At 47.7% G+C, this 287,266-nt stretch overlaps 6 protein-coding genes across 9 annotated transcripts in view; 3 read left to right on the top strand and 3 right to left on the bottom strand.

Annotated features, from left to right (window-relative positions):
- Nucleotides 1-2,252: 2,252 nt before the first annotated feature.
- LOC309833012 (LRRN4 C-terminal-like protein) lies at nucleotides 2,253-3,727 on the bottom strand. Its single transcript, XM_082671094.1, has one exon. It carries the CDS (start codon nucleotides 3,642-3,644, stop codon nucleotides 2,952-2,954), a length of 693 nt encoding a protein of 230 aa, XP_082527220.1. The 5' UTR covers nucleotides 3,645-3,727; the 3' UTR covers nucleotides 2,253-2,951.
- A 790-nt stretch (nucleotides 3,728-4,517) lies between these two features.
- LOC309819541 (seipin-like) lies at nucleotides 4,518-5,860 on the bottom strand. The gene is given in 2 exon segments (XM_082649789.1): nucleotides 4,518-4,662; nucleotides 4,664-5,860. Coding segments are annotated over 2 exon segments (1,191 nt in total). The 5' UTR covers nucleotides 5,747-5,860; the 3' UTR covers nucleotides 4,518-4,554.
- Nucleotides 5,861-110,622: 104,762 nt separating this feature from the next.
- LRRN2 (leucine rich repeat neuronal 2) lies at nucleotides 110,623-113,245 on the top strand (the record flags this gene model as incomplete). Its single annotated transcript, XM_082674015.1, has 1 exon — nucleotides 110,623-113,245. The coding sequence occupies one exon, from the start codon at nucleotides 110,623-110,625 to the stop codon at nucleotides 112,759-112,761; it is 2,139 nt and encodes a 712-aa protein (XP_082530141.1). The 3' UTR covers nucleotides 112,762-113,245.
- A 46,237-nt stretch (nucleotides 113,246-159,482) lies between these two features.
- MDM4 (MDM4 regulator of p53) lies at nucleotides 159,483-201,188 on the bottom strand. Of its 3 annotated transcripts, none has more exons than XM_082664031.1 (11): nucleotides 201,091-201,188; nucleotides 185,454-185,565; nucleotides 183,682-183,756; nucleotides 181,367-181,500; nucleotides 180,290-180,345; nucleotides 176,602-176,669; nucleotides 175,815-175,914; nucleotides 172,420-172,580; nucleotides 170,989-171,138; nucleotides 169,155-169,235; nucleotides 159,483-167,187 (listed from the first exon to the last, which is right to left on the bottom strand). In XM_082664031.1, exons 2-11 carry the CDS (start codon nucleotides 185,529-185,531, stop codon nucleotides 166,615-166,617), a joined length of 1,476 nt encoding a protein of 491 aa, XP_082520157.1. In that variant the 5' UTR covers nucleotides 185,532-185,565; nucleotides 201,091-201,188; the 3' UTR covers nucleotides 159,483-166,614. The 3 variants fall into 3 exon arrangements, with proteins under 3 accessions (XP_082520157.1, XP_082520156.1, XP_082520158.1); XM_082664030.1 differs by lacking the exon at nucleotides 201,091-201,188 and adding an exon at nucleotides 186,894-187,054; XM_082664032.1 differs by lacking the exons at nucleotides 159,483-167,187; nucleotides 169,155-169,235; nucleotides 170,989-171,138; nucleotides 176,602-176,669; nucleotides 201,091-201,188 and adding an exon at nucleotides 186,894-187,054 and having other exon boundaries at nucleotides 172,472-172,580.
- A 14,898-nt stretch (nucleotides 201,189-216,086) lies between these two features.
- PIK3C2B (phosphatidylinositol-4-phosphate 3-kinase catalytic subunit type 2 beta) lies at nucleotides 216,087-277,334 on the top strand. Of its 2 annotated transcripts, XM_082674982.1 has the most exons (34): nucleotides 216,087-216,184; nucleotides 236,271-237,291; nucleotides 238,828-239,067; nucleotides 240,481-240,581; nucleotides 241,170-241,324; nucleotides 241,540-241,660; nucleotides 244,575-244,686; nucleotides 244,838-244,917; nucleotides 245,299-245,362; nucleotides 246,837-246,983; nucleotides 247,625-247,658; nucleotides 248,477-248,672; nucleotides 249,754-249,876; nucleotides 253,314-253,481; nucleotides 254,042-254,153; nucleotides 255,311-255,453; nucleotides 256,754-256,942; nucleotides 258,089-258,182; nucleotides 258,320-258,414; nucleotides 258,874-259,054; nucleotides 259,836-259,943; nucleotides 260,600-260,692; nucleotides 261,501-261,630; nucleotides 262,462-262,598; nucleotides 266,512-266,681; nucleotides 267,180-267,336; nucleotides 267,678-267,787; nucleotides 268,916-269,117; nucleotides 269,565-269,689; nucleotides 270,880-270,997; nucleotides 272,316-272,397; nucleotides 272,798-272,904; nucleotides 274,529-274,657; nucleotides 275,361-277,334. In XM_082674982.1, exons 2-34 carry the CDS (start codon nucleotides 236,359-236,361, stop codon nucleotides 275,547-275,549), a joined length of 5,145 nt encoding a protein of 1,714 aa, XP_082531108.1. In that variant the 5' UTR covers nucleotides 216,087-216,184; nucleotides 236,271-236,358; the 3' UTR covers nucleotides 275,550-277,334. The 2 variants fall into 2 exon arrangements, with proteins under 2 accessions (XP_082531108.1, XP_082531107.1); XM_082674981.1 differs by lacking the exons at nucleotides 216,087-216,184; nucleotides 236,271-237,291 and adding an exon at nucleotides 255,862-255,933 and having other exon boundaries at nucleotides 238,619-239,067.
- A 6,267-nt stretch (nucleotides 277,335-283,601) lies between these two features.
- The window catches only part of PPP1R15B (protein phosphatase 1 regulatory subunit 15B), an 8,487-nt gene continuing 4,822 nt past the window's right edge, over nucleotides 283,602-287,266 (top strand). The window contains 1 exon segment of the mRNA XM_082670992.1: nucleotides 283,602-286,368. Within this exon segment, the coding sequence (XP_082527118.1) occupies nucleotides 284,233-286,368 (2,136 nt within the window). The 5' untranslated portion in view covers nucleotides 283,602-284,232.

Below are 287,266 nucleotides of genomic sequence, written 5' to 3'. Positions count from 1 at the left end.
TGGGTAGGTGACTCACAGATTGGAGAACACTTATATCACAGAAGTCCACCCACTGGAGTGAAGGCTCTGAGCCCCACGTCAGGTTCCCAACCTGGGGGTCCAGCAACTGGAGGAGGAATTCCTAGAGAATCAGACTTTGAAGGCCAGTGGGATTTGATTGCAGAACTTCAACAGGACTGGGAGAAACAGAGACTCCACACTTGGAGGGCACACACAAAGTAGTGTGCACATTGGGACCCAGGGGAAGGAGCAGTGAACCCAGTGGAGACTGAACCAGACCTACCTGCTAGTGTTGGAGGGTCTCCTGCAGAGGCAGGCAGTGGCTGTGGCTCACTGTAGAGACAAGGACACTGGCAGCAGAAGTTCTGGGAAGCACTCCTTGGCGTGAGCCCTCCCAGAGCCCCACCTACCAGCAGTCAAGTGGATTAAAGTTTTACTGAGCTCTGCCCACCAAGCAACACCCAACTCTACCCACCACCAGTCCCTCCCATTAGGAAACCTGCACAAGCTGCTTAGATAGCCTCATCCACCAGAGGCCAGAGCAGAAGAAAGAAGAAATACAATCCTGCAGCCTGTGGAACAAAAACCACATTCACAGAAAGATAAACAAGATGAAAAGGCAGAGCGCTATGTACCAGATGAAGGAACAAGATAAAACCCCAGAAAAACAACTAAATGAAGTGGAGATAGGCAACCTTCCAGAAAAAGAATTCAGAATAATTATAGTGAAGATGATCCAGGACCTTGGAAAAAAAATGGAGGCAAAGATCAAGAAGATGCAAAACATGTTTAACAAAGACCTAGAAGAATTAAAGAACAAACAAACAGAGATGAACAATACAATAACTGAAATGAAACATACACTAGAAAGAATCCATAGCAGAATATCTGATGGAGGAGAACAGATAAGTGACCTGGAAGACAGAATGGTGGAACTCACTGCTGCAGAACAGAATAAAGAAAAAAGAATGAAAAGAAATGAAGACAGCCTAAGAGACCTCTGGGACAACATTAAACGCAACAACGTTCACATTATATGGGTCCCAGAAGGAGAAGAGAGAGAGAAAGGACCCGAGAAAATATTTGAAGAGATTATGGTCAAAAACTTCCCTAACATAGGAAAGGAAATAGCCACTCAAGTCCAGGAAGCGCAGAGAGTCCCATACAGGATACACCCAAAGAGAAACACGCCAACACACATAGTAATCAAACTGGCAAAAATTAAAGACAAAGAAAAATTATTGAAAGCAGCAAAGGAAAAACGACAAAATAACATACAAGGGAACTCCCAGAGGGTTAACAGCTGATTTCCCAGCAGAAACTCTACAAGCCAGAAGGGAGTGGCATGATATACTTAAAGTGATGAAAGGGAAAACCTACAGCCAAGATTACTCTCCCTGGCAAGGATCTCATTCAGATTCGATGGAAAAATCAAAAGCTTTACAGACAAGCAAAAGCTAAGAGAATTCAGCACCACCAACCACCTCTACAACAAATGCTAAAGGAACTTCTCTAAGTGGGAAACACAAGAGAAGAAAAGGACCTACAAAAACAAACCAAAACAATTAAGAAAATGGTCATAGGAACATACATATCAATAATTACGTTAAACGTGAATGGATTAAATGCTCCAACCAAAAGAGCATTGCTGAATGGCTTGCTGAATGGATATAAAAACAAGACCCATCTATATGCTGTCTACAAGAGACCCACTTCAGACCTAGGGACACATACAGACTGAAAGTGAGAGGATGGAAAAAGATATTCCATGCAAATGGAAATCAAAAGAAAGCTGGAGTAGCAATACTCATATCAGATAAAATAGACTTTAAAATAAAGAATGTTACAAGAGACAAGAAAGGACACTACATAATGATCAAGTGATCGATCCAAGAAGAATATATAGCGATTATAAATATATATGCACCCAACATAGGAGCACCTCAATACATAGGCAACTGCTAACAGCTATGAAAGAGGAAATCGACAGAAACACAATAATAGTGGGGGACTTTAACACCTCACTTACACCAATGGACAGATCATCCAAAATGAAAATAAATAAGGAAACAGAAGCTTTAAATGACAGAATAGACCAGATAGATTTAATTGATATTTATAGGACATTCCATCCAAAAACAGCAGATTACACTTTCTTCTCAAGTGCACACAGAACATTCTCCAGGATAGATCACATCTTGGGTCATAAATCAAGCCACAGTATTTTTTATTTTTTCCTTTTACATCTCCTTTAATGTTGTTACAGTGAATATACAATAAACACAAATGCGGGAGGGGGACTCCTTTGCTATTATTGTATTATTATTATTATAATTTTACTAGCAAAACCGCAAGCTTGTCCCAGACAGCAGCTTGGGCAGTCCTTCTCTTCTCCACCCCATGTCAGTCATTTATTTCCACCCGCCTCAGACACAGGTAGATTCTAACTCAGTGCGCATCCTCACTATCTAAACAAAAAGGCAGAAGGAGAAGGAGTGGTCTCTAGCCCCAAACTCCCATACCGCAGCAGCTTATTCTCAAAACCCCACGGAAGCCACCCATAGTGGCAGGACCCTTTTGAGGCTGTACGACAGAAGTAGACTAACCGTAGCCAACGGGCCGAATCTGGCCAGGGCCTGACTTGTAAGGCCCAAGAGCTAAGAATGATGTTTACATGTTTAAATGGTTACATGGTTGTGTAAGAACTACAGGATATCTTCGATTTTATCCCCTGGAACCACAAAGCCTAAATTATTCTGGTCCCTTAAGAAAAAATTTGCTGACCTTCTCTACTCCTAAACCTAAGCTCGGGGCAGAGTGGAAAGTCTGGGGCCTGAACCGACTCAGTGGGGGCCCAGCGCCCGGCCTTCCATCCCGCCGTCTGTCGGGGGCCGCCACCTCCCCCGGAGTGGCGCCGGGCTTAGCTTGGCCGGAGAGGCCCCCGGGCGGCCTCAGAGTCCCGCGCCGCTCGGGCGGCCTCGGTGGGGGCAGCCCCAGCGCTCGCGCAGGCAGAAGTGCCAGACCAGGGCGGAGCAGCTGAGCAGGGCCAGCGCCGAGCCCACGCCCACGGCCCCGTGCAGCAGCGTGAGTGGCCTCGGCAGCACAGTCAGCCGGCCGCAGGGCCCGAAGGCGGGGCCGCCCGCGCCGTCGAGGCCCTCGGCCCCGGGCACGCTGCTCTTCCCGGCCGCGTTGGAGGCCACCACGCAGACGACGTATGCGCCCCCGGGCTTCAGGCCCTTCAGCTCCGCTCGGCGAACCGTCGAGTTGAGGGGGGGCCCCTTCTGCGGAGCCCCGGCGCCTTCCCAAAGCAGCAGCCAGTACTGGTGGACCGGGGAGAAGGGGGCGCACCAGTGCACCACGGCGCGGCCCGCCTCGTCCTCCATGCGCACTTCCCCCAGGCGTGGCGGCTCGGGCGGCTGCGTGGCGCTGGAGAGGCCAGGGCACAGGCACGTCGTCGGGCCGGCCCTCTGCAGCTCCTGGCAGGGCACCTGCAGGTGGCGGCAGCGGTCGTAGTCGCAGGGGACAGCCGGCAGAGGTGTCTCATCTTGCTCCTCTTCTTCCGCGTCTCCCGCCAAGGGCTGCGCTCTGGGAACCGAGGAGAAGGTGACAGCCAGGAGCCACAGAAGGCGGGGATTTCCCGGCATGGGGTCGGTGGGTAGGCCTTGATGCAGTGAGTAGCAGGCCGGGGGTCCTAAGAGGTCCCCAGGAGCACAGGCTGCGCAGTCAGGTTTTCTCAGTGTCTTCAATTTCAATTCTGTTTTGGCTCAAAGCTTTTATACCCCTCAACTGTGATGTCACCACCTGGCCCCCCTTCCCCTGCCCCCCTCCCCAGTGAGTGCCAAGAAGAGGGCTGGTCCCTTCAGAGGGCCTGAGTCACGGGACCAGGGGTGGGGGAAGCCACATGCAGCGGTTTCAGCTGGAGGCCAGGATGCCTGGGTTCTGAAAGAGCAGTGGAATGTGGAAAGCAGCCAGGAGCTGAGAATCCAAAGGCTGAAGTCATGTGAGGGGGTGAGGAGGGGAACACAAAGGACGGGGCCACCTGGCTGGTATCAGAGAGAAAAACAGCTGTGGACAGCATGGGGCCTGGGCTACAAAATGCTGTTTCAGTAAAAAATCATGCCACATCCATGGCAGTCATTTCCTGTCTTCTGCCTCCCAATGGACTGAGAAAGGGAGGGGTACGGAGGCCAGAATGATGTATCCCAGCTTTCCAGACCCGCCCTATGCTATCCCCCTCCCCAGAGGGAGATGAGAGTCACATGGATGGAGTGGGCAGGTTTTCGCTCCTTGGACGTCCTAGGCTGATGAATGGAAACAGCTGTGCCTGAAATAGTCCAGGGTCTGGAGGTCTTCCCCATCGGTAGCCCCTGACAAGACAACCTCCTCCAATCGAGGTGGGGGATGCCTGGGGAACATCACGTTTTCAAATGGCCCTGAATCCAGTTCAGAGTCAGGGAGGCAGCTGGCATGAAAAGAGTTTATTGGGGGAGCCCCGGAAAGGGAAAGGGATCGGGGGGGTGAGGACTGGAGTGTGGGGACTCTGCCCTATTCTCTTCAGGAACTAGAGCAAATGGGGCGCTGTCGGACAGTGCCTGTGGAGGGTTCAGAGCTGCCCACGGTCTCCGGGGCAAGGGCAGCGGCAGAAACAGGCAGGTTGGCCTCCCGTCAGCAGAGCTGCATCTTCCCAGGAGCCTGAACCGTCACTGGCCTCGGGCTCTAGCTCCTCCTCGCCACTCAGGGGCTGTTGATCTGGTTTCTCCTCCTCAGACAGCTGGCCTTCTGGCTCCGAGGGATCTGCACGGCTCTCACTATCCTCTGTAATGGGTGACAGCTGAGTGGACTCCTCCTGGCCTTGGGGCCCTGTGCCTGGCTGATGGGCAGAGATCCTCCGCTGGACTTCCTTGTGGGACCTGTCTCTGTTTCGGATGTTTACCTGCAGAGAGAGGCGGTGTCGGGGCCAGATGCCCCGCCACACCCACTGCACATAGCTGAAGAGCACGATGACGCTGAGGAAGGTGAAGTTGCTGGCGACACCAACGAAAGCGCAGGTCATCGGGAAGTTGTACAGCAGGTACCTGAGCCCAGTGAAGTGGGCGTGGATGCGGAGGTGGGCTCCGTACAGCTGGAAGCACTTGCTGTGGATCTCGATAACGGCTCCGGTGGTCGGCACATACGAGTTCTCCCTGTATTCTGGGTACAGCTCCACCTCCAGGACCTGCTTCTGCTCTGCAAAGCCAAACAGCAGGAGGCTAGAGAAGACCAGTGTGTCAAGCATCTGGAGCAGGTTTGAACGGTAATGCAGCATCACGGAGCGTGAAGAGGTGGAGATGATTCGGCCGCCTCTGGTGTAGCATGAAATGGTGACCAAGAACATGCCCAAATCTTGATTCACAGGAGACTCTGGCAGCTCAAGCTCTAAGGTAACGCGGTACGGCTGTCCATACATCAGCACCCGCTCACGTCCACCCTTAGCCAGTGAGACATTGGCAACAGGGAAGGAGCAGAGTACGGAGGCGGAGGAATCACAGTCGGTCCTGTAGTAGAAATGCACGGGGCTGAGGTGGCTGACTGTCGGCATGTAGGAATAGTAGAAGGAGCCATAGAGGAAGACAGACACCCAGAGCAGGAGTAGGATGGTACAGAAGAGCACCCCAAACTGCAGTAGCAGCTTGCGGGCACGGCCTGCCAGGACGTGGCCCATCTCCTGGGCCCACAGTAAGGCAGGTACTGGTGGGCCATTGACCATGATGGGGAGTGCAGGGGGTCTGGCCCTGGGTTCAGGCCTTGAGTTCCTAGGTGCTCTGCCACCTGGACGCCACCCCTGGCCATGGGATGAAGCAGCTGGTGGTTCCAGCCGCGCACTGCCCGGGCAACCGCGAGAAGCCACAGTATTTTTAAGAAAATTGAAATCATATCAAGCATCTTTTCTGACCACAATGCTATGAGATTAGAAATGAGTTACAGGGAAAAAATGTAAAAAACACAAACACATGGAGGCTAAACACTACGTTACTAAATAACAAAGAGATCACTGAAGAAATCAAAGAGGAAATCAAAAAATACCTAGAGACAAATGACAATAAAAACACGACGATCCTAAACCTATGGGATGCAGCAAAAGAAGTTCTAAGAGGGAAGTTTATAGCTACACAAGCCTACCTCAAGAAACAAGAAAAATCTCAAATAAACAATCTAACCTTACACCTAAAGGAACTAGAGAAAGAAGAACAAACAAAACCCAAAGTTAGCAGAAGGAAAGAAATCATAAAGATCAGAGCAGAAATAACTGAAATAGAAACAAAGAAAACAATAGCAAAGATCAATAAAACTAAAATCTGGTTCTTTGTGAAGGTAAACAAAATTGATAAACCATTAGCCAGATTCATCAAGAAAAAGATGGAGAGGACTCAAATCAATAAAATTAAAAATGAAAAAGGAGAAGTTACAACAGACACCGCAGAAATACAAAGCATCCTAAGAGACCAGTACAAGCAACTCTATGCCAATAAAATGGACAACCTGGAAGAAATGGACAAATTCTTAGAAAGGTATAACCTTCCAAAACTGAACCAGGAAGAAATAGAAAATATGAACAGACCTATCACAAGTAATCAAATTGAAACTGTGATTAAAAATCTTCCAACAAACAAAAGTCCAGGACCAGATGGCTTCACAGGTGAATTCTATCAACCATTTAGAGAAGAGCTAACACCCATCCTTCTCAAACTCTTCCAAACAATTGCAGAGGAAGGAACACTCCCAAACTCATTCTATGAGGCCACTATCACCCTGATACCAACACCAGAGAAAGATACTACAAAAAAAGAAAATTACAGACCAATATCACTGATGAATATAGATGCAAAAATCCTCAACAAAATACTAGCAAACAGAATCCAACAACACATGAAAAGGATCACACACCATGATCAAGTGGGAGTTATCCCAGGGATGCAAGGATTCTTCAATATACACAAATCAATCAATATGATACACCGTATTAACAAATTGAAGAATAAAAACCATATGCTCATCTCAATAGATGCAGAAAAAGCTTTTGACAAAATTCAACACCCATTTATGATAAAAACTCTCCAGAAAGTGGGCATAGATGGAACCTACCTCAACATAGTAAAGGTCATATATGACAATCCCACAGCAAACATCATTCTCAGTGGTGAAAAACTGAAAGCATTTCCTCTAAGATCAGGAACAAGACAAGGATGTTCACTCTCACCACTATTATTCAACATAGTATGGAAATCCTAGGCACGGCAATCAGAAGAAAAAGGAGTAAAAGGAATACAAATTGGAAAAGAAGAAGTAAAACTGTCACTGTTTGCAGATGACATGATACTATACATAGAGAATCCTAAAGATGCCACCAGAAAACAACTAGAGCTAATCAATGAATTTGGTAAAGTTGCAGGATACAAAATTAATGCACAGAAATCTTACATTCCTATACACTAATGATGAAAAATCTGAAAGAGAAATTTAGGAAACACTCCCATTTATCATTACAACAAAAAGAATAAAATACCTAGGAATAAACCTACCTAGGGAGACAAAAGACCTGTATGCAGAAAACTATAATACACTGATGACAGAAATTAAAGATGATATGAACAGATAGAGAGATATACCATGTTCTTGGATTGGAAGGATCAATATTGTGAAAATGACTATACTACCCAAAGCAATCTACAGATTCAATGCAATCCTTATCAAATTCCCAATGGCATTTTTTATGGAACTAGAACAAAAAATCTTAAAATTTGTACGGAGACAAAAAAGACCCCGAATAGCCAAAGCAGTCTTGAGGAAAAAAAATGGAGCTGGAGGAATCAGACTCCCTGACTTCAGACTATACTACAAAGCTACAGTAATCAAGACAATATGGTACTGGAACAAGATAGAAAGCCCAGAGGTAAACCCACGCACCTATGGTCAACTAATCTATGACAAAGGAGGCAAGGATATACAAAGAGAAAAAACAGTCTTTTCAATAAGTGATGCTGGGAAAACTGGACAGCTACATGTAAAAGAATGACATTAGAACACTCCGTAATACCATACACAAAAATAAACTCAAAATGGATTAGAGACCTAAATGTAAGACCAGTCACTCCAAAACTCTTAGAGGAAAACATAGAAAGAACACTTTGACATAAATCACATCAAGATTTTTTTCATCCACCTCCTAGAGTAATGGAAATAAAAACAAAAATAAACAAATGGGACCTAAGCAAACTTCAAAGCTTTTGCACAGCAAAGGAAACCATAAACGAGACCAAAAGACAACCCTCAGAATGGGAGAAAATATTTGCAAATGAATCAACAGACAAAGGATTAATCTCCAAAATATATAAACAGCTCATGCAGCTCAATATTAAAAAAAACAAACAACCCAGTCCAAAAATGGGCAGAAGACCTAAATAGACATTTCTCCAAAGAAGACATACAGATGGCCAAGAAGCATACGAAAAGCTGCTCAACATCACTAATTATTAGAGAAATGCAAATCAAAACTACAATCAGGTATCACCTCACACCAGTTAGAATGGGCTTCATCAGAAAATCTACAAACAACAAATGCTGGAGAGGGTGTGGAGAAAAGGGAACCCTCTTGTCCTGTTGGTGGTGAGAATGTAAATTGATACAGCCACTATGGAGAACAGTATGGAGGGTCCTTAAAAGTCTGAAAACAGAATTACCATATGATCCAACAATCCCACTACTGGGCATATACCCAGAGAAAACCACAATTCAAAAGGACACACGCACCCCAATGTTCATTGCAGCACTATTTACAATAGCAAGGTCATGGAAGCAACCTAAATGCCCATCGACCGATGAAGGGATAAAGAAAAGTGGTACATATATACAATGGAATATTACTCAGCCATAAAAAGGAATGAAATTGGGTCATTTGTTGAGACATGGATGGATCTAGAGACTGTCATACAGAGTGAAGTAAGTCAGAAATAGAAAAACAAATGTATATTAACACATATATGTGGAACCTAGAAAAATGGTGCAGATGAACCGGTTTGCAGGGCAGAAATTGAGACACAGATGTAGAGAACAAACGTATGGACACCAAGGGGAGAAAGCGGCTGGGGGTGGTGGTGTTGGTGGTATGCTGAATTAAGCGATTGGCATTGACATGTATACACTGATGCATATCAAACTGATGACTAATGAGGACCTGCTGTATAAAAAAATAAATAAAATTAAATTTAAAAATAAATAAATAAAAACAGAGCTAGAACTTGGTCTCTTAACTCCAGGCACAATTTGAAATTCACAGAACCGTAACTTTTTAAAGATAGTAATCTACTATATATTCCCGGAAGTATGCTGAGCACTGTGAAATGAATTCAATAGACACAGTTCCTGCCATCTATGATCTGGTTTATAGTTTAAGACTGATAGATGAACATAGATGGGAAGGGAGTTTTAGACTTAGATAATGGATATATGAACAGAATTTACATTCTATGGCTGGTGATAATAGATGTAAGCTTGGTGCAGAGGGGAAAGCATGGGTTGGAGAAACAACCACCTGAGTTCAAATCCTATCTTTGCTGTTCGTTAGCTGTGTGATCTTGGATAAGCTACTCAGATTCTCAGAACCTCGGATCCCTGACCATAAAATGGGGAGAGTGATATTCCTTAAACAAGGATGTTGTGAAGCTTAAATGAGATATTTGTAAAGTATTTAGTATAGTACCTGGGACTTAACAGATGTTCAAATAATGGTGACTAGTGACAGATAGTGCAAGGTATGGGGAGTGGGTTGGACCAGAAACATGTGAACCGGAGGAGAAAATGATTTACCTCCCTGGTGCTGGTCACGGTAACAGCAAAAATTCCTCATATTTGCATGTCTCCTTGTAATGTACAGACGGCCCTGAGAGAAAAAGCAGTGTTGGTCCTATTTCCAGGCTGACGTACCTTCATATTTTTTCAGCTGAAATGCACTGTTCCAGGCATGTTCTAGATTACGGGGCTTTAGTGATGCAGAAGCAAATGCTAACGGAAAAGGCAGCAGCCCAGAATCTGACTTGAGTTCTTTGAGCTGCTATCTCTTTCAGGCGCCACTCATTCTTCTAGTTTGGGGAAGGCCTAGAACCCCCAAAATGTCCAGGATTCTGAGCGCGAGTAAAGAGGGCTGGAAAGAGGCGTCATGTGCTGACTCAGGCCACGGCGCTCCAGAGCACCACTGAGGGGTGGGGTGGTCACTAGCACCTGGTCACTCCAGGGTCACTTTCCTGATGGCCCTTCCAGGTTGGCACACACCCCTCCCAGGCTCAAGGAGCCTCATTCCCCCAGGACAGCTGCTTCTGGACGGCTGCTCTGGGTTCTGTGCAGGCAGCCTCTGGCATTCAACCCAGTTGAAGCCGGAGTGTGAGGAACTAAAGACAGGACAGGTGCTGCATGTCAGTGACCGGAGGGAGGCGGAAACCACTCCCGGCTCCGCTGGTCTGTGTGGATGTCGACTTAGCCTGCCAAGAGCCTGCGGGAGAGAGTATAAATACGTGGGTGTCCACACGTGGAGAGTGGCCCGGTGTGGTGGGGAGCTTTCATGCACGGTGAACATGGAAGAGGCATGTATGTTTATGTGTATATGAGTATGTTTGTGGCATGGGTGTTTGAGTGCATGCTGTATGTTGTGAGAACGGTGGGTGTGTGTGAATGTGCATGTGAGCTGTATATATCCAAGATGTAAATAGATTGCAAAGAGGCTGATGCCATAAGCCACAGACAAAAACTTTGTAGACGAATGCTTCTAACATGAACCTGTATGTGTCATGTGTCTGTGTGGTTTGGGCATATATGTTTGGTCTAGTGCTCTGTGCGTTCAAAAATGTGTGCAAGTAGGGCTTCCCTGGTGGTGCAGCGGTTGAGAGTCTGCCTGCCGATGCAGGGGACACGGGTTCGTGCCCTGGTCTGGGAAGATCCCACATGCTGCGGAGTGGCTAGGCCCGTGAACCATGGCCGCTGAGCCTGCACGTCCGGAGCCTGTGCTTTGCAACGGGAGAGGCCACAACAGTGAGAGGCCCGCGTACCGCAAAAAAAAAAAAATGTGTACAAGTAGATGAGTGAGTGTTGTATGCATTTGTACATGAGGCTCTATATGTGAGTGTTGGGTGTGTTATGTGTGTATCTATGTAAGTCTGTGTGTGCTTCTGGCCCAGGCTGGGGGCAGGATATTAGTGTGGGACAGTGAAAGATTCCTATTTTCCTGTGGGCCCAGGATTCTCTCTCCCATAGTCTGTTACAATTTATCCATCCTGAGTGAAATCCTAAAGGTTTGGATAAATCAGTTAAGGCTTTGACCCCCAACAATGTATCCACTTGCTGCTTACACCAGAGCCACCCAGAGACACCTCCCTGATAGGTCCCACCACCAGGAGGAACCTCTGACCCAAGGGCTGGACCAATACAGCCTTTCTTAGCCTCCCCTCATTCCGTCCCTCAATGAGCAGAGCCTGCAGCATAACCCGAACAGTCCACCCTGGCCACCCCCCGACACAGTGCTTTGTTGCAAATGTCCCAGTTTCCCACCCGGGACCTAGAGGGGCTGGTTGGAAGGCCCAGATTATTTCCTCACTACCTTGTCATCTCCGAAAGCTGCTCACTCTAATAGGCCCCCTCTGCTCTGCGGCTGACATTTCTCTCTGCTTTTGTCTAATGAGGTACAGGAGGCTGCTGAAACTGACAATAGAATTACCTGGGATGCTAGATCCTGTCAATCTCCATCAAGAGCCCAGGGAGAAAGCAGTCAAAGCACCAGGACACCTTGGTTCTGTTATTGTCATGGGGCTCACCGTGAGAGCAAACAACACAACCTTTCCCCTAGACGCACACCCTGGGCTGATGAGTCAACCTGGCTCCCAGCCCAGGCTGCAGCACCCACCTCGCCAGCCGTGCCAAGGAGCCAGAACCTGGGAGAGAATGCACCTCACTGCTGGGGGTACTCAGACATCAGCTAGATCTCAGACCTCAGATCTGCCTGAGGTTGACTCAACAGCCTTTCCCCACCTTAATGACTTAATGGAAAATCCAAAGCCTTTCTATAATTTCCTGGGTGACTTATCTCCTCTTAAACACCTCTGGTTTTGAGCTGCTGATGGATTATTTGATACATGGACCATCTCTGATTCCTCCTCCATCCTTTTCCAGTTCCCATGTGTGATATTGTGATTTATAATGAGAAATGTATATTTGGTCTTTATTTCTGGCACAGAGCTCCTAAAACCTTTGGAATCTTCTAAGCGATAAGAGCGATAAAGGTGTCTTGATATTCACAACAAATTCCTTTCAGTCACACCTGAGTTAATGTTAATGAGGTAAGTTTTGGAAAGCACCTAAGGATGGGGGCTGGTTGCAGGGGGAACTAACCATGTGATTGGAGGGCTGGAACTTTCAGTCCCATGCTCCTAACCTCGAGAGGGGAGTGGGGCTGGAGACTGAATCAGCTGCCCATGGCCAATAATTTAATCAGTCATGCCTATGTAATAAAGCCTCAATAAAAACCCAAAAGAATGGGGTTCAGAGAACTTTCAGGTTGGTAAACACATGGAGGTGCTAGGGCAGTGTGTGCCCGGGCAGGACATAGAAGCTCCGTGTCCCTTCCCACACACCTTGCCCTACTCACGTCTTCCATCCGGATGTTCATCTCTATCCTTTATCATATCTTTTCATAATAAACTGATAAGCAATATGTAAACTATTTCTCTGAGTTCTGTGAGCTGCTCTAGCAAATTACTTGAATTAAGGAGGGGATGGTGGGAACCTCTGATTTATAGCCAGTCAGTCAGAAGCACAGGTAACTGGACTATTGATTGGCATCTGGGGGGGAGGGCAATCTTATGGGACTGAGCCCTTAAGCTGTGGGATATGATGCTGGCTCCAGGTAGATAGTGTCAGAATTGAGTTAATTTCTTGGTAGCATTGGAAAAAAACACACATTGGAATCAGTGTCAGAATCGGACCACCATCTCAACCCACTGTGAAACTCAGTCTTTTTCCTCAATTGACATTTTTTTCAATTTATTTGGTTTTTTTAATTGGAGTAAAATTGCTTTACAATGTTGTGTTCGTTTCTGCTGTACAAATGAAGTGAATTAGCTATATGTATACCTATATCCCCTCCCTCTTGGACCTCCCTCCCACCCACCCCCATCCCACCCATCTAGGTCGTCACAGAGCACCAAGCTGAGCTCCCTGTGCTATACAGCAGGTTCCCACTAGCTATCTGTTTTACACGTGGTAGTGTATTTATGTCAAACCTAATCTCTCCATTCATCCCACCCTCCCTGTCCCCCACTGTGTCCACATGTCCATTCTCTATGTCTACACCTCTATTCCTGTCCTATAAATAGGTTCATCTGTACCATTTTTCTAGATTCCACATATATGTGCTAATATACGATATTTGTTTTTCTCTTTCTGGCTTACTTCACTCTGTATGACAGATTCTAGGTCCATCCACATCTCTACAAATGACCCAATTTGGTTCCTTTTTATGGCTGAGTAATATTCCATTGTATATATGTACCACATCTTCTTTATCCATTCATTTGTCATTGGACAATTAGGTTGTTTCCATGTCCTGGCTATTGTAAAGAGTGCTGCAGTGAACACTGGGGTACATGTGTCCTTTTGAATTATGTTTTTCTCAGGGTATACGCTCAGTAGTGGGATTGCTGGGTCATATGGTAGTTCTATTTTTAGTTTTTTAAGGAACCTCCATACTGTTCTCCATAGTGGCTGTATCAACGTACATTCCCACCAACAGTGCAAAAGGATTCCCTTTTCTCCACACCCTCTCTAGCATTTATTGTTTGTAGATTTTTTGATGACGGCCATTCTGACTGGTGTGAGGTGATACCTGATTGTAGTTTTGATTTGCATTTCTCTAACTATTAGTGATGTTGAGCATTTTCAAGGATGTCCACTCTTGCCACTCTTATTCAACATAGTTTTGGAAGTCCTCGCTATGGCAATCAGAGAAGAAAAAGAAATAAAAGGAATACAAATTGGAAAAGAAGAAGTAAAACTGTCACTGTTTGCAGATGACATGATACTATACATAGAGAATCCTAAAGATGCCACCAGAAAACTACTAGAACTAATCAATGAATTTGGTAAGGTTGCAGGATAGAAAATTAATGCACAGAAATCTCTGACATTCCTATACACTAACAACAAAAAATCAGAAAGAGAAATTAAGGGAAAAATCCCATTTACCATTGCAAAAAAAGAATAAAATACCTAGGAATAAACCTACCTAAGGAGGCAAAACAACTGTACTCAGAAAACTATAAGATACTGATGAAAGAAATCAAAGACGACATAAACAGTTGGAGAAATATACCATGTTCTTGGATTGGAAGAATCAATATTGTGAAAATGACTATACTACCCAAAGCAATCTACAGATTCAATGCAATCCCTATCAATCAAACTACCAATGGCATTCTTCACAGAATTAGAACAAAAAATTTTACCATTTGTATGGAAGCACAAAACACCCCTAATAGCCAAAGCAATCCTGAGAAAAAAACGGAGCTGAAGGAATCAGGCTCCCCGACTTCAAACTATACTACAAAGCTACTTCGTAGCTATTACTAGCTACAAAGCTAGTAATCAAGACAGTATGGTACTGGCACAAAAATAGAAATATAGATCAATGGTACAGAATAGAAAGCCCAGAGACAAACCCATGCACATATGGTCACCTAATTTATGACAAAGGAAGCAAGAACATAGAGTGGAGAAAAGACAGCCTCTTCAATAAGTGGTGCTGGGAAAACTGGACAGCTACATATAAAAGAATGAAGTTAGAACACTACCTAACACCATTCACAAAAATAAACTCCAAATGGATTAAAGGCCTAAATGTAAGATCAGACACTATAAAACTCTTAGAGGAAAACATAGGAAAAACACTCTGACATAAACCACAGCAAGATCTTTTTTGACCCACCTCCTAGAGTAATGAAAATAAAAACAAAAATAAACAAATGGGATCTAATTAAACTTAAAAGCTTTTGCACAGCAAAGGAAACCTTAAACAAGATGAAAATAAACTTATAAAAGAATTTTTTTTAATGGGAGAAAATATTTGCAAATGAAGCCATGGACAAAGGATTAATCTCCAAAATATACGAACAGCTCATGGAGCTCAATATCAAAAAAACAAACAACCCAATTAAAAAATGGGTGGAAGACCTACATAGACATTTCTCCAAAGAAGACATACAGATGGCCAAGAGGCACATGAAAAGATTCTCTTAATTGACTTAAAAAGATTTCTCAAAGTTAGTCTTTTCAACAATGGTGCTGGAACAAGTGGACACACATATGCACAAAAATGAATCTCAACCTATACCTCACACCTTACACAAAAAATTAACTCAAAATTAGTTTAAAATGGGGACTTACCTGGTGGCACAGTGGTTGAGGATCCGCCTGCCAATGCAGGGGACACGGGTTCGAGCCCTGGTTCACGAAGATCCTACATGCCGCGGAGCAACTAAGCCTGTGAGACACAACCACTGAGCGGGTGCTCTGGAGCCCTCAAGCCACAACTACTGAGCCCACGTGCCACAGCTACTGAAGCCCATGCGCCTAGAGCCCGTGCTCCTCAACAAAGAGGAGCCACCACAATGAGAAGCCCGCGCACCACAAGGAAGGGTAGCCCCCACTCACCGCAACTAGAGAAAGCCCGCACGCATCAATGAAGACCCAATGCAGCCAAAAATAAAATAAGTAAATAAAGTTTTTAAAAATTAGTTAAAAATGGATCATAAGGACCATTTTACATATGGATCATATGTAAACCAAAAAACTATAAAACTTCTAGAAGAAAGCATAGGAGAAAGTCTTTGTGACTTTGATTAGGCAAGGAGTTTTTAGATATATAATACCAAAAGTATGGTTCATAAAAGAAAAAAAATGTATCCATGTTCAAAATTGAATTTTATATATATAGATATAATGTGTTCTGAGAGCTTTACCTTTCTCTGCACCTTTATATTTGCTTCCAGTTCCTAACTGATACCATGTACTTGTGAAAGAGACCATGGAAAAGACACCTGGGTTGATCAGATAACCAAGAGATCTCTGCTCCTATTGAGTACATGATGTGTTGCACTTTATTAACCCAAGACAGAAGAATGTGTAAAGGGTGGTGAAGTCTCATTGGAACTGACTGGGATTTACCACAGGGAAAGCCAAGACTTGGGGCCAAAGGCCCACCCAAGCGATTAGCCAGTGACCCACTAATGGGACCTGTGCAGTTGGAAGAAGGAAGGGTATTCTTTGTTCTTCACCATCCCTGTAAGAAAAGGGCAGTTTCCTGCACTTGGGAACCTGGAGCAAGTGCTCCATTTCAAATAATTCACTCACCTGCGATTGAGGTGCTCTTGCTACTGGGTGTCCATGTGCTCTAATTCTGGTTTTGGATATGTTCTGTAAAGATTTTGACAATGAAAATGTGTTTTTCTTTGTTAAAAAAATTTATCAGTGTACTAGAAGTAGTATATCTGTAGGTACAGGTCCATCTCTGCCCACAGGTAGGGGTGTTTTTCTTCATTTAACAGATTGACCCTGGGGTCTGTGGCCCAGAGCCTCCCAACCCTTAACCATTTCTAGGTGAAGGCAGAAAAATCCACAATTAGTCACTCCTCTAAAGACACTTCAGCTGAGGTAATAAGCCATTTGGAATGTTCCCACTCCAAAAATAAGTGGTAAATATTGTAATTTAGCAGACAGAGTCTTAAAGGGAAAAGCAGCATTTGACTCATCTTTGATTTCTCCCCATTAGATTTGGCCAGAAAATAGATAATATGCATTGATTGGTTTCCAAGCCCAATTCAGTAGAGCGGGAGTGCTGATTCCTTTCCTTATCCCACTTGTCTCTTATCTTTTTATGGAATTAGATGAGAAGCTATGGTCTGAGTGACCCTTGTGGTCTAAAACAGTTTGCATATGTACTACTTGAAAGGGCTGTCACATAGCTACAGATTCCATTGGCCACCAAAGACTGGAACCCACACATATGTCCCAAAGGAAAGGAATTTCTAGAATGCTGCTGCTTCTCTGGTGGTGCCCTCCCTGCCTGATGCTTCACATTTTGGAACTCTGTTCCCTGCACAGTAGATAGATCAGGGCTGCAGTCTCTCCCAACCTTAGCCCTTGGTGCTAACTGTCCTGCAGGGAAGTGCCTGTGGGGTTGTCCTATCCCATAAGCCACTCAGGTGCTGAGAGTAACCACCATTGGGATGACACAAGCTGAAAAAAGAGTCCCCCCACCACTCAGTGACACCTTTCTTCTTTCCCCTAGACCGGAATATTGATTAGGGAGCGCCTCGACATGACATTCTTGCGCTGTCCTTGAGATTAATTTGGCAGCAGGAGGGAGCAGACTATGTAACCAGATATAAGAATTAATTTTTATGTTGAGGGAGAAAATTTAAAAAGAAAGAAAGCATCATATAACGATTTTTTTTTTAAAGAAACATTAATTTTGCTTTAAACTTCTTTTGTTGGGGCTTCAGTTCTCACAGCGGCACTTGGCCTCCACAGGGCAGTAGGACCAGGCCCAAGGGCTAGAGTTCTATTCTCTTTTTGTAACCTTGGAATCTTTTGTTGCTCAAAATACAATTAAAAATGGCAGAAACTTGTTTGTTGGGAAAAACGAAAAAATGATAAATTAGATATTATTCAAAATTTAAAACTTTTGTTATGCAAATTACACTGTTAGTAGAATACAAGCCACAGATGGGAAGAAAATATTTACAAATCGCATTTTTGGGGGTTTTTTGGGTTTTTCTTTCTTTTTTTTTTTTTTTTTTTTGCGGTACGCGGGCCTCTCACTGTTGTGGCCTCTCCCGTTGCAGAGCACAGGCTCCAGACGCTCAGGCTCAGCGGCCATGGCTCATGGGCCCAGCTGCTCCGCGGCATGTGGGATCTTCCCAGACCGGGGCACGAACCCACGTCCCCTGCATTGGCAGGCAGACTCTCAACCACTGCGCCACCAGGGAAGCCCTGGGTTTTTAAAATAAATTTATTTATTGATTTTTGCTGTGTTGGGTCTTCGTTGCTGTGCATGGGCTTTCTCTAGTTGCGGTGAGCGGGGGCTACTCATCATTGCAGTGCGCAGGCTTCTCATTGTCGTGGCTTCTCTTGTGGAGCACAGGCTCTAGGTGCACAGACCTCAGTAGTTGTGGCACGTGGGCTCAGTAGTTGTGGCTTGCGGGCTCTAGAGCTCAGGCTCAGTAGTTGTGGCACACGGGCTTAGTTGCTCCATGGCATGTGGGATCTTCCCGGGCCAGGGCTCGAACCCGTGTCCCTTGCATTGGCAGGCGGGTTCTTAACCACTGCGCCACCAGGGAAGCGCGCAAATCACATTTTTGACAAAGGACTTGTATTCAGAATATATAGAGAACCCTCAAAACTCAACAATAAAGAAGCAAACACCACCTAAAAAATGGACATAAGATTACAACAGGCATTTCTCCAAAGAAGGTACAGGGTTGGCAAATAAGCACATGAAAAGATGTTCAATATCATTAGTCATTAGGGAAATGTTAAATTAAACGCACAATGAGATACCTAACACTACAAATCTGTTAGAATGGCTAGAAAAATTTTTTTATACCTGAAAATATTACCCAGTGCTGATGAGTTTGTAGAGCAACAGGAACTCTCATACATTGCCAGTGATACAGCCACTTTGGAAAACAGCTTGGCAGTGTCATATAAAGTTAAACATACACCTACCATATGACCCTACAATCCCACTTTTCTTGGCTTAAGAGAAATGGAAACATGTTCACACAAAAATCTGTGCATGAATGTTTACAGCAGCTTTATTCAAAATCACCAAAAACTGGAATGACCCAAGTGTTCCTTAACCAGCAAATAAATAAACAAACTCATGGAGTGGAATATGACTTGGTTACTGGTTGTCATACAGCGTGGCTCAGTCTTAAATGCATTTTGCTAAGTGCAAGATGTCAGATCCAAAAGGCTACATATTATATGATTCCATTTATATGACATTCTGGAAAAGGTATAACTTTAGGGACAAGAAAACAGATCAGTGGTTGCCAGGGGTTAGTGCTGGGGAGAGGGATTGACCATGAAGGGGCAGGACAAGGGAATTTTGGGAGTGATGGAGTTGTTCTATATCATGTCTGGGGTGGTGGATCCACAACTCTGTACATTTGTCGAGACCTACTGCACTGAACAGCACAAAAAGTGAATGTCACTGTATGCAGATTGTAAAGAAATAACCAGAATGTTGGGGGAACTCAAGATGGAATACACTAAGAAGTAAACCAGATTGTGTACAAATGAACCATATACCTACACTGAAGGGGATGGGAAAGAAAAGAACTAAACTAAGTAACTTTAGAAAATAGTTTTGACTGGATACGATAAGAGAACAGACCAAAAGGACTGTATACAGGTATTGTACGCTAGTCAGGAAATCTGCTTCTCACAGGGCTACGCGTTAGCATTTGTGCAGTTACCTCACGTGTGCGCGTATTGGGGTTTAACAAACCAAATTCAGCCACTGCTGGTTATCTACAGTAGTTAGGGTCTGCGAGTCACTGTGGACACTGGATTAGCAAATCCTGAACAATCGCTCCTGGGGAAATACAAGGTTAGCTTCCTGTGAGCCCCTGGTCACAACATCTTCGTCAATCAATCAACACATGACTTTGCTTTATGTGTGTTTTTTATCAAAGACATCTTATTAATATATATCGTTGATTCACTAACAATGAGCTCGTGGTCAACAGCACTAAAACTCACTCCTGAAGGAAGTTCAGCTAACACCCGTGATTTCCCCATAAGGCGCATCACAGCTTCCTCTGCTCAGCAACACAACACGGCCCTTCTGCGCTGTGCTTGGGGACCATTTTAAACAGCAAAATCACCAACAAAAAGCACAAAGATGAGGAAAATGTGGCACTAAATAGTCCATGAAAAGGGCACTTGTTTACAGCAGGAGAGCTGAAGCAAGTAGGCAGAGGGTCGCCTCATTTGACCTCAGCTGAGAACACATGCCTCTGGCAACTCAAATTTTTCACCACTCTGCACAGGTCTGTGAACTACCGACAAAGCGCCCTGAGTTTTGATTTGGGGGTGAAGAATTAATTTTAGTGAGTAAGAGAATTTGCAAATACAGAATCCACAGTAACAGGGATCAACTGTATATTGTAGATAATGAGAGCCAGATGAGGGGAACAGGGTATCAACCCAACAGTCTCCCTGAGGTCAGTTATGTTCCCAGAGTGCACTGGACTTTCAGGAGTGAAATTCAGAGAGTTCAGCCTGGAAGGGCCCTCAGAGACCAAGTATCCACCACGCCTTCTACAGAAGCGAAAGCTGAGGTCTGAGGAAGGGAAGGGACTTGTCCAGGTCACAGTTAGCTCTGTTCTGTCTCCATTTCCCGAAATGATACTTGGATGCCTCAGTACCCATCTCTGGGATCTGAGGCCCTGAGAGGTTTGTAGGAGTTGGCGTGGATGGGAATAGAATGCTTGAAATATAGGCCTCAGTTTACCCAGACTGATCATGCTCTTATACCACCTATCTGCCAGAAAGAACTTAAATAGCTAGAGCCTTGGGCTCAGTCTCAGACCTCCCTCCCTTCCTTTCTATCAGTGCTCACTCCTTAGGTGATCTCATCCATTCTCATTACTCTTAAGTACCATCTATATGCAAATCTATACCTCCAGCCCAGACCTCTTCCCCTGAACTCCAGACTCCAATTTCCAACTGCCTTCGCCACATCTCCACCTGGATATTTAACAGGAATCTCAAACCTAATATCTACAAAACAGAACCTTTATTCCCTCCCCATTCTTTCCCATCCCAAAATGGTAGCCCCAGTTGCTCAGGCTAAAATCTTGAGCCATCATCCTTGAATCCTTTCTCCCATTTTCTGCATCCCATCCAGCAACCAATTCTGTTGGCTCCAAGCACTTCCTACCATGTCCATGGCTACCACCTAGGCCCTCTAACTGCTGCATTTGCCTCCAGAACTGGGTTCCCTGCTTCTAGCCTTGCCGTGTACAGTCTGGCAAACGGCAAGTGGAATTGCCCTTATGGAAAATCCTGTCACATCATTGCTCTTCCCAAAACCCTCCAATGGCCTCTCTCTCATTCAGAGTAAAATCCAGGACCCATAGAAGATGCCCAACGCCTGTGCGAGCTACGATCTCCTCTCTGCCCACTCTCCCCTCATGCCCCAGCTCCAGCCACTAGGCTCCCTGCTGTTCTTGAACACTCAGGCATGCTTCAGCGGGGCCTGTGCTCTTACCGTTCCCTTTACTTAGACAGCAGGTTTGCAGGTCTTCAACACTATCCTCCTTGATCCCGACAAGCAGATCTGGGTTGAAAACCTTTGCTTGCTGGCAGGGTCAGACCTGGAATCCATTAGCTCTCCGGTCGGCCATCCTCCTGTCCCGCCACTCACTAGCGATACTCAATTCTTTACACGCTTTTTCCACTTCAAGGTTGGATTTGCATCTCCTCTCTCCATGTTTGGAAAGTGTCCCTAATCATTGGAGAATCTAATTACCACTCCTAAGTGAGTTCTCTGTCTCTGTTATGCAGATGTGGCTGTAATTGTGTCAGGCAGGTTTTGTTGCCGTTTTTTATCTTTCCTCTGCCGTGTCTCCCCACCCGTACCCCCAACCCCTTTCAAACTGGAGTTGCAGTTACCTTTATTTTTTACTGTGAAGGCCCCTGAGGTCCCCAGCTCCCTAACCACTGAAATCGCCTTGATTACCCACTCTGGATCCCAGGAGCCACAAAAGGTCTGCCTCAGGAAAAACAGAAGGAAAAATAAACAGCGTTTAGTGGAATTTATTTTCTTTCTTTCGAGATGCAAATCAGAAGGTTCCAGATGAGCTCTGGGAGCCTCAGTGTGGGGCGGGAGGAAGTTGGCTGTGGGAACAGGAGCAGAGACTGCGGGGGTGGGGGAAAACAGGCCCCTCTGCAGCCTCAGGGGCCGCACTGATTCTAAGCAGAGCGGGCGGAGTGGGGGCACGGGAAGGGAAGCAGCACCAAACCCCAAACTGTTACATTTGCTATTTTGTCTTATTGAAAGTTCCTGGGCCCTCTCTGAGCAGAGACTCTTGGGACACTCTGGCTCATTTCAGCCTTGAAATTATCTACTGGCAGACTTGGCCGTGGAATGTGTGCTTCCCAGGTCCCTAGGAGGGGGCGAGTTCATTGCCCTTGGGATGGTCCAGGACCACTTCCTCAGCTGCCATCTCCTGGTGACCCTGTCTGAGGTTCCATTTGTTCATTCATTCACTCATTAACTAACACACAGAGTGCCTACTATGTGCCAGGCAATATTCCAGGTGCAGGGAATATAGCAATGAACAAATTAGACATGAGCTTCCAATCTAATGAAGGGAGATAGACAATACACAAATGGGTGGATACATTACAGCAGGTGGCAAGGAGTATGAAGAAGAAAATCCAGGATGGAGAGGATAGAGAGTGAGGGAGACGACTCAATCTGGAAAAGGTAGTCAGGGAAGAACTCTGATCAAGGGACATTTGAGCAGAGCATTTTGCAAAAAGTGAGGCTGGAGGTCCGGGCCTGACTCCCCCTGGCCACCCAGATCTTCTACTTGTCTGGATCCGGGGGTGAAAGTGTTGAAGACCCACAGACCTGCCTGGGGGGAGCTCGGGCTCTACCCCAGATAGCTGCGCGACCTCGTGCACGACGGACTCCCAGTAATTCACCTGTTAAATGGGACCTAAAGCGCTACTTGGTGATTAAATGAGATACTGTTTAAGTGTCTGTGGAGTTTAAATCCGTGGACAGTGTGCTAACTTAAAAGCACCTTCTCAGTGCAGGTCTTACAGAAACTTGTGTTGCTTCCTGTAGGGCATAAGGTTGACCCCCTTCAGGAGGAGGTAACTTTTGAGTTGAGAAGGCAGTTAACCCAGGGGAGCGAAGGGGCTGGCAGCCGTGCAGCTGGGGCAGGTGACTGCAGAGGCAGAGTGACAGAGGAGCTGGAAGGGCTGAGTGTGTTAGAGAACGTGGTCTCGCCCTTTCTCTCCCTGAGCCCCAGTTCTCACCTTCTCCCCTGAAGAAAGCATAACGTCAGAGGGGTCACCTTGAATGCAATATTTGTGCATATATAAAAATCATTTGCAAATGTGGATCCTTTATTAGTAGTAGCAGATAATTTGTGTCATACCACCCACTGCCTGGACTATCATGCCCTTTGATGACAGAGACCAGATTTTTATTATTTTTATTATCACTTTAAATTTCTGGCACTTTGGTGCATTATGGGTGATCAGGAAATCTTTAATGAATGACTAACCAGTTTTGACACTCCCTTCCTCCCCACTGCTGTGGCATCCACCAAAGGCAGGAGACTCCTTGAAACCAAACAATTTAGGTCTATAACTGGCATGACTCAGAAAAGGATTAAGGGACTTTGGGGATGCAATCCGCCATATGTGACTTCTGGGCAATGTTGGAACCAATGTCCCAAGTTTTCAAGAAGAGAGTGAACTGCAAGGGGCCTCTCTAAAAGAGAACAGATTCATCCCATCCTTACCTCTTATCTGGACTTGAACATGAGAAGCCTAATTGCTGTGATTAGAGAAGAATGAGTCAAAAATTATTCTTCTTTTACAGGGGTATATGTGTGTGTGTGTGTGTGTGTGTGTGTGTGTGTGTGTGTGTGCATTTAAGTTGTGGTTATGGAAGTATTTCTGCAAGTCAAGTATTAGCTGAAGCTAAGAGTTTGTGTTCAGCTGGTTTCCATGGTAACCCATCAGCTTCCTTTGCTTCCCTCTCTCCCCCTCCTCTGTTATGGGTATACTCCTTTTCTAAACAGGAGGCCCAAGATTAGTAAAAGAGAGAAGGGACCCTCATCCACCCCAGCCTCAACTGCTCACAGACCTTGTAGCTGAGGAGGTGTTGCTGGAAACCTGAGGTGTCTGCCTGTGGGGCTCAGAGATGGCGGGGGGACTGATGGGCTCCCTGCTCCAAGGTCACCAGCCCCCAGATTCCTGCTCAGGCCCAGCCCCACCCTGATAGCTAGGCTGGTGCTGTAGGCACAACTGTGCCCAGGGACTTAATTACACGCTTGTGATTTTGTTCTTTCCCAGACCAGGTATTGGTTTTTAAAACAGAAGGACAGCGAAGGATTCAGCGGAAGACAGGAGCTGAGAGAGGCAAAGAGAGGGAGAATGACAGACAGACAGCGTCGGTCAAACAGCACAATAACCTTTGACCCTTTGATATTTTGAACAAACAACAGTCCCCAGAGATTACTAGTGAAGGAATAGTCAAAAGACAAGGTCTCAGACTCAGAACAAATGTAGCCTTAGCCCAAACATTTCCCAATTTGCAGGTTACCTATTTTATAATACAAGGTGTATGAACCCATTAAACCTTCCCCTTCCTTCTGCAGTGTGTATATAAAGAGGGTACCATCCTTTTTTCTTAATATTTTCTAATATAGTTAACTTCTTAGAGCAAGGAGGCACATCCTAAGAATCATAAACTTGAAGTTCTACTTAGGCTAAATGACCATGTGCCAGGCACCACTCTCATGCCATCACATGTGTTAATTAGGTTATTTCATCCCTACAAAAAGCCTGTGATATAGATGCTCTAAGAGCTTTCATTTTACAGAGAGGGAAAGAGAGGCACAGAGAGGTTAAGTAAATTGTCCAAGGTTACACAGAAAACAAGTGGCAGAGCCAGGACTCAGACTCCAGGGTCTGTGTTTATAACCTCTCTACTAATGTGGCTAGAAAAGAACTTAGAGAACATCGTGTTTAACCATCTCACTTTACCTGGAGTAAGGAAGTGACTTACCCAAGGTCATACAGCTCCTGAGCAGCAGATGCCAAGGGCAAGTGCTCAGATAATTAAGCTACAGCTGGTCCCTCCCCTTCTGAAAAAGGTCTGGGGCAAAGATCTCGCCCAGCCCCACCCCTGCTGCCTCCTGTCCCAAGGTTCATACCCCTTGCTCCCTTGCCTTTGAAGTGTCCCTTGCCAGATGTCCCTGTCAGCCCTACCTGGGTGAAGGGGAGGAGGCTCTGCCCGGCAGTCCTCGGAGAGTGGCAGCACCACCCACCACCCTGCCATCTCTGCCTCGCTCCTCCCTGTCAGATGCCTCCTGGTTCCCAGCTGTCTGTCAGCAGCTGCTCGGGGATATAAATAGCCAGCCGTTGGCAGAGGCAACCCAGGCAGAGAGGGGTGGGGGGGCGGGGGGTGGGTAGAAGATGGAGTGGGGGTGGACAGGCAGTGAAGAGACTCGGGGGTCTTCTTTGGGATCTGAGCCGCTCATCAGAGGGGCTGGTTGAGGCCTGATAGAAGAACGGGAATTGGGGTTTAGCAGGAAGCAGCTAAGCAGAGGCGTGGAGCAGGCCAGCTCTGTCATACATCCCCCGGGTGCCTGGTACAACCTGCATGACCCCAGTTCTTCCCTCTTTCACCTGATTCTTGAGGAAATGTAAGGGGAGCTCCTCTCCCCACAGGATTTGTCAGGTGTAAGGAAGCTAATAAAGAGAAGACAGTTCTGGAGAGGACAGGGCTCCTGAGGCCTGATTAAAGCCCAGAGTAAGGACAGAAATAAGAAGTAAAAGGGAGATCTTGGCAAAATTGGGAGGACAAGAAAAGAATTAAACATTCAACTAACATTTATCAAGCCTCTACCACACGTTGGGTGCTTCCGCACATATCACCCCATTTCATCGTCTCTGTAATCCCAGGGGTGGGCATTCTCTCTATTTTACAGATAAGGACAGTGGGGAGTGAGAAGGAGAAACAAGGAAACACAGGGCTGGCAGATCATCGGGTGCAGTCCTCACTTGCTGCTGAGGAGACACAAGGAAGTTAGGGACATGCCCAGAGACACACAGCCAGGCAGGGGCAGGGCTGACTGGAGAGAGCTCGGCAGCCCAGCAGTCACGGCACCCTGCGCCCTCCTCCCCCGGGCTGCACGTGGCGGATACGGAGTCAGGGGGAGAGCTTAGGTAAAGCTCAGGAAGGGGTTCCCCGAAAGGGGACATTTAACAGACCTATTTTATGGCTTGACAAAGGCTGCCCCTCTGATGTCTCTTGGTGTAGGACCGTCTCACACTTCAGTGTACATCAGACTCACCGGCAGGAAGTTGAAATGGAATGCTGAGCCCCCCACCCCCACCCCGGAGTTTCTAGATGAGCTAGTGTATGTTTATACGTTTTATTTTCTGTATCTTAAGATGTTTTGAAATCTTATAAACCCTTCTGGCTGGGGAGAGAGCATGTCCCGGGCTAATCAATTCTTAGAGGTAGCAAAGGGCCCAGCTGGGAACACATCTTCCTTTGATATGCAAACTAACTATCCCAGAGCCAAACCTCTTCTGTTTGGCTGGGACACCCCAAGAGAAAATGCTTCTGCCTCAATCATCCAAGGCCAGGTACCAGGCAACTAGGGACACCCTATCGCTTAGAGCCCACCAGAATTATTCAAGCTAGCCAGTCCTAAACTGTTTACCCTGCCCTGCCTTGCTTTTCCCACAGAAGCCCGGATGAAGGCCGTGGCCTATGCTCTCGCCTCCCTCCTGCCCCTTCTGCTTCCTGACAATGCTTCCTCACGTGACCCTATGCGACATGCTTCCTGTTTCTAGAAGATGTGAGTATAATAAACATGTTTTCCTGAACCTCTCCTGTGTCTCTTCTTGTGGCTGCACCTGACTCACCATCACATAAAAGAACATAGTTCAATAGGTCTGGGGTGAGCCCTGAGAATTTGAATTTCCAACAAGTTCGCAGGTGATGCTGACGCTGCTGGCCCACTTTGAGAAGGTGGGTTCAAAGGTAACTGGGGAAGGAAAAGACAAATTTGCATAGGGCCCATGAAACTTCTTGAAAGGAACAGGATCAAGTCGCTGATCTCAAGTTCAGTAAGTTGTGATGGACTGAGATGTAATAAACTTAGACATCACTGGTGAGGATGGACACCAAGGTCTCCAAGGGAGAAATCCTGAGGAAAGAAGAGTCTAGACCGGGCTACACAGTATGGTCCCCGTACTGGCATCAGTATCCTGTGGGATGAGGTGCAAATTGTTAGGTCCCATCGAAGACCCGCTCATCAGAATCTCTGAGGGTGTGGCCCAAAGTCTGTGCTTGAATAGGCTCTGCAGAATTCTAACACCGTACCCAATAAAATCTGGGAAGCACTAGTCTACACTGGTCATCCGGCCTTAATGCTGGAGCTCAGGTTATCTTGGTGGCAGAGTGGCTGATTCTGCCACAGAGTGGTACTGTGTCTAGCAACTCTTCCCAGTCCAGCTACTTAGCTGGTGACCTTTGGGGACAGTGGCTGAGCACACGAGTATACACTCATTTGCGGTATATCAGGGGCCCAAGAGTGGAACATCACTGTGCTGGTCTGTGTAGGAACCTGATCAGCAAGGACATCAAAGCAGCAGTGGAAAAGCACCGCTGGACTGTGGGAGACCACTGTCGGAGCATCATGTCATGAGGCAGTGACAGGAGCGTGGACTGGTCAGGCCCTCCAGTTATCTACTCGCCCATCCCTTCCCACTTCACAAGCCCTAGGACTTTTCTAACAATTACAAGGGGCAGGAGTTGTGGAGGAAGAAAGGGTCATCGAGAAAGAGATTCCAGACTTCCCGCTAAATTGGGCAGATGGATGCTTAGAGGATTAACTTGAATACTAAAAAATCTGTGACCTGATTTGTACCCTAAGCTGAGGAAGCACATCACACTGGTTATCTTTTGATAAACTTCATATTTTATTTATGTCTCTAACAGAGACTGGTTACTGGTACTTGCAACTGAGAGTTCTGACTAATGGTAACCCGAGGGCGAGGTAAGGAAGGAGGTCTTCTTGTGTGGTGTGCAACCCAGCTTCTTCACCCTGCCCTGAAAGACTGCAGAGTCCATGCACCTGAAGACGATTCCATGAAGGTTTGCTGCAAGGGAGGGTCCAGGCCAGGAGAAGTAAAGATACCCCTCAGTACGAGGGGTGCCCCCAGCCTCATCCTGCCTTCGGCACCCACACCCGCTCACACATTCCAAGCCCCGAGGCTACTTCCCACCTCCCGTCTCTGCTTCCATCTTCCACCCTACCCAGATGACAAGTGCCTATGCCTCTTTGAGGATTTGGTTGGGGACCTTTTCTCAGATTTTCCAGACCTGCCTTGTGATGGTATGGCCATTGCTTCCCAGGCTCCCACTGGACACTATCTGTACTTCTGTCAGAGCACAGACAATCCTGTTTGCCATACTTTAAATCCTAAAAGGCAAAGATTACCTTGCCTTTGTCTTTAGGTTCAGCCCCTTGCAGGGAGAACAAGACCATTACTACCCAGGTGGAATTTATAATCAGGTACGATTTTTATAAAGTTATCCAAATAAGGAATTAAACCCTGAATGATGAGTCTTAGATGCCTGGTATTTTACCAATTAAACTACCAAGACTTTAGCACCTAATCTGACTAAGAAACACCCCTACCTGGGGAGCTCCCTGTTAGATGGGCGAACCCAGCTCCTGTCCCAGGGAACACCAATCTGGTAGGAGTAACACATCTCTTGCCCTCAGGAAGTTCCCAGTATAATGGGTAAATATATTAGTCATGACACTGTTGCCTGCCACTTATGGGTTCCTTTTCCTGTGGTGGGAAATGTGGCCCCTAGAAGTCCAAGTCTAAATTGTCCTACAGTTCACAGTCCAGTGGGAGAGTCCCATGTCCTAATATCAAGTCTCAGAGAAGGCACTGTGTGGCCTGGCCAGGTGTCCATCCCTTGGTGGGTGGGTCAGGGTGAGGGGGTGGGCTGGTCAGCCCTACCGATGTACACAGAACAGGTTTGCCATAGGAGAGGGCTCTGGTACGGGGGTGGGAGGGTGGACAGGTAAAAACACTGTCCCCCGCTGCTGAGGAAGCTAGACACACACCCACACCCAGCCCAGATCATAGATGTGGGCATGTACAGCAGAAGCAAGGGCAGATCAATACTCCAGAGTGCACTTAAATGCTGAGGGGGAGCCTGGCATTTGAGGTCAGATGGCGTTAAACAGGGAATGCTTGTAGAGAGAGGTGAATCTTGACTGGGAATCTGAAGAAAGAGGGCAACAGGTCCCTGGGTCAGAGGTGGCAGAGGGGTCCTTTCAGATGCCTGAGATCTGGGATGGGGTGTGTTGGGGGTGTACTCTGAGGAAGGAGAAGACAATCTCTCAGAGGATGCTGGAGATGTGAGGCCCTAGCATTCCCACAAACTGCGCCCAGGTCCTTTGCCCCGTCCTCCCAGTTACAGCATAGGACGCTTTCCCTTCCGAGCTTGGAACCGGCTCTTGGGAATCCACAATCTTGGAAGGACTGGAGAGAAAAATGCACAGCTTTAATCCTTCCAAAGGGAGAGATGGGGCAGGCAGGGATTTAAGTCCCATGGAAATTAGGAATAATGGTGGGGGAGGGGGAATTGAGAGAGAGAAACAGAGACAGAGAGGTGTTTAGCTTGTGAAAGGAGCAGAGTATGGGGTGGGAACAAGAACAGGGGCAAGCCTCACTGTTGTCATGGCAACACAGGCAAATCCAACTGTGCTGTAAACACTGCTGTGTTCGAGTCTTTTCCTAAGCCAAAGCCCCAGGACACAAAGGACCGGGACAGCAGAGCCCAGGGTATGAGGATCACCCCCAGAGAGCCTGCGCCCATCATGTCTGGACACTACCCTGGGCCAGGGGTGTGGAGTGGGCAGGATCATCTGCCCTCCTTTCAGAGGTCAACTCTTCCCTTGGAACAGAGGGAAGCCCCTCATGCAAAGTACCTTCATCTACAGAAAACCACCAAATGGTGTAGGTTGTGCACCCGGAATTGTGGGGCTGTGGGGAGCAGAAGAGGGGTGTCCCATCAGGTGGGCACAGATGGTGGCACAGCTCTGCCCACGCATATCCCATGAAGCCCAGGGTGAGGGATCTGGTGAGGCGTGGCCCTGCTCTGTCCTCCCTGGGTTGGGGCCTGCGGCTCCCGGAGGTGGATCCCTTCAGCTGGCCGGAGGAGGGGTGGTCTTGGAGGAAGCTCTGCGGAAGCCTGGGAAGCTGAGTTTCCCCTCGCTCCCCTATTCTCCACCCCCCCACCCCCCCTTGTATTTTTTTGTTCCCTGTCCTCTGCTTATCTTCTTGCAGCTCTCATTTTCTTTCCTGCTCCCTCCCCGCCCACCATGCTGCTCTCCCTCTTCCTCTTCCCCTCTCCCTCCGCTTTAGTCTGCCTTTTTTTTTTTTAACATCTTTATTGGGGTATAATTGCTTTACAATGGTGTGTTAGTTTCTGCTTTATAACAAAGTGAATCAGTTATACATATACATATGTTCCCATATCTCTTCTCTCTTGCGTCTCCCTCCCTCCCACCCTCCCTATCCCACCCCTCCAGGCGGTCACAAAGCACCGAGCTGATCTCCCTGTGCTATGCGGCTGCTTCCCACTAGCTATCTACCTTACGTTTGTTAGTGTATATATGTCCATGCCTCTCTCTCGCCCTGTCACAGCTCACCCTTCCCCCCATATCCTCAAGTCCGTTCTCCAGTAGGTCTGTGTCTTTATTCCTGTCTTACTCTTAGGTTCTTCATGACATTTTTTTTTCTTAAATTCCATATATATGTGTTAGCATACAGTATTTGTCTTTTTCTTTCTGACTTACTTCACTCTGTATGACAGACTCTAGGTCTATCCACCTCATTACAAATAGCTCAATTTCATTTCTTTTTATGGCTGAGTAATATTCCATTGCATATATGTGCCACATCTTCTTTATCCATTCATCCGACGATGGACACTTAGGTTGTTTCCATCACCGGGCTATTGTAAATAGAGCTGCAATGAACATTTTGGTACCTTTTTGAATTTTGGTTTTCTCAGGGTATATGCCCAATAGTGGGATTGCTGAGTCATATGGTAATTCTATTTGTAGTTTTTTAAGGAACCTCCATACTGTTCTCCATAGTGGCTGAACCAATTCACATTCCCACCAGCAGTGCAAGAGTGTTCCCTTTTCTCCACACCCTCTCCAGCATTTATTGCTTCTAGATTTTTTGATGATGGCCATTCTGACTGGTGTGAGATGATATCTCACTGTGGTTTTGATTTGCATTTCTCTAATGATTAATGATGTTGAGCATTCTTTCATGTGTTTGTTGGCAGTCTGTATATCTTCTTTGGAGAAATGTCTATTTAGGTCTTCTGCCCATTTTTGGATTGGGTTGTTTGTTTTTTGTTATTGAGCTGCATGAGCTGCTTGTAAATTTTGGAGATTAATCCTTTGTCAGTTGCTTCATTTGCAAATATTTTCTCCCATTCTGAGGGTTGTCTTTTGGTCTTGTTTATGGTTTCCTTTGCTGTGCAAAAGCTTGGAAGTTTCATTAGGTCCCATTTGTTTATTTTTGTTTTTATTTCCATTTCTCTAGGAGGTGGGTCAGAAAGGATCTTGCTGTGATTTATGTCATAGAGTGTTCTGCCTATGTTTTTCTCTAATTTTGATAGTTTCTGGCCTTACATTTAGGTCTTTAATCCATTTTGAGCTTATTTTTGTGTATGGTGTTAGGGAGTGATCTAATCTTGTTCCCTGGGTCGCACTCTTCCCTCTCCCCACCTGCCTTCTCTCTATTTAAATCGATAGGAAGCCAGAAGAGTAGGTGGAAAAACACCACGCTGGGGACAGCAGGGAGGAACGCTTTAGTGTCATCTTCCTGCCACAGTAGAAACAGAGCAGAGATCCCGGGAGGCATTATCCCGAGGATGCAGGTCACCTACGCACCCCACCCCAAAACCGGCGTCGTGGCCTGGGCGGCAGGAGACCAAGACTTAGCGGAGGAGAGAGGGGCCGCACCCAGCCCCCTCTTCTGTGTCGCCACCCTGCAGCTAACTGCGATCCCAGACCCATGGGAAAACTGGAACTTTCCTAAACGTGGTTCACCTTGGGACTAGCCCCGCAGAAATCCTAGGTATTCTGCATTCGCAGTTTGGCCAAAGTGGACTGAAAGCCTCGTGGACAGCATCATGTACTGATGAACATGGGAGGGGCAGGAGGCCCAGGTCTCTGCTGCGGGTGCTCCCAGAGTTGAAGGAACCCCCATGCCAGACCTCTGCGCCGGAAGGCCCTCCAGCTGGGCCTGGCAGGGAGGATGCGGGTCGGTCTGAACGTCTGATGTGGACAGCTTGGTTGGGAAGACTTTCTCTGGAATTGAAACTAAAGGCCAGTAATGAGGAAGGTCCTTTGATTCCCATTTTGCTAAAATAGAAATACTCCTTAAGTTGTAAACCCACCCAGTGAGATGGGGACTATTCCTAATGGCCCGTAAACACATTTCCTGAAGCTTACAGATCCTTATCTTTGAGAGGCAACTACCCACCAAGGAGCCCCCCCTGACACTGGAGAGCTACACTAGATATAGGATAGCCAAAGTGTGTCCCAGGGTGTCACCCTGCCCCTCATAGAAACTGTTGGCCCAAGAGACCCCTCCAGATGCATGCAGACTTGTATCCAGAGTCATCTTTAAGTCTCCAGGGTCCTAGAGTATGGACCAAGGGTAGTGAGGAGAGGGACCGTCATGCAGAGAGCATTCACTCTTGGTCCAGGGCCCCACACTGTGGGGAAATATGGGATCCTGGGTACGCTGGGCAGCAGAGGTGGTCAAGCATCAATCAACAGCATCTGAGGCTTGTGTGTGCATGCATGTGTGTGTGTGTGTGTGTGTATAAAATGACTGGATCACATATACCACATAGAAAGAGAAAAAGAGAAGATCAGGATAGCAAGCACAAGTGGTGAGAGCATCCTCTCGATAAGGCCTCAGGGAGCACCTAGCTTCTTTCTGGCATTCACCACAGTCTATACCTGTTGATCGTAACAGTGGTTGTGGTTGTTCTAGAATTCTAGACCTTCTAGAGAACTTTGACTTTCCAGAGCTCTTTCTCATCTATTATCTCATTTGATCCTCAAAGCAATTTCACCGGGATCACTTTCCTAACTTCCTAGATAAAAGCTGAACTCAGAGAGGTTAACTGACTTGCCTAAGGTCACACAGCTTATTAGATTCGATAAAGTACTTCCCGGTTGTTTCCAGTGGGTCAGAAATGTCTTATTTCTCGAAAAGAGATGACGAATTGCTTGGTAGCTCACTGGTCTAAAACACATCAGGTCTAACGTTGGTGTAATACAGCCCAGGAATTTGCCCCTCAGACCTCCTGGGCTTGGGCCAGGGTGGAATGTGTGGGCAGCTGCCGTGCAGGACAAGAGAGTAAGTAAAAAACTAATATGCCTGGGAAAAAGCAGCGCCTGTAAGACTTGTGTGCTGCACCTCAATGTCAGTTTATTTGCTTATGTGAGTGCACACACATACACACACACACGTCCCCTGGGCGCCCTCTCCCTGGGTGTCCTGGGTGTCCTCTCCCTGCCTACTGGCGTCCTGTGGCCAGGCCTGCTTGAGAGCAGAATCCTCGATCTGAACGAGGGAGCAGCCCCATCCATGCCCTCCAGGCTCTCGTCATGGGGGGTAGCCGTACACACACAGTGACTCGACACCGGCACAGAAAACACATAAACAAATGCAGAGGAATAACCCAGCTTCAGGAGCTTTACACAGCCATGCCAGGGCGCGGACAGCAGAAGCAGAGCATAGGACTGGGGGTGCTGAGTCCAGGCAGCTGTGTTTGGGGTTCAGGAACTAACTTTAAGGGTGAGGTCTAGTCGGTACATAAGTCCTGGGGCCCCTCTACAGACAGTCTGCATTGAGCACAGTTGGGTGGGTGCTTAGACACCCCCAGGCTCTGACCCAGGTCCTTAGGCTCTCACTGGGTCTAGGGCAGGAAGGAAAAGCCGCCAGAGACCAGATACTGTCCCTGCCAAGGTGTAGAGAGGAAGCACTTCCCTAGAGGGCTGGGCCAGCGACCTCCTGTGGCCAGAGAAGCTTGGCTACCTGTCCTGGTCGTGCGGAAACCTGCACTGAGAGCCCATCCTCACTTCCGTCGGGGCGTCCCTCTCGGCTAGAGTAACTGGCCTTCTGAACAGGCTGGGAGAGAGGCCACTTCGCAAAGGAGGACACTTAAAGGACGCAGCAGGTCACTGAACTCCTGGAGGCCGGGCCTCCCTGCCGTCTTCTTGCAGCTCTTCCTCCCCACAGGCCTCATTTGAGATCTTCTGGAGGTTGATTTAAATCAAGCTTCACAGAAAAATTCCTACCTTGTATCCCTTGGTTTACGTTCCCTAGGCTCATTTCCTGCTTGTAATTTGGACCACAGTGAAAAGATATAAACATCTCTGTGTTTGAAGAACTTCTGAGGAGCCACAGCCGCTCCCTGGCCCTTCTGTGATTGGGGAAAACACTCGGGGTGTCAGGCACCAGCCTTCCCCGCTGCCATGCTCGGGGCCAGGGGAGTTGGGAGAGATGGGGTCCTGTCCTGCTTGGGGAGTGCCAGGAGACCAGGGGGGAGGAAAGCTCCCTGCCCCCCGCACCACAGCTGTTTCTGCATTTTATAGCAGGGCACCTAATTTATAAGCTGTTTTTACTGCTGTTGTCGAACAGCCACAAACCAAAGAAATAAGTAGCTGGAGGAACACTGTCTCCCCTCTGCCTGGGCCCTCCCAGTCTCTCTGCAGGGTCAGGGCCTCTGTCTGAAGGGCTGGGGAGCTGAGGTGCTCTGTGACAGACCCTCCAAGATGACCCCCCCCAAGCCCCTGTGAGGAGGGAGACACATTCAAGGGGGCTGGTGGGAAACGCGTTGAGAGCTGGCTCCCTGCACTGGACACCTCAGCCTCTCCAGACACATGAGGATGTGCCCAAAGCTTGCTGCCTCCTGGCTGAGCATACCTGGACTGCCCTGCCGCCCTTTCTCCCCGGTGCTGCTGGGCACAGAAGTGCCAAGCATGATGTGTGGCAGAAGGAAGGCCGTGATGACATTGTCACCCGGGGCTCCATGCTGCCTGGGGACAGCCCGGCCATGGCTCTGTCCAGCCCCCAGCCCTCAGGGCCCATAGTGACAGCACTTGATTATGGGCACTGTGCCCTCATGGGGAACGATGTCTTCTACAAAATGATACCTTAGACTGCTCTGGGGCCCCCTTCTTATCACGTCTGTGCTGGGCCCATAGTGGGCAGGTGACTGGTACACACAGGGATTAAGCGGTGTGATTCTGGGAGGGAAGGAGCGAGAGCATGTGAAGGAGGCGGCAGGCAGCCAGGAGGGTGCTGAGTGTGAAGGGTGAGGGACCAGCCAGGGAGGAGCTGGGAGCACTCCTGTTGGACCCTGGGCAGGAAGGCTGGGGAGCTGGCCATGTCTGACAGCCGCTCTTCTGTGGTGGGTCAAACACAGGATGCGTTTGGTTAGATGTTAAGGCCCCAGCCAGTCTCCCCTGCAGAGAGAAGGGTTAAGGCCTGGCCTCTTCTCCTTAATCACGCTGGATGAGCAGAGGAGAAGGATGGTGTCTCCCGGGGCATCCAGGAATGTGTCACCCAGCTGAGTATTGAAAACTGAGCTTCCCAGCTAGAGAAGGGGAGACAGCTATTCAAGCCACGGAAAGCTGGGTAGGTCGTGGTTACTCCGTTGCTGAATCCTGTTTGCCGTGGCTCAGCACAGATAACAGGCGCAGCCATGGCTCTGAGTCAGGATCACCCTCTCTCTACAGCCACCCAAACCCAAACCACAAGCTCACCTAAACCATTCAGAAATCCCTCTCCCTAGAACTGCCGGCCTAAGCAGCTCCCCTGTTCCCATCCTTTGACCCAGACCCAGACAGAGGTCAGATCAGAGCCCCTCCTGCCCAGGCCAGGCTCTCTCTGCTGATGGCAACTGCACTGTGTTCCGCCGGCTGCTCTCACCACGGTCCTTCACTCTTAACCAGCACCACCCTCTACCTTCCTACCCACCTGCCACAGCCCCAGTTAATCTAGCTTCCGTTCAGCAACCTGTGCGGGCCTTCTCTGAGTAAGGAGGATGAGAGGTGCTAGGGAAGGAACCCTGAGGGATACCTCATCCCTGCCCTTGAGGGGCTCACAGGGGAGTAGAAAATCCTGGCACGATAGCAGGAGTGATGCCACAGACCATCTAGCTTGACCACCTCATTGTGAGGCAACTGGGAAAATTTAGTGACTTGTCACAGAGCAAGCTGGTGGCAGAGCAAGGGCTAGACCTCTGTGCTCTTTCCAGAATTATATTGTGATATGTATGGATTTGGTGTCAGACAGACCTGGACCTGACTCCCCGTTCTGCCATTTTCTAGTTGTGTGACCTTTGAAAAATTACCCAATGTGCCTGAATCTTAGGTTCTTCCTGTTTAAAATGAGGGGACAAATGCCTTGCTGACAGGGTTCTCATAACTACCAGGGTACGACGAAGCAAAGTGCAAGGCAATGGAATGAACTCAGCAGATGGTAGCGCACGGGAGGCGAACAGTGGAAGAAGGCAGAACGGTAACGGCAGCGAAGGTGATTGTGTGTCAGGGACTCCTTGTGTACTTTCTCCCATCAATCCTCCAGAGTAAACACCTTTACTTTTCAGGACAGTTGAAGAAAATGAGACTCCAAGAGAGAAAGTAAACTGCCCAAGGTGAGCCAGCTAGCAGGTGGGAGAAGCACCCCTGTGGGGTCCACCCTGCAGGCCTGCCTGTGGCTCTCCTGGCCCCTCATATACAATTCCTCTGACTCTCAACCTATGAACATTTATTGAGCCCCGGAGGTTTACAAAACACTCTGGGGATGCAGAGCAGAATAAGGTGGCATCTTTGCCCTCTAGGAACTTAAAGTTTGGGGAGGAAGGACATAAATATAAAAAGACAACTGATAGTCCAAGTCAATGCCAAATAATTCCCATGTGAATTCTAACCCAGGAGGGATCACAGCGGGTTGGGGTAATCATGGAAGGCTTCACATAGGAAGTAGGCACTCCAGATGGGCCCTGAAGGAGGGAAATGTTCAAGAAAAACAGAAAGGTAGGAACAGACATTCCAAAAGTTGGAAATAGGATGAGCCGATACCTGGAGGCAGGCTGTGTCTCAGCATGGAGAGGGCATACTGAGTCCTGAGTTTACATACCGTCTGTTCATTCACTCATTCATCCCTTTACTCACCCATTTGTTCAACAAATATTTCTTTTCATTGAAGTACAGTTGATTTACAGTGTTGTGTTAATTTCTGCTGTACAGCAAAGTGACTCAGTTAGACATATATGTATTCTTTTTCATATTCTTTTCCACAGGATATCGAACATAGCTCCCTGTGCTACACAGTGGGACCTTGTTGTTTATGCATCCTATATATACTAGCTTGCATCTGCTAACCCCAAACTCCCAATCCTTCCCTCCCCTCCCCCCCACCCCCTTGGCAACCATAAGTCTGTTCTCTAAGTCTGTGAGTCTGTTTCTGTTTCATAATATGTTCATTTGTGTCATATTTTAGATTTCTCAAATAAGTGATATCATATGGTAGTTGTCTTTCTCTGTCTGACTTACTTCACTTAGTATGATAATCTCTAGGTCCATCCATGTTGCTGCAAATGGCATTATGTCATACTTTTTAATGGCTGAGTAATATTCCATTGTATATATGTACCACATCTTCTTCATCCATTCATCTGTCAATGGTCATTTATGCTGCTTCCATTTCTTGGCTATTGCAAATAGTGCTGCTATGAATGTTGGGGTCCATGTATCTTTTTTTTTAATAAATTTATTTATTTTTTATTTCTGGCTGTGTTGGGTCTTAGTTGCTGCACGCGGACTTTCTCTAGCTACGGCGAGTGGGGGGGTGGCTAGTCTTCGTTGCAGTGCGCGGGCTTCTCATTGTGGTGGCTTCTCTTGTTGCGGAGCAAGGGCTCTAGGCGCATGGGCTTCAGCAGTTATGGCATGTGGGCTCAGTAGTTGTGGCCGACGGGCTCTAGGTGCACGGGCTTCAGTAGCTGTGGCACGCGGGCTCAGTAGTTGTGGTGGACGGGCTTAGTTGTTCCGCGGCATGTGGGATCTTCCCGGACCAGGGATCAAACCCGTGCCCCCTGCACTGGCAGGCGGATTCTTAACCACTGCGCCACCAGGGAAGTCCCCATGTATCTTTCGTTTGTTTGTTTGTTTTTGCGGTACGCGGGCCTCTCACTGCCGTGGCCTCTCCCGTTGCGGAGCACAGGCTCCGGACGCACAGGCTCAGCGGCCATGGCTCACGGGCCCAGCTGCTCCGCGGCATGTGGGATCTTCCCGGACCGGGGCACGAACCCGCGTCCCCTGCATCAGCAGGTGGACTCTCAACCACTGCGCCACCAGGGAAGCCCCCCATGTATCTTTTGAATTATAGTTTTGTCTGGATATATGCCCAGGAGTGGGTTTGCTAGATCATATGGCAACTCTATTTTTAGTTTTTTGAGGAACCTCCATACTGTTTCCCATTGTGGCTGCACCAGCTTACATTCCCATCAACAGCGTAGGAGGATTCCCTTTTCTCCACACCCTCTCCAGCACAACAAATATTTCTTGAGCACCTACTCTTTGTCAGGCATTGTGCTAAACCTTGGGGATAGAGAAATGAACAGGGTGTGGTTGCTATTCTCAAATAACTCAGTCTAGTTGGCAAGACCAGCAATACAATGTGAAAATAGTAAGGTAGACAAGTTTGAGTGCTAGGGGACCCAGAGGAGTGGTCTTCCATCCATGCCCGTGGAGTCAGGCAAGATTTCTAGAGGAAGTAGTGTCTAAGTTGAAACATGAGGGACACGAATATAGAATGATTTAAAAAACATTCATATTCACCATTATCATAATCGGCATTGTCAAAATAACTTACACTTATTGAGCCCTCACTAAGTACCAGGGGCTAGATAGAGTACTTTACATATATTCTCTTCCACTACTTGTGACATCCCTAGATGCTATTCATTACCCCTATCTAGAGATAAAGAAATGCAGGCTAAGAGTTTTTACAAGGCTTGCCCAAAGTGACATGGCCAGGAAGTGGCAGAGTCAGGATTCAAACTAGGGCAGGTGGGTCTTAACTTTTATGTCCCTAACCATGTACCATACTAGAGGTCAGGAAGAAGTATGCTTAAATCCCATGGCACGCATGTTTGCATACATGTGTACAGGTACGTGTGTGCATGGGTATTGCTTGGGAAGGGTGTTTGTTTAGCCCATTGGAGGATGTTTTCCAGTCTGCCCACAGTACTCCCCAGCATCACTCCAACTGCCCACACCCTTAAGCTCAGACTTCCTGCCCCTGGCCTGGGCTGATCCTTCAGTGTAAACCTGGTGTTCCAAAAGGCCAGAGCACCAAAAAGCAAAGGAGCCTCCAGAGAGACAGAGGCACCTCCTCCTTTTTCCTGAGCTTTCCCCATCCCTTCATTCCCTTTTGAAGAACTGGCCCCAGGAAAAGTAGGGGGCGGGGGCACAGAGCCACAGAGCTGGCTCTGAGTTGTTGCCAGAGCAGCTCAGGTGAAGTCCCACATCTGTTGTCATCCAACTCCTCCAATTAACAAACCAGAACTGTCAATCAGAAATAAATTTATGAAACTCATTCTCCAAAAGAGGTAGCATGGAGTCCCACAGTGGGCTATAGACCTGCTCTGCCATTAACTGTTGCAAGGTCTCAGGGTCTTCACCCACAAAATGAGGGGTTTTGTCCAGGCAAGCCTAGACAGGAGACAGAAAAGGGGGGACATGCACTCCTGGATGATTGTCTACCTTCCTGGGAGCCCCACAAGATCAGGATGCAAAAGATGAGGGTGGGCCTAGATGAGCAGTAAGGAGATGGTGTGCGACTGAGGCAGGACAAGCCTGTGTCTTTCCCTCCGAGAGACTTAGGGTGGGGAGGAAGAACAGAGCTCCTGGGGCTGCTCATGTGGGGTGGGGTGAGGGTGGTTAAACGAATCAAGTCTTAGGATGGCTCTTTCAGCCCCCCCTACTCTGGACACCCCCTCCCCACGCCCCAGGGCAAGCCACATCTTGTATCCCATGCCAACGGCAGGGTGGAGCCTCCGCTCACCAGCAGCGCACCATGGGTTCAGAAAATGCAGACTTGGCCCCAAAATAAAGTGGCAAAAGAAGCAAGTCCTCCGGCAATTGAACTCGGGATCCTCCTTAAACTTGAAAGTGAAGCTGATTAGGCTTAGAATAATCGAATAAACAAAATATGTTTATACTCCTACTTCACAGGGAAGATAATCCACTTAGAATACAATACCCCAAGAGGAGGCATAGGCTGGAAATAGGTAGGGCTCCCAAACCAGATTATAATGATTCTGGGGAAAATGGATTCATTATAGGTTGAAGGAGAGCTGAAGTATTTTAGCTATATTCCTAATATTTAAGAATGCCAGGAGAATCTGGTACTTCCAAACCTATCCTGAACATCGTGCTAGAGATCAAAGGCAGCCCAGGGGCTGACAAACAGTGGTGACAAAGGGTAGAGGTTTTTTTAAAAAACAAAAACCAAACAACAGGAATTGAACACTGGTATAATCCTCAGACCTTATTCAGATTTCACCAATTTTACATGCACTCCTGTGTGTGTGTGTGTGTATGTATGTGTGTAATTCTATGCAATTTTATCTCTCGCATGTGTAGTTTCATGTAACTAGCACCACAGTCAAGACGCAGAATTGTTCTATTCACACAGATCCCTCGTGCTGCCCCTTTATGGTCACATCATACCCCTCCTCTCCTCTTAAACCACCCCTCCTCCTCATACCCTGGCAACCACTAATCAGTTCTCCATCTGTACAATTTTGTCATTTTGAGAATGTCATATAAACGAAATCATGCAGCATGTGACCTTTTGAAATTGGCTTTTTTCACTCAACACAACGCCCTGAGAGCCATCCAAGTTGTTGTACGTATCACTAGTTCATTCCTTTTTGTTGCTGAATCGTATTCTACGGTGCAGACATACCAGATTGTCTAACCATTCACCCATTGAATGACATTTTGGCTGTTTCCACTCTGGGGCTATGACAAATAAAACTGCTATGAACATTCGTGTACAAGATTTTATGCGAACCTAAGTTCTCATTTCTTCGGGACACACGTCTGGGAAGATGACTGCAGGATCATATGGTAAGTATATGTTTAATTTTTAAGAAATGGCAACTGGGGCAAATAAACAGGCACATCTGGGAAGTGCAAGCACCTTCAGCTCGTGGTCAGAGGTGTCCACTAAGTCCAGGCCGGGCCCAGGTGGGAAAGGAACCGATACTTATCGCCCTACAGAGACTGAGACTGCAGCTGACACAGCGGGAAATGGCCAAAAGCAATTGGAAGGAAGAGCTATCTGGACTCCAAAGCTATCCCAAGCAATCTAGAGAGACCTCAGAAACAAATTTTAAACAGCAAAATAATTCTGGCCTCCAACAAGTCCCTAAACATGCTAGAAAGACGGGCTGCCCAGAATGATTTTCAAGCCATAGCCGTGTCCTGGTAAGTCAGAGCCCTGCACATGAAGAGCACAATCAGAAGAGCATACTTGTGGGCTTCCCTGGTGGCGCAGTGGTTGAGAGTCCGCCTGCCGATGCAGGAGACATGGGTTCGTGCCCCGGTCCAGGAGGATCCCACATGCCGCGGAGCGGCTGGGCCCGTGAACCATGGCCGCTGACCCTGTGCGTCCGGAGCCTGTGCTCTGCAGCGGGAGAGGCCACAACAGTGAGAGGCCCGCGTACCGCAAAAAAAAAAAAAAAAAAAAAAAAAAATTAAGAGCATACTTGTTCACTAAGCAGCTGTGTCGTGGTCCAGCCCCAACCATTCCGCTGGCTCTGCCTCCCTTGACCAGAGGGGCTGCCAAGTGGAAGGCACCAGACCATTCAGTCACTCCCTCAACAGGCATTTGTTGAGGCCCTACTATGTGTACAGCACTGTGATAGGCTTCTGATTCAACCAAAAGAAACCAGTAGGTGGTCACCATTTGGAGAGAATGTTGAGGGCTGTCCCAAGGTACCTTAAGAAAATTAGCATCTCAACCAGCTAGAACTTGTTAACAGAGGGCAAGCTACAGGACATGTGGAGAAGGCAGGGTGTTGGGGACCTTAGGGACAGCGGTTAACTCTTATTGAGTACTTTGTCACCGCCAGGCGCCAGCACTGTGCCAAGCACTTGATAATACAAATGGTCCCTGCCTTACGATGGTTTGACTTAACGATTTTTTGACTTTACAGAGGTGCAAAAGCAATACACATTCAGTAGAAGCCATTCTTCAACTTTTGAATTTTGATCTTCTTCCAGGCTAGTGACATGCAGTGTGATACTCTCTCATGATGCTGGGCAGCGGCAGTGAGTGACAGCTCCCAGTCAGCCACAGATCACAAGGGTAAACAACCCATCCACTCACAACCACTCCTTACCCTGCGAACATTCTGTATTTCACTTTCAGTACGGTTACAATCAATTACATGAGCTATTCAACACTTTATTATAAAACAGGCTTTGTGTTAGAGCATTTTTCCCAACTGTAGGCTAATGTTAAGTGTTCTAAGCACATTTAAGATAGGCTAGGCTAAGCTATGCTGTTCGGTAGGTTATGTTAAATGCATTTTTGACTTTAGATATTTTCAACCTATGATGGGTTTATTGGAATGTAACCCCACTGTAAGTCAAGGAAGATCTGGACTTTAATAGTGTAAGATTCATGCACTGTATACTTAATGAATTTCCTACTATGTGCCCAAATGACCGAAGAAGACATTGATTTCACGAGATGGTGGGGAGTGACTTGGACAAGAGGCAAAAGTGTCCCTGAATAGCCCCAGCCTGGCATGGCTGACGCTTTTCTGCTTATCCTGTGCTGGATACTAGGGCAGTGATTCCGTGACTCTCCAATGCAGAGGGGTGGGGAAATTTGATCTCCAATTTGGGACTTACATACAGATTGAAAGAACATATTTAAAATGCTACTACAATTCTATGTTTGGAAAATTAAAATTATTTTATTTTTATAATAAAAATTAGAGTAAGTAAGGCTTGATAAAATGATCTTAGCTAGTACAGATACACAGAAAAATAATAATTCTCAAAGAGGGCAAAGTTCTGGGGCGAGATGCTAGAGAATCTCTGAAGGTGTGTGTGCTATTTTTATGCTCATCACAAAGAGAATTTGAGTGAAAAGAAAAAAAATGTATTAGTGGGTTATCATATTCACCTTGACCCTGCCTACTTTCTCAAATAGACCCTCTTCCAACCAAAGTCAGAAAGCACGAGCTTTGGACCACCAGTCAGGACCTTCGATGCCTCCTGTCTCATCTTTCTTTCACTGACACTGTCCCCTTCCTCCACGAAGCCCTTTGCAATGTCAAGTTGTTCCCCTTTTCTCTGAAGGTTCTACAAAGAAAAAAGCACCTCACATTTTGGAAACTAACTGGAGCCGGCCCTGGCTGAAAAATCCCCTCTTTTGGTGAACCTGTCAGAGGGTCTGTCTGGGTGGTAAGGGTCCTGCTGCATCAAGCATTCCCTTTGGCAAATCTGGTAGCAGAAGGACAGGAAGGCTGGGTAGTGGGAGACCGTAGGGCCTCCATCCTGAAGTACCCACTAAACAGCATCTGGCAGCCCCTAGAATGTTCTAAACCTCAATCAGTGGAAAAGGAGCAAGATCAGCTTCTTTTCTTTGTCCTTAAGAAAAAAAGATACATTCCAGATATTTTCACCGTGATGAAAGAGGAAGAACCGCTGAAGTAGCAAAGGAAATAAATTAACACCATCTCAGCTAAAATCACACATGATTAAAACCTGGATCTGAATGTACTTTCCTGTGCAGAGAGAGCATCTTGAAAATGACATGCGTTAGTCATTAGTCACTCCAGCCTCCCTACTCAGTGTGTGGGGAGATCATCTCTGACACTGCAGGGGGACAGGGGAGGAGAAGGGCTGGGTGCCCGACCCGGGGCCTCAGCTTTCTGTTCTCCCATCTGGAGTCTGAAAGTCCCACTCATCTGTGACGGGGGCATCCAGGTGAGCCAGGTGCAACTTCTTCCAGTAGCCGTTTCATCCATCTTCCCTTCCAGGGTGGGACCCATCCAGCAGAGGTCTGTGGACCCATCCAGCCTGGGGTCTGTGAAGGGATGTGGACTATTAGCCATTCGTGCGGAAGTACACAGATGTGGCCCAAGGCTCTAGGCTCTCTGCCAGGGTCCTGGCCTGCAAGGAGCCCAGCATTTTGGTCACCTCCTCGGGTCCTGCCTTCAGGCAGATCAGTCTCCCTCAGCTGAGGAAGAGGTGGCGCTAACTTACATCCTCAACTCTCTTCTTTCTCCTACTTTTCTCCTCCTTCCTCTCCTTATAATTTTGCTTCTCCCAGAAAAGAAAAGAAGCCCCCCAGCAAAGAAGATGAGTTTACAGTGCCTGAGGAAAAGAAGACAGAAAAGACTTCGCAAAGCCAAAGGACCCGGGATTCCCACATACAGAGGCTGGTGACCAGTGACAGGCTGTTCTTCATCCCCCCTGAGGTTGAAACAGGAAGAAATGTGGTTTGTGGTAGGAGGAGCAATAAGGATAAAACATAAGGATGACTTTTCTGACAGTGAAGATTTTAATCCCTTTGACATGTGGCTCTCGGGGACTGTGGGATGTCTTCCACGAGAGGCAGAGGAGTTGTAGAGGGGGAAGAAAAGGAAAGAACAACAACAAAAAAACCCAGTGTACTTCGACCAGAGGACATGGGACTGAGTCGGGTTTGAGCTTCTTCCTAGCTGGAGACTAGCTGCTGTGGAGCTCATAAGGACCAAGTGAGACCACACGCTGACCGCTCCCTGCGCAGAATCAGGAGCTTAGAGTCAATTTTATCCAAGTTGCTTATCATGCACGACAATGCCTTGGGACAAGAGAATGGACCAAGCTGACCTCTGCTTGAAGAACCATTTAATCTAGGAATAGGACAGTGTCCAGGCCACGCCTTGCTCAGCCCCCTTTCCTTCCGTCCATTTTAAGGCTTAAGCGTCAAGACGTGGGGCCCAGGATGCTTGCTTCAGGCTGCTTAGCAGGGCTGGCACTAGGGTGAGGAAAGGCGCCTAGAGCCGAAATTTAAGGAGGTGTCCATTCTTACGGTCCTGCATGTGCAGGGTCAGCACCTGAGAGTACGTGCTGCCTTAAATCTTGCTCCCTAGGCAGCTAGCTTGCCTCATTCTGGTTCTAGTCTTGCTGCTCAGCCCTCTGCCTTTGCTGTTCAATGTGTTTCTGGGTGGGGAGCATGTAAGAGCCTTTGATGAAGCTACTATCCCAGGGGGGTCATCTGGACTCATTAGTTTTTACCGATTCACTTCTCTCTAAACCTACGGAGGTCAAATGGAAAGGACAAAGTCAGACAGAGCTGAAATCACCCAATCAATAACACTGTTTGATCCAGGGAACAGCTCAGACACTAACCCCTGCCCTGAGCACTCCAGGGTGGAGACTACCACCCAGGGCGCTAGGGGCTGAGAGGGGCAGGGGGATATATGGGAGGATTTTGTCCTATGCACAGAGAGCATATGAGAAATCTGCCATGAGCAAGGTCCTCTGCTGGGTACTCTGGGGAAATAGTAATGAATGATACAGTTCCTCGGGGGAGCTAATAATTTAAGTAGGAAGGCGGGATGCCCAGATAAAATAACTTTTCAGACAAAGTGCAAATGATTGCAAATAAACATAAAGTGGCATAAACAAGACTGTTCCTGCAGAAGGGAAACAGTGGAGTGATCAGAACCAGGGGTGAATGGGAGAAAGCTTCCTGGAAGGAGCTGAATTTTCTCCATGGCTTATAAATTGTGTTTCTCAAAGTGTGGTCCTCAGAATCACTTAAAGAACTGGTCAAAATTGCAGTTCAGGGGCTTCCCTGGTGGCGCAGTGGTTGAGAGTCCACCTGCCGAGGACAGGGGTTCGTGCCCCTGTCTGGGAAGATGCAGAGGACACGGGTTCGTGCCCCTGTCTGGGAAGATCCCACATGCCGCAGAGCGGCTAGGCCCGTGAGCCATGGCCGCTGAGCCTGCGCGTCCGGAGCCTGTGCTCCGCAACGGGAGAGGCCACAACAGTGAGAGGCCCGCATACCGCAAAAAATAAAAATAATAAAAAATTGAAGTTCAGAAGCCCCACTTCAGATCTATGGATGGGATCCAGGAAAGTGCATTTTAATCAGTTCCCCAGGTAATTCTTTTGCTCACACAGTTTCAGAAGCTTCAGTTTACAAAGCAAAAATAGACCCAGGCACTGGCTGTTGGGACAGACCTTAGGAATGATCTCTGGAGAGCCCTGTGAGCTCTAAGACCTATGTTGGAACTAATTCAAATATTGGCAGTAAGACCATAAAGACTTCCTTCTCTGAGAGAAAATAAGAAAGAAAATATAGGGGTCAGAGACAATGCAAAGATAGAAGTACAGGATTAGGATACACGGAGTCCCGGTTTCTTTGCCCTGTCAACCATTTCTGAAATAAAGTGTTCAGAAATGAACACAGTCTGATTGGAAAAGAAGAAAATCACAGAAGTAATGCCATGTGAAAAGGCTGAATTTGAGAAATACTTTACTCTTAACATGTGAGATACCTCACAAGTATCTTCTTTGCAGACTTTGGGAATAAATAACCAAGGTTTTATGGAGACCCACGGTAAGAAATACATTGAACACCATGACATAGTACACACATAAGATTTCATGAAACTGGAACAAAAGTGTTAATGAAATATGTTCTATCCTATTCTATTTCATTTTTTAAAAAAGTTCTTATTGTAACTCACTAATGGGTCTCGACCTGCAGTTTGAGAAACACTGAAGTAGACGGGAGGTGAGAGACGGGCACCTTGGGACAAAGTCTTCTTGGCAGCCTACGGGTTACACAATGAGGTGGGTTAAGAGTCAAATGAAAAGGTCTTTGAGGGTCCCTGGCACTGACCTCTCAGGAGGCCTAACCATTCTCCCTCCTGCCTTCAAGTATCTTCTCAAAAATTTCCTCCTCCAGAAAGCCATCCCAGATCACCCTCATCCAACTTCATGTACTCAAATCCCTCTCAAATGTCCCCCATTTGGGCTGTGCATGTAGGCAGCCCTTAATTTGTCTTGAGACATATGCACTTCAGAGTTGGCCAGGTGTACCCACAAATGATGCTGCCTGGTTGGGCTGTTTTCAGATTGCCATGGGGCACAAAACCCTTGTCCCCCAGCTTCAGACCTCTGAGAGTCTCTCTCTTGCCTAAACAGATTGCGTATGAAGGGAAGGGGAGTCTCTCCAGTCTTCTCCATGGCTCCCTCCTTCCCGCCACAAGAGCATTTCTCCCAGGAATCTTTTGAATGCATTACGTCAAACAGAATGGGATTTGGTTACCATATTGCCCAGTTTAGCTGTTTTATATATTCAAATTCAATTTAACAAATACATAGTGCAGGTGTATCATTTACAGTTGATTAAATATGGTATTTATACTTATGCCTATAAAAAGTTGGGCACCAAGACCTTGGTGAGGATTGTAATTTCCATTATCACATTGTTCCTGGGCAAAACCAGATTCAACCTACATCATTTTACCTGCAGTACCTTTTCCAGGAATATAACCCAAGGTAAATTTGAGGACTCCCTGCAGTTCCACACAGCTCTGCCATCTGCAGTGTCCTCCTGCCTTTCTGGTTCTCTGTGCTCCAAGGGTGTTTGTGGATCCTGGGAGCTCCCTGAAGGCAGGGGCCAGGGGAAGAGCCAGGTTTTGTGGGGCCCTCTTAAGAAAAAGAACAAATACAAAATTAGGCCCAATGGTGATATTTCTTTAGAACTAGAAAGATCACAATAATTTATGTAAGCCTTGGAAATTCAGATCCCTTCCTTGTGACACCTCTTCGTTCAGTTCACCAGAAATGCCTGCATAAAAATGCTTCCTGTTTGTAAACCGGCCTCCCCTCCTCCCCTCCTCCCCTCCTCCCCTCCTCCCCGCAAGTGAACAACCATAAAACTTAAGCTTCATCAGCTCCACCGTGAACATGCCTCTGGCAGGGACCCTGTGTTCTCCTTTCACTGTGGTTCCCCAGTATCCAGAATACAGGGCTCTGTGCTGGCTGAGCCCAGGCAGGAGAGATCAGAGAGTGATGGGCACACCAGGCCAGTGTGTCTCAAAGCAGGGTTCATCTAGCCACTTGAATCAGAGTTACCTAGAGAGTTTGTCAAACTGTAGATTCCTGCAGAATCTGACTTTGGGGTAGGACCTGTGAGTCTGCATTTGTTCACACGCTCTAGATGATGCTTAAGCCTGAGGACCACTGCTCTGGGGCCACACTCTCTACCTAGTTCTCTGCCCACAGATGATACAATTCCCTTATCCCTTATGTGTCTTACAGGGTCTGCCACTTAGGAACCAGCAGGGTTCAAATTATGCCTGTAGATCTTAAACTCTCTGAGTCTCCATTCTCCTGTCTGTTAAATGGGGTAAGAGTCAACTCAGAGGATAAAATGAGGGAGATGTGTGAAAAGGCCTGGCATCCAATCGCAGCTCTATAAATTCCCTCCCTTGCCCCCTACCTACCAGGCAATCCATTCTGCTCTGCTGGTCTCCACTTTCCTGCATTCTGCATTTGCTAGTCCCTGTTTGCTCTGCCAGTTTCACCTGTCCCTCCATCTGGGCTCAGCTTGAAGCTCAACTCCTCCGTAAAAGCTTTTATGAATAACCCCAACCTATAACAGCCTTTTCTTTCTGTATTTCTACAGCACTTCCTTTGCCTTGAAATGTTAAAATGTGTTTCATATAGTTCCAACTTGTCCCTCTAAGCTCCTTGAGGCCATTATACCACACAGCAGGGGTGGAGGGTGGGGGCATGGGAGTGGTTTAGGAGGTACAATGAGAACTTAATATGTGCTTATTGAATACATGAAGGTGAGAACCCCCTCTGTGCATACAGAACACACAGACCTTCAAGCCGATTTGATAAAAGCCTCCAGGCATGCAGTTACCACCGGCTGTGCCCTTGGAGAAGACAGAGCCAGAAAGCTCTGTCCCTGTTCTCTCTGAAGCTCAGCTCACAGGAGGCATTGAGCTAAAGCCCTGGATGAAGGACGGCAGACCAGATGCCACGCCTGGCAGGACTCCCCATCCCTTGGGCTCCACCCCACCTACTCCCCTACGGTTGCTTCTGCAGGCTCTGGTCAGAACCAGAACCAGTAGGGTGTGGCCTGTCATGGACCTGAGCTTGTCACGTCCATTTTGAGTGGTCCAGGTTCAAGGCTCCACTAAAGCATGGGCCTCAGGCAGTTGGCTCCAGCAGGAGACACACTCTCCTAAGCACCGACCAGTGGCGGTGTCCTAGCCTTTCTAAGCCACCAGGTAGCAGCCCAGCACCCGCCTTCAGCATCCTGCTCTCCTTTCCCAGCGTTCACAACGTCCAGCCTGCAAGAGGGGCATCCCCCAAAGCCAAGCCCCTGAGTGGGCTTGCCAGCTCCTGCCTAACACCTATGGAGATTGATATCTTTGCTAAGGGCCAGGATGGAATCTTCCAGAAAGCCAGAGCTGCCCATTTCAGGGGGCAATGCTGGAAGGGCATGAGAACTGGTGGGGGAGGAGTGGATATTCCATACCATTCTTTAGGATGAGCGGTACCCGTACCCATGGACAAATTCTAACCCACTCTGCATCCCTTAGTCCGCTGTTAACTTGGGGGAGGATAACACCACGCAAAGCAAAAATGCTATGCTTATGAGTTGCACCTGTGCTCTAAAAGCTGCTGAATTTCTCCTCCGTCCTCCTGGCCTTTACAAGGGAGTAAGAAGCAATATCAAAACAGCCGTTCCCTTTCCCCTCTCAGATCCACGCGCTGTGCTCCCTTCCTCTTTCAGACAAGCCTTGCGTGTAAAAGCACGAGGACACCACGGCCCCAGACGCTCAAGCCTCAGCATCTGGCCCCACCCAACTCGTGTGTGTGTGTGTGTGTGTGTGTGTGTGTGTGTGTGTGTGTGTGTGTGTGTGTGTGTGTGTGTGTGTGTGTGTGTGTGTGTGTGTGTGTGTGTGTGTGTGTGTGTGTGTGTGTGTGTGTGTGTGTAAGGGGCCTCTGGACACTCTGGAGTTAAAATGGCAGCAGGACTGGAGGGGGTGGGGGATGGCGTGGCAGGCTGACTGGGAGAAGGCGACCGGAGTGGGCTGGGGAGGTTGGGAGAGCGGCGGAGCAGCGAGCGAGAAGCCGGGGGGAGGGGCGCGCGGAGGGGCGCGAGGCGCCGCGGAGGCCTGCTCGCTGCACTTGCGAACGGGCGGCGAGCGGAAGGAGCGCACGATATCGGTCGCCAGCCTCCCGCCGGACGCGCGGGCGCGGCGCGGCGCGGGTGGGAAGGTGGTTGATCTGCCGGCGCCCTAACCCGGCTCTGCCCCGGGACCACTCCCAGGAAAACTCCGCGGCAGGGAGGCGCCCGCGACCCCACCCCGGCCTGCGCGGGCGGCGCGCGGAGGGAGGGCAGACTGGTCTTCCTCAGCCCAGCCCGGGCCGGAGTGGAGCGGTGCGCGGCGGCGCAGGCGGCGGCCGGCGGCCGGGGGTGAGTGTGCGGCTCGCGACCCGGGGCGCGCGGGCTGGGGGCCGCTGGGCCGGGCGGGCGCTAGGGGAGGGGCGGGCTTCTGCCGCGACGCCCGTAAGGGAGCCAGGGACTCGGGCGGGGAGGCGGCCGCGAGGGGAGAGGGAAGGAGGGCTGGAGACTGGAAAGACGGTTGCCGACTGCGCAGCCTGGACCCGAGGAGGGGGCGCCCGGGCCTGAATCCACCGGAGAGGCCCGAACCGCCCCAAACTGTTGCTGGGCAGAGCGGGGCCCTGAGATGTCGCGGAGCCGCGAGGTGGCAGAGGTTAGGGAGGGCGTGACAGGCGCGGACTCGCCAGGGGAAGCGCTCCAGAGCCCGGGGACTTTCCCTTCCTTGGAGCTTGGGTGTCCAAGGTGGCCTTGGCGTCTGTCCGAAGTATCTGGAACCCGGAGCCTGCCTCTTCCCGGGCGGCAGGGGTCTGTGCGCAGCCTGGGCTGGGACATTCGGGGTGGGGGATGGGCGGGCCTAGGGTTCAGCCTGCGGGCCCCGGGCTCAGCCTGCGGGCCCCGGGAGTGGAAGGCCAGCTCGGGGCCCACCGCGGCACCCAGCCGACGGGAGGGGCTGGCCAGCCACAGGTGGTGCGTCTGTCCTGCAGGCGAAGGGCGGCGTAGGCTCCGGCGGCCCAGCCAGCGGGGAGCCGCCGGGTGAGGGGAACCTGAGCCCCATTAGGGCTGAGCTGAGAAGCTAAAGAGGTGCGGGAGACCTGGACCCTGAGGGTGGGCCCTAGGGTTGTTGCTGTGCTCCCCCTCTGTCCTTGTCCTTTCTTCCCCATCAAAGGAACAGGAAGGAGGATGTCAGCTGGGCTTTGTGCTCTGTTCTTCAGGCTGCCGCAGCTCCGGTCTGCTGGAACCAACGCAGCTTCTAATAGGGCACCTTGCAGGGTCTGGAGGGGGTGGGCTGGGCGCAGCGCTCAGTTGCCAGAAATGGACCCGTCGGGCCCTCTACTTGAAGACCCCAGAAGGTGCGGTGGTAGAGAAAACAGACACCCCAGGTCAGGGGAGTAGAGGCGGCTCCCTGCCAGCTTGGTCATCATCATGGGGAGATCTGGGTCTTATCATGCACCCTGGCAGACGGCAGGCTCCCCCTTCCCCGCCAGCTTGGGGTGGGCTCTGGCCCATGTCCTCTTCCTGAATGAGAAGGCAGGGATCCCCTCCCACTGCCCACTGCTCCTTAAAGGTCCCTCCAACAAGAGCACTGGGCATGGGATGGGCAGGGCTGTGTACAGGGCACTGAGGCCCCCTTGCCTGTGGGCCCTGCTGTTATTAGAAAAAAGTCACATGTGGGTGGCCTGACCCACTTTCCTGGCTGGCCAGGTGTCCTTATGGGGAGAAGACGGAAAGAGAACACAGCTAGGGGTCTGAGCCTTCTAGACCACTTTCCTTCCCCTGGGCTTGGCTCACAGAGTTTCCTCCTCCCCATGCGGGGTGGGAAGGGGGTGTCCCTCTAGACCTGGGATGAGACCTCATTATTTGGAAAGGATGGAACTAAAGGCCTCAGGCTTCAGGGATTGAGACCTGCCCAGGGTCTGGCAGACACCTGGCATCTAGGAGCACCCCCAAATCTACAGCCTCCTCCTGCACAGCCCGACCCAAAGAAGACACTGAATGGCAGGGGGAACTCAGAGGTCTGCTAAGACGAATTCCACCCAGGCTGAGACAGCAGGTTTCCTCTGTAACGCTCCACCATTCCTCTCCACTCCCCATTCTTTATTTCCTGTGTCTCCCCCCCTCCTTCCTCCTCCTCTCTTTCTCCTTCACTCTTCACTTCCCCTTCAAGCATTTCTTCCTCTCCCTTTTCCCTCAGACTGCTCTCACTCTTCTCTCACCCTCATCCTCTCCCCAGACTTCTCCGTCCCTCCTTTCCAGGTCTGTCTCCACCTTTGCCCCGTCTCTTCTATAAACTGCTGCTTCAGCCTCAAGCCAGGAGTGTGCACTTGGCTCCTGGCTCCCGAGCATCCTGACGGTGGGCACACATGCACTGTTAGCTTTGCTGTACCCCCTTTGCAGAGGAGGAGCCTGGGTGGAGGGCCTGGCAGCTGCGTTCCCCCTGCATGATTCCTGTACCTTACCACTTGCCCCTCTTACCTGCCCTCTTTTTTTTATTATTATTATTAGAAAGGGGAAAGGAAATCCATTGCTTTTAAAAAAATATTCATTCATTCAACAATTTATTGAGCACCTACTCTGTGCTTAGCACTATTTTAGGAGCTGAGGATACAGCAATTAAACAAACCTTTATATCTCAGGGCAGAACCAAAGTTGTATCTGGACTTCCCAGCTGATTAGGTCTGTAATCACCAGGCTGTTTCAAAGACCCACTACTTGTAGGGTCAGTGGGGGATGCGTGTGAACAACCCTAGTAAATTGTCATCTTTATTATACCGAGTGACCTCTAACATGACAGGCCCATCTTCTTACGGTAAACCAGGTACTGCAAAGCTTACAGACCCAGGGTCATCCTGTCCTTAAGACATTTCTGACCTCAAAGGATGGACCAGTTCATATCTTACCATTTATCTGGGAGGGCTGAGTAGAAGGCCAGTGCTTTAGATGGAGAAGGGAGAAAGAAACATATTGGTTACTGAGTACCTATAAGCACCAGTCTGTCGGGAGCTTTACAGAAATTATCTCATTCAATCCTCCTAATAACCTTCTAAATTCTGGATTATCATCTGCTTTATAGCTGAGGAAATTGAGGACCAGAGAGAATAAACCACTTGTCCCAGGTCACAGAGGTCTCCGTATTGAAATCACTGATTATCTGCAGTTCACTTGGCCCCTATGTCTGTGACATCTGGTAACTTATACAGTTATCTGAAGATTACATTTTAACCAAGTTTTTCAGGAGCATGCCTTGTCTCCTCAGAATATTAAAATATATAAGGATTTGATGAATGGTTGCGTGAATAAGCTTTCTCATGGGATCCGGGAAGGCTTCCTGGAGAAGTTGGGACCCTGGGAGAGGAGGCAGGGAGGGCAGTGGATCTTCCTGATCCCACACAGGTCTGTGACAAACGAGGCAGGCAGTCTCTCTCTCTCTCTCTCTCTCTCTCTCTCTCTGTCTCTCTCTCTGTCACACACACACACACACACACACACACACACACACACACACACACACACACACACACACACACACACACACACACACACACACACAGCATCTAAGTAGAGTTGATGAGAAATTGCCGTTTCCATTCAGGGTCAGTGTGTAGGAGCTTGGTCCATGGCCAGTCTAATGAGTCAACGTCATTGGTGTTCTCAGCCTCCTTGGGCAAGTCTGGATTCTAGAAAAGCTCCAAAGCAAAGAATGGGGGTGGGAGGCTTTCAAGCCTGCAAGAACTACAGAGAAGGACAGGGATAATGGATGGAGGCTGGGTGGGACAGGAAAGGGGGAGAGTGACCTAGGAACAGACAAAGGCAGGAGATAAACAGAAACAAAAACCAGAAGGCAGGAGACATGCACGAAAAGACACAACGGGCAGGACAGACAGTGTGCGGTGGGATTGCTAAGAGAGGATGAATAAAAAGGATAGCTTTATGTGATACTTTCCAGAGGGCCTTGGTCTCTCTGTCCCGCAGCATAGAGGCTGGAACATTCAACCATGTTAGCCTTATGCAGGCGTGTGCTTACTCAGTCAGCCTATCTTTTCTAAGTACCTACTGTGCGTTCAACCCTGTGCTAGGTGCTAGGGACAGAGACAAATCAGGTGTTGCCCCTGCCTTCTAGGAGTCGACAGTAAGAGTACAGATTCTAGAGCCACACGGCTGCGGCTCAGATCCACCCCTTCTAGCCGGGTGACGCTGGGCAGGTTATGTAACGTCTCTGTGCCTCGGTTTCCTCATCTATGAATGGGATAATACTAGTACCTACTTCATAGAGTTGTTGTGACGATTAAATGAGTTCATACATGCACTGAGTTTAGTGCCAGATAACTATTCTTAAATGGGGGAGTCAGTCTTACCATAATGAAACAAGTGCTATAATATAGGGATAAGCAGATAAAGAGGTGACTGTCTCTGTCGCCAGATGAGGAAATGGTCATCAAAGGACATGATATTGGGGCAAGCCTTGAAAAGGAGTCAACCAGGCAGAGGTGGTGGGCCTGGAAACCCTGGGGCCCAGGAATCGTGTGTGGAAAGGGGCTGTGTCGTGTGTGTGTTGCCTTCTATAGATAGTAGGAGCATCTCGGACACATCCTACCTCAGCCTCTTTGTTCCCGGTGCTCAGAGCTGAGCTTCCAGTGCGGCTGGCAGGTCGCCCAGAACATCCCCACACTCTCCAGCCTAAAACATTTGGCCTTTGGGCAGGGGACCTGGTACATCCCTTCTGGGATTTGGTCTCATGACCTTGGCCTCCTAAATGTTCTAAGCCAGCATTGAGCAGTCTCTGCTCCAAACCCAGAGCTGCCATGGCCCTTGTCCTCTGGCTTCTTGTGCTTCCTGGGGACCCAGGAGAAACCTTGGCCTGAGGGACCTGCCTTTTAGGAGGTGAGTTGACCCAGGCTTGGTTTAGAATTCAGTTTCTCTCTGTACATTTCTTCCACCCACACCTTCCCTGCTGCTCAGCATGCCATGGTCTTGAAGTGAATTACAAGACGAAGAGCAGGCAGAGGGTTCCTGGGGCACTAACTGTTCTTCGCCTCCACCTTGCACAGTGTAATGGCACTAATTATAGCAGCTGGCATTTACTGAGCACTTACCATGTGCCAGGCACTGTCTATGTGCTTTACCTACATTTTCCCATTAAGTCCTCAAAAAATACCCCATTAGGTAGGTCCTCTTATTATCTCTAATTTAAACATGAGGAAACTGAGACTCAGAGAGGTTCAATAACTTGCTCAAGGACATGTAGCTAGAAAAAAACCAAGGGAGGACTTAACCTTTCTGACCGGTGGGCTCCTCTCCTTAACGCCCCCAGAATCCAGTGTCCCTTGGGCCTGGAGGGTGCTCTGGGGGCATCCTGCCCATTCTCCCCACCCCCTACAGTAAGAAGCTCCCCAAGTCCTGTCCAAGCCAGGGGCTGCCTGTCCCACTTTTGGGACCTTCAGAGAGGGTTTCCCTTCTTTTTCCTCCCAGAGGTCACAGCTCCTGGAGAACCAACATTGTTTCCTCTGCCTCAGCTAAATGACTCGGAGGCCACATGGAGCTAGTGGCCTCAGAGAAGCTGGACCCTAAGAGTCAGTCCCCAGGGCCGCAGTAGTGGGAACCAACGCACAAGTGACTTCTGGGAGACGTCTTCTCCCAGTGACTGATGTCCCAGTGACTTCTGGGTGGGTGGGCTGCAGACCCCAGATGAGGCGGAGGGAGGTGGGGAAAGCTTGAGATTAGCACTGTCAGTGGGGTGTCTCTAACAAGGGAGAATCCTGTGTCTTGGGAAGAGCAAGTACAACTGTTCCTATTTACAAACATCTCACGGGACAGATCCTTCAGGAGCAAACATGTGGAAGAAGGGGCAGCAATTATTAGGCAACCAGCACAGGTCCCCCAGGAAAGGCGGGTCTGTCTTCCCTCATTCTACCCGGGGGCGGGGGGTGGGGAGGTAGGGGGAGGAAAGGGGCGAGGAGAGAAGAAAGTCAGGGAAGGTTGTGTTCCTTTACAAAGCGTTCTCAGAATGAGTATCAGAGGCAGGTGACAAAAGTGTCTGTCTTTGGCCTGGGAGGGCAGGGGTTGTAATGCCCAGGAGATGGAGAGACCACAGAGGGCTGGCTGTCGGGCACGCTAGGAACCTAAAAGCTGTGCACACGGAGGGGAGGGACTTGACATGTTACCTTCCCTGGCGGTCACCCCCGCCCCCTCACCTTCTACTTCTTGGACAGAACTCCCAATGGGATGAAGGTCACTGGGGCTCACACAGCTCCAGGCCTCCGAACCTCAAAGTATTTCCCCAGAGCTGGCCCAGGGGTGAAATGGTAGAATCCCACATCTAGGGGGAACCTACAGAATTTCCTGTCCGTTGCCCACCTCTGAGCACAACTGTGCCTCGCATCTCAGACCCAGGGTGGGGCTGGGGTCTCTTCATTCAGCAAGTATTTATGAAGCATCTGTGCCAGGCACTGGGCGTGTAGGTAAAAATGAGCAACCAGAGATCTCTAGAGCTTATACTTTATTGTCTGAGGATAGAGTAAATAGTGCAGTTGACCCTTGAACAACACGGGTTTCAGCTGCGTGGGGTTTTTTTCCAATAGTAAATACTACAGCACTACATGACATTTGGTTTGATCTGTGGATACAGAGGAACCGCAAATATAGCGGGCCGACTGGAAATTATATGCAGATTTTCAGCTGTGCAGAGAGAGGGTCATTGCCCCGTTCCCCAACATCGGTCAAGTGTCAACTGTGTATTAGAAAGTGGCAAGTGCTAAAAAGATAAATAAAGCCAGGAAGGGGGTTAAGAGTGTATTGTTAGGAAGAGGAGACTTTGTAGCTTTGTACAGGGCAAACTCGCTGAGAAGATAACATGCGTAAAGATGAAATGGAGGCAGATGGTAAGGGCACACCTGGCAGAGGAAACTGCAGGTGCAAGGGGTCAGAGGCAGGGCTGTGCCTGGTGGGTTTGAGGAGGCCAGATCTTGGAGAGCCTGGAGCTGGGGTGAGGAGTTTGTTTCTTCAGAGTAAGATGAGGCTTTGCAGGGTTTAGGGCAGGGGTGATATGATCTGACCTTTTAAAACCCCAAGGTTTGGGCTTCCCTGGTGGCGCAGTGGTTGAGAGTCCACCTGCCGATGCAGGGGACACGGATTCGTGCCCCGGTCCGGGAAGATCCCACATGCCGCGGAGTGGCTGGGCCCGTGAGCCATGGCCGCTGAGCCTGCGCGTCTGGAGCCTGTGCTCCACAACGGGGGAGGCCACAACAGTGAGAGGCCCGGTACAGCAAAAAAAAAAAAAAAAAAACCCCAAGGTTTGGGCCATCCATTTCTGCGTTTTACTTGGGTGGCTGGTCAAGAAGTTTTCCAGGCATTGAAGCTAATTTAGTCAATCAGTATTGACCCACCAAGTCCTCACATGATGGGCACTGCCTCCTAGGCAGTGAGGGGGTGGGGGTGGATAGGGGGGAATAAAAAGAAGCATAAGACACACTCGTTACTGGTAAGGAAACCTACCAATCAGCTGGAAAGGCAAAACTTATACTCACAAGAAATAAGGAGGGAATAATACCAGACAGTATTTAAAACCAAGTGCTAAACTGTGTGATTTAGACTATAAATGTTATCAGAACTGTGAGCTCTGTGTGGGAGTATATAGGGAACGTTTCCCCGAGGAGGTGCAGCTGATTTGGGCCTTGAAAACCGGGTGGGGTTTGGATCTGCAGAGGGGAGGATTCTCAGGATGGGAACTTGTGGGTGTGGGGAAGGGTGGCCAGGCCAGGGGAGGGCACGTGGGTGGGAGTAAGGCCGCAGGAGCGTAAGCTGCCCAGGACAGGCACTCTGTCTCTGGAGCAGCCCCTTCCCCATCACCCAGGTTTCTCGTGTCCCCTTTATTCTCTCAGGAAACAGGAGAGCAGCCCTGTAGAGAATGGAAACCATAGGCCAGTACTCTGGGCCTCTCCTTTGCAGAGCCAGCTGATCTCTGTCCCTTGAAGCCCTCTTGCTCTTCTCAGGTCCCATTTCCAGCTCTCGAGTTGTTTTCGTAGATGCGCTCTCTTCTAATCTGATGCCATCCACCAGCGCCCACTCAGCCCCCTGTTGTCCGGGGCTCAGTTCTCTGGAATTCCCTTGAGCTCCATTTTTCTACCCTGTCTGCAGCCAGCTTCTCTTCTCCCTTCCTCTCACTGCCTGAGCTCCTCTTTGGTAGGTTACTCCTAGAACATTCCAATTAGTTTCGTGTATGGCAAAATGGAAATGAAATTCTGCCCAAAAGAGCATCCATCCCCCATGAGGGGTGAGTCTCTCTTTCCCCTAGAGAGGCCGCCTGGGTCCTGGGGGTTGGGCTTACTTCTGGAGTGTGGAGACAGACTGCCCTGGGGTAGAGTGGGAGCATTGGTGGCGCTGTCCCGGCCCCCAGCCAGAGAGCCGGAGCCAAGGGTCGCAAGGGCTAAGTGTTCTGCTCCACGGTCTGCTCTCCCTCCGCTGGGCCCTCAGCAGCCGGAGGAAGGAGGGCCCACCAAGCTCTATCCCCGAGGCTCCCCGGCACAGCCACCTCCACGATGCAGGCCTGAGCCTGGGGCTTGCCTGCAATCCAGAGGAGGTAGAATCAGAGCTGGTTAGAGTCCCTCCTGTAACCATACGCCCTTGGGCAGTTTCTTAGGTTCTCTGAGCCTCAGTTTCCTCACCTATACATCTGGGTTAATAGCACTCACTTCATAGGGTTGCTAACGATAAGAGCTAAGTTGTTGAGTGCTTATGATGTGCCGAAAGCGTTACTGCATTTATCTCACTTAATCCACAGAACGCTGTGCAGTAGATGTTATTTTCCCCCATTTTACCATTGAGGAAACCAAAGCTGAGAAACATTAAGTAACTTGCCCGAGGCCAGCAAGTGGCAGAGTCAGAATTCAGCCCCACATCTTTCTGACTCCAGAGCCCTGGTTCTCAACCACCCCGTTAAACGAGCTAATCTGCGTACAGTGCCTGCTGCAAAGTAGAAGCTCAGTAAATGTTAGTTCCTTTTCTCTTCAATCTCCCCAGGGCCGTACCTCCAAAGAATAGCTTTCTCCTCCTGCATCGCATTTCTTCTCCAGGATCCCTTGGGACATATAATAGAAGTAGGAATGGAAATGGTTTATACCAAGGGGGAAAAAAGGGCTGAGAGAGGGTGAGTAATTTGCATAAAATCATAAAACACTAGGGCTGTGATTAATAACTAGAGGGCACCTTTCTCATAAGAATCTGGTTATTCAACCCCACTGGGTTCCAGGCAGTCAGCAGAGAGTATCTTGCAGAGGTGAGAACAGAGGTCATGCTATGTGGGAGGAGAACGTGAGGCCACCATCTCCCCCAGGAGCAAGTGTTGATCACTGTGGGCCTAGAAATGTGCTAGCAGGAAGATTCTAAAACCTGTGCCCTCTGAACTTGGGTCCTGTTTCTGGAGTTTATTACAAATAATCTGGGGGCTCCTCTGGATGGATTTAGGAAGGGACAGTGTTGAAGGTCACGATGTGGGAAGAAGGGCCACTGTCTCAATTTTTTTTTACTGTCAAATCAGTACACCTTTTGCACCAGGTGCAGTGCCAATGGATGGGGACGGGTAATGGGGAGCCAAGGAAAACAAGGACATGGACTCGGGGATCACCAGTCTGGTGGGGGAAGATCATTCACATGCAGGCGTGGATGCACATGCACACACAGCTAGCGCCATCTGACCTGACCTGGAAGCGAAAACAAGAACAGATGCATGCAGGGTAATCTGAATGTATGGTTACAGAGGGAGGGGAGAGGAGAAAATTGAGACTGGTGGGTTCTCCACAACAGCCCTCATGCTTTCCTCCCTGGAGACCTCTTTACTGGTGGACACAGAGACCACCTTTCTGCACACCGCACCAGGACGGCCTAAGCCTGCCAGCGTTCACACTCAATGGGCAGACCCCAGAGTTCCTCTGAATTTCCTTGGGAGGATCCTCCAGGGAGGAAAGGAGGAGTCCAGGCCATAGCATTTAAAACTGATGGCAACTGAGTCCTCTGGTCATGTGGCTTTCAAACATTTCTAGAAATTGATCCATATTTCAAGACAAAGCTATATGTGTGGTAGGCAGAATAACGACCTCCCAAAGATGCTCACCTCCTAATCCCCAGAACTTGTAAATTTGTTATGTTACAGGGCAAAGGGAATTAAGGTTGTGAATCAGCTGACCTTAAAATAAAGAGATTATCCTGGATTATCCAGCTGGGCCCAGTGTAATCACAAGAGTCCTGTAAATGTAGAAGAGGGAGGCAGAAGTCAGCGTCAGAGTGATGAGAAAGACCCGACTGGCCGTTGCTGGCTTTGAAGATGGAAGGGGCTGTGAGCCAAGGAGTGCGGCAGCCTCTAGAAGCTGCAAGAGGCAGGGAAACAGATTCTCCCTTGGCGTCTCCACGGAGGAACACGCACCTGCTAACACCTTGATTTTAGCCCAGTGAGACCCATTTTGGACTTCTGACCTTTCAAACTGTAGATAAATTTATGTTGCTTTAAGCCACTAAATTTGTGGTAGTATGTTACCTCAAGAACAGGAAATTAATACAGGGTGCTGTAGTTGAAGCAAAGCCAGTGGACCAGAACCCCACTACTTGGCCTCCTCCTGACCCATGACCCTGGAGGAATCGCTTTCAGAACTCCGAGGCTCTGAAGAACCAGTTTGAAATACACTGTGTCTGAAACACAATCTGGTTATTTTCGCCACGATGAAACCGAGGCCCAGAGAGAAGTGGCTTTGTCAGAGGTCACGCTGAACTGGTAGACTCAGTCCAGGGCCTGCTCCTGTCCCGTCAGAGATCTCGGGTGCTCACCCGCGTTCGTTCTCATCCGCTTCTCCATCTGCAGCAAATGTGTGTGTGCTTCTACCTACGAAGAGCTGGGTGCTGTGCTCAGCACTGGGCAGAAGCACAAGTGAGTTCGACGTTCAGGAATATGGGAGAAAGTGGTTGAGTGCTGGGCCTGCCCTCAGCCCCTCACTGAGGGGCTTCTTCCTGTAGACATAGGCCAGCAGCTCAGGTTGCTCAAGGCTGTCAGCCTCCCTCACCCTGGGGCTGGTCCCCAGGTGGGCTTGGTCATAGCCACCTCCTCTGGGCAGAGATGCAGTTCTATGAAGGGAGGGGGCTTGGCCCGCTGGCCCTGCTGCACCTGCCCCTCTTGCAGCACACAGGGCCTTGGGGGAGGGGGGAGCGGAGGTGGCAGAGCCCGGTGCCCCACCTGAAGTCAGCACTCCGCTAGTGCCTTATCTCCCCTCTGCCAGGCGTTTTGGCCTACCCAGCTCTCCCCCACAGCACACCTGAGCCACTGGCCAGCCCCCAAGGCTGCCATCTCCGGGTGTTGGTCTCCATGGCAACCCCACATTTGCCGCTCTGGTTTCTAATGACTTATTGGCATGTGTGGTAATTTGCAGAGCTTGGCAGGCAGAGCTAGGGGAGCTAGTGGCGGGAGGGTGGGGGAAGTGAGGGGGGCTTGGCAGTGGGGAGGACGTTCAAGTTTGGGATGGTGATAGAGGCACCCTTTTCTTCCCTCCCCACCCTTCCTATTCCCTGCTGATTAATATCTGCAGTATAGAAGCTGCTTCAGGTCCAGGGCCTCCCCTCTCTGAGGAGCATCAGCTCTCTCCAGGCCCCTGAGTTGGAGACAGATGGACAGACAGATGTCGAGCACAGCTGCTCACCTGTCAGGCAGCAGCGGGTAGGCATGGGGGGCTGACAGCCGTGTTCATCTGTGCAGGTCAGACCACTCGTGTTTTCTGACGTCTCCTGCCTGCTCCCTGGGCCCTGAGAACGAGGGTCTCTGCTGGGCCCAGTAGTCTCCCCACCTTGTGGGGAGGGGACAAGGGTGGTATATCCACAGGACAGGTCTTTGCCACGTCTTGGCCTCTCACACGCTCAGAGAACCCAGCTAGGCGGTGGCTGAGCGGGATGCCAGATTGCATAGGCAGTGGGTGAGCCAGCCAAGCAATCAAAGGCGGAGAGATGAGCGAGGCCCTGACCCTCTCCACTCCTCTTCAGCAAAGCTTACCCAACCTCAAAACCACTTTCCCAGGGCAAGGCAGCGGGGAGCCTCGCCTGTGTGCCACGCAGTCTTCCACACTTCGCTGCCTCCTCCTTCGCTTCTGTCTCCATCCTGGTCTCTCTTTAGGCAGAGAGGCAGCCTGGTGTGCTGAAAAAGAGCACCATCTTTAAAGGTAGATACGTCTCGGTTAGAATCCTGGCGCCGCTGTCTACCACTTCTTTGACCTTGGACATGTCTCTTAACCTCTCTTTGAGCCTCAGTTTGCTTATCTGTAAAATGGGATTTACATACCCATTTCACAGGGTTGTGGAAGTGAAACCAGCTCACACTTCAATACTTGGCATATAGTAGGCACCAATAAATATTAACGAATTTAAAAAACAATCTTTTATCTACTCCAATAAATAGGAGCAAAGTGATGAATAATTTAAAAACTTCTGGTGGGCTTGGTAGGGTTTTCTTTTTCTAAGTATTCGAGAATAGTCTTCATTTATTCAGTAAATATTTGCTGAGTATCTACTGTGTACAAAGTACTGGGCCAGGTGCCGGTCTTTCCTAATATTTTATGATTAGGGTGCAGTTAGGTTGCCTGTGCATTCTCTAAGCATATAGCATCTGACAGGAGGTGGAGGGGGAGGCTAGGGAGGGCTAGTGGCAGAGAGAGGGTGGCCCAAGGTCAGCCACATAGTGGATCTTCCATGGATGTCTGAGAAGTGGCTGGCCCCAAGAGAAAGGTCAGCATTGTGAAGGCTCTGTCTGGGTCATGTGCAATGAGACATTCTGCCTGACTCCTCAGAAATGGTGAGTCTGTTTTTAGAGCTGGAAAGTGGATGAAGTGCTCCTCCACTTTCATAAGCTGCTGCTGAGGCTGGAGGGGGCTGCCAGCGACCACCCAGCCACCAGACGGAAGAGGAACAAATGCACCTGCCCCTCACCTGGGCAGCTGAGCGGATCACAGCTCGCTCAGCTGATGCTGGGAGGGAGGCGAGGAGAGCAAGAGGGAGCTGGGAACTTGGCTTCCATCTCTGCCAGCAGATGGACTTCTGCCTGCAGCAGGAGTCTGTCTGTTCTTCTATCAGCCTCCCTGCAGCCTCTTCCAAGACCGAGTGCCAGAGATGCGCAAACAGAACGTCAGAGACAGAGACGGCTGGGGCCCTGGAGAGTATCTGGCCCACGCTACCCCGCCCTCTTGTTCACAGTATAGCACACAGACACAATGATAGCGGCTCAGGGACTCTGACTGACCCGAGGGCTAAGGGGGGGGGTCAATGTCTCAGCACACCTGTAACCCATCTGTGGCACCCTAACATCGATTGGGGAGCTTTAGGTTAGCCAGTTCCCCCAATCTATCTTTACTGATGCAAAATCTGAGGCCCAGGGAGGGGAAAGGACTTGCCCAAGGTCACACAGCATGTAAGTGTCATCAGGACTAGGTATTCATTTCCGAACTTCTGACCATACGCTATATCTATTACCTCTTCTCAAGACTCCTTCTACTTTCTTTTCTGACCTTTCACTCTGGAGAACATACTTAAGGTACAAGGGAATGTAATTTCTCTAAGACCATTATTCCCCTAATCTCATAGAAGTCAGGCTGCATTTCTGCTTCCCCCTTATCATCACCAACCACCCTCTTGTTCAGTGAAGCCTTTGGCATCTGCCCATAGACATCCTTCCCTTTCCAAGTCTGTCCATTGTTTTGGGGGAGATCAATGACTAGATGAGCAACTCACTCTACCCCCAGACCCATCAGCCCCTTCACCAGCTTCCCGGCTCAGCCACTCACTCCCAAGGTCACACCCTAGATCTTGCCGTCACCTGGAAATCACCTACTAAAGCACCCTGCTTTCTGGTCACCACCTCCTGGTTCCCCAGCTTGTTATCTCAGACTCCCACACAGCCGTTTTTTAACTCTTTGAGACCTTTGGTCCATATGGACGTAGGTCCATTGGGACCTATGTTCTAGATCCTTTGGTCCATTGGCACCTCTACTTTCTTGCCATCCGTGACCTTCCTCTGACTTCTCTGAGTGCAGATAAATTCCATGTTCCATCACTTTAAGAACTCTCCTGCCAATATCCTAAACTCTCCTGACCCTCTGTCTTTATTGCCTGGTCTGGCAAAATCCCAGTTCCAGATTAATCACTCTGTCTGCTGCTTTCTGCCTGCACCCAGACCACAAGCCTGCTAGAAAAAGACAAAATGAGGCAGGTTGGGACCTCTCAAAATTCGCCATCACCAACCCAACTTGTTCTTCAGAAGTGCCTGGTGTTCCTACCACATTCCCGTGGTTATCTCCCTCCTGACTCTCCACAATGACTGTTTCACACCTCCCTCCCCAGAACTCTACCTACGCCCTCACTCTCAGCCGAGGACCTCACCTCCTACTTCACAGAGAAATCGAAGCCATCGGGAAAACACCCTCAACTCGTTTCGCCAAAGCCTCAGACCCAGCTGCCTGTGCACTAGTCGTCTCCCCCTTCCCTCCTGTCTGAGCAGAGGAGGCAGCACTTCCATTGCAGACCAGCTCTTCCTCCACTTGTGTTCCAGATCCTGTCCTCTGGTCTCCTCAGGAACATCCTTCCCGCCACGCTCAAGCTTCTCCCATCTTCAACAACAACAGAAACCTTCCTCAAGTCCAACGCCACCGCCTGCCGCCTTATCTCCTTTCTTCTTAGGGGCCAGATTTCTTGAAAGAGCTGGCTCTACTAGCTGTCTTCGTTTCTGCACCTCCCACTCCTTCCTCTGCCCCACTTCAGTCTGGCCTCCTCCCCCATCGCTCTACTGAAACAGCTTTCCATATCACTAAGTGCAGGAAACATTTTTTAGTTCTCAGAAGCATTTTTTTACTCCTTTCTGACACTTCTTTTCCCTTGGCTTCTCTGACCCCATATTCCTGGCTCTTCTGGTTATTCCAAGTCTTCTTGGCTGACTCATCCTTCCCTTCTCTATCTTTAAACATTGGCATTGCTTATGGTCTGGTTCAAGGAGTTCTCTTCTGACTGCATAGCTGTCCCTAAGCCATCTCATGAAAGGCTTCTGTTATCAGCCACGTGCAGGTGACACCCAGAAGTACATCTCTAGCCTGCGTCTTTCCCTTTGAGTTCCGTATCCTTATGTCCACCTGCCTAGTTGACTAAGTTGGGAGTCTCAAGAAACTTCAGACTTGGCATATCTAAAGACACAGTCATGATTCTCCTAATCTTCCACTGCCTCTCCACCCGCTGCCTGATCCCCCTTCAGCATTGCCTGGTTTTTGAATGGTACCCCCTCAAGCCAGTTCTGTGTACAGGAGTCGTCAACTCTTCCCCTTACCCCCTTATAACCAGTCCATGCCCAGGTCCTGTCTGATCTCTGGGACAGCATCCATGTCCATCCACTCCTTCCCATCCTCACAGCCTCCACTTCAGGCTGCCCTTACCTCTCGCCTGCGCCCTGGAATCCCTTTCTAATTTGGGTGTCTACATCTGCCCTTGCCAATTCAGTCTCCAAATAGCTGCTAGAATGCTCTCTTTTTTTTTCTAAGTGTTTTTATTATTTATTTTTTTGGCTGCATTGGGTCTTCGTTGCTGCACGCGGACTTTCTCTAGTTGTGGCGAGCAGGGGCTACTCTTCGTTGTGGTGCGCGGGCTTCTTCTTGTGGTGGCTTCTCTCGTTGTGGAGCATGGGCATGTGGGCTTCAGTAGTTGCAGCACGCTGGCTCAGTAGTTGTGGCACATGGGCTTAGTTGTTCTGCGGCATGTGGGATCTTCCCAGACCAAGGATGGAACCCATGTCCCCTGCATTGGCAGGCGTATTCTTAACCACTGCACCACCAGGGAAGTCCCTAGAATGATCTTTTAAGGACAGAAATCTGATCTGGTCACAGTCTCCCATACTCTCAGAACTCTTCAATGATTCCCAGTGCACCCACCACTGCCATGCTCTACACTCTACACATTGGCTTCTTACCATTCTTTGCTAAGCTCTTTGCCTCATGCTTTTCACACATGCTGTTCCCTGTCCCTTAATCACTCTTCGTATTCCATATTTCTCCCTCAATTCTAGTTAGCTTTCAGATCTCAACTCAAATAACCCTTCTTTAAAAAAGCTTCCCCAGGGTACCTCCAGAATTTTATCAGCCCCCTGTTAAACACTCTCATAATGCCCTATATGCTTCCTTCATAACACACATCATGATATCTAATTATATAATTGGGTGTGCTTATTAGATAACTGTCCATCTCTGCCACTAGACTGTGACCCCATGAGGGCAGAGACACTGTTTAGTTCACGGTTGTAACACTGGCACAGATTAGGCATTCAAAACTTATTTGGGGAGTGAATTAATTAGTGAAAGGTCTTTAAATACAAAAAGGATCTCGTCTCGGGCTTCCCTGGTGGCGCCGTGGTTGAGAGTCCGCCTGCCGATGCAGGGGACACAGGTTCGTGCCCCGGTTTGGGAAGATCCCACATGCCGCAGAGCAGCTAGGCCTGTGAGCCATAGCCGCTGAGCCTGCGCGTCCGGAGCCTGTGCTCCGCAACGGGAGAGGCCACAACAGTGAGAGGCCCACATACCGCAAAAAAAAAAAAAAAAAGATCTCATGGAAAAAGCTGAGAGTGTGACCAGATGACTGCTGCCTTGCCTGTGTTCTGCAGTAGAAGGAAGCAGGGCTGCTTCTCCTCTCCCCTTTCCTTTCCCTTCACTGTCCTTCCCCAGCTAAAGACTTTGCCCAGCTTCAAAGGAGATTTACTCTGATTTTCCAATCAGAGGTGTAGACTCCTCTTTACCAATAGTTCTTTCAGGAACAATAGCAATAATTTTTCACCCTACAAAGCTCTCACATATATCATGGTGTTTTGATGTTTTTTAATGTCCTTTGAGCCACCCTTATGAGGAAGCTGGGGTGTGTGTTATGATCGCTTGTTTCACAGTGGGGGAAGCTACTGCTCAGAAAGATTTAATGGCTTGCTTGCAGCCACGGGACTGGTCAGCAAAGAGTTAAGCTCAAACCTGGTGCTTGTGGCCCCACTTCTGTGCTTCTCTGCACCATTGCATATACATGCTTGTAGAAAAGAGGCTGCCCCAAGTTCTGGATTATCCACAGTAGTGGAAGGAGGAGTGGTACAAAAAAAAAAAAAAGCAAAAAACCCTACATGGGGTGGGAAGGAGGAGGTGGGTGGAACGTGATGTGCAGTTTGGTTTGTGGATATACCTCCTGTGTGGTTAAGGCCGGTCTACGTGGGCTCTGCAGAGCCTGCACTGGGCTTCTCGCTTTTCTCAGATACTTAGAGTCCCTCATTCAGTGCCAGGACAGAGTGACAGATCAGGCTCTCTGGGTCCCAGGAGCAGGAGGGCCTGGAGAATCCAGAGGAAAGAACGAGGGTGGTTGAGGAGGATGTCGGACAGTGGCCCCTCACCCTCACCTCCGGACGGAGGATGCCTGGGCTCTTGGGGCATACACAGCCTCCCTGCAGTGGCTTCTGCCTATTTTGCAGCCTCTCACCCTACCACTCTCTGCCTTCTAAATGCCCAAGTAAAATCAACTGCCTCTTGGCCTTCCCATGCTGCTCCACACCGGTAAGCTTTGCTCGACTGTTCCTTCTGCCTGGGTGCCCTTCATACACTCCTCACCTGGTTGACTCTCCCTGTACTTCTTTCCTGACATCTTTCCCGGGAAACCTTCCCCAAAGCCCAGAGACCTCCTCCCATGTACTGAGCACACTCAGCATGCCGTATTAAACATGTCTTTGCTGTGTCTTCCTATCATGCTGGATTGGAAGCTCCTTGAGAACACAGACCGTGACTTACTCACATTGGTGCTCCCAGCGCCTGGCAGGTAGTAGTAACAACACCAACAGCATGTAATGAAGGCTTGCTGTGTGCTAGATATGTTAAGTGCTTTATATTAATTCACTGAACCTTAAGAATAAGCTCATCTTGTAGGTACTATATACCCTATTTTTAGAAAAACTTTTTGTTTCAAAATAAGTATAGATTCACTGGAAGTGCAAAGAAATGTAAAGGGAAGTCCTGAGTACCCTTCATCCAGCCTCCGCCAACATGCACATCTTATGAAGCTATGGTTCAATATCAAAACCAGGGAATGGTTGTTGATAAATTCATAGAGCTTATCCAGATTTCATTTGTGTGTGTGTAGCTTTGTGTAACCACCACCACAATCAAGATACTTAACTGCACCATCACAAGGCTCCCTGGTGCTAACCTTCATAGCTACACACCCCCATCCCTAACTCCTGGCAACCTCTAATCTGCCCTCCATCTCCATGATCATGTTATTTCACAGATGTTATATAAATGGGATCATACAATCTATGTCTTTTGCCATTGGCTTCTTTTCTATCAGCATAGTTTCCTTGAGTTTCATTCAAGTTGTCCCCTGTATCAGTACTTTGTTCCCCTTTGTTGATGAGTAGTGTTCCCTGATAGGGATGTGCTACAGTTTAACTACTTACCCACTGAAGCACGTTTGCATTACTTCATTTTCAAGTGAGGAAACTAACTGGCCCGAGGTCACACAGCTAGTAGGTGGCATTTAGTAAGTGTTTAGTAATAGGCACCTTTAGATTTGTCTGTTGTACTGAGCTCAACTGATGGCGCTTCGTGCTCTTAGTGCCCAGCCTAGTGTTTGACACACAGTAGGCGCTCAGGAATGAGGCAGAGAGGATGTGGATGAAATAGCATCTGTAGCAGTACAATTTTTTTTTTTTACATAGGTAACAGTAATGTCTAACTTGTCCCTGTGCCTAGACATTCACAAGAGAGAAACACATCCCTCTTGATATCTTACGTAACTGCACTTTCAGTTTTACTTGGAATATCAGAAAAGGAAAATCGGGGCAGTAAATACGATCACATACAGAGGCTGGCATTTTATTGCCTAAAATGCCCAAAGCGATTGGTTCCAAATTACTATATGCCATGTTTGCATGGTGTTTTGCATCTAATTTGCAGGTTGCTCATTTTAGCACAATGCAGAGAAGCCCTTCCAGCTCCTGCTGCTTGTCACCACCACCCTCTCAGCTGCTCCAGGCAGGCTGTGCTGGTGCAGGCTGCACAGACCATGGGTTGGGTCCAGAAAGTGCCCACCCTAGGCCAAGAAGGCCACCAGGGCGTTTTTGCCTGTAGAAGAGGAGCTGAGTTCTTGCCACTCGGCAGGGGCCTCAGGAGGTTTAATTAAGGAGGATTTGTGGAGCAGTTGGAATCCTCAAGCTCAGGTGTGGAGCCAAATGCGATTAAGTGACTGGAAAGGCCCCACGAGCTATAACTGGTCTCGGTCCCGGGCACCGCACCCCGGGGACGGCTTGCTCGAGCCCCTGTGCCATCCCTGTCTGTTAGAGGTGAGGTGGCAAGAGAGCTAGCCTCAGCCTCCAGGGACACAGTGGGGATAAGTGGGGTCTCCAGGGCGGGACTTTCACGGAGGGAGTTTGGAAACGTGTCCCGTGACCTCAGAGGGAACCTGTGATTTTAGTCCAGTCAAGGCCTTAGCAAGGGCCCTGTGTCGGAGGGACAGACGAAAAGGGTGAGACCGTGGGCCCTGCCCTCAACGAACTGCTAAGGGTGTTGACCCAGCCTCAAAGCGATTAATTAAACACCAAACTAAATGGTATAGGCCCTAAAGCCAGTGGTAGTTGGTGGAAAGAGAGACGGTGTTTCCTGGAGAAGGTGTCCTAGAGGAGGTGCGACTCGGCTGGACACGGAAGAACAGGCCTGGGACCTGCCTCTCAGGAGCGGTACCTCCTTGACTCCCAGGCTCAGGGAGGAAACACTAGAGGAAAGCAAATACAGTCTGGCAGGAAGTTCACAGAGGTTTAACCAAGACTCCAGAGTCATTTTGACCTTTCTGCAGGTCATTTGGGCCTATGTCCTCAGACCCCTGGGAATGTATGGCCACTCTCTGTCATCAGGGCCACTTCAAAGGAAGAGTTGACTCCTCTCCCTAAAGAGAGCGGAGTCATGGGTGGGGAGGCAGAATGGCCTGTTGAGAGGATGGGCTTGTTAGGAGGTGCAGCCAGTACTGGGGTAGAGGGTGTGGCGTGTCTGATTTAGGGCCCCTGTTCTAAGGACCCAAGTTGAAGTTTGGTAGCTTAGGGACTGAATGGAGAGAAAGGACTTGATGGTCACTGTGATGGTGCTGCCAGTGGGACAAGAGAGTACTGGGGAGGCGGCCAAGGAAGAGGGGGGAGATGAGCCTGCAGGAGAGGCTGATCCCGGAGGGAGGGTGAGCACAGCAGAGCACAGAAGACAGGAAGAGAGTTCCGAGAAGGAAGGGCTTCTAGCGGTGCTGGATGAGTCCATCAAGAGCTCCCGGAGGCTGAAAGCAGAGAAAATGCTGCTGGATTGTGAAGAGCTGTGAGATTGAAAAGCAGCTCACAGGTGGCTAAGCAAGAAGGCTCTGCTTAGGAGGAGGACCAGACAAAAGTGGCATTTTTATTGTTGGTTTTAAAGGCAGAGAGAGCGTAAGTGAGGAAACTGAGTTTCCTGAGGAAGTGGGAAGGGACGAGGTTGGTTTTTAAAAGGAGAAAACCTCTTTCCTTAAGACAGAGGGAAGAGAAGACTAGCAGCTGGGCAGAGGTGTGTGTGGGCAGGGAGGCACAGTGCCGGAGGGCACAGGTCATGCCTGCCCATCCCATCAGCCCCACAAGTCGGCAAGGCCACCTGTCCAGAGGACGGGGTGCAGACGGGGGCACAGTGAGAAGCAGGTCTAGGAAAGGGCTCTGCAGAGTGTACCGGGGCGGCAGCAAGAGAAGAATAAAAGGATTGCAGCAGAGAGGGCCTGGTGGGGCTGGTATCGTGGGTCTATTGTATGGCTGGTCTGTAGGCTTCTCTGTTTTCTTCCTACACTGCTTTGGAAGGAGAGGACCGGAGTGGGATAGGGAGAATAGCGAATCTTTTAATTGAGGCAGGGGCAGCATTGACGTCAGTAACCTTTGCCTCACTTCCTTGGGCCTGGGCTCCTAGGAGGCCCAGCCTTCTACAGAGACCCTCCCAGCCTGGCCTCCTCCTGTGAACACCTGGCCTTGCCATCTGGGGAGCTCTCCGCTTCTCAAAGCTCGAGGCTATTTCTTCTTGTCCTGACTTATCAATGGATCCAGTTCTAAAAGAGTCCCATTTGCCCTCGCTGCTCTCTGTGCACTGTTTTCATTTTTCTCCCCTCCTCGATCTTGCAACAGCAGCTTAATAGCCTGCAAGAGGGTCAGACTGGGAAGATGAATGCTGGCCTGTGGGGGACTGCGTCCTGCCTCTCCATTAGGGACGTGATGGAAGGCGGTAAACAGAGAATGGATAATCCAAGGAAACACAACAGACGCAACAAGCACCTTGCAGGATAATCCAAACAGCATTTCCACTTGTGCTTCGAGTGTGCTGTGATGGCTTGAGTACACCGATTTGCTGGTCTAATTAGGTCTGATTTGGAGAGCACTGGTTGCATCTCCTAGAGGAGAGGCAGCAGCAAGGAGAAACCAGGATGGGCAAAGAATGATTGCTGGTATCGTGGGGAGAAGCCACCCAGTGAATAATCCCCAAGTGCACACAAGCAGAATGGAGGGTCCAGGATGGCTGCCCCTATGTGAACACTCAGCACGTCAGAGCAGTCCAGATACTGCAGGGCACCCCAGAACACTGTACTCACGTGTGTTGTATGTTGACCTGTGATGACCAGGTGTACCAGGGAGAATGCCTGGGAAAACCCCTGTGGGTGGAGTCAGGGCAGATGTCCAAGATGACACATCCCTGTGCCTATCTATCTCAGTTCCTAAAGGGCTTTAGTAAAACCAGTCGTCATGAAACCAAGCTGTGCTCTAAGCAGTGGTGTCCCCAGATTCTCTGAGACTTATGACAGGGCTGGACTGTGTTTCTCAGTGTCCAGACAAGGGACTGTGGCAAATTTAGAGCCATATGACTTGTGCTTAAGGCCCAAGTTCCCAGCTGCTTACCAACTGTTTGATCTTGGGCAGGTTATTCTTTACCTGAAGGTCAATTTTTCATCCATAAAGTGGGACTTATACTTGCCTGACAAGATAACGTGTGAGAAAGCGTTTTGCAACTTCTTAAATGTCTGACCGCTGTTGGAGGTTGAGAGGGAGAGGTTGCAGGGAATATGGAAAGGTCGTGGGGCTTGAGTCATATGGACCCGAGTTCAGATTCCAACTGTTGGTAAGTCTGTGGCCTTGAACAAGCTGGTGAACATCTCAGTCTTGGTTTCATCATCGTAAAGTGGACGTGAGTAAGCCAGTCAGAATATCGTGACAATCAAACGACGTGGTGTTTGGAAAGGGTCTGACATGTGGTAGATGCTCCCCAAACATTGCGCCCTTCACTCTCCCCACACCCCTATCAATAGCTCCCCTCCCAGGCCTTCAAATCAAGGACGGCTCAGAAGACATAATTTACACACATTTCCAGACACTCCTGCCCTGCGTCTGTCTGTGGAAATGCCACGTTGTCTGCACCCTCTCCAGGGTCTCCTCTTTAGCTGCATGTCTCCGTCTTGGGTTTCTTCTTCCTGTCCAACAGCAGGTGCTTGCTGAGGAATGCATGGCTCATCGAACACAGTCTCTGGTCCCTATGGAGTCATTAGGCCATTCTGTGGAACTCCATCTCTGCCGGGGACCAGCTTTCCCCACCACTGCATCTCCATGACGTTTGCCTGGCCATCCTGGGGCAGGGTGCCCAGGGGACAGGAGTGCTGGAGAGGGCTCCTTGCTCAGAGTAATTCCCTCCCCGGCTGAGGGGGCCTACTCCCTGTCCTGATCTGAGTTAGCTCATAGAGCTGCCCTTCCTTTCCCACTACCAATTCTGTCTGACAGTGCTTCCTCTGTGCCGCAGCACAGCAGCCCCTGACCCTTCCTGCCAAGGGTGTCTGGGAGCCCTTAACCACGCAGCTGCCCCTCATGGCTCCCAGCAGGGTGGCACTTAGGTCATGACTGGACAGACGTCCAAGCCCCATGTGGTCTTGTCTGTGGACCATTGTCTCAGAATCACTCTTGGTGGGGAGAGGGATGTTAACAATGCAGATTCCCAGACAGCACTCCAGTGTCCAGAAATCTGCATTTTTTATATTAATTTTTATTGGAGTATAGTTGCTTTACAATGTTGTTAGTTCCTGCTGTACAGCAAAGTGAATCAGCTATACATATACATACATCCCCTCTTTTTTGGATTTCCTTCCCACTTAGGTCACCACAGAGCATTGAGTAGAGTTCCCTGTGCTATACCGCAGGTTCTCATTATTTATGTATCTTCTACATAGTATCAATAGTGTATGTATGTCAATCCCAATCAACCAGTTCATCCCACCACCACCCCTTTCCCCTTGGTATCCATTCGTTTGTTCTCTACATCTGTGTCTGTTTTTCTGCTTTGCAAATAAGATCATCTATACCATTTTTCTAGATTCCACATATATGCATTAATACACGATATTTGTTTTTCTCTTTCTGACTCACTTCATTCTGTATGACAGTCTCTAGGTCCATCCACGTCTCTACAAGTGACCCAACTTCCTTCCTTTTTATAGCTGAGTAATATTCCATTGTATATATGTGCCACATCTTCTTTATCTATTCCTCTGTCGATGGGCACTTAGGTTGCTTCCATGTCCTGGCTATTGTAAATAGTGCTGCAGTGAACATTGGGGTGCATGTGTCTTTTTGAATTATGGTTTTCTCTGGGTATATGCCCAGTAGTGGGATCTGCATTTTAAATGAGCTCCCATGTAATTCTTATGCATCGTAAAGTTGGAAAACCCTTGGTGTGACTTTTTTTTTTCCTCACTTTTATTGATGTAGAACTCACACAGTGAAGCACACAGATCATAAGTGGGCAAATTGATGAATTTGTCCACAGGGTGTACCATACCCCCCACGTTACCCATAGCCCAGATCAAGATGTAGAACACTTCCAGCCCCCCAGAAGCCTCCCTCGTGCCCTTGACAGTCTGACACTGTTCACAGTTCTAGCAACATACTTTAGTTTTGCCAGTTTTTTAATTTATATGATCGGATTTCTTGGCTTCTTTCGCTCCACATTGTGCCTATGCTGCCCACTTTTAAAGGCCCAAACGACGTATCTTCCATTCCCTGCACTTTACTCTCTCCCGCAAGATAGGTAGGTAGATAGGAACAAAGAAAAAAAGGAAAAAAAGAAAACAAATTTTTCCAGGGCCTAACCCTAACCCCCCTCACTGCAGTTTCCTCCCTGTCCCTGCCCCACCCCAGGCCTTGGAGAAATCACTTTTGGTCACCATCCTTCAAGCATTAGCATTTCTGGAGGCTCAGGACCCAGGGCTGTGCCACCGTGGAGGACCTGAGCCTGTTCCCCTGCCAGACTCTCTGTCACAGCTACAGGGGACGCACATTTGTTGTGTGTGGATTGCCAGAGACCAGGCACATTCCAGACGAAATTCGCCAACTTAAGCTACAAACGAAAAGACAAATGAGATGGAAATTGCACAGCACAAGCCTCCCCCTCATCAGTAGGGCTCACTTCTGACACACTGAGCTGTGCAACCTGTTCAGGCCTTTCTCTGCAGCTGAGGTCAGCAGGGCTCTCCTGGCGCTGGGAACACTAGCTCCTTTGCCCCCAGCCCGGCAGAGGGGCGGCCCGAGAGGCTTTGCGAGGAAGCCGGCCAGGGTGGAGTGGGGTGGGGTGGGCTGAGGGTTTACAAATAGAGGACACAAAGCAGATACAGAAACAGGGCAACACAGAAAGAAGATTTCATCATTCCAAAAAGAAAAAAAATATTTTGAACATCTACTATGTGCCCGGCCCCATGCTAGGTGTTCAAACTGTAGAGGTAGAGAAGATCTGCCCTTAAGGGGCTCCCAGCCCAGGGGATGAAAAGAGAGAAAGTGAGATGATGGGGACAGTGACAGAAAAAGCAAGAAGACACATCTGGAAAAGGGGGGGAGGCACTGGAAGGGAGAAGTAGGGATGGGCAGGAGAGCCGAACAGAGGAGCCAGAGCCCTACGACCAGCCAAGGCCAGTTCAAGACCCGGGATGTACTGGAGCCATAGGTACAAAGCAGGGAGGAGGGGGCTTCCCTGGTGGTGCAGTGGTTGAGAGTCCGCCTGCCGATGCAGGGGACACGGGTTCGTGCCCCGGTCCAGGAAGATCCCACATGCCGCGGAGCGGCTGGGCCCATGAGCCATGGCCGCTGAGCCTGTGCGTCCAGAGTCTGTGCTCCGCAACGGGAGAGGCCACAACAGTGAGAGGCCCGCGTAATGCAAAAACAAAACAAAACAAAAAAGCAGGGAGGAGGGAACTGGGAGGAGGAGGAGCTGGGCCTGCCTGTCCTGCCTGGACCGGAAAGGGGCAGCTGTGAGGACAGCCTGGAGAGGGAGCACTCACAAACGGCTTTACAGACATCAACTAATTGGTTCTTGGTAAAGCGTCAAGGAGTAGGGCTGACGGAATGAGCTCACCGGTCTGGTGAATGGGGAGAACTAATAAGCAGAATATTTGGATGATGGTTTACTTGCTCTTGTGTGAAGAGGAGTCTCCATCCCTGGGTCTCTATCTTATGCATTTTCTGAGTTGAGGGAGTTGCAGAGAGGCAGGCAGTGCAAATTTGTTTTCATGTGGACTCAAGCTAAATACAATTTTTGTAATAATAATAGCAAACACTTATAAAGCAGTTACCAGGAGCCAGGCTGTCCTAAGCACTTAACTGTATTAATTCATTTGCATAGTAAATATGCTGGGGGCGGGGGATTAGTTCAAAGCCAAACACTAGTGACTTTTTTTTTTTTTTTTTTTTTTGCGGTATGTGGGCCTCTCACTGTTGTGGCCTCTCCCATTGCGGAGCACAGGCTCCGGACGCGCAGGCTCAGCGGCCATGGCTCACCGGCCCAGCCGCTCCGCGGCATGTGGGATCTTCCCGGACCGGGGCACAAACCCATCGACAGGCGGACTCTCAACCACTGCACCACCAGGGAAGCCCACTAGTGACTTTTTTTAATTATCCATCTCCTTCCTTCCTCCCCACTCTGAAAGTTAAGAACTGTTGGCCAGGGGCTTCCCTGGTGGTGCAGTAGTTAAGAATCCGCCTGCCAATGCAGGGGACACGGGTTCGAGCCCTGGTCTGGGAAGATCCCACATGCCGCGGAGCAACTAAGCCCGTGAGCCACAACTACTGAGCCCGCGTGCCACAACTACTGAAGCCCACGTGGCTAAAGCCCATGCTCCGCAACAGGAGAAGCCACCACGATGAGAAGCCCGCACAACGCAACAAAGAGTAGCCTCCACTTGCCACAACTAGAGAAAAGCGCGCGCACAGCAACGAAAACCCAATGCAGCCAAAAATAAATAAATAAAATAGATACAACATTAAAGAAATAAAAAACGTTTAAAAAAAAAAGATCTGTTGGCCCCTGAAAGAACTCTGAGCCAACTCTTCCTCGCTTGGGTGAGCATGAAGCAGAAGCCCCGGGGGGCTGGATTTGGGAGCAGTTCCAGGAGTACTTGAACGATTCCAGATCTTGGTGGGTCAGACAGGCTCACCCTCTGCCTCCTCATTCTCTGAGCTGAAGTGCTTCGAGCCAGGCCCCATGCTAGGTGCTCAGGACGAGAGGAGACATCTTGAAGGATGTAGCTGGTCATTAGGGTGAGTGTAGCCAACTCTCCAGGGACTGCTCTCCGCCTGTTACCAGAGCCAGAATCCATGTGCATCCCACCACTGTGATGTCTCTAAGCCTGATTGTCACCAGGGAGCTAGTTTCCATAGCGACAGAAATACACTAGACCCTTGACATTCTCAAGAGAGACATCATAGCCTGTCATGAATCCATGGATTAGAGACTACCCTATAATTTCCCCCATAAAATGTAGTAAAGTATGGCTGAGAAATATAATGAGGATGGCTAGTGAGGGCAAAGTCACCTTACTCTCAGCTTGCCGGGAGGTTCTCCTGAATCAGACTCACAGCCTGCAAGTCAGCACTGTGCACTATTTCATGTCAGATCGGGGTTGGTTGTTGCAGTGGAAACCACCTTATGGTAAACTTGAGAATGCCAAGTGTCTGCTGCTTTTCGAATGACAGGAAGCAGAGAGGGACTGCGATTGAACGTGGTAGACTGAACACTCTCTCTCTCCACTACCACACGTAAACAAGAGTAAAGGAGAAGAGGTGCCAGCCCATAAGGGCAAAGGAGACCAGAGTGAATCAGTGATGTCTGTGCAGCGTTGGAAGTTGAGAAGCTAACTGACAGCTCGATAGAGAAAGTAAAGCCTAAAGCTCCGCAGTGGAGAAGCCAGTGAGAAACGGACAGACTCCTGCCACTGAACGACACATAGGCTCAGAAATCAGTGACATCTGAGGATAGAATGTGGATTCGGGCCCCAAACAGGAGAGTGATGCCTCACCCCTTTTCACCACAGAACTGTCCCTGCTTTACCCGAGCAGCATCTTGGAGAGAACTTTATTCTCCAGAGAGACTGAACCCAAGAAGAGCTGGCTTGGGAACATGGGTACAAAGTATGGGTGGAGATGAGGCAATATATTGAAAAATGGGGATTTTCTGAATGTTTGCAAGCCAGATGGGGGAGCCCCTTGACCTATTCCTCCTGTTGGCTCTAGGAATGTTGGTAGCTGGGCAAATAGTGACATTTGGGGGACTCCACTGAAACCTCCCATGGCGAGACCCACACATGCACACAGAGCTTCCAGTCAGCTTCTAAATGCCTCACTCGTAAAAACGAGCCATCAGCCAAGCACTACAAGATTTTTAAGGAAGGCATCCAATATAAAAAAGCATTAGCCAAGGGAGGGTGGGAGGAAGACACAAGAGGGAGGGGATATGGGGATATACGTATGCATATAGCTGATTCACTTTGTTATACAGCAGAAACTAACACAACATTGTAAAGCAATTATACTCCAACAAAGGTGTTGAAAAAAAAAGCATTAGCCAAAATAAAACAAATTGAAGGAGGTAAATGTATGCAGGGAGCAAAAGAAAATGTAAACGCCACCACCATCACCATTGATATCCTCAGAGAAATAAGGGAGGATTTTATACTCACAGAGCAAGGGGCCTTTTAAAAAAAATTGAGATATCAGGAATTCCCTGGAAGTCTAGTGGTTAGGACTCAGTGCTTTCACTGCTGAGGGCACAGGTTCAACCCCTGGTCAGGGAACTAAGATCCCGCAAGCCACATGGCATGGCCAAAAGAGGAAAAAATTTTGTATGTGGTATAACTCACATACCATAAAATTCGCCCTTTCAAAATTAACAATTTAGTGGGTTTTTTTAAATTATTTATTTTATTTTATTATTTTTAAATTATTTTATTTTAATTATTTATATTAATATAATTAATAAAAATTATTATTTTTATTTATTTTTGGCTGAGTTGGGTCTTTGTTGCCGTGTGCGGGCTTTCTCTAGTTGGGGCGAGCGGGGGCTACTCTTCGTTGCGGTGCACGGGCTTCTCATTGCAGTGGCTTCTCTTGTTGCGGAGCACGAGCTCTAGGCACGCCGGCTTCAGTAGTTGAGGCTCACGGGCTCTAGAGCGCAGGCTCAGGAGTTGTGGCGCACGGGCTTAGTTGCTCTGCGGCATGTGGGATCTTCCCGGACCAGGGTTCAAACCCCTGACCCCTGCATTGGCAGGCGGACTCTTTACTGCTGCACCACCAGGGAAGCCCTTTAGTGGTTTTTAGTATATTCACAAGGTTGTGCAACCATCATCACTATGTAATTCTAGTTACATCATCTGTTCAGTCTACCGCGTTCAAAAAGAAACCCCATACCCATAAGCCGTCACTCTTCATTCTTTCTCTCCAGACCCTGGCAACTACTAATCTACCCTCTGTCTCGATGCATTTACCTATTCTGGACATTTCCTAAGTGGAATCGTATAGTATGTGGCCTTTGTGTCTAGCTTCTGTCATTTAGCATAATGTTTTCAAGATTCATCCGTGTTGCAGCATGATCAGTACTTCATTCCTTTCTATGGTTGGATAATATTGCATGTATGGGTATTTCACATTCATCCATTTATCACTTGATGGACATTTGGGTGATTTGCAGACAGTGAAAATGCAGAGAACAAGAATGAACTCTTAGATATTTAAAATATATTCCATTTCCTTAAACGAAAATGATTACATACTTTCCAGATCGCAAGGATCCATTAGGTGCCCAGCACAATTAATGACAAAAGAGCCTCACAAAGACACATTTTAAAATTTCAAAATGTTGGGGATAAAGTGAAGATTCTGCAAGTATCTGAAAGAAAAAGACAGGCTTTAGGATAACAGCAGACTTCTCAATAGAACTCTGGCAGCAAGTAGATAGTGGAAAAATTCCTCCGAACATATGAGGGAAGGTTTTTTTAATCTGAAATTATATTTTCAGTCAGTCTATCAATTAACTACGGAGATTAAATGAGGACGTTTTCAAACATGCACATTTTCAAGAAACTCACCTCTTTTTCAAAAGTAACTTGACAGTGTGCTCCACCTAAACGAGTAAGATGACGTGAAACCCAGGCAGAGGGACGTAACGGTAAGAATATTTACTACTGTAAGAAAAAGCTTGAAAGGACATGAACCAAAATGTTAATAGCAGTTAGTTAGAATTGGGAGGTGGGAAGGGGGATTAGTTAAATTTTTTCCATGTGTTTTTCTCATTTTTCAATAACAGTGCTGCATTGTACCTAAATGACTATATTTTTTGGCATTTTGTTGGCAAATGCAGAGAGCCAAAGGCAGGAGAAGAGGTACAAAGGACAGAGAGGAAGGATATGGCTCTCCAAGGGCCCTTTTGGCTCTCACCTCTGTTACCCCCCACTGTGGGTGCCCCTGTCTAACACATCTCACAGCCCCTGGGCCTACGTGAGACCTGTGTCTGTCTGTCTGCCCTGCTAGGCTGAGAGCTTCCCCAGGGCAGAGCTGAGTCTTGTTCGTCTCGTGTATCCCCAGTGCTAACCGGGAGCAGGCATGGAATCAAAGCTTGAATGAATATGTAGAAAGAGAAAGGGAGGAGGAAAACAGAAAAATAGGAAAGAGAGAATTGCCACCAAACATAGACCATAAAGTGAATGAGACCTGGGAGCTGGGATGCGATCACAGTTTTACAGACCTCCTGGCCTGGAAATCAGAGAGGGTGATTAGAGATCAAAGAAGGCAGTCAGCCCTGGGCGTCCCCAACCTGGGGTGAGTGGAGCCAACTCCTGGAGTAAATAATGCCCTAAACATTCGAGTTGAAAGGGACCAGTGGTCCCATAGCCCAGGACTTTTATCTTGCAGATCAGATTCAGAAGCTGAGTTCTGGTGGGTACCCTTGCATAAGTCCCTTGCTGCTCTGGGCCTCAGTTTCTTCCATTGAAAAGCAAGGAGGCAAAATGAAGTGGCTGAGGTGTGCTCTGACCACCTGAGGCTCTTAGAACATACATCCCAGGAGGCAGAGGACCAACTCACCTTGCTTAGGTGTGGAGGCTGCCTAAGGCACACACCTCCACATGAGGGTAGAGGATTGGGGGAAAGGCTCTGCCTCCCAGCCAGCTCTTTTCATCTGTGGAGGCAGCTTCTGAAATGGATATGGTGCCGGACAGTTTGGGGCCAGCTCTTTCCCCCCAGGAGGCAGACACTGGCCTGGGACAGCAAGTGCAGACCCAGGCACCTACATCAGATTCACCTGCTTGGAAGTGAGTCAATCTTCAGGTTTCTGGGCTCCACCCCCAGGCCTGCAGAATCAGGGACCAGAGGAGTGGGATGGATATTTGCACGTTAACAAGCACTCCAGCTGATTCTTGGGCACACTCTGATTTGAGGTATGTTGGATTCAGGGGACTGGGATTCGGGATGGGAGGTTCAGTGCTCATAATCGAAATAGCTACCATTTATCCAGTACCTACTCCATGTGGGGCACTTTTCGACATCTCTAATCTTCACAACAACCACCCTGCAAAGTAGGTATTATTACTCTAATTGTACAGAAGAGAAAAGTGAGACCCAGAACAATTAACTTGCCAGACAACACACAGCTAACGAGAGAAAGAGCCAGAATTTTACCTGGGGTCCTTCTTTACTCTCAGACTAACTCTCGCTCCTTGCTTAGGCCAACAGCTGCTGCTTGCATGCCTCCAGTGTTGGAGGTGACCTGCACTGAGAGGGGGTGGGTTCGTGTAAAGGTGGGGCTGCTGTGGGACAGCAGGACAGAGGGTGTAGAGGAGCCCCCTGGCCATCTCTGCTTTTCCCTTTCCCTCTACTTCTCAGGCTTCCTCAGGCTCCCAGGCATGTTTTGATGGGGCGTGAAGCCATCCATGACCTCTGTCTTCCCTTCTTTCCAGCCTCCTATTGTCTCACTAACTAAAGACATCTCAGATAATTCCCCCTGCTGTGAGCCACTGGTGGTGCACCAGCATCCCACTAGGGAAAGCAGCAGTAAGCACCTGGTACCCTGGCACTGAGGAGACACCTGGGCACTGGCAGAGGCCAGCTGGAGAAGGAGGCAGAGCAGGGGAGAGAGGAAGTAGCCCAGGGACAGGACTGGAAAGGCAGCGGTAATTAAGCCCCACAGCTGGAAGGAGAGGGTTCTAGAAGGAGCCAGTGCCCCACCTCTGGGCAGGCCCACACCTTAGCTAGAACGGCTCAGTCCCCATTCTGAGCGAGAGGCCCCACAGCTCCATCACCTGCTCCTGTATTTGACAGCACTTCCCCCAGGATGCTTTTAGTGGTGACTCACCTGAAAGCCCCCCACCTCAGAGCCTTTGCCCTGCTGTCCCCTCTGCCTTAAACGGTCGGTGACCGACCGTTTGGTTTGCTTGGGACTGAGGGCTTTTTGAGATTCAGGAGAGTTAAAGCTGAGAAATGGGGACAAATTGATCATCGTACTCTGCCTCCTCCTCCTCATTCAGGTCTTAGGACAGGTCCCTCCTCAGAGAGGCCTTCCTGGCCACCCAGGGTACAGCAGCACCAGGTCACTATCCTATACGTTTAGTTCCTGAGTTCGTTTTTTATTGCTGCTCTAACAAATCACCAGAAATTTGACGGCTGAAAACAGCACGTATGTGTTGTCTCCACTCTGTCGGTCAGAAGTCCACGGCTCTCCTGGTCTCTCGGCCCCAGGTTCCAAAAGGCCAAAATCAAGGTGTCAGCCAGCCTGGACGCTTCATCTGGAGGCTCTAGGGAGAATCCACTTCCAAGCTCATGCAGGTGGCAGGGTGGAACCCAGTTCCTTGCGGTTGCAGGACTGAGGCCCTGCTTCCTCGCTGGCTGTCAGCTCCCAGAGGCCTCTCTTCAGTCCTTGTGCGTAGCCCCTGTATCTCAGAACCAGCAACAGGACGCCAAATCCTTGTATGCTTGGATTCCCTTTCTGCTTCCAGCTGGACAAAGTCCTGTGTGTTTAAGGACTCGTGGGATTAGATGTGCCCCACCCAGGTAATCCGGGACACTCCCCCTTAAAGTCCACAACCTTAGTTACATCTGCACTGTCCCTTTTGCTATGTAAGATAACAGATTCAACAGATTCCAGGGATTAGTGTGTGAAGGTCATTGGAGGGCCATTCTGCTTACCATGTTCCTTCAGAACGCTGTCACTATCGGGTGTTTTATTTACCTATGTATTTATTCTCCGTTTATTGTCTATCCCTCTCCTCCCCATGTAAGCTCCACGAGAGAGGGGGTGGTATCTGTACTGTTCACTGCAGTGTCCCTCGTCCTGTTTTAGTGCTTGGCACATTGGTGTTTGTTGAATGAACGTTATAATGACTATTGAATATGGCAACTTCTGGCAAGTCCAAAGAGGCTTCTTAGAGCCCACCCCTCAGCTGGGCAGATGGCAGGAGGTCAGGCAGGGAGACACCTGCAGCTACAGTGGGCCCTCCTGGCAGCTGGGCTGGAAGCCCCTAGCACTGCTGGCTTCTGACCAGCTGCACCTTCTGCGCAGCTGCTTCCCCAGCCCGGCCTCTCTGCCGGTGTTCCCCCCTCCGCCTACCCAGAACCCCCAGACCCTCAGTCTGTCCCTGCCTGAGGATCCCAAAGGGCAGAAGCCTGAGGCTACATGGCTGCCCTGAGGGGTGGTGAAGAGGCGGAGGACCAGTCCAGGAGGAGGCAGGGACGGCTGGCCTCAGCTGGGTTCAAAGCCAATCCACCTGGGACTTTAAACAACTAATTTCCCCAGTCTGCAAAACGACCATCTTCTGAGGGAAAACAGTTAGCCCACTGCAAACTGTAATTGTCATCTTACTCCTGATTTTAATTTGGACTAATGGAGGGCTAGGTGATTCTGGCTCCCTCCCCCTCCCACTGTCCCATGGCCCTGGGCCCTCACCTGCCAGTGAGGTTAAATGCCAAGGGCATTTAACCCTTGGCTGCCCACCAGAGACTGAGGGATGTTTGGTGGCTGGTGCAGGCCGGGGTTGGGCTGAGCCGGTGCTGGCAGGAGGGAGAAGGAAAGAGAAAGGCTTTGAACGGGCCCACAGGGGAGCTGCCTGTTTACAAGGCTCCGAGGCAATCAAAGTTTTATGGATGGAATTGACTACTGAATTGCTCCTCTGTCACAGCCAGTTACCTCTGGCTGCGCAGTCTCTGGGGACCCAGCTTCCAGGAGCGTCTGCCTCCCTTGGGCCAGGGCATCTCTGCGTGGCCTTGCTCTTCTCCACCCCCTCAGTGCCCCCGCTGTCGTGAAGCTGTGATTCTCTGCAGCTGGGAGAGGATCCAGTGCCCACCGCCTGCTATTCATGGGGTCGGTGTAAGTGACTTTGCATCATTTAGTTCAGCCCCGCTCCTACTAAACAAACGAAGGCCTGGAGGAGGAAGGGACTTGCTCAAGGTCACACAGGGGTCCGGCCTCAGGAGGAACACGCAGCCCATCGTGCTTCTTATTGCTTACTTGTCTCTCCTCTCCTTGGGTGCTCCTTTGCTCTCTTGCCCATGGCTTACCCCCAGCACAATGCGTGGCATCCTCCCAGAGGCAGGAAATGAGGCGCAGGCAGAGTCCCGAGTCTACCAAGCCCCTCCCCCGACTTAGCCTCACACATCAGGCTGGTTTGATTCATTCATTCACACATTCCTTCATTCATCCATCACAGCCACTGTGTGCTGGGAACCATGCTACGTGCTGGGACCCAAAGACAAGACCCATCCCTGCCCTCCAGGACTTCACAGCCTCGTAGTTGTCCTGTGTGGAGCTGTTCAGCCCTGGGTCCCAGCCTCCAGTAGGTCGTTCTTCAGTGAGAACTGACTAATCCTGAGCAGCAGCAGGTGAGGGAATAGCTGCTGGCTCCTGGCCCCTGCCTCTGGCTGTGGAGCGACCCTGAGCTCAACCATGTCGTCGAGTTGCTGCTGCTTGAGGAGCTAGGTTTGGAACCAGGAATTCAGGGTCCTCATCCTGGCTTTGCCGCTGGCTCTCTCTGTGACCTTCCACAAATCCCCTCCTCCTTCCTGAAGCCAGGGCCTTGGCTCTGGTGCCTCCACCGCCGCCTTTGGTGACTCTGGCAGGAGCTCACCCGGCTCCACGCTGGTGGAAGCCTCCCGTCTGGTCAAGGGCATCCTGGGTTAGGGCTGCCACCACCGCCCGGTAACCTGAGTCTGTGAGCCTTCCGTTCCTCGTAGGTAAAGCAGGGCAGATGGTATGAGGCCGGCAGGTGAAGGTTTGCACGTCAGCAGGCAGGCATGGAGCACCTTGCATGACCCCTGGAACAAAGCCTGCGGTGCTGCACGAGAGGGCGTCTTTGGTGTGCCCTGGTGGGTGCCACCGCATCTGAGTGCCATCCTTTAGTTTGGTGGGAGCACTAACTGGAGGTTCGTGGGGAGGTGGAAAGTGCATGGAAGTGGGAGTCAGGAGGGGAAGGGATTTCCTCTCAGGGCCTCAGCTTCCAGGCCATTGGGTCACGTCCTCTCCCAGGCTTACTGTTAACAGGCGGGTCAGCAGCTGAGATTTATCCCCCAGTGAGGGCAACCTTGGGAGAGGCCACAGCTTCATCTGGGTTCCACCCAGGCCCCTCCGTCACCGCCTCCTGAGGGAGACACAGACGGCAGCCCTCTCCAGCATTCTCTCTGCATCTTCCCCATTGCCTGCCCCCTCCCCTCCCCCCTCCCCTCCCCCAGCCCCCTCCCCCCAGCCCAACCAGCTCCAGCCCTGTGTTGTTTCCCCACTGCTCCTCTTGGCTTTAGCTGGGCCACCTGCCTGAGTTCCTCCTCTTCCTCCCCCACCCGTGTCTGCCTCCACCTGCTGCCAGATCTCCCTCCTCGGCCTGACCTGAGGGAAAGGCGTGGGAAGGTTGGGTCCATAGCCTCAGGACCCCTTCCCCTTGGAGGGCGCTTAGAGCCCATCCCCATAGGCCTGTCTCTTGTCACTAAAGAAAAGAAGCCAGATGCTCCAGTGTGGCTGGCTCCTCATGGCAGGACATTCCTACTGCAGCCCCTGCTGCTGCAGCTTGACCCATTTTCCTCAGGCGCCTGGGAACCGTCTCTGATGTATAGGGCTGCACAGATGCGAGAAGAGGGGTGCATTGAGCCCAGCCTTCCCTTCCCCGTGCAATGCATACCTGGTCCTTCACTTTCTGCTTGAACATCTCCCGCCCGCCTGCTGATGGGGTGGACAGAAATGCAGCCTGCTCCGGGCTGGGGGTAGGGAGGGTTCTGCCCCTCCCGAAGTCATTACACTAACCCTCACTGGGATCTCCATCAGTGCTTACCAAAGACCACCTCCAGAGTGTGTTAAGCAGGCAGGTTCCTGGGTCTCACCCCCAGAGAATCCAATTCCAGAAGTCTGGGTGGATTCCAGGAATCTGCAGGATTAACAAGCACCCTGTACGGTTGTTCTGAACCTAATTCTGGTTTAAGGGGACCATGGACCACCCTCTGTGAAGGGTTGTTTGATCTGGATGTGACAAGAAGAGGTCTGTCCCCTGCTCGTTAAGGCCTTGAAGTTCAGGGTCCGAGAGAGAAGCCATCAGCCCCCAGCCGGACTTGGTCAGAGGCCTGGAGCACTGGCTAGCTAGGTCTTCAGGTTGCTGTCAGCACCCTCTTCCTACCTTGGTCCCTCTGGTAATCCTGATCTTCGTCCCTACCCCTGCCCTGGCCTGGGGAGGTGGGAGCCTCAGGAGAGGAGAGGGGCTGGTTGTGGGCAGCAGCTGGGAGCCCGGGCCGGCTCTGTAGGAAGGATGTTTGCTTCCCCAGGGATTAGGTGATGCCGTGATGGTCCTGGGTAAAGATTTTAAGGCCTCACCCACTTCTTTAGACACACTGCATGAGCAGAGCACTTTGAATCCCTCACTTGGGCTCGCTCGGCTGGGCACAGCCCCAGGCTCCACACCCTGGTGGCGTGGGGGCTTCGGCGCAGCACCCATGGCCCACATCCCAGCCCGGAGGGCGGTGGTGTCTGCCGTAAGGCACAAGCACATCGAGTCACCCTAGGAGGTCAGGAGCATCACCCCTGCACTTCCTTCCGCCCACTGCTGCTGCTTGCCCCTCACGAAGACTCACGTGAGGAAGCAGGCACGCCGAGGCTGGGTGATTCGTACTGTGGGTCACAGAGCTTTGGGGAGCACTCAGAAGCCATCTGCCCTAATCCCTTCATTTTACCCTTGGGAGAACCAAGGTGCCGAGGGGTAATAGTCTCCCAGATTCTCATGGAGGGCCCGTGGAAAAGCTGCGCATGCAGCTAATAGTTGATGAGGCCAGGAGAGTGTTCAGTCCTGGCTCCCAGGAATGGGACGGGGGAGCCTTGAGTAAGTGGTGGAGGTGGGATTGAACCTACATCTTTCTGATCCACAGTCTGTGCTAGTGCTTGCTGCTCAATAGAAATATAATGTAAACCACACTTGAACATACGGAGTAGCCACATTAAAAAAGTAAAAAGAAACAGGTGAAGTTAATAACATTATTTAACCCAACATATCCCCCCAGATTATCATTTCAAAATGTAATCAGCGTAACAGAGTTATTAATGAGATGTTTTGCATTCTTTTTGCACATTAAATCTGTACAAGCCGGTGTGCATTTACATGTACAGCACTTCTCAGTTTGGACTAGCCACAGTTCAGATGTTCAGCGGCCACGTATGGGGCTGCCATGTTGGACAGTGCAGGCCTGTGTTCTTGCTGCCGCTCCTTTCTGCTGAGTCACAGGATGACTATCTCCCTGGCCTCTGCTGCCCCTGACTTCCTGCTGTTCCCAGGGGGTCGTCCTCCTCTTCCTCTGGGCTCTTTCAGGATCATACTGTTCCCTTCCCTCTCACCTGCCCATCTTCCAGGCCACCTCTCTCACTCCATAGCTCTCTCCTGGAGGACTTGTTGTCAGACAAGAAACCTTTCAATAGTTGAGACAAAGGTGACAAATGTTCCTCATTTACATTCAGGTTCTCTCTGGCTTTTTGGGCCCTGTTGAATGGCACTTCTATCAAAGCATCTCACTTGGAAATGTCAGTGTGGCTTTTGATAAGTCATCAGTCACCGTGATGGCGATGACGGAACAGTGTGGTGGTGTGTAATACGCTGCGGGACGGCTCTTTTGCAATTGCGCAGTATTTTGTTTATCCAATGGGGCATGAAATCTCTCTTGAAGGAAACTATTAACCTGCCACGCCAGGCTCCTCAAGGCCTTCCTTTCCACTTAACTTTCCAGCCTCTTTTTTTGCCTTCTTGCTCCTTGGCTACCTGGAGTCAAGAATCTTGCTGTCACCACAGGTTTCCTGGAACCTTCTCCCACTCCAACAGGAGGCAAGCCAGCTCCCCTCCAGGCACCCGTACAGGAGCCGGAAAAGCTGCTCAGCTGCTGCAGGGCCCTGGCTCTGAATCCAGGTGCGGGGGTTGCCTGTGAAGCTCACCTGGACCTGAAACAGTTCCCGTGTGCAAGGAACGCCAGCCTTCCTCACAGCCGCTGTTCATTCCTGGGTGTGATTGCTGGTCCTGCCTCCCTTTACCCCTCTCTCCTTCCTGCCCTCCCCCAGCTCCTCCAGAGTCCCCAGCAGACTGTGCTGCTCCCCGGCTACACACACTCACCCAGGTGCTTACGATCCCGATTTTCTCTCAGTTTCAAGGGAAACAAGAGTAGATTTTTGAAAAAGAGCACTAAAAATTTAAGAGAAACAGAAACGCATGCAAAAAACAAAAACCCAAAAAGCATAGAAGTCCCAAGATTTTCCAGATCACATATTTCTGATCAAAAATAAAGGTACTTAAATCTGAGATGGGCTGGTTCAGTCCAAGCAGCTTGTCCCCGGCTCCTTCCCCTCATTTCACCCTTGTGTCTGGACTCGCCTCTTTTTTCACGGTGGAGGGCTTCCTCCCCTCCCCGCATTTCCTTCTCATGCTTTTGGGGTTGAGACTTTGGCCAGGTAGTGCAAGTAACCAAACATGGTGGCATAGAAACAGGGGTGGGCTGAAGCCCCCTGAGTTGTTTATTGCTGTGCTGAGAGAGCCGTTCCCCACCGGTACCTGGAGACTGTGACGCCTGCTCAGAGACTTGCCTTGTGGACCTGAACCCCAGTGTGGAATCCTCTGACCCGCATCCAGACACGTGGGAGGAAAGGCTGTCCAGACCTTCCTCCATCCATTTTCTCTGTCTTTGTGGTCGGTGAAGAAGTATCACGCACGCGCACATGCATGCACACGATCTTTCAGTGTGAGCCTTTCTCCATTCCTGTTCCCTCTGGGTGCTGTGTTATGATCTCTACAGAAGGCAGTATCTTGTGAAGAAAAGAGATCTCGTTCTAGAGCTGGACCAACCTGGCTCCCGTTTCAGCTCTGTGCAGCTTCTTGCCTGGCTCTGGGCCAGCGAGTCACCTCTGAGCCTCAGTGTCCTCATCTGTGAAATGAGTCGAGGACGCCAGCCTCACAGAGCTAGCCCTAACACTGCCAGTGCTCACGATGGTTAATTCCCCTCCTCCTCCCCTTGAGTAGCAGGTGCACCTGCAGGTGCAAGGTAGAGAAGGTTCTAGGGTGATTGGCAGAAGCCCTCTGCCCTGACCCCGTGGCTTGAAATAGACAAGTGCAGAATCCAGACGGGATGAGCACATCAGCCTCCTCATCGTCACCTGCTACTCATCTAGTCTAGACACAGGGTTAGGCCTTCTCCAGCAGGACCCAAGCTGGCCACCTTTTACAGATGGGGTGGGTCTGCCCCCCTTCACAGGAAGCCTCCCGTTGAGGACAACCCCACTGCCAGCCATGGGCCATCACACCATTTGTTCTTTTACCCCAACTGGCATTTGTTGAGCACCAACCATGTGCCAACCCCTGTGTGAGGCAAAGGGGAAGCCAGGCTAGAGCAGGCCCAGCCCCTGCTCTGGAGAAACTCAGGCTAGGGAGGAAGACACTCCACGGCTCCTGCTAAACTAGGGTAGGTTCTGGAGGAGCAAGAGGGGGGAGGGCAGGGATTGTCACCACGAGGTGACAGTTGAGCTGGCACGGGAGGATAATTAAGAGCTCCCCAAGCAGAGAGTGGAAGGGCATTCCAGAGCAACAAGTTCAAAGGCCTTGCAAGCGCAAAAGAGAACAGCCAGTTGCTATACAGTTCAGGGAAAGAGAAGAGGAGGGGAGGCCCTGGAGAGGTGGGTGGGGATGGATGGGGTGGCTGCTACTAACGCAGCCAAGGGGTGTGCCCTTTGGTCAAGGAGAGCCAGTGGCCTCCCTCATCACAAGGAGAGAGATGGAGAGGAGAGGCTGCACGATACACAGATGGAAAACCTAGATGGCAATTATGGGATGTCAGGAAAGAGCACTGTGCAGAGGAGAAGGGGCCTTCTGGCGACCCATGAAGGATTGGGAGATTCGGGTCAGTGTGGGCAGACGTGGCTTCTGACTGCCATTCACGTGTTACCAAGAAGCCCTTCTCCCCTGGGGCCCCTTTTCTCTGATATTGCAGTAGTGCAGCAGGAGGGTGTAGGTGTGCACGTCCCTATCCATGCCTGCTGTGAAAAAGAACTCATTTATTGAGCTCCTGCTGTGTGCCAGCACTGTGCCAGATTCTTTGTCAGTATTACCTCATTGAATCCTCAAGATAACCCTTGAGGTGTTATTCCCATTTTACAGATGCAGGAACTGACTCTCAGGTTAAGTAATTTGTTCAAGGTCACAACAGCTAGTTAGAAGCAGAAGTAGGATTTGAACTCAAGTCTTTCCTATTCTGAAGACTTTGTTCTCTCCACTCTGCTGTGTAGAGCATTTGGCTCCCAGCTTCCTGAACCTGATCTCCTTCTAGCCCCTGGGGTTCTGGAGGGATTTTTATGACATTGATGCTGCCTTCATTATTAGAAGGCTGTCACTGGGGTGACAGAGAACAGCAGATATGGAGCTGTCACAACGGGAAAAATGAGGTGACGAGGAAGGCACATCATCACTGCAGCTAGATGAGAGGCGGCCACAGCTCCGCCTGGCAAAAGACTCCCTGTCACAGTCCTGCTTCAGCTGTGTCCCCAGACTCGTCCTAGCCCCCCTCTTCAAGCAGGTAGAATCCAGGCCTCAAAATCTACTGCTGTTTCTGAAGGACGAAGAGACCTTTATGGAAAGGGGCCAACCCATCATCTTTAGAACTGACCAAGGAACCAGTAGAGCAGTGCTTCTTAGCATTTGGGGGTCATAGACCCCACTGAGGATCTGATACAAGCTATGGACCTTCTCTCCAGAAAAACGCACCCATACGCTCACGCTCACACATGTGCACACAAACACAATTTCAGGTATTTTCCAGGCTCTTCAGTCCATCTGTGGACTCGAGATTAAGTAGGCTTTTTCTCTCTGGAGATGCTGGGGGAATATGTTTACGATAAGCACAGTTGCTGACTGTGTTTACCCTTCTGACCTTTTCCTTGTCCTGCAGCTCCTGGAGGAAGCAAAGGAAATGTATCAGTAACTCAGATCCAGTAACTGCTTTTCAAGAATGTCTTTGGAGAGGTTGAAGCCACAGGCCACAGGAGAGCTTTGGCTTCTCTGTATTTAAATTGCTCAGAGTCCTTCATGTCTATCAGGGCATAGGTGGGCTGCCCAGGCACTGAGGAGTGGGCTCTGTGTCTAAAACTCTGCCAGGATGCTGGCTCCCGGAACCCTGGGAGCTCCTCCTTGCACTAGGCTCACTGGAGAATGCTTTGGAGGAGAAAGCCCGTTGCTGCAAGGCCCTGAGGTCCTCCGCCTCCTCTGGAAGTTCCTGTCCCTCCCTGCCGGGAAGCACGTGCGCTCTTAATAGAGCTGCCTAATCACTTGTTTAAACTAGACATTTGGTGCGTAATGACTCCTGGCTGGGATCAGAAAAAGCCATCAGCCATCCTCTGCAGGGGCCAGACCTGCCGGACGTGGTTCCATTGGCTGGAGGAGCAGAGGGTCGTTCTCCCTAAGGCAGTGCCCACTGTGTGGGAGCCCAGAGATGGGGGAACTTCTTAAGGTTGGGCAAAGACAGCTGACACCTTGCTCCCTTCCTTACCAGTTCTCCTGCTCCGGGACACAGGGTGATCCCAGAATGTGATGGAGTGAGAAGGTGGAGAGGCAGAGCACCTGGGGTGGTTTCCCAGCTCTGCTAGGGGCACTCAAAGGGCAGCTTCTGGGACCAGTCTCCTGTGCACCTGACTTGCCACCCAGCTGGAGGAGACAGAAAATCTGCCAGTACCTAAGGCTTCCCAGGCTCTCGGGTATGGCTAGAAAGCCAGCAGATTTGCTATTTGCCCAGAGTTTTGAGATCTGGGGAGAGAGATACTGGAGAAATATAAGCTACAGCTGAGTTAATTATTATTATTTTTATCATTATTACAGACAAGAATGTTCCCCTGTTAATTCCCTGGGAAAATGACTGAAAACGAGCTGGCACCGCCCAGGCTTTGAGCCCAGGAGAGCAAGCAGTGGCAAAATACAGCCTCCAGATCTGCTCCCCTCTTAGCTGGGTCACCTGGCCGGGCACCGCGCCTCTCCCCAACACACAAGTGCACACATGCACACACACAGACACATGCACACAAACATGTGCAGCCCAAGCTGCTCCAGCAGAAGGGAGGGTACGTAGCCCCTGGAGCACTTGTTCTTATCTCGGTGAAAGAAAACTGGCCAGGCTATATAGCAGAGCCCTGAGAGTTGGGGGAAAGACCCTCTGCTTTAGTTGTTCTGGAGATTTCTGTTGATAAGCACTTTTGCACACATGCATCCCATAGGCTCCCTCACAGCCTGGCAGTTGGTGTGCTGAAGAGTGAGGGCTCAGCATCACGCAGTGCTGGACCTGGATCATGGCTCCTACACGTACTAGCTGTGGGACCTGGGCAAGTTGCTTAACTTCTCTGAGCCTCCATTTCCTCTTCAGTAAATATAACTACCACTATCAGGGGGTTGTTATGTGGGTTAGATAAGATGAAGCTTCGTGAAAGGCCCAGTACAGAGTAAGTATTCAATGAATTTTACCTACTAAAATTCAGAGAAGATATTCTTATCCCCATTTTACAAGTGAGAAGAAACGGGCTCGATGAGATAGTCCCATAGTTGGTAAGCGGTGGAGCTGGGATTAGAATGCTGCTGTTTCCCTGGGAGATTTACATGGTGGCAGTATGGACTTGGGCATCCTCCCGCTGCTGCCAGCTCGTCCTCCCTGGCCTGCCTGCACACATGGCCACCCCTCTGGGGACTTCTCAAAGAGGTCACCTGGACAGCACCTGCAGCTGTGGCTCAGTCTCTGCCAGGTGGGGGTGAGGGAGTGGGAATGGGTAGAGGAGACCCGGGAGCCAGGAGGAAGCCTCAGGGCCTGGTGGGGGCAGGGAGACGATGGTGATGGATGAAGAGCAAAGTGGGGGAGGGGTGAGAAGAGCGGGGAGCGTTAAGAAAAGAGATGGAGGCTGGGAGAAGACACAGCCCCACAGCTGGCTCCTGGGGAGCCCCGTGGCTGGACTCGTCTGGCTCCGTTTGCTGAGTCCTGAACGCACCTTCCAAGAGGAGCTTCCTGTTGGGTAACAGTAAAGCATCCTTAAGCTTGGTGGCAAATCCAGCCATTAAATTTATTTTTCAAATATAATGTGATTGAATTTATGGTACATGAATTATATCTCAATGCTGTTATTTATATATTATTATGTAATAATTATATATACATATATATACCTACATATGCATATACATGCATATGTATAAGTTTATATATATATAAAATGGGGTTGTTAAGAACACTGGTTCTTACCCCTTCCTGGTTGTATGAGCTTGGGCCCGAGGCTTAACTTCTTTTAGTCTCAGTTCCCTCATCTAAGGATTAAAAGAGGCGATGAGTGGCAAGTCCCTGGCAGAGAAAAAGCCCTTCATGGAATTAGCTAATTGTTTTGCATCTGTTTTAGCGGGACAAGGTGTATGCCGTTGCCCCTAGTTTAGGATTAAGGAAACTGAGCCCAAGAGAACTGTCTACAGGTCTGGAGGGCAGGCACTGGGTGGAACTCGGCGAACGTCTGCAGAGTGAAAGGCGTTTCGCCCCTTGCTGCTACAGCTCCGGGCACCCGAAGAGGCTGAGGAGGGAGGCCCTGTGGCCCAGGGGCCAGCTGGATCCCAGGGGGACAGTGGGCCTCCCCAGAACTGCTGGGGCTGGGCTGGACTCCCCTAGGCTTGCTCGCACAGGAGGGACTCTGACAAGCCAGGTGCTGAGAGGGCTGCCAGGGAAGGGAGGCCTCAGGGTGGGATCCTTGGCAGCCATGCGAGCCCCAGACACACTTCCGCAGCCGGGAGGCAGGAGCCTGGGTGGGCTCCCTCTTGGGGCAGATGAGCTAAAATGCAGTTTCTTGGCAAGACAGGCCTTTTTTATTTCAACCTGTCTCTCACCCAGGAAGTGCTTCCCCACATCCAGCCACAGCAGCCTGTGGTCTTTCATCTGGTTTCCTGACCTCTGGTCCTTAGAGGAGATGGACTTGACTTCAGGTCCCAGCCAGACACTCTCCCTGAGGCGGCCAGGAGGACAGGTTGGACCCCCTGAACGTGCCAGCATGTTCTCAGCACACGCGCTTGGGTGTGACCTTTCGCGAGGCACAGTCACACATTCTAGGTGTGGTGGGTTAGGAGGTCAGGGTCCTGGAGAAGGCCTAGTCCCACCCCGGCTTCACCCTGGAATTATTTTCCTAGCTGGGCGCCTGGAGTGGAACCCATTCCAAAGGTTGAAACAGGAAAAAATCACCAGCCTTAAGAGGTAACAGGGAGCAGTGTTGTGAACCTTGGCCTCTGCAGTCAGCCTGTCTGGGCTTGCTTCTCTGCTACATACTACTTACAAGACCCTGGGCAGGCTTCCTAATATCTGTAAGCCTCACTTTCCTTATCTGTAGAATGGGGCTGCCGGAAGTTCCTACTCCGAGGGTGTGGGGGGATTCAGTGAGACCCTGCATGGGAAACACTGAGCTTGGTGCCGAGTGGACACTGAAGCTCGGGTTGGAGGCCTGGCCCTGAGATAACGCGCTGAGAGTGCCCTGTGAATGGTGATACACCCACGGGGTCAGTGCTGGCGATCATACCGCCCAGACTGCAGCCAGCAGACCTTATGCCATGGCCTGACGCTTGGGCTGGGGGGAGCAGGCAGTCACAGTTGGGGTCCCCCTACGTTCAGTGAATGCATTCATGAAGCAGAAAGGAGGCCAGAAAAAAGCAAAGAAGAGAAAAGAAACCCCAGCAAATTCTCCTCTGTCCTCCCCCAGCTCTGCAGCTCCTGGGGGAACTGAGCTGCATAATACAATGGGATTTAATAAAATGCCTTTAACTCACAAAGTTTGTCTGCTGCCAGCTCCTTAATTAAATTGCCTAATGCTGCTTTGCGATGGCAGCACAAACTCCTGTGTTTAAAGAGCACGGTGTTGCCATGGCACTCCCCCGACAGGACGAGCCAGCTGTGGAGGAGCATACAGATGAGACGTGGGGCCTGGCCCCTGCCCGCAGTATCCAACACACACACACACACACACACACACACACACACACACACACACACACACACTCTCTCTCTCTCTCTCTCTCTCCCTCTCTCTCTCTCTCTCTCTCTCTCTCTCTCTCTCCCTCTCTCTCTCTCTCTCTCTCTCTCTCTCTCTCTCTCTCTCTCTCTCTCTCTCTCTCTCTGCAATAGACTCTGGTCTGGTTTTCCTGGGAAATGATTTAATCCTTGCTAAGAAAGAGGAGACTCGGGGCCATTTGACCAGAGCACAGCTGGCCAACTGGTACGGCAGTGGGTCCCAGGCCCAGCCCTGCGAGGCCTGGGCAGCCAGGTGTCCCCCTAGCCGCCCGCTCCTACAGCACGCAGCTGCCTCCATTGCCCCTGGTGCACCATCCAGATGCACTTGTCTCCGTGTGATGAGACCCAAGAAGGGTGGGTAACACTGGATGAGAGTCTGATTGGTTTGATGAGAAAGGTGGAGGGTGGAAGAAAGAGAAAATCACTTGCTTATGGATTTTTCCTTTAGATGCAGTGTTTCTCAGCCCTAGCTTCACAGTAACACCAGTTGGATATTTTCCCAATATTTTATTATGAAAAATTTCAAATATACAGCAAAGTTGAAGGAATTTTACCGTGAGCAATAATATACCCACTACCTAGATTCTACCATTAACCTTTTACGAGACTTGCTTTATCACATCGCTTTCCATCTATCCATCAATCCATCTTATTTTTGGTGCATTTTAAAGTAAATTGCAGACATGAGTACACTTTTCCCTAAATACTTTAACAACTATGGAGTTCAACTTTATTTTACAGTTTTGTTTTTCTTTTGATGTAAAATTTACATACAAAGAAATCCTGGGGAGTTTTAATTCCATGCCTGCATTGTACCCCCAGAGATTGATTTTAACTGGTCTGGAGTGGGATGTAGCCATCAGTATATTTTAAAAGATCCCCATATGAATCTGTGGTGCAGCCAGAGTTGGAAAACAGAGATGACAGGAGACAAAGGATTGTAATTTTTTTCTCCTAAGGAGAATGTGGAGCTCTGGTTGACCTGTCCCCTGCCTGTCCTTCCAACCCCACTCCCCTTTCCCCCTGGTGCTCTCCGTGTGTACATCACATGTCCATGTTTATGCTTCTGTTAGGATGGAACTCTGTGTACATGTGAATCCACTCATTCTCACGTTAGCCTTATAAGGTTTCATATGTCCCAATGGCAAAATCCATATCTGTTTCAGATATTGAATGAGTCACAGAGATGAAGCCAAACAAGTTCTCTTATGATGATCAGGGTGCTACGATGACCAGGATTGTGGCAGCAGTGGATGGAGGGATAATGATGCTAGTGGAGGGTGTTCAGAGTGATGTGTGGTGATGACAGTGAGCGAGGGGCCCCTAGTGATCACAGCTGAGGACAACGATGACAGTGGGGCGGTGATATTGGTAGAGATGGTGTGCTGTAGGTGGGGCGACCACCGTGCTGGTGAATCTCAGGTGACAGCATCGTGGTGGTTACCATGTTGACATTTCCCTTCCTGTGAGGGCATCGTGCAAACAGACGCTCATTCGCCACACTGATACGCATCTGGGAAGAACGTTGGTTGTCATGTGGCAGGAAGCTAGCTTGGTCCCCACATTTGAGAACCCCACTGCTGCAAGGTGCAGCTCCTTCCAAAATTTTGAGAGGCCACCTGAGAACCTTATCCGCCCTGGAGCCCTGGAAGAGGCCCCGACAGAGAGGCAGCAGCCCCACATTTAGCCACCCTGTTCCGTTGCACTTTAACGAGACAGCTCCAGCATTAAGTATGAGGGGGTCATTAGGAACGTTTATTTAAGATGAACAGCTCTGAGCCAGGCGGACTTGGGATGCCAGCCATCCCGTGATCGATAGAGATTTTATTTGCTGCCTGCGTGGTTTCCTGTTCCTTTCATGCCCGGTAAGCTTGAGGGAGGAGAGAGGAAAGTGCTCTGGTTCCTCTCTTAACCCAGGCAGTAGAGGGCAAAGGGATGCAAAACCCCAGCACTCCTATCTCTCACCACAGTACTTAGCTGGCACCCCTCTGCATTGCCCTGGGCTACGGGGATGAGAATGAGGTTGGGATGCTAAGATATGCTACTTTAAGTATATATATCAAATATATATTAATATGTATATATGAATAAGCCCAGGAATTGATGCTGGAAAATACCTTAATAATGTTGTCCAACCCTTTCATTTTACAGGTGAGAAAGCGAGGGCCAAGTGGACAACAAATAAAATCTCTGTTGAGAACGACAATAAAAATACTCTTCGTGTATATAATATCTCTAATGAGGCAAAGACACCTCACACCTGTGATCTGATTGGATCACGCCCTGGGAGCTGGCAAGGAACTTCCTGCCCATCTGACAGCTCCTGAGTCGTTCCCAGATTGTTTCCACTAGCAGTGAGCCTAGGTGGTATTTGTGTAGCACTCACAGCTCACAGCATATTTCACACTCATGTTTTCATTAGATCTGAACCAGATCTCTGGACAGAAAAGATGGAAGGAACTAGTCTTATCCCCATTTTTCAGAGGCGAAAACTGAGGTTCATGGAGGTTAAGCATTTTGCCAACCTTGCACAGTTAGTAAGTGGTAGAGTGGGAACCAGAATCCAGGATCCCAGCATGAGTTTACTGGGGCTGCCGTATCAAAGTACTACAAACTGGACTGGATGGCTTAAATAACAGAAACTTAATTGTCTCAGGTTCCGGCGTCTAGAAGTCTGAAATCAGTGTGTCAGAAGGGCAGCAGGACCAGGCCGTGGTGTTTCTGAAACCCGTAGGGGAGACTCCTTCTTTGCCTCTCCCAGGCTCTGGTCCTGGCTTCCCTGGCTCGCAGCTGCAGCACTTCAATCACGATCTCCATCACCACACTGAATTGTTCCTGTGTCTCTGTGTCTGTGTCCAAATTTCCCTCTTCTTATAAGAACACCAGTCATTGGATTAGGGCCCACCCTAACCCAGTATAACCTCATCTTTACTTGATTACATCTGCAAAGACCCTGTTTCCAAATTAAGGTCACGTTCACAGGTTCTGGGAGTGGGACTTCACTGTATCTTTTGGGGGGGGGCACAATTCAATCCGTAACGATCCCTGACCTAAGCCAGTGGCCTTCCACAATGCAGTTTGCGTCCTGTGCTCCATCCCATTCATCGTCTTCTGCTACCAGGGACGAGGTACTGCCCTCTCCTGCAATGCAGAAAGTGGGGCTGGCTGGGAGCACTTTTCATCTTCTGCTCTTGCCAAATGATTACAAGCTACTAAGGTGGACTCATGAAATATGGGCAGGCTTTTTGTCCTTTTTATTCCCAGGCAGTAAAAATCATTAAGGCTTGCTCTTAATTAGTTTCATTTCGAAGCTTCTAAATATTGATTTAACCTACACTCCTTTGTACTTGCTGCAGTCACTGAATTATGCCTGTTATTGATCGTGAGATGGAAGTGCTTCTATCCACCGGGCCCCGGGCCCTGGAAGGCACTGGTCCCCCAGCGGGTGTGTGGGGCTCAGAAGGCATTGATGGGCTTGGAGGAAAGAAGCCCCTGCCGGATTGGAAAGGGCCTTCCCTTAAAGAAGGGCTGTTCAGCTTAGGCCTGGGGCCAGTTTCTTTCTCTTGGGCTGGCCCAGGCTCAAGGGAATTTGAATAAGAAGTCAGCTGGAAATCTCCCATTCCATTCTGGGCCTGAAGAGAGCTGGGCAGTGGGAGCCGGAGGAGGGTGATGTGGGGTCGGAGCATAGAGCACGGGCTTTGGCAGCCAGCCAGACCTTGTCTGCTTCCCGGCTCTACCAGCTGGGTGTTCTTGTGCAAGGTACCTACCTATCCTCCACATCTGTGAAATGGGGCTAGTAATCCCCACATCTTACTGTGGTTTTGAGCATTGAGGGCAACCACTCATTTCAGAGCCCAGCCCAAAGCCTGGCTCATAGGCAGTCCTTGGTCAATGGCTACCATTATTAACATTGCCGTCCCACTGAGAAAGTAAGTCTGGACTTGGAAGCATACTGTCTTTTAGCCCTGGCTCCGTTACTCGTTTGCTGTATGATCTTGGGCAGGTCACTTAATATCTTTTCCATTAAAATGGGGATAACGGCATCTATGACCTTGCAAGGCTATTGTGACTATCACTCAGGATCGTGGAGATGGAAGAATTTAGATCGCAAGGTGGTGCAGCCAGTCATAATAGATAGTATTGATGGCTATAGTAGTCGCTGCCTTAGATGCCCTCTGGGCTGCCCTCTGCCTCCAGTATCATGTCCAGACTGTTCTGGCTCCAGCCTCTCCACCTCACCTACACTCTTGGAAACGAAGGGGGACCACTCAGTTCTTAGAGTTCACTTCATCATTTTTATCCCAGCACCTTTGCTCCTGGTGTCCCCAGTATGTATAGAATGGTCTTCTACCATCTGTGCATCTGCTGACCTAGGCAACACTTCCCTGGGAGGTTTTGTTAAAAACAACCTTATTGAAGTACATTGCATACCAACAAATCTACCCATTTTTAGTGTATAATTCAATGACTTCTAGAAATTTCCTCACAGAATTGTGTTCTCTCCTCCAGACTATGCCCCTGTTGCTCTTGGTAAGTGCTTCTGTGACACCTCTTATCATACTTTAATAGAGTGTTTTGTTTTGTTTTTAAATTTGTGACTCCCGCCTGCCCTCCCCATGACCTTGTATCCCTATCCCCTCACAGCGCCAGCATACAGTCAGGGCTCTATTAATGCTCATTGGGTAGAGAGCTTCCTTGTGGCTGGGACAGAGAAGGTGAGAGGGGTCTGGAAAACTCAACTCTTATCTATCAGGATAATGATAAGGAGTTCATCATACACATAGGTTTTGTGTATTTTTAATAGCTTTTTATTTATTTATTTTTGGCTACATTGGGTCTTTGTTGCTGCATGCAGGCTTTCTCTAGTTGCGGTGGTCGGGCTTCTCATTGCAGTGGCTTCCCTTGTTGCAGAGCACGGGCTCTAGGCTCATGGGCTCAGTAGTTGTGGCACACGGGCTTCAGTAGTTGTGGCTCCCGGGCTCTAGTGCGCAGGCTCAGTAGTTGTGGCATGCAGGCTCAGTAGTTGTGGCTTGTGGGCTCTAGAGTGCAGGCTCAGTAGTTGTGGCACACGGGCTTTGTTGCTCTGCGGCATGTGGGATCTTCCCAGACCGGGGCTCGAACCCGTGTCCCCTGCATTGGCAGGCGGATTCTTTTTTTTTTTTTTTTTTTTGCGGTACGTGGGCCTCTCACTGTTGTGGCCTCCCCCGTTGCGGACCACAGGCTCCAGACGCGCAGGCTCAGCAGCCATGGCTCACGGGCCCAGCCGCTCCGCGGCATGTGGGATCTTCCCAGACCGGGGCACGAACCCGCGTCCCCTGCATCGGCAGGCGGACTCTCAACCACTGCGCCACCAGGGAAGCCCCGGCAGGCGGATTCTTAATCACTGCGCCACCTGGGAAGTCCCCACGTAGTCCACCTGGGAAGTCCCCACGTAGTTTTAATTGAGCGTTCCTAGCCGGCACTGTTCTCGTTTACAGAATTCTAATCTCATCTGGAGGGTCCTTGGAGGTAATCTAGCCCAGTGATTCTCCATGCGCATACATCAGATTCACCTGGATGGTTTCCTCAAACACAGGTAACTAGGCCCCACCCTCTGAGTTTCTGATTCTGGAGGTCTGGGGTGGGCTTGAGAATCTGCATGTCTAACAAAATTCCAAGTGAGCTGATACTGCTGGTCCAGGGACCTCAACTTTAGAACCACTGCTCTAGCCCCACCTCCTCATTTCACAGATGGGGAGCCCAAGGGCTAGAGAAGTAAGAGGACACACTCCAAGGTCTGTCTCAGGCCGGAACTAGAACCCAGCCCTGTCCTGTCCCATGTCCTCCACCACCAGTTCTCATGCCCTGACCTATCCTTCCCACCCTGACTTCAGAGAAGCTGGATAGGGGCACAGAAGGTCGGACAGGGCTTCTGACAAATGCTCTCCACAGGCCTGACCCCGAGCTGGGGAGGGGTGATGGGGGGGCTGCTGCGGGAGAGGCCAGCGGGACTGAGGAGGGGAGCAGGGGAAGAGGAGGGCCACGGGAGGGGAGCGCGTGAAGGCGTGGGCAGCGCAGGCCTGGAGGAGGCGATGAGGACTGACGGGCCATTCTTACTGCGGTTGCGGATGGAAAAAAACCCACTGCGGGGCCTCAGCTGTAGCCATTTATCTCTCAGGCCTGCCCGAGACAGCTGACAGAAGGAGAAGGCAGTGAGCCACACCGAGACCAAGGCTCCTTCCGCCTCGTGATTTATCCCGGGGCTTCATCTGGCAAACCTGCTGATGAAACGAGTCTCCTTTTCTCTCCGCCTCATCAATTTTCATTCTGATTTCATTTTCTTTTTCCGTTAGAAGAGCTTTGGCCTTTCTCCTCGTTTAACTGGTCTGTTCCCCATTTGCTCTGCCTCTTTCTCCTCAGCCACCCGGGCCCCAAACCCTCTCCCCAGGCATTCCTCCCACTCTCGCCATGCCTTGGTGCTCCTCTCACTATTAGTTCTGGGCTGATGAGTCACAGAGTTGCCCTCGAGGGGCTCACAATCTGAGAGAGGAGTTGAGCGTCACAGTGGATATGGGTTCTTCAAGGATGGGAGAAGGAGAAAGGGATTGATTAATGGAGCGTGGGCGGTGGTCAGGGAAGACTTCAGAGGGGGACGGTGTGAACTGAGACTTCAGAGATGGGAATACACAAGCGGTGACACGGACTTGTGGGCGAGGCCCCTGCATGTGCAAAGGCACGGGGGCAGGAAAGAGCATTGCTTGCATCTATCTGAAGCCTTCCCTCTCCTTCCGCTGCACCTAACTCCCAGGGATCCACTGTGTCTGAAGGGCTACAGGAGGGCAGCCTTTCAAGAATGCTGCAGGGTCTGCCCAGCACCCCCGGCTAATTCTAGGAAGGGCAGGGAAAATTATAGGGAGAGAGGTGGGAGAGGCTCGAGGTCAGTAGCTGGGCTTGGCTGCCCCCCTGGCTTGCGCCTGCGGCCAGTGTGGAATGTCCGCAGGCTGCGGTCAAGCTGGGACACTTAGCGCTCTGCTAGGAGGGGCCCTCTCGACCCTTCCAAGGAGCACCTGGGCAAACAGAGGAGCTGCTCACCTAAGGCAGGAAGAGTGAGCTGTTGGGTGAGAGTGTGTCAGACATTGGTGATCTGTAAATGAACTGAGTTCTAGAGCCTTCTCGAGTCCTAAAGACTAGAACTGGACCCTGGTTGGAGGCCCCGGGGAGTGCTTAAAGTTGACCCAGGAGAGGGCAGCTCCGTCAGGAAGGAGTGTCAGACTGAGATGGAAGGGTTCCTAGGAGAGGCTGCCTGCGTTACAGGCCACATGACCATGGACAGGCCGTCTGGTGCGGGCCTGGTACACAGGTGGCCTGGAAGCCAGGGACTGTGCCTCAGACCAACCGAGGTAGATGAAAAGGGAAGAGCGCTCCGGTGAGCGCCAGGCACTTAGCAGGCATCATCCTTGCAGATTTCCCCCCATGAGGTAGGCTCTCTCCCTGCATTAGAGAGGAGGAATCTGAGTAAGGATGCTCGAGGTCATACAGCCAGCACCAGGATTCGACTCCAAAGCCCTCCTTTGAACCGCTAACCTAAGATCTCAGAGTGTCCGCAGGATTTCCAGAGGGGGCGCCTGAGGGAGTCCAGAGGGGGAGGTTCGTCTTAGGGTGGAATCCAGAGGCAGAAAGTTAAGTCAGAAGTGCCTTCCCAATCAAGGGAAGGGCTACAGTGGCCATGCAGTGGCCAGAGCCAGGGCAGGGGAGCCCGGGCGTGTGCCTGTAGGAGGTGCGCTCTGGACCTCCTTCACGAGGCCAGACTCAGGTCCACCTGCTCTTCAGGAGCTCTGAAGCAACCAGCCCCCTTCTGTTCTCGGGCCCTGCCCTACCTTGCCTTTCTCTCTCTCCTTCCGCAGGTATCTTCTGAGCTCCTACCATGCGCCAGACTGTTGGAGGAACTGGCCACTTGGAGCACAGTTCTTCCCCTGAGGGCCTCACAGTGTGGAGGGAGAGACAGACAGACAAGTAAACAGCCAGTGTATGATGGAGGGACGCTGAGGCCCCAGAGGAGCCCAGGAGAGGCATGGAGGGGTCAGAGAAGGTTTCCTGAGGATGGGCAGATAAGTCAGCAGAAGGCTGGCGACGCGCGGCGGTGGTGCTCAGCCTGGCGCTGCTCTCCAGGCCCCTGCAAAGCTGGCTCCACTCCCCTGAAGCCTCTTTGGTGCAGTGCAACCAGACAAAAAATGACTGTGAGCTACCTACTGGCGCCTTCCACTCCTACTTAAGAAATAACGAGGCAGGCTCCCTTCCAGGCAGCAGAATTGCAACGCCCTCTGTCCAGGGCCAGTCCAGAGGCCTGGGAATGTAGATATTTCTTCCTGGGAACAAGTCCCTTCCCTCCCGGGCCGGGAAAGGGTTTTTACTGGAACTGACTCTTCTCATTGCAGAGGGGAGGGGAGGGCAAGGGTAGACAAGAGAAACCTCATCCTTTCACCAGGAGATGCCCTCTCATTTTCCTCCCTTCTCTCCTCCGGTCTCCCCAGTATCCTCCACTCTTGGAATTCAGCTTCTGGCACCAGAATCATGGAACTAGAAAGGGCTGGTGTGTGAGACACAGCTGGGTTCACACTCAGGCTCTTGCACATTCTAGCTGTGGGACCTGGGTCTGATCCCTTGTCTGCACTGAGCGTGAGCCTTCTCTTCTAAAAAGTACCTACTTACAGGGTTGTTGGGAGGATAGGATGAGGTATCTCTAAAGTGGCCAGCAAATAGAAATCCTGCACACAGAAGGCACTCGGGGGCGTCGTATCCTTCCTCTGACACTTTGATTTATGTCATCCTTCCAGTGGCCTCAACTAGAGTTGAAGGGACTCACCTCACTCAGAGAGGCTCTGCAGACTCATCATTTTCAAGCTTTTATAGCTGCGACTCAAGGGCAAAAATGCATGATTTTGCATCACATCCATCTGTACACAGGTGTGTGTGTGTGTGTATGTGTGTGTAAAACAGAGGGGAAAAATTTCTCAAAACAACTCTTAGTCTAGCTACATACAATGCACTCTATTTTCTATTTCATTTTTTTAATGTACATTTTTATCCACTTTAAACTGTTTTCATGACCCACTAATGGGTTGCGATTCATAATTCATGGCTGTAGAACACCTCCCACCCTTACCAGGAAATTCTGCACTGCACTAGGCTCTGAGAAGACAAAAATAAATAACAAACCATCCTTTCCTCCAGGAGCTGACAGCCTGGTTGAGAACACAGGCTCTCAGAATGACGATAAGGAAGGTGCTGTTACCGTGGAGGTCTGTTCAGAGTCTCCGGGACTGCGGTGGGTGTAACCACCCTTCTAGGAGGGCCTCTGGGAACCTGTCACAGAGGAGGTGGCATTTGGGATGGGTTTTTACGGCTGAAGAGGAGTTTGATAGTTGAAGTTAGGGAGAGGTTTTGCTGGTTGAGTGAGAGGCCCGCGGAGGAGAAGGAAATAGCAAGTCTAGTCTAGGAGGAGCATGAGGTGCCTGGGAATGAGAGGGTCACTCAAAGGTGAGGAGGCTGCTGTGAGAGTCAAGACAAGAAATGAAAAGGGAACGTTAGCATGAGCACTGTGGTGGGTGTGTGTGAGGTGGGAGGGACGTGTCACCATGGTGGAGATTTCCAGTCTTGGAGACTGGTGGATGGCAGTGCCTCCTGAGCAGGTTTGGTGGGAGATGTTGGGCTTGGGACAAGTTGAGTGCAAGGAGCCTCTGAAATGGGCGAGTGGAGAGGTCTGGGGCAGTTACAAGTGAGTCTGGGTCTCTCCTTCCTGGTCACTCCCCAATTTGTCCTCTGCCTGGTGCCCCAGATTCTGTAATCAAAATACCTAGGGGTCTGGCAACAAAAAGGGCCCAGCAATGCTGCCCCAGGAGGTGGCCAAGACCCAGCAGGGCTTTGGGGAAGGGCTGCCAGGAGGTTATCCTGCCATCTTCTTGTCTCAAGGCAGCATGACACTCACAGGCCCAAGTCATAGGATTCCAACCGGAGAGGGGACCCTAGGGCATAGAGCAATTTCTAGATACGGGAGTTGTAAAACAAGAAAGAGGAATCAGTCTCCCTTCCTGGAGATCGCTGATTAAGTGTGAGACCCTGAGAAGCTATAGCCACTATGAAGCAGGAGGATGAATTAAGTGAATTTCAGGTCTGAGGTTCTGGCGTTCCCTAAAGCCAGAGTCAGCTGTTTCCAAAGACCCTGGTTCCAAGTTGCGATGGAGAAGGAAGGGGAATTCTGGGCTTAAAAGATGAAACTGATGGATGATGATAGAAGTCAGGACAATGGTTAACTCCAGGTGGGGGCTGGACATTGACTGGGAAGGGCCGCACAGGAACCTCGGGAGGGCTGGAAATGCTTATATCTTGCTGTGGGTGGTGGTTGTACTGGTATCTACTAAGGTAGAAGTTCATCAAGCTGTGCACTTGGGATTCGCGCCATTTATGTACTCTCCTGGACGTACGTTACACCATAATAGAAAGAAGAAGTTTAGGACGAAAGGTGAGAGACGAGAAGTAGGGGCTAAGGTGGGAGGAGAGGCAATGGTGAAGGGGGCAACGAAGGCAACTAAGAGGCACGTCATAGGCCTTGCATCCTGGCTCCTCACAGCAGTTCTGTGAGAGGGTCTCATCCTCACTTCCCAGCTCGGGTCGTCTAACTTTGTCCAAGGTCACCCACAGTGAGCGGCAGAGCCAGACTCAAACTCTGATCACAGAGCCCAGGCTCCTTCCGCTCCACCACTCCTGCTTTGCATAAGTTATTTATGGAATTCAGACTCTGGAAGACTAGATAAATGCCGAGGTCTCCTCCAGCTCTGAGGTCCTGGCTGTCTGTGATTAAATGAGAGGTGGGAGTGAGGGGCCATGCTCACCTCTGGGGAGGAGCGGAGGCCAGGTGTACAGATGGAGGGATGGCCTCCCCCACCTCTGCATCCCCCAACCCAGCGCTTATCTGCTGGTGAGGAGGCCGTGCTACACTCAGTGCTACACTCAATTATGCTGCCCTTCTGTCTCCGCAGCTCAGGGAGACCTGGCACTGAAGCAGCAGCGAAGGCCAGGCAATTGATCACTGCCACTGGCTGTTCCTCCCTCCGGAGGGCTCCCAGCTCAGGGGGGGGCTGGGCAGAGGCTGTGGGGAGGGGAGAGGAGTTGGGGGAGGAGAGGCTTGGCATCCAGCAGCCCCCTGGAGGAGCAACGCTGTCAGTGCTGGCAGGAGCCCGGGACTGTACTGGGGGCAGGGCCAGAGATGGAGGAAAGGGAGAAGAGCAGCTCTGGCTGCTGACGTCAGCTTCTCCAAAATTCTTCATTTAGGGCTTTGCCAAGGGTTGGAGTTTAATGGGGAGTGTACGGGATCAATTCCATACTTTCTGCTAAATCCAGAGCCGCTGCCGGGAGGAGGTGGGTCCGTTGGGGCTTGCAGAGCCAGCCCTTCCAAGAGAAACTTTGCTCCTGGAGCGGGCAACCCTGCTTCCCCTGTCACTGATGGTCATGTCTCCAGCTGTCCCTGAACAAAGAGGAGCACCCAGCCCCCAATCCAAAGGCAGGCTGAGGTCTCTGCGCAGCCTGCTGGCTCTGTCTGTCCCTGTGCTTCCAGGCCCAGCCACACACTCAGAGGAACAGGGTCTTCCCCATGTGTCCCCCAAGGAAGTCACTCTAGCCAGAAATGAAGGAATGGTGTCTGAGGGGCCCCCTCAGGGAGCGTTGGGGAGGAGCAGGGGACCCATTCGTCTCTGAAAGGACTGGCACCTGAAGCAGGCATTCTGGGCCACCAGCCCTGCACTCTGCTCCTGTTAAGGCGGGCGTTGAGCTGCCAGGCAGTGAACCTTGGCTGGGCTGGTGGGGCAGGTTACAGAGTCAAAGACCTGGGTTTGAATTCTGACCCCACCACGTCAGAAGCTGTGCAAGCTCTGATGTGTCAGTTAACCTCTCCTTGCTTCAGTTGCTTCCCCTGTAAAATGAGACTAAACAATCCCTCTCTGTCTGCACACAGGGTTGATGGGAGAGTTACACACTTCACAATTTGTATCCACTCACCAGTACCCTCTGCATGCTCAATCCTACAGTTGGCTCACCGGGAACACAAAAAGCATGCAAGACATAGCCCCTACGGCAAAGAGCTTGAAATCCAGTTGGGGAAAATGCACGCGTGATAGTCTGAACTCCTGCTCACCCCGGGAGATTATAGATAAAAGACAATTAGCTTTCTCTGCAGCTCCGGCTCCCAGCAGAAATTGCTAATCAAGCCTGCATGAGTGGGCCATGTGCAAGACAGCCTTAAGTGGTGATGGCAGGTGAGTGGGCAGCTCTGAGTTCTATCTTGGAAGGGGCTGTGTGCTCAGCAGTGACGGGGAGGACTTGTCTGGGCCTTTGCCAAGCCTTGGGACCAGAGGTGTGTACGAACATGAGTCATCCAGCCGCTGCCCGTCTCTGGGCCGCTGGTCGCCGAGCCCCAGCCCGAGGCTCCTGGCTGAGCGGCTGGAGCTCTGGCTCACCACCCGCCCCCCAGCCCAGCCACAGGGGCGAGGAGGAGGGTGAGCCTGGAGTGGAGGGAAAGGCGAATCTCTGGACGTTTTTAATGAACTTTTAAATGGCTTCTCTATCCCATCCATACAGTTGAGCATCGGTAGGACAAAGGTGCCAGGACAGAGATGTTGGAGGAGGAACCTGGGGCTCGGGCAAGGTCTGAAGGCCCTCTCCACCCACTGCAGCCTCCTCTCCCCTTAACGAACTGTCTTGGGCTCTCCTAATCATTTTACATTTTTGGTCCTGCCAGAGTGGCACTCTTAAAGGCGTGACGTTTTATCTAGTCCCGCTCACAGCTCCCCATCCCACCTGGGGGCGACCCTGGGCCCACAGTGGGCAAGCTTAATAGGGGCTTGTTGAGTCCTGGGATCCAACTTCTATCCCCCACTAAGAAGTCCTATAGCTGGGGAGCTTCCCAACCCTGGGAGATGAAAGAGAACTAAGCCTTGCTGGGCTCTCTGTGTGCACCACACCCAGTCCCTTTAATCCTAATGACAAGTTCATTTTACACATAAGGAACAGATGCTCAGACCAGTGAACCTTTCCCAGGGTGCTCTGGTAGGAAGTGGTAAGTAACAGTGAGATCTCTTTGCTGGTGGGTTCTACTTTCTTGGGTGAGGCCTGGGCAGGAGGCAGGAGCCTCTGGTGTGTACGTGTGGCAGGACCACAGCCCTAGTTCCGTGACAGGGTCATCCCAGGACTCAGCCTGTCCCTGCTGCCTCTCCACTCACATAGCGCACGGCAGAATCCCCCCCACTCTTCCTGACCACCGCTCACCGGCCCGGGTGGCTGAGTACTCCAGGCTCCCCTCTGCACGTGGATGCGGGTGTGCACGTGTGTTTGCCCTGAGTTTTATGTGTCAGTGTACACAACACCCCCACTCAAAACCTCTGTGCATTTTAAGTCATGTTGTTTTTCCCACCTTCAGAAATAGCTGCAGAGGAAGGTGGGAAGTAGTCGAATGTAAAGAGGCGTGCCGCTCCCTTGCTCGAGGGAGGCCTCCAACTGCTCCCCTCCCCGGCCCCAGCATCCTGCAAGTGGGATGAGGTGGGCAAAGAGCCCCGCTGGCCAGCTGAGAGGCACTTGCCTGGAGGGTGGTGGAAGACAGCTCCCAGCTTCCTGCAGCTCCCTGATAAGGAGTCATCTCCTCAGGGGACAAGAATGGGCACCCAGCCTGCTGCTTCGGCAGCCAGTACAGCTCAGGGTATCCAGGGTAGGTTCGGGCCAGATCTGGGGGCAGAGAAGTACAGTGTAAATGGCACAACCTCTGAATTCGTGTCTCCCGACATTTACCAGCTGTATGGCTTGAGCCGAATTCTTTAACCTCTTCCAAACCTCAGTTTCTTCATCTGCAAACTGGAGGTATTAATGCTTATCTTGTAGACTCTTTATGAGGGTTAAATGAAATAAGACACAGTCTTTGAAAGGTCCTGGCAAATAGCAGGCATTCAATAACTGTGCACTCCACTGATGATGTCTGCAGCTGGAAAACTACCCAGTCAGACCTCCACTCAGGAGTCAGACCAGGCCCAGGGGCCCCCTTTGGTTCGCCCTTCTCGGTTCTAGGCCAAGGCTGGACTTTCGTCTAGGGCGAAGCATCTTGGCCATGGGTTCTTCTAGAGAACCAGGATCGATTGTCCATACCCAGGAGGAAGGAAGAGCAGGGGCTTGGATTCTAGACTGGAGTGGGGGTAGGGACCCAACCTCCTGGAGGAAGGGGCCCTGGGACCACAGAGATTGATTTATACGATCAACCCTCACTGGGCACCTGTCCTGGGCTACAAGCGTGATGATGAGCGAGACAGGTCCCCAGTTGGGGAGACATTTCCACATGATGTGATCAGGGCTGTGACAAAAGAAAGCATGGGGTACTGTGAGAGCACAAGGCAGGCCCCTTAGCCATCCAGGGGTGGGGAGGGTTAGAAGCAGCTTTCTGTAGGAAGCGACTGACCTTAGGTTGAGTCTTGAAGAACAACTGAGAGTTGTCTGGGAGACAGGAGCGGGGGGTGTTGGGTAAATATGACCTGAAAGGTTGGTCACAGTGAGTCAGTAGGATGGCAAAAGCCAGGAGAATTGGCTGAGGCCAGATCACATATGGTCAGGACTGAGGTGCTCAGACCCAGGCTTCTTAAACCCACCAGCTCCTGGCAGTTTGGCTAGGCTACAGGGGAAGGGAAAGCCCCTGCCTCCAGGTAGGGAAGTTGGCAAAAGCCAAAGCTGTCCCCTATCCCAGGAGAGCCTAAGCAGACCCCAGGTGACCACCCCACTTCCCCAGCCTGTCTGGGTGTGGGGTCAGGGTCCACTGCCTTTCAACTTGCCAAGTCCTGGGAGCGCACCCTGGAATCTAGAAGCCGCATTTGTTTCTACCACCCTCTACCCACACTGCTCCGAGGGATGTCTGAAAACTGTCGCTTTATTTCCCATTCACTCAGGGAGGAGAGATGTGAGGAAGGTTGGAGAATCTACTCCACGTCTCTCTGGGCTCGGAAGGACTCTGAAGATGACAATTTCAGCCATCCCCTCTCCTCCACACACACACACACACCTTCTGCGAGTTATACTGGAAGCTTCCAAGGCTCAATCTCTTGCCCCTTCCTTGAAGACTCCCAGTCACTCCCCCTGCAGATCAAAGAAAAGGACAACAAAGCCTAAGGACTGGAGGACAGAATCCAGGAGCCCTGGCTCTGATCTTGTCCACCCCTCTCAGCTCCTTTGACCTCTTGAGTCAAACAGGGGAGACACAGGAGGAGGGAGTAGATTCTGCTTCTCTGCAACCTCCTTAACTCTGCATCCTCTTCTTCCAGGGCTGCCCCGATGGGTCATGGCAATGAGTGAGCAGACCGAGCGCCAGTGGACAAGGATGGAGAGCCGCACCCAAGAGGGCAGGAAGTGATGCCCACCCATCCCCGCATAGAATGACTGCCCAGGGAGAGTGGTTCCCCGGGCCCTGGCAGGGCTGCTGACCCTCAGCCTGCAAAGCGCTAAGAGCACAGGGACTCCAGACTCTTCTTGTGGATGGTCCCCTGCCCTGCAGCTCCACCATGAGGCTGCTTGTGGCCCCCCTCTTGCTAGCTTGGGTGGCTGGTGCCATTGCCACTGTGCCCGTGGTACCTTGGCACGTGCCCTGCCCCCCTCGGTGTGCCTGCCAGATCCGGCCCTGGTATACACCCCTATCGTCCTACCGCGAGGCCACCACCGTGGACTGCAATGACCTATTCCTGACAGCTGTGCCCCCGGCGCTGCCCGCAGGCACGCAGACCCTGCTGCTACAGAGCAACGGCATCGTCCGCGTGGACCAGAGTGAGCTCGGCTACCTGGCCAATCTCACAGAGCTGGACCTGTCCCAGAACAGCTTTTCAGACACCCGAGACTGTGATTTCCGTGCCCTGCCCCAGCTGCTGAGCCTGCACCTGGAGGAGAACCAGCTGACCCGGCTGGAGGACCACAGCTTTGCAGGGCTGGCCAGCCTTCAGGAACTCTATCTCAACCACAACCAGCTCTACCGCATCGCCCCAAGGGCCTTCGCCGGCCTCAGCAAACTGCTGCGGCTACACCTCAACTCCAACCTGCTGAGGGCCGTGGACGGCCGCTGGTTCGAGATGCTGCCCAGCCTGGAGATCCTCATGATCGGCGGCAACAAAGTGGACGCTATTTTGGACATGAACTTCCGGCCCCTGGCCAACCTGCGCAGCCTGGTGCTCGCAGGCATGAACCTGCGGGAGATCTCTGACTACGCCCTAGAGGGGCTTCAAAGCCTGGAGAGCCTCTCCTTCTATGACAACCTGCTGGCCCGGGTACCGCGGCGGGCGCTGGAGCAGGTGCCTGGGCTCAAGTTCCTAGACCTGAACAAGAACCCGCTCCAGCGGGTGGGGCCCGGGGACTTTGCCAACATGTTGCACCTCAAGGAGCTGGGGCTGAACAACATGGAGGAGCTGGTTTCCATTGACAAGTTTGCCCTGGTCAACCTCCCTGAGCTGACCAAGCTGGACATCACCAACAACCCCCGGCTGTCTTTCATCCACCCCCGCGCCTTCCATCACCTGCCCCAGATGGAGACCCTCATGCTCAACAACAATGCTCTCAGTGCCTTGCACCAGCAGACAGTGGAGTCCCTGCCCAACCTGCAGGAGGTGGGTCTCCATGGCAACCCCATCCGCTGTGACTGTGTCATCCGCTGGGCCAATGCCACGGGCACCCATGTCCGCTTCATCGAGCCTCAGTCCACCCTGTGTGCCGAGCCACCAGACCTCCAGCGCCGCCCAGTGCGGGAGGTGCCCTTCCGGGAGATGACGGACCACTGCCTGCCCCTCATCTCCCCCCGCAGCTTCCCCCCCAGCCTCCAGGTGGCCAGTGGAGAGAGCCTGGTGCTGCACTGCCGGGCGCTGGCTGAACCAGAACCCGAGATCTACTGGGTCACTCCAGCTGGGGTTCGACTGACGGCTGCCCGGGCAGGCAGGAAGTACCGGGTGTACCCTGAGGGGACCCTGGAGCTGCGGAGGGTGACAGCGGAAGAGGCAGGGCTGTACACCTGTGTGGCCCAGAACCTGGTAGGGGCTGACACTAAGACGGTTAGTGTGGTTGTTGGCCGGGCTCCCCTGCAGCCAGGCAGAGGCAAGGGATGGGGTCTGGAACTCCAGGTGCAGGAGACTCACCCCTATCACATCCTGCTATCTTGGGTCTCCCCACCCAACACAGTCTCCACCAACCTCACCTGGTCCAGTGCCTCTGCCCTCCAGGGCCACAGGGCCACTGCTATGGCCCGCCTGCCACGGGGCACCCACAGCTACAACATCACCCGCCTCCTTCAGGCCACGGAGTACTGGGCCTGCCTGCAAGTGGCCTTTGCTGATGCCCACACCCAGTTGGCATGTGTATGGGCCAGGACTAAAGAGGCCACTCCTTGTCACAGAGCCTTAGGGGACCAACCTGGGCTCATAGCCATCCTGGTTCTCACCATCCTCCTGCTGGCAGCCGGGCTGGCAGCCCACCTTGGCACTGGCCAGCCCAGGCAGGGAGTGGGTGGGCGGCCTCTCCTTCCAGCCTGGGCTTTCTGGGGCTGGAGCACCCCCTCAGCCCGGGTGGTATCTGCACCCTTTGTCCTGCACTGGAATCCGGGGAGGAAGCTGCCCAGGTCCTCAGAAGGGGAGACACTGTCACCACCATTGTCACAAAATTCCTGAAGCTCAGCCTGTTCTCAGCAGCAGAGAAATAACTAGGACTACTTTTTACCAGAAGGGAAGCCATCTGGGCCAGGTACCCTGCCAGGAAAGTAACATGGGTCCACGTGCTTGAGGCCTGGCAGCTGGACCAAGACAGCCAGCTTTGTGGCCCTAGGGGGTGCTCCTGCGGCCTCCAGAAACGGCCCTTACCTTCTGAGGGCTCCTCCGCTGCCATTTGAGGAGCATCTCCAAGGAACAGGAAGGACCCTGGCTAAAGCTGCCCACCTCCCCAGTTGTCTGTGTGCCCAGAGGCTCCTGGGCCTGGATGTCCCCCGCCTGTGTCCTCAGGCCCTTGGCCCACAGGATGCGCCCCCTCCTCTTCTCTGTCTCTGTGCAGTCTCAGTTGCTTGCTCTTTCCCCTTCTGGGCAAGAGCTGAAGGAGGCCTCTCCTCCCCACCTCGGGGGACTGCTCCCAAAGTGGGGCCCCAGTTGGATCAGGAGGACACGTGGGAGAGGGATGCCCAGGAACGCCTCTTCTCGGCACCCTTCTGGCCTGCGCTCTGAGGTTGACTTTCTATAGGCAATTTTGTACCTTTGTGGAGAAATGTGTCACCTCCCCCCAACCCAATTCATTCTTTTCTCCTGTTTTGTAAAAAATAAAAATAAATAAGAATAACAATAATAAGGGGAGGGGAAGGAAACAAAAGAAAAATAATCCTTTGAATACTGAGTATGACTAAAGAGCTCTCTGCTCTGAATCTCTTAAAAGCCTGAGGGTGACAGAAAGGGGCTGGAATGGGAGAGGAGGGAGGAGAGAGAGAGGAACGTGGTGCGAGAGAGCACAGTTTTTCCCTTTAGGTTTGAATTCTGACCTGCCAGGCGCCTCTGGGCCTGCTCCCCAAAGGGCCTGGAGATCTGGAGAAGAGAGACAAAGAGCAGGAGAGGCTGGCACAAGAGGAAAGAAGAGACAAGGAGAGGGAGGGAGAGGAAAATGGAGGAAAACCTGGAGATGGAGAGAGTGGAAATTTCCATCACCAAATGTTGTCACCCCTTCTCTTTCTGTGATAAGCAATTAACATGCCAGTGCATGGGAAGCACTTCCCATCCTATTTCTAATTAAACCCAAGAGGCAGAGTCATGCAGAGAATTGCAGATCATCAAGACAGCAAGAACTTGGGCTCACTGGGGCAGGAGGGGGTTGTGGGGTGACGGAGGATTTGGGGAGGGGAAGGCTGTGGGACAAGAAAATTGCTGCATTTATCTTTCTGGTCCATTTCAGTATAAGCTGCAGTGAGCCTGGTTTGCTTTTGCAGTATTTTTTTTTTTCATGGATTGACTTCTTAGGACCAAATGTGAAGAGAAACATCTTTGGAAAAGCAGAAGAGCCAAGGGGAGGGGCTGCTGCGGCAGCCGAAGGGCGGTTCCAGAGCAGAAGGCCGCTGGACCACAGCTCTCGTTTCTGAGATGGGTCTCTTGAGACCGAAAAGAAGCACCACGTGAACCTGGCGTCTTCTGCGCTACAGACACGTTTAGCAGACTCATAGGAAGCGGGGTCTAAGTCACGCTAAGGTTGCAAATGTAGACACAGATGGAAGCCAGACCAATAGAGCATCAGGCCCCATGGAACCTAGAAAGAGAACACTCACCCCAAGCCAGACGATGATGCTTCTCTCTCGGTAAGCACAAAGAGAGCAGGGTTCTCTGAAGACCTTCAGCAAACAGCCACTTTAGAAGCCTTTTCCTCTTGGGCAGAAGGGTTCTCACACATCAGCCTGCATCAGAATCACCTGAGGGTAGGGCTGGCTGGTCCTACCCCCAGAGTTTCTGATCTAGATTTGGGTGGGATCTGAGAATTGCATTTCTAACAAGTTTGCTGCTGGTCTGGGGACCACACTTGGAGAGCCATGGAGCTCCAGCCTGCGGTGGCTAGAATGTTTCACTTCCTCTGTTCAGGGTCGCAGCTTTTCTCTACACAGCAGTACAGGTTATGGTCCCGTGAGAGAGTTGGGGCGGGGGTGGAAGATGGCCCCTCAGCTCCTGCCCGCTCTACTGCTGGGCTGCTCGACCCCATTTCAAAATGACAGTCCACTGCCCTGAGTCACCAGGCTCCAGCCACATGTGCTCTTTCCCATGGGCAACTTACGTGTTCTTTCGGGGAGGGAGCTGGGAAAGCTTTGGGATCATCATAGCCAAGTTCCGGGCAGCCACGCCAACTAACTGGGGCTGGCCTGTGGGATCCAGCCTACTTGCCATTGGTGAGGGTTCATCCTCTGTGATCCAGAGGCTCTGTGGGGAAGAGGCAGGCCAGGGCCTGTGCTGATCATGGAAAACTGAAGTTAGAAGTCAGCGCCTCTCCTGTCTAGGGTGAAGGGCAGGTGCTTCCTTTCTTGATGGGCCCACATGGCAAGGAGAATCCTGGTGCTGGTCCCTGAAGCACCCACAGCCCTGTAAAGCCTGTGAGCCCTGCAACCCTCTCCCATCAGCTCCTCCCCTGCCACCCCAGAACTCCTCTAAGACCTCAGGGTTCGGTCACAGCAACCAAAAAGTGACCCCAGCACACATTAGATTCTGCAAGCACGAAATACTTGTAAAGGTACCTGCGGTCGGAGGATGGAAAGGCTGGAAGTTGAAAGACATCTTTGCTACCCTCCTTTCCCGAAGACTCCTCGGTTATAGGCAGGAAGCCCTGGGGGAACCATGGAAGCTGTGAGCCCTGAGGAAGAGGGGTGCAGCTCTGGCTCCCAGTTTCCATGTCCTCAGGGGCTCCCGGCACTGAGCCCTTGAAAATGAATCCCTTCCTGGGTGGGGGGAAGGCAGTTATGGTGATTTAGCCTTTCTCTCAGCTGGATTCCCTGGTCCTGAGCATGTGGCTGACCCAGAGCGTGAGGTGAGCCGGGGAAAGGACGTGAGTGAGTGGCCTCTTCTCCTGGAAAGAGAGCTGAGCTGCAGTTAGCTTTCAAACTAGTCTGAGTGCGTGGGCAACTAAACATGCTGGGTTTAAAACAAACAAAACGGCTATTTAGCCTGGTCTCTTCTGGACATTTAAGGTAGCTTTTTTTAAACCCTAAATAGAAAGCAATATTTATCACTGTTTGAATTTTAAGTTGTTACAGAGAGCCTGTCACTTCCATCTATTGAGATGATTTCAAAACCCAGCTCAATTGTTGACTGTTTATGTCCCTGGCGGGAGCACGCCACTGCAGGATCCTATCCTGCCTTTCTGTCCTCAGCCGCGGCCCAGACAGATGGTGGAGCAGACTCGGGCCAGGACACAGTTCTGTGGCTCACTACCACAGCAGCCTTCCTACCAGCCCGACACGGGCCCATCAATCAACCCATGTGAGGTGGCCGCTCAGCCAGCTGTCAGTGCAAACCACTTAAATACACTCTCTTGCAGCCCACGTTCCTGCACTCTCCCAGGAGGCGGACTTCCTGGAGGGCTGTGCCAATAGGAGGAGAGAGTGTGAGGCAGTCCTGGCAGCTCTCATACTAGTCCCTGTATCGCAGAAGTCAATGAGGTTGGCTGATCTAGTGTAGGGTGACCAACTGGGACTTTCCTGGTCTCAGCACTGAAAGTCCCTTGTTTCAGGACCTCTCTCAGTGCTGGGAAAACCAGGATGGTTGGTCACCCTGGTCTAGTGACCTCTTTCTAAGTGTTCCAGGCACCTTCCTTCTTCCCATTTTCCCTTCTGCCTCCCAATCAACAAATATTTAATGAACGTGACTATGCGGCTGGCACAGTTCTAAGAACTAGGGATGCAGAGAAAAATCTCTGAGCCCATGGACCTTGCATTTTAGTGAGGGAAGGAAGTTGATGAACAGGACAAATAAGTAAGAATATATAGCATGTTGGGTAGTAGTGAGTACTATGGAGAAAAACATAAGTCAGGGAAGAGGATGAGTCGGGATAGGGGGGTTTACATAGCGGGGTTCAGGAAAGACCTTGTTAAGAAGCTGACATTTGAGTAATGCTGTGGGGGAGGGAACCAACCAGTTATCTGGGGGAAGAGTGGTCCAGAAAGAGGAAAGTAAGGGAGAACACCAAGAGCAAGGACGCTGTGTCCGGAGCAAGGGGGAGGGGGGCAGGGAGAGGACCTGGGAGACCTGAGGGCAGAGAAGTAGCCGGGCGATCATGCTGGGCCTCATAGGCCACTGGAAGGACTTGGACTTTTCCTTCCAGTAAGAGGGGAGACACTGGAGGGTCCTGAGCAGACGTGGCATGATTTGGCTCAAGCAGATCCCTCTGGTTGCTAGACTGAGAACAGAGCATGGACGTGTGGGGTGGCCGAGGGCAGAAGCGGAGAGGTCACTTAGGAGACTACTGCAATAATCATCTCCACTTAACCATCGCTTCTAGAACTTTGCTGGGGGTGGACCCGAAGTGTACCTCTCTTTCCTGAATCTATCTTTTCCCCTATTTTTGAAAATCAAAGCCACATTTACTCTTTCGCAGGATCCTGACCGCTCTCTCTCTCCCCACTGTTCTTCAAGGCAGCTCATGCAGACCAAGGCTCCTCCATCACATCTGCTAGTTCTGTCAGTGCCTCATAACAGAGACCAGAACTTATGTAAGGTAGTGAGGGATGATCCTCACTGCTTTAATTTCCATCTTAATTGTGTTTGTCGTTCAAGCAGTCAGTCATTCCAAGGGAGAGACAGCAGTGGCAGGAGTCCTTATCCTGCCTCTTCCCTGACAGCGCCTCGCCGTGGAGTGTTGCAAAGACACTGCAAATGCAATGTGCTGACAACGCATTGGCTGTTCCAGGCCTGACGTCTACCTTCCTTCTTGATGATTTCACCAAAAGAACGCTTGTGTGTTCCTCATAAGTTTCACACATGTCAGATCAACCCGTCCTTAGCCTTCCCAGTACGATTGTTACCCATTTGGGCTATCCTTTTACAGATGCCCTTTGATTAAGAGTATCTCCTTGTAATTTTTATAGAATGGTAATAATGCCTAAAGTCAAGCATTTACTATGTGCTAGCCACCCGAGTAGGGATTTCACACGCACCACTTCATTTCAGTCACAGCTACCTTATAAAGTGGTTACAGTTACCCCCATTTTACAAATTTAGATATCAGAGCCCAGAAAGGCTAAAGGACTTATCCAAGGTCACACAGCGAGTAGGTGGCAGAGCCAGGATTCAAACGCTGATTCCAAAAGCTCTTTCCTAACTACTGCTCTGCTATATTCAAATGTATACGCGTTAAAAGTATGCCAGTAGTTTTCGAGAACATGAGAACTTCTAACATCTGTGTGCAGATTTTAGAGCACTCTCTGTGCAGCCACATATATTTTTAGACGCTGCCCTCTTTTTTTAAACTCAGGATAATTTGTGGCTTTATTGTCAGGACTTCAATTTTAAAACCTCTTGAACTATATTCTCTTGAGAATCACAGCTTATAATTCTTCTCTCTGAATTTTTGGAACATGTATTTTAGAAGCCTGGGTGTCTGATTTTGCCCCCTCATCCTTTCCTTCCTTAGATACTGTGAACTCTAAACTTCCACAGCGGCTTCCTCTGGAGGTTCTGATCTCCCTCCTCACCAACTGGTTCTTCTTTGTGGATCAGAACTGCATCCAGAGCAGCCCTTGCCCACGGGCTTCCTTTTTTTCCTGAGCTCAGACGTCGGCTGGCCAAGTCAGGAGCTCGTCGGAGGCTCAGCATTGAGCTGAGCAGTGCACCAAGCAAGGATCTGGGTGGCAGGAGTCCTGTCCCTGCTTCCTCTGGCCTCTGTGCCCATTTTATAGCATCAATTAAAAAACACGGTCCCCATGGCCTCCTTCTGACCCAGTGGCCCGTATCATTCTCATACCACAGGCCCTCCTGCGCCATTCTCCTTTCATCTGCATGCAGAATCTGGCTGTGCTTGTTGTGAACGTCCATTGCCTAGCTACAGCTGTGAATCAGTATCCCCACCCTCCGCCTCCACCACACACTCCAAATCTTTGTGCCCCTCCAGGTTCCCTTTCCTATAGTCCCCAGCCAGGGAACCCAGAGGTCCCCTCTGCCTCGTTTGTAGAAATTTCCAATTGCCATAGTCCCCACCCCTACTGTGCACAAAAAGAGACCTGGTTGTCTTGCTTGTGGATGTCTTAGAGCACGAAGGGCCAGTGTTGGAAATGGCAGCTCCCTTAGCAACAAGAGAACAAAAGTAGGTTGAGGAAGTGCTAAGGCACTATTCCTCATTCCTTCATTGCTACCCTCAGAAATCAAAAAGGATCAGGCTATCAGCCTGTGAGGAGGGAAGAAAGAACCCAGGCTCAACCTACATGATAAGAATAAGGGGCAGTGCGTGGTGGCACATTACTAAGCTCATTGATACTTACCCTCTCTTGCTGTTAATAATAACTCAGTGAGTTATGCTGTACAGATATGATTATTATTCCCATTTTACAGGTAAGGAGATCGAGGCTTGGAAAATTTAAATAACCAAGGTCACACAACCAATAAAGGGAGAACTGGAATTTGAACCCAAGTCTTCTAATTCTGAATTCCCATGCTCTGCTCACCTACCCACACCATGTTCTCCATCAAAAATAAGGAGTGAGTGGCATGCACTCCTCTCAGGGCGGGGGGACGCGGTGTGAAGCTGGATGGAAATCACCAGGTACTGACTACAGAGACTAGAGAGGAGATGGAATCACTTGTACTGACAAGGATCACAGAAGCTGGGTGGGCAGGAGCCAGACCCCACAGATGGACTCCCAGGACTGTGGAGGCGGCGCTGGCCCAGGCAGAGGAGCCACCGCTGAGAAGGGTAAGCGGCGGCAGTGCCTGGCTCCGGGGCTCAGGCCGCTGCTTGGTGAAGTCCCACCTCTCACAGCTGAAGCCAGCCTCACAGAGTCATCTGGTTTAGGCCCCTGCCTTCTAATAGCCTGGGTATCATTATCTCTGTTGACTGCACAGTGAGAAGAGGAGGGGAACCAGAATCTCAACCTTTTGGCTCAGGGCAGGGCTGGACTAGGGCCCTCCATCAGAGCCAGTCATTCAAAGATGGAGAGTCCATGGGCGGCTGTGAAGGCTAGCAAAGTTTTCTGTGCACACGCATACGTAACGTTTTCTGGAGAGAGGGCACCTTGGATTTAATAAGACTTTGAAATGGGTCAAAAACCCCAGAAAGATCAAGAATTACTGCATTAGAGGGTACTACAGTCCCACTCACAGCTGTAGAACTCGAGACTCTAGTTGGGAGTTGCCAAGGGAAACAGAGCCACCCACAACAATTTGCAGGTCTCTCAGGGAGGATTAGGTTGAGGAACATTCACCATCTCTGCACCTAAATGGATTCAGATTTGCTTACATAGACATTTCCTTTAAAATAAGGAAGATGAAGTGAAGTCTCAGTGTTTTCATTTGCAAAGCAGGGGCTCCTATGTCTGCTCCTAACGTTCAATCAAAGCTTCAAGCTTTTAGCCCATCAAAACCTACAAGCTCCCTAGAACTCCGCTGCACCTCCCACATCAGTCCCATGGGTCCCCCAGCCCCGAGAGCCACATGAGAGCTCACTCAGCCACTTAACAACATCCATCTGACAAGCATGTGCCCCGGGAGGGCACAGGATTCACCCAAGTGCCTTGGGAAACCCAGGCTCAAGCCCTTCTCTTTAATCTTGAGTAGATTAGAATCATCCATCCTGTTCTATTTCTCCTTTACTCCTCTTCCCCAATTCCTCAACTTCTCTGACCCCCCCCCACGCACACACATGAGCTGTGTGCACACGTGCGTGTCCATGTGTTTGCACAAACACACACAACTTTGTAAATGTCATTTGCAGCTCTGTTCCAGTCCCCATTCTACACACCATTTGCCAGAAGCTATTTTAAGCACCTAATAAAACTGTTTTAGAGTGAATCCTGGGATGTTCTGCCCTTTGCTTCCCCAGGGCAAAAGCATTTGGGCTCCAGATGGAGCTACTGTTGGCACCAAGTGAAGAGAAGGAGAAAGAATCGACCCAGGATCAGCAAGAGCTCTGTCTCCTGCCCATAAGCAGTGTGGTGTGTCTACACAGAGACACACACCTGGATTTAAATCCCTGCCGTGATCTTTACTATCCCTGAGACCTTGGGGTGCTGACTACACCTGTCTGCCTCTTCTGTGAATGAGAGCTGCTAGTACCTCTATGGTTCTCAGCCTGGAGCACACATCAGAATCACCTGGAGTGGCGCAGTGGTTGAGAGTCCGCCTGCCGATGCAGGGGACACGGGTCCGTGCCCCGGTCCGGGAAGATCCCACATGCCGCGGAGTGGCTGGGCCCGTGAGCCATGGCCGCTGAGCCTGCGCGTCCGGAGCCTGTGCTCCGCAACGGGAGAGGCCACGGCAGTGAGAGGCCCGCGTACCAAAAACAGATCGCTGTAGAATCCCCTGGAGGGCGGTCAAAACGCACATTGCTGGGCTCCACCTGGAATCTGGAGCGAGGCTTGAAAACCTGCATTTCTAACACAAGCTCCCAAGAGGGCGCCGCTGCTCCAGGACCACTCATGAGAAGCAGTGACCTAACTCACGAGTTCCTGTGAGGATTAAATGAGAAGATAGATGTAAATCACCCGGCACCTAGTCAGGTAGCCGTTCTCAACCTTGGCTGTGCAGTAGAATCACCTGGGGACCTTTGACGACTGGGTGCCCAGCGACTGCAGACCAATTAAGTCAGTCTCTAGAGGCGAGATATAGATATTACTACTTTTTAAAAAAGCCTCCCGGTGTCCTAAAGGTACAGTCAACGTTGAGAGCCTCTGTCGCAGAAGCTCAATGCATTTGAAACGCACTGTATGAGCTGCCCAGCTGCCCCTCTTTCCAGGCCCTCTAATCTTTCCTCAGAGCCCCATTGCCCGCTCCGGTTTCCCTGGGAAGGACGGGGGGAAACTTAACCTTGGCTTTGGCTGCTGGAGTGGCCAGGTGCTGAGGACCATTTGGAAGATGAGAACCGGTTCATTCATTCAATCCACCCGGTCAGTCATTCATTCACTAACAACCAAGCTGCTGTGACTGTATTTATGAGGTGCTCGGGGCCATGGGGATGAAAAGAATCCAGTCCTGTCCACAGGAGTTTGTACCCTACAAAAGGGTAGTTTGTACCCTACAAAGGAAGTTTGTACCCTACAAAAATGTAGAATAATCGCCTCTCAGGTTTGGAACTGTTCTCTGGCCTCAGCTCCCACCCACCACAGGAGTTCTCTCCACAACGGCCCCATCATCTCATCCCAAATTTAATACTTTAAGTGACAGAGAGCTCGTTACCTCGCAAGGCGGCCCATCCAGTTTAACGATTCTACATTTTAAAAAGTTTTTCCTTAGACTGAACTGAAACCACAGCCCTGCGACTCCCACTCATTAGATCTAAACTCTGGAAGAAACTCACCCCAAGCTATCCCTTCCACATGCAGGCTCAGCTGTGTAGAGATGCCTTCCATGGTCAGGGGAAATTACAACTGCAAACTGAGAGTATGTTCCTAATTACTATCAAAGTGTCAGAAGGGCAATACAGAGGTTCTTGTTAACTGAGTATTAGCTCGCCAGTTCTCACAGGGGTGCTGGGACACAAAAGTCAGCATAACACAAAAATAGTTACTAATGAACCTACCACCCTCTAACCTTAACCCCTCACTCAATTTTGTTCTTTCCCGTTTAACTGCAGTCTCAGCCTGACCCAACACCTGTGGCAAAGGTCTTTGTTAGCCTCTGCTGGCTGTGGGCAGTTACTACCACACAAAACAAATAAGAGACAAACCAATTGCAAAGTGAAATTGCATATCTTGCCTCCCGAAATGCAAATGATGTTGTTAGAGAAGTATTTAAATCACCCACAAAGCTATTGAAACAATAAGACCGGGGTGGGGAGACCAATTAACAACTGAAGAAGAGAAAATCAACAAGGATCATACACAGCAGTCACCTCAAAAGTAAATGATTTGGAGACCCCAAATTAAGAGAGGCCCATGGGAAACGGATGCAGCCCTGTAATGTTTTTATAAAATGAAGACCCTCTTTAAGACCCCGCTTCAAAAGTCAGACAAGAAATGAAGAGTGTTTCCCTCCAGGAATCTATCATTTGGTTAAGGAATCAAATTTTAGCTAATAAAAGAGTTTCTATATTGTGCCAATAACACAAGACAGCGATGATCAAGAGCTGAATTGAGGGGCACACAGCTCCTGAGATGAGGGGAGGACAGCCCAGTGGAGACTGGAAAGGCCAGGGAAGCCTTTGCCAAGAAGAAGCTTGTTTTTCAAGAAAGACACACACACACACAACCCCTCTTCCCTCCTGAGTCCTCTGGTTACTCACCATGTCCTAGTCAAGAGGCCCAACAGCTTAGGAAAGGCGAGTACAACTAACCTACCCGGCACACTGCAGGGTTTATGGTCAAGAGCCCGGGAACAAAAACATGCAATGGACCACACCAAATGGCAGAGGAAGGCTGAGGAACCCCTAGGTGGCGGAGAAAACACTTGAGCCCCTGGGTGACCTCAGTCCAGCCCACCGGGGTGTGCTGCCAGCAGGCCCATGCCCAGGACCCCAGTGGGTCTGGCTGCTTTAGCCCGAGGGGGACGCGAGGAAGGCCAACGGCGCATCTGAGCAAAGAGGAAATCAGTGGCAGCCTTCCCCTCCGTGCTTTTTCCCCATATGGGTGAAAAGGGCTTCCTAGTCATCATCCCATCCATCCCTGGCCTCCAGCTGGACCTCAGCTACAGTTTTCTGGAAAGTAGGAGAAACAGGGAGGCGGATATACCCCTAAATGAGTGTGGAACCAAGGCAACTTCATGTGTCCCACCTCTCAGCCTCCCCACTATTTTTACTAATATCAAGGAGAGAGGAAGTTGAAAATATGTGCTCAGAGGAGAGACTCTGTGTGTGTGTGTGTGTGTGTGTACCTGGGGCTGCTCAGGGGAGGAGAGTCAGAATCTGGGTTGACCTCTCACTTCCTACCGCCCTCAGAAAGGGGGAGCTGCTTATACCACCCCGACCTGCCTTTCGCTGCTTTGCCTTTTGTTAAACTTAAATCACCTGATTTTTAAAATTTTCATTTGAAATTGTGGTTTAAAACACATAATGCAAACTGTAGCGTTGTGCACAGTTCTAAGCGTACAGCTCAGAAGTGCCCAAGGTGCTCACACTGTTGTACAACCGCCTCCACAGCTTCCTCATCTTGCAAAATGGAAACTCTATCCCCTTTCAGCAACGACTCCCCATTTCCCCCTCCCCGCAGGCCCTGGGAGCCACCACTCTACTTTTTGCTTCTATGAATTTGACTATTCTAGATACCACAACAATACAGTCTTTTGTGACTGGCTCACTTCATTTAGCGTAATGTCCTCAGAGTTCATTCACGTGTAGCGCGCGTCAGATCTTCCCTCCTCTTGCAGGCTGGATGATGTTCCACTGTGTGTATACGCCACATTTTGTTTACTCATTCATCTGTTGATGGACACTTGTGTTGCTTCCGCCTCTTGTTTACTGTGAATGATGCCGCTGTGAACATGGGTGTGCCAACATCCCTTTGAGATCCTGCTTTCAATTCTTTTCTATATATACCCAGAAGTGGGATTACTGGATCATATGGCAATTCTATTTTTAATTTTTTTGAAGAATTGCTGTGCTGTTTTCCACAGCAGCTGCGCCATTTTACATTCCCACCAAGAGCACACAAGGGTTCCAATTTCTCCACCCTGCTTTGCTCTTAAGGAGTTGCTGAGAATGAGGGGCTCCCCAGAATCTCTGGACTTGAAATGAGAATCCAGGACCTCAGAATGCCTGCGGTCCTACCCTTCCCGGCCTTCTCAGAGGTCTCGTGGTCATCCCTCAGCCCCTGAGGAGCCTGCTCTCCAGCAGGCCAGGGAAGGACAAAGAAAACAAAGTCTTCCAAGGTAGCGAGCAAACACCCAAGAACAATAGCGCTCAAGTAACCGGAGCACTCAGCAATGGGACTGATCTGGGTGAGGACAGGAGTGAGCTGCCACCCCTACCCTGAGCTGCACCGGCAGCTGCACTGGCAAACAGAGCACAGGGCAAGGGGGGAACGGGGGAGAGGCTGGCTGGGGAGCGCCTTATTCTCAGTGAACGTGGAAGTCCAGGCCACCGTCAACTCTCCCCTGAACCACCACAGCAGCCTGCAATGTAGCCTCCATAGGGCTTCTTCAAAAATTCAAATCCGGTCCTCTCGCTTCCCTACTTAAAATGTTTCATGGCTCCCACTGCCCTCAGACTAAACTCCTTGACACAAAATCACTGCCCTTCACGACCCAGCTCTGCCTAGCTCTCGGTACATCTGCTGTGTCACTCCCTCCTACTCCGACATTTAGCCACACAAATGCATTCCAACTGCTAGAACATACCACACTCGCTGCCTCTATTGGGCCTTTGTACACAATGTTCTCTCAGCTTGGAACATTCTCCCTCACATCACCCTCCTTCCTCTCTTCATCTAAGTAGTTCTAGGCACCCTTTGGGTCCCAACCTAGATGTCGCTTCCTCCACTACCTCCCGGATTCTGAGTCTCAGTATTACCATGGGGGCATGGCAGGACTCTGCCACTGGTGTGTTCCCTGGAGACTCACCCATGTTCCTGACACTAGGTTCTGTGAGCAACGGCCTGCAACCTGGCCTCCCAGCACCTAGAACACAGCATGGCCCAGTGTTGGTGCTCATTGCATGAGTGAATGAATGTGTGAATGAAGCCATGAAGGCTTGAGTCCTGAGGCTGACGAGACCTGGGAGGCACAGGGGGCCAGCAATTTCGACCTTCCACCGTCCACCTTTTGACCTCTTTCTTGTCTTATGGCCTTTACTGTCCCCAAAGTTATGGGGAAATGAGGATAGGCCAAAAAGGGGGCAGGGACCGTGCAAATGCAGCACAAACTCTGGAGTTCCTTGGGAGGCTGTTCCAAAAGCCTGGGTTATCAGGATATGTGAATTTATCTGGCTGTCCCCTACTCCGTGACACTGAGTAATGAAGAGTTTATGGTTTCTTCCACCCTCCCTGGCTTCCCAGCTTCTGCCCAGTCATCACCTCCTGCCCCTCTCTGGCCCCCCATTGCTAGGACACGGCTGTGATCTATGGCCATTCGCCCAGGGAGCCAGCCTGGCCAAGGGACCCAAGGCCCCAGGTACAAAAAGTGATGCAACTCTTGGAGCTAGGCTCTAACTGGCCATTCCCCATGAAGTGTAAAGATTTAGCAAGACAAAATTCTCCCCTACAGCATCCTGAATCTTCCCCCTGTAGCTGATAAACAGCAAGTCCCAGACCTGGGAACAATCAAAAGAGAAGAGCAGTGATTCAGGGGAGAGGAGCACAGAACGGGGTCCTCCCCCTATGCCCGTTCTCTCCCCAGGGCCCCCAGAGCTGCCGCCCTGGGAACACTAGCATTAGGGAAGTTTGCCTACATACCACTGCCATTATCACAGAGCCCACGCCATTTCTGCTCTCCAGTGCCATCCTCTTGTGTGGCAGGGGGGTGAAATGTGGCCCTTCGTTTGTCACACAGCTAGCCAAGGGCAACGTCGGGTCAAACACCCAAGATGCCCGCCCTCACTTACCAACGGCGCTGTGGTAGGTGAGGGCGAGCAGAGCCCACACCGCCCTTCCTCTCCCGTGGGCACCTTTGGCTCTCCAACCCCTACCCATTCTGGGACTTGGGAGGGTCAGATAGAGTGTCCAAGGCCTCTCACCCTCCTTCTCTTCTGTGCATCAGGAGCCACATTACATCTTTTTTTTTTTTTTTGCGGTACGCGGGCGTCTCACTGCTGTGGCCTCTCCCGTTGCGGAGCACAGGCTCCGGACGCGCAGGCTCAGCGGCCATGGCTCACGGGCCCAGCCGCTCCGCGGCATGTGGGATCATTGCCGGACCGGGGCACAAACCCGCATCCCCTGCATCGGCAGGCAGACTCTCAACCACTGCGCCACCAGGGAAGCCCTACATCTTTTTTTTGTTTAAAGCATATATTACTTTTCACAGATTTATTTATTTATGGCCACGTTGGGTCTTCGTTGCTGCGCGCGGACTTTCTCTAGTCGTGGCTAACGGGGGCTACTCTTCATTGCGATGCGCGGGCTTCTCATTGCGGTGGCTCCTCTTGTTGCAGAGCACAGGCTCTAGGCACGTGGGCTTCAGTAGTTGTGGCTTGCGGGCTCTAGAGCACAGGCCCAGTAGTTGTGGCACATGGGCTTCATTGCTCCACGGCATGGGGGATCTTCCCAGACCAGGGCTGGAACCCGTGTCCCCTGCATTGGCAGGCGGGTTCTTAACCACTGCGCCACCAGGGAAGCCCCCGACATTACATCTTAATTAGGAGGAAATCCGAGGCAATTAGTATGGGGTCCCCTGCAGGAGCACCTTAACTGAGAGCGACAACCACCCCCACACATGCAGGGGCCCCAGAGCACTCCACCTGGGCTTGCATGAAGCTGCTGCCGGCCGATGCCTGCAGCCTTGGCCCAGGTTACAAGAGCCAGGCTTTGGGGCCCCCTGAGTTCCACGCAAACGCAGCCTCCTTGGTTATCTATTTGCACGGGGGGCTGGAGAGATGGGGGGACAGTCCAAAGGCCATCTCATGTGCAGAGCTCAGCTCAGCCTGGAGGAGGGTATTTCCAGTGAAATGAGATTCAGTTACACCCATGAGAAAGAAAAGGCCCAGATAGATGAGGTTAAGACAGGTGCTCAACAGCTGTTCTAAAAGATTACTCTGCTACATCACACAGAAACACATGCATGCACACACACACACACACACACACACACACACACACACACCCCATAGCTCCACTACAGAAAGTGTCACTTAGCATCATCACACAAACCAGGACCAGCCAGCTTGTGTGCGACCTCTCCTCCCTCCCTCTCTGCCCAATACATAGATCCAGAGACCGGAGTCGCAGATGACTCAGGCCAGACCCAAGGGGGCTTGCGGTTCTTGCCCTCTCATAATAATTCCTGCTTTGAGCTAAGCTCCACGGTAATTCAGCCATGCAGGCCAGAGCAGTGGAAGAATTTGTCTTGCCAAAAAAAAGCTAATGGGAGGCGAAATGGCATTAATAACAGTAGAGTGTCTAGACAGGAGGCACTGGTCCGGAAACTCTCTGCCCTGGTCAGGCCTCTCCTTACCCAGCCTGAGAGCCACACGCAAAGGGCATTGGTAACTTGGGCCCCCTTCAGCAAGGGCTCCAGAGATCAGGGTGAGGGTCTAGAGGAGAGCTTTCCCCAGCTGCAGCCTGGGAGAGCCATCTTCAGATGGCTGGGGGCAGAAGAGAATGGTTCTCAGAAGGGCCTGTGAGCTATAGGGAGGTAGGTTTCCACTCAAAGGGAGAAAATTGTCTAACAGTCAAAGCTGGCTAATGATAACACAGTCATCTTGTAAGGTGGTGAGAGCTCTGTCACAATACATATTCAAACAGTACAGCATAGTGTCTGGGAGCTTAAGCCATGGAGTCAGACACATCTGGCTTCAATTCCTGACTGTCTACTTACTCATTGTGTGATTTGGAGAATGTAACTTGAAACTCTTTGTTCACTGGTACATAAGCGTAATAATTACCTCCTCAAATTTTGAGGCATATGTGAGGTTAGTGCATGTAAAGTAGTGTACCTCACAACAGTAAGCACCTGATAAATTTCAGCTAGAACTATTCTTATATATAATAACAAGCAAACACTAGGTGGCTACCCGTTGGGGGATGCCAACAAAGAGAGTCTCAGAATGGTTGGGGATGGGAGTAGATAATCTCTGAGATCCCTTCCAACTCAAAGGATATACAGATCCACTCATTCATTTTTTTTCCTTTCCTTTTTCTCATTCAACAAATGAAACTGCTCTGTGACAGAAACTATACTAGACCCTGAATAGACAAAGATCAGAGGATGCCTCACCTCTTCCTTCCCTCTGAGAGCTCTTTAATCATTTCTTGCCTTAAAGCCCTCCACAGCTGGTCAGAAGGATGAGATGTTGGCATGCAACACACACACACACACACACACACACACACCCCACCACCACCACCACCACACTGCTTTGCCCTCACCAACATGACAGACACTGAGTCCTACACAAAGCACAGATGTTTCTACACTTGGCTTTTCATCCTGTAGCTAGCGCTGGCTCATATGCCACCTCACAGGCTGTCTCTGGACCCTCCTGATGGCCCAGCCATGGCAGTAAGAACCCTCTTCCACAAACCGGTTCACCAGATACCTATTCCTTGGGTAAACAAACAAACAAAGGGCTGCAGACCTCCACCATTACAAATGTGACCCTGGTTTGCAGGGACTCTCATTCCACTAGGAATAAGTATCTGTTCCAAGAGAACAAACCGTAGCCCCTCCGTGGATCAGGAGCTACATTATATCTTAATTAGGAGGAAACCTGAGGTAATTATCTGAATTAACCAACGTGGTCTAAAGGAGCCCACAGGTCCCCCTAGATTACGGTACAAGTCAGGAGCTCAGGGTTGGTTCCTGCTTTAGGAATGTTGGGCATTTAACAATGGCAGTAACCAGCTTGGTTTTGGTGAGAGGATGTGGCTGAGCCATGCCAAGCCTTCAGCCTGGCCACCACGGCCACTCCGTTCACAAGTCCACTGAGCAAACGCTGGGGGTGCTGAGGGAGAACCTTAACTAACATCCACAAAGTGGACCACCTTGTCCGCCTGGCTACTAGTAGGAGCTTGGTCAAATCCACACGGAACACAAATAGTTTCATATTCTGCCCATTCTAAGAGGCCTGTCCACACATCTTTTTTCTAAACTTCCTTGTCACGAATTCTTGAATCTTATCCCTTCCAAGTTTGTGACCATCTGGCCAAACCATTAGTAAAGCACATGAATTAGTGAGAGACTTACCTCAGGCCATCTCTCTTTCCAAGTAAAGTAGTCAACAAGTTGTCCTGCTCAGAGCACTCCCACTGGGGCACTCCAGAAAGAGCTCCAGTGCCAGGGGAGTTGCCTTCGGGTGGGTGTCACTGTATCAGGAAGAGTTCTGAAGAGCAGTCTGGGCTGTCCTCCTCAGTCACCTCCTCTTGAGGTCACAGGTGTCGACTGAGGAAGAGGTGGCAGAGCAGATCAGCAGTGGGCACCCTCAGAGTGTGAGTGACTTGTGACGAGAACTTAGATGCGCCACTAGTATTGGCTCAGTCCCGCCGATGCCACCTGTACCTGATTACGTGCGGAGCGCCTCTGGGAAGGCTGAATTTATGGCTTGTCAGTGGTGATGAGTAGTTTTGGTTGTAAGGTCATGTGGTACCCAGTGGTCAGAGATGTAGTCTATCAGGGCTGACAACAAGCCAAAACTACTTCTCAAAAGCATAGCGAGCTGACAGAGTGTGCTTGTTCCCAAAGCCACAGGACCTCCCCTGGGATCGTGCTACTGAGTTTGCCACAGGTTCCACAGAGCGTCCCAAAACTGGTCCCCAAAATCCAGAGACCGGCTCCGAGTCGAGATGGAGTAACAGAGTCAGGATTTACCCTCCCACCTTAAACAACCAAAAACCAGAAAAAATATGTGAAACAACTGTTTATAAGACATGGCAGGGCTTCCCTGGTGGTGCAGTGGTTAAGAATCCACCTGCCAATGCAGGGGACACGGGATTGAGCCCTGTTCCAGGAAGATCCCACATGCCGCGGAGCAACTAAGCCCGTGCGCCACAACTACTGAGCCTGTGCTCTAGAGCCCGCAAGCCACAACTACTGAGCCCACGTGCTACAACTACTAAAACCCGTGTGCCTAGAGCCCATGCTCTGCAACAAGAGAAGCCACCACAATGAGAAGCCCACGCACCGCAACAAAGAGTAGCCCCTGCTCGCCTCAACTAGAGAAAGCCCGTGCACAGCAACGAAGACCCAACACAGACAAAAATAAATTAATTAATTAATTAAAATTATAAATAAATAATAAATTTTAAAAATTAAAAAAAAAAGACATGGCATACCAGGCAATGAAGGGCAACGATCTCTTTGAAATGGGAAATAAATAAGGTCATCCCTATAATTGCCCCAGTTCACTACCTTAAGAGAATCTCCAGGCCACAAGTGGGGAGAGGGAACCCAGATGGATCCTGATGGGCTTCCTGAGTTAAGGAGCTGATGCTGAGAGTACAAGGCAGGTAGAATTCATAGGACAGAAAACTGGAGAGGAAAGAGCTGCACAGAGGGAGAACTCTGGAGATCTAAAGCAAATGCCCTTCAGGTACTCAGCTGAGTACTGATCAGCACGTACACATGAGGAACCTCTTCGAGGCTGGCGGAAGAATAAACCGAGGATTAAAGGGAACAGTGCTGAGCCCTCACACAAGCTGGGAATAGCGCTGGTTCCTACAGGCCAGACCGGAAAAGCCCATGATTCATGAGCACTGAAGAGAGTACATAACAGCATCTTGCCTCAGTATCTAGAGATGATTTCTTAGCTTTCTCAGTTGACATTTTGGGCTGTATTGCTTTATTGTATATAAAGCAATATACAATATTGTGCTTTATTGTACAATAATTCTAAACATCATATATCTTATAACAGAGCCTCAAAATACATGAAGCAAAAACTAACAGAACTGTAAGGGGAAATTGACAAGCCCACAATTAGAGATTTTCGTACCCCCTCTTAATAACTGATAGAACAAGTCAAATAATTAGCAAGGATATAGAAGATTCGAACAACACTATGAACCAACTTGACCTAATCCACAATTACAGAACACTCCACCCAACCACAACCAAGCATGGATCAAGTAAGCAGGAAACTGTTATCGAGAGAGATTATCTTCCGGGCCATGAATAAAAGTCAATACACTTAAAAGGATTTAAGTCATACCAAGTATGTTCTCTGACCTCAATAGAAATAAATTAGAAATCAATACAGAAAAATACCTAGAAAATCCCTAAATATTTGAGAACGAAACAACATACCTCTAAATAATCCTTGTGCCAAAGAAAAGGAAAACTAGGAAGTATTTTGAGTTGAATGAAAATAAAAAAACAACATCAAAATCATTGGTTTCAGGATAGTAGGACTTACATTGATTTTTATTATTAATCATAACAACTAAAATTTGTTGAGCAGTTACCATTAAGTGCCAAGCATATGTAAGAACTTTACATATATTATCTCATTTAATCCCTATAAAAATTTCATATTACTAGGGTACTATTATTATTCCCATTTTATACATGAAGAAACAAAGGCTTAGAGAAACTAAAAATAATCATTGGGGTGCTGCTAAAGCAATATTATGGGGGAATATACAGAACTAAACACATAGCTCAGAAAAGAAGAAAGTTTGGGGACTTCCCCCCACAGTCCACTGGTTAAGACTTCAAGCTTCCACTGCAGGGGGCGCAGGTTTGATCCCTGGTCAAGAAACTAAGATCCCACATGCCGCACCATGCGGCCTAAAAAATAAAAAACTCAGAATGAAAAACAAAAGAAGAAGGTTTTAAATCCATGCTCCAAGCTTACTTCTATCACGTGATCTGCCTGTATCTGCCCCACAAGAGTAGGTGCTCTGAGGACTGCATCATGTATTGTATCCATCCTTAGTCTACTGACCCTAACACAGTGCCTGGTCCACCACAGGCCTCCAGAAACATGACTTGACCAAAATTCCACCCTCACTGTTCTCCCTATCACAGGAGCTAGGAGAATGCCTCTGGACCTAGCCTTCTATTCTGTTGCATCTGGAATAAACAAAATTCTGGCCCCATAACATGGCCCAGGGAGCCTCTGAGGACTGGCGATGGGCCCATTCCCAAGCCAAGTCTGTGAGGGAAGACAGAGCCAGCCACCCTGACCCTTGAAAATCCACCGAGCTCTTTCCCACCACAGGGCTTTTGCACCTGCTGTTCCCTCTTCCCCCAACTCTTCCTGTGTCTGGCTCTTTCTCACCAATTTAGTTTCAGTTCATATCTTCAGAAGGGCCTTCTGTGTCTGTTACCTATAACTCCATCTTTTAGTATCATCACTGGGATTTTGTTTTGGATTACCACCCCTCCCCCAGTGGATCCAGTCCTGGTGAAGCTATCAATCAAGGTGGCTTGGTCTCCCCTGGCCAAAGAGTTGAGGACTTTCTGTCCCTGGACTCACAACAAGAGAACACTGTTGGGGGACCTCTCTCCCAAAGGCTACCCCTGAAGAGACTGTCTATTGCTGCCACAAAATAACCCTGGTTCCTGTGCCTTCCCTTATTCTTTCTCTCTTTTACTCTTTCCCTTGATCCTGTGAACTCCTCTTATCCTTCCAGAAATTTCCTTTTGCTGAGTCAGCTTCTACTGCTCGCAGTAAAGGACCCTGATACTAGTGTCCCATCCTCAGTCATTACCTGTTTATTCCTCTGGAGGCTCACCAGGTTCCCGTTTGCCATGTGAACAGTGCTTCTCTTAAAGAGCAGGGGCCACAGCAATGGCTTGACTCATGCAAAGAACAAGTTAGCTCAGGGAACCAACCCTGTTGATTGTGGGTATGACATCCAGGTGTTCCCCAGGGAGAAGCAGAACATTCCCCAAAGCTGCTCGATTATATTTTCACCATCTGGAAAAATTACTTTTATACGTGACAACAGGATAGCAAAATTTTCTGATACAGGGTGACTGGGAAAGGCAGGGGCGGTTGTGGGGGGGATGGATTCCCCGAGTGTCTACAACTACAGAGACCCCAGATGTGGTCAGGACTGGGTCAGATGAGGAATAGGGGCAATGACCTTGGGGCCTCTTGGACGCTCCACTGTCTTCCCCTAAAAAGGGCTGTGGCTGAGTCAGAGCTGCTGGGGATGACTGAATCTTTTCAACTGATGTCCTAGACATCTCAGCAGTAATTATCTCCAGCTTAGGCTGTCTCTACCCAAGGCAGCTCAGTATTAATGTGCCCTGTGTTGAGAGTCCGCCTGCTAATGCAGGGGACGCGGGTTTGTGCCCCGGTCCAGGAAGATCCCACATACCGCGGAGCGGCTGGGCCCGTGAGCCATGGCCTCTGGGCCTGCGCGTCCGGAGCCTGTGCTACACAACGCGAGAGGCCACGGCGGTGAGAGGCACGCGTACCACAAAAAAAAAAATGTGCCCCGTGGCAGCCTTCCAAGAGCCTCTCGCAAAGAACTCAGGCTTTGTCCCGCCAATTATCTGCCTGTGCTGCTCATCCCAGAAGGAAGGAGGGGCTGGGGCCGAGTAGCATCTCTCTTCCAGAATCCGTTCAACAGTCAGTCAACAACCATTAAGGAGCCCTTCTGAGGCAAATGCCTATTTCATTCACTCTGATCTTTAACCACCTTCTCTCTCATACTATTTCCTAGTTGTCTCCTTCTCTTTCTCTCTGAGTCATTCATTCAACAAAGATGACTTTGGAGCCCGATTTTCTGGGTTTCACCCCAGCTCTTCCACTTACTAGTTCTGTGATCTTGGGCAAACTGTACCTCGGAATCAATTACCCACTCATGGGGTTATTGCAGAGAGCAGATGAGTTAAATATGTAACCTGCTTTGGAGGGTTTCTGGCACATAGCACTGTAGATGTATTTGCTATTATAATAACCATTACTATGTTCCAGGCATAGCACTAGCTCTGGAGATAAACAGTGACCAACGAAGAAATTCCACCTGCCCTCATGGACCTTACATCTTAGCAGGGAGCCGCATCTTATGATTGTGACAAGTGAAAGGAAGTAGAAGTACACGGGCTGGGAGAGATGTAATGGGGGTGGCACCTGAGTTGAGCTCTCCCCTCCCCAAGGAAGCCTCATTGAGTTGACTTCAGAGGACGGTGGGAGTTGGCTGGACAAACAGTTGGGGGGCCTGAGGTGGGAGGAGCATCTGAGGAAGTGAAAGGCCTACGTTAATGGAGTTCTCAAAGAGCAGGGTGGGGAGGAGATGAAGAACCTGAGGGAATCAGGAGTCAGGAGACCTTGGTGTGGGCCACGTAAAATTAGAGTCAACACCAAAGACATGAATCACAAAAGAAATAATTGATAAGCTGGACTTCACTAAAAATAAAAACTTCTGCCCTGTGAAAGGCAAATCAAGAGAATGAGAATACAAGCCACAAACTGGAGGAAACTATTTGCAAAGGATATATCTGATAATGGACTGTTATCCAAAATATACAAAGAACTCTTAAAACTCAGCAATAAGAAAATAAATAATCTAATTGAAAGATGGGCAAAAGATCTGAACAGACACCTTACCAAAGAAGATACACAGATGGCAAAGAAGCACATTAAAAATTACCCTGGGGAATTCCCTGGCGGTCCAGTGGTTAAGACTCTGTGCTTCCACTGAAGAGGGAACGGGTTCAATCCCTGGTCGGGGAACTAAGATCCCACAGGCCATGCTGCACAGCCAAATAAATAAATAATTTTTTAAAAAAGTTACTCTATGTCACATGTCATCAGGAAAATGCTCATTAAAACAATGAAATACCACTACACACTACACGTTAGAATGGAAAATACTGACAACACCAAATACTGGCAAGGATGTGAAGCAATAGGAGCTCTCATTCATCGCTGGTAGGAATGCAAAATGGTGTAGCTGCTTTGAAAGACAGTCGGCAGTTTCTTACAAAGCTAAATTTATTCTTACCATGTGATCCAGCAATCGCACTACTTGGTACCCAAAGGAGTTAAAAACTTACATTTACACAGAAATTTGCACACAGATGTTTATAGCAGCTTTATTCATAATTGCCAAAACTTGGAAGCAAACAAGATGTCCTTCAATAGGTGAATGGATAAATTGTGGTCCATCCAGGCACTGGAATATAAATCAGTGCTTTAAAAAAAACAAAAGAGCTACCAAGACATGAAAAGATATGGAGGAAACAGATCCATATAACTAAGTGAAAGAAGTGAATCTGAAAAGGCTACGTACTGTATGACTCCAACTATATGGCATTCTAGAAAAGGCAAAACTATGGAAACAGTAAGAAGATCAGAGCTTGCCAGCAGTTAGTGGGAAGGGAGGGAGGAATACGTGGAGCCCAGAGGATCTGGGGGGCAGTGAAACTACTCTGTGTGACACCACAATGGTGGCTACATCTCATTATACATTTGTCCAAACCCACAGAATGTACAACACCAAGAGGGAAGGAACCCTAAGGTAAACTATGGACTTTGGGTGATTAAGATGTATCAAGTTAAGTTCCTCAGTTGTAACAAATCACTACTCTGGTCAGAGATGTTGATAGTGGGGAAGCTATGCATATGTGTGGGTAGGGGGGATTTGGGAAAATCTCTGTACTTTCTGTTCAATTTTGCTGTGAACCTAAAATTGCTCTAAAAAATAGTCTATTAAAAGGAGGGGACTTCCCTGGTGGTCCAGTGGTTAAGAACCTGCCTTCCAATGCAGGGGATGCATGTTCGATCCCTGGTCCGGAAACTAAGATCCCACATGCCTCGGGGCAACTGAGCCTGTGCTCTAGAGCCCGTGTGCCACAACTACTGAGCCCACATGCCTTAGAGCCCGCACACCACAACTAGAGAGAAGACTGCACACGCTGCAACAAAGATCCCACGTGCCGCAACTAAGACCTGATGCAGCCAAATAAATAAATAAATATTTTTTAAAAACAGGAAAAGGAGAAAAAAGTCAACCAAGGCAGCAACAGTGGAGAGGGAGAGTGAGAGGGAGCCAAACTGAATATGTGAACGATGAACTGGGGTTAAGGGAGAGAAGAGGCTTGAGGGTGACTCCCTTGTTTGGCCCCAGGCCCTGGGGGTTTGGTGAGGGTCTGTTGGGGGAAGAGCCAGCCTGGGAGTGTGATGTGATCATTTCTGCCTTAGACATGCTGGGTTTGGAAAGTGTGTGAAACACCCAGGCAGGGGTATCCAGCAGGCATTTAAATTTATGGCTCTGTGTTGTACGGCAGAAACTAACACAACATTGTAAAGCAATTATACTCCAATAAAGGTGAAAATTAATTAATTAATTAATTAATAGCTCAAAACAACAAGGTCCTACTGTATAGCACAGAGACCTATATTCAGTATCCTATGATAAACCATAATGGAAAAGAATATTTTTTAAAAAAGGATGTGTATATATATATATATACATATATATATATGTATAACTGAATCGCTTTGCTATACAGCAGAAATTAACACATTGTAAATCAACTATATTTAATTGAAAAGAAATTTTTTTAATTAAAAAATTTATGGCTCTGAAGGTCAGAGATGAGGGAGGCATCTACATATAAAAGATGGTTTAAGCCAGGAGAGTGGAGAGATTGCCCTGGGCAACATGAAAAGACAGAAAAACAGGAGGCCTGGTTTCTGCAGAGGTTACGCATGGTCCTTCTTATGCGTCCCAGCCACACCCTGAGCCCCCAAATTGTGCCTTATTACCAGTCCCCATCAAAGCACAGGCAGCTGGGGCTCCCCTATCTTTAGAAAAGAAATCTGGTCAGACTTCAGGGCCCCAAGATTAGGTGGAGTGGGTTTGGCCAACTGAGAGTGGGGATGGAGGAGGGGAGATGCTTGAGGGACAAGGGAAATGTGGCCCCAGCTGGGAGGGAGGGGAGGAGAACAAACAGGAAGGGAAAGAGGTGGTTGAGGGAAAGGAAAGGATGGGCTAAGGTGAGAAGGAAAGACAAGGCCAAACCCACCCAGCATAAATAGCTTTTGTAAAAGAAATCTCCTGGAAGCTAGCATTTACCTGTAGTGGGAAAGGGAGCTTCTTAGCAAATATATGAATGCAGGTATGAGTGTAAGTGCAGGTATGAATATGGATAGCAACGGACATAGAAATGCATGTGGATGCAGATGTAAACGGAGATGGGGACGCATGGATGTAGTACGCATCCTGGTGAGGAAAAGAGCACTGGGGAAAAGGGCTAAAAATAAGCAAACCGCCGGTCTACCGTCCTAACAAATCTGTTTTCATTTCCTTGTGTGCCTTCCCTGTCCATGTACAAGTGTGCATAAGATTTTACCTCCCTGCAATCTTAATGAATACGGAATTCTCCTTTCTGCTCCCCGCCACGTGTACACACACCTGAGAGGCAAGCCCCTCGGCAGTCGTCTGCTTTGGCCAAATGTTTCAGACTCTAACATTAGAGTCAATTACCAGCTGAGGGAAGCAAAGCTGTGCCTCACCCAGCAAAGTCCCGGACACCAGAAAGCAAACTCCTCCTGGAGTCATCTCCTCCTGGCAAGTCCCCTCCCCCTCCTAACACCCCCACCCCAGCTCCGACCCCACCCCAAGCTGGGCCCGCTCTGCGTTTGTCTTGGCCTCGGCTTTGAGTTTCCCCATCCTTCCTCCTCTGAGTGCCCACTGCTCCCCCCAGGCTCCAGTCACTCACCCCTCCCCCAGCACTGCATTGCCTCCCCCCGCACTAGGTTCCTCCATCCGAGGTAGCGGGCAGGTTTTTCCACAGTTGATGGTCCCTTTGCAATCCCTGCTCTTCCTTCCTGCTCTGAGCAGCTGGGAAAGCCAGCAACTCTACGTCTCATGTAAGCGCTTTTCCATGTCATGTGCAATCTGTGTGGTATCAGTTTTACTGACTGCATGTCCTCTACCTAACCATTGCCTAGGGTTGGAAATGTTGGGCAACTACTTTTTTTAAAAAGGGGAGGGTGGGCTTCCCTGGTGGCGCAGTGGTTGAGAGTCCGCCTGCCGATGCAGGGGACACGGGTTCGTGCCCCAGTCCGGGAAGATCCCACATGCCGCGGAGGGGCTGGGCCCGTGAGCCATGGCCGCTGGGCCTGCGCGTCCAGAGCCTGTGCTCCGCGATGGGAGAGGCCACAACAGTGAGAGGCCCACGTACCGAAAAAAAAAAAAAAATTAATATAGTACAACTCAGTTGTTCTCAACCAGGGGTGATTTTGTTCCTCAGGGAACATTGGCAATATCTGGAGCCATTTTTGGTTATCATAACTGCAACTACTCATCCTACAGTGCACAGGACAGCTCCCACAACAAAGAGTTTTTCAGCACAAAAGTAGATGGTAGCAAGGTGGAGAAACCCTGGTGTGACTGAATGTACCATGTATGTCTAAGGCAAGAGCATCATCATATAAAAGTAAGTTCTCTGGGCTTCCCTCGTGGCGCAGTGGTTGAGAGTCCGCCTGCCGATGCAGGGGACACGGGTTCGTGCCCCGGTCCGGGAAGATCCCACATGCCGCGGAGCGGCTGGGCCCGTGAGCCATGGCCGCTGAGCCTGCGCGTCCGGAGCCTGTGCTCCGCAACGGGAGAGGCCACAACAGTGAGAGGCCCGCGTACCGCAAAAAAAAAAAAAAAAAAAGTAAGTTCTGTGTCTCCATTTAAATGGTAATATTCTGGTGGTGAGAGTTCTCAAGCATTGAGAGTGAGAGGAGTGTGGGTTACTGCAACCTCTCAGAAGAATCATTTAACAATACGTATATCAAGATCCTTAAAATGTTCACTCTTAGATCCAGTAATTGACTTTGTAGAATTTATTTGTGGTAGAAATTCTTAATTCAGAGATATACACAAATATTTATACGGAAGGATGTTCATTGCAGCTTTATAATGGTGAAAAATCTTAAATATCCAACCATTGCGTATTGGTTACATAAATTACGATACATTCGTGTCACAGAATAATATATGTAGCACTGAAGATTATGTTTGTAAAGTTTACTTAATAACAGGAAAATGCTCATTATGTTAACTGAAAAACAAGAATATAAAAATTTTGATACATATATGCTGTAGGGAAATGTATCAAAACATTAACCATGGTTATATCTAGAGAGTAGGATCACAGCTAGGTTTTGTTTTCTTAATTTTAAGAAATATTTTCCAATTTTTCTACAATGAAACATGTATTACTTTTATAATTAGGAAAAATTAATACCAAAAATGAATCCTAAAGTCAGAATTGAGGACAGTGTAGATTTATTCAGTTATCCAAAAATAAATATATACATCAAGAACCTTCCAGGTACCAGACATCGTGAACAAAAGACAAGGCCCCTGCCCTCGCTGGGTTTCTAGTAGAGAAGGGGAAGCAGCCTGGAGTTTCCAACCACTTTCAAATTCACCCTCATAGAAATCCTTTAAAAAGACTTCATTATTAATAGTTAAATATCTACCATTTATTGCGAGATTATTGTAGAAGTACTAGATGTCTTACAGTTTGGATCTCATGATCTCTGCACAACACCCCAGAGAAATATGGTCAAGTCTTGGTCAAGGTCACGTGGCTATTGGCAGTGGTCAGGATTCAAACCAGACCCATTTATGCTGTGAACAAATTACCTGTCCACTCTGCTCCCTTCCTCAGTGACTGAGCATTTGTGAGCCTGAACCAGGTGAGGTGGCAAATGGGGGTCCTCAAGGAGATTTTAGAAAGGGACATGCAAAGTAGGCCACAGACCAGGTATCAGGCTAACAGGCCAAGGGTCAGTTGTTTGTAGTGTCAGGGAAGGCGGCAGAGCCAGGGGTCAGCAACACTGTCACAGCGGTGCTTGAAGCATCCCATGGGAAGGAAGGATGAAAATCTCCCTCTTCCTTGGTGATGGAGAAGCCCAGGACAGGTGGGAGTGGAGAGACTGGGAAGCCCCAGCAGTGAAGCTGCTGGCTTGTGATCAACGGGTTAACTTTGTGAACTGAATTAAGTAACAAGAGTGGATGCCTGGAGTGGAGCAACTTGGTTGGTTTGTGCCCAGGACAGAGGGGACGGTATCTGCACTTCCAACAGCTGGCTGACCGGGTAAAACACTTCCCTCAAAGCCCAGGTCACTGCGGTTGGCGGGGGCGTCCTGGCGCCTTCAGTGGCAGAGGCAGAAGTGGAGAAATACCAGGCAGCCTGAGCTGATTTCCAATCACAGTCTGGCTCCTTGGTTCAGATATTTTGTCCTGAGAGGCAGAGAAATTTCCAGGAAAAAGCCCCAGGCTAGGAACCCAGAGGCCTGAGTTGGAACCCCAGGTGGACCTCATGTCAAAGGACCAGACCTTGTCACATAACCCCCTGAGCGCCCATGTCCTCAACTGCAGACAGAGAATCACAGAGCCCTCCCTGCCCCTCCCGAAGAAGCCAGTTCTCTTGGGGCCTTAGTGTCCCCTTCTGTACAGGGGAGGTGATAACAGCACCTCCTTCTCCCCAAGTAACACATAACACCCGCCCTGAGAAAAAGCCTGGCGCAGAGGGACTTTGCTGCTGCCGCTGCTGTTTTTAGGCTAATTTGAGATAGATGTGGAAGTGCTTTGAGAAACACAAAGCACTCCATGTTCAAATAAAAGGTGTTACTTCCATTCTTCCTTCTTCCCACCTGGGTCCTCAAAACATCCCTCTCCACACCAGGCAGCTGCATTACTCACCGGTACAATCACCCCAAAACCTGCCTTGAGCTCCCTCCTGCCCCATGTTCTCCCTAATCTGACCACCCCTTCACCTGGCTGACTCAGACCCCCTCCCCCTGGCTGACCCTGAACCCCCTCCCCCTGGCTGACCCTGAACCCCCTCCCCCTGGCTGACCCTGAACCCCCTCCCCCTGGCTGACTCTGAAACCCCTCCCCCTGGCTGACCCTGAACCCCCTCCCCCTGGCTGACTCTGAACCCCCTCCCCCTGGCTGACCCTGAACCCCCTCCCCCTGGCTGACTCTGAATCCCCTCCCCCTGGCTGACTCAGACACCCTCCCCCTGGCTGACTTGCTCCTGCCTGGCCCACAAAGCCCCGTTCTGCTTCCTCTACTCTGGAAGCCTTCCCTGACACCCCCAGACTGGGCCAGGGGCTCTTTCTCTGGGCTTTGCCAGCACCTGTGCTGACTCCTAGCTGAATATGCTGTAATTTTCTGTTTTCACATTTTGTTTTTTTTTGTCTTTTTTTTAGTCTCTTGCCCTCACCAATTCCCCTCCCCTCCCCTCCCCACTCCCGACCCCCACCACTATGAGCTCCCCACGCACAGACAGGTGTCCAATGTGTCTTTGTGTATCTGGTGAAGTCTAGGCATATGATTTTAGGCTCAGCAAATGTGTATGTATTTGAATGAATGGGTAAATAATGTATATGAAATCACTCTTGACAGTCTTAAGAATGATTATTTTTAATAGTTCATTCCACAAATACTCATCGATCACCTGCTATTCTTTGCAAAACCTCTCCTAGGTGCCTTAGGCAATGCACATGAGTCCCTGCCCTCAAGGAGTTTGCAGGGGAATGGGAGAAGCCCTAGTGTAACTTTATTCCCTACACACTTCAATAGCATATATATATTAGCATAAAGATGTGCTATGAAACAGGCCCAGGTGACATGTGGAAGTACAGTGAGGAACAGCTCTGCGGTGGTGGTGGGGGGGGGTGGCTTCGGGAAGGCTTTCTGAAGGAGTGGGTGGCTTGAGCACTGCCTGTCAAGGAGCCTCGACAAAACCTGTGGCAGGACCTAACCCTCCCCTAGCCCTGGCCCATTCAGTCTCACAGCCCGGCCCTGCCTCCCTGAAGGCGGCCAGCCCGCCTCAGCTCCCTGAGGCAGCCACCCCGGGACCACAGGGAGCCCTTGCCTGAGACCTCTGAAGTGCCCCCTCTGGCCAGGGCCTCAAGGCCAGCAGAGGCAGAAGTTGGTGGAATAAGGCTTTGGAGATACCAAACCCTGGCCCTGCCACTCACCACTGTGTGGCCTGACATGTTGACTTTACCCAAGGCTCAGTTTCCTCATGCATAAAATGAGGGCAACAATTGTAACTGGTGAGATGGTGACACAAATGAAACAATACATATAAAGAACCTGAAACATTAAAAAAAAAAACTCTAGGGCTTCCCTGGTGGCGCAGTGGTTGAGAGTCCGCCTGCTGATGCAGGGGACACGGGTTCGTGCCCCGGTCCGGGAAGATCCCACATGCCGCGGAGCGGCTAGGCCCGTGAGCCATGGCCGCTGAGCCTGCGCGTCCGGAGCCTGTGCTCCGCAACGGGAGAGGCCGCAGCAGTGAGAGGCCCGCATACCGCAAACAAACAAACAAACAAAAAAACCTCTATAGGGCTTCCCTGGTGGCGCAGTGGTTGAGAGTCCGCCTGCTGATGCACGGTACGTGGGTTCATGCCGCGGTCCAGGAAGATCCCACATGCCGCGGAGCGGCTGGGCCCGTGAGCCATGGCCGCTGAACTTGCGCGTCCGGAGCCTGTGTTCCTCAACGGGAGAGGCCGCAACGGTGAGAGGCCCACGTAACCAAAAAAAAAAAAAAAACACCTCTATAAATGTAACCTCTTTTTACCTCTAGGGTCCATCAAACTGCAGTACTTCTCAGGCAGGGTGGGTCTCTGGGCCTAATGGGTGTGTCACTCAGACATCTTACAGGCCCTGCCCCTCCCTCTGGTCTTCAGGTTTTTCCTGGGATCCCAGGAAAATGATGCAGGTTAGCAAAGCCCAGACCTCCTAAATTTTACAGGTACATTTAAGAATCTCTCCCATTAGCTGGTCAAGAATTAGCCTGTAATTAGACTGTAGATGTCTGAAAAGAGAGAATGGTCCCATCTGAGCCTCTGAGCCTGTGAAGCACAAGAGGGCAGGCGGAATTACCCCAGATGAGGAAACCAGGTCTGGAGAAGGGAAATGACTTGGCCAAGGTCACACAGGGAGCTAGCAGCACAGTTCAAACCAAATCTACTCCTGCTTCTACCACGTAGAGTTACTATCTAACAGGCTTGATGCCAGGGCTGAAGGCCCCAGCAAATACAAGTCACACCTAGAGCCACACTACCTAACTCAGGGATTGGTTAGGTTTGGGGGAGATACTTCTGGTAGCTAATCAGAAATGTCTAAAACCCTCAGCAAATAGATCTAGCTCTTAGCTCTGCAACTTAAAGCCCTGAGACCTTGAGCATGTCCCTTTCCCTCTCTTGGTCCCCTCCTTCCTCCTTGTGGAATGAGGCAATTTTCCTTGAAGTCCCCAAGATGCCTTGTCCCCTGACTCTCAGGGGCTCCCAGCATTCAGAGGAGGGGGTGTAAGGCCAAGTCTCCAGCCTTGATCTCATTCTCTTTCAAAGGACACAAGCCTTAGGAATATCTGGCCATTCATCCTACTCCCTGCCCCACCCCCTTCCCCTGCCTCCTGCTTCCCAGATGATCTGTCCCTAGTCCCCTGGTTGTCAGTGCTGCAGCTGGCTGGCGGGGAGGGAAGGAAGAGGCCGGATTCATAACAGCCTTGCCTGTATCTACCAAGTAGATAGATACCCCCACCCACCCCATTCACTCTGCAACTGTATCATCTCCAGTCACCCCTCTCCTCCCTGCACCCCATGCCCCAACCACAGGAGCCTAACAGATTCCCAGGTCAACAGCTCCTTGCAGCTGGACCCTTTGCTGGGGGGATGGGAGCCCTCTGAGCTGCACATCTCAGGGAGAAGACGACTTGGACCTCTGCTTACTGGGTCTCCTCTCTGTTCCATTTGTCCCTGTGCACGAGGTTGGTAGGAACAGTCACAAGTCACCTTGCCTGACACATTAAGGATGACGCAGAAGCCCAGGAACGTTCAATGGCTTGCTCAAGTTCAGGGTAGGAGCAGGAGGGGGAATTTGCTCACTCAGTGTCTGGGAGGCACTTGGCCAGGACACCAGGCCTCCCCTGTACCCACCCCACTCCCGCCATAGCCTCACCCAGTATGGTGGTTGGGTAGATATGGGGGAGGGGAACTCTGTCTTCTAACTCAGTTTGTTGTGCAGATTCAGGGAGAACTCCAATTTCAAAACTGCCAGTGAGGCGTGGCAAAGGGGGAAAAGATAAAGACCACACACCCTAAAGAAAGGAGGCTTCAGACCCACTGATACACTCCCCGAGCCCCCTGCCAGCTCCCAGAGCCTGACACAACACCCCCTCCTACTGAATCTTTAATTAAAAGAACCAGGCTTACATGGGGATGGGTGTCAAGCTACATAATTAATCTGCACCAGAGACTGCCCCTCCTGGAGGGCTGAAACAGATCAAAGCTCCGTCTGTGGAGCACACACTCTCCAGGGGAGCCAGAAGCAAACAAAAGATTTGGAAAACCAAAAACACAGATGAGGAAAAAGAGGAGAGTTGGGAGTGAGGGAATGTTTGAGGAATGCTGGACAAGAAGGGCACAGGGCTCCAGGCCACGCTTGTTCCCTTGTGTCTCTCTTCATCCCCGGCCTCAGTGACAAGACAGTTGGTGTCCTCAGCTCCAGGTCACTGCAGCGAGCCCCCTGTCTCTGTCCACCTGACCCAAATGAAGCTCCCTCTTATGACTTTCTTTCATCTCTGTTCCCAGTAACTTACAACCCTCCCTGACCACCCACCTTCTCTTTCAGGCTTCCAAGCCTTTGCAACTGCTGCTTCATCTCCCTGGAGCGTCCTTGGGTTGGGTTTTTGTCACCGGCAATCAAGAGTCTAACGTAAGAGAATGCTCACCTGGGGGCGTGGAGCAGAATGGAGAGTTGTTAAGTGTGTGCACTTTGGAGGGAAATTGCCAAATTCAAATCCCTATGCCACCATTTGCTAGCTGTGTGACCCTGGGCAAGTCATTTAACTTCTCTGTGCCTCAGTTTACTCATCTGTCAAATTGGGTTGTAACAGTACCCAACTCACAGAGTTGTCATTAATGAGTTAGTATCTGTAAATATCTGATTAGAAGGATACACCATGTAAGCACAGGCCGTTATTACCGCTATGACCACACCCCACTGGATTGACAGGCAAGGGCTCCTTTGCAAAGTAGATATGCGAGTTACTCATTCAGCCAGATGGGCCATGCCTGGTTCTGTAACCACGGAGCATCCCCTTGTGTGTTGTCCTCCAAGGTCACATCTAAGAGTGGGAGGACAGGACCACCAATGGGGGAGGAGTTAAGTGGGAGAGGACTGTGGACTGAGAGAGAGGGGAGGGTTGGGGAACAAGGGAGTATGCACATGGGACATCTAGGAAGTCCTTGTCTTCCATGTAGTACCAGGAAAGGGACACCCGCAGGCTCTGCAGAGGACAGGGCTGAGCTCTGGTCTCAGTGATCCTTGCAGGGGGACTTCTAGCCCCCTGAATGCGGCCTCCTATCCCCACAGCAGCTGGTTTCCTCCTAAAATGTCTTAAGTCAAATATACCTCGGCACCAGAAGATTAATTTATCTTCAGAGCTCCCCTTTGGTCTATTGGAGGTATTCACATTCCTCTGACTCTCATAACTTTACTCTGTCTCACAAGAACTCAGACTCCTGGCCTTATTTTGCAAATAGAGCATTTGTCCCCCATCCTTTACCTTACAAATTACTTACAAATTTGCTCCTCCGACTGAGCAAAAACATTTTAATCTGCCCTGTATAGGAAGGGAGGGAGGCAAGTGGGGAATGGGGTAGGATGAGGGATAATTACATACATTCTGCTACATGAAAGAAGGAACAGCATAAAGCTTTTTTAAAATAATTAATTAATTAATTAATTTAGGCTGCATTGGGTCTTCGTTGCTGTGCGTGGGCTTTCTCTGGTTGTGGCCAGTGGGGGCTACTCTTCGTTGCGGTGTGCAGGCTTCTCATTGCAGTGGCTTTACTTGCTGCGGAGCACAGGCTCTAGGCACTCAGGCTTCAGTTGTTGTGGCACGTGGGCTCTAAAGCGCAGGCTAAGTAGTTGTGGCGCGTGGGCTTAGTTGCTCCGCAGCATGTGGGATCTTCCCGGACCACAGCTCGAACCCGTGTCTCCTGCTTTGGCAGGCGGATTCTTAACCACTGCACCACCAGGGAAGTCCCATAAAGAATTTTTAATGTGCTGCTTTTCCCAGTGAATTAACACAAACAATCCCTCTCTCCTATCTGGTACTCAGTAAATAAGACAGAATGACTGTCTTTCCTTGCTCTGGTAAGTCATAAAGTCCATGCAGCCAAGTCAGCAGTAAACCTAGTTTATATGCAGTTTTTGTTTTGGGACCCCAGGCCAAGGTGAAGAAAATATTTGTTGAAAAGAAGTGAGAATGTTCATTCACTGTCTGTGTTTGGTAGCGGGGGGCGGGGGGGGGGTCTACCTGGCTTGGTGTTGGGAACTGAAGGGTGGCCTCCCTCTCCTCCAAATGCAGTTCTCTGGTTTCCAGACAAACCAGGGTTAGGCTACCCATCCTTACGTGGGACCCCACAGGCAGCTCCAGTGAATGACCGCGATGTGGGACCTCATTCCAGCTGAGCACAAAAGTGTGCAGGAAAGAAGGGGAGATTCGGGCAGGACAGGTTCTGGCTTCAGCTGGGCCCTGCTTTACTCATTACAGATATTTCAGGCTCTCCCTAGTGCTGTGACCGGTCTGTCTGTCCTTGGTTCCACAGGGGAATCGCACACAGATCCTGGTTACTACTTGTACATTGAGCATGCTGGGAGATTCTAGGGACAATAATTTCTGAGTAAATTACCTAAGTGCAGAGGGTCTAACATGGGAGCTAGGAGAGCACAGAGCAGGGACAGGAAGTGGGAATAAGTGATTTGTACATTAATCACAAAGCAATCAGTGGATGACAAGGGGCCCTGGAGCCACTGGGTCTGTCCAGCTGGACTCGACAGAGGGAAAGGTCACACTTGCTCCATCCATCACCAAGACACCCACATACCTGGCTTCCATGTGCCCAGGCCTCCTATTTCTGGCTCAGCAGAGATGCTGCTCTGACCTGGCTCATTGTCCTTGATCCTCTGGGCCATTCCAGCATCCACATGCCCTGCCACACCTGGCACAGGCCACGGGGTCCCCTTGGCCAGCACAGTGCAGAGGAGGGCATGGCTTTGGCCAGTTAACCTTTGTAAGCCAACTGGCCCGAGGCAGGGGAACGCAATCAGTCTCACAGGTTGCATCAGACCGAAACTTTCCAGACCACCCAGTTCCAGAAACTGACCTGGAGACTTTCCGGACCACCCAGTTCCAGGAACTGACCTGGGGACTTTCCACCCGGCCCAGGCTTCCCGCCTTTCGAGGGGTGGGACTAACGGTCCCAAGACTGATGCGACCGGCACCAGATATTGCCACAATACCCGAAAAGACCACCAAATAAGGAATACCCTGCGCCTCCCGGATTCACCACACCCCTTTCCCTTCTTCCCCTATAAATTCTGCCCAAACCCTCGCCCGGGCGGGACTTCTCTGGCCCCTTTCTCTCGGACCAGTGAACCTCGCCCGGGAGCGTTCCCAAATAAAGCTTGTTTAAGCGCTCCTCCGTTTTTGGTGCCGTTCCTTACAACCTTTAGGAAGCCGTATTGGGGGCTGGCCCTCCTCAGCTCCCGAAGTCTGCATCCTCCTCTTCCTACACCTTGTATCTTCCTGGTTGTCACGAGGCAGGGAGAGAGGGCACATTTCCCACTGCTCTGCCACCAACTCACTCTGCTGATCCTCCCCAGCTTCCTCCTTCTCCTGTCAGGTCCATCCCTACCCCTCAGTCCCGGACAGCACAGAGGACCCTGCTGGAGGGAGCTCCTTGCCTACCTTCCCCAGCTCCTCTCTGACTGGAGAGGAAACCAGGTCTGGAGAAGGGAAATGACTTGGCCAAGGTCACACAGGGAGCTAGCAGCAGAGTTCAAACCAAATCTACTCCTGCTTCTACCACGTAGAGTTACTATCTAACAGGCTTGATGCCAGGGCTGAAGGTCCCAGCAAATACAAGTCACACCTAGAGCCACGCTACCTAACTCAGGGATTGGTTAGGTTTGGGGGAGATACTTCTGGGAGCTAATCAGAAATGTCTAAAACCCTCAGCAAATAGATCTAGCTCTTAGCTCTGCAACTTAAAAGCCCTGAGACCTTGAGCATGTCCCTTTCCCGCTCTTGGTCCTCCCCTTCCTCCTTGTGGAATGAGGCAATTTTCCTTGAAGTCCCCAAGATGCCTTGTCCCCTGACTCTCAGGGGTTCCCAGAATTCAGCAATGCACATGAGTGCATTGCCCTAACGTCTTGGGTCCCAGGTGCAGATCAATTTGTTTCTGACATTGTTTTCATGGCAAGTGTGTTACGCCGTAAAGGGCATTTTCATTTGAACGGGAGCACTGTCTTTGCCCAGATGTGACACTTGGCAGTGGATCTCAGCAGTGGTGACGGTCTGGGGGAGGAAAGAGTCTTGACTATAAGGGCTGATTCATGGTTCAAATCCACAACTCTGGATTCAGACCCTGGGTTTCAATCTGGCACAACAACTTCCTAGCTGTACAACCTTGGGCCAGTCATCTAACCTCTTCTAGTTCCTCATCAGTAACAGGTATAAACATACCCACCTCACAGATCAAGGAGAGGATTTAATAAGTGTATATTTTAAGAACCTGGTACAAGTTTGAAACTGCTCCCCTTTGCATGGTAAGGCTGGTGTTTCTGGCATTGGAGAGGGGGTGAGGGGAGGTTGAATCAAATTGTCCTCTGAAGCTGAATGCCAGGAGGGCAGGTTATTTTAAAGGTACTTGGCCCCAAATATCTATAGCACAGCACCCCTCTGGATTTTCACCATTATAGTCATTTTTCAGGGGAAGCATCATTGTTCCCCTAGGGTCCTCTTTTAAAATGTGAAAATCCTTGGGAAGTCAAAGTCACTAATACTGTACCGTGAGAAGTTGAATCAGATGATTTTGTTTATTTCATTGGAGAAAACACAGGGTGCCCTGCAGCTCAGAGTCCAGAAGAAGCAAGGATTGTCCCAGCTGTGGAAGGCACACTATGTGCCAGGACCTGAGCCAGGCACTCGCTTACCCATGACTTCATTCCAGTCTCACGACAACTCTCAGAGGTAGTTATTGTAAAACGGTAATTTTTTTTAAAGGTAACATCAAGATCTTTGTACAAATATAAAATTAACACATGTCAATGATATCATTTAACTCATCAATTAATGAGGGATCTAGCTAGATGTTACAATTGCTCAAAAGAGAATCCAAAGCGCAGATGTACATAAGCCATCAGGAATGCTTGCAATTAATTTACTCAACAGACACAACATTGGTCAATATCCACAGGGCAATAATCCACTGCATGTCCACTGGATACAATTTGTATTTTTATTGGCAAAATCATTTGTACTATGATCAGTTTTCTACAATTTACAGAGTGGTAAAAGAGCTCAAAGACAATGAAAGGCAAAGATAATCCAAAGAGAAACTACACAGGACACCCAATAACCTTTTTTGCCCATTTCAAAGTCTTTCACAACTTTTCCTAACATGATGACTATCCTCCTTTCATGACAAAGCAGAAATGACAGAGACGGGCACAGAAAGTGGGAAGGGAAAAGCCATCTAGTGCCAGCCCCATCGGAGTGCTGAGGAAGTCCATGACAAAGATGTCACATCTGGGATGAAATTAGGAAAATAAGAATGAGATAACTTTCTCATAAAGCTATAAGATTTTATTCAAAGGACCATCCTTTATTAGAGATTATCTCCTTCACACATTTGTGGCATTAAAATGTACTTTCCTTTATGAAAGGATGGCGGTAATATATGGTAGCAGTAGTTGTTCTTTTTTTTTTTTTTAATTTATTTATTTGGCTGCGCTGGGTCTTAGTTACGGCACACCGGATCTTCGTTGCGGCATGCAGGATCTTTTAGTTGCGGCATGCAGGCTCTTAGTTGTGGCATGCATGTGGGATCTAGTTCCCTGACCAAGGATTGAACCCTGGTCCCCTGCATTGGGAGTGCGGAGTCTTAACCACTGGACCACCAGGGAAGTCCCGAGTAGTTGTCCTTTTTTTAATGTATGTGTTTGATGAAATAAAGGCTGGCAACCCTATGTAAGTCCCCATCTTAAAAAAAAATGTCAATTTTTATTGCTGTGCTTTATTTTTAATTCCATTCATCTGTGATAGCCAAAATTCTGGAAATGCTGATCCTGTTCACAATTCTGAAATTTTGTGCTGTAGGTAAATTCCTTAAAGGATGATTCCTGAGCAATACTACCGAGGTCCCCTAACCTATCAGAGTTCTCCTTGTAGTGGAGGATGGGAAGCTGATTTGGACAGGGCATCCAGATATGAGGCTGAATAGAGAAGGAAGAAGAAAATGATGACCAATGGTCTGACTCCCAGGGATGCCAGAGGGGGGTTAAGATGGAGGAGAGCTAGGAAGTCACCTTCCCTGGCACTGGCCTCAGAATTCATTCTGTGCGTTGTGCTGCAGGCCTGTCAACAGCCTTTACCTACACCATCCTCCCTGCCCGTAGCAGAGAAATTTTTGAGGCTCAATAAAACCTGGCCTACGCTGGATGTGGTCCAGGAAGGATAGGCAACAGGGCTTGGGACCACCTCCCTTCTGAGAGCCCACCCTAAGGCCTAGGGTATAGGGATGTAAGCAAAGTAAGGAAGGAGAGGCGTTACAGACTTCTGAAGCCAACGACTGACTAGACCTGGAGGACTGGAACAGAGATTTCCTGGCATGTTAGATATTAACATTTGCAGCCTGGTTTTCAACTCCTCCATATCAGGAGTTTCCTTGGCAAAGCCCTGCTGCCTCCCCCACATTTGCCTGCCCCACTGCTACAAGTCGGAAACAGCAGAGGGACTGCTTTTAAAGGCACGGTGCTGCCCTCCAGAGAGCAAGACGCCCCGGTGGCCCCTCCCCAAAGATCAGGGAGGGCAGGCGCTGGAGTTTGGGGTTTCATTTGGGAATGGTGGGTTGAGTCCGAAAGAGGATCCACAGGCACAAGCATTCTGTGTCAAGTGCCTGCTTTCTGCTGGACTCACAGCAGAGAAAGAGAGCAGAGGGAAGGAGATAGTTCCCGAAGGTTTTCTTAAAAAGTGCATTTAAACTTAAGACTATAGTGCAGCTGAACAGCTGGATTGGAAAATTGGTTGTTTAGCTCTGCAGTCGGTGTCAGGGCCCACTGGCTGAGAGAGAATAAAAGCTGTTTGAGTTTGTGAACTGCCAGTGCTATGAACCAAGGCAAAGGGCCTCTAGGGAGCGGGGACTCAGTGACCTCTTTTCCCCATTTCCACACATCAGGGGGAATGACAGCACTGAGCTAAGGAACCATTGCCAGGGGCCTGGGCTGGTAGCACGACAGGCAGTGGCCCTGCTCTAGAGTTTTCCTGTTCCCAGCTCTGCCTTTAAGGAATCACAGACCCAGAATTCCAGAATCTCAGATCCAGAGGGGACCAGAGATTGCACAGAATGCCCGCTTCAGCTCCCGGACAGATGGTCCCCTAGCACAGATGCCCAGTGCCCCAGGGAATGCTCACAACTCCTCTGCCCCGATGTTTGCCAGCTTAGATGGGTAGTAAATTTCCTTCTTGTGTGTGCTGAAACCCACATCCCTTCCACCAACCAGCATGGTGGGTATATCCCTTAAATGGGAATGGCCCCTCAGATGACCTGACCCACAGGTCACAGACTACCCAAATTCACCTGCAGGCATTTTTTTCTTGGCCTAACTAGTGCTTAAAACTCTTTTGTTAAATCCAATATTTACTCCAGCCCCAGCACTCCCTGTTGTCCCCTGGCCCAGCCACTTTCCTTGTCTGTGAGACCCGGCTGGTCTCCAGAGTTACACTATGGGTTTTTGCAGTGACCATATATGAAGAGCCTCCTTGGTCTAGTGTTCATTCCCTTCCTTTATAAATTAGCCTCTTCCCTTCCAGAGCTACACTCACCCCAGGGATTTCCTTCCTCTTGTCATGCTCTTATCTCCATCTTGTGACCTTTATTAATATAAAACCAACCAAACCAGCAGAGCAATTTTACTGTTCCTTTTCCTGTGCACGTGCATTTAAGTCAGTGGTTCCAATCAGCTACCCTACCTTCTGGGATTTGGGGAAACCGGGGGTGTTATCATAATGACTGGGGCAATTAATGCTTGGGGGCCAGAGATGCTAAGTATCCTGCTGTGCAAGGGACAGTCCCATTAAAAAAAAAAAAGCCACTAACCCTCACGGACAAACACTGATTTAAATGGAACTGGCTTAATTTTTTTCCTATATCTTTTATTTAACTTCTTTCTCTATATTTCTTTAAAATGGGGATAACTTATTTCACTCACAGAACACTACATTTCCTTCATAGGGTTGTTGTGAAGATTACGCAAGATAAAACAAAACAGATGCCTGACACATCTGAGAACATAATAAATGTTAGTGATGATGGCCGATTTAAAAAATTGAGTGGTGAGACGAGAACAGGTGTGTCTACCCATGGATCTGGAGTCTAGTCCTACTAGAATAGCTAGTCTGCCATTAAACAACCATGTAATTCTGACCATGGCATTTCTCCTCTCCAAACAATGAGAGGTTGTACTAGATTTCTGGAGACCTGTTCTTCCCAAATATTCTACGGTTCTGTGTTACTAATAAGATGCATGACATACCCTTTTGATTTTCTTTCAGGCTTTCCTAGTCTGGGCCAGCACTCCCAGGAACAATGTTGAGAGCTGACCTGAGGCTATATTTCCTCCTACATCAGATTAAAGGACAAAGAAGACAGGTAAAGAAGAAACAGTGTGTACAGGACAGATACACACAGGATATCATTTCTTCCCTGAAGTCTGTGATATTTTGCGGGAGGCTGTGTTGGCTGGTGGCTTCAACTTTTTCCAGTTGTCTCCCTTCCTCAAATGGAGAAAGAGCTTTCTCCCCAGAAAACATCCTTTTGTGCTGATCACTAGACTCTCACCACAAAGGGATTCAGGGAAGCAGCTTCTGAGGCTCAGCAGTGAGGCAGAGGCTCAGAAATAGATCCCCCCATCCTCCCTTCCCACCTGCTAGAAGGAAGGCTGACGGTGATTGGAGGCAAGAGGACATCAAAGTGAAAAAACAGCGGTTCAGCTCATTTGAATAAACCAGGAAGAAAGGAACTGCAATAGCTTATTATTGAGAGAATAATTCGTACCTAGGTTACATATAGTAAGAGGAGATGGAGCATGGATGGTAGAAATTAACAAAATAAGAATCAGAAATATAATCTTCTTTGTGCCTGATGTGGAGTTAGAGTACCATTTACTCCGAATTTCTTACTTCAGATTTCCCTCCTGGATATTTGAGGAATCTTACAAATGATTCCTCTAAGCACCAGGAAGAAGAATATTCAAATAAGACTTGAACCTAGGGGGTTATCCTCAGGCAGATTCAAGTATGCTGTTTTAGTGGCAAAGGGACCTTCCTCTTAGATTTTACAGATTGCTGGGGCCCTCTGGTGGAAGATAAAGGTTACATCTGCTGGTTAAAGGCCACACTCACGGTTGAGGAAGCTGCAGCCCCCAGTTCTGAGGTAAGCAAGAGAAAGAGGAAATATCAGGTGCTAAGTATCTCACAGGCATTACTTCATTTGTTCCTTAACGCTCTGTTTTCTAGATCAGGGAGCTGAGGCTCAAAGACCCTAAGTGAACTGCCAGAGGTCACCTGCTAAATAGCTAACTGGCAATCCTAATTCAATGCCAAGGATTCCAGAAATCCTGATGGTCACAAATGTTTTAAATACAGACAACACACACACAGAAGAAAAAGAACACAGATGCAGTTATCCCCAGAATGTGTCCCATATTTAGGTAACAGATTTATCCAGTTTTAAGCAGTGTACTTTGCTGGAGTTTGAATTAAGGTTTTTCAACACAGTGCACCAGAAGTTTCATGTTTCTTTAAATTGATTTGAATACATGGCTTATTTCCCACTTTTTCTTTTAAAGGTTAATGATGAAGGGGAAAGAGCCGCAGAGGGAGAGGAAGCAAGATGGGGCTACCTAGACCAAATGTGTTAATTAGCCAAGCAATGCTTCATATCACTTCCCCTCTTTGGGTGTTGAAGAAAATGATCTTTAAGGACACGTTAACCTAAAAGATTTTTTTTGCATACCTTGCCCTAAACCTGAAATGACTGCTTACTCCTCTCTCCCTTCTTTTCTCCACCCCTGAAAGTTTTCTGTGTGTGTGTATGTGTGTGGCAGAAACATTTGAGTATCTAACTGAAATTTAGGAGTCTAGTAGGACAAAGCAAAAATCCATTCTTATACTCATGACCTTGCCCCCAGCAATTGCCCGCTGTTCCTCTTCCTCCCAAAACTTTCTATTATAATTATAGACTACAGCAGTGATTCTCAGAATGTGGTTCCTAGACCAGCAAAACCAGCATCACTTGGGAACCTGACAGAAGTGCAGGGGCTTGAGCCCACCCACACATACTGGTCGGAACCTCTGGAATGAGACCTAGCAATCTGCTGGCCAAGCCCTCCAGGTGATTATGATGCTTGCTAAGGATTGAAAGTACTGCTCGAGAACAGGGTTCTTAACCCAGGGTCCACAGAGAGTGTTAGGGGGTCTAAAAGTTCCTTGGGTTTGCATATAAAATTTTACATATGTATTTACCCTTCCTGTGGAGACAGGATCCACAGCAGCCACCTCCTGACCCCAAACAAGCTAGGGACTACTTACGGCCCTACAACTCTGTTTCATGGTAAACATCCTCCTGCTTGCGCCCACAAACTCTTCTCTTTCCTCCACTTCTTTACCTTAAAAGATGCCTGGCTTTCCCCCAAAGAATCTTAGTGGTCATTTTCCCACACCTCATCTACCTTCAGTACAGGAGATGGGCCTCCCCTGTACTGCACCCCGACCATTATCCGTCTGCACATAAGTCTCTGCTCTTTTAAGACTTAAACGTATTCTTCTCTTTTCTCCTCCTTTATTATGTCATCTGCTGACCTTCCAGATACCTTCCCTCATTCATTATAGACTTTGGGTTCCTACAATCCTGCCATCATCCTGGGTGATATCAACATCATATGAATGAATGATTCATCCGACACCCTAGCCTCACAGGACTGTCATTGACACATCAACATCAAAGAATTTCACCCCCATAACACTTCAACCACTCACTCTGTGCCACACCTGGGACTTGCCCTTACCTGGGATTGTACCAGACGGCTAAGGCTGAGTTACAGTGTGGTAACAAATCCCCAAATCTTGGTGGTTTCCAATAAAACGTTTGTTTCTCTGCCCACTGCAGGACAGCTGCAGCTCTACTCCCTGTTCTCGCCAATCTTGGAGCCAGGCTGAAGAAGCAGCCCCCGTTCTAGGGTGCACTAGCCTTGTGCTGAGAGAAAGGAGCAGACTGGCCCCCTCAATGGTCCCCAAATCTCTCCTCAGAAGTAACATGCTTCATTTCCACTCACATTTCATTGACAAGCCTGCTGTGAGAGAGGCAGGAAGCACAGTCCTCTCCAAGGCCTGGTGGAGAGATGAGGCAGACGTCTTTGAAGTCTTACTAGGACATCAATCTCTCTCAGAATGTGGCAACCTGTCTCTTCTGCTCTCGGCCCACTCCTACTATGCCATTCTTCCAATTTCATTAAGGCTTGCCATTTCCAATCAGCCCCCTCCTGGAAATAGTGCGAGTAGATACCCTGAACACTTAGTCAGTGCTGACTTGACATCTGTTATCCCGTGAGGTATCTGGGGCTTAGAGAAGTTACATAACCTGTCTTCACTTTCTTCTCATGATTGTCTTCTAGATTAGAACCATCACTTCAACCATTAGGGAAACCGAAGGACCAGGCAGAATTGCAAGCCCAGGTGGGGCACATGAATGTGTAGTAACAGCAGACCGCAAGTTGTGTGATTTTCCTCCTGAAGCACTCAGCAGCTGGACCTACTGGTTCTCAACCAGGGGCGATTTGCTCCTTAAGTGACATTTACCAATGTCTGAAGACATTTTTGATGATCATAATTGGTTGGGCAGGGAGTGCTACTGGCTGCTGGCATCTAGTGAGTAGAGGCCAAGGATGCTGTTCAACATCCTACAGTGCACAGGACACCCTTCCCCACAACAAAGAATTTTCCAAACCAAAATGTCAATATTGCTGAGGTTGAGAAACCCAGGTCTAGAGATGGGGTAGTCTCAGGCACTTGTCTTGCAAAAGTTTCCTACTCTGTTCTCTCTCCTGTTCTCCAGCATATCGGTTTCAGACCTTCTCCATTCTCTTCAAACTCTTATCCCAACTACATCCTCTTATCACACTCAACTCTCTCCTTCCGTGCTTTCAGCTACAGTCTTCTCAGATGCCATTGTTTCCTCACCTAAAGGCCCTTGCATGTCTCCTCTTATCTGTGGCATTCCTCCCCACCTCTTCAAACTCCTATCCTGCCTTTAGATCTGTTTCTCATTTCTTCAAGGAGGTTGCTCTTAAACCCTTGATTAAATGAGGCCCCTCTTCTATATTTCTCATAGCAGCATGTATTTTTCCAACATAATTCTTCACATAATAGTATGTGCTTAACTAGTTAGTTTCCCTAAGCCATGAGAGCAGGGCCCACATTCATCATCTTCACCATTGTATTCCCTGTACCTAGAAAGTATAAGATACGTAATAGATACTTAATATTTACAGCCCAGGGCTTTCCTGAGCTTTTCCACTTGAATCTCCTCAATGCACAAAATCAACACATCCAACTCATTACTTCTTTCCTACCTCATCACTGCCACCAAAATCCTACACTTTTACCCATATTCTTTATCTCAATGAATGGCACCACCATCCACCAACTGTCCAAACCATGCTAGACACCTCCCTTTCCCTCACATCCACATTCATTCATGAAGTCTGTCACTTCCACCTTGATTTCTCTCAAATCCATGCACTTCTTTTGGGTTTTTGTCTCAGACACAACGGTTTTAACTGCTGACTCTTCAATTCTTAGTTGCCTTGGACATATTAATTTTGCTAAGCCTTAAATACCTCCTGGGATAATAGATGCCAAGTCAGCACATACTAAGTGTTCAGTAAACGTTACCTATTATTCTTTCCAGTTCCAGTGCCATTGGCTTCGGGAGTATCATCATTTCCAGCCCAGATAGCTGCCACAGCCTAATGGTTCTCCCTGCCTCTGATCTAGCCAGCACTCCAGTCTCTTATCAACAATGCAGCCAGAATGATCTTTCAGAAATGTAAATGACATCATGTCACACTCCTGCTTAAAATCCTTTGATGGCTATCCACTGCCTTCAGGATAAGGTTCAAACTTGTTAGCTTGGCTTATCACATCTTCATTACCCAGCCCCTCCAACACTCCAGTCCCATCTCTCGTCACTTGTCCAGGCACATCGTTTGCTCCAGTTATGCGGAACAACTTTATGTTCCCAAACAAGCCATTCTCTTACCTGCAGTACTTTCATTACTGCTTCCTCAGCCCATGTGGAAACTGTCTTCTGTCCCTAACGTGACTGGTAGACTGTTAGGCAACTTGAGGGAGCTTCCTTATTCACTGTGGTATCCCCAGTACCAAGCAGGCTCTGGCTCCTATTAACCCTTAATAACTTTATTGAGCGAGTTTAACTCTTACCCTTTATTTTGAAAAGAAAGCAAAAGGAAAACATTAATCAAATGAATTTAGGGTTGGAGATATACATAGCAAGATTATCCCTGTATCCCCAAACCTGTAATGACCTGAAATCTTTCTAATAGCACTAATGCTTTTTATACTTTTAGAGGTTGGATTTGAGCAAATTCTAGCAAACAATCACTGGCTAGGCATTCGTCTGCTAATAACAGATTAGCTCAGTTACAAGTTTCAGCTTGCCTTCTTCTAGCCTCAAGACTACTTTCAATAAGGGTAAACCTGCAGTACCAGGAATTAAGGTGAGTAGGATACAAACCCCAGGAAACAAAACATGGTATGCAGTTGTTATTATTAAAAAGTAACTTTTGGGACTTCCCTGGTGGCGCAGTGGTTCAGAATCCACCTGCCAATGCACGGGACACGGGTTCAATCCCCGGTCCAGGAAGATCCCACATGCTGCAGAGCACCTAAGCCAATGTGCCACAACTACTGAGCCTGCGCTCTAGAGCCGTCGGCCACAACTACTGAGCCCACATGCCCAAAGCCTGTGCTCGGCAACTATAGAAGCCACCGCAATGAGAAGCCTGCGCACTGCAACGAACAGTAGCTGCTGCTCGCCACAACTAGAGGAAGCCCGTGTGCAGCAACAAAGACCCAATGCAGCCAAAAAATAAATTAAAAAAAAAATAACTTTAAGAATTCACAAAACATGGGAATGGTTGTGTGGACACAGAAGCTGGCCTCATCCTTGTCTCTAATGCTCCTCTTGCTTTTTTTGTTTTCATTTTTTAAATGCCATCCCTACTATTTCCACTCTCTCTCCCACCCCACCCCCAGGCCTCCTCATACAGGTGTATACTACCTAACTCTAGGGGGATATCATTTGTATGGCAGCGTATGAAAGGTGCTCCCAAAAGTTGTGCAGTGAGCACCAATCTGTGCCTACTATGTGACAGCCGTAAGCTCAGGACAACTGACCAGATGCTTTACCCACCTTAATGGCCTCAGCTACCAGGGAATGATCTTTTGAAAAGCATGTGCGTACTTTGTGACAAGCCCTCAGTACCTTTCACACTAGCCCCAATTCAAAAACACAACAAAATAGAACCCTGCACTTGGCACCTCTTCATAAACTCAATAGAGGCAAATCCATTGTCATCATTTGAAATCTCTTCACTAGCAAAGAGGGTGTTGGACAGGTTGATATATTCATGGGTTCAGAAGAGTTTGGCAGTCTTGGGCCAAGAAGAGGGCTTGCCTTAAATCATTCTAGACATGCAGTTGCTACTGTATCTGCTCTAATTCTCAAGGCCTCTAGTGGGGGTAACTCCACAACTCACTGCCTTAGCTCAATGCTAAAAATACTCTGCAAAATTTTGAGGTTTCCTTCAAGATTGGGAGCCTAAAAATGAAATACAGCAATTACTCTAACAGTTAACTGTGTGTATGTTGATTGGAGGTGGGGGGGGGATTAAAAGTTGTTGTTGTTTTTGAGTACAATAACTTCTATTTATTCTCTTCATTCCTGTCACACCAAAGACTATATAAAGACAGAAGACAAGATTTTGCCATATACAAAGCCAATTACATACTTCCCCAATAATGACACCATGAAATGGCAAAATGAAAAATATTTAATACACAAAAAAAGCACAACAGAATCAACAGATATTAAAAGCATTACATAGTGCAAACACCGAAAAGATACAGAGCTATTAACTTAGTGGTGCTTATAAAGATTAGGCAAGAACTCATGAAAATATCTCCTTTTCTCATTTGGTGGGCTGGTCACTATTCAGTTATTTTAAATTGCCTTTTTCTTCCCATTTTATGAAACCACATTTGCTACTCCTATTAATTATGACTACCTAATCAGATATGTTATTTGGAAAATTGCATGCTTTCTGTATACCGACTGCATTTTATGCCATCTACTCAAGTGCATGTAAGACAGAATTTTTTATACCAAGACCATAGCAAGGCAGTTGTAGCTACTAGCCAAATCTACACACACACTTCTCTCAGAATCTAGAGGCAGAACTCTTCTAGACAAGAGCTCATGTCAAGCAAAGGATATCTGAGCTAGAGGCATGGGTAAAAGGAAGCAATATAGGCTCTGCTAGGCAGGCACAAAGGGGAGTTCGTGCTCAGCTTCCAGGACATGAGGTATTCTGAATATATACCCCAGAGCTTGGTCTACCCAAAGCGTAACAACTTCTAATATCTTATTCAAGGCAATTAGAGGTTCTATTGCGCTCCCACACTTAATCCCCACAACAAACTATGAGGTAGAAAGAGTAGTATGTGGACTCATTTTACAGATGAGAAAAATTGAGGCTTAAGAAGGTCAAGACTGGGACTCACCATGGTGGAATAATCTTACTCCTTATCTCTATCCAAGAGGCACTTAACAGCTCCTAGCTATAGACTAGGAGAGAGTTCTATTCAAGAGGCTGCTTTGCCAAGTGCTGAGGAAGCCAGAAACATTTCATTTCTCCTTTAAAACATGTTCTATAACTTTCTAAAGGGGGAAAGAAAAAACCAAAGGAGACATTTTGATTCTTTATGAAAAAGGAAGTGGAAAAAATGAGGCAAACTGTAGGGAACAAAATGTATACATTGCTATATTTAAAATGGATAACCAACATGGACCTACTGTATAGCACAGGGAACTCTGCGCAGTGTTATGTGGCAGCCTGGATGGGAGGGGACTTTGAGGGAGAATGGGTACATGTATATGTATGACTGAGTCACTCTGCTGTGCACCTGAAACTATTACAACTTTGTTAATTGGCTATACTCCAATATAAAATAAAAAGTTTAAAAATAAATAAATAAAACGGATAACCAACAAAGACCTATTGTATAGCACAGGGAACTCTGCTCAATATTATATAACAACCTAAATGGGAAAAGACTTTGAAAAAGAACAGATACATGTATAACTGAATCACTTTGCTGTACACCTGAAACACATTGTTAATCACTTATACTCCAAAATAAAATAGAGTTAAAAATTAATAATAATCTTCCTGTAGGAAGAGGACAGGCTGACCTCAATTTCTAAATGCTGAGACAATAGGGGAACTAAATCCCCTGTTGCCCCATCATACACACAAATCCTCAACTACCGTTGTTTTGTACTAGATGGTAGTTCTGATGCCATATCTTTCCTTCTTATTGCTAGAATCTACCACCTAACTCTGCAAGAGAAACAATCCCCAGGACTGGCTGGAAAAGAGGAACCTTATCTAAAGATACTGTAGTTACAACCACCCAAGGGGTAATACAGAAGGCCTTTGGTATAAAAGCAATATTCAGAAGTAGATAATAACTTTGAACTCCAAGAAAAAAGAGCAACAGGATGGAAGGAAGGAAGGGGAAATGTCTGACATCAAAGTACTTACTGTTTAAAAAAAAAAAAAAGCCTTAGGATAAGAAATTAGATGCTCTAATAGACTGTTATAATAATGTCAATTTGCCAAATTACAGCAACTATTACAGCAACTATTCGAGAAAGGAGTTGCTCTGACAGCACTATTTGGCCCTTTTTAGGATCCTTGACCCATCCTGCCCCAAGAAATGAGGAGTTCTATTTGCTGTGCCATGTTCCCAGAAGACATTTAATAAAGATCCTGAATGAAGGAAAACAATCTGAAGAAACAGCATCTTGGATTTCAGATAAGCTACCAAGATATACTAACTACCTCTTTCTGCAGATACACTGCTTTCTCTAACATTTCAGTCATTCAAAAGGCTCTTGAAAGAAGTACAGTAAACCCAAGTGTAGGTTTATTATAATATGCTCTTTAACAATGCCACATTCACCAACAGTAGAATTATTTGGGATTGCACGTTCATTGCATTAAAAGATCTCAAAATGCTAACAGGACATTCTCCCATAGGAGAGAAGAGATCTGTGGCTCTTAAAGAAAGAATATAGCAATGGCAAACAAGGAAAGCTCTGTCAACGAAAAGGATATCTCAAGGCCATCTGGAAAACTGTCTTCAGATTAGGTCTGGGGAGCTACTTGAACCACTACCTCAGATAATCCTCATTTCCAGTTTAGCTTTAGGGTCTCTATATTCCTCCTCAGCTAATCACAAATCTGGGAAATTCCAGCAAAGTAATCTCAGCATAGCGTATGGCAGTGCAAAATTTCAGACATTTGTAAACACTGTACATGTTACTTTTGGCACAGGGGAGGGCTTGCAGGTTCCTTTATCTTTGAAGTACAGATTGTAAACACAGCCAGTCCACAGACATTTTTAGCAAAAGCTTTAACAGTCTTGATAGTGTGTGTGCACACATGTACACCCATGAATGGGAGATCTGTCAAAATGAATTCTTTAGAACATGGGCCTGAATAATTTAAGCAGCTATCTGGCTAAATGGAAAACAACAGATTCACAGTATCTAAAATCATATACTTTCAGAAGTTCATATAACTCTCTGTAGGAAAAAAATCAAATAGCTGGTTAACAGGTTTCCTCCTTTCTAAAGAAAACCAAGAGGTAACACTACAATAGCTTTGTAGAACACGAGATCTTAACATTTACTAATTTCTCAGCGACTGTCAAAGGAGCCAACATTGCATCGAACTGACATTAAAAAAGTTTACAAATGATCCTGACCTTTAAAAATAAATTCTTACAAACAAAATAACGTCCCACAAAGCATTACATACATCTAAATATACATAAATTATTATTAAAACACAACTGAATATTTCAAATGCTTGGCAGTGATTCAATCTTATATTATACAACTTCATGGCAGTTTGGAAGCTGGCCTGGCTGGACACTGACCACTGTTCAAGCCTAGGATTGGGAACCTATGATATTCCATAGATGGACTGTGAAGAAATGCTTATAAGTTTAAAGCCTTGATCTACGATTTTTATAAAGTCTGATTTAAGTATTAAATACAGAAGCATACCAAATATTATAATTATGGTGCAAGTAAAATGAGCTAACAATAAGAGACGGAAGACATTTTTAGCTATAATCTAGAAATTCACCGCTTTTCTAAGGATTTGTCATTTCTGGTCTGAACATTTTGTCTGGGATAACATGGTCATAAATATTAATTTATATAACTAAAATAAGAAATTTGATGCTAATGTGGGATGATTTCATTAATCACAAGTCTATGGCGTGATGCAGCGGAAACTATAAACTCCACCGACACCTACTTTAACAGATCCTTTCCTCACAATTAAGATTTCAATCCAAGCATGGCTTACCTATAACTAGGAAGACCATAATAATTTAATGTCCAAAAGAAGACATTTGAGAGTGAAAGGGGAGCAACAGAGATGAACTGGATAGGATGCTGAAAAATAGGGGTAAACTGGCACTGTCTCCAGAAAACCAGAGTACATAGTCACCCTAACTACAAAATAAATGACAGTGCTTGGAAGTCAAGAGTTTCATCATCACATAGCAGTAAACTATGACGTCTTCAAATACAAACCATGTCTTGCTTATCTGTACCGCAGTGACATTGAAAAAAAGAACAAAATCAAAATCAGACCAAGAAGATGGCTTAACGATTCTTGCGGGTAAAGAATTGCTCTGATAGTTCCATTTGGCCCTTTTTAGGATCCCTGACCCATCCTACTCCAAGAAACAAGGAGTTCTACTCGCTGTGCTATGCTCCCAGATGACATTTAATAAAGATCCTGGATGACGGAAAACAATCTGCAGATGCAGCATCTTAGATTTCAGATAAGCTACCAAGAAACACTACCTACCTCTTTCTACAGATACACTTCTTTCTCTTTAATATTTCAGTCATTCAAAAGGCTCTTGATAGAAGTACAGTAAACCCAAGTGTACATTTATTGTAATACTTTCAGCTCAAATGCGCAGCTTAAGATCTTCTAAGTAAAGTACTTACTGCTAATGGGGACAGTAAAAACCCAGGTGACCCAAGGGGAAAAGAAAGTAAGTAGAGTAACATAAGAGGATTCTGTGCTAGGCAAGGATGCACCAAATTAGCATCAAACATCTACACACAAATAAAAATTCTAAATTTTTTCTTATTTAAGTTTTCTAAAAAACTGCAACTTTATAAGGAATCAGAGGGTACAAGTGCAGATTCCAGCTCTCCCTGCTCCTTCTTTGAGTTATCACTTGCAAAAGTAATTAACTGGCAAAAATAAAACAAAATCGAGGGCTATCAAACTATTATGAAGAGAGTAATGGTGGGGGGGAATTAGGGTAGAAAATTATTTAACTTTCTAAATATTCAGAGCATTTACCATAGTCTAACAAAACACTGAACAGTCTAACAAAACACTGAACTTGAAGAACTGGTTCTACTTATTGGGGGGAAAAAACCCTTGTCCCTAATGCCCGGAGGGAGCCAGAGACCTGAGTTTCATTCCCCAAGAAGGAAAAATACTGGAGAAAAGAGTTCAGGTTCCTCTGCCATCTTTACTTGTCTTCCCAATGGGAGGAGTAACTTATCTGATTATATAAGAGAGCTTGATATTTACTGTGCCTTTTCTCTTTGGGGAGAAAGGGTTAAAAGTCTCTGTTCTCTCTGAAGTCCTATTTTGGCTGCAACTCATATTCTCCAACAATATTTTAAGGTTATCAGTTGTTCCAAATTCAATACGCACCACCATTTAACAAATAATGAGAAGGAAGCAAGTATGGTTTAAAGGTTTACTACAAGAGACTTAGATTCTAGTAATAGCTCTATCACTAGCTGTGACTTTCAGAAGTCATTTATCCTTTCAGCCTCATGTGCAAAATAAAAGCGGTTGTGTAGATGAGTGCATCCTAATTTTAAAGTTCTATGAGTTTAACAAAACTTCTCTAGAAATTAAATATAATGCTAAACAAAGGGATCTTGTTCTACTTCCTGCACCTTAAAACACCCTTCCTTCTAAGGCACGGCAGGGCTTCCAAAAGTGTGGTTTGTGAACTTGCGTCAGCTTCCAGAAACACTTGTTCAAATGGAAATCCCTGGCCCAGACCTCAGGGATCAAAGAGTCTGCGTGTGCACGCACTCCTGTGAGTGTATGCACGTGTGTGTGTTTGGGGCCGGGGGTTGAGATGGGCGTATAACAAGCAACACAGGTGATTCTTATGAGCCTTAAAATTGATAATTCTAGGGCCTTGGTTTTCAAAATGACTACATTCATACTGGTACCCAGGTATACACCAAGATTTTTTCCACAGGGAAAGCAGACAAGAATATCTGTAAGGAAAACAACTGAAAGATCTTCAATTTCCATATGTATTATCCTAAGATTTACATGATCAGATAAGGCCTCTTCAGAGCTATCATTTCTCTTTAATTACTTTCCTTTTCACAACTGCTATACTGTTTTCAGAAGAAAGGCTGCCTCTCACCCATCTAAAATCTTACTATGGGGCATTGCCTCAGAATGTAAAAAACCTCAGAGGCATCAAACAAAGACAAAAAACCCCTAGCAGACTCCCAAGAGACAGGAGGAAAGAGTAAAGCAAAGAGAGCTTTGGTTAAAAACTGTGTGCCTTATCTTTTTTAGAACTGTCGTTGAGAAGAGGTTGTGCCATAGATGTATATGATACATTTAACTGAATTAAATAAAGTCAAACACTTTGACTGAAAATGAAATCTGATTTGGCTGATTAGTTTTATAATGAGAATAGGCTTTGCCAGTTTATATGACCCGACTTTTTCTATAAATTCAATCAGCTAAATCTACAGATCCAAGGTTTGGGCAAAAATATCTTGAAAGGACATCTACAATATACTGGATGATACATCCTCTGTAAGTACTTAAATTTTAAAAATTTAGAAGTCGAATTAAACATGTGCAAAAGGAAAACTAATCGAAGGTGAGAGCCATGAAATGGTGGAGGAACTGCCTGCAAAGTGGCACAAGAGAACATTCTGAGGTGACAAACATCCTATTAGAAGGGAACACTTTGTTTGCTAATTATACCTCAATTTTTAAAGTACGCAAAATATCATATATACTTTTTCAAAATTCTTTTTGAGGTACATTAGCAAAAATGTTTGCTACCACTGCTCTAGGCACTTTACAAACATATTGGTTCCTCTGAACAATGCAACATAAAGTGATCTACTTTATACATAAATTACTTATTTTTTTTCATTGTTAGCTTTAATATTTTTCTAATAGCCATCTTGGATTTTGAGGCCTAAGAACATTCCCTAACAGAAAAGAAGAGTAAGGAATAAAATTAACTAAAGAAATGATTAATCTTCAAGTAATTTGCTAAATGAAAGAATGAATGTATATCTATTTGTACTGGTAGTTGCTCCCTCCCAGATCTTCATCTTCTTTTTTTTTTTTTTAAATAACTTCCTTTTTTCCCTTTTTTTAAATATTTACTTATTTATTTGGCTGCACCAGGTGGGAATCTTCGCTGTGGCATGCAGGATCTAGTTCTCCCACCAGGTATCAAACCAGGCCCCCTGCACTGGGAGCTCAGAGTCTTAACCACTGGACCACGAGGGAAGTGCCAGATCCTCATCTTTGAAGACAGAATGAAGTGATTAACTTCTCTTTTAATGTTACTGGTGTCTCCAAATTGATAATCTAGTTCGAAAGAACTTATTATCAAATTCCATATAAGTTTAGAAGCAAAAATATGTCCTACAGCACAAATGTTTCCATGAATAAATGAAAGTATGAAATGGGTCACACTGAGATGCTCAATACTGACATTTTGATATATGACCAGGCCCTGTTAATATTTGTCTGCAACTCATTGATTCAGCTATGCTATAAAAACCTTAATAACCAACTGAATCTCCTTCTTGCAAATAGGACATGAAGCCCCAGCCTTCTTTAATCTTCTGGCACAATGAAAACAAGTGACAAGATGGCCTGTCCTCCCATGAATTATGTTCCCGTCTCGTGGTCTTTTCTCACATAGACTACATGGCTTCAAGAGATTCTGGCAATCCTCCATGTTTTCTGTACCTGTTCTCTGTTCATAAAGGTTATCTGATTTTTCTCCCATGCTTGATATGGTCTCTTGGCTTTCAGAACTGTGAGCCAAATCCAAGAATTCCACTGAGTTGCAGGGACCAAAAAGTTTGGAGTTTTCTTCCTTTACATATATATCTTTAGGTCTAACAACTGGAGCTGATATGGTTCTTCTGCAGTCAGGAACATCAATTCCTTCACTTTCTTGCTTTTCAGGTATGGCAGTGATATCAGACGTGGAGAGAGAATGGGTTAACTTAGAACAATCTGAATACCAATCCTTCCTCAAGGCCCAGCAACGAAAACAGTACCTCTTGCTTGGAGAGTTAAATTTCTTGCACTCAGTACACTGCCACTCATCCTACAAAGACAAGTGCAGCCAATTAATACTCACTCAGTGGAGAACATGATGCTGAGGAAAAGGGAAAGTAGGCCAAATTCTCATCATCTCACACTAAGCTAGTAAGAATCCAGACATTCCAAACCAGTGGTCTAGCTTAGAACTTGAACAAAGTCTATGGCTACGTGTAAATAAGTCTTGAGAAGTTTTACAATGACAGTGACATAATTGCCATTTCAAGCCAAAATTTGATGTAGCTAATCTTTTAAAAAAAGTTAAATCATTTTAGCTTTCTATTTAGTCTGGGTAGAATTTACATTGTTTGCTTTTCCCCACTGCCTTCTTTTTAGGTCATTTTTCTTTGTATAACTTAATCTTTTATTGAGCAAGAGGCTAAAGAATGAAGAAAAGATAATACTCTTTCTTTCCTACTAATTAAGAAATGTTATAAAATTTGTCAAAAAGGAAATTAAAATGAAATTTGAAAACTACTACATTTACTCATGCTCTCTCACTGCTCTCAGGATCATAGGTAGCTAATTGTATGCCTAAATCACATTCTCTGAAAAATGAATGTTCTTGTCCTTGAATGCCAAGTAATTTTTTTCCTACTTCTCCATGTTCAAATTAGGAGATACCAGAGCTCAATGAATTTCAAATGCCTTTCTGAATTCAAAGGTAGCTACCTGGAACAAGTCAAGAGTATTTAATGTGGATAATTGCCTGGCTTTGACAGGATCAATGACTTGACACATGCTGACTTGATTACTTTCAGAACGAAGGCCAAGCACTTCAGGTTTAGAAGTTATAACTCAACTGCCTATACTGAGAGGCAGGGACACAACCATTTGTTAAACTGGGATGTTCTCCAGAGAGCCTCAGAACATTCTTGCCAGTTTAAGATCCTCAGATTTCATCTGAAATGCTATACAAATACCCAAAGGAACTTCAAAGATCTGGAATTTATAATTGATGGTTTGTCACAGTCTAATTGGCATCACTTTTCTTTTTTAGTAGTACATAAAATAATAGGGCTTATTAAATTCCATGGCATCTCTGAATTGATGAAATATAGTCTATTTGCTTAATAGGTTTTCTGGGCCCAAGTAGCCTCAAAAGTCTGATGAAGATGGAAACACTTATCTCTGCTACTTGTATTATGGTCAAGAACACTTAATGGACCAATATATCTCACCTTATTACTTAGCTATGCACAAACAATTTTCAATGAATTACCATAATGGTTAGCAGTGGTGGGGTGTGAGCTAGGGGGAAGGATCAACACTAGAGACAACGTAAAATTTTTATATCCTTACACAGCAAAATGTAAAATCCCCTCCTTATCCTTCCCCCACCACCCTTCTTCCCACAGTGAGTTAGCTGAGGAAGTACTAAAAGGGAAATGGGGAACTAGCATGAAAAGAGAAAAGCAAGGTATACATTTGAATCTAAACCTGAGTTGCCAATTGGTGACAAATCCACACCTGTTATCTAACAGCTTAATACTCAATATTCATTTATCAGCCCCCATTAATATAAACCTGTGTAGAAGTTAAGCCATTTTCCATTTGTTTCTATTTAAGAAAGCACTGAAAGTATTATACTTGACCAAGAATTTTAGATAGCTTATAGGCGTATCTTTGGGATTACAGAGAGGTGTTTAGTGGGAAAAGCAGTACAGGACTATTTTGAATAACTGTGTATCCACTGCATAACGTCCAAAGAGTTCTGAAAGCAGGGAGAAAGGCACACAGAGAGGCATTTAAGTCATCCCTTTTCAAGGCAGGGAGAGGATTAGATCAACTCATCCCCTTCTCTTCTCAAATTCCAATAAAAATCTAACAAGATGTAAAGAAACCAATACCTCTACCTAGGAAAGGTAGATAGAAATGGGGGATATGGCATTCTTCAACACAAGTGAACTGCTGGAACTTTAACATCTGAAGACGTGGGTGGTGTAAAACAGCTCTTTTACTAGAAACTCATACCTCAGAGGTAACTTCTATATCAGTATCATCACTTATGGACTTAGAGTCCTCAAGGTCATCATTTTTTCCCACTTCAATCACCTGAGAAAGCAAAGACATCTTATTAGCAAGGTTTACCTATTTTATTTTATTTTATTTTATTTTATTTTATTTTATTTAGGTTTACCTATTTTAGATGTCATTACCTGAGAGCAAAAAAGACAGAAGAGCTTCAGTTTAAAACTCACATTCTTCTCCCAACACTAGCACTTAAAAAGGAGACTGCTTATATGTGAGACATGATTCCGTACATACCTAGCTGACATTTCAGTAGAATAAAGCACCCAGAGGGGTTACCAAATATCTTTGGCATTCAGAAGAGAGAGGGTTCCCAAATTTATGCATTTAAATAAACAATATCAGAGTATAAATTATTAAATGGGGAAATTTTTTATCTTGAGAATCTATGTAGGCATTCACAAGAATAAAACAGGATTACATGAGAAAATGGAAGTAAAAAGCACCATATAGAATGAGAAAATTAGATGTGAAGAATGAAAACAAAGTACATTTTACTTTTCATATTCAAAAGTAAAACTAGTTATGTGATACTCTTGACTGTCCTATAAAAACATGCCCATGGACCAGGAAAAAAAGTCAAGAAATGTGGGAAGCGTCTTTTAAATTTTGAAATTTAAAATTCTAAAAATTAAAATCCCAGTTTTGTGATCCAATGAATGGAATGAAACCAATTATGATACAATTATGAACCACTGTATAGCAACTTTCTCACAAAAGTTCAAGTATTTTAAGTCCCATCTCTCTCTATAGAAGTTTCCAATGTCACCTCTGTCTTCATTCTAATAACTTGTACTCCCTCCTAATGCTACCAAAAAATAACTAGCTCAACAAAGACCAAGCATTTCCTGCCTCCCACAAACCTATCAGAATACCCTTCAGGGACCCAAATTACTATGAAAAGCCTTTAAATTAAAAGAATGACCCAATTTAGGTCTGGTTTTTGCAGTATTTATTCAATGGATATTTACTGTGACTCTCATCCAAGTCAGCACTGGACCTGCTGCCCAATGCTTTTTGAGACTTGAGCATGTGCCTATATGACTCTTCATCTTGGTGTGCTTATACCATGTGTACTATGAATTCTAACTCTCTTCCTTCCTCCTATTTAAACTCTAAAATATGTAGGAAGAGCTCATCTGTTTAGTTCCATTTAGGTATAAAGCAGGTATGGAAACTACTGAGAAGTCTAAGAAATAAAGATTTTTTTTTGCCCTACAGGATTTTGTGGCCATTTAGAACTTTGCCTTGTTAGCAAAGCAAGGTCTCCAGAAGAAAAAACTCCACAATGAGAGATTAGACAAGCAGGAAAAGGGTACCTTATTGCTTCTAACAAACTAGGAGATTTACCCATGAAGGCCTATCCTATTTTTAAGACAGGCTTGGTTAACTTAATGTAAATCTTGAAACTGGATATAGGAAAAGTATTTTTTAAAAAAGGGGGAGGATTAGAGCTTCCCTGGTGGCACAGTGGTTGAGAGTCTGCTTGCCGATGCAAGGGACACGGGTTCGTGCCCCAGTCTGGGAAGATCCCACATGCCGCGGAGCGGCTGGGCCCGTGAGCCATGGCCGCTGGGCCTGAGCGTCTGGAGTCTGTGCTCCGCAACGCGAGAGGCCACAACAGTGAGAGGCCCGCATACCGCAAAAAAAAAAAAAGGCGGGGGGATTACATGAGTCATTTGTTCTACAAAGCAGCACAGGGTCAGGTCACCAGATTTGAAAAGATTATACTATATGCATGTAAATCCAATCAATGTGAAATTTTTCCACAACATACCTTTTTGTCTCTCACCTTCCCTACTTCTTCACTTGTTTGTTCAGGATCAGTAGCTTCAACTTTTATTCCAACACCAAACTGCTCTGATACTGACTCATTCAAAAACCACAGGTCATCTGTGGTGTCTGAAACAATGGCAGTACCTATATCCTAATATAAAGAAAACAAACATGAGTTTTTGTAGTCAGAGGTTTATTAGAGATGTTGAACCCAAGTAAATGAAGCCAAAACTCAATGTCCTCACACATCTCTAAAGAACGCCTAGCCTTTCTTCCACAGATATGTATTCATTCAACAAATATCTACTTGGCAGCTACTACGTATAAACTAATGGGTGGGTATAAGAGCACCTGGCAAGGAATTTTCTATTTTAACCATAAATCAGGCATTAACACCAGAGAAACAGCACTAAAGTGCTTAAAAGCTAAAAACTCGTAGTTGCTCAACTAAATAGAATCTATCCACTACAATCCGTTCTGAGGACCTAGAAAACTTCTATTAATTGTGACATATTCTTTCCTGTAATAGTCAATGATGTTTACCAAAGAAATATGAGAAATACTGATGATAATTCAAACCTTCTGTCTTCTTTCTGAACTTTTTTTTTTATTTTGAGGTAAAGTTGGTATATAACACTTCTTTCTTAATTCTTAACTTTAAATATAACTTTCTACATTCATCAACGGACATTTTATGACGTGTTTTTTCTACTATATTCATAAGAGACAACTTATTATTTTGCCATTATTATACGTCCATTCACTTACTGAACAAATACTCACTAATTGCCTATTATGTGTCAGATGCTGCCTATTGCTTCTATCTAGGCAACAGAATAGAGTGGTCAATAATACAAAAGCTCTGGACTTGTATTTCAATGTGGTCAGACAACAAACACATAAACAAAATAATAGTTTTACAATGTGAGAAGTACAATGGAGAATATAAAAGAGCAGAATGGTGATAGCCTGAATTAGGCTGTAACAGTGAAAGTAATAAAAAGTGGATAGCTAGATTTTAGGTATGTTTTAGAAAAAGCGTTGATAGCCTGAATGTGGTATATGAGAAAGAAAGAAATCAATGATATCCCTTGATACTTGGCTGGAATAACTGGGTGGAAGGCAGACTTATGAAAAAGGAAACGCTGAATAGGAGTGTTAGTTTAAAAAAAAAATCAAGAGTTCTGTTTTGAACATGTTAAATGTCAGATCATCTAAGTGTTGAGTAGGCAGCTGGATATGGAAGCTGGGCACTGAGGAGAGAGGTCAGCACTGAAGATACAGATTTGGGCAACACATGCATAGAGATGGTACTTAAAAGTCATAGCACTGAATGGGAATTCTTAGAGGATGTAATGTATGGTTCAAGAGTAACCAAGAATGTTACTCTTTCAAAAGAAAAAAAAAGTTCCTCTTCAGATGTGAAATTCACCTGATTTGTCTGTAAATCAGTTGAGCCATTACTTCTAGGTGTATAGTTATTTCTCAAGTTTCCTAAAAACCACCAAGGCAAGCCAGCTACATCCCACTCCTCAAACCCGAGGTCCAGTCTTGACGTCTCATCTTGGGTTAAATTTGCTACCAAGTCTTCATCTACAAAAGTCAAATGAAAAGGATGGTAACTATGTACACAACACTTAAGAATCAAGACTCTCTTTATAATACTTACAATCTCTTGTGTAAGAGAGGTAAAAAGAAATTGCTCTTCCCAGTAAGAAAGAATCAGAAGTCAAATACCTGTCTCAGTGGCAGAGCCCAAATCTCCTTCCCCCCGTTTTAGGCTTCATTAGCAAGTAATGACACTAGAGATCATTCATCAAGTAATATAAACTCTGAAAGCAGTTTATATTATATTATATATATATTATATATATTATATTATATATATATATATTATATTATATATAATATATATAAAATATATATTATATATATTATTTATTATTCTATCAATAAAAGGATATCTAAATGGTCATTTATTGGCAATTTAAACATCCCTACCACTGTAATAACTGAAGAATGACTTGCTCCAGTACATGATACCTGACAATGGCTTGATTCAGTGGACTGCAAATGATGATGGCATAGTGGCCCAACCCTTGAGATAGAAACAAGGTGGTACAGACCATAATGGGCAATCACAAGGTTGCCAAGGCAGTCTCACTGGTACCACATATTTTCGGACATTTCTCAACAATTCATATGTTTTAATAGGTAACAACCACTATGAAACACTGAGCTCTAGGCTGTCCAAATAAATATATACATATGTCCTTTCTGGATCAATAGGCTCTTTTGGAGTTAAGATATCTAAAATCTAGAAATATTGCAAATCCAAAACATATTAAGGGCCCACAGGTTCTCAATAAAAGATCTCGCGTTATACATCGGGCTTCCCTGGTGGCGCAGTGGTTGAGAGTCCGCCTGCCGATGCAGGGGACACAGGTTCGTGCCCCGGTCTGGGAAGATCCCACATGCCGCGGAGCGGCTGGGCCCGTGAGCCATGGCCGCTGAGCCTGCGCGTCCGGAGCCTGTGCTTTGCAACGGGAGAGGCCACAACAGTGAGAGGCCCGCGTACCGCGAAAAAATTAAAAAAAAAAAAAAAAAAAGATCTCGTGTTATACATCTAGATGATATTCAAGGGAGTTACAAACATAAGTTTGTTGCTACCACATGAAATTCTTTTCCTTCTTTCCCACGTCCAATCTTTCTCGTTGTGCTTTACTCTTTTCCTACTTTCTTACTCTCCTCTACCTCTTCCCAATGCCCTAGGCATGCCAATGGCGACCGAGGTGTTTAAATGTGCTAAGACACATACGGTTGAAAAAATGTCTGCAATAAATGGATCCCTGACAAAACAAAAGGTTACCCTCTCTACTTACAAATTTTGTTGTTCTTGCCTATTAAAAGGCATACTTGTGCTCACGGAAACTTCAACTATCTTTTACTTACTCATTGCTGAAATTATGAGAAACCTAATTCCTGAGAGGGTGCCACATTAAAGTTATCTTCAACTATTCAAGCTCTATAACTTCTTGGGAAGGGAATGAAAAGAGGTCATTCTTTCCACATATAAAAATTCTCTCCTTTCTACATGTACACCTCCCTGAAAATACTAAGCTATTTCTTCTCAAAATTTACATCACAAACTTCATAGAGTCTCTTGAATTGGCTGTTCTTATATTCTAAACAGCCTTTTGAGTAGAAAATAAGCCAGCACCTGTATTTAAAGAAACAAAATTACACATTTAATACCATGCAGACTGGAATAAGCTCCAACATAACTAGATAGTCCAAAATTCTGTTTATATTCAAATGCAATCTGAAGAAGACAATCCAGCATGATAAACAGATTAAATTTTAATTTAATCATTTAAAATAATTTCAGCAGCATAATTTTCTGGGATGTTACTAGAGGTCTAACCTGCCAATTTTGCAAGTTTGAGTCAGGTACCTATACTAGAAACCATCGTGCCATAAAATATCTTTGAGGAATTTATGATTTTACATTATCTTTGCAGGAAAATTTTTAGGAAATGCTTTATAAAGTAGGGTTTGGGGAAAACTTCCAAAACGTTGATCAACTCACTTAACCTGACCATACTATATCTAATATGAATGGCAAAGATCTAATGACTACCATCCAGGGGCAAAGGAGGTACTAGGCTTCTTATGTCTCATTCTTGGCTGTGAGATATTAAGTATATTTTACCATCTTTGCAAACTTCAAAAAAATCTATGAAAATTAGCCTTTGCCTCAAGCAGACAAATAAAAATAAAAATTCTAACCAGATCAAATGTATAACAGGGATGCCAAGATTTAAAAGGCCAAGGCAGCTGAGTTACCAGGTGGCAAACTGATAAATGTGTGGCTATCTTCTGTTAGCATGCTAGCTAAAGGAAGGGTCTTGCTCCATCCAGTCATCACATGTTGCTAAAAAAGAACTACCACCTTCTTCAAAGTTAACAGTGGTGACTAGGGTAAAAAAAAAAAAAAGGTTTTCGGAAAAGAATGAAAAATAAGTATGACATATGCCCCCACTACTCGACATACAAAGAGACAGCATTATTATTTTCTGAGTTCTCTATAACGGTCTTAATTACTGCTTGTGCTTAATATGGATAGATGCCATTTCTAAGTCACCACTGGGACTTCCCTGGTGGCCCAGTGGTTAAGAATCTGCTTTGCAGGGGTTCCCTGGTGGCGCAGTGGTTGAGAGTCCGCCTGTCGATGTAGGGGACACAGGTTCGTGCCCCGGTCCGGGAAGATCCCACATGCCGCGGAACGGCTGGGCCCGTGAGCCATAGCCGCTGAGCCTGCGTGTCCGGAGCCTGTGCTCCGCAACGGGAGAGGCCACAACAGTGAGAGGCCCGCGTATTACAAAAAAGAAAAAAAAAGCATCTGCCTTGCAATGCAGGGAATGCCGGTTCGACCCCCGGTGGGGGAACTAAGATCCCAAATGCCGCAGGGCAACTAAGCCCGTGCACTGCAACTACTGAGCCCTCGTGCCACAACTACAGAGCCCACGCGCTCTGGAGCCTGCGCGCCACAACTACTGAACCTGCGCACTCTGGAGCTCGTGCACCACAACTAGAGCCTGCGTGCCACAACTAATAAGCCTGTGCACCACAACTAGAGAGAAGCCTGCGCACTGCAACAAAGAGCCCACACGCCGCAATGAAAGATCCCGCGTGCTGCAACTAAGACCCAATAAATAAATAAATAAACATTAATAAAAAATAAAAGTCACCACCAAAAAATAAGAAACAGAGAGAGAAACAGAGAGAAAAAAAGAAAGGTCTACATAGCCTTAATCCAAAACTTACCTTCTCTAGAATTTCTGCATTTACGCTGTGAGGTAGGCAGTGCGGGAATATTGCCTTCTTCAGTTCTTTTCCTGGAATTGGAACTTTCCTCTACACTTTGCTGAAAAGAAGGGAAAGGTGTCTCTCAGTGCAGTAGAAATGACTGTGACCAGGGGATGTAGCAGTTCCATTCTGGCTCACCAGTTAGTGTGCGACACAATGGGTTACGCACAAGAAAGGAAAACTCTGGAGTTCACAACAGTCATCAAATAAAGACAACCTCTCCTCAACCCACTGTGGGGAAAAAAATCTGCACAAAAGGCCAAAATCTACTGTTAAAAACAGGTTATCAATATAAAGCCTCTAGCCTACACAAAATTAGGCATAATTCAGAAAAAAAGAACGTATACCAAGATGATCATAAAGTTTTCCCAGGTTTGGGGAAGCTTTAAGAAATGGCCTGACCTGAACTTAATTGCAACAAGCCTGTTAAAATTTAATAAAGCAATTTCCTCAGACACCTCCATACCTACACCATCACACACACAGGCACATACAAACCCTAAGAAAATGCAACTGGAAGAACTGAAGATCAGAAGTGCTACATCCCAAGGAAAGATTCAGAGACTGGAACTCTGTTATGGGCAGAACAGAGAAGGTTCACTCTGTCCCTAGTCTGTGAACTCCCAAGAACCTTTCTTGTTAAATTCTTACCGCATTCAGGGAAAGGTCTTGGGAGTCCAAGATCATAGGTACAGAGAAGGGGCCACTCTGTACAACAAAAGAAGTCACCGTGTGGTGATTTTACCTTCAGTTGGTCTTGACTTGGAATATCCATACTGTGATCCTGTGCGAGAGCGAGAGTCTGAGCAGCATCTGGATAGCAAGTAAAACAAAAGGAAAACCTTCCCTGGTAATAACCATTCTTTCCACACCAAAAGGACCTCAGCAAACAACCCTGGAGCCAGGTTTGGTCCCTAAAGATGATTCTGACCGGCCAAGGCTTTCATCCAAAAGGAAAGGAAAAATGAAAACTAATAAAAATGGCATAGATCAAGAGAGGCTATTTTCAAAATATATTACCAAAATATAATCTGAAGAAAAATCAAAAATGACTAAAAAATGTTCTTCCATAGCACGCTTTCAAATTCAATACAGAAAGTGATTCCAAGCACGGAATAATGGAGAGTATTTTATCATCTATTCCTATAGGTGTGTTTCCAAATTTGCCTAACTTGTTAACAATAAGAAAAAAAATTTGGCTTTTTAATTTAATTTTTATTTTCAAGTGTTAAAGCTATACAGTATTATGAAATCTAAAAATCTGGGATTTTTCCCACTTGCTTTATGACACAATAGCATCCTCATGCATTCTAAGTGTCAATGATGATTTCACAGTTTAAATTCCCATCCCCTGAATATAGATTCGTTTTTTTAATCAACCAGTCTTATTTTTCCCAGTTTCTATAAACATTTCCTAAGAAGGAAGAAGTAGATAAAGTTTTTCTCAAGGCCAATAAAAAGAAGCAAAGGAAAGAATAACCTGAGAGAATTTCTTAGATAGAGAAAAATGTATTTCAAGGCCTTGAAAATTTTTCAAGCACAAAAGAAGATGAAAACTTAGCTACAGGAAAAAAAAGATGCAGAAAATTTAATAACCTGGATCACTCATTATATGAGGCTATTTGTAACTATATGCACCCAAGTTAAGTCTATCATGGATTGGGTTCATCAGCTACTATCAGGTCCAGAAATAAGACACTTATGGAAAATGCCATCCTCATCCAATAAAGACTGCCAGAGAAAGAATACAGATCCTACAACTGGTCTGACAATTGAGCTGTTTGGCACAAAGCAAACACTTGCAAAACTGTAATTATAAAGAGCATTATTTCTAGAAGCATTTTTATAGATAAAATGGAGAGACTGAGAGTTTCTTTCAAGAGCCAGCATTTTCTGACCACAGCAATCTTTCAAGATCAATTAATATACAATGCAGTGAAGCATTTCTTTAATAAAGTAATTTGATTACTGTCATTTCTAGTTCTATATACTACCTTAGGTTAAAACTATTTGAAGCAAAAAGAAATTATCGGAGAAAACTATAATGTTCAAGGAAATTTTAAAATAGATACAAAATTTGTCATATATATTTCATTTTATTAAAATACATGTGGAAATTTGGAGAAATGATTTATAAAGAACCACCTTCGTTTCTTCAATCGTCAAAATAAAAGGTTTATCTCATTTGCAAAGGCATAAGATAGTTGATATGGAAGGTGCTTTTCTCATTTGCCTTTCAAATAAAACACATGCAACCCAATTTATGAAGATCAGCAGATGGCCAACCACAAGTACTAATGCAAGTTCAAGTCCAGAACAGACAACCACTCAAAATTACTTTGGGACAATTTCCTGGTTTTGATCACTGCACTACAGTTATGTAAGATGTTACCATTTGGGGAATCTGGGTAAAGAGTATATGCAAATCTTTTTAATACCTTCATAACATTTTTGTAAGTGAAATTATTTCAAAGTGATAAATTAAAGAACAAAGAAAATGTTTCAAAGATTTAATGTTCAGATTTTTTAAATGTGTTAAAAAAATTAATTGAGGCAAATTCTGTTACTAGCAAGGGTTAAAGAGACATCAATGTGTGGCACAAAGGAAAGAGCAAGGACTGGACAGTCACAAATATCTGCTCTATCCCTTATCAGTGGCATCTCATCTTGGACAAGTTACTCATTCTATTAAAAAAAAAAAAAAAAAAAAGCCCTCAGTTTCTTCATCTCCAGACCTTCCTCACAGGGCTGTTATGAGGATAAATTGAAATGTTTGCTACAGAAATGTTCACTTTAATATATGGCATGTTAAATTCTGCTGAGGAAGTGCAAGAAAGAAAATGAGAGAGAAAAAAAGTGAAAATTATACCCACTCTAGATATTCAGAGAACACATCAATCAGAAAGCAAATTTTAGTGAAAGAATAGATAAGCAAATATAAAATTATCTGTGTATTTCAAGCCTGTAGTGACTATCCCTGGAAAACCATACTATTTCACAAGTGACTGAATTTCAAATAAATGCTGTATCATTTGCAAGGCCTTCCCTCTCAAACAGAAATTTACAGCTGAGTGAAGTGGGCAAATGGCTCAGTGAAACCAAGAGGCTTCAAAATTCACTGTAAGTTCAAACTCACATTTCAATATGAGAGCAAAGTCTCTTTGCTCTCACTTTAAAGAGTAAATCTTTATTAGGAATGGATTTTTTTCAAACTATTTGTTTCAGTAAACTATTGAAAAATAACCTATCTAAAGGGATTACAAACTTGGGCTTTCTTCAAAGGACAACCTTACCTAAAATCTAATTTGAAACTCACAAAATGGCTTCATGTAGGAATGGAGAAAGAAGAAAGTTTCACTATTTGGAAATGAGTGAGAGTGTTACATTTTAGTTGTATCCAGTTTATTCACTTATCTCTAACACACCATACTTCAGATCCCAAAGCAGCCAGTTTCCTGCACATAATTAATAAACTAAACTCAAAGGGCAGTATTTAAAAGATATAAAATCAAGCAAAAGGTTAGACAAATTGGCATTCAAATAACAGAAAGCTAAAACCTTTAGGTGAAAAGTTCTCGGGGGGATCTTTATAAGATGGATCAGGGTGACACCACATAAGCCCACAGAATCTTAACATCACTGAAAGAGGGACAGGTAGACCTTACAGGGCTCTGATGTGATGCAACAGATATATAAAGCACCACCTATGAAACATTCTCAACAAAACATTTAACCTTGAATCTATCCAAGCACTATTTGTTTACCAAAAATAGAAGAGACAGAGAAACATGTTAAACAACATCACAAGGATACAATCTGCAAACTAGAATGTGGGAAATTCTACAAGACAAATCATCTATTTCTTCAACAAACAAATGACATAACAAAAGGAGGGTTAAGTTTTATAGATTAAAATTACTTAACAGACATATCAGCCAAAGGCAAAGTGTGGACTTTGTTTGGATCCTGATTTGAATAAGCCAAATGTAAAAAGACATTTCTGAAATAATGGGTTAACCATGCATGAACTGCCTATTGGATAGTATTATGGAGTTACTGTTTATTTTGTTTATTATGTTAATTTTGTTGGGTGTAATAATGGCATTGTAGTTGTGTTTGAAGGAAAAATGTCCTTATCTGTTAGAGATTTTTTTTTAAAAGCCTGTGTAGATGAAGCAAATATGGCAAAACATTAACAATTACTACATCTAAGAGGTGGGCATTAATTATACTAATCTCTATTTTCACTATATTTGAAAATTTTCACAATGAAAAGTCAAATAACACAGTAGTAACATTCTGTGTGACAGGTATCCCTCCCAGTCATGCCAAGACAGCATTCAATTTCCATCTTGATCCTCCTTGTTCTCCCATAATTTGCCCCCCTGAACTCAAAATTGTGATAAAGACTGAAGAAATATAATGAGACATACCTGTAGTAGCAGTAGATAAAGTGACAAGATTCTTTCTTAGCATATCATAGAGAGGGCTGTCAAAGAGATAAAATTAAAAATTAATCCCACGGTTTTCCGTTAACATGGCATCTCCCAACATTCTTTATAACATATGAAGAGGCAGAATATTTTCCCCAGAATAGATTTTAAATTATTTAAGTATCAACATGTTAATACCCAAGCCCTTGTGTTACTCTGCAACCATTTAAAAAAACTAATTTACGTTTTATTTCATAAGCTAACAGTAACCCAAGTGGGGAGATTTCCTTCAAGACTACTTCCTTCTAAGAACTGAGTTTTACATTTTATTGGGGAATGGAGGTGGGAGACTTAGAAGAAACAGTCATCACAAAACTATAGAGAGAATGAGAACAATGACTTCTCAACTACTAATTAGCTTTTGACTGTGTAAGTTAATAACCATACATCCTGTGCAGCTGGAGAATGCCATGCAACAGGTAAGAATAGCTCTAATATGATTCTTATGAAGCCCATCGTTAACCTCAAACTGCCCAGCAATTCTACATTTCTCTCATCAGCTCACTCTTCCTCTCTATAACAACTGTTTCACAAAATTCTAATCTCGCCACATCAATCTCCCTCCTACCTAGGCCTTTACACATGATGTTCAATCTGCCAGAAGCTCTCCTTCAACCAGCTCCCTCTAACTAATTATCCTTCAGCTCTCAACTCAAATATCACTTCCTCAAGGAACCTTTCTTCCACCCCTAAGACCCTAAATCCCATCCTCCAACACAGCCTCATGTACCTCTTTTATGAAACACTTATCATAATATAATTTTACCATGTATTGATGTGATAATTCGATTAAGATGGGGAAGGGTGTCTACTGTCTCACTCTACTCTTTAAGCTCCATAAAATTAGACACTGTGCTGCTCACTACTATGTTCTCAGTGCCTCGCAATCACCTGATATATGTAGGCCCAACAAATATTTTGTGGACTAAAAGATTAAATAACCATTAATAACCTATGGAGATTAAGTGGTTAGGTATAAGCACCCCGAAAAGATAAACAAACCCTCACTCTTTTTACCTTGGATCTTTCACAGAGAAGCTCTGACGACCTAGTAGCTCTCCCAAAAGATCTCCACCACAATATACCATATGCTGCTCCTGCTGATCATAAAGCTGCTTCACCATTATATACTGGCCTAGATAGTGCATGACCTACATGGGAACAACATACTATGAAGAGATCTGTCCAGCTGCTGCCCAAAACACAAATTAAATGAGGAGATAAGGTAAGTTAGTTTACTAGAGAAAGAGGTAACATATAATGAACATGACTGTCAGTGCTTGTGTAAGGGGTCCTACAAAAGGACAGTTGCCCCCAATTACTCAGTTCATCTACTTATTATCATTCTGGACACTATCAGACCCTTACTTTTTAGAATAAAAATGTACCAGTCTGATAATGAGAAAAAGTGGTGAATTTACTTAGTATTCCCTTAATGTTCTCACCAGTCCAAGTAAAGGGGTCTGTTCTATTACTAGAAGTAATAAACTTTAAATTTGCCTGGATCATAAAAATATTTTCCAAGTCCAGGGGCACATAACTACTATAGGCTTTGATGTATGTTCACTTAAGTCTTTTTGGCAAATGAAGTACAATGGTAATAAGCCATTAGCACTATAAGTGCATAAAACAGAATTTAAGTGTTTATCAAATAAAAATTTAGTCTACCTGACCTTTTTCACAGAGTTCACAAAATGGGAGGGAACACACACAAGTTCTTGATTCAAAATTTTTAAGTTATCCAATTTTCCTAATGTGATAGATTTTCCTCCAGGTGATAGATTTTTTTTAAATTGCTTAATAGTTAAGTTCACTTAATGATAGTAATAATTTTATCACAGATCACAAACGGACCAAAGTAGCTATCTTTATCTTTAGGCCCTGACTTCCCAAGAATTATAAGATATTTGCACAAAAATTTTCCTAATACTGTTTCCATTATATTGAAGCAATGATGCTCTTAGGCTCCCATCCATCCCAGGCAACATGTCCCAATATTAACGGAGCTCTCATATCTAATCAAATATCTAGAGAAAAATAAGATGAGAAAGAACACCTACTATAAGAAAAAGGAGGAAGGTTTGTTTGTTTGTTTGTTTTTGGCCATGCCATGCGGCATGTGGGATCTTAGTTCCTAAACCGGGATTGAACCTGTGCCCCCTGCATTGAGAGCATGGAGTCTTAACCACTGGACCACCGGGGATGTCCTGGAAGTTTTATATTTATGTCTGTCCAACTTCCAGAAAAAAATAAATCTACTACAAGTATACAAAACAAGATCTTCAAAAACACTACTCTGAATTTCTATATGCTACTATTCTCATTATACCATATTGCCTCAATGCACATACTGATAACCAATATTTAAAAATAAAAAACTAGGAAATTCCTCTTTATGCACCAAGTAGTGTCAAGATTCATAATAAAGAGCTTACTGTGTAAACTGACTCCGTCCAACATTTCCCCCATAAAACATATGTAATTAACTCTGTCTTAACTCAGGCAAACTCTGCCATGCTACTGAAGGAGACAGCATAATGCATTATAACAACTTTATTGATATAAAAATCCACACTTTAATAACAGTTTGGAAAAAAGTCTTACCAGAATTTTACATACAAAGTCCAAAATGACAAACTTAATTTAAAATGATAAAAGAAATATGAGTATTCAAGAAAATCTGAAATGCCTCCAGATTTGTTTCCTTGAGAGGTAGAATGACTCAGGAGCATAGCATTGCTAACAGCTTTTATGAAAAGTCAAAAAGAAGCTTGAGAATTTTGTTTCCTCTGTTTAAGAAGGGTTCGATCTTCACCCTACTAAATCCAAGCAGTTCAAAGAGATTAACATTTTAATACTGAGTCTTTTCCACTTAAAGAATTCAATTTGTTTCTGTGTTAAAAGAAAACTTTAGAAACTAAATAAGTTATTTAAATGCATGTTTAAAATAACTCACAGTGCTCAAAAGAGTATCTGACAGATTTATAATGAAAAACTACTGCATTTAATTCCTGCCTCACAGCATATCTTGTAAATCATAGACAGTGTCTTTTTTTTTTTTTTTTTTTTTGGCCATACCATGCGGCTTGCTGGATCTTAGTTCCCCAACCAGGAATCGAACCCATGCCCCCTGCAGTGGAAGCACGGAGTCCTAACTACTGGACTGCCAGGGAAGTCCCTCGATGGTCTTTAAAATACAACAAAAGATGCCTCTCCAGTACCACAGGAATAGAACTTCCTTTCTTAGGCCTGATTTCAGAACTATACATTCATAGGCTTCTATTATACTTCTCAGCTTTTCTTTAAGCTGAGAATTTTCTTTGATGGCTTACCTCTTTAACAGTGAACATTTCACCTTGTGCACCTGCTGCCTGCAAAATCTTCAGAAGTGGCAGTTTTGGTCGTACCTGATATAAACATAAAATAAATTTGCTATTTACATTTCAATTAGACTGGTTTCTGAGCCCCAAGGGAAAAACAAATCTCCTTAAACTTTTTTTTTAACAAACCCTGGTTCATACTTAGCATCTAATAACTACAGAAGATCAGTCTATTACTTGTTAACTTCCTGAAAAATCACGTTTTCAAAAGGCAGCACATTCACACCCACTAGGATGGCTATAATAACAGGAAAAAAGAAAAGAAAAAAATAACCAGTGTTGGCGAGGATGTAAAGGAACTGGAACCCTTGAGCACTGCTAGGGGGAATGTAAAATGGTGCAGCTACTGTGAAAAATGGTTTGGCAGTTACTCAAAGAGTTAAGCATAGAATTACCATATGACCCAGCAGTTCCACTCCTAGGTATATATCCAAAAGAACCAAAACCAGGGACTCAAACAAATATTTGTACACCACTGTTCATAGCAGCATTATTCATAATAGCCAAAAGATGGAAACAACCTAAATACCATTGACAGATGAATGGATAAACAAGATGTGGTATATACATACAAGGAATAGTGACTTTGTTTGCCATCTCCTGACTCTGATTATACAGTCTGTCTTTAGTCACAGAATTTAATTTTTTTCATTTTATATGATCAAATTTGTCTCTCTCATCCTCTTACAGCCTCCTTGGTTTTGTCTTTTTTTTTTTAAATATTTATTTATTTGGTTGCACTGGTTGTGGTAGGCGGGCTACTTTGTTGCGGCATGCAAACTCTTAGTTGCGGCATGCATGTGGGATCTAGTTCTATGACCAGGGATCAAACCTGGGCCCCCTGCATTGGGAGCATGGAGCCTTAGCCACTGCACCAGCAGGGAAGTCGCTCCTTGGTTTTGTCTTATTTAAGGTCTCTCTTATTCTAAAGTTTCAAAATACTTCCTAAATTTTCTTCTAATATTTTTTATCATTTCACTTTTTACATTTAAATCTTTATCTCTCCGGAATTTGTTTTTGTACAAGGTTTGAGGTCTTCATTTGCTTCCTTTCAGGGATGGCCAATTAAGTCAAAACCATTTATTACATAAGCCACATTTTCCCCCATCAAATCAAATTCCATCTTTATCATAAATTAAGGTACATAATATATATATGGTGCAATGTTTATGAAACCACAAAACAAAATTATGTATTTTATCTTAGAGGAAAAGATCTGGAACAAGACACACCAAATTGATAATAGTGTTATCTCAGAGGGAAGGGACTTAGGCAGAAGAAGGGAGGAGATGATCAAAGGAATCTCTACAGATAAATACTTTATAAATACATGATAAAGACTGAATTTTTTATAAGAATACACTTACTATATTTACAATTTAAAACTGATTTTTAAAGAAAACAAATTATATACAATGAAGTGAGAAGGAAGACAAATATATAACTTGGCCCCAAATCCTCCACTAGCCATCCATACCCTAAAACAGGATAGGTGTTTAAAATGTGCCATTTTGAGCAATCTGTAACCTCCAAGTATTTATTTAATCAATGATCAATTCAAATTTATAAGCATTGATACTGTTTACTAGTTTCCCTAATATGACATTTAAAAAAGGAATCTTTTCTGCTCTGAATGAAATCCTACAGTCAGTGAAGTCAGTTACATGACCCAATTTAATTTTTAAAAACTTAAAGAAAAATAGGAATGCCTAAAAATAAGTTACCTGATTGGTTTGTTCTGGAGAGATCCTGCAAGCACTGTCAGATGTTGAACAATGGGCAGAGGTGGAAAATGTTGTCATTTTGGCAGTGGTGAAATGAAGTCTGCTGATAAATCTAAAAGGAAAAAAATTGTAAAAATCTCTTCTAAAGTAGAAAATTCTCTTTAGGATTTACAAAAAAAGCAACCAGCAGAAGTAAAAGAAACACATATATCACAGCACCCTACACAAGTGCAATGTACCCATGCTGAGGTTCTTGTTACCCTTCTGATCACTTTCTAGTTCAGATCCTGCAAAAAACTGAAGAGCTTCACTAAGAATAAGAACCATCTATACTTCCCTCAAGTGAAGCCTGCAAGAGAAACAGGTTCAGGCATGCTCCAACCTCTACACTGATGATAATGAGTAAACTGTTTTAGCTGAAAGTGAAATTTGCAATCATTACCTCCCCAGTTCTCTGGTATCTCCTCCTCTCTTGGACAGTGCTCAAGAGCACCCCCTAGGAGACAGATGCAGGGCTGGGGGAATTACCAAGATTAAGTAATAGATTTAAAGACTCCAAGAGCACCAAGGAAAACCTCTGCAACATGTTGCAACATGTCTTGGCAAGAGACCACAGAAAAGTCAGAGTCAAAATATTCAGTATCAGTTAAAGCAGCTTTTAAAATGTGCCAAGCCCAAAGAGTAAATACCTAAAAAGAGTAAATACCTAAATACCTATAAAATGGGTTGAACCAAGGTGGACATACATCATCAAAGGAAAGATATAGCATGAACTGAAATAAAGGGTAAGGTTTAATTAAAGTTTTTCACCTTTTAACTTTTGTCCTTAAAAAAAAAAAGCTATAGAGAAGGAAAATAAATTTTTAAATAAACTTGAGTTTACCTTCAGAACTTTTTCTAGTAAAAAGGTGACAAAAGTCAGTGAAATTTATAAATAAAAAAATCAACAGAGCCTGGGGACTTCTCTGGCAGTCCAGTGATTAAGCCTTCGCCTTCCAATGAGGGGGGTGTGGGTTCGATCCCTGGTCAGGGAGCTAAGATCCCACATGCCTCCCCATCAAAAATCCAAAACATAAAACAGAAGCAATATTGTAACAAATTCAATAAAGACTTAAAAACTGGTCCACATTGTAAAAAAAAAAAAATCAACAGAGTCTGGTTTACAGCTAACAAGGTTCCTCACTCTTCTGAGAAGACTTATTAATGACAACAAAGTATAAATTCAATCCTCCTTCTGAGACAGGAAGGGGGCAGGGCACAACTGTTAGGTAAAACACTGACTTAAACTGCCCACCCTGGCCAAGCAAAGCAGTAACAATTTGCATGAGTTATTTTAGGACAGGAGATCCTTGGTAAGGAACTATCAAGCCACCACCAACCGGAATAATATGGGAAAAGTCAAGAGGAGAGAGGAGACGCCAGTCCACATGTCCTACTAACCTCCTAGAATCCTCCTCGCTGGAATCCATCTTGGCTGAGCGGTTGCGCGCCACCAGAAAGGACCCTGAGTCAAAATGACTGGCCAACCCGGAAACTAATCCCATCACCATAAAACCCAAGACTGAAAGCCACTTGTGGCAGAGCAGTCCTCCTGAGTTCCCTTACCCTCCTACTCTGCCCGGGCGTCCCTTCCCAATGAAGTCTCTTGCTTTGTCAGCACGTGTGTCTACTCAGACAATTCATTTCTGAGTGTTAGACAAGAGCCCACTCTCGGGCCCTGGAAGGGGTCCCCCTTCCTGCAACACAACCTTTGAAAGAATGGCACAGCCTAAGAACCTGACATAAACTGGTTAGAACCAACTAGGTCCAAGATGGAGGACAAGTCGACTTCCACTAGACCTTGAGCCTCAGTATACACTCATTGTAACACATCAGCAAGCTAAATGACACACCCACAGGTACCATGACAGTTCTAAGGCCAACCATAAAGGTCAAAAATTGGTGGCCCAATTCCTGAAAATCCCCACCCCTTCCCCAATATAGCTGGAATACTCCTCCCACTCATTAGCCTATATTACCACCCACCCCTATAAAAACTGACAACCCCATACCCTGGTGCCTCTCTCACCTTCCGAAATGGCCCACACTCTCTCTACGGAGTGTGTTTCTCCCTGAATAAATCATCTTTCATTTTACTACGGCTTGCTCTTGAATTCTTTCCTGCGCAAAGCCAAGAACCCACACTCGGACTTGCCTGAGACCTGGGACATGACCATCCTCTCATGCCCCACTCTCTTTCCTGCAACACTTCTATCAGCTTCCCTTGCTACAAAATGGGAAGTCAAACAGGATACAAGCATAACTTGTAGGGATTTTTCGTAAATTTATTTATTTGTTTGTTTATTTTTTGGCTGTGCTGGGTCTTCGTTGCTACTCGTGGGCTTTCTCTAGTTGTGGCGAGTGGGGGCTACTCTTCGTTGCGGTGCGTAGGTTTCTCATTGCAGTGGCTTCTCTTGTTGTGGAGCACAGGCTCTAGGTGCTTGGGCTTCATTAGTTGTGGCACACAGGCTCAGTAGTTGTGGCGCACGGGCTTAGTTGCTCCGTGGCATGTGGGATCTTCCTGGACCAGGGCTCAAACCTGTGTCCCCGGCACTGGCAGGCAGATTCTTAACCACTGTGCCACAAGGGAAGTCCCATAACTTGTCATTTTAAAGCAAATAGCGTTTAACTGGCATTTCAAACCTTATTAAAAAAAAAAACTCATCTTGAGAACAAACATATGGACACCAAGGGGGGAAAGCGGTGGGGGGGGGGGTGATGTGATGAATTGGGCGATTGGGATTGACATGTATACACTGATGTGTATAAAATTGATGACTAATAAGAACCTGCTGTATAAAAACATAAATAAAATAAAATTCAAAAATTAAACAAGAACAAAAACAAAAAACACCTCATCTCCCTAAACCTGCTAGTGCTATAGTCTCCCCCATCTCATTAAATGGCAGCTCCATCCTTCCAGTTGCTCAGGTCAATGACTGTGAAGTTATCCTCAATTCCTTTTTTTTCTCACACTTCACACCCAGTCTATGAATAAATTCTGAAGCTCTATCTTCAATATATATCCAAAATCAAAGCATTTCTCACTACCTCCGTCATTACCACACTAACCAAACTGCCCATCTCTGAACTGCCTTAGCTCGTAAAGGTTTTCTTGCTTCCACCCTTGCCCCTCTGGCTCCTAACCTCCTCCTTTTGTCTTTGCTCAAAATGTCATTTTATCAATGAGGCCACACATTTTAAATGTGACCACACATTTTAAAAACTGCTACTCCCAGCCCCCAGTATTCCCTATCTCCTTCCCTGCTTTATTCTTCTTTTCTTCACTGTCCTTGTTACCAACCAACACAGTATATACATTTTAATTTTTATCATGTAAAACATAAGCTGTAAGTGGGAAGGGATTTCTATTTATTTGTTCATTAATATATCTCCAGTGCCTAAACTGTCAATTATGTACATAGTAGAACAACACGATGGATACAAATATTAATAATAGTTTGGACAATTTCCAAAAATGGCCCCCAATAAACCACATCTCCCAACTGGCTACTCTACTGGTGACCACACAAAAAGGCCACGTGGAGAGGCTCAGTCATCCAGCTGAGCTCAGCTTTCCAACCATACCCTCCAAAGTATCACACATCTTGGGACATTCCAGCCTCAGGTGACACCTAACTCCAGCTGCATGACAGACTACAAGCGAGACCACCAGAACCAACGCATAGAATGGGATGTTCATCCCACAGAACTCAGCACATAGCATCATAAGAAATAAATGGCAAAGACTTATATAGAGCTTAATCTGTACCAGCACATATATTAATCTGTTTAATACTTAAATAATCCTATGATGTAGGCACTATTATTATCCTTACTTTATAAATGAAGCAAGAGAAGCACAGGGACATTATTTGCCCAAGATCACACAATTAGGAAACTGCTGAAGTCAAGATTTTAAACTCAGAACAGCTCTGAAGTCCCCACTTAGCAATATTTTTTTCCCATTAGACTTCAAGTACACAGAATTAATCACAATTCTTTCCTTCAATACATACTCTCATTGTTCATCCACACATGGCCCACTTTTACTTGAGTTTTCTTAATAATGCAATAAACATCCACAAACTAGGACTCTGGCAACAGTCTATATTTACCCATAAGATTCCCCCTCCCATTCCCCTGCCTCCTCCCAACAATCATCCTGAATTGTTTTGATTTTCTTCCCTTCCTTTTTATGCACTTTACTGCATCAAAATGGAATCCTAAAAAGTACATATTTTCAGTTTAGCTGCTTTTAACTCACAAAAAAGGAAGTATGTTGTATGTAATTTTAGGAATTTTTGTTTCACTAAAATAAATTCCTACTTCCCTGTCACTTGAGTTCCTTCATATAACATAAAAATTTACCATTTTTTAAAATTTTATTGAAGAATAGTTGATTTACAATGTTGTCTTTAATTTCTGCTGTACAGCAAAGTGACTCGGTTACACATATATAAATTCTTTTTCATATTCTTTTCCATTATGGTTTATCACAGGATACTGAATACAGTTCCCTGTACTATACAGTAGGACCTTGTTGTTTATCCATTCTATATATAATAATTTGCATCTGCTAATCCCAAACTCCCAGCCCTTCCCTTCCCTACCCCATTACCATTTTTAAATTTACAATTCAGTGACATGAAGTACATTCACAATGTTGTACACCATCACCACTATGCATCACCAGAACTTTTTCATCACCACAAACTGAAACTCTGTACTCATAAAACAATAACTCCTCACTATCCCCTCTCCCCAGAGACCCTGGTAACCACTACCCTACTTTCTGTCTCTATGAATATGCCCATTCTAGGTACCTCATATAAATGAAATCATACAATATTTGTCCTTGTGTCTGGCTTATTTCATTTAGCATAATGTTTTCAATGTTCATCCATGTCATAGCGTATTTTATTCTTTATTTACTTTGCTGTATATTTCCAGTGTGTGATGGACATTTGAGTTGTTTCTAGGCTTTCACTATCATGAATAGTGCTATTAACGTTCTTCTATATGTGCCAAAAAGTATCTCATGGGCATATCTACAAGACAGATTGCTGGGTTATAGCATATATGAATATTCAACTTTAGGATCTGACACCAAACTGTCCTCAAAGTGTTTGTACCAATTTATAATCCTATCAGCAATGTATAAGATACCCTGTGAATCTACCTCCTTTCCAACATCTAACGTCCTAAGACTTTTTAATTTTTCCCAATCAAATAGGTATGGGCTTGGTCTACAGTTCCCTGATCACTAATGATGCTATCTCTTTACATGCTTATCAGCCATATGTGTTTCCTCTTCTGTGAAATGTGTTGTCTTTTACACACTTTTCTAATTGATTTTGTTATACTTACTGATTTGTAATAGTTCTATATATATTTTTAATATTAACCCTTTGTCAATTGGATGTCCTGCAAATATCTTCTCCCAATTTTTAACCTCCTTTCCATTTTCTAGAAGGTGGAAAAATCTTTTTGAGCAAAAACTTAATTTTAATTAAGTCAAATTTATATTTATCAATCTTCTATTTTTTAGTCAATGATCTCTGCCTGGGTTAAACAATCTTTTACTCTCCAAGGTCTCATTTTCACCTAGACTGTCTACTAAGATTTGTGTGTGTGTGGGAGGGGGATGTCTACTAAAACTTTTAAATTTTTGTTTATGACATTTAAACCCTTAATCCGTCTAGAGTTGACTTTTTTCTTTTTAGAGGTCAGTTTTATTCTTTTTCTATATGGATGGCCATTTTTTTCCCAGCTGAATTTATTGAACATGACCTTCTTGACTGACAGCCACCTTTGTCATGTATCAACATGCATGAGTGTTTATGAGTTTTCTATTCTAGTCCACTGGTCTGATCTTCCTGTCTATACAATTTGACACTTTTTTTTTAAGTTTATTTTTTAAAGTTTTTTTGGCTGCACTGGGTCTTCGTTGCTGCACGCGGGCTTTTCTCTAGTTGCAGCAAGCGGGGGCTACTCTTTGTTGCGGTGCGCGGGCTTCTCATTGCCGTGGCTTCTCTTGTTGCAGAGCACAGGCTCTAGGTGCGTGGGCTTCAGTAGTTGTGGCTCACCAGCTCTAAAGCACAGGCTCAGTAGTTGTGACTCACGGGCTTAGTTGCTCGGCAGCATGTGGGATCTTCCCGGACCAGGGCTTGAACCTGTGTCCCCTGCATTGGCAGGCAGATTCTTAACCACTGCTCCACCAGGGAAGCCCCTGACACTATCTTAATTCTTCTATCTTATCAGGAGTCTTGCCATCCCACAGGGCAAGTCTTCCCCTCCCATTCCTTTTTAGAAGTGACCAGCTATTCTTGGGTCCTTAACTCTTCTATATAAAATTTAGCATCATCAAGTTTCATGAAAATCCCTGTTGGGATTATGAATGAAATTACATTTAATATATAGATCAAACTGTTTTTCAATTCATTAACATGACACATTCCTCTATTAAGATCTTATTTAATATCTCTTAGAAAAGTTGTACAATTTTCCCTTTAGAGGTCTAGCACATTTGTGTTAGACTGATTTCTAAAGTTGATATTGATACTACTGTGATGCCTTCTCTTCCACTGCTTTTTAGTGGTTTTTGCATATGTACAGAAATACAAGTGACTTTCAATAATCTTATATCCAGTCACCTGCTAAACTTACGTAATTATTTTTAATAACTTGTCTGTGGATCCTTCTGTTTTCTATGTAAATGACCATATCACCTGCAGATAAAATTTTATTCCTTCCTTTCCAATTCTTGTGCCTCTAATTTCTTCTACTCATCTTACATTACTGCTTAGGACTGTCAATACAATGTTGAGTACACACGGTATCAGGCATTTTTGTCTCTGATTTTAAAGGGAGTGCTTCTAATGTTTCCCTACATAACATGTTTTCTCTATTTTTTTCTTATGGTTATTCTTTATCATCTTGAAAGGGTTCCTTTTGCTCCTCATTAAGAATATATCATGGGGACCTCCCTAGTGGCACAGTGCATAAGATCCCGAGTTCCCAATGCAGGGGGTCAGGGTTTGATCCCTGATCAGGGAACCAGATCCCATATACATGCTGCAACTAAGAGTTCGAATGACACAACTAAGGAGCCCACCTGCCACAACTAAGACCCAGTGCAACCAAATAGATAAATTTTTTTAATGTGGTTAAAAAAAATTTTAAAAAGAAGAATATATCATGGACATACACACTACTACATACAAAATAGATAACAAGGCCCCACTGTATAGCACAGGGAACTATACTCAGCATTTTGTAATAACCAGTAAGGGAAAAGAATCTGAAAAAGAATATATATATAACTGAATCACTGTGTTGTACACCTGAAACTAACACAACATTGTAAATCAACTATACTTCAACAAAATAAATTTTTTTAAAAAAAGGATTATATCATGGAAGAGTGATTTAGAAAATGCTTTTTCTGCACCTATCAAAATGATCATGATTTTTTTGGTTTTTTAATCTATTAATGTGGTAAATTTTGAATTTCATTTATGGATTTTCTAATATAGATATCCTTGCACACCTGAGATAAATCCAACTTGGTTTTGGATATTATCCTTTTTTGCATACTGTTGGTTTTGATTTACTAATATTTTGTTTAGGTTGTAAAGTCTCTGCTGGTGAATGAAATAAGTCTGTTATTTTCCTCTGTCAAGTTTTTGTCTCATTTGGATGTCAGGGTTAGCTGGCAAATAGTCCCTATTTGTCTATTGCCTGAAAAAAAATTCTATAACAAAATTGAGATGTTCTAGTCTTTGAAAGATTTCTGACCTATAAAACTTATAAAACCCAGTGCTTTCTTTGTGGAAAGATTTATGTATGTATGTATTTATGGCTGTGTTAGGTCTTCGCTGCTGTGCGCGGTCTTTCTCTAGCTGCAGCGAGCAAGGGCTACTCTTCGTTGTGGTGCACAGGCTTCTCATTGTGGTGGCTTCTCTTTGGTGCAGAGCACAGACTCTAAGTGCACGGGCTTCAGTAGTTGTGGCACACGGGCTCAGCAGCTGTGGCTCATGGGCTCTAGAGCGCAGGCTCAGTAGTTGTGGCACAAGTGCTTAGTTGCCCCGTAGCATGTGGGATCTTCCTGGAGCAGGGCTCAAACCCGTGTCCCCTGCATTGGCAGGCAGATTCTTAACCACTGCGCCACCAGGGAAGTCCTGTGGGAAGACTTTTAATTGCTGCTTTAGCTTAACAAATATTAGATTATTCAAGCTTTTTTCTTCTTCCATTTTGTCTAAGTCTTCAAAATTGCTGGCATATAGTTGATAGCATTCTTTTCATCTTTATTTAGTGGACAGTTGCATCCTTCTTTCCATTCGTGATATTGTTTAACATATCTTATTACTTCTTCTACTTTAAAAAATTTATTCTGTTCATTTCCTGATTATTATAAATTAGACACTTAGTTTACTCCTTTTATAATTGAATATTTAAGGCTAAAAATTCCTTCCCCCTCCTACCCCAGCACTACTTTTTTATTCAGCTCATAGGTATTGATATATAAAGTCTTCATTCTCATTCAGCTGTAGGTATTTTTAAATTTCCATAATTTATTTAATCCATGAATTATATAGCTATGCCTATGTATACTGTATTTCTCAAATGTATGTTTTTGTGATTAACCACTAATTTAGCAACACAGTGGGAGAGATCACCCTCTGCATAAAACTTGATCTTTGAAATTGTTACGGCTTTCACCATGGTCTAGTTGATGATCAATTCCATACTAAATGCGTGCAAAACTCTATGTTCATTAGGTTAAGCTTGTTGGTTTTTTACACTCTTCTATTTCTGCCAATCTGTCAGCTTGACATACAATTAATTAAGAGATGTAATGAAATCTCCCACCATGATGGTGGATCTCTCCATTGATCCCAGTGTAGTTCTACCAATTTCACTTCATCTGTTGTAAGGATTTTTAATCAGAGGCATTCATGCTTTAAACTGCTATATCTTCTTGGTGAGTGATTAATATATAGTGATTATAATTATGTAGTGTTTCTTTCCATCCCAATTAAGACATTCTGTCTTCAAGTATATTTTATCTTGTATTAGTATGGTCATGCCAACTTTCTTTTAGTTAGTACTTCCAGGCATGTATTTCCCCAATCTTTTAATTTCAATTTTTGCATGCCCTTAAACTTTTGGCGTGCCCTTGTAAAAAGCATATATCTGGATTTTGAGTTTTTTAATCCAATTTGTCAATTTTTATCTTTGGTGAATTTAGTCCATTTAATGTAATTGATATCTATAAATCTTCTCTTTCATCTTTTTTCTTTTCTTTTTTTTTTTAAGAACAAGTTTTGGAATGTCCAAAGAGTTTCTTTCTTTTTTTTTTTTTAAATATTTACTTATTATTTGGTTGCACCGGGTGGGCTCCTTAGTTGTGGCTCACCAGCTCCGTAGTTGCAGCACGTGGGCTCCTTTGTTGCGGCATGCAAACTCTTAGTTGCAGCATGCATGTGGGACCTAGTTCCCTGACCAGGGATGGGACCTGGGCCCCCTGCATTGGGAGCATGGAGTCTTAACCACTGTGCCATCAGGGAAGTCTCCCCCACTTTTTTTTTTTAATATTTATTTATTTATTTGGCTGCACCGGGTCTTAGTTGTGGAACTTGGGATCTTTCAGTTGTGGCATGTGGGATCTAGTTCCCTGACCAGGGATCGAACCCCGGTCCCTGCACTGGGAGCTCCAAGTCTTAACCGTTGGACCACCAGGGAACTCCCTGTCTCTACCATCTGAATTTAGCATTCTAGTTTGTCCTACTCTTCCTTTTACCTTTTTTAAAATTGTATCTCTGTCTCCCTGCTAATAAGATATGAACTTCAGCATGATATCATTTGGACTTTAAATTCTGGGGCAGATATCTTTTCCCCTCTCTTGAATTTTCCTTTTCTCTCTTTTTTTTTCCCCTTTGGCCTTAGCCTTTACAACAATAAATGATAACAAGGTATCTGATTACCTTTATTTCATATATCTCTTGTAACATTTTCTGGATTTGAATCTCTCAGTACTTCATCTAGAACTGTCTTCAATGTGGGCCTTTAGGTGGCAAGGCTTCCAATACTTCATATGCCTGAAAATATCTGTATCATCCCCTCCTATTTAAATAAATGTGGTTAGGTATAAAACTCTAAGTTTCCCTACAAAACCCTAAAAACACTTTTGTCTTCTTGCATTTAGCAATGTTGTTCAGAACTCTGATGTCAATTCAATTTTTGCTCCTTTGTGTGTGATCTGTTCTTTCTCTCTGAGGCTCCTACAATTTTCTTTTGTTGTGATACACTTAAATTTCACTATAATATGTCTAGAAGTGAGTTTTTCCTGACCTCTTATTTTTAGCACTCTAAGAAACCCTTCCATCTGGGGACTTTCTTTTTCCTTTTTAATTCTAAAAGAGAACAATTTTCCCATTATTTCTTCAATACTTCCTCCTTTCCATTTTTATTTCTCTAAGATTCCTATTATTCAGATGTGAGTACCTCTACATCTATTCTCCTTATCTTTTAACTTTTCATTTATATGTTTTTTTCTTTGTCCTTTTTTCCTTTGTTCTGGGAGTTTTCCTCAATCTAGAATTCTAATTCACTCAATTGTATCCATTCTGTTACATCCATCTGATGTGATGTTCTTTATTTCAACCACTATATTTTTCAAGGCTATTTCTGCTTGGTTCTATCAGCCTCTGCTTATTCTTGTTTCAAGTTGTTAATATCATCCCTACTTCCTCTAGAATGATTATCAGTCTAACTTTAAACTTTCTTTAAAATTTTATTTTATTTATTTATTTTTGGCTACATTGGGTCTTCATTGCTGTGCACAGGCTTTCTCTAGTTGCAGCGAGAGAGGGCTACTCATCGCAGTGGCTTCTCTTGTTGCAAAGCACGGGCTCTAGGTGCACGGGCTTCAGTAGTTGTAGCACACAGGCTCAGTAGTTGTGGCACACAGGCTCAGTAGTCATGGCGCATGGGTTTAGTTGCTCCACGGCATGTGGGATCTTCCCAGACCAGGCCTCAAACCTGTGTCCCCTGCATTGGCAGGCAGATTCTTAACCACTAAGCCACCAGGGAAGCCCTAACTTTAAACTCTTGATCCATCTGTTCTATTACTTATGTTCCAATGAAGCCTATATATTGTTCTCCTATTGAAATACCTGTGCTCTTCAACACTGTTATTTTTCCCTAGAGGACAGCAGCTATTCTGATTGGCAAAGCATAAGGGAGAAGACCAAATTCCAGCCAAAATCAGCCACAGTAAGCTGGAGTAAGGTAGGAAATGAACACTAAAGTAGAAAATCCCAAGCACCAGATAACCACAATCACTATCCATCCCATACAATCACAGCTCAGACCAAGGATTCACCTTCTGTTCCCCAGGGAGATACAGTATTATGATAGGGATTTGGGGAGACCTAAGAATTAAGAAGGTAACGGACAGAGAAGTGACTGCCTAAAGTCAGTCTTCACTTGTTTTTTTTCTCAACTCCTCCTCACAAGTATATGCTTCTGTAATGCCCTGATTTACTCTTAAGGAAAGCTGGACTAGGGTTGAGTCACAGCAAGTGTAGAAAAAGGTAATTCCAAAGTAATGAGGCAGGAGAGCAACTAGAGCAGTATTCCAATAGTTCCCTTCTTCCACAGTTTTATTCTCCTACAGCTATGCCTGCCTGACTCCTGTCCTAGGCCAAAGACCCACCCTCCCCCAACCCCCACCTCCACCCCACAAAGCAGTTCAAAAAAGTCCACATCACCCATTTGTTTCTCACAGTATTTTCCTTTTATAGTCCCTCTAGGGATGATTTGAGAGAAAGGAGTCAGCAGTCATGCCAGTTCAGCATCTTAGTAGGAACAAGACTTGACCGCTTGGCAGCTCTGAAGAATTTAAACGTCAATAATGGTTTAACATCTGGTAGAAAGTGTTGTGCCATTAAAAAGATACTGATTTAAGGGCCACAGAAGTTCAGAGAAAGACAAATTACTTTTGATTGCAAGGCAGAGGAGGAATGAGAGGGAATGGCAATAGCAGTGGGAGGACTTTAAAATGGGAGAACACTGGAAAGAATAGGAGAGAAAAATACCATGAGGAAAGGAATTGTTCTCGGATGTATGTGAGAAATGAAGTCAGTTGATGGGCTCTGAACCCAAAGCAAGATCTTTTCCCTTTTTCACCTGGAATCTGTTTTGAGTGCAACAGGGTTAGGTACTGTTAGCCTCTCCTTAATACAGAAAACTGAGGCTTAAAGAAGTCAAATAGGGCTTCCCTGGTGGCGCAATGGTTGAGAGTCCACCTGCCGATGCAGGGGACACGGGTTCGTGCCCCGGTCCGGGAAGATCCCACATGCTGCGGAGTGGCTGGGCCCATGAGCCATGGCCGCTGAGCCTGCACGTCCGCAATGGCAGAGGCCACAACAGTGAGAGGCCCGCGTACCGCAAAAAAAAAGAAGTCAAATAACTTGCCCAAGACTAAAGCTTATCCTTTTACATTCAGTTTCTCAAACCAGAAAGTTAGAGTCATCTTGACCTCTCCCTCTTCCCCCATTATCACATCATCAAACTTTATGGATTTTAACTCCTAAATCTTTCAAAACCACGCCCTCTCTTCATCTTCACCATCAATTCCCCAAATCAAAAAATGTTATTTCTTGCCTGTGTCACTGCAATAGACTCTTAACTGTCTCTCTAACCCCACTTCAATCCAAACTCCACACTACAGCCAGAAGGATTAAAAAACCAAAATAAAATAAACAATCCTACCCTGCCAGGCCCTGCTCCACTGCTTGCTACTGTTTGAAAAATAAAGAGCCTAGGCCCTCAGCACCTTGCCAGTCCTTCCAACTTACACTGCTCTTCCTTACACTCCCTGCACCTCATCCACACTGATCTTTTAGTTTCTCAAACCGGGCCTTTGCACACATTGTTCCTTCATTTTGAACACAGTTCTCTGTACAAGACTGACTCATCCTAAACCTTCCAGTCTCCAGTTAAATGTCATCTCCTCAACAATCATTAATAAGTGTTAAAACCATATAAGTGAAAGGTTGGGGGAAGGGGGGACTTAAAAACACACTGAGCAGGCTTACAGCATTTGACCCACTGACCAAATTTATCTCTAGAAAGAGCAGCATTCACACATCGTGTACTTCCTGTGTGAAGCAACTGGAAGCACCCAGTATCTCCTATGAAATATTCTTGGCCCCCCACCCCCAATCCAAATCTAATCAAGCTTCTAGATCTAACTAATATGTGTTTGTAGGGGGAAAAAATGGAGGATGGAGGAATAACTAAACAATACTAAAAGCAGGCAATTAGGCAAATCCAGAATGTAGGAAATTCTACAGGGTCTTGGGTGCAGCATTACTGTTGAAGTGGACAGACTGTTATAGAGACTTAAAAAACACTACCCTAATACAATGTGTGGACCTTGTTCAAGTCCTAATTCAAACAAGCCATCTGTAAAATGTCGTTTTTTCCTAAACAATCCGGAAATTTTGAATTATGTACTAGGTATTAGATACTATTAAGAAGCTGTAAATGGTAGTAGAAAGGCACTGTGGTAAATTTTTAAAAAATCCTAACCTGATAAGAGCTACATCCTGACATATTTAAAGGTAAATAAAATGACACATCTGTGAAACTTTAAAATATTTCCTTAAAAAGGTGGGAAAATAGAAAATAACAATATTAAATTAAAACAATAGGTTTTAATTACCTTATTGAATGGTACACAGCAAATGTGTAAGAAATGACAACAATTCCATGTGTTTATCTATTGTATCTTGAAAAAACTAGTAATCTTGGAAATACTATTCCAGTTACCTCCTTGGTCAAGGCTTTTCTGACTCCCCAAAGGAAGCTGATGACACCACAGCACCTCTATTAAAACACTCACAACATTATATTTATGTCTTTATGTGTGTCCCCTACTGGACTGAAATCATAGAGAGAAGGAACAGTCTTATACATCTCTCAATGATAACAGAAGAGTGGTTTTTACCCTACACTTAGTCCAAAAGACTCCTACACCTCATCTTCAAATCTCTACCTTTGAAGATAACTGTGATTTAAAGACTAATTAAAATAAAAGCTTCTTGTCAGAAGTCAGCAGAACTAATCATTCTTATCAATTCTTTAAAGCCCTAAGGACCTCTACTAAACACCAGTCTGACTGTCTTTCAACTAAATATGTTAAAGTAATAAAACCAACTGTTTTCTTTTAAAAAAGAAACTACCATTCAGATGTTGTTTTAGTTCTTACCAGGTCTGTTACACATCTAAAAAGGTGAAGTGTGTAGCAAGAGTATGCTCCAGCAGTTTGCAAAACAAACAATATGCTAGGAAACAACCTAAAAATCCATCAATGGGGAGCTGGTTAAAGAAATTCTTGTACAACCCTATAATTCAATACTACGCAAGCCCTTAAAAGAAAATATTATATGTAGACTTTATGGAAAGCTGTCCCTGATGTTATTTGAAAAACTTAAGGTACAGAACAGTAGACACAAAATGACCCCACTGTTGTTTAAAAATGCGAGTATGTGTGGAAAAAGTCAGGAAGGACATAATACCAAGCAGTTAAGGGTACTGCTTGGTATTATGAGGAGGGGACAGGTTAGGGACACGTTAATGGACAATTAACTTTACACACTTCTGTACTGTGCTTTTTTTTTTCTTTTTAACAACAGGCAAGTAGTATTTTAGTTTTTTAAAAAACTTTAAAATAAAAAATTGTGATCCTGACCGTACTGTGAAACAAAATATTCCGAAATAAATACTTCTAAACTAAATTAATTTTTCATAGCAGGAATGTATGAGGAGGGAGGGAACTAAACCCAAACTGAGATGTAGTAAAATTTAATACCAAAAGGTACCAAGTTATCTTTGATACTTGTTCCCCGTGCCAACATCCCAAAGCACGGAGCAGCTTCGTAACTAATAGATCTTTCCGGATGAAGGAAAACAGAAGCAGCATTTTCTCCGGGTGTCGCTTTAAAACACTGGTTTTCAAACTTGAGGGTGTACAAGAATCAACTGGGAAATGTGCTGATTAAAATACGTATTCCCGAGCCCCAGCTCCTAGCATTCTGTTAGAGGAAGTCTGGGTGTGGCCCCCAAGTGAGCATTCTTCAATAAAGCACTCAAGTGCCTCTGAGACAGATGGTCCGCAGCCCTGAAAATTACTGCCTTAAAATCTCGAAGACACCTCAATGTCACTCTCTCCGCCTCCCTCTTTCCCACCTTTCCTCCAAAGTGCCTCAGTCATCCTCATATTTTGCGTCCAATAAAGCATCGTCAATCTATTTCGATTTGGTTTGTAACCTGTTGGCCGACCTGCATCACGTCACTCCACCTCCATTTTTGTCCTCTGCTGATTCTCATCTTATAACCCTTCCTCCACCAGCCCTTCTTCCGCCCTGTGCGACCGTCCCCACGCCGCCACCCACGCCTCTAGCTCCTCCCGCCGGCTACCCCGGCTCCGGGGCCTGCAGAACTGGCCGCGCCGCGCCCGCTCCCCACTCTCCACTTCCCACCCCCGGCCTCCCGGCACCCCGCCGACTAAACCCAAAAGCCACACCTTACGGCCGCTCCATGAGTAGCTCCCCCGCAGAGCCCGGGGGGGAGGGGGCGTCAGTCACAGGCCCTAAGGCCTCAGCAGCATTTTGAAACGGCGAGTAGTGAGGGCGCAACTTCCGGCCTCGCCAACCCATCTCCCATAAGAGCTTCCGGTGAGGCCTCCAGAAACCATAGATGGGCCAACTGGATGGCTAGAGAGTCAGGAGGCTGAGCCGTCCCTACCATAGAGTAGATCCAGTCCGGGGAAAGAGAGTCGCAGGACCTGGACCACTAAGAGTTGTGAGGTTTCAAGAGAGATCATTTGAGGAAATTGCAGGATCTTGTGATATTCATAAACATGTCCTGGGAGATCAAAAAACAGGGAGGGGAGAAAGCTAAAAGCATAATCAGAGGCCGCCTTTTCAGCTCTTCAGAAAGCTGAAAAGCCGCTCCCTGTGTTTCTCAGTGTTAACTTATTCATTCTTACTCCCCAGAGGTGGCTGGAGCGGAGAAACAGCATCCTAGTGTTGTCGCTAATTGGGTGAGAATAAGCCTAGTATATACACGAATCACTACAAGAAATGCTAAAAGAGAGATGCAAAGGACAATGAGGTGGAGCTTGTTTGGATCACACAACCAGGTCATCTAGCCTGCTTTCTCCCAATACAAAAGCACCTTCAAACCTCTCAGGCAGGTTGTCTTCAACCTCTGCCAGTGCCAACTGGCATGACCTCCCCCCAATACCTCATTTCGTTTATTTTAGGGTGATTCTAGGTGTTAGAGGAATTTCTGGGCTGAAATATGTTATTTTGCCATTTCTCTTGGTTTCAGTTCTGCAGTTTGGAGAAGAGTAAGGCTTTATTCTTTCCAATATAAGTACTATTGGTTTGGTTTTTTTGTTTGTTTGTTTGTTTTGCGGTACGCGGGCCTCTCACCGCCGTGGCCTCTCCCGTTGCGGAGCACAGGCTCCGGACGCGTAGGCTCAGCGGCCGTGGCTCACGGGCCCAACCGCTCCGCGGCATGTGGGATCCTCCTGGACCAGGGCACGAACCTATGTCCCCTGAATCGGCAGGCAGACTCTCAACCACTGCGCCACCAGGGAAGCCCCTACTGGGTTTTTTTGCAGACAGTTATCATGTCCCATCTCTAACTCTCTCTTTTGTTTTTCTGCAGGCTGAAAATCCCCTCAGAACCTTCAACTATTTATTTGCCATGGCTTCAAGCCCCCTTGCCACCCTTCTGAACAAGTACCTCTTTGTCCTATTTAAAATGTGGCTCCCAGAACCAGATACACACGCATGCAAAATAAAATGGGGCAATGACCTCTCTTAATTTGCACATTGCACCTTGCTCTACTTCTGGCATCACCTCCGACTTAGGTGGAGATCCAGAGTTTTGTAAGCTGAAGAATTAATTCTTTTTTCACAGTTGTTCCCAGAGAGCGTTTTTAGGTGAACCACTGTCAACTATTTCTCCTCTCTTTTTCTGCAATTAATTTTAATTTTTGAAAAAATCCCAAACAGGAGTTTGTTTTGTATCTTTTAAATAGTACCTTGTTACTTTAGGTCCTTTCCTACTGTCTCCTGGACTGTTGGAATGGTGATCCTGTCATGTAATTCAGTTTGTCGACAAGTATTTGTTGAATATCTGCTGTGTGCCAAGCACCAGTGTAGAGGATTCTAAAACAAGTGACACCTGGAATCTGCCTAGAGGAGGCCTCAGACTGTCCAGGTAAAGAGAATGTGATAAGTGCAATGATGAGCTGCAGTTAGCCTTGTCTGGAGAGTCAAGAGAGATTAGCTCTTTCACTTTTGCATTTTGCAAATTGTTGATTAACATATCTAACTTATTTTCATTTAAAGCCTTGGTAAATACGTTGAATAGGACATGATTAAGAGTAGAGCTTTTCCCCTCATGATTGACTCTGATTCATGATTAATTGCTCCTCTTCCAAGGTTGTTCTTAAACCAATTATCCCACCTACTAGAGGTCAACATCTGGAAACATTTCTCTGAGCTTTCCCAAGGAGTTCATAAAACCTCATTAAATGACTTGCTATCATGAAAACAAATCATAACTATAGTATTTCTTCTACCAGTCAAGTAATCTTGCCAAAAAAGAAAATGAAATTGGCTTAACAAGCTCATAACTGACTCAGTGATCACCGCTTCCTTCTCTAAGAACTGTGCTCACAAACCATTTATTCAATAAAGAAACAGGAAATCTGGGTTTAGTCTAGCTATTCTAGAAATGAGAAAGTTACATAGGTGTTCAGTTTCCCAATCTGTAGCGTAAAATGGCTGAATCAGATGACTTTTCTAAGGCCCATTGCAGCTTTAAAGGAATTAGAAGCCAATATTACTGGTCTAGAGCCTTTCTTAAAAGTTATAAGGAGTGGGCTTCCCTGGTGGTGCAGTGGCTGGGAATCTTCCTGCCAATGAAGGGGAGACGGGTTTGAGCCCTGGTCCGGGAAGATCCCACATGCCATGGGGCAACTGGGCCCGTGCACCCCAACTACTGACGCCTGCGCACCTAGAGCCCGTTCTCCGAAACGAGAGAGGCTACCACAGTGAGAAGCCCGCGCACCGCAAAGAACAGTAGCCCCCTCTCACCGCAGCTAGAGAAGGCCCGCGTGCAGCAACAAAGACCCAATGCAGCCAAAAATAAGTAAATTAAAAAAAAAAAGTTATAAGGAGTTACTTCAGACATACAAAAAGGTATAATGAAGAATATGATTTCCTTTTCCCCACCATTCTTCCTATAGAACAATACTTTACCTATACAAAAAAGTTCCCTGCAGTCCCTTCTCCGATGGCATCTCCCTCCTTCAACTGCAGAGGGAACCATTATCCTGAGTTTGGTACTTACCCCTGCCATGCATTTCTTTAGACTTTTAGGTTATATACCTGTATATATTCCTTTCAAACATTTTATGCTTTAAAATTTTTAAAAATTTGTCTTCATGTTTGTCCCTCTGCACATTGTCTGTGTCCTAATCTCCTTTTCTCATAAGGACATCAGCCATATTGGATTAGGGCCCACGTGTATGACCTCATTTTCCCTTAATCATCTCTATAAAGGGCCTATTTGCAAATAGAGTCACATTCTGAGGTACTGGGGCTTAGAACTTCAACATATGAATTTTGAGAGGACACAGTTCAGCCCATAACAATAAATGAATGCACCACCATTTTTTTTTATCCCATCTCGTCCTTTGACAAATATTTAGGTGTTTCCTATTGTTTGCTCTACAAACATTGCTGCTATCAACATTCTTGTATGTGTCTCTGTGTGTACTTTAGGGAGTAGAATTATTGGGTAATATACACATTATCAACTCAATTAGATCGTGATAAAGTGTTTCCAAGTGATTGTAGAAGTATACACTCCTGAAAGGAGTGTATAAGGATTCTGTTGCTTCACATTTTCACCAACACTTGTATAATAACAAGGTTTTTTAAAAATAGATGTGAAATGATTTCTCGTGGTGGTTTGATTTATGTGTCCATGATTATTAGTAAGTTTGAGTATTTTTTCATATTTATTGACTACCCTTCTATAAATTGTCCATATCTTTTGCCCATTTTTCTATTGGTTTGTCTTTTTCTTATTGATTTATGAGTTCCCTATATAATCTGGATATTAATCCTTCTTAATTATATGTATTACAAATAACATCTGCAAATCTATAGCTTGTTTTCACTTTTTGAATGTTGTCCTTTGAACAGAAGTTTTTTAATGAAGTCAAATTTATTAATTATTTTCTTTATGATAGCTTATTTATTGTATATTATTTAAGAGGTTCTTTCCTGTCTATGAATCATAAAGACACTTTGTATATTTTCTTCTAAAAGTTCTAAATCTTTGCTTTTCACATTTAAGCCTTTAACTCATTTGTGGTGAATTTTTGTGCATGTTGTAATGCAGAGATCCGATTTTACTTTTTCAATTACAAATTGAACAACAAATGTATGGCTCTATTATTGAATCTATAAACTGTGAGTCTATAGTTTCTTGAATTAATCTTTCCTTCCCATTTAACATAATCATTGAAGGTTTGTAGAAGAATGGAGCCTTTAAGAATGAATAGGATTTCAAGAGGCAGAGGTGGGAGAAGTCGTTTGAAGAAATATGGCATAAGTGATGAGGAGAGGGAGGAAGAATTAGAAGACTGTCTAAAAACCAGAGAAAGAAAGAGTCTCCTTTGATTGAATTGTTGATTACTGTATAGAAGATTGGCACTGTATTGAATTACACTGTCCAATATAATAGCCACCAGGCACATGTGGTTTGAAATGTGGCTAGTCCTAATGGAGATGTGCTGTAAGTGTAAAATACACATCAGATTTCAAAGACTTAGTAGGAAAAAAATAATGTAAAATATCTTAATAATATTTTGTATTGATTACATGTCAAAATAATATTTTGATATATTGAGTTGAATAAAGTATACAATTAATTTTATCTGTTTCTTTTAACTTTTTTAATGTGGCTACTAGAAAATTTTAAATTGCATATGTAGTTTGCATTATATTTCTATTAAATGGTACTGGCATGGGATGGATTTGCAGGCTGGATTTTGGATTTTGAATGCTGCTATAAAAAGTTCCATGTGTTATTCAATAAGCAGAATCAAAGGGTTTTGAGCAAAGAAAGGTCAATCTAATATTCCTAATTTGATGACTCAACATCTCATCTACACACAGCCACTTTTAGAAACCATTCTACCATTAGCCCTATGTGGATGATTAGCTCTGGTCATTTGATTCTTACAGAGAATACTTACTATGGTAGTCCTTGTTATTGTTTTTACTGTAACATGAATGGAACAAATCTAATGTGTGTTCCTTTGAGTGAGAAACTGGGACATTAATAAGTCAAAATTTTTGTGTGTGTGTGTTTTTTTTTTTTTGTAGTACGCGGGCCTCTCACTGCTGCGGCCTCTCCCGTTGCGGAGCACAGGCTCCGAACGCGCAGGCCTAGCAGCCGTGGCTCACTGGGCCCAGCCGCTCCGCGGCATGTGGGATCCTCGCGGACCGGGGCACGAACCTGCGTCCCCTGCATCGGCAGGCGGACTCTCAACCACTGCGCCACCAGGTAAGCCCGAGTCAAAATTTTAATAGCTCCCCATTGCTTAGGGGATAAAGTTATTCTTTTGCCCAAATTATTAATAACTCAATATTGTCAGCTTTCTAAATTCTCTACATCTCCCTCCACTCCAGTCAAACATATGTTAAGCCTTAAATCGTAGCAACGTTTTCTTAGGTCAGTCTCCCAAGGCAATAGAAATAAAAGCAAAAATTTACAAATGGGACCTTACAAGCTTTTGCACAGCAAAGGAAACCATGAACAAACCAAGAAGACAGCCTACGGACTAGGAGAAAATATTTGCAAATGATGAGGCTGACAAGGGATTAAATTCCAAAGTATACAAACAGCCCACACAACTCAATAACAAAAAAACCCAACCCAATCAAAAAATAGGCAGAAGGGGCTTCCCTGCTGGGACAGTGGTTAAGAATCCACCTGCCAATGTAGGGGACACGGGTTCGAGCCCTGGGCTGGGAAGATCCCACATGCCGTGGAGCAACTAACCAGTGCGCCATGACTACTGAGCCTGCGCTCTAGAGCCCGCAAGCCACAACTACTGAGCCCGTTTGCCACAACTACTGAAGCTCGCGTGCCTAGAGCCCGTGGTCTGCAACAAGAAGAGCCCACACACAAAGCCCACACACCACAACGAAGACCCAGTGCGGCCATAAATAAATCAATTAAATAAATAAATTTATTTTTTAAAAAATGGGCAGAAGAACTAAATAGACATTTCTCCAAAGAAGACATACAGATGGCCAATAGGCACATGAAAAGATGCTCAGCTTCGCTAATTATTAGAGAAATGCAAATCAAAACTACAATGAGGTATCACCTCACACCATTCAGAATGGCCATCATAAAAAGTCTACAAATAAATGCTGAAGAGGGTGTGGAAAAAAGGGAACCCTCCTACATTGTTAGTAGGAATGTAAATTGGTGCAGCCACTATGGAAAACAGTATGGCAGTTCCTTAAAAAACTAAAAATAGAGTTGCCATATGACCCAGCAATCCCACTCCTGGGCATATATCCAGAGAAAACTATAATTCGAAAAGATACATGCACCCCAATGTTCATAGCAGCACTATTTACAGTAGCCAAGACACGGAAGCAACCTAAATGTCGATCGAGAGGTGAATGGATAGAGAAGATGTGGTAAATATATACAATGGAATACTACTCAGCCATAAAAAGAATGAAATAATGCCATTTGCAGCAACATGGTTGGACCTAGAGATTATCATACTAAGTGAAGTAAATCAGAAAGAGAAAGACAAATATATGATATCATTTATATGCAGAATCTAAAATATGATAGAATGAACTTATTTACAAAACAGAAACAGACTCACAGACATAGAAAACAAACTTATGGTTACCAAAGGGGAAGGAGATTGGAGGGATAAATTAAGAGTTTGGGATTAGCAGATACAAACTACTATATGTAAAATAGACAAACAGCAAGATCCTAGTGTATAGCACTGGAATATTCAATATCCTGTAATAAACCATAATGGAAAAGAATATGAAAAAGTATGTGTGTGTGTATATATATCTGAATTACTTTGCTGTATACCAAAAATGAACACAACATTGTTAATCAAGTATACTTCAATAAAAGTACAAATATGTGTTAAGCCTTATAGACAGTATGACTATAGTTAACAATTCTGTCCTACATATTTGTATTGCTGAGAGAATAGATCTTGAAAGTTCTATTACAAGAAAAAAAATTTTTGTAACTGTGTGGTGACAGATGTTAACTAGACTTATTATGGTGATCATTTTGCAGTGTATACAAATATCAAATCTTTAGGTTGTGCACCTGAAACATGATGTTAAATGTCAATTTTACCTCAATAAAAATTAATTTTAAAAAATATGTTTAGCAATTGTTGAAGGTTACGTAGTGTCAGAGAATGATGGAAAGAACAGAATCCATGAAGTCTGATCTTGTTATAGCTTTGCTATTAACTCTTTATGTAACTTCATGAATGCTTATTACATGTCAGACACTATTCTAAGCAATTTATGTAAGCTATCTTATTTCATTCTTGCAATCATTTTATTGTCCTGAGACAGAGAAATCTCTTACTCAAGATCACAGAGTGGTAATAAGGATTCAAAAAGGGGCACCTAACTTCAGAACCCAGCCTTTACGTAGAGCATTTATCCTTTCAGTTTTTCAGTGTACATATATGCACACTTTAAAATTTTTTAAATTGAAGTATAGTTGATATACAATATTATATTAGTTTCAGGTGAACAACATAGTGATTCAGTGTTTTTAGAGATTATACTCTGTTAAAAGTATGAATGGAAGCCATTCAGACCATTATGTCTCTGTTAAAATTACTTCTGTTAAAGTAATTTCCTGTGCTGTACAATATATTGTTGCTTAAATTTTTTATTTGAAATATTTCCTAACTTAACAATATTTTACAATTATTCCCAAGTTGTGTTATTTTATATATGATTATTAATGGCTGCATATCATTCCTTATTAAGGCTGTACCATAATTTATATAGCCATTTATGTCATTTACAATTTTTTCCAATTAAAATGCTTTGACGTTCTCTCTTGTAATCAGGTCTTTTTGCACATCCCTGATTATTTCTTTAGGACAAATTCCTATGAGTGGAATTGCTGGACCAGAGCAATCACTTCTAAAGCAGTTGGAGTTAAGCAGATGGAATTAAGGCAAAGCAACATCAGCTAACGAAAACACTCTAATGTCTCACTCTAAGACCCACCGAGGGTAATTCTCTGCGCCAACCCCATAGCAAAGGGCAGTGCTCAGATTACTGGTGGCTGTGGAACAGAAGAGCCTCCAATGCCAAGATCAATAAAATGTCTTTCTGCTGGCATGTTCAGCTCTCCGCTCTGGTTTAGTAGGATTTCTGCCCTCAAGGCCATTGGGGGTGACCTACTCCAGGGTTTGCGTCATGTAAAATTACTTGGACTCCATTAAGGGACCTAAAGGACAATCCCGCTATCCCTCTGCAGGGTCCTTTCTCCCACTTTATACTACACAGTTCAATGCAATAGCTTCAGAACAGCACATCTCTATTCTCTCTTAGAGAGATTCATTTTTTGTTGTTATTGTCGGGTAGGTTTTAGAACTGATATCCACCCTATTATCAATAGCATAACAGATCTGGTGTCACTACAAGTCTTCAAAAGTGACATACCTCGCCGTTCTGTTAATCCTGGACCTGTTAGAGAGGTTACAAATCAAAGAAGTCTACCTAATAATGGTTATTGGGCACGTAAGTGTCTCGCAATTTTGAGTTAACTGGTAAGGCTGTTGAAAGGTGCATGATTTACGCCTTCTTGTTTTTCTTGGCGTATGAATACAGAGCTTTATTGGGTTTAAAACAGTTTCACAAAATGCCGGCGGAAGGAATCGATTACACAAGGTTCTTCCTTCTTAAGTAAGATACTGTAGCACGAATATTTTCTCACGAGAGCCCGGATAGCTCAGTCGGTAGAGCATCAGACTTTTAATCTGAGGGTCCAGGGTTCAAGTCCCTGTTCGGGCGTTTCGGTTTTATCGTTCTTTTCATTTTTTGTTTTTTTGTTTTTCTCAAGTACTAGAAACGTGAAGGAAAAAAAAATCCTTCCCGCTGGGAAACTACCATGCAAACCCTCCATACTCGCCAAGAAATTGAGTGATTTGGGGTAGTCGCTTCTTTTTCTTCTCTGAGAATATGTTTATTTAGCATACTCTGAAACCAGTGAAAAATGAAATTAATTCTATTTAAGGTAGAAGTACGCTGTGGCATTGAGATTTTCGTATTTGTAGTAAGCTAAGAAAGGGACAAGAAAACGGAAAAACGCCCGAACAGGGACTTGAACCCTGGACCCTCAGATTAAAAGTCTGATGCTCTACCGACTGAGCTATCCGGGCGCCTTCTTAAAACGCTCTCTCTTCTTTTTACTTGATAGTATTCTAATAAATTTCTTCTCACATAGATTAAATTTAGGTTTTAATTAGTATTAAAGTATTTTTTTCAGCAAGATGAAGAAAAACATTCACTTTTCTATATTTTTCTCCATTTACTTAATGCATGTTTTCTTCAAGTTCTTTCATAGTTCGTGTTTTGTAAATTTCCAATATTTACTAAGCTCTCTAAAACCAAGCGGTACTAAATTACAGAGATGGGCAACCAAGACGAACATTAAAAATTCAGACAGCTGCAACCTCTTTTTATTACAATTCTTCTGTCTGCCATATATTACTTCCCTGATAGGACTTCTTAATTTTAGTTATATTCTACTGAACCAGATTACAGTATTTTTCCCATATTGTTAATGAACAATATATTTCCCTTCACTAGATGATGTAGCTGTTAAACAAGCATTCCTTAGCACAAAAGAAGGAAAGATACATTTGATTCATGAATAGAGGAGCTAATATAGGAAAGCAGAAGTGACTGTGGAAAGGTGGGTGTGAATTTAGATTGAGAGAAAGAGAGTTTAGACCTTTAATTTAGATTTTGATTCAATTTTTGCCTTTCTCCCTCTTCCCAACAAGTTGCAGTTTTCAGGTCAGACTCACAAGGTGAATCCTCCTAAAGAAGTATAAGTGTGTACCAGTGGAACATGTATATGTGTACCAGCAACATGGAGTATTAAGAATAAAAATCTCCAGATAGCCTAGTTTTTCCTAAAATCAACTTCATCAACCCTGACGCATAGGGTGTGGAACACAGGACTATGAAATTTCAAGACTGATAAGGGAATTCATTTTTGTTTCTGGGAACTTGAGGCTTCTGAACACAATGAACAAAATTGCCCAGCCTCAGTTGTAGGAGTTTGTTTCCTACAATTGTCTGATTCTTTTAGAACAAAGACTAACAAACTGTGTGATCCTAAACAGGTCTGGGTTTCCACATCTATCAAATGAGGGAGATTGATTAGATGAACTGTAAATCTAAAATCTAAATCTAAAATTTTACTACTCTGTTACTTTTCCCACTGTGAATAAGATTAGAAGGAATAGACTCAAAATGCAACAGGAAAGAACAATTTAATTGAACAAACATTTATTGATCATCTATTATGGCTTAGGTTCTGTGCTGGCTCTAGAGTCAGAGATATATAGGACACGGATCCTGTTCACAGTCTAGGCAAGAAGGCAGACATTTAAGCAATTAATTTTAACAAAGTAATAAATGCAGTAATAAGAATTCAAGTGCAGAAAGTGGCAGGAGATGAGAATGGACAGAAAGGCAGTAGGTATAAAATGAGGACAGGGGTCCTTAAGTTTTCAGGATCGGAGTTGAGTTTCAACAAGTAACTGTCAGAGGTATGCAGAGGAAATTGTAATGAGCCAGACAGACATTTATTCAGACATTTCTTGAGCCCTCATGTGTTAGATACAGAAAAACTTTTTGCTCCGTTTGTTTGAATCAGATGTGGAAATGTATTATACCTAACTTTTTTTTAAGAAAGGGAAATGGTGTCTGTCCAGCGTCCTAAAGGGGCAGAAATAAAGTTGTTTTCTTTTTTCCTGCCCAATGGCTTTGTTACATCATATTCCCTTTCCTCCAGGATAATAAAGCATTTGTTTAAATACACTGAGATTAACTCATGAATTGCTTATTGAGTACCTATTTCCACAGCAGTGAGCTAGACACAGTGGGAAGGAAAACAATAAGTCTGGAAGGAAAATGAATGAAAATTGTGTTTAGGGAATGGTGAATAAATTAATCTGGCTGGAATGGAGGGAGGTAGAGAGGGAGTGAGGGGTTAGAGACAGCTGACGGGTTTATTTCAGGCGAAAGAGAATAATTTTATCATATAGGCAACGGCAAAGTTTGAAAGTCTAATTGAAATTTGACTTGTTAACATTGTAAAGTCCAACCTGAGGTAGCATGAACTGAATCTGCTTTTGCTATGTTGCACTACAAAACGCCACCAAGTAGTGCTACCTTGTTCCTTTTTAGCATGAAATCTTCCCGGAGTGCTTCATCAAGCTTCTCATTCACATTGACTATCGAACTTAATTCTCCCACCAGGGGGCAGTCTAAACTCACAGATTCTATATTTGCGGAACCACGCCCCCCACCCCGCACCCCGCGCAAGCTAAATTTCTCCCACTAATTTTTAAAGCGACGCTCTTTGCCCTCCTACTCATCAGACTCAACGGTCTTTGAAAATCGCCATCACCTCTGTATCAGAGCTGGGAAAGGGAGGAAGAAAGGGGTCCCCAAACCAATGCCTAATGTAACTGCCTATTCAGAGACCCAGTAGTTCACCATCACTGTATACAGTCTTTGAAGTTTGAGACCATTACAAGGTACTGGGAAGATGCGTGGTACAGAGGAGTTGTTCTGAAAAGTCTCCTTTTGTGTTTTTGGCCTAATAACTCCAAACTGAGAGCAGCCTGGGTTTCTGGTGGGCTTTCCAAGCTCTCTTCCACTACCGTCCTCTCTGAGAACACAGCAAGGGTAGCAACTCAAGAATCTCGCACAGCACCGAGAGCTCAGACACTGACTTCCTTGTCATTCCAAAGGGCCTTTTCAGCTCTGCCCTCCTAGATGTCTCTGCTGCACTTGTGTCCCCATCCCTCTTTCCTGACACTTTCTTCTATCCTCCTTTCTGACACTCTGAGGTCTCATTTCTTCCTGCTATCAACCTGGCTATTTCTTCTTGATGATCTCTTTTGCAGGCCTCTTCCTTCTCCTATATGCCCACCTGGGTGATCTCATATACGCCCATAACTTTATGGATCATCTATGAACTGAAGAGTCCAAAATTGATATCACTTGTCCACACCTTTACTTTCAATTTAGTTTCATAAATCCAAAGTCAGCTAGACATCCCCACCTAAACATTCTAGAGACACTGCAGATCCAACATGTCCAAATTAAAGTCATGGTTGCTCGCCCCACACCTGGGCCCTGTCTTACTACAGTCCTACCACCAATTCCTAAGGCATTAAGTGGGGAGTAATTCTACATTCCTCCCCCTCTCTGATGATCCCTACGTTCAATACATTATCAAATAGTATTGATTTTTGACTTCCTGACTCTCTCTTGTATCTGTCCTTTCCTTCTCACCCCCCCCCCCCCCGCCCCAGCTTTGAGATTCTCTGGTCTTGCACTCTGAATGTAGACAGGGCCTCCCTGTCGAGCTCCAAGCCAGTACTCCTAACCTAGCAGGATGCCAATGGCATACTCCAATTTGAAGAAACAATTTACAAAGGGCTGGCAGGGTATAGCACAACCACAAGGAACAGTGTGCAGTACCCAGGGACCAGCAGGAAAAGGAGTTTCCACTCCCTGGATTGAAAGTCAAAGGAAGGGAGTAAGTGATTATGTAAATTAAAGAGAGAAGAGGAAAAGGAAGAGGGAGGGAGAGGGGCTGAGAGGGAGGGGGAAGCACCTGGAGGGAAGCTGTGATCTTTGGTTGAGGGTGGCAGCCAGCCCACAGTGAACCCAAAGAGAAGGATCCTGAGGAAGAAATATCCAGACCTCTTTGACCTCCCTCCTCCCACTCTCCTGCGGTGGCTCTCCACTGGCCCACCCCTTCTAGGAAGCCAGAGGGCCAAGAGTGGATCTACAGGGGCAGAAGGAAGAAAGACATGCAGTGTGTCTTCCAAGTCCTCCTGTGTAATATGCACGTCACTGATCACATCACTCCCAGTCTACACCCTGGGTTCTCTGTGGCCTACAGGACAAACCTAAACTTTTTGATATGCCCTGGTTGCTCTTACAACACAAAATTTTCTCCCTACCAAAATGCTGGCCTGTTTCCTGTTAGCTCTTCCCTGAAGACTCTTCACTCCAGCAAATTTGGAGCACTGGTGGCTCTATGCTACTCTGTTCTCTTAGGCTTCTGAGCTTAGCCTGATGACAGGCACGCAGTAAGCTGTCACAAATATTTGTGTTGTGATCAAGCAGCGAATGAGTGAGTGAATGAATGCATGTTTTTATCCCCTGTGGCTCTTGAGGATCAGGAATAGCATCATGTAGACATCATGCTACATGTAGAGCATGCTGCCTGCGGTCATCAGAATGGTCCATTACGTTCTCTCCTTTGATCTTCACAACAGCCCTGAGTGGTAAGCGAAGCTGATGGAACTATTGATGCTCAGAGGGTGAATTGGACTACCCAAGGTCACGGCACAGTGGGTAGAAAAGAAAACAGGAGCCTCTGTCACATCTCCTTTCATGAGCTTCTCCTCCCATTGTCTCATTCAAGGTTGCCTGCAATTAAGGGTCCTTTGCATTTGCCCAGATTTCACCTTATATGAGAACAGAACAATATCTATCCCAAGAGATCCTTCTGAATAATGAACTCACTTTTTATATTGCTTTCTTCCCCTACATAGGACTTCCTCTGGTTATTCAAATTCCCTTCCCAACAAATATTTATCCTCCTTTGAGCTCTGGAGTCTCTTCCGATTCTATAAGTCTATGAATCTAAGACTTGTGTTGGGTTTGTTGAAGTCTCATATTAGTGAGGAAATTTTAAAAGGCCCCTGATCTTTTTAAAAAGGCCTTTCCGACATCCTTAAAAAAAAAAAAACCCACAAAACTCCAGTGAACCCCAAATGGGCTGGAATAATAGCTTTTAACAAATATTTAAAAGCTACTAGGGGCAGCTTTGCAGAGAAGCTGTAGAAGGGGCAGGTTTGCAGATGTTTCCCTGGGAACCCCGGCTGCAGAGTCCTGGGTATCTGATCAGAGGCTGGGAGTCTTGAGCCTTAGATACCTGAAGGGGACTGCAGGGGAGGGAGGCTGAGAACCAGGTGTTGATCATAGTCTGGCAAGAAAGAAAGAAGGAGGGCCCTGGGGGAGAACAAGATTCAAGTTTTGAGGAAAATGTACTTTGAGATCAGAGATCATAGTTATTATGCAAACCAAATGCAAATGAGGATCTGGCCAATTATTTGTTTCTTTGGGTGGAGCCCTTAGGAAAATTCTTCTAGAGACCACTGCTCAAACAAAGGTACTGAGTCAAAATTTTAAATATAACACACTATGAAAGATTTTTTTCCCCTGCGATATTTGGGTTGAAGGACCTACTACCGCCGCTCCCCCCTCAGGTTGTAGATTGCTATTTTCTGGGGCTCGGGTCAGAAGACCCACTAGGGCGAATAGAAAAACGAATGAGTTTGAATGTGCAAAGCGCCGAGACAGCTTCCCCCCACCGCCACCTCCATCCTCAAGGTAGGGGTTCTTTCCGGCATCTCTATCTTAATGATGGGGGGAAATTCCGCAAACCGATAAATGGACCTCAAAACTCTGTCATTTCCAGTAGAATGATTTGGCATTCATCTGACACAGAGCAAAGGGGTCCCAGCAGGGAAAAGTAACGACCATCTGCAAAAACCCTCACGCGAGTGGGAAGTGGAAATCTTGGCTCTTGGATTCCCGAAGCACAACTTGACGCCAGCGCTTTTCTCTTCCCCCACGTACTGGAAGAGGAGGGAGGAAGGAGGGAGGGAGGGAGAGGAGGAGAGGAGAGGAGAGGAGAGGGGAGGGGAAGGGAAGGGACGGGAGGGGAGGGGAGGGGAGGGGGAAGGGAGGGAGGTCAGGGTTCCAGGACCCGCCCCATCCTCCCGCTCGCGGCGCAGTGGGCGCTGCGGGCTGGAGCCGCGGCTGGCGGCTGCCTGTCCGCGCCGGGTCTGGCCGAGTCTCGCGTCGCCGTGCAGTGCGCCAGGTCTCCGGGAGATGGCTTCTCCCCTCTCGCCCGCTGCTCCCGCTATTGTCTCACCTGGGGTTGCCTGACTCTGCGGGCTCGCTCACGCTCTCGGCCTAGAGGATTCCCCGCCCCCGCCCCCCCGCCGCTGCGAGCTGGTCCTCGCGACCTCTCCTGCCTCTTTGCCGCCCCGGGAACCCTGGGGCCGGCGCCCGCCGCGTGCAGCCCGGAGGGGGAGCGGCCCGGGAGGAGGCGGTGCGCGGCCGCCTCGCGTGGGTGCCGGAGCCGCCCGGAGCCGTGGAGCCAGCAGCCCAGGTCGCCGAGCACACGACACGTCGGGTTTTGCAGGAAACCCGCAGTGAGCACAGGTAAGACGCGCACCCATCCGGGAGCACCGGCCCGGGGTCTGCAGATTTCCCGCAGAGTGGAGCGAGCGGAGGTCAGGGGCTCTCCCTCCAACATGGCAACAGCCGAGGGGCAACAATGGAAGGAACCGAAGGTTCCCGGTGGCGGGACGCAGACGCGGTGGGAACGGAGCTCCAGTCCTGGCGCCGAGCAGGTTGCCAGCCCCCACTGCCTGCCCGCTCCAGAGGTTTCGGGGCGTCTCGGACCCAGGGCACACTCTTCCCCACCCCTTTTCTTCTAAACACACTTCCTGGCTCCCAGCTGCTGCAAGGCGACCTGAACCAGCCAGTGGTTTTGGTATTTGTTTGTTTGTTTAAAATGAGAAATAAAAAGCAAAAACTGCCCTGGAGTGAGGGTGGTGGTGGGGTGCTTTCTCTTAGAGTGGGTGGAAAGTCAGCATCTAGCCTGGGAAATATATACATTTTTTTTAGCCAGATGGATAGTAGAATTGGCTTCTCCCTTATAAGGATACTGCAGCAAAAGGAGAAAGCTTGGGAGAGGGAGAGGGGCCCCCAGGCCTGAGTTCCGGAGCCTTGGGGGAGGCGCTGCTCTCCTGGCCTGTACTTGTCTCTCGTTTTCAGCTCCGACATCGGTGGCTTTGACGTTGGGGGGCAATCGCAGCAGCAGGAAGCCCAAGGGAGGCTGCCAAACTGGGATGGGGTGGTGTGGGGTGGGAAGCCCAGGGGCTTGGCAGGTTCCTGGTTTGTGGGAAGAGGTTACCAAATGTATGAGGTTAGTGCACACACCCTAGTTGGCTGAGGGGCGTGTGTGAAGAATCTGCCATTGCTCGTACCCCTTCAGGCCAACCTTTCTCTCCATCTCCAACCCCTTGTGGGGTCTTTGTGGCTTCCCTGCCCCAGTCCCACCAGTCGTGCCTGGGGTGGAATCTCTATTGTCTCGGCTGCCCTGATGTTTTTTCTCAATTGTGTTGGAGAATTTTGTACCCTGTGCAGGCTGGACCCAGCATGGCCCAGATTCCTTAGCACACAACTACCCAGGATCCCAGAAGTGGGCCAACATGCCCCTCCTTCTCTCTCTAAACTACCTGACTATCTGGGTTGTGGCCAAGCAGATGTAAGTAATTTGCACTGAATTCCAACCCTGTATCTGTCGCTGAATGAAAACTTACTGTATTGCTGCACTAGGCCTTGGAAAGATATTGGAAGAGAAATGGTCCAGGGCGTGGCAAACCTGATTCCCAAACACTCCTCCCTCCCCAGTTCTAGCTTTGGATCCCAGAACAGAGAGGTTATGATGCTTCAGAACTGAAGCTTCTTCAGAGCCTGGCGGTCCCATCTGGGGTTGTGTCCATGGAAAAATTAAGTCGAGGCACAGTTTATAGCTCTGCCTGGCCGCCAGCATCTGAGGAGATGGTGGCTCTGAGCCGGAACCCTGGACTGAAGCTGTGGCTGCTTCTCCTTTGGCCTTTGGGTGAGCCAAGGTTTGATTTCCATGGCTCTGAATTTACTGCTGAGTGTGCATGGGTGTGTGTGTCTGAATCTGATCAGACTCTCAGCCCTGGCCAGAAGGGAGCTTGTCCATTTCCCTCTCCCTGGAAGCATTGGTGAGGGAGGCCCACAGGGTGTGCTGGGGTGAGGAAGGTTCAGTTTATCTGGGTCCTCAGGCTTTTCCCTGGGGCTCTCCTTTGGGATTGTCCTGGAATACCTGTGTCCTTGGCCATGATGTAGTGGTGCTCTAGCAGATACTCCACACCCTTGTGGGCCTTTGGTCTCTCTGTGGTGGCCCCACCCCACCTAGGCCTGGCCCTTTGCAGGCATCTCATGTGTATGGTCATTCAGCCTGGACAGCCCTGCTAGCCAGCAGGAATAAAAATGAGGGATCTCTGTTCCCTTTAGGGGTTTGTAACTGGCCATAAACTTCGGGCCCCTCCTGTTCCCAGGATGTGAACTTGGACATGATAATGCGAAATAGTAGAGAAAACAGTGGATGGGTTCAGCGTCAGGAGGCTTCCTAGCTGTGTGAGCATGGACAACTTGTGAACCTAGGACTCAGTTTGCATATCTGTAAAATGGTGAAAAATATACCCTTGGCTCATAGGATTGTTTTAAGGATGAAATACACTGCTTACCATGAATTGAATAAAATCATGTATGCAAAAGCACTCTGAAAACTGCAGAGTACTATGCAAATGTAGGTTATTCATCATGAGTTTAGTCTCAATAATGAGGGAGGGAAAGTTGGTGGGGATGGGGGGGAGGGGTGGGAGGAAAGGGATATGAAATAGAGAATGTTCTGGAACCTTTCTTTTCTGACTAAGGGAAGAGTGATGTGACAAGGCCAAGGTAACTATTCTTTGGGTATTTCTCTTTAAAGGATTGGTAGAATGGGAACTGGGAGAGAAGGGAAATCTGCTTAATGATATGTGTAGGAAATCAGGGGGAGACATACACCCCCAAAGGTTGGCTACTGTCTATAGACAGGGTAGTACTGAGTTGGCAAATAATATAATAGCTGACACTTACTGATGTCAGCCAGCTAGTAAATGACAGAGAACAGATTCAAAGCAGGCAATCCCACTCCAGACCCTGTGCTCACAACCTGGGTGCCACTCTCAGGGAGATATTGGGTCTTGGGAGAACAAAGAGGGGAAGCAGAGTTACAGAATTCATTCATACGGGATCCCTTGATTTGAATGCTTGTGAAATGTCACCAGACTGGGACATACCTTAGATAACAGAGGCCCTGGAGGACAAATTTCCTCCACCCAGCATAGCAGGTCCAGCATAGTACCTCCTTAATTCTTGCATTTCCTATGATCACATATAGCTTTAGAATTGGAAAGTCATTTTCCTGCAAAGAAATGACTCTCCCAAGGTCACATGATTACTTGCCCCACAGATCACTTTACTACTAATGAAAGGACCTATCCTTTGGCACTTTAAATGTACCTATCGGTGGCCTATCAGTTGACCCTATCATTGTTGGGAAATTCTCTTCTCTCAAGGTGATGGAATTCACTGTCCTCAAATCTTGATTTTGTTAAAGAGATTAAGGACACAGGACACCCGTGTTGGGGCAGAGGCTCTTGAGATATGGAGAAGGAAGAGGAGAGGGGCTCCCAATAGCCCTAAGGCAGAATACAGAATCTATGACAAGGGATCTTCAGCAATTCATCCTTCCTCTTCTTGAGAACTTCCTGTAGTAGGTGTAGTCTTACCGAGCAGAGGCTTCATAGTGTTTCAGAGAGAAGCCAAAAATCATTTGCCTCTTTGGAAACTCGTTTCCTTCCTCCTTAACTTTCACACCTGCCACTCTTCTTTCTCGAAAACATTGTTCAACTCCCTTCCTCCTGGACCTTTCTCTCTTAACCCTAGCCATCCCTAGTCACTGCAAGACTAATCTCCTGGACAGTGGTTTCTTTTCTCCTTGGCAGTTATTCCCATGACGCTTTGTGCCTCCTTCTAAGTCTCTGGCCCATGGATCCTGTCTTACAGTTTAGCTTCTCTTTCTGTATCCTCCCCACAGTGAAGGTGGGTGCCAGGCATGAGAGCTGTTCACACATGTTCCCCAGGCCCACCAGGAATAAGCTTGCATGGAGGCAACCTCTCCTGCCAAGTTTTTTCTCTCTTTCTATCTTAGTCTACTTGGTACCCTTGATAGCAAACCAGAAGGCACAGAGTGAGGGGAAAAGACTAGAGAGCCAAGGAGATTCCATTTTGAGGAAATAGTACAGTTTGCTTTGCTAGGGCGCAGAAATAGATATGAGCTCTTCCCGTCTCAGGTCCAAATTAACCTAGAACCCAGAGAGGAGTAACGTTGGAGCCCTGCCACTGTTGAAACATCTCTGAGAGCCCCACTTTTCTGAAAGCAGAGTGTCTGTCACATTCCTGACTTGCCATGCTGTTGTGTCTTCCAAAGGGTAAAAGAAGTTAAAGTACTAGGAGCACTTACAGCGCATTTAATTCTGACCCAAAATGGAGAGATTTTTTGCAAATTGGATATTATGGGAACCTAGGAGAAGGCAACTATATTTTCCCCAAAATATTATAACCAGGATGTCAGATTTTCACTTTAGAATTCAAGAAGGCAGATTTCTTCCTTCCTCCCTCCCTCCCTCCCTCTCTCTTTCTTTTTCTTTCTTTCTTTCTTCCCTCCCTCCCTCCCTCCCTCCCTTCCTTCCTTCCTTCCTTTCTTTCTATTAAGAGAAAAGATGGATACAGTTCCCTGACAAGAGACTTTGAAAGATAGAGTGGTTCCAAAGGGTTGGCAATTCTCTGAAGTACAATTTTGATTATGCTGTTGTAGATGGTCCCAACAAGGAAGGCAAAAAGGAGCCACTTGAGGAAAAGTTCAACTACCGAGAAAGGCAAGAGCATGTGATAAAGAAGAATAGCCACCAGCACTGAGTGTCTGTCTACCCATAGCTTTTGAAATTTTATCTTAATTCCACACCGCCCCCCCCAATCCTTGGAGGAAATGGATGATAATGAAATTGTCTCATCCCCATTTGCAGATGGGAGAACTGAGGTTAAGCTTAGGTTTGGATTCAAACCAAGATTAAGAAACATGGCTAAGATTATACAACTAATGAAAGAAGAGCCAAAGTTGGAGTGTAGGTCAGGATACCTCTAGAACCTGTGTCCCTTCTGTGCTACACTGGAGGGACCTGTGAGGAAAAAATGTCAACGAGGCCCAAGTTCTGCATGAGATGGGACTTCCCCAAGAGCCAGGTGACAGCAGCAAGTGTTCTTCTTAAAGTCGTCTGTGGAAGAAATGATCACAAGAGTAATGAAAGTCTGTCAGATAATGTTTGAAAAGAGCTCATCCGTTCATTCAACAGATGTCTTTTGAGTGCTTACTTCTGACTTCAGGTGCTTTCAGTGACTAGGACACACAGCCTTCCAGAACACATTGCTGGGTTGGGAACATAGACAAGTGAGTAGGCTGGGTGTAGGGGGTGGGGTAGTATGGGGTGCTTTGAGAACTTGTAAGCGGGGCATTTAGGGTGGTCAGACCTCCTGGAAGAAGTGAAATGTTAGCTGAGATCTGAACGATGAGTAGGCATTGGGGTGGGATGGGGGATGAAGCGAGTGGTGAAAGAGGTGGAGGGAAAGTAGTTTAATTTGGCCAGAGGCATTGAAGGAGTTTGCATCTTACCTTTTATTCATCCATCCGTCACCCGTTATGCATTGAATGTACATGATGAACCTGACGCTCTCCTCAGTGCACCGCAGTGAAGAGGACAGACAAAACGAACTACCTGGAACGGTGCGTGGTACATGGGAAGGACTCAGTAAATGGTGGTGGCCACAATTATTTTATCATCTTCCAATAGCAGGTTTGTGCTAAACCCTAGGGATACAAACTTGAGTTCAGTATGGCCCCTGACCTTGAGGTACCCACATTGTACTCCAAAAAATGCAAGTGAACGGATGAGTTTCTTTACGTAGTGCAGTAATTCTATAAGCTCAGTATGAGTCACTTGTCCTGTGGCTGCCCCAAGAGTTAGTGTAATCTTGGGCAACATTTCATAAAAGTATAGAAGCTAGGACTGGAGTGCTTAATATTTGGGGAGTCTCTAAATTCTGAGAATCTAATAAATGCTATGGAGTATCGACCTGGAAAAACCAATGACAATTTTGCCTTCCTCATTCAGCTTCAGAATCTCTGATGCTACAACGGGGAAGTGATAACCCTTCTCTGGGTTGGTCAGACCACCCTCAGAACACAGTATTTAACAGCTCTGTGCCATGTGTAAAACATTGTATTGAGCACCGTGAGGAAGACAAAGATAAATAGGAGGTAATTTTTTTCTTAAAATTGATGGACTTATATTTATACAGTGCTTTGTAACTATAAAGTACCTACATGGATAGGTTGTTTTCATTCTAATCACCAGTGGGGTAATACAAAACAATATAAATGCAGTGGGATGCATTAAAAATGTTACAGATGTCTGAAAGAGAGCAAAGTCACTTTCAGTCGTAGGAGATGGAAGAAGGCTCTAATGTAAGAGCAGGTATTTGTAGAGGGCACTAGCATGAGTGAAGTTTTGTGGGAAAACATGGGGCCCTGGAGAATGGTTAATAACCATCAGCGTTTTGGGGGGCATGCAAGGGACTGGGCTGGGACTCAGTGTGGGAGGTCTTGAGTACCTGATAAGGAAGGGGAGAGACAAAGTTTTTCATTGGAAGAATGACCTGATCAGAGCTGTGCTGCAGGATTCCCTGGCACCGGAGTGCAGATACCTCAAGGAGTCGGCAGGGGAGGCAGAGAGGCTAGCTAGAACGCTATTCTAATGATCAGGTAACAGAAAGGAATAATAATTTTTTGGTGCTTAAGATGTGCTTTCGATAGGTTATTTCACTTAATGAAAGTAATCAGAATCTTGGAAAGGAACGGACCAATTTGAGAGAGGTTAGAACAGAAAGGCTGAGGGACTTTCTTCCCTGGAGGATTTTGGGAACGGACAAGATTGGTTGTGGTTCAGTCTGGAAAGAGCACTTGAGTGGGGGTCTGAGACCTGCTTCCCGTTCCACTTCTGCCACTGACTACCTGTGTGACTTCAGGCAAGTCATTTTTCCCCCGCGGTCTTTGGTTCTCTTACCTGCAAAACTGTGGGTCTGGTGTTTAGGGTTTGTTTGCTTGATTGCTTATTTATTTATTTGCTTGTTGTTTTCAGTGGCTTGAGACAGTGACACAGTGTGTTGGTGTTTGGGGAGAGCTTGGGGGTGTACCAGAATAGTCACCAATATCAGCTTGAAAATTTGATGAAATGCAGTATGCCTGGGTCTCCGTGGCAGGACGGGAAAAAGACCTCAAACAATTTTGGCCTCAAACAAGATTCAGTTTAACTTTTATTTATTTATTCTAATTTTAAATGTTATTTATTTGCTTATTGAAGTGTAGATGATTTACAACAGTTTGACTCAGTATCTTTTACTACTTGTGTGACCTTGGGCAAATTACTCAATTCCTTTTCTGTTTTCATAAAATAAGGATAATAATATGCACCGTTAAGGATTGTCATGAGGATTAAACAAGACAATACCTGGCACAAAGTGCTGGGGTGGGTGGGGGAGGTCTGTTTCCTTCCTCCTCTTTCTGTGATGCTCATATTCACTTAGCCTCCCTCTCTGAAAGCCCCCCCCCCCCCCCCCCCCGCCAACCCACCTTCTCTTTCTTTTCACCAAAACAAAGTGTGATACCCTGACTCCAGGCACGACAGTGGACATATCCGTGTAGTACTAATTTGACAGACTTTGTAATGGAGTTTCCATACATTGCAGTGGTATTTCAGCAAGGTAGCTAAGGATGGTTAGTTCCGTTATGCCTGCACATTCAGTCACATTCTGGCTACTCTCATCCAGCTGCAGGCATGCAGCTCATCCCTGCTGAGAATGGCCTCTGACTATTGCTACCCTGGTAGACCCCGACTGAGGGTCACATGGGCAAGGGCCCCATGAAGGTGGGGCTGGTGGGATGTGAGCGTGCTACACTGAGCCAGGTGGGCAGCTAGTCCACTCTTCTGCTGAGTGTCCCCATGCTGGGTATAGAGTTGGGCTCTGTCTCCCTTGGGACCTTCCCGTGCGAGTGGGACATAGGAAATGGGAGAAAGGCATTAGGGCGTATACAGGGCAACACAGAAACTGACACGACCCCTCGTCTACTCCCCCATCCGCTAGGTCACTTCCTATTTAGAAAATAAATCTTCTTAACCCCTCCATGTGCAGAGATGCAGAACAGTTGTTTTAACACCAGCCAAGGCGAATGTGTTGCTCTTGTGCCCCAGACACCGGCACCCCCATTTTAATCAGTCATGTCACCCACGCAGCATCAGAGTGTTTGGGAGACACTGAGAGAGTAAAAGAAGAAAGGACAGTTTGAAAGGGTTGACCAGGGAAGGTTTCTGAGGATCTTGAGTTGGGGTGGAAAGAGGAGAGAGAAAGCAGGAGGAAGGGCAAAGTGCCTCCAGCTGCACCCACGGCTTTTCAGGCCCTAAGAGTCAGGCGGGACGGGCAACAGGACTGGGGAGTCTAGACCAGGGCACTGGAACTACCACTATGACAGGTCTAGGGAGTGACCAGGTTGAGGGGAGCCCTAGCTGGGATCCCCAGTGATCTAGCACTGTCAGGGTCACTGCTCGCTTCCCAGTCCCCCCATCTCAGTATCCCTTTCCCTGTGGTTTGGGGATTCTGGACACTGAGGCCATCTCAAAGAGGATCTCATTTCTCAGTTCCCTCTTAGGGCCCTGCATCCTGAGTGGGGTTTCTCCTTTGACCTTGGTAAGAGAGAATCCGTGGTATCCCCCAGGGTTCAGTGTCCTTGGCTGACCCGGAGCAGGACATCCTTCCGGGCTGCTACCAGGAAGAGTGGAGTGGAACTTCATGGCTGCTGGGTGAGGCCGGGCTAACAGCAGCCAAGGCCAAGTATGGGGGTGGGGGTCAGTGACTTAAAGGGACAAGCTGCCTGGTGGGTAGCGCTTGGGGGGACTTGTGTCCTGGAGAGGGGCAAGAGATTCCTGGGGCTCAGGAACTGGGACCAGGGGAGGCCATGGACAGGCAAGGCCTATGCCAGAGATTCACCTCCCCTACCTTTTTTTTTTTTTTTTTTTTTTTTTTTTGCAGTACGCGGGCCTCTCACTGTTGTGGCCTCTCCCGTTGTGGAGCACAGGCTCCGGACGCGCAGGCTCAGCGGCCATGGCTCACGGGCCCAGCCGCTCCGCGGCATGTGGGATCTTCCCGGACCGGGGCACGAACCCACGTCCCCTGCCTCAGCAGGCGGACTCTCAACCACTGCGCCACCAGAGAAACCCTCCCCTACCTTTTAATGGGTCGTTTCTCCCAGTGCCACTAGAAATTTCCTTTACCACTTCCAGATTCCCGTAGGTTGAGCACCCCTCTCCTCAGACTCTGCTTTTTAAATGCAAACGTCCCTGGGAGGGACTAACACTTTGGCCTCTAACACCCCTGTGTAAATTAGTATCAGGTGTTTGGTGGTGTTTTGTGTGTGTGTGTGTGTGTGTGTGTGTTTCTGGTCTGAAAGAAGGGGGCTACTTGAGAGCTGACACCCTTTTCTTTTCCCACCCTGGTTTGTGAGGACCCCAGGGCTTCTCTACTCTGCCCTGACCTAGGAAATAACACCTGTCCCTGAGGCTGTCCAGAAGCCAGGTGACCTTTGGACAAAGGCCCTCCTGGGCTCTTGTGTCTGGAGTCTCCTTCCCTGGCATTTCCCTCCCCGGTGCTCTCCTCACTGGCCCAACCTGTCCCCGAATGCTGGAATGTGGACAGGGAAGGCCCAGAGCTGCCCCTGGAGCTTAGAGGTCCTGTTTTCCTTTTTCTTCTGGTTCAACTTTCCTCTACTCAGAGGCAAAAAATATACAAATCAATTTTCACTGCAAAGTAAAGGAGCTGTTACAGTGGAGGATTCCTGGACTGAATGTCAATATTATGACATAGTATGAGTGTGTTTCGTGTTTGGTAATTGCAATCTTTGTTGCGGTCATCCATTTACAATGCTTGGTGTCAGTTTATTTATCTCTTGTAAAAATAAAATACAGTGTGTGTGTGTGAGTTGTGGGAAAAAAATTATTAAGTTTATAGATAGAATAAGATTTGGTGTCTGAACTTAAAAGCTTAAAGAAAAAAAAAATACTTCATTGCTTAAAAAAAAAAACCAACTTTCCGTCTGCTTTTCTCAGGCTTCTTTGCCAGTGGCGCTAAGGCTATCACCTCGTGATGTCTAGGCCAGCTTCTTCTCCTGCCCTTAGGGAGCTAATGAGGGAGTGAGTCGGAGGGTGCGGGAAGGTGTGCAGTTTGTGTGATTACTGTGGCTCTGGGTCCCTGGGAGTGACTGCAGTCTATCAGGGATTTTCTCGATTTGGGGAGTTAGCACTGATTGCAGATATTCTCTATTATCAGACAGCATGTCAAGATTGCTAGTTTAGGGACTGTGGTGGCAGAGGGACAGTGGGCAGGGCTTGTGGACAGTGGCGCAGAGCCTCCCTACCAGGAGGGCAGGAAGGAGCTTGCCCTGGGCATGGTGTGGCGGCTGGTCTTTGCTCCTCCGAGGTTCCCATGGATGACTGGCTCAGTCTTTTTCTGCTCGACTGCCTTTTACCCTCTTCCGAGCCAAGCAGGTGGCTGTCAGCTGCCCACACAGCCTGTGCTTGCCCCCTGGCACAGGCAGTGCCACTACACTGGGGCTGCTGGCCCCACCTTCTCTACTCTGTAGAATTGTTCTGGGGACCAAGTCCCTCGGTCCTTCTCGTCCCAGGCTCTGGCACATTCAGTGCCAAGTGTGTACTCATGGGATGGAGCGCAGGGCTGGGGCCAGTGTTGTTTCTGAGGCCCAGCACCAAGTAGCCTCCCCACATTGGTTCTGTGGGCCCTTCCCGACTCTGCTGTGGCTCTGCCGTGAGACACAGGGCAAAGTCACTGACCCTTTGTGGGCCTCATTCTACTAGACAGTAGGACCCTGTCATGGGGAAGAGAGATTACCGTTTAGATGTCTAAGAAAGGTGCTACCAGAAAATAACCAAAGAATTGTTATAATTGAATGAATTGGAGACACTCCCTAAAGATCAGAGTGTTGATTCCCAGCAAAGATGTCATTCTTTTGGAGGATGGTCTCACTGGCATTCTTCGGTAGACTCTGGTTAGTCTGATGCCTCTGTAGTTACCCTGAGATACATCCCCATCCCCTTGCCATGGGGCTGGGCTGTAATTTGAAGTCTGCTCAGGGCTGCCTCCTTCCTCCTTGCAGACTCTGATGGGTTAGCCCCACCTAGCTTGTGAGGACCTGGGGAGTCTGGACCTGAGCCGTGAGGTGGAGGACATTGCCTCTCATCTCTCCCCTCCGGTGAGTCCTCCAGGCAGAGCAGAGCCTTGCTGGCGTTTTGGGTCCTCGCTTTGGTGCCCCGGCTGGACGGGAACAGCTGTGACCTGCTTTCTGGATTCTGCTTAATGGGCTGGCCTCCTCTAGTGAGTTTTCCCAGCCCACGAAGGAATCCTGGAGAAGTGGATTCCAAAGGGCATGAGCTGGGGAAGCTGGACTGGAGATTCAGCTATAGGTGACAGAGGCGACAGTCCGAGCCTTGCAGGAGCCCTTGGTTTGCAGCAAGCAAGTGGCACGGAGAAGGGCTGCCGTGTCCCCATGCCCTCCTCCACCCACTTCCTTACATCCTCCTCCCAGAGGGGCTTCCTTTATGCTTCAGGAGTCTACAGGGCCTTCAGAGAGGCTAAGGTTTCCTAGATGTTGCTGTTTGCAAATGACAGGTGGTTTTTCTCATGTGGGTGGGCTGGTGTGAAGTTTGTCTGTAAAGAAGTTTCCTCAGGAGTCCTCTCAGCTGGAGGCCAAGATTATTAAGGGAAGGTCATCCTGGGAGCTCCTCTTTTCCTCTGCTGTCCTGTCCACCACCTTTCTCTGGAGGGTCGAGGAAACTGGAAGAGTAATTCTTAACCACCGTGCTCCTTGGAGGAAACCCGGCCGATCTGAGCTAGAAGGCCTGGAACTTGGGGCTGCGGTGGCTGAGGGCAGGGGGTGGAAAAAGCAGGAAGTGTGAATCAGACAGAGGGGAGATGTGGCTGTTCTGGCTCCTGGGATGGTTCCTGGCCAAGACCTTTCTTTCCTTTTTGCCAAACGTTCCATTCAGCTGATTGCCAGTTCCTGGTCCCTGCCATCTTAATCGCCAACTCTAGGAAGGAAAGTTTTGAGAGGAGCCACGAGCTGCCTCACCTCTTCCATCACTGACTCTCTTCGTACCCAGATCCAAAATCTACAGGGTGTGTGCTAGGAGCTGTGATCTCCAGGGATTCCGTGTGTGTGTGTGTGTGTGTGTGTGTGTGTGTGTGTGTGAACAGAACAGCTGCACAAATGGTTTCTGAACTGGGACCGAGGACTCAGGACTCTGAATGCAAACCCAACTGATGTAACTGTGTCACACAGCCTCCTGTCCCTCTGCTCTCTTAGGACCCAGAGAGCCCTTTATTAACTCTTGTGTCCACTTTGGCTTCAATTGGTGGAGAGTCCGGGTAGGCCCAGGAAAGAGAGAAATGGAAAGTAAGTTCCAGTAGCAAAACTGAACCACATGGGGCTGCTTTAATTTGGCTGAGAGGATGCTAGAGAGGGGCTGTATGAGTGGGAAGAAAATGCAAGCAGTTATAGTCAGTCTCCTCACATTTGGATTAAGTGAGAACCACACAGAGAGAACATAGTTAAACAAGAGAAAGACTTTGTTGGTGAGTGTGACTCAGTGATGGGCCTGACATCAAAGAAGCTTGTAGAGCTGTATAAAACCTGTAGGTTTTCAATACGGAAGCAGGGATCAGCTGCACATCTGTTTGAGGCAGGGAGCTGACCTACTTGACTTATTGTTATACCTTCCTGCTGGAGGAGTCGTATTCCTGGCACAGGGCATGCTGACTTCCCTGTTGGAGCTGGGGCTGTGGGAGGGGAGAGGTGGAGCTGGGCAGCAGAGTGTGGAGTGAGGGGTGGGGGACGGGTACCTGGCTGCAAAACCAGTGGGATTTGGGGTCTGGGTAAGTGTGGGGTGCTGGGGGTAGATAGGGGAAGGGTCCTCTCAGAAGAGAAAGCTCTGGGATCCAAAGGGATTAAGTCCTTAACCCCTTGAACCATTCTGTCCTGAGAGGAGGTACTGAAGGTCTCTTCCTAGGGCAGTCCTAGAACTGAGTCATCTTCCCTTAGTAAAAACTACTAACAGGCTGGGGGCTTGAGACCCTCCATACTTTTCACCACCTTTCTCCATAGCTCTCCATTTCCCCTGCTCAGTGAAGATGGGTCAGGACGTGCAAGTTTCCCTGCTTTGTGCCCGAAAGGGGAGATTGAATTATTTATGATACATCTGTCACCTTTGTTAGACTGTAAGCTTCCTGGAATTGTGCCATGGTCATCTGAATACTTCTGGGTCTAGCATGGTACCTGGCACGTAGCTGGTACTCACCGCCCATTAGAATCCAGCTCTGTGGCTCAGGATTTGGGGAGATGACCGAGACCCATTAGTCTGTCCCGAGCAGGGTAGTTCTCATACGGTGCCGTCCAGCAAGACAACAGGAAGCCCTCTGCACCCACAGCTGGTGTCATTGCTGGACCCTGGGGCCCCTCCCTCTCTGGCACAGGCATGGAACAGAGCCAACTCACTTGAGGGAGTGCCCTCTCCTTTCTCTCCATGCTCTGACTCTGAGCCATTGTGTGGCTCTGCCCTGACTCCCTTCCTCCCCCTGTGACCTCCAGCCATCTGTTGGCAGCCGTGTGGGCTGAGTTTGGTGCCGCCTAGACCCTGGCACCGACCTGCTTGGCCATAAGCATGCCCTCTTCCTTTACCAGCTGACTGCCTGGTGCTCTTTGGGGTTCCTTTCCCCAGTTCCGTCCTGTCTTCCTGGTAGTTCTGAAACCCTAGTCTTTGGTGTCAAACTTTGCTGCACATCTGAATTGCCTGAGGGGCTTTGAAATGTTCAGAGTCCAGGGACTCACCCCACTGAATCAAACCCTCCAGGAGAGGGGCCAGGAATTTGTATGTTTGAAGAACTTTCCAGATGATAATTACAACCATTCAAATGTGGACCCTATATTAGATAATATTATTGTTAAATAATAACAATTACAATTTAACGTATTGTCAACGTTAAATTTAGCTGGTATGCTAACTGGCATTGTGTTTACATCAGAGAATGTCCTAGTTTTGTAGATTCAGGCTGAAGTATTTAGAAGTGAAGTGTTTGCATCTTAACGTTTGAAAATGTTAAGCAGAGAAGGAGAAAGTGTGCTCAAATGTGGGGAAATGTTAACAATTAGTGCATGCAGGTGGTGAAAGGAATCTGGCTGAAAATGGTCTTTCAGATGGTTTCCATCTACTTTCTGAGAGAGGGATACTAGAAGAGAACACAGCTAGGGCCACCAAGGTGCACAACTCCAGCAGGCACCGTTCTCTTTGTTGTGGTAGAGGGTGTCATTCACGTAGAGTACAGTGTGTGGGTGCTCCGTGGAGTTGTGCAACAGAGCGGTACTGGCCCCAGCCTTCTCTTCCTGGATGAGCTGCAGAGTAGCAAAGACCCCAGGCCCTCGTCCACCCCAACGCTTTCCTGGGACCTACATGGATATTTGCTTTCTTACAGAATCCCTAGTAACCCTTGAGGACTCAGGCAATAGAGAATTTGTCAACCCAGCAGAGCCTGGCAGGGAGGGAGCTGAACTGGGGAAGAGAATGGGGGAGGCAAGAAACACGAGGCTCTGATTCCTAAAATACTTTGTGTATCCCCACCCCTCCTGGAAGATGAAATTCCGGGCGGAAGCCAGCCGGCTCCCTTTAGCTGCAGGTGGTTGGGACTGGTTGCTCCTGCCTTTCCTCTTTCCCTCTCTGCATTTCCCCTGTTCCTGGCTGCTGCCCTGAACCTTCACCCTACCTTAGGGCGGGGTCTCCCGGTCCTGGTGTTCTGGCCTTGTGGGGGATGCTGCTTGTCCTGCCTCCTCACCATGGATCCCTCAGCATCAGAGCGAGCAGAGCACTGCACTTTTTGGAAGGTGCAGCTGCCGGTATAGCCCCGGGTGCAAGATGGGCTGGGCCTCCTCTGCACAGCTGACAGACAGTCTGGTGGTGTCCTGGCCGGGAGCCAGGGGGCCGGTGGTTAGAGAGGGGTGGCTCAGCTTTCCGTGTTTGAATTCCAGTCTGGGAAGAGCCTTAGGAGCTGAGCCTGCTGGATCTCCCTCGGGTCTTTTTTTTTTTTCCCCCTCAGCCGCGCCGTGTGGCTTGTGGGATCTTAGTTCCTACATCAGGGATTGAACCCGGGCCCTCAGCAGTGAAAGTGCGGAGTCCTAACCACTGGACCACCAGGGAATTCCCCCTCAGGCCTTTCTTCTCTTTCCTCCCAGGGCTAACGTTGGCGTCCTCTGAGAAATGTGACTGAAGGGAATCAACAGGTCAGAATCAAAGAATCCCAGGGCTGGAAGGCACTTTCTGTGGGGGTCTTGTCTATCTACCCACCTGCATTTACAGATGCCAAACCTGGTCCTGTTAGTTGAAACCCAGTCCTACTTTTGAAGGATCCCCAGGGAAGGACCCCACCTGCATCCTGATCACACATCTCTATGTCTGAGAATTCTTACCACCAGAAAGCTCTACCCTTATATCCCAGTTGAAGTACATTTTCCTCAGTGGAAATGAGGTGATTTTGGAACTTGAGGATCTTGGTGGGAGATGACAGATTCATACACATTTAATTTTTTTTTTTTTTCAGTACGTGGGCCTCTCACTGTTGTGGCCTCTCCCGTAGCGGAGCGCAGGCTCCGGACGTGCAGGTCAGCGGCCATGGCTCACGGGCCCAGCCGCTCCGCAGCACGTGGGATCTTCCCGGACCGGGGCACGAATCCGTGTCCCCTGCATCGGCAGGCGGACTCTCAACCACTGCACCACCAGGGAAGCCCCATACACATTTAATTTTGAATAAAATGTTTCAAGATGATATTTGAGGTATATACAGGTTGCTATTGGGAGCGTGAAGGTGGGGCACATTGTTGAATCTGGAGGTTCAGAGAGGGCTTCTTGAAGAACTTGATGTCAGAGCAAAGTCTGAGCAGTTAGAATCACATAGGCAAAGAGCGTTGGCAGTTGGGAAGGGCGTGCCCTGGAGCAGGAAGGTACTGCACGAAATCACGGAGGTATCAACTGCGTGGTTCTGAATGGTTGGAGATGAGAGGGAGATGGGGGCTGGTGATAAAGGCCTTGTAAAGGAATCAAATAGAGAGCCTTTGAAGGGGTTTAAGCAGAGTGAGATGATCAGATTTACACTTTAGAAAGAGCCCTCTGACTGCTCTGGGGAGCAAGCTTTAGAGAAGGAAAGATTAGGAGGAGGAAGGACTGTTTGAAGGCTATTGTAATAGCCCAAGTGGGAGAAAATACGGGTTTAATTAGGGCAGCAGCAGTTAGCATAGAAGGAAGGACTAGATTTGGGAAGTATTAAGAGGAAAAGTTGGCAGGCTTGGTGATTGGATATAGGGTGAAAAGGAAGGAGGAATCCAGGATGACCGTCGGGTTCCTAGCTTGGGTAACTGGATAGTGCCTTTCACCCAGATGGGGAACCAGGAAGGAGGAGAAGGTTGTGGGAAGGAGATAAGAAGGTGATAGTTCAGTTTTGGACATCTGGGGGTTGAGGCATGGGTGGGCAGATCACCTTGACGGGGGAGACACACATTTGGAATCATCAACACGCACGTGATGTGAGTGGGGGAACAGATGAGACTGCCCAGTGGGGTTGTCACATTAACAGAGGCTGAGAATAGAGTCCTGAGCCAACACCAATATTTCAGGGTGGACAAAGGAAGAGGAGGACAATGGCAGAGGTGGAGAACATGAGAGAGTAGTGTCATGGAAGCCAGGGGGTGGAGGATGTAAGGAAGAAGGGAATGGTCTGAGAGCCAAGTGCAGCAGCGACGTCTGGGCAGATAGAAATGCCTGGGTGGCCTGGGCATTGTTGTTGGGGCATTTTAGTGTAATGTTGAGGGCAGAAGTTTCAGATTACAGTGAGTTGAAGAGTAAATAAGGGAGAATTGAGAAACATCGTGTGTCTTCTGTGAAGCTTGCCTGGGAAGGGAAGGAAGAACAGGGAGGGTATGAGCTGAAGGACAGAAAGGCAAGAGAAGGTGCTTAGGGTGTAGGGTTCTGGTTTTTGTTCCTTCTTCTTTTTCTTTTTAAAGCTAGAAGAAGCTTGATCATGTTTATGTGCTGAAGAGAGAGACCCAGTTAAGGAGAAGAGGTGAAAGTACAGGAGAGGGAAGGGAGGTTGGTGGAGCATCAGCCTAGAGGAGATCCAGTGTGTGGGGCAAGCGCCCTGGAGGCTCTGGAGGCTTCTACCTCAGTGGGAAGCGGGGACCTGCTTTCCCTGAGACCAAAAGGAAGAAGGGGAGCCCAGGAATTTCCCTGGGGGCACAGTGGTTAAGAATCCACCCACCAACATAGGGGACACGGGTTCGAGCCCTGATCCGGGAAGATCCCACATGCCGCGGAGCAACTAAGCCCATGTGCCACAACTACTGAGCCTGCGCTCTAGAGCCCGCGAGCCACAACTACTGAGCCCATGCGTCACAACTGCTGAAGCCCGCGCGCCTAGAGCCTGTGCTCCACAACAAGAGAAGCCACTGCAATGAGAAGCCCGCGCACTGCAACGAAGAGTAGCCCCCGCTCGCCGCAACTAGAGAAAGCGCGCACAGCAATGAAGACCCAGCGCAGCCAAAAAATAAATAAAATAAATAAAAAAGGAAAAAAAGAAGGGAGGCCAAATGCAAGTGTGGTTAAGTTAGTAGGGAAGAGAGGCAGGAAAGCGAGAGAGATGATTTCCAATGGCCTCGGTTTTTCTCTTCACAGTGGTGCCTGGCTAAGGCCAGTGTTGCTACTCTGCTTGTCCCAGCTTGGGGCTGAAAATACAGTTGTTCTCTGGATTAAAAGGCTTAATCTCAGTTCCCTTTGAGCATTTATCTTGTGTCTCCCATCGAAAGTACTAGGCCCTCCTTTTCCTGGGCCCAGTTTCCCAACTCTGGGCAGCCAAGTTCTGGGTATCTTCATCTGCGCATCCAATTCCTTTGAATTTTAAATAGCAAGACTCCCTCTTACCCTCTGTGGATAAAAAGTGATCTATAAGGAGCTGTTGAAGCATGGAGAAACTCAACAGGCAGAGAAATCAGCAGAGAGCAGCTTCTTTATGCCCTGAAGCTGGGCTTGGGCTATTCCATTTTGGGGAAAATACTTCCTAAGACTCACTGAGCCAGCCTGTGCCTGACGGATGCCCCAGGATCCTGGAAGGGCACCTCAGGCTGAGGGATACTCTTGTCCTAACTCCTTTGGGGTCTGATGGAACTTACCACCCACGAATCTGTCTGAACGTTTTTCCTATTGATGCTTTCAATTTTCTAGTCATGAGGAAGGACGTGCTTCACATGTTTGTTACCTGCTGGGTAACAGTACAATAAAATGAAGGATTTTTGATAATTTTATGAAATCGTGAACTTCGCAGCTGCTGGTGAGAAGGGTCAGAAACCACTTACTAAACAATTGCCTGCCCCAACCTAATCTGAAACACATACACACACAGGTCCATGGTTCTCAGCTTTGGCTACAGAGTAGAATCTCCTGGGGAGTTTAAAAAAATACCACTGCCCTACTGCAGACCAATTAAATCAGAATCTCTTGAGAGTACCTGGGCTTCAGTACTTTTAAAAAATTCCCCCAGGGTTTCGAATGTGCAGCCAGGGTTGAGAACCACTGGGCCAGCTCGCCTTGTCGTTGCAACCGTGCCTTCAGTCACGGCTTCTAAAGGAAAAGGGTACCAACACTGGAGTGAATGAAGGGGCTGCTCGTGGCCAGAGGCAGCCGGCTGGCAGGTGGCGGGTGTTCTCTGCCTGTCTGGCTTCCTAAGGGCTGAGGGAAATCAGTATTTCGGCACACCTGTACTCCATCAGGTGCCCGGGTCTCACCTGTTGGCAGACTTTGTTTTATTGACTCATATCGGTGCATTTTGGGAGGATCTTAGTGCAGTCAGAGTAGCTGTTTCATAGGGCTTAGTTGTACTTTTCATTTATAGCTTTATTGAGGTATAGTTGACATATAATAAACTGTACATATGTAAAGTGTGCAACTTGATAAATTTTGACATATGTATATACCCGTGAAACCACAATCAAGACAGTGAACATTTTCCTCGTCCCCAAAGTGTCCTTGTGCTCCTTTGTAACCCTCTTTCCACCCCTTCCCAGAGAGCCACTGATCGGCTTCCTGTCACTGTAGATTAGTTTTCATTTTCCAGAATTTTATATAAATGGAATCCTACACACTCATACTCTGTCTGACTTCTTTTACTCAACATAGTTATATTGACATTCATCCATGTTATTGCATATGTCAATGATTAATTCCATTTTGTTGCTGAGTAGTATTCAGTTGTGTGGACGTATCGTATTTTTTTTAATCCATTCACCTGCTGATGGACATTAGGTTGTCTCCAGTTTTGTTTGTTTTGTTGTTTTACATCTTTATTGGAGTATAATTGCTTTACAATGGTGTGTTAGTTTCTGCTTTATAACAAAGTGAATCGTGTCTCTAGTTTTTTGATGTTACAAATAAGACTGCTGTGGATATTCATATACAAGTCTTTGTGTGGACATATACTTTCATTTTTCTTGGGTAAGTAATTAGGAGTGGGATAGTTGAGTCATATGGTAGGTGGATGCTTACCTTTTCAAGAAGCTGCCTATTTCCCAAAGTGGTTGTACCATTTAACGTTCCCTACCAGCAGTGTGTGAGAGCTGTCCTCTTTATTTATTTTATTAAAAAAATTTTTTTATTGAGGTATAGTTGATTTACAATGTGTTAATTTCTGCTATACAGCAAAGTGACTCAGGTATACATATATATATTCCTTTTCATATTTTTTTCCCTTATGGTTAATCACAGGATACTGATGATAGTTCCCTGTGCTATAACAGTAGGACCTTGTTGTTTATTCATCCTATATATAATAGTTTGCATCTGCTAATCCCATACTCCCAAACCTCCCCCGACTCGCGCCCCCCTTGGCAACCACAAGTCTGTTTTCTATGTCTGTGAGTCTGTTTCTGTTTAATAGATATGTTCCTTTGTGTCATATTTTAGATTCCACATATAAGTGATATCATATGGTATTTGTCTTTCTCTGTCTGACTTACTTCGCTTAGTATGATAATCTCTAGGTCCATCCACGTTGGAGAGACGTCCTCTTTAAATTGACTGAAGAGCCCTTGTCTCCATCTTTTCCTCTTAGCTGATACAAGTTGCCTCCTTCTTTCTTCGGGGTACCTGTGAGCGACATGAGGATGGGATTTAGGGACCAGAAATGGAAACATGTATAGATGAATGGAAGGGTAGATGGATGTAACAGATAAATAAAGTTGTCTTGGTATCTCTTTTTTTCTCCATCTTTCTGTTTCTCTCCATCTGTTGTAGGCACTCAAGAAACAGGCAGTGGCCCAGATTATGTCACCCAATCAGATTATTGACACGTCTCTTTTTGTGACTGAATGATTGATATTTTTCCTCCTCACTTGCAGGGGCCCAGACACCATGCCACAACCCTGCAGAACTGACATTGCCAGGAAGTAGAAGACTTCCTTGTTTCCTCTGTCCCCCATCCTCACCATGTCTTCGACTCAGGGCAGTGGGGATCACTGGAAGTCACTGGAGTCTGTGGGCATCAGCCGCAAAGAGCTGGCCATGGCCGAAGCCCTGCAGATGGAGTATGATGCTCTGTCCCGGCTTCGGCACGACAAGGAGGAAAGCAGAGCCAAGCAGAGCACAGACCCCTCTCTCATCAGCTGGGATGAGCCTGTCCTAGACTTCTACAGCAAGCCAGCGGGAAGGCGGAAGGACCTCAAGCTCTTACGTGGTCTCTCTGGCTCTGACCCTACCCTCAATTACAACTCGCTCTCCCCACAGGAAGGGCTGCCCAACCACTCTACCTCCCAGGGCTCCCAGCCTGGCCCAGATCCCTGGCCCAAAGCCTCCCTGGCCGGAGACTATCTCTACATTTTTGATGGTTCAGATGGGGGGCTCTCTTTGTCCCCAGGACTGGGGGACACAGACGACTCTTTGAAGAAACTGTCCCCACCTCCTCTGCCTCCCCGAGTCTCTATCTGGGACACTCCTCCCCTGCCTCCCAGAAAGGGGTCCCCCTCATCCTCCAAGATCTCCCGGCCCAATGACATCAACACTTTTTCTTTGGTCGAACAACCTCCAGGCAAACTGCTGGGGCATCAGCTCCTAGAAGAGGAAGAGGAGCTGGGAGGTGGGGGTCCAGGGCGCCTACTGGGGTCCATGGACTACGACGGTATCAATGATGCCATTACACGGCTCAACTTGAAGTCAACCTATGATGCAGAGATGCTGCGGGACGCCACCAGGGGCTGGAAGGAGGGCCGGGGACTCCTGAACTTTGGCAAGGACACTCCTGGAAAACCTGTGGCCCGGAGCAAGACCATGCCCCCTCAGGTGCCCCCCCGCACCTACACCTCCCGCTACGCCAACCGGAAAAATGGGACATCTGGCAAGAACCTCCAGATTTCTGCAGCTCCGGTGAGGACCTGATTATGTTTCTTCTGTCCCCTTTCCCCTTGTCATTCAGAAATAGAGTCCCCCTTTCTTCTTTGCTGTCCAAACCACAATCTGCTCCACACTCACCCCTTCAGTCCTCTCCTGCCCTCTGCTTCTGACGTTGGGCCCCCGGGCCGTGGTGGGGGAGGGAAGAGGGACACTAGTAGAGAAGGCTCCTTTTCAGGGCCAGTTTTGTGTATCTTGGCCAAATGGTCCTTCTGGGGGCAGGCGTTTTGGAATACCCACAGGAGAGGGAGTTCTGTCCCATAAGGACAGAACTGGGGTGAGGGGATACACTGTTGACGGCATGGCCGAATGGCCTTGGGCACTGGGGTGGGTTCCTTCTGCTTTCTGACTTTCTGCTCTGCCAAAAATGCTGCGTGGTGATGAGGTTCCGTCATGATACTAACCAATGTTTAGTGCTCACTAAGTCCCAGACCCTGGTCCAGACCCCTCAGCAACCCTGCCTAATGATCCGCAGTGGCTAGCCCTGCTGTGTCTCATCCCAAAGCTCCATTGTTCTCACTCGCTAGCTCGCTGGCTCTCTCTGCGTTACTCCCTCTGTCTCCCTCCCTTTGTCTCTCCCCCTCTGTCTCTCTCCTCCCTGTCCTTGTGTGTGTGCCCCCGCACATCTCTCTCATTGTGATAAAATATACATACCATAAAATTTACTGTCTTAACCAACTGTAAGTATACAGTTCAGTGGCATTAAGTACATTCACACCGTTGTGCAATCCTCACCATCATCCATCTCTTTTCACAGTGAAAATGTTAAGAAAAAAGTATGCAGTGTGGCAGTAATTATTTCACTTTTATCAGTATATAGTATAAAATAGAAAACTCTCTGCACAGAAGCATGGCGTAGGTTCCAGGGCAGCTTTGATCTTTTTCTGGTTTAAAAAGTGTCAGCAACATCTCCATGGGCGGGACCTGAAGCCTGCTTTGTGTTTTGCACTTGGAAACCCTGACCCCAGGGGAGTCGAGAGGCACCCCTGTGGCTGATGAGTTCTGTCCTGACAGCTTTCCACCTCATTCCCTCCCTGTTTCCTCCTTATCCATTGTCTAAGGGACACTGGGGCTTTCCCACCTTGTGTCCCAGCAGTTGGGATCCTTCACAACTCTGGAAAAGCCACGTGGTCCTTCCTTCCTGTGCTTCAGCTAAGAGAGTCGCCCAGAGCAGAGGCAGCTCCTGGGTTAAGTCACAGCTCTAGAGCGCAGGGCTTTTTAAAGGACTTGCTCTGAGAGGTGGGGCTGTTCCTGCTATTTATAGGGACAGGGAGATTCTGTTCTGCACAGCTGGGCCTGCTTGCGCAGCGGCAGGCCACCCTGGTAGGTGGTCACCTCTGTGGCTCGCTCTCCTGCTTCCCCCCCACTCCCTCGCCCTTCCCCCATCCCCTGTGTGTTATCAGAGTTCTGGGAGGGAGCTTGGTCCAGAGTCTCCTTGAAGAAGCTAGGGCAAAGCAAAAAGCCCTTGCCAGTTCTTAGGGGGAAATGCGGCCTTGGTCTTCCCCACCCCAGCTTGGTGCGGGGGCTCATCCCGCTGGGAGGGGCGGCCCTTCGGGCTCTCGACCCATACCACCGCCCCGCCTTCGCCGGGCTTCCAGCCGGAGGGACCCACCTTATCCCAGGCCTGTGGAGCCAGCTAAGGAAATGGTTGGCTCTAAATGCCAGCCTCGTACCCCTGCTGCCAGCCTCTGCCCTGCAGATCCCCCCAGCCAGCATCGGGCGATGCCATCAGGGCCTGCCAGCAGGGCAAACGTAAGTGGCTTTTGTTTTCTTATGGAGCCAGTGAGTGGTACTGAAAGGCATGAAAGTGGCCTTCAGCCACCACTCTGTTCTCCACCCTCCTTGCCTTCCCCTCCTCTTGCTGTCTCTCTGTCTCTGTCTGTCTCTGTTGCTCTCTCTATCGCTCTCACTTTTGTGGGTTAGCTGCTGACAGTGGTACTATTGTTTTGACTGGGACACAGGCATGAACTTGGCAGAGCCAGGGCCTCCCATGCCAACTGCCCCCACGGCTACCCTCCCCTCTCTGCACCCGCTCCATGCTCACCCAGGGGAGCAAGGCCAATGAGAGAGGGTCACTCAGAGGAAACAATCTGGATATTCAAATGAGGAGCTCAGTTGCTGCCATCTGCCCCGAGGGGGCGGGGAGGACAGGAGAATAGCCAGGGGGAGGCTGAGAGGTGAGGCGTTGCGTGTGTGCACACTGGCTCCCCGGAAGTATCCGCCTTTACCGGATGCAGGCCGGCGCTCTGTCAGAGCTGTCACCTCATTCCCTTGCAGTGGCCTCCCTGGTGGCTCTGGGCAGGCAGGCCGAAACCTGCCACGCACCAGCTCCTCCCTGCGGCTGTGCTGCAGGCCTTGTTCGAGGGCTGCTTTAGAACTCCTCATGGGTGACTGAAAACAGCTCTGTGGTGGGAGACAGTTTGAGGTCTTGTCTGTGAGAACCCCACCAGCACACACATGTTCTTGGACAGGAAGTGGGGCCCAGGAAGGCTTCCTGACATTCCAGCTCTTGGGGACCAGAAGACTTGAGAGCCAGGAGGAGCTAAGCCTTCTTCCCGGTTCTTTCCTGCCCAGAAAGCTGCTTTGACGCTCTCTTCCTCAAGTAGTGCTTACTGGGAACGCACATGTGTCTGAGTCATTGCCTCCATTCACGGTCTCTTGGTCTCTCTCTGAGTTGGGTCCCTGGGGCTTACTGTGGATGTTGGAGCTTTGCCCAGGGCTCAGCTTCCCTGGGGACGGTTTGGGCAACCCCTTGCTCTGGCCTCAGTGGTGGGACGGGGAACAACAGCTGTCTGCTCAGCTCCCCTCCACGCCTCTGGGAGCATCCCCCAGAAAGCCAGCCCCACGGCCCAGCGTGCCGGGAACCACCTGACCTGCAGAGTTGAGCTTATTAGACACTGGCCTCTCGGGAAGGAGGTTCGGCCACACTCATGTCCATCCCACCCAGGCTTCCAGACTCAGCTAAGGCATCAAGCACTCTTTCACCTTGGCTCTTGGTCTGCCAGGACGGCAGATAAATATATTCCTGGATTTCCCACATGTTTTTTTATGCCCCTTTCACTGGAAAGTCTTTACACCTAGAGTTTAAGAGTTTAGGCCTAGGAGCCTGCGGGAAGGGGATGGCATGAGGGAAAAGGCACTGAGTAAGTTGCTCTTCTCTTAAAGGTGGGCTCCCGGCCCCACGCCATCGCCAATGGCCATGAGTTGTTTGAGGTCTCAGAGGAGAGAGATGAGGAAGTTGCTGCATTCTGCCACATGCTGGATATGTAAGAGTTAAAGACTGGGGGGTTGGGGAGGGTTGTGGGCGCTGGGGAGGAGAGTCACCCCTTTCAGAACTTTCTAGGGAGGAAGAAGAGCCATATTTAATACATCTCAATTTACAACTATGGGATGCTTCCTGCAACCGGTATTTGCAGGCTTTTTGGAATCTTAGAAGTTTCACACTTTGGACAAAATTCAGGAAACCTCGATCTAACAGTCAAATTGTTCCAATCACTTCAGGCTCAGCTGCCTTTAGGAACAAACACACCCCAGATGGAGATAAGAGTGTAATCTTATCTGGGGCTAAAAGAGAAAGGAAGTGGAAAATTTTTCCGTGGAAAGCTGTGTGGTTTTAAAACTATCCTTAATGTTCAACTCAGCTTGGGAAACATTTTGCAACTGTAACAGATGTATCAAGAACAGGGTTTCCCCCAGCTGCTTCCCCACTGCCCCCATCCTGGCCCACAGACCCACGGGCTGAGTGGGGACGGAGGGGTCCTTGGGCCTCAGGACGGGAGGTCCCAGCAGGCCTCTTGTTGACCATTCTCTTCTGAAGGCACAGCGATGGTCCTTCTCCCTCTCTTCCTGCACAGCCTCCGATCTGGCTCTGATGTCCAAGACTACTCCCTCACTGGGTATGTCTGGAGCACTGTCACCCCAAGCCCAGAGCACCTCGGGGATGAGGTTAACCTGAAGGTGACCGTGTTGTGTGACAGCCTGCGGGAGCCGCTCACTTTTACCTGCAACTGTAAGTTAGTGGGGAGTCGGTGTGAGCATCCCTAAAGGTGGGGCAGGGGTGACGGTGTTTTGACTGTGTGGGGTCTTTTGCCGTTGATTCCCAACCCCAAACTGTGTGTTTGCCTGCTTTATCTGGTTGTTGATGGCTCTGGGGGACGGGATCGGGATGAACCCCGCCTGCCCCAGTGCCCCCCCTCATTGCTTCCCCTGCCTCTCCCCTTGCAGGTTCCTCCACTGTAGACTTGCTCATCTACCAGACCCTGTGCTATACCCATGATGAACTGAGGGGTGTCGATGTGGGTGACTTCGTGCTAAAGCCCTGTGGGCTGGAGGAATTCCTGCAGAAGTGAGTGCACTGGTGGGGACAAGCGGGCAGGAAGTGGCACCTGCCTTCTAGGTAGTAGGCTTCTGAGGGGGCTTCACCGGGGTGGTGCTGGGCTCGAGGCCTGGGGCTGGCAGCTCCCTGCCAATCCCACAGTCAGGACTCCTGCTTTCTGGGCATACTGTCAGCCACGTCGTACTTCCCCCAGGAGCTCGGTCTTCCAGCGGGGTTGGCTGGCTTCCTGGGCCAAATCTGCTGTGGAAAGAGCTTGGAACTGGGATTAGACAAAGACTAAGTCGTATCTGCTTGCAGACTTCTGCGTGTGGAGGGATGTGTGTGTGGGGGCGGGAGAACTGTGTGGGGTAGCTTCTCCCGCCCTAGATTATGTGTGGGGTCTTTATGGCCAAGGGCTGGAGGAGGACTGGGCAGAAGCGCCCTGTGGAACTAGCGGTAAAAATCCCAGTTGCTCTCTCCTCCCCCTTCCCCTGCTGACAAGCCTTTCCCCCAGTGGCATGTGCAGCTGGTTATGCTCCTTACCAAAGGCTCGCCTCCAGCTCCTCTGCATCCAGTGGCAGCAATCCCCTTTCCACTGCCCTGGGACTCTGGGGTGCTGGGGTGGTGGGAAGGGGGACTGGACCCCTCAGGTGGTACAGCTGTGTGGCAGGCTGTAGAGTCAGCCAGAGGCCAGCAGATAAGGAAATAAAGAGAGCTGCTTTCCTCCCTAAGCTTCCAGTTGCCTACTGGCCACTTGGTGAAGCAGATCTTGGGAGTGGGGGAGGAGAGGCCGGTATCTCAGGTCTGAGGGGTGCGCGATGAGGGCCACCACTTGCTCTTTCTCTTATATGCAGGTCTAGATGCAAGGATGGTTGATCTATGGCTAGAGCAGTTCTTGGCTGGTTTCTTTAACCTTAGGGATATTGTGGGCCCTTCCTGGCCTCTGTGCCCTCAACTGGAAAACTGAGAGAAAAGAAGGGGGCAGGGCCCTACGTGGCACACCTCCAGGGAGCACAGTTCAAATGTGTATCGCTCTCCACTAGAGGAATAGAGGGGGCCCCAGATTCAGGGGCTCCTGGCGCAGAGCACCTGCCACTGTTGTAAGGGAGCAAGGGGCATAATGGGTCACATCAACGCAGCTGGTTTGGGTTCCAGCTGCCACTTGCTCGTTGTGGAGCTCTGACCCTCAGCTTCTTCTGTACAATGTAGCAAGGGTTAAATATGAGGATCACCCAATGAGCGATCAGTAAATATTCCCAGGGAAGGACCAGTCCAAAGAGAGGATGCGGCCTAGATGGATACTGTCATTTCCCTTGCAGCCCCCTAGTCCTTGAGCCCCCAAGTCCAGAGGGGGTAGATAAGCCGTCAGCTTCTGACATCTTGCCAAGACTCAGGTGGAGTGTTCCAGGCGAGGTGGAGAAGGATTGTTGGTCCTAGGGTCATGCCTCTCCCACTCTAACTTGAATGCACACAGAGGAAGGCCTTCCACAGAGAAGGTCAAGCAAGTCCCTGGGGGACCTGTGTCCATCACTCTTGGTCCAGGAGCCCCCTCCTCCACCAAGGCTCTTCTCTTCCCTCCCACGCAACAGAAAAGCCCAGACCCCTGAGCACAAGACAGCTGCCTTGGGTTGGGGGTGGAAAGGACCCTCTGGGGGATCCAGAAAGCTGCTAGCTCCCAAGGAGGCCCTGTGTTTCCTACCCTTGCTTAGAAAAGGGGCTGACGCTGAGGGGGAGTGGCGGGTCCAGGATGCAGGCTGCTCTCAGATAAGAACCTTGAGACAGTCCCCGGGGAGGGTTGGGTTTCCTGCCACCTCCCCCACCCCTGACGTACTCTTCCTTCCTCCCAGGGCACTCCCACCAGCCCCACCCCACAGCCCAGCCTCTCCCACCCCCAGGTTTTGACTGCAGCTCAGTCTTAGCAGGTTGGGGTCTAAATCAGAGGCTTGGCGCCTCCGGATGTGGAAAACCCACTTACGTCCTAGCTGGACTCGACTGGCCTCCAGCCCAGGCACCTCTGCTGGCTTCTGCACAGAGCCCTATGCTTTGCTCCTTTCCTCTCCATTTCTGGCCTAGATTCCCAGCTCTGCTGAGGAAGGAAGTCCCTTTCCGGCTTCTGTTACCCAGCTGCTGGGACATGGCCCAGGCCTGCAGTGCTGGCCTGCAAGTGGGACTCAGCCTGCCCCTTCTCCTCGGCTTCCTTTCTGCCTAAGGTGTGATTTGGAGGGAGGAAGGGGCTGGATCACCGAGGGACTCCCTAAGCCGCCTTCTCTGAAACTTGGGGGTGGGGCGGGGGTCTCACCTGAGCAGTGGGAATAGCATGCTGGTAGTCTGTAGAGATTTACCTTGTTATTCACCATCGCAGGAGCCACAGAGGGCGGTGAGAAGCAGCACTTTGGTGGGTTAGGGATGATAGACCTGGAATCTTGGTGGCTTTGGTTGGTTGGTCCCAGCACCCAGTTGGTCATGGTGGGGGATGTGAGACTTAGGATCACAGTGTTGGGGGGATAGTGTCACCCATTGAGCTCCACACCCAAGCCTGAGCACAGGCTGGCTTCTTTTGTGTCCTGTGTACCAAAGCCAAGAGGATGGGGTTTAAACACTGCCCCTGAGAAATCTCTTTGTTCTCCACTCCCTCCAGAAGTTCCCGCCCCTAGAGTGAACCAGTGATAATGGTAATAAATACCTAGGAAAGTCATTGTTTGTACAGACCAAGGGTTAAATGTAATAGGTGGCATTTCTTTAGACAGACCTCTGTTTCTTTCCCCAAGCTCTACCATGACATCTCCTAAGAGCTAAGGTAGGGGTACATGACAGGTATACTCCCCCTTCACCTTTCCTCCCCCTTCCTCCTGTTTCTCTCTCCCTGAGGCTAAGGTATGCATTTCCCTTGAAAGTCCCAGTGAGCCCCCAGAATGCTAATGGCCTTGTCCCCCTGTCCCACCAGCAAGCACGCCCTGGGCAGCCACGAGTATATTCAATACTGTCGAAAGTTTGACATCGACATTCGGCTACAGCTGATGGAGCAGAAAGCTGTACGCGGTGACCTGGCCCGGACGGTTCGTGTGTGGTGGGGAGGCTGATGGCTGCGTGGGGATGGGGAGGTAGTGGGCAGAGGGTGATATGGAATACCTTGGGCGGACATGGGGCAGTAGCACTGCGCTGTGATACAGGCACCACCCTTCTCTGAATAGGGCACTTCTTACACAGGTGAATGATGACCAGAGCCCCTCCACCTTGAACTACCTCATCCATCTGCAAGAGAGGCCGGTCAAGCAGACCATAAGCAGGTGAGAGTGGGCACCATCTCGGATGTGGCCCAAGCCCGAACTGTGAGGGGACCCTAGCAGATACCCCTGCTTGCCTTTATGCCAGGGCCAGGGGTTCTTGCAGGTGTTGGGGCCCAAGAGTCTTAGAGGAGAAGATCCCCACTTCAGGGTATGTGACATCTCTTCCCTCTAGTCCTTTGCCACATTCTCCAGGTAGAAGGTAGCCAACTAGAAAGGACTTGCCGGCCTTCAGTCTTCATGGGACCTAAGGGAAGAGTGGGAACCCCTTTAAGCCAGAGTCTGATTCCTGAGCTGTGGAGAAGGAGGGAGAGGATGGGTCTTCCAGTACACTGGGTCTGTTCTGACATCTTCTATGACCTTTCCCTGTCCCCAACTCCCCAGGCAGGCCCTGAGTCTTCTGTTTGACACTTACCACAATGAGGTGGATGCCTTCCTGTTGGCTGATGTGAGTACAAATTCTGGGGCTGGCCCAGCTGCCCAACGCTCCTCCCTTCCTCTCCTCCCGTCCTCCTGGGATCAGCTCACACTGGGGATCTGGAGTAGATACTGAAAACCTATTAGCAGAGCACTTTTTTTCATTCCCCTAGCACATGGGCAAACCACGACTGCCAGCTCTTGGGCAGCTGGCCAGTGTGTATAGAAGGGTTGTGCTCCTCTGTAGAAGTAGGTCAGGAACCATGCCCTGATCCTGTCTCTGGAGTAGGGCATCTTCAAAGCTAAGGGACATAGAGTTGTCGCCCTGCTGCTGAACTTGAGAGTGCACTGGAGTGTGCGTCCTGTGAGCAGGGCCCAGGAACCTCTGATTTGAGAGGTTCTGATGTGCTGGTGTCACAGGTGGAAAACCATCAGAGGTAGAGGGTCCCAAAGGTAGGGAAGGGCCAGGACTCTCCTTACGTGGATTCACATGGAGTTTTAAGCCTCAAAACCATGAGAATAAACATTTGCTCCACATGTCGTGAAGTTGAAGAAAATCAGACAGTGACCTTCAAAAACAATCCCTGTCTCACTGATCCTGTTATAGTGGTCACATCCTTTTGGGAGAGTTCAGCTTTGTATCTAGCTCAGCCCTCCACCGACTACCAGAATCCCTTCTCTAGCAGCCTCTGCTTGAAAATTTACTGTGATGAGAGGGGAGTTCTCTGAACACCTTTTTTTGCACTAGTCTGGCCCTCTGTTGATGGCTACTGTGGATAGAGAAGCATAAGAATTGTCTTAGCCTTCAGGGAGCTTGTGTTCCTGCCAGAAAAATGGAATAGTAACGTAAAGCTATTAGTAGACAGAACAGGTTGGTAATGAGTTAATCAGGGGCTCTTGGAGAGTGATAGAGAGGGGAACTGTCCAGGGAAGGCTTGGGGAAGGAGGGTGGAGTTTAGCTGGTCCGTGATTTGCATTTACTTAGGTAATCAGGGTAGGACAGGTAAGGGGATTCCAAATGAGAAAACTGCAGGAGCCAAAGTGCAGAGGGCAGGGCATGGCCATGGTCTGAGATGAGACCCATCTGGACATTCTTGACAGTAGTAGGAGAAATGAGGCTGCGTGGGCAAGTGGGCCCTCAGTGTGATCTCTTTGGTCCCCCTGCTAGTCCCTGTGGATTGATTTTATTAAAACTGCATGTCTCTGGGGGAGACCCTGCATGTGTTTGTATAGTATAAGCAGACTGTAGCGGACAGAGGGAGGCTGGGAATAAGAGGAGTTCAGGCAGCATGGCTGAAAGCGCTGGGGAACGTGGGCTTGGCTCCTTTAATTCAGCAGGAGCTGTGTGTGGTTCACTAACGCTGGATGTTTGAAAATAAAGCATGGATTCCACTGGTTACTCCTGAGAGTCATGGGCCGCTACTCCTGCCGGCTCATTCCTTCAACACTGTGGGTGCTGGAGGCTGAGTGCTAGCCTGCCAGCCTCACTGTGCCGCCTCCCACAGGGCGACTTTCCACTGAAGGCCGACAGGGTGGTCCAGTCTGTCAAGGCCATCTGCAACGCCCTAGCCGCTGTGGAAACCCCTGAGATCACCAACGCTCTCAACCAGCTGCCCCCCTGCCCTTCCCGAATGAAGCCTAAAATTCAGAAGGTAACGGGGCCCAGAGCACTAGCGTGGGGAAGGAGGAGAGGAAAATTCCCCGGAAACCAGGTGACTAGGTGTCCACTTACTAAAAGGCTCTTCTCTCAACCTCCATCTTTTATGTTTGAACATTCAGTCACAGAGTTTTGGGGAGATAGATGCCAAGTCTGTCACCTCTTGCTGAGGATGAGAGTGGGCTAGGATCTCCCCCCGGGACTGACTGCCGGGATCCCAGGCCAGCAGAGGCTTTGTTCACAGTCACTGCGGCGCTGCCTGCCAGTTTTCGTACCCAGCAGGGTGCAAGACCAAAATCTGCCCCGAGCCGGGGATTTGGGACTCCGCAGCGGGGCCTGTGTGCTGTGCAGACGGGGCCAGCCAGCATGATAGGTGCTGTGATCTGTAGTGGGGTAGCCTGAGGGCTGGCGTGTTTCATTTGGGTGGACACGGTGATTTTATCCTTGGTCTGGTTCACTGTCCCATCACACGAATCTGGTACAAACTGTTACTCTATCCTCCCTGGGGAACCTCTGCTCCTCAAATTTCGGTCCAGTCTGGTCCAGATGAGCACAGCTGTGAAAAGCCCTTCTTCCAGCTGTGACGGAAAAGGCCATGGCCCTGAAGCTCCCCTCCCTCTCCTTTTTCCCCAATAGGATCCCACCGTCTTGGCTGTGAGGGAAAACCGAGGTAAGGGAGCTGCTCTCTTCATCCAGAAGGGGCAGCTGAAAACTGCAGTCTCTGCCCAGATTCCTTTTTCTCCCTGGCCCCTTTGATTTATGGGTCCAGGTCTGCCTCTGTGTGTGTATGTGTTTTCCTATATGAGGCGTGGACGCAGCTGGAGAGCACATTTCTTTCCACAAAATGTTTTCTAGTTATTTTTACTAGTTATTCCTGTGGTGTCCCTGGGAGATGGTGATGAGGCGGTGTAAGTGTGAGGGTAGGCGTGGTGGGGCAGAGTTAGCCCTGGGTTCCAGATGGAAAAACTTTCACTTGGGTAGGTTGTGAGCTCCTAACCCCTGTGTTTCCAACTTTGAAGGGGCCTGGGGAGATGGTGATAAAGAATTTTTCCCTAGGATTCCCCCTTAAGTCTTGCAAGCAGAATGTTGCCCTACAGAGCTCGTATCTCTAGGATTCTTGGTCAGTGATTCCCAATGTTTCAGATTTCGTGGACCAAAAAGCATTATTTTGGGGACCAACATAGAATTATCAGTTTTTATTTTACTAAGCAATGACTTCTTTTAAGTAACTGGTAACTATTATTCCCACTACTTCCTAAAAGAAAGGACGTTTTACACTAAATAAGTAGCAATACGTAAAAATAAGGACAATTTTAAAACTGAGGATCTGTCATTTAAGCTCATGACGTGCTCCTGCTTCATCACAGATGGGTGACTGGCATTTGGGGACTACTGTCCTAGGGTATCCCACCTTAGCCAGTGCCATGACAATAAGATGGGGCTTGTAGAAGCCTCACTATTCTTCCTTCTATCCCCTTCCTTTCACAGAGAAGGTTGTGGAAGCCCTGACAGCTGCCATCTTGGACCTGGTGGAGCTGTACTGCAACACGTTCAATGCAGACTTCCAGACAGCGGTGCATGGGAGCCACAAGCATGATCTGGTCCAGGAGGCCTGCCATTTTTCTGGGCCCCTGGCCTTTACGGTCTATGCCACCCACCGCATCCCCATCATCTGGGCTACCAGGTGAGCACTGGGCTGAATGGCCTATAGGGAGCAAGCTGAGTTAGACTTCAGGTGGCTTTTCCTGTCCGCATGTGACCCCACTGTCCTAAATTTAGGATCTGTGGCATTATGGTGCGCTGTGGCTGAGGGGATGAGCCCACTGAGAGGGAGACTGACGTGGGCTGGGACATCCCAGAGGAGAGAGAAAAGGCAGCAGTGGTCAGATCTCGTCACTCCCTCTCAGTGATGGCTGCCTAGGCATCCCTGCCCCCTCCCATCCAAGGCCAGCTGATGGAGACGCTGCGACAGATGGCCGCTTCCCAGATCTGAGTGCATGCCTCACGGCCAATGACTGCACTCCCCTGCAGATGTACAATGGGAGGGGGCGGGGAGGTGGGAGATGACCCTTTGTCTGGAGTTCCCTAGGCCTGCAAGGGTGGGTGGAGGAGGACATTAACTTGGTAATCCTGAGCTCCTCTCAGGGTCCCCCAGCATCCCAGGCCTGGGGGAATAGGCCTTTGGCTCCACCCGCCCCCCCCCCCCCCCCCCCGCCCCTCTCTTCCCAGACCCCCTCCCCCTCCCTTCCCCTTCTCTCTTTGTTCCTCACTTAATGTATTCCTCTGGGCGATTGGCGGAGAACAAAGGAGGCAGCCTGGGAAACCAGGGCCTTCTCTGACCTCTTCTGTCAGGCACCTGTCACGAGCTGCAGGGACTCCCATGTGTTGGCATTCATTTCAGCATATGTCGTTTTTCATCCCCCACGCTTCTCACCTGCGCATGCGCATGTGCGCAGGCGTGCCCCCGGACACCCCATGGGCTGGAGCTGGTTCTAAGGAGGAGGCTGCATGGCTGCTTCCCAATAAAGAAGGGAGAAAAACCGAGGGCTCAGCATGGAACCTGAAACTGGGCAGAGAGATCCAGATCCAGTTGCTTTTCCCGGAGCACACTTTCGCAAACCCGATTTGGCTGTCCTGTCCCTTGACCCCACGTTCCAGTCCCACAGATCAAGAGTCTTACAGGGGAAATGGTGTTTGGCATAGTTTGGGTGACTGCGATGAGGTCTGGGAGCTGAGTGTCCTGACCTACGCCCTTTCTCTTGTAGCTATGAAGAGTTCTACCTCTCCTGCTCCCTCAGCCATGGCGGCAAGGAGCTGTGCAGCCCCCTGCGGACCCGAAGGGTTCACTTCTCCAAGTACCTCTTCCACCTCATCATCTGGGACCAGCAGTAAGACCTCCCGCCAGGCTCCAGTGCCCACTGCAGACCCTCTCAGCCTCCTGAATGCCCAGATTAAACCAGGCTCTGTCACGAACCCTAACCAAACAAGCCATTCAGACTCTTGAGACTCCACTTCCCTATCTTAAATGGGGACAAGTGTAATTTCTACCTCTCAAGTTGTTATGAGTTTCCAATGAGAAGTATCCATAAAGGCTTGTTGTAAACCATGAAGGACCATATAAACATTAGTTTTAATAATAATTCATTGTTTTGATCTTGTCTCCCTTAAAAGGTTTAACTAGTCTGAGGGAGTCTCATCTTCTCCCTTCTTCCTAAAGTTCTCATGGAAGAGGGAGATGGCACCATGGTTTCTTTCTCCCTTATAGATCTGGAAGGGCAGGCTGCCTAGAGGGAAGACTAATGGGCTTAGAGCTATAGGAATAAGGCTCTATTTCTAGGTCTGTCTCTAGTCGTATGTTCTCTCTGGCCTCTTTGGGCCTCAGTTTCTCAAACTGTAAAATGGGGACATTTGTTTAACTCAGAGGCAGTTGTGGCACGGAAATGAGGTAAGACAGGTTATAAATAGAAACATGAAAACACAAGCACAAGACAGTATTAACCACCGTTTATTAACAGTAATTTGCTGTCCGGAAGGTAGGCATCAGCCAAGCAAAACAGGAAGGAAATGGAGGCCAGGGTGCCTCGATGGTGACATTGCAGGAGCCTGTGTGCCTCGTGCCTTTTCTGTGCTGCTCCATCCTCCCTCCAGACAGTCAGCAAGCACCTTGTTTGCTCCCCGCAGCTTCACTTTCCCAGACTGACTTATCTCTGAGTCCTTATGTGCAAAGCAGAGCTGCAAATTCAGTATTTGGAGTGCAGGTTAAAGAGATTGAGGAGGGTCCTTGGGGAGGCCAAGGATACCAAAATAGGTGGATGGAGAGTCTGTGGAAATCCAGGGAGAGGTGGGCCATTTTACAGACGGCCAACGGGAGAGGCAGACCTTTTCTCCTGTCTTCACACGTTTATGATTCTTAGAGCAATAAAGGTATAAATGAAGTCCTTTAATTAAACAATCACCAGAGCAGGAGAGACTCCTTGGAGGCTGAGGATGGCTACATTAAACGGCTCCCGAATTTCACCATCCCCTTGGGATTCTCTGGCCTCAATTACTACGTGCTTTATAGCGCTCCAGCCCAGGCAGACCTCACAATAAGCCTTAGACCCTTTCCCCACGGAGTATCAGAGGCGTGGAAGCAGCCCAGCATGTCCCACCTCAAGCTGCCTGCTCTGTGGTCTCATTCTACTCCCTGTCTGAATCTCCGCCTCAAATCCCATAGGGCTGCTATCCTTCCTAGAGCCTTGTGGAGGGTGTCATGTCAGCGCTGCCCCTCCAGATGCCCCGTGGCACCTTCGTGATCAAGACCAAGGCATGTGGGAGGAGGCAGTACAGTGTAGGCTTTGGGTGCCACCATCCTCTCCTTCTCACCGTAGGTGCAACCTTGGGCAGGTCATTCAACCCAAAAAGGACACGGTAATAGGGCCTACCCTATAGGGTTGTTTGAGAGCAGTTGAGACACTGCAAGTAAAGTACTTGGCACAGTACCTAGTACACGATAAATGCTTTCTTCTTTATCATCTTTGTTGTGTTCTGAGCTCTCTCAGTTCTGGTTTCTCTGTTCCAAGTGACTGGCACAGTGACTGACACATGGGGATGTTTGTGCATGAAAGTACTAAATGTATATAGCTCCGTTCCAGTGCAGTAACCACAGTGTCACATAGCAAAAAGCACCCAGTATATACACACATCACACAAGTGAAGCCATGTTCCCCTTTTCACTGATGAGGAAGCTGAGGCGCAGAGGTGTGAGTAGTTGCCCAAGGTTGTGAGAGGCAGAACCAGGACTGGAACCGGCACATCCCAGGAATGCCGCCCGGAGGAGTCAGCCCCTGTGATGCACTGTTGAGGAATGGGTTGCAGAAGGGAGGAAGTTCAGGGCTACAGCTAACCTACCGGTTGTCCTGACTCACCCCAGGTGAAGGTCCATGGGGGAGGTTTTGGAATACCAGCTATACCCAAGGGCTGAGGAGAAGGGGCCCTTGGTTGGTTCTAGCCATTATGGTTTCAGCTAGAAAGGTTCCTCACTCTCTTTTCCTCTGGATGCCCAGCTGGAAGCCGCTTCTTGGGTGAAAAGAAAGGGATCAGGGCCAGCTCCGTCTCCTCTTTGCTGTGGGGTCAGCTGATTGTCTCCCTCACTGTAGCAGCATGGGGTCAGCTAACTCTCAAAATAGGCCCAGCAGCCTCGCTCTGCCACCGTAGCCAAGCCCTGGCCTGGCGTGCACGCTGGCTGCTGGCGGGGTCCTAATTATAGCTGTGGGCCCCCATGGTAGAGGCAGCTGGGACAGAGCAGGGCCCTGCCAGTCTGGCGGGAAGGAGAGAGTGCCTCACTTACATGGAGATTCCCCTGGAGGAGTGAGGGGCAGCGGTGGAGGGAGGCTGCTTCATCATGAAACTGCTAACCTTGGGGGTGGCCGCCCCGCCTCTGTGCCCTCTGGCATAAAAGCTGCTGGGCCCTGGGCTGGCCAGAAGGGTGTGACAGTATGGACTTTTCCCAGGGACAGCTGCCCCGAAAGGTAATGTGGGTCCTCCCTCTTCCCACAGCTCCCCTCCCCTCTCCACCCACCCCACCCCAGGTCCTTATCCTGAACTTGGAGGGAGTAGCCGGGTGTGATTCAGGCGTGGGAGCACGGGAGAGACTATCTGGGCTTGGGTGCTGGCAAGGGCTTCAGTGTCAGTTCTTTGGGCCCCGCCAGTTTGCTTTCTCACCACCCAGGGACTCAGAGGAGCCCCTTCTTTTTATCCCTTTGGCTTTGAAAATGTTTCGGGGTGAGAACCAACTATTTGCGTCCAGTGGGTTAGGAGAAGAAGGGGACACGGGAGGACAGACAGGTGGGAGGGCCGTGGGGGAGGGTGCGCTGAAGGCGGAGATCATGCTGCCGCTTCCAGGCTGCTGTCAACCGAAAGAGGTGGGGGAGGGTTGGGGATTGTTCAGTGGAGAAGGATTGTCAAAAGGAGCAGCTTCTCGGTGACTCTGAAGAAATCCTAAAACAAGGGAAGGAGTATGGCTGACGGTATGGGGCATGTAGACACCTGAACTCTAGGTGGCCCTGGCCAAGTGAGTTCTGTCTGGTCACTGTGGGTAGCCTCAAAATCAGAGGATGTTTGTCTTACTCTGCCAAGAGGCTGCAAAGACATATAGACTGTGCTCCTGCAGGCATCGAGTGGAGGTTTTGCCTGCAGTTTGGGATCTGTCCTGGTTCTGCAGGAAGGCTTACCCGGGGAGCATATCGGGAGGCCAAGTTCTCAGCCTCATCTTGACTTCCTGGGCCACCTGGCCCTGGAAGCCACAGGGGTGCCGCTTCCTGATTTGGTTTCCTGTCCTCCCTAGGATCTGCTTCCCTGTGCAGGTGAACCGGTTGCCTCGGGAGACCCTGCTGTGTGCCACTCTCTATGCTCTGCCCATCCCCCCACCCGGGAGTTCCTCGGAGTCCAATAAGCAGCGGCGGGTGCCCGAAGCCCTGGGCTGGGTCACTGCTCCGCTCTTCAACTTCAGGCAGTATGTGGGCCCAGGGCAGCTTGGCCTTGGCAGGGAGGAGGGGATAGGGAGAGAGAGGCCTGGCCGCTGCATGGGCCAATGCCCCTTGGGCAGGTTGGCCAGGTGGGGCTCACCGGCAGAGTCCAGAGGGTCCCAGCCCTGGTGGAGAGGACCAAGGCACAGGACTGGTGGCCAGCACAGTTAATGTAATCAAGAGCTACTGGGCAGGACTGGTGGGAAGGGGCATGGACATGCATGCTCAGGCAGCGTCATCTGGTCTTGTCATTGGAAGGACCTTAGAGGTCATCCAGTCCAGCTCTCTACGTCATGAAGGCATCCCTGCCACCAGGTCACCCAGACCAGGGAGGGTGTGGTTAGTTTAGGAAGGCTTCCTGGAGGGGGTGGGTTTTTGTAGGACTTGGAAGAAAGAGAAGGTCGTGGTCTGTGGGGGAGAATGAGAGAGAGGAGTTAGGCAGTGGCTTCAAGCAGAAAAGGCAGAGTTTTGGATAGGGAGAGCGGGAGGAGAACCATCTCCTTAGCGACTGGGTTTGTTGGCTTATCCCACCTTCCATCCTCCTTAGAGTCCTGACCTGTGGCCGGAAGCTTCTGGGCTTATGGCCAGCAACACAGGAAAGCCCCAGTACCCGTTGGAGTGCACCTAATTTCCATCAGCCAGATAGTGTCATCCTGCAGGTGAGACCCCAGCCTCTCCCTCCCACCGACCCATCAGGACCACTCCAGAGTTGGCTCCATGTTTTCCCTTTGAGGTTTGGGCTGGGGCAGTAGGAGAAAGTGCGGAACTTTGCGCGTGGGATGATGAGACTGAAGCAACTAGGTGAACATGGTTAGACCCGGAGTGGGAGGGCAAGTTCTACGGAAGCTATGTCCCGTCTCCTTGAGGTTAGCTGATTTCAAGGAGCCTGAAGGCAGGGTCTGAGACCCTTGCCAACCAGGGCTCAGCTCTTCAGAGTTCCTTATATTGAACCCTAATATTACTAATCTGAGCCATCCCCTCTTGGGGCCCATGGGGAAGCCCTCCCCACAGCCACTCAGTGCTCTAGTGGGGTGGACCCATTCTCTGGGGACAGGAGGAGGAGCTGGTCAGGTCCAAGGTCTAGTTACCGTTTCTGGTTCCTTTTCTTGTGGTCATGAGATGCTTTGGTACGGAATATGGAATATCAAAGTGGATACGGAATGAAAGCTCCAAGAGGCAGGCGTTTTTATCTGTCTTATTTGCTACTCTGTGCCCAGGGCCCAGAACAATGTTCGGTACATATTAGGGTTCAATAAACATTTCTTGAATGAAAGAATGTGGAACTCCCTTTGAGGACTGGCTCCCTGAGCTCTGACATCCATTTTAGAAGGATGAACATGGCAGCAGAGAGCAAGGGAACCCAGCGTTGCAGGCTTCAGAGTTGGCAGAGCTCTCACCTGGCATGTGGTCCCACTTTCCATCAGGCAGTAGTGCCCTCCAAGACCACACTGAAGGCTCCCCAACCTCGGCGTGAGGCTCCCAGTGGCTCAGCCTAATGACGCTTCTGTTCAGAGTTTGGCCTGGGGCCAGTCCCCTCACCTAGATGCATCTCAGCCCAACCTCTTCCTCACTTGACCGTTTTTCTTTCTCTCTCTCTGTTTCCTTCTCATTTTTCGCTGGAAGTTATAGCTGGAAGGGACTTTAGCGATCACCAAGTCCAACAAGGTTATTTTACAGACAAAGAATCTGAGGGTAAGGGAGGGAGGAAGGGAGGCAGGAAGGCTGGTGGGTAAAAGAAGAGCTGGAGACCCAGGTAGGTGGCAGCCCCACCCAGCTTCCTGTTCTCTCTCCTCACTTCCCTGATGTCATCTCCCAGATTGACTTTCCCACCTCAGCCTTCGACATCAAGTTCACCAGCCCCGCTGGAGACAAGTTCAGCCCCCGCTATGAGTTTGGCAGCCTCCGGGAGGAAGACCAACACGTGCTTAAAAACATCATGCAGAAGGAGTCCCTGTACTGGTGAGGCCCAGGGCAACCCCCATGTGTGACTCGGGCCTCCACTAAGTCTCTCGAGTTCTAACTGACCTTCTCTTACCTCCCAGCAGGTCCCTGTCCTCCTGCTTTGGGAGTCGAGGTGGGATAGGGTGGGCACTGCCGCCTAGGCAGGAAGTGGTGGAGAGAGGGCTCTGCAGCCCCCAGACGTTTTTCATGAGCTGACCTTAGGCAAAGTGGAGAGCTCACAGTCAGGATGTTAGATCTGGGAACACCCATCCCCACGATGGGGACTTGGCCCAGAATCAGCTTGCCAAGAGGACCAGAGCTTTGCCCCACCCCCAGATAAGCTGTGTACTATTTGCTGTCCATTGGGGCAGCTGGGCGTTATGCTTACCACCCTGCCCCCACCTCCTGCCCCTTCCACACCCACAGCCTTTGCATTTCTCTGGCCCTGTCACTTTCCAAAAAGGATCAGGTGTCAAGGCAAGCTGGCAGCTGTCAGGGGTAAGCGAGTCCAAGCTGATCTCATCCTTGGGGCTGCCTGTCTCACCAGGGTTGAAGAGGCTGGAGGAGCTGGTGGGATCTGGGCTCCTCCCCGGCCTGCTCTCTCCTATACCTCTCTGGCTCCTGCATGGCCCTTGCATGTGGCGGTGGGGGAAATGAGAGAGATGGGGCTCATCTCTCTCCCTCGTGTCTCACCCAGGGCAGCCAGAATCACCGAGTGACGGCAGACCTCCCCTGCCCTCACTCCTCTGCTGACCCCTTGCTTCATTAGCCCCTGAGCTCCCTTCTCCCATTAGACACCTGATCTCAGGCAAGGCCCAATTAGCTGCAGGTCCTATAAAACCTCCAGCTGGCCCCAGGAAGCCCCAGGAGGCCTCTCAGCTGCCCAGACCCTGAGCAGTGGGGACCACTGCCCTCTGGTGGCTCTACTTGGGAGTGATGCCCGAAGGGCATCCTCAGGAGGGGTCGCGAATTCGGTGCCCTTGGCCCCTGCATGCTGCCTTGGTGTGAGATGTCCCTGAGTCAAGGATCAAAGATGCCATTTGGACCCTGGCTCCCAGAGTTCGCTTCACACATTGCAGTCACTTAGGGATATTTTTAAAATTACCGATGCCTGCCTTCCCCAGACATTCTGACTTAATTGGTTTTGGGTGTAGCCTGGACAAGAGGCGTTTATAAAGCTCCTCAGGTGATTGTAACATGCAGCGAAGTCTGGCAACTACTGAACTGGAGTGTGTCGCATTCTCTTGGAGCGTGAGTACCTTACCCTCTGGCTGACTCTGCTGTCTCTCTCACCTCCCCCTACCACTTCCACCCCCAGGCTCACTGATGCTGACAAAAAGAGCCTGTGGGAGAAGCGGTATTATTGCCACTCGGAGGTGAGCTCACTCCCCCTGGTGCTCGCTAGCGCCCCCAGCTGGGAGTGGGCTTGCCTGCCCGACATCTACGCTCTCCTGAAGCAGTGGACCCACATGAACCACCAGGATGCCCTGGGGCTCCTGCATGCCACGTGAGTTGTAACACCTACCTTTCCTGACCACGTGTCCTTCCAGAAGCCAGGGCTTGGCACTGCCCATCACTGACCTGGCCAGCTCTGGGGAGAATGGTCAAGTGGGCGTGGAAATTCAGGGCTTTTCCACTTCTCCTTTTCCCTTTCTTTATTTTATTCCACCCCCACCCCCCATGTTATATTATGAACATTTTTCAAACATACAACAAAACTGAGAATTTAATAGTGAACATCCATATTCCCACCACCTAAATTCTAACCATTCACATTTGTTATATTTGCTTTATTATGTATATACTGTCCATCAATACATCTTATTCTTTAATGCATTTTGAAGTAAATTGAGGCATCATAACTCCTTCCTAAATACTTTAACAACCATAACATTAACTACAGCTCAATGTTTGTTTATGTTGTTTTCTTTTGAGACAAAATTTACATGTAAGTAAATGCCCAAGCCTTATGTGTACATTTGCTGAGATTTAACATATGCACACACCTGTGTAACCCAAACCTTATCACTTAGTTCTGCTCTTACAGTCCTCTCTTCCTTCGTTCCTCTGGGGACACAGGCTCCCAGTCTCAAACCCCTAGAATGGTTTATTTTCTTCCACTCTTAGTAATCAAAATGTACCTGATGCATGTATTTTGCCTTCAGGACTCTTTGAGGCAAAGGTTTTGCTAATCTCTGCTAAACTAATTCTGGCTAGGTGTACTGGCTTATATATAATTTCATGATCTCTGTTATTTGCCTGGCAAGCTTTGCATTAAAAGGATGGTACCAAGAAACGATAATGCTTTGACCCTCACGAGGGCTCTGTGATGATGGGATTTCTGGCACAATGGGAGTCAAGGAAGAGATCTTTGGGAGTGGGGTTGAGGACTTTATCCCATTTTCTTAACTCATACAGAGAGTGAGAGTGGCTTCCATGGCCCAAGGCTGACTCTGACCATGGGCCAGGGCCACCCTCAAGGGTTGCAATCCGGAAAAGGTGCTTAGGACTCTTCTAGTGGCTTTGGCAGGTTCTGGGAGTCATTGCCATTTCTTCACCCATGGCTCTGAGGCCCAGGGGTGAGGGTGCTTCCTCACTCCTGTGCCTTAGACCCTGTGGCTGCATTGTCAGGGTCCTGGGCTCTATTTTGCAGGTTCCCAGACCAGGAGGTGCGCCGTATGGCTGTTCAGTGGATTGGCTCCCTCTCTGATGCTGAGCTGTTGGACTACTTGCCCCAGCTCGTGCAGGTGGGTGAGCTGGCCTTCCCTCCAGTTCTGATGGTCCCACCCCCAGGACCCCAAGACAGACTGCATCCTGCAGGGATAGCAGTTGGTGTAGATTACAGGCAGTCAACAAAGCCTCCTGTTCCCTCTCTCCTACACAGGCCTTAAAGTATGAGTGCTACCTGGACAGCCCCTTGGTGCGCTTCCTCCTGAAACGAGCTGTCTCTGACTTGAGAGTGACTCACTACTTCTTCTGGTAAAACTGTGTGCAGAAAGAGGAGAGATGGACACACCTCCTTCACTTGGGGGTGTTTTACTCTAAGCCTGCAAGGGTGGGGAGCTGAGCCATCTGGGTTGCAGTATGTGTCTGACTTACCAGGTGGCCTTGGGCCAGGACCTTTTCCTCGGGGGGGTCTCAGCTCACCCGCACGTCAGCGCAGTGGGGATCATCCCTGGCCCTCCCCTGCACCCATGCACGGCAGAAATACAAGGAGAAACCAGATGCAGAAGGACTTTGAGCCCTATTTAAAGACAGCATGGGCAGACTGAGGTGTGGCCGAACGCCTCTGTATAAGTTCTGCATCCAGAGCCTGTTTTCCTTCCCAAGTTTGGGGTGGGTTCTCCAGGGAGCTGGAGCTGGGTCTGACCACTCCCCACCCCCCCTTGCCTGTTATCCTTTGAGTGTTCTGACTTCCCCCCTCCCTTTGCCTGGTAGGTTGCTGAAAGACGGCCTCAAGGACTCTCAGTTCAGCATCCGCTACCAGTATCTGCTGGCAGCCTTGCTGTGTTGCTGTGGCAAGGGGCTGAGAGAGGAGTTTAACCGCCAGTGCTGGCTTGTCAGTACCCTGGCCAAGCTGGCCCAGCAGGTCCGGGAGGCTGCCCCGTCTGCACGGCCGGTGAGTGGGGTGAGGCTGCCTCTCCCCATTTCCGGTTCTGGGCCTCTGCAGCCAGTCGTTAACTTCTTAGGCATCCTGACCAGCAGGGTGGCACTTGACCATCTCTGGTGAGGGGCTGGAAAGAGGTGACTCCCTAACCTACAGGCTACAAACTGACAGTCTGCAAGCTGGATACAGCCCACGGAATGTGTTCTCTTTGGCTTGCGAAGTATTAAAATTTTTATTTAACTGTTTACCTTAAAGGCTAAGCCCAGTTGTGTAAGTTGTTCACTGCACAAGAGCACCCAGCCAGAGGGGGCAAGTGAAGGCTAAAATTCAGTCATACTTTGTTCACTGTGCTGTAAGCCACGGCTCAGGGCTGCTACCACCCAGAGCGGGCACCTTTATCTGTTTGCACAAAGGGGTTGTATTAGTCAAGTATTAGTGATCCTGGTTGCTAACATTTAAAAATTGGGAGATTGTGAAGTCTAGATGATTGGCTTTTTTGGCAACGGCCCAAGTGGCAACTCCTCGTTGAGCTGTAGCCCACCCTCTCAGTTCACCGTGGGCTGCTTTAAGCTCTTCTGTCATCCACCCAGTCTCTATAGATGTTTGGACTGTGGCCCCGGCTGTGGTGTGGGTGGGGCAGTCTTCCTTCTTCACCGTCTCCAGGAGGTTGTCCACATCTCTCTGGTGACTGTTTCCATGCCAACCACTACTGGCACCTGCCCCTGGGAGAGGCCTGGCTCTGAGTGGAGCTTATGGGCCCCTCACATCACCCCTGCTCTCCTTTCCCCACCAGGGGATTCTCCGCACGGGCCTGGAGGAGGTGGGGCAGTTTTTTGCCCTCAATGGCTCCTGCCGCCTGCCGCTTAGCCCCAGTCTGCTGGTTAAGGGCATCGTGCCCAGGGTGAGTGACTGGTGGGTTTGGGGTCTTGGAGTGGGGAGGGCTCAGTGGAAGCCAGGTCCTCACTGACCTGGTTACTGAGAGAGATGAGGAAGAAGGGCATATGTGGGGCCTCTTGCCAACGCTAACGTGTATGGACTTTTACCTGACAGCTCTGCGGGGTGGAGGAATTGGGTTGGGGGCTGGGTAAGTGCCTCTGCTGATGGTGTCGGGGTTGAAGTCCAGGCTGGTGACGCTCCCACCTGTCATTCATCGAGCACGCACTCTGTGCCTGGCACTGTTCTAAGTGCTTTCCCTTGGTTATCACATTTCATCCTCACGACTCTTAGGAAGTCGGTACTGTTGTGAGCCCTATTTTACAGAGGAGTAAACTGAGTTATAGGTGGGACATACGACTTGCCAGAAGTCACACAACTAGTAAGTTGTGTGTGGAGTGAACTGAAGGGGTGAGAGAGACCAGGTGCAGGAGCTGAAGTCATAACAAACTGAACCAGGGTGATGGCGGCAGGGAGGGAGGGAAGGAATGTGGGCTCTGCAGAAATCTGGAAGAAACAATGAACAGCAGCTGGTGGAGAGTTGGAGAGGCCGTTTTCCTTCCTGGGCCTGGGCCTGGGCCTGGGCCACCCTGACCCTCATCACTACCCTCTCTACTGTGGCAGGACTGTTCCTACTTCAACTCCAATGCAGTCCCCCTCAAGCTCTCCTTCCAAAATGTGGATCCGCTGGGCGAGAACATCCGTGTCATCTTCAAGGTGAGGACGCTTCTCTCAAGCCTGGTGGGATATAGATGGTAGAGAGAAGGAGAGGTGGGAATCCAAGGGTGGCAGAAGCAGCCTCGGGGCCATTCTCTTCCTGCTGGGCCACACTCATGCTGCCATTTTAGTGCGTGAAAGACTATCGGGTGAAAAAGGAAATAGATGAATTGTGTGTGGCCCCAGAGGGCTAGGAACAGTGTTGGGATGTGTAAGGAGGTAACTGACAGCTCAATGTCAGAAGCGCTTTCTAGAAGGCAGAGCTACCTCAGCAGTGGAATGGATAAGGTGCTGACCTGGCTGTCCCTGGAGTATTCAAGCTGAATGACTATGGCAGGTGTGCTGAAGAGGAAATTCATAAGTCAGGTGCAGGTTGGACTTAGATGAATCTTAAGGTCCCTCTAACTGGTACATCCATGATTCTGAGGAATAAAGGATAGTCTCAGAGCGGACAATCCAGTGGGGGAAATGAAAGGCGTGCGTGACTTAGTGACATATATTTGTTGTGTGTAAGTTCCAAATCCAAGTTTTAAGGCTTTGATGGTCAGGAAGGCTGCATGAAGAAGAGGACCCTGACTTCAGTGCAAATGGGGACGTGGGGTTGGGGGAAGAGCTGGAACACCACACGGGCAAGATGTGGTTCCTGGCCCATCTCTGGTGTTTGACCTGGTGTGAGCAGGTCTGAGTGTGAGGTGGGAGCACTGAGCAGTCCCTGGTCACTAGTCTGGTCCAAGGTTGCCCTCCTGGGAGATCTGGGAGCTGGGGGAAGTGGGGGAGGTGGTTCCGGTCACTGTCTTCCTTCATCCAGTGTGGGGACGACCTTCGCCAGGACATGCTGACCCTGCAGATGATTCGCATCATGAGCAAGATCTGGGTCCAGGAGGGGCTGGACATGCGCATGGTCCTCTTCCGCTGCTTCTCCACTGGCCGTGGGAGAGGTCAGTAGGGAGTGGGCGGGGCGCTGACTGGGCAGCTGGCGTGGGGGGCATTCTTGCTTACTGCCCTTTTGCCATTCCCTGACGAGAACTGTGTGCTTCTCCAGAAAAATGAAAAGGGCAAGATTATCCCATTAGAAGCTGTGGAATGACATTAAAAAAAGAAGGCAGAGGAGAGAGACTATTATAAAATAAAGCAGGCTTGGAGACATAACCAAGCAAACTGTGTAGACTTTGGATCCCAATTCTAACAAACCAACTGTAAACAGATACTTTTGGACACAGTTGGGGGAAACTTGCACGTAGACTGGGTTAGATCAGATCAAAGAATGGTCGTTGAATTTTTGGATGTGATAATGGCATGGTGGTTGTGTCCTTGCCAGTTATACTTGAAATACTTATGAGTGAAATGACATGTATGGGATTTACTTAAAAATACTCCAGCCGCGAATGGGGTAGGGGGAGGGTGGAAGAGAAGAGGGGGAAGCAGGGCTGGGTGAGTGAAATAGATGAAACAAGATTAGCAAAGTGTTGATAATTTTTGAAACTGGTCTTGTGTGAGTTCATGATACCATTTCTTTATTCTTATATGTATTTGAAAATCCCATAGTAAAAGTTAAAACAGAAAAGGATCATGGCTGTGAGCTGGGGGGACCAAGGAGTCACAGCATGGAGTATGAAACCAGGGGAAGGATCTTTCCCTTTATTACCAGACTTTGTCCAAATGCCCTAGAGCTTTATTTGTAGGGAAGCATCCAGCAAAGCTCTTGGAGTCCTCTCCTGACAGACGCCTTGTCTCTGCTCTGGAGAATGACTTGATGTCTCCCCTCACAGGGATGGTAGAGATGATCCCCAACTCTGAGACCCTGCGCAAGATCCAGGTGGAGCACGGGGTGACCGGCTCCTTCAAGGACCGGCCCCTAGCCGACTGGCTGCAGAAGCACAACCCTGGGGAGGACGAGTACGAGAAGGTAGGATTGAAGCGTGGGGGTGAAGCTGGGGTGGGATGTGCGTGACTCTGGCACACCGTGTTCCCACAAGGCCCACACATGCACAGAGAAGACAGCTCAGCTGTATTGGGAGGAGAGAAACACTCTTGGTTGACTGGTGCCCCCAGATGTCTAGAGGTGGGTCAAGTGACTTTTGTAAGCTGACCAAGAACATCCCCTGGTATCCAACTGGGAAGCCTTCGCTGAGTTCCGCTGGCAGATTGAGTTTGGAGGAGGGGACCCTCTTAGTCACGATCCTATTCAGGTCCTCCTGTGTCCTGCGAGGAGTCCAGTGGTGCTTTGCAGAACAAGAGTTGGAAGAGACTTCAGAGATCATTTTATCCAACTCTTCTTTTCACAGATGTGAATTAAGACTCACTCATTTGTTCCCAGTTATGGAGCTGGTTTGTGACAAGCATGTAACCGGAAGCCAGGATTGAGGATAGATATGAGACAGAGATGATAGAAAAGGTAGCTGACCTTCCTCAGGCAGGGCTGTACTGGGTGGTAGGGCCTTGGTGACCTGCTGTGTTCTGGGGCTGGTCCACAGCTTCATGGCTTTTGCCTCTGGGTTAATTAAGTTTAGGGGAGAGAATAAATCATAATAACCAAGCTCATAAGAGAATGGCCATAAACCAGAAGCGATCCATATACTAACTTATATTGATCAATGGCTTTTATCCCTGAAGGAGAACCTACGTGGGCAGCCAAATTATAATCAGAATGTTGTTTAGTGAACATGTAATTAGATGATCTTCTGAGGCCTTAAATGTTTGCATTCCCCAGGGTTTAATTCCTGGCCTGCTGTGCTCTTTGTACTCTTCTCGTGCCAGCTCATCATCTCTTATTACTTCACCACCCACTTGCTGATGACTTCCAAAGCCATTCCCTCTCCCCTCTCTCACCTCCCGATTGCTGGACCTCTCCTCTTGTGTTTCACCTGTATGTCAAACTCAGTATAGGCAAAACCGAGCTTTCTGTCTCTCCTTGTCCTCTTGAAACCTGCTTTTTGTGTTTCCTGGATGGTTTGACTCTCTCTGTGCAGTCACCCAAGACAGAGCCATGAGTCTTCTTGATGTTTCCTTCTGCCTCTCCTCTGCTTTACCAAGCCGTGTTCCCCAGATGTCTCTTGAATCTGTCCTCTTCTTACCATTTCTTAAAGCCATTTGCTTTCTGTCCCCTGAACTACTGGACTGCCTCTCCTCCTTCCATTACCATCCTCTGCTTGATTTCAGAGTCTTTTAAAATAAGGCGCAAACTGCTCATGTCACTCCTTTGCTCTCAGTTCTTCAAAGGCTCCCTGTGTCCTAAAAGATGAGTCCGTCATCCACAACATTGCCGCAAGGCCTTTTGTAATCCAGCCCTGCCTGCCCCTGTGGTCTTATCCACTGCACCTCCCCATCTTATGATAATTTATGCTGTAGTTTAGGGAGCTACTTGCATTTCTTCAATACCTTTAGACAATAGTATTTCCTTTGCCTGGAAAGCCCTTTCTTCCCTTTCCCATCCCTCAAAACCCATCCTCTGTATGTTGTAAATGTTAAGGTCCTCTACCCTTGGAAAGGAGTGATATTGTTTCCTCCCTCCCTCAACCCTATATACTATTTATACTAACATGTATTTTTCAGGTATTAAGCAGCCACCATACAGAAGCACTGTGCTTGGTGCTGGAATTATGATTACTCCTTGCCAGTATAATAAAGAGTCATAATAAATATTATAAAAGCTTGTACAACAAGAATACACACAGAGGGCTTCCCTGGTGGCGCAGTGGTTGAGAGTCCGCCTGCCGATGCAGGGGACGCGGGTTCGTGCCCCGGTCTGGGAGGATCCCACATGCTGCGGAGCAGCTGGGCCCGTGAGCCATGGCCGCTGAGCCTGCGCGTCCGGAGCCTGTGCTCTGCAACGGGAGAGGCCACAGCAGTGAGAGGCCCGCGTACCGCACAAAAAAAAAAAAAGAATACACACAGAGAGAAACTAACTCAGTGTCTCAATGTTTAATATCAGTCTTTCAAAAATAGCTCTCAGCTCTTCTAGTCTTTCTGTTAGAATGATGCTGGTAGTTTCTTATGGTGCCTTCCAGGAGGAAAGAACTAGAGATACTTGTCTCTTGGCCACCTACTCAGCAAACCAAAGTACCTCCATCCTATAAGTGAAACCCCTTAAATCAGGAGAGCTCTCTTTATCCAGTGAGACTTCCTGCCAGTAAGCAGCCAACACCCTGCGTAACTTAGGTGATGAGACTTTAGTTACTTACTCTGTGGCAGAGTACAGGCATATAGCTGCTTTGTAAGTCAAAATAGGATGCCTTTCAGGTAGAAGGAACATCTGTGACATGAAGACAGGTTGATGGAGATGGTCAAGACTGGGAGTTGATGGGTTATACTTATTGAGTGGTTTCTTTTCAATTATATATTTCCCTATCATAGAAATCATCTCTTTCTTCCAGAAGGTACATTCTGTGATTTCTTTACAAACTTTCTATTCTTAACTTCCTAGCGATTAGTCAGCTGGTTTAATTTAACAAGTAGCCAGGGGATTTCTGTGTGTAGCTAGTTTATTTTGGGGGTTTTTTTTTTGTTTTTTTTGCAGTAGGCGGGCCTCTCACTGTTGTGGCCTCTCCCGTTGCGGAGCACAGGCTCTGGACGCGCAGGCTCAGCGGCCATGGCTCACGGGCCAGCCGCTCCGCGGCATGTGGGATCTTCCCGGACCGGGGCACGAACCCACATCCCCTGCATCGGCAGGCGGACTCTCAACCACTGCGCCACCAGGGAAGCCCTGTGTGTAGCTAGTTTTGAAGTAGGCCTGTGGAACAGCCAAGAGGCTGCTGGGAGATAAGATCCCTGGACCCTGGGAAAGTGAGAATACTAAGTTCTGAGTGAATGGTGCCTGTAGGGGCTCAATGGGGAGGAGTCAGTGCAGGCTGGTAAGATCTGGGAAAGGTGTGGAACTCAAGGAAGGTCCTTGAAGGCTGGGTGGAAGCTTGCAGAGGGAGGTGGGAAGGGCATGTGTTCTATGAAGATTTCTCTCATTCCCAGCTTTGTCCATTCTTACTTGGCTGTGACAACTGTTGCCTCTGCTGATGAGTCTTTCTTGAGTTCTTGGGAATTCCAGAAACCTCACAAAGAGGATTTAGAGGATGAAAGGTGTCTATTCACTAATTCCATACGTTTTTACTGGAAAGGCAGATAAGGGGGCAAACGTTGACCAGATAAAATAAAGTAGATCCAACCCCTTACTCCCTCCCCTCCTGCTTGAAACTCAGAAATTGCTCTAACACATTTTACCAACTAGAGATGTCTGATTTTCAAGTGTAAAACATCCCCTAGAAGTGTTAAGCTGCCTCAGCTCTTCCTTGGAGTGAAGTGACTTTAATTAGATTAGCATTCATCTGTTACCAAGAACAGTGGAAATGGGAGTCATACTGGGGGCAGGGAGAAGGACAGAAGAATTCTGAGCAGGGTCAGGAAGAGGCCCTTAAGTCAGTTGCCTCAGTGCTGTGCTTGAGTTAAGGTCACCGCAAACAGCTGGGAAAGTTGTAAACGTCAGAGTCTTCCCTGATTATGGGCTGGTCAAGTCTGGGCTCCCGGATCAGTGCACTGTCTTTCCAACCAGTTTCCCAAGGAGAAAGAAAGGTGCAGGAGGTGGTGAATTGCAGATAACGTGGTGGAGATATACCTATAAGCCTTCCATCTCCTTTTGCCCCATAAGATACGAGAGAAGTTTCTGTGTGCATCAGTGTGTACGTATGTGATGAAGGCTGAACAGGCGGATGTCAGAGCTGTTGGACTCATGAGAGAGGGGCAGGGCTGGCTGAATTCAGTCTGGCTGTGCCCCTGGGGTCTGTCCACACCAGCTTCATGTCCCCTCCTCCCCTCTGCCTTCCTTCTCCCAGGCTGTAGAGAACTTCATCTATTCTTGTGCTGGCTGCTGTGTGGCCACGTACGTCTTGGGCATCTGTGACCGTCACAATGACAACATCATGCTGAAGACGACTGGCCACATGTTCCACATAGATTTTGGCCGTTTCCTGGGCCACGCCCAGATGTTCGGGAACATCAAGCGGTAAGTGGTCTCCTGAAACCAGGATGCGCGTGTAGGCCAGGGAGGTCAGCGGAAATGGTTCGGAGCTGGAACACGAGCCCGTGATGGGAGGGCCCGTGCTGCAGAGTGTGGTCCCTGGGCTGAGCAGCTTTGGAGAAGAGAAGACTGAGAAAGAGGTCAAGTCCTTTCAGGGCCTTGCAGAAGAGGGCAGGCACCAGCCATTGGCCCTCCCTGCTGAGGACTGAGCAAAGGGAAATGAGCCCAAACCACAGCAAAAGGGAATACAACTAGATATCCAGGGACAATATCACTAGCTCACAGGCAGGGAACCAATGAAGGATGTGCTTGGGGATTTTTTAAGATTAAGGGAGGAAAAGAAAAACGAAAATGTTAGAGGAGCCACATCTATCCATTTCACACAGGTGTTGAGGGATGAGGAAAACCATCCCCTGATGCAGCCCACAAAGTGGGCTTCCTCCTTCATGTTGACCTTCTACCTGTATGTTCCCCTTGGCCCAGGGACCGTGCCCCCTTTGTCTTCACCTCGGACATGGCGTATGTCATCAACGGGGGTGACAAGCCTTCCAGCCGCTTCCATGATTTTGTTGACCTTTGCTGCCAAGCCTACAACCTCATTCGCAAGCACACCCACCTCTTCCTCAACCTTCTGGGCCTGGTGAGGAGCTCCATCCCTTTCTGAACCCCTCCTTCTTATCATCTGGCACCATCTTTAAGACTCCCTTGTCTTGCTTCAAAGGATTTCTGGAGATCTACTTCTCTGAGCCCTAGGTAAAGGCAGGGCTCAGACCACCTGGGGACAGTGGTGTCTGCAGGTATCTGACTTCCTGCTCCAGCCCCCCCAGTTCCTGTGGACTGCTAGCCACTGCCCACAGCATCTGCCTGCCACCCTCTAGAAGGGTTAGGGAGCCTAGCTGTAGAAAATCTTGCCTTATGGTAAGGAAGAAGCAAGAATTCCTGGTTGTTACAGGCATCCTCTCTTCTTCTTTGCTCTTCTAGATGTTGTCCTGTGGGATCCCTGAGCTCTCAGACCTGGAAGACCTCAAGTATGTGTATGATGCCCTGAGGCCTCAGGACACAGAGGCCAATGCCACTACCTACTTCACCAGGTAAAACTCTCCGTACGAAACAGTGCTGCCCACTCTGGGTAGTTAATTTCCAGGCTGCTGGATTGGGAAGAACAGGGCTAGGGAAACGGGAGAGGCTTAGCTCCAGTGGCAGAGCTTAGAGTTGACAACATGAGTCAGTGGTCCCAACTTTGCCTTTGACTTTGGTAAATCATTTTACTTCTCTCAGACTCAGTCTCCCGTCTGCACTTGAGTGCTGACCTTTATATAGAGGTACTGCGATCCCCTACTTGCATTCTCACCATGTCTCGGTCAAGGATTTTGTCTATGGGGCAATGTATAGTAGGGATTTTGTACTAGTTTTTAGCTCTCTGGATCAGAACCTTCCCCCTTGTCAAAACATGGAATTCCATGGTTCTGTTTTCCCATATTTGACGTTCTTAGACACACTTTGTGTGAAAGCAGGAAAGTGTCTGTATACTAATGTCTACTGTTTTTTGTTTTGCGGTACGTGGGCCCTCTCACTGCTGTGGCCTCTCCCGCTGCGGAGCACAGGCTCCGGACGTGCAGGCTCAGCGGCCATGGCTCACGGGCCCAGCCGCTTCACGGCATGTGGGATCCTCCCAGACCAGGGCACGAACCCGTGTCCCCTGCATCGGCAGGTGGACTCTCAACCTCTGTGCCACCAGGGAAGCCCCTCATGTCTACTGTTTTGTCCATTTTATTATGCACCCTTTTTGGAACTTAGCGAACTAAACTTTCTCTGTTGGGTCTGATATAGTACCTTTCCTTTTGAACTAAAATCTCTGGATTGAGCTTTATTTGGTGAGGTTCCATCATACTGAACCTTGAAACTCAGTTTGACAACAGTATTTAGACATTTACATGGTGAGCCCACGGTGGCGTCCCTAATTCCTTCCTACCTTGGTTTAACTGTCTTTGGGTCAGGTGGGCAGTGAGGGGAGATAAGACCCCAAGTTTCACAGAAATAAACTGTATGCTGATCATTGTGTGCAATCATGTACTCTATGAGGATATCACACAGGGAAAATGATCTGATCTGAGCTGAGTATTAGTCTCAGGTGTCAGGGGATATTTCTCGAGATAGCTCTGCCAGGCAGTGGGGACTTGGGTCCTTGGTCACATCCTTTTCTTCCCATCCTCCTTCAGGTTGATTGAGTCCAGCCTCGGCAGTGTAGCCACAAAGCTCAATTTTTTCATTCATAACCTGGCTCAGATGAAGTTCACAGGCTCAGACGACCGGCTGACCCTTTCCTTTGCTCCCCGAACACACACTCTCAAGAGCTCTGGCCGCATCACTGATGTATTTCTCTGCCGCCACGAGAAGATCTTCCACCCCAACAAAGGCTACGTAAGTGTTTTCTCCGATCTGACCCTCCCTTGCTCCCCACTGCCCCAGCTTGTTGGGGTTCTGACTGTTTCTTCCCTTCCACACTGCGGGCGCTGGAGTTGACTGAGCACCCTGTGCTGGGAGCAGTCATACACCCCTTCCTTCTCCACTGCCCAAGTGGCCTGCCTACAATCAGGGAGCTGAGTTGGATGGCTGTTCCCTCTGAGTCAAGGGTCTTGTGAAACAAGGATTCTTGTTAATCTTTGCTTTCATTTTGCTGCATATGTATATTATCTTTGTCTCCATTAGAGACATTTTTATCCTCTTCCTTCTGGAAAGCGTAACTCCTCCAACACATGTGTGTGTGTGCGTGCGCACACACACACACACTTCTGTCCCCTCACCTACCCCCTTCATTGGGTGTAGAGGGTTTGGCAGGAAGTATTCTCTAAGATTTGGATTTTGCAGATTTACGTGGTAAAGGTGATGCGAGAGAATGCTCACGAGGCCACTTACATCCAGAGGACGTTTGAGGAGTTCCAGGAGTTACACAATAAGCTGCGGCTGCTCTTCCCTTCTTCCCTCCTGCCCAGGTATCTGTGGCCTTTACTCTCTGCACTGAGGGATACTGCGGAGGGAGAGCGGATGGGGGCTGGGCAGGACTGCGGGAGTGAGATACTGCCCTTTGGAGAAAAGACCTATGTCCTTGGTTTTCTCCTCCTGGCAATGAGTTTGATGACAAGTGCTCCCCCTGGTGGTCATGCTCTTCTGAGGCTCTCAAGAGGTCTTCCTCCAGCCTTGAAAATAAGCTTGGGTCCACCTGCCAGGAGAGCAACCTGGGTCTAAAGGCAGGGGATTGACTGAATCTGAAGATTTTTCGAAGTTTCTAATCTTCTAAAGAGTAAAAGTATGTTTCAAATAGATAAACAAAATGCAGTGTATATACAAAATGGAATATTATTCTACTGTACGATTCCACTTACATGAAGCACTTAGAGTAGTCAAATTCATAGAAACAGAAAGTAGAATGGTGGTTGCCAGGAGGGAGGGGGAGTTGTTTAATGGGTATATAGTTTCAGTTTTGCAAGATGAAAAGGGTTCTGGAGATGAATGGTGGTGATGGTTGCACAACAATGTAAGTGTACTTAATTCTGAACTGCACACTTAAAAATGGTTAAGACGGGGACTTCCCTGGTCGTCTAGTGGTTAAGACTTCCCCTTCCAATGCAGGGGCTGTGGATTCAATCCCTGGTCGGGCAGCCAAGATCCCACATGGCTCGAGGCCAAAAAACCAAAAAAAAGAAAACCTATAAAACAGAAGCAATATTGTAACAAATTCAATAAAGACTTTAAAAATGGTCCATATCAAAAATATATATATTAAAATAATGGTTAAGATGGTAAATTTTATGTTATGTGTATTTCACAACAATTTATAAAAGCGATTTTTCAAATGAATTTTTACCTTGATGGGGAAAACTGGGGGCTCCAGAGCCGCTGAGGCACTTCTGGAGAGCTGTAGGACTCTGCTCAACGGTTTGTTTTTCTCATCCGGTGTCCTAGGAACTGTCTGGTGTGAGATACTGCGTGTGTGCCCTTGGCACAGGCCTGGGGAGCTTGGGGAGGCATGCAGTCGGGGAAAGGTCCCTGGGAATGGAGGCTGGTGAGAAATGCAGATCAGGTGACTGAAAATGCAAGTGAAATGTGACTAAATCCTGTTGCCTCTTCATTATCTTTCCCCATCTTCCCCCTCCTGCATCGCCACTGCCCACCTGCCGTGCAGCTTCCCTAGTCGCTTTGTGATTGGCCGCTCACGGGGAGAGGCGGTGGCCGAGCGGCGGAGAGAGGAGTTAAATGGCTACATCTGGCACTTGATCCACGCAGCCCCTGAGGTGGCCGAGGTGGGTGGCTGCCTCTGTTCCTGGCTGTCCCTGGCGCTGGTGGGGGGTGGGGGATGTGGACAGAAGCGGGTGGCAATCATGGAGGGGACTTGGCTTTTCTGGGTCTGTGTGCAGAAAGAGGTGGGTGGGTCGTGGCTCCAGCCCCACAGGACTATGCACAGAAATGCAGTGAAACACAAACATGCAGCTGGGCACGCGGAGAGACATGTCCGTGTTAGGTGCTTGTAGTGAGCAAGAGCCTGAGGAAATGGAAGGTTTTGAGCAGGTTGAGTGTGTGTATCCGCCCAGATTTTTCTTTAAACAAATGGTCCTATAATGGGCATAAAGACAAATACAGTCATCCGGAGTCCCATCAGCCTAAAAAACCATCTAACCCCATTTCCATGTTTCCTTCCTATTTATCCGTATATAAATGTGACTTTTATAGTTTTATAGTGGTCATAGCTTAAATATGATGCTATATTCTGTTCTTTTTTCACTTAAGTGTTTATAGTAAGCATAACTTTAAATATGTGTACCAAATTAATACACCAACTTGCAATACCGTAATCTCTTTAACCATTCGCTTCTTGAAGGATATTTAGATCATTCCCCTCCCCCCTTTTTTCACTCTTAATGCTAGAGTGGGTATTTTCACACATTTTAGTTTTTGGTTTTGTTTTCCCTAATTGCTTAGTAAACATTCTCAAAAGTAGGATTCATGGTCTTTGTCCAAGGCTGCGTCAGGCATTAGATCCCCGACCAGGGATTGAACCCTGGCCTGCCAGCAGTGAAACGCCAAGTCCTACCCACTGGACTGCCTGGGAATTCCAAGAACAGACTGCTTTTGCCCTGATGTGACCTACTTTTATTTGATTTTTTTTCTTTTTTTTAAACTTTTGTATTATGAGAACTTTCAAAACATATAGGAAAATAGAGAAACAGTATAATGAATGCCTGTATGTCCATCACTTAAACAGTTATTATTTTGACGTGTTTGAGTCATCTATTTTTTATGAAATATTTTAAAGTAAATCACAGACATCGTGACTTCTACCCCTAAGTACTTACTATGCGTCTCTAAAAAACAAGGACATAATCTTACATAACTACATTGTCATTATATCACCCCAAACATAGTCCATATTCAAAATGTCCCTGTCATCTCCAAAATTCTTTTAACAGTTGGTTTGTTTGAGCCATGACCCAAACAAGAACTGCATATTACATTTGATTGTCACATTTCATAGGTCTCTTTTAATGTGGAACAGTCCTTTTCCTTTTTTCACTGGGCCATTGTCTTACTGAGGAATGACCCTGTTTTCTGATTCCATTCCAGTGTGATTTGGTGTACACCTTCTTCCACCCCCTGTCCCGGGATGAGAAGGCTGCGGGCACCAGCCTGGCTCCCAAGTCCTCAGGTACAGTGCCTTCTCTGTGACATTTCTGCCAACCTCTCTGAACCATTCCCAAAGGTCATTTTTCCTGCCCCTGCCCCTTCCCAGTTCTCCTTCCTTGACTCGTCTCTGTTCCTTTGCTTACTGGCTAGAGAATCTGCTTTCCCACTCAGGCTATGGGTCCACAGCTCCTTGAGCAATTCCCCAGGGACTGGATATGCTTACACACTGGAATTGGATAGACGCCCCCAACCCGACTCTGCGTCATGTTCGCGGATGCCACTTGGCAGATCCCCGATGGGGTATCAGGACTCTGACGTGGAGTTACTGGCGGGGGGTTAAAAGAAAACAGAAATGTCTGCCTGGCACCAGATGGGGACAGGGCTGGCCTCATGACCTTCCTCAGTTTCCTTTGTCCCTACAGATGGCACATGGGCCCGGCCGGTCGGAAAGGTTGGGGGAGAGGTGAAGCTGTCCATCTCCTACAAAAACAACAAACTCTTCATCATGGTGATGCATATTCGGGGCTTGGTAAGTGCATACACGGTCCTCCTTTGGATCTTTATCTTTCTTCTGGTACTTTTCTGACTGATCAGACCTTTTCTGCCCCCCTCTCGTGAGAGTAACCACAAAGATTACTGAATGAATACCCAATGGGCCTGCTACCGTGCTAGGCCTATGATATGACCAAGCAATACTAGACACAGCTTCTTACTACCTGTGGTCTTTGGCAAGTAGCCCAATTACTCTTAGCCTCGTTAAAATGAGGATAATGTTAGCACCTATCTCATAGGGTTGTTATAGGGATTAAATGAGATAATGCATGTAAGAGCACTTGACATAGTGCCTTGTATCATTATTATGGTGATTATTATAAGGGAGAGGCCCAAGGGGCTTATTTCCTGGTTATAGAGGTAAGGCAGCCATGTGACATCCTTCAAGCATAATCAAGGCAGAGTATAATCACTAAGTTTTTGGTATGATTCTAAGAACCTTGTGAGTGGAAGGGGCAAGGAACTCTTATTGAATACCACGATGTGCTGGACTTTTGCAGGTTGGGGCATTAGTATGTAGCAGGAGGTACATGAACTTTGGAATCAGAGAGATCTGGGTTTCACTCTTACAGAATCATTCATTCATTTTATTCAACAAATCTTCATCAACTGCCTACCGTGTGCCAGGCACTGATACATTAGCTCCGGATACAAGGGTAAACAAAATAAAATCCCTGCCCTCAGGGAGCTTACATTCTAGTAGGAAGAGGCAGACAGACAAATAGTTAAGTTAAATATATGGCAAGTCAGATAGTGGTAAGTGCTCTGGCGAGAAATAAAGCAGAGAAGGAATACCGGGGTGGAATGAAGCTAGCAGCAATTTTGCAGTGTTCAGGGAAACCCTCATTGATGAGGAGGTACTTGGGCAAAGGTGGAAGGAGGTGAGGGAGGCAGCCATGCATATACATCTGAGGGAGGATTGCTCCAGGCGGAGGGAGCAGTTGAACCCAAAAGCCCTAGTCAGGAGCCTGCTTGGGGCATGTCAGGAACCGCAGGAGGAGGCCAGTGTGGCTGAAGCCCCTGCAGCAGAGGGGAGAATAGCAGATGGTGAGGTTGGAGAGGACAGACCAGAGCCTTGGTCCCACAGTCTAGAGTGTGGCTTCTCCGTGAGTGAGATGGGAGCCCTTGGAGGGTTTTGCGCAGAGGCGTGACAAGATCTGACTTAAGTTTTAAAAGGATCAGGCTGAGTGAATCACTAATTGGCTGACCTTGAACAAGCAACTTAATCTCTCTGACTCATTTCTCTACCTCTTAGGGGTTACTTGGATCAAAATAGACAAAAGATATTGGGCAGAGATATCTGGGGACATGATGGTTCATTCAGAACAGACCAAGTTGTGGCGTGCCCTGAGCATTCGTGTACAAAGTATAGACTGGATATCATAGGCAATCTGATGGATGTTTTAGGAGGACACCTAACGTTACCGTGGTAGGTGTTTCTAGCAGAATGCAGTGGGCTGGGAAGCATAAATTATTGTGCATTGCAAGAAGCTAGGTGTGGGAGAAGAGGGTCTGGATCAGGGAGTGATCACAGGAATGGTGGTAGAGAGACAGATAGAAAAACCTTCATCTTTTTTTTTTGGTTTTCATTCCCTTTGTAGCAACTGCTCCAGGATGGGAATGATCCCGACCCCTATGTCAAGATTTACCTCCTTCCTGACCCTCAGAAAACCACTAAGAAGAAAACCAAAGTGGCCCGGAAAACCTGCAACCCCACCTACAATGAGATGGTATGTGGGGAAGGTGCTGGGTGGGGCTGGGGTTGGCCGACTGTGCCGGTTTGTAAATAAAGTTGTATTGGGACGTGGCCATTACTATTCATTTAAGTCTTGTCTGTGGCTGCTTTCATGTTGTAGCAGCTGGGTTGAGTCATCGTGACATAGATCAGAATGTATGGCCTACAAAGCCTAAAATACTTCCTATTTGGCCCTTTATGTAAAAAAGTTTGCTGACACTTAAGGTAGGGATTCCACAGCTGCGGCATGGTCTGTGGGGAGGAAGAGCCTGCTGGTCCTTTGCTGATAATGAGCTGTGGCCCCAATGACAAGCCTTCATTTGCTTGAACTCTGAGCTAAGAGCAGGGGTCTTTATTTATTTTTATTTTTTATTTATTTATTTGGCTGTGCCAGGTCTTAGTTGCAGTTGCAGCATGCATGTGGGATCTAGTTCCCTGACCAGGGGTCGAACCTGGGCCCCCTGCATTGGGAGTGTGGAGTCTTATCCACTGCGCCACCAGGGAAGTCCCCCCGAGAGCAGGGTTCTTTAAGCTTCCCTTGGCTTCTGTATGCTTTCTCTATTCCCTTGGGCTCTGTCTGGTTGGGGAGGTAAAGGGGTCTCAGCCAGATCAGATCACACCACCACAGACTTAAGCATCTCCCCCTTCCATGTTCCCTCTCTCACTACTTCCCTTTCTTCCCAATTTTGCATTTGCAGCTGGTATATGATGGAATCCCCAAGGGAGACCTCCAGCAGCGGGAGCTACAGCTGAGTGTGCTGAGTGAGCAAGGATTCTGGGAGAACGTTCTGCTGGGGGAGGTGCACATCCGCCTGCGAGAGCTGGACCTGACCCAGGAGAAGACTGGCTGGTTCGCACTGGGATCTCGAAGTCATGAGACTTTATGAGCCCAGCGGAGCCGTGGCCCAGGACCCCAGGCTCATGGCAGAGCTGGAGGAGAGGACTCTCCCTGCTTGACTTGCCCCTTCCTTGTGTAGGGGCAGGGCCCTCGGTGGGGCTTCCCTCTGTCCCGGCGGATCGGGCCTCCGTGGTAGGAGGCAAGGAGGGTAAAGATGCTCTCTGCTATCCGCTCCTCTGCAGACTGCATTTGGGTTGGTTGTGATGAGCAGCCCCTTGGAGGCTGTGAGGGTGCAGCAAAGTTTTAAGTTTACCTTGTGTCAAGGGAGCAATGCCGGGTTTGAGGTGTGTGGGGTGGGCTGTAGAGGTAGCGTTTGGGGGGAGGGTGGGTGGATATCTTTATTTTTATTTTTAAAAAATGAAATAGTAACGTTGTCCTAACTGGACAGGAAGCCTTGTGAGAAGGGACTTACATGTGCCTCAGAAGGCAAAAGAGGAATTGGACTTTTTGTATGATTGAGGTTCTTATTGGACTTTTCCCTAGGATTTTGTTTGTTTGTTGTTTTTGCATTTCTATCTATAGGAATTATTTGGGGAGGGGCCCAGTGGGCCCTCAGTTAGTGCCCTCCGTCTCTGAGGCAGGTCGGGAGGGACAAGGAGGGCTGTGTGTGCTGGACTGAGGCCTGCGCCACTGGGCCTTTCTGATTTTGCCTCCAAAGGAGAGCGATGTGATACCTACGTGTGTAAGGAAGGGCCTTCCGTATGGAGGTCTGTAGAGGACCTGTGTTCAGGGACCTGGGCTCTTTTAGGGGGAGTTTTTCCTCTCGTCTTCCCCTATTTTGCTAGGACTTGCCCTGAATACTGTCTCCTACCCCTCCATTCAGCTCTTCCGGGGGTCATCTGGTCCCTGTGAATATGCCTGGGTGCTCCCCCATAGGTCTCTCCCTTCATTTTTCTCTGGTGGGATAAACTGCTGCCTCGGCCCTTAGGTTTGGTTTCACCCCAGGGTGTCTTGGCCCTAGGAATGGGCCTCTAGGCTGCAGACGCCAGCTTGGCTGGCTGTTGGGTGGTTTCTGGGAAGCTTTCCTCGTCATCCACCACTCCTTTTGTTTTGCTGCTTCTCTCCCAAACTCCATTTCTGTCACATTTTTTTAATAAGAATTTCTCTCATTCTATGGGGCCATAAACCTATTTTGTCTGGAGCCAAAGGGATGCCCCAGCTGAAGAAAAGGGGTGCAGGTGGGGAATCCCATCAAAACTGTTGTTTTTGCCAGTGATTTTCTTTGGTTGTGAGGAGGCTGGATTGAGCTGAGCTGGAAGGGAGAGACTGGGTCTCTGATCTCTTAATACTCTTCATTCCCTACCAAATGGATTTGAAATTCACTCGTGCGCTTTACTCCGAAAGGTTGTCTTCCTAGAAAAAAGGAGAGACTTTGAATTTGATATTAACTTTCTCAATTGGCTGGTTGTGCCCGGTGACTGGGGAATGGAGTTAAGTGGGGATACGATGTGGACTGTCCCTCCCCAGCTCCAAGGATCAGAAATTCCCCCTTTCGCTGACTCATTCCATAACTAGAGAAAGAAGCTCCATTCATTGAAGCCACAGAGCAGCAAGGAAGTTGAAACTTTTAAATTTAAAATGTAAAGGATAAAGCTGGCTGCTGTGGGCAGGGGTTAGGGGAGTGGAGAACAGAGGTGGAACTTCTCTAGATGAATGGACCAGAGATGTGTTACTGGCTTTTTGCCTGTAGCTCATTTTACTTTGACCCTCTATGCCCCTGTTAAAGAGAGAGGTCTGTGTACTGTACCCACATCCCAGACATCCTTTTTCTCCTACTTTCTCTGGAATTGTATTTTCTAATAAATGATGTTTAGAAAAACAAAACTATCATTTTCAAGATTCGTTGATGTTTAAATGTCTAGATTAAAACATCTGATGTGCAAGATGCAGATAATAATGATAGTAGTGTTTCTACAAATGGTAACTTTTATATGCACTGGTGTGGTGCACTGGGCATTTCACACGTGTCAGCTAAATCTTTCCTTAAAACAACTTGATCAGGTGAGTATTATCATCCCCAGTTTACAGATGAAGAAACTGAAGCCCAGAGAGGTTAAGTAATTTGCTTAAGGACATAGCCAGTCGGCCTTGGCTCTAGAATTTGAACCCAGGTTTATTTGACTCTTGAGTGTTTTAATATACATGATGTCATTTTTCATTGCAACTACCCTGGAAAGTAGACATGGCTCATTTGTTAATTCTGTCAACAAACTTTTACTGTGCTTACCAGTGTTACCAGTGCTACCTGGTGGCGTGCCTCCATTCATAAAGAATACAGACCTTGGAGCTGGGCCCTGGGCCCTGTACCAGGTAACTGGCTGTGGGTTACAAAGATAAATTAAGATAGTTCTCTGCATTTAAGAAGTTTACTGCCTAGTGATATTTAACTAACCCCATTTCATAAGAGAAGGAACAACCCCTGAGATGCCATGCAACGATTACGTTGTTAGAGCAGAGCTGTAGCCCAGAACTGAACCCCAAGTGGAAGCTGGAGGTGACATGACCCTTGTTCAAGCAGTTTACCCAGAAGTTTTCAAAACTCTCCGGTGTGGAGTCATGTTTCATGCTGGGAAGTTTTGTGGGGTTTCCAAGGGACTTTTAGTAATAACAGTAGTAAGTGATAACCTACCTGCTGTGTTTCTAAGTGGTTTTGAGGTGTCACTGCAGTTCTGGGCAAGTCCCAATGGACCTTTTAAAAGTTAGAACTTGAAACCGGCAAGAGGCTTAGTTAAGGAAATTTCTTGGCCAAATGGGGTAGAAATCTGAACCACCCAGAGGGAGTGGGAATGAGAGAGCCGGGGAGTTGGGGGAGAGGGGATGCCCAGGGAGAAGAGAAACAAGCCCAGGAGACTGGATTTTCTGCGTTCAAACAGAGGTGGTAAAAATGAAGTAACTGGACTTGTTAGGATTTGGGAGCTAAGGGTTAGACTGGACTTGAAAGGTCAAAAGCGAGGCAACATTTTAAGTTGGGAGGTAATTCTGGTGCCTGGGGACTTGTCTGAGGTGTCTGTCCACAACACTAATGGCCTTCTCTGGGTCAAGTGAGTACCAGGCACTGTGCCTACTAAGATGACAAAGGTGTGGATCGCGTCCTCAAGGAACTCAGAGTCCAGCTAGGGAAGCAGACATGGAAACAGATGATTACAGTGCTGTGTCTCAGGGACAGAGGTGGAAAAGGGGAGGGGTGGGCAGGCGGAGTGGGAGCTATTTGAACTGGGTTCCATCAGAACTCTGGATTTCATTCTTAGTGTGATGGGGATGCCATTACAAGGTTTTGAGAAAGGGACTGCAGCACTCTAATTTATGTTTTCAAAGATCCTTCTGGCTGCTGTCTGAAGCAAGAATGGAAGCAGTAGTCTAGGAGGGGAATGAGAGTAGCACGGGGATAGTGAAAGGTAGTTAGAATCTGGATATATTTTGAAGGTAGAGCTGACAGGATTTGCTGTTGGATTGGATGTGGGGTTGAGGCAAAGAGGAATTGAGGATGACTCCTAAGTTTAGGGGCTTGGCAACTGGGTGAAAATGACTGTGGGGGCATTATGGGATGGGGAAGATGGGCTTGGTGGATCACAATTAAGGGTTTTGATCATGGTAAGTTTGAGATGTCTGGACATCCAAGTAGAGAAGTAGGAGGATGGAATCTGAAACCCAATGGAGGGGTCCGTCTGGAGTTTAGAAGTGGAGGTCAGCATTTAGTTGGCATTTAGTGCCATGGAACTGGATGAGATCACCTAGGTTAGAGAGGCCAAAAAGAAAAAAGCCACAGGTGACTGAGCTCTGATACAGGTCAACATTTAGAGGAAGAGGAGGAGTCACTGAAATTGTAGGGAAACCAAGGGAATGGTGTCATGGGAGTCTAAAGAAAAGTATTGTCAATATCCTAGGGCTGCTGTAACAAAGGACCACAGACTGGGTGGCTTAAACAACAGTCTCACAGTTCTGGAGGCCAGAAGTCCAAGATCAAGGTGTCGGCAGGGTTGGTTCCTTCTGAGAGTTGAGAAGGAGAATCTGTTCCATGCCTTCTCCTAGCTTCTGGTGGTTTGCTGGCAATCTTTTGCATTCCTTGGCTTGTAAGTACATCATCCCAGTCTCTGCCTTCACGTTCACACGGAGTTCTCCCTGTGTGTGCACATGTGTCCAAATTTCCTGTTTGTGTTAAGACATAGTCATGCTGGATTAGGGCCCACCGTAATGAGCTCATCTTAATTTACAAAGACCATATTTCTAAATAAGGTCACATTCGTAGGTACTGGGGGATTAAGACTTCAATATCTTTTAGGGGGGTGCACATCAACCCACAAGTCAGAGGACTGGATTTGGCAAAATGTTCTTAGTGATCTTGATGAGAGCTGTTTTAATGAGTGTTGGGGATGAAAGCCACATTGGAGTAGGCTGACGACAGAATAGGTGTGGAGAAAGTGGAGACTGTGAGAATAGACAACTCTCGAGAAATTTTTGCTGTAGTGGTGTAGAAACTCGGAGGTGCAGGAGAGATTTTCTTTTTTTTTGTTTTTTTGCTTGTTTGTTTTAAGATAGGTGATATTAACCCATGTTAATGTGAGTGTTCCACCAGCTTAATGAGTAAACATTGTGAAACAGTCTCAGTGTAGGAGATGCAAAGCTGCTAAGGAACTATCTAGGGGGACTTCCCTGGTGATCCAGTGGTTAAGATTCTGCGCTTGCACTGCAGGGAGGTGCAGGTTCGGTGCCTGGTCTGGGAACTAAGATCCCACGTGCCGTGCTGCCAAAAAAAAAGGAACTATCCAGGAATGCCCGGCATGGATGAAATTTGTCATTACAAATAGGAAGTGAGTCAGTCAGCATGTCTGAGTGCTTTTCTCCAGCAATGGCTAGCTGCAAGGGGGTAGGCTCAGAATAAGAGGACAGTTGGGTTTCACTAGGGTTGGGGTTTTGCCAGAGAAGAATATTGGTGTAGAGCACAAGAATGAAGGGTTTTTGCAAGGGGGTAGTTTCATACTGGACCATGGAATTCATGCTTGGGTAAGGAGGGAAGTGAAGGAGGGTGATGAATCACAAAAAAAGTGGTAATGGCAATGGTTTGGAGGTTTGGGGGGGTGGGGGGCGGTGATAAGTACCTGAATAGGGATTCCAAGGCAGCGAGCTGGAAAGATAGGAGGTGGTTTCCGGAGTGTGGGATACTTGGAAAAAGATTTTGGAGGTGGTACTGACTGAAAAATGAAGTGAAAAGGTATACACCCTTTACCTCAGGCCCTGCAAAATCTTTAAAAATAAAAATAATTAGCTGAGGTTTAAATTATCTTCTGCCAAAGCGCCAGTCAGCTGGACTGTCTAAAGACTTCTTGTCTTCACCAGCACGCACACAGCCCTGGCAACACAGCGCTATCTCTGCGAACAGAGCTGCCCTCCCTCTGCCACCTGGTTGATAGCGGGCTGCAGGAGATGGTTCACACTTTAGTTTCCTGCAGAGACTGACAAGGCAAAGTCACATATTCTTAGACTTCTCCAGTACTTTATGATTGCATTTTTTCCCTTTAGAGCAACTTCCAAGGTAAGGAAGATAAAAAGTATGTATCCAATGACTAGATGGGGAAGGAAAGGCCCATTCAAGATGTTTTAAGGAATATTTGGGGGGAGGCTCATGGTGTTAGTGATAAATTTGAGAGTGGAATGTAAAAGTCTTGGCCATAAGGAAGATGCTGTTATTTTAAAGTATTATTACCCTTCCATTCATTCAACAAACGCACCTATTATGTGCCAGTCAACATGCTAGGTCAGTGGTTCCTAAACTTTTTGGTCTCAGGACCCCTTCCTTTATACACTCTTAAGAATTGTTGAGGACCCCAAAGAACTTTTGCATATGTAAATTATATCTATGGATAATTATTGTTTTAGAACTCAAACCTGAGGAATTAAAAAAATATTTATTTAAAAATAACAAACCCATTACATGTTAACATAAATAACACTTTTTTTTTTTTTTTTTTTTTGTGGTACGCGGACATCTCACTGTTGTGGCCTCTCCCGTTGTGGAGCACAGGCTCCGGACACGCAGGCTCAGCGGCCATGGCTCACGGGCCCAGCCGCTCCGCGGCATGTGGGATCTCCCCGGACCGGGGCACGAATCCGTGTCCCCTGCATCGGCAGGCGGACTCTCAACCACTGCGCCACCAGGGAAGCCCCAACATAAATGACACTCTTAATGAAAAAAATTTTTTTCAAAACAAAAAAGTCTAGCAAGAAGAGTGGCATTGTTTTACTTTTTTTTCCAAATGTCTTTAATATCTGGCTGTATAAAAGACATCTAGGATCTCATATCTGCTTTTGCATTCTGTCTGTTGCCAGATCCCATATCATGTGTCCTCTAGAAGGTACATGTCCACTATATACTCATGAGAAAATGCGAGTTAAAAAGGAAAATAGGGGACTTCCCTGGTGGCGCAGTGGTTGAGAGTCCACCTGCCGATGCAGGGGACATGGGTTCGTGCCCCGGTCTGGGAAGATCCCACATGCCGCAGAGCGGCTGGGTCCGTGAGCCATGGCCGCTGAGCCTGCGCATCCGGAGCCTGTGCTCCGCAACGGGGGAGGCCACAACAGTGAGAGGCCCGCGTACCGCAAAAAAAAAAAAAAAAAAAAAAAAGGAAAATAACAGCTTAGTATTATCATGAAAATATTTTTGACCTTGAGGATCCTCTGAAAGGGTCTTAAAATGGGATCCCCAGGGGTGCCCAGACCATACTTTGGGAACTACTGGCATACAGCCCTCAAGGAGCTGAGACCAGCAAGAGAGAAGAATATTTACAGGGATATATAGTGTAGTGCTCTAATCGAGTATAACAATATAATTCTGACTGGGAAGGTCAGCAAAGACTTCAAGAAGGTGTTGCCGTTTGAGTTGGACCTTGAATCATGAGTAGGTATATAACAGAGGAGGTGATGGCTTTCTTGGCTGAGGAACAGCGTGAATAGTGGCATGAAACAAGCCCAGTGTTCCTAGAGTATAACCTGCATGAAGGGAAGTTACTGAAGAGAAGGCTGGAAAAGTATAGTGGAAGGACAGACTGTACAGAGCCTTTATTCTGCAGGTGATGGGAAACAATTGTTAGCTGCTACATAACAAATATTAGCTGATGTTTGTGCCCCTACTCTATCTAGGGTAGGCACGATATTAGGAATTTAGTTCACTCACCAACCCACTGAAGCTTTGAGTATTTAATTTGCATACTTGGATCTCTTGGTCTGTTATTAAACTGACTCCTATTATTAATACATTTTTTCTGAAGTTCTGAAGTTCTTAGAATTGTAAATGAGATATTTCCAGAGATATGGATAATAAGATAAAAAGGGGTAAACCACAGAAATGGAGGACCTCTTAGTTTCCTAGAAAGAAGTGGCTGTTCTCTGAACAGTCCCAAGAAAGAGGAGCAGCTGGCCTCCTCTTGGCTCCTAAAAGACCCTACTGCTGTCCCCAGTGCTCAAAACTGCTACACTCCCTCGGTAACAGATACTTGACTTCAGAGGTGTCGATGAAAAAGTTTTAGCAGAAATAAAGAAATGGACTAAGACCAAACTCACAAGAGAGAATCAAATGTAGCAACTAAGATTATGAGACATAATTTTTTCAAAGGATAATGGTCTGTGCTTCCTTCTTTGGGTGTTGTATCCTGTGGTTCTGTGGGCTCAGGATACAAATATGACTTGAATATGACTTGAATGGGAAGTATAAAAGAGAGTAAACAGTTCTGGGGGCTCCGTTTCTTTCCTTCTCTGTGACTTCAGTTTGCCCCACCGAGGGAATTGTCTAACAGGGACACCACCTGAGAAACATGAGTTCACTTTTTTATGAGATATATGTGGGTTGGATGCTGAAAGACCTCAAAGCTAGATCCTAGGTAGAGCTAAACCGTTGGTTAAAAACCCTAAAACCGAGGAGGCAGGAATGCATAATGATTCATTTTTCACTTAGGACTTATTAATCACTCCACATTACTAGTGTTAACACCAGATATGTATGTACACAGCATTTCCCAACTTTTATTATACTAAGATCTTAGGTTGATGATCTACTTAGCACTCAACAACACTGGAACCCCAGTGTTGCCTAGATATATGCAAGGCTAAGGTATCTGTATACACTTGGGTGTGTATTAGGCCGTTAAAAGGCTTCCAGGGTATTCTCCACCTCTTTAAGCCGCTCCCTTTGGCCCAAAGGGCGGGGAGGAGGGGCTGGAGGGGGCGGTTTCCTAGGCGACCGCCGAGCAGCAAGTGCGCACGCGTAGTGCTGGGCCTGGCTGATGCAATCTCCCTCGCGCGAGCTGCGTCTACCGAGAGTAAGGAAGCCGACAGGGACCTGAGCTAGGCCAATCAGCGGCCACAAGGAAGAGTGCGGAAAGGCCCGCCCGCCTGATCCTGCGAGTGACGTTCGGTGGCCCTGAGCTGGTGGCGTAGCCGTCCGCCCTCCTTCGTCTCGTCCGCTTGCTTGGAGGCGTCCTGCTTCGGCGCTGGCCCTGCGGCCATTTTGAGCTTCGCTTCCACCAGCCAGCCGGCCCAGCCCTTCCGGGGTCGCTTAGCTGAGGGGCTTTTCCACGGTCAGTCTCTCCTGGCAAGTCGCCGCCGCCGCCGCCGCGGAAGGGCTTCTATCTATGGTGGAGAGGGCTGGAGAGGACTAGGACACCTCCTTTCCGCCAGGATGGATGTCGCCTCGGCCGCCGCGTCCTGTGCCCGCCGTTCCGGACTGTGGTCTGCCGCCCGCGGCCGAAGCCGCTCTCCTCTGTGGCTCTTCTGTTGGCCCGGAGATCGGCCTGGGGCATCAACTCCGCCGCTGGGCAAGGCTGAGACTCTGTAGGCCTTTTGGAGTCCCTCCCGGCCGCCCGCCGCTGAGCTCCGCTTTCCTCCCTCAGAGACTTGCCGAGAACGCGGAGATGGAGCCGGCAGCAGACGCATCGCGGGAACGGGCCGCCCCGCGGGCGGACTCCCGGTTCCGGCTGCCCTTCTTCTTCCCTCGGCGCTCGCGACCAGGCACTTCCAAGTTCCCCGCACCTCCTGCCCCGGAACACTCCGGGGATCTCAAACTGGCTTCTTGTCCCCCGCCCGAGGCTCGGCGCAGCTCGTGGATGCAGCTGCTTTCCCAACTCTTTGCGCCGCTCCCCGGCTTGCTTCAGAAGCTGCTCATCTGGAGCCAGCTTTTCGGTGGGATGATTCCGACCAGATGGCTAGATTTTGCTGGAGGCTACAGCGTGCTGAGAGCCCTGAGGGCCCGGGAGGAACCCGACGCCCCCACAGCGCCGAAATCTCTGAGTTCGCTGCGGCTAGATCCCTCGGCTGACGCGGCCGCCGTTCCCTTCGATTGGCTAGAGGAGGGCATCCACTGGCAGTGCTCGTCCTCAGATCTAAAAGTGGAACTTAAAGCCAAGGGAGGAACTTTGGACTCCGCAGCCCACGCTTCTCTCCTAGAGCAGCAGCTGTGGGGAGTGGAGCTCCAAGCCAATCTGTTCTCCGGCCGGGAACTTGGCCCTTCGCCCTCCGGGCCTCTCAACGTTCAGCGCTTAAGCAGTGCCAACGTCGTCTCCTATTTGCTGAACCCCTCCTATCTGGACTGCCTGCCCCGGGTAGAGCTGAGCTATCAGAGCAGCGTTGGAAGTGGCGAGCTGGTCGATTTCCAGGCGCTGAGCCCAGAAAGCGGCTGCCTGGATGAGGTCCCGTCTCATCCCCAGCCCCTCAACGCGGAGATGGCTTGCGTCTCGTTGCAGGGATGTGCGCCTCTCTCTAGAGAAGGGCTGCCCGAAATCCACCATCTTCGCATGAAGCGACTGGAATTCCTTCAGCAGGACAGCAAGGGCCAAGCGTTACCCACCCCTGACCAAGATCATGGCTACCACAGCCTGGAGGAAGAGCACAGCCTGCTCCGGATGGATCTGAAGCACCGCAGAGATAGTGCAACACAGTGTGTTCCCGCTGCTGGAGCCGGTCCCGGCACCGCTCAGGAACCCACTGAGGAGAAGGTAGAATTGTTGACTAAAGAGGTTCCCCTTGCTTTGGAGAGACAGGGCACCTCGGAAGGCTGTCTATCTTGTGAGGTTCCTACGGAGCAGGAGCCTGGAGAGGACCAAATAAGTGTAATTGACTCCTCAGACATAGACGATGACCTTCCCATTTCTGCCAGACCAGCCTGTAGCAACAAATTGATAGATTACATTTTGGGAGGTGCAGCCAGTGACCTGGAAACAAGTTCTGATTCAGAAGGTGAGGATTGGGATGACGGCGCTGAGGATGATGGTTTTGATAGCGATAGCTCACTCTCAGAATCAGACCTTGAACAAGACTCAGAAGGGCTCCACCTTTGGAACTCTTTCTATAGTGTCGATCCTTATAATCCCCAAAACTTCACAGCAACAATTCAGACTGCTGCCAAAATTCTTCCCAGAGACCCTTCCGACTCAGAGACGGATTTGTCTGACAAGTCTAATCTAGAAAATCCTCCCTGGACTGCAAGCCTTCCTGAGTCTTCTGACCATAATTCTGGGGAAGAAGATGACTGGGAATCTAGTGCAGATGAAGCAGAGAGTCTCAAACTGTGGAATTCTTTCTGTAATTCCGATGACCCCTACAACCTTCTAAATTTTAAGGCTCCTTTTCAAACATCAGGGAAAAATTGGAAAGGCTGTCGAGCCTCAGAGAGGCCGTCTGAGTCTATTGTGGCCACTTCTGAGTGTCACAGCTTACTTTCCTGTAAGGTACAACTGTCAGGGAGCCGAAAAAGTGAATGTCCAGACTTGGTACAGGGTGGGGTTCTTTCTGGAGCAAGACACACACATATCCAGAGAAAAAAGGTTTGTTTCTTTCTTTTAACATGCCTGATATTGCGTGTTCTGATGTGGTTAAGGATATCAGCATGACTTTCCTGGAGGCATAATAGTGCATATTTTTGAGGAAGGACTGCAGGCTCATATACTTGGATTGAGAAATGAGCCTCCCCGCCCCCCACTTCCCTCCTTAGAGTGTTGTTCCTGTCTGAATTGAAGGTGCCATTGTATAGATGTTAGCTCGAAGGTGCTGTTTTCTTTTGGATTGGCAGCTCTGGGCTGTTTTCCTCCAAGCTTAAACTTTTCACTTTTTTTTAAGAAACAGAAAAATTAAACCTTGTGTGTACACGATTTAATTCTAGAGATTGAGAAGGTCCTATTATAGCCATAGAGTTTTAAATGGTAATAAATGTGGTGTTTGCAGACACTTAGTGTTGTAGTTACATGATAACAGTGTCTTCATTCCTGTCCGTTAGAACCCAAAGGGATGATGGTACCAAGTAGCAAGTCATATTTGTCTGGTTCTTTGCCATGAAAGAAAATACTAATTTCAGTATTAAAAACTTTTGGACATTTGGGATTTTGATTGACAGTCAAAAACAATACAGAAAATAGTGTTGCCTTTTCTTGAGAAAGCATTATTAGTTATCATTGGCCAGCTACAGGTTAATAATCATTTGTAACAGTGATGGTCATTTATTTGGTTTTCTTGAGTAGTTGCTTCCTATTCCCAGGCTAGTCTTAAAACTTCCTGGAGCATTTTATTTTACTCTTTCAACACATTGTCAAGGTAACCTTATTTTGGGAGTCTTTTGAATTGCTTTTTTTTTCTCTATTGTTTATTCAACTGAAGTTATTAATTGGAGAGTGATCCCCCCAGATACACAGGGTATCTTTTATTGTGAAGGGAAAGTTTCTTCTTTAC

Source organism: Grampus griseus (assembly GCF_964374135.1).
Source record: "Grampus griseus genome assembly, chromosome: 1".
Lineage (NCBI taxonomy): Eukaryota > Metazoa > Chordata > Mammalia > Artiodactyla > Delphinidae > Grampus > Grampus griseus.
The sequence above is the reverse complement of the archived record's forward strand: the minus strand, read 5'-3'. Positions and strand labels throughout refer to the sequence as shown.

Excerpts from the sequence above, each read along its gene's own strand:
- LOC309833012 (XM_082671094.1), bottom strand. The coding sequence starts at position 3,644 with ATGCCGGGAAATCCCCGCCTTCTGTGGCTCCTGGCTGTCACCTTCTCC.
- MDM4 (XM_082664030.1), bottom strand. The coding sequence starts at position 187,003 with ATGGTGATGGGATTAGTTTCCGGGTTGGCCAGTCATTTTGACTCAGGG. Across the intron at positions 181,501-183,681 it reads AAATGTTCACTGTTAAAGAG|GTCATGCACTATCTAGGCCA; the intron begins GTAAGCCATCAA and ends GTTCCCATGTAG. Across the intron at positions 167,188-169,154 it reads ATATAGAAGTTACCTCTGAG|GATGAGTGGCAGTGTACTGA; the intron begins GTATGAGTTTCT and ends TTGTCTTTGTAG.
- PIK3C2B (XM_082674982.1), top strand. The coding sequence starts at position 236,359 with ATGTCTTCGACTCAGGGCAGTGGGGATCACTGGAAGTCACTGGAGTCT. Across the intron at positions 262,599-266,511 it reads GGGAGGACGAGTACGAGAAG|GCTGTAGAGAACTTCATCTA; the intron begins GTAGGATTGAAG and ends TCCTTCTCCCAG. Across the intron at positions 267,337-267,677 it reads TCCTCAACCTTCTGGGCCTG|ATGTTGTCCTGTGGGATCCC; the intron begins GTGAGGAGCTCC and ends TTGCTCTTCTAG.